The following is a 239996-nucleotide window of genomic DNA, read 5'->3' on the forward strand; positions in this document are numbered from 1 at the left end:
CTTTCCAAAGGTTATAATGAGATTTCTTAATGATATAATGATATTTCTTCACTTTAACAATAACTCAGGAACTCCACTTCCTGTAGACAGAATTTCAAAGTTCTTTTGGGTTATATTCTACCAACATTTCAATTGATCGGTATACAAAAACAAGAGCTATCACTTGATGAGGCAATGATAAAGTGGAGAGGACGACTCAGATTCAAAGCCTATAATCCAGGAAAACTTACAAAATGTGGTATTTTGGTCAGGATGATTAGCAAAAGTGAAACTGGATATATATGCAACCTTGAGATTTACATGGGTGAAGGAAAGAAACTGCAAGAAACAATTCTATCAGTCCTACCACCTTATCTTGGTTCATGGCACCATATTTACCAAGAAAATTATTACAACAGTGTGTCCACATCTGAAATATTGTTGAAAAATGAAACCAGAGTCTGTGGGACTATAAGAGAGAATCGTGGTCTACCAAACTAATTAAAGCAAAAATATAAAAATCTACAGATGGGAGAAATGACATTCTAACAGAAGGGAGAAGTGATTCTTCTTATATGGAAAGATAAGAAGCTAGTCCATATGGTGACAGCTATTCATGACACCCCCATAGCATCTACAGGAAAGGAAGACAGGAGGACTGGCCATCAGATAACTAAGCCCACTTGTATATCAGAGTATAATAAATATATGAAAGGAATTGATCGATCCAATCAATATCTAGCAAACTTCAATATCCTTCAGAAAACTCGAAAATGGTATAAGAAAGAGGGTTTCTATTTGAGCAATTGTGGTTTATTCAATGTGTTTAAAATATATTGTAGCCATAATGCACAGAATAAAATGACTTACAAGCAATTTTTGTTAGCAGTAGCTAGAGAGTGGGTAACTGACCATTCTGGTGAATGTAGTGGTAGTCCCACACCTGGTCCTACTTGTGGCATTTCTAAAAGAACCCCCTGCAAAGATCCACCTTGTTGACCATCAGGTAAAATAAAAGAACATATTCTAGAGGAAATAATACCCACAGGGCTAAACAAAAAATGCTGTTAGAAAGTGTAGTCTGCTCTTCCAGGGGAAAGAACAGTGAAACACAGTATAGATGTAATAGATTTTCTGTTCCCCTGCACAGAGGTGCCTGCTATACTGCCTATCACACTCTAACAAAATATTAAAACGCTTTAGTAATACATGTACAAAGTTTCAAATAAATACATTAAGTGAAAAAACGTTTTTTAATATTCTATCGTGGGTGTTTCAATATTCACTTACATAACAAATCGCCAACAACAGGTGTTAGTTTCTGCAAAAATCCCCTGGTCTATAATGTATTAATATGGGTTGCATTAAATCTGTAGATTTCTTTGGATAGCGTGGCCATTTTAACAATATTAACTCTTGCTATCCAAGAGCATGGGATATCTATCTATTTCTTTGAAACATCTTCAGTTTTCTTTAATATTTTATAGTTCTCAGCATATAAGTCTTTCACCTCCTTGGTCAGGTTTATTCCTAAGTATTTTATTTTTGGGGGTGTGATTTTAAAAATTTTTATTATTTTATTTTACATTCCCTTTCTGATATTTCATTGTTAATGTAAAGAAATGCAACCAATTTCTATATGTTAGTCTTGTGTCCTGCTATCTTGCTGAAATAGTTTTTCAGTTCTAGTAGTTTTTGTGTTGAACCTTAAGGGTTTTCTAAAAATAGTATCAAGTCTTCTGCATATAATTACAATTTTACCTCTTCCCTTCCAACTTGGATACCTTTATTTCTCTTTCTTGTCTGATTGCTGTGGCTATGACTTCCAACAAAAAGGTGAGAGTGGGCATCCTTGCTCCAGATTTTAGAGGTCAGGTTTTCAGCTTTTCACCATTGAGTATTATATTGGCTCTGGGTTTGTCATAAATAGCTTTTATTATGTTAAGATATGCTCCCTCTATACCCACTTTGGTAAGAGTTTTTTCATGAATAGATGTTGAATTTTGTCAGATGCTTTTTCTGCATCTATTGAGGTGATCACATGGTTTTTGTCTTTTCTTTGGTTAATGTGGTATATTGCAGTAATTGATTTGCGTATGTTGAATGAGACATGAACTTGGGATGTATCGTACTTGGTCATGGTGTATGATCTTTTTTATGTGTTGCTGAATTCAGTTTGATAATATTTTGTTGAGAAATTTTGCATCTATATTCATCAAAGATAGTGGCCTGTAATTTTCTTTTTTGCTACTGTCTTTGTCTGGTTTTGGTATCGGACTGATGGTGGTTTCATAGAATGTCTTTGGGAGTTTTCCCTTCTCTTCACTCTTTTAGAAGAGTTTGAGAAGTGTCAGTATAAGTTCTTCTTTGTATGATTAGTAGAATTCACCTGTGAAGCCATCTTGTCCTGGACTTCTGTTTGTAGGGAGTTTTTAAATTACAGATTCTAATTCATTTCTTGAATCAGTCTGTTCAAGTTATCTATTTCTTCTTGATTCAATTTTGTGGGCTGTGTGTTTCTATAAAGTTGTCCATTTCTTCTAGGTTGTTGAATTTGTTAGCATATAATTGTTCATAGTATTCCCTTATGTTTTTTTGTATTTTTGTGGTATTGGTTGTTATGTCTCCTTTTTTATATCTTATTTTGTTTATTTGGCTCCACTCCCTCTTTTTATTGGTGAGCCTGGCCAGAGTTTTGTCCATCTTGTTTACCCTTTCAAAGAACCAGCTCTTGGTTTTATTGATTTTTTTCTACTGTTTTTTTAATCTCTATTTTATTTGTTCCTCCCTGATCTTTATTATTTCCTTCCTTCTGCTGACTTTAGGTTTTGTTTGTTCTCCTTTTTCTAATTCTTTTAAGTGGTAAGTTAGGTTGTTTGACATTTTTCTTGTTTTTTGAAGAAGGCGTGTATCACTATGAACTTCCCTCAAAGAACTGCTTTTGCTGCATTCCACATACTTTGTATGGTTGTGTTTTCATTGTCTTTTGTCTCAAGGTATTTTTTAATTTCCTCTGACTTCATTGTTGATGCATTGGTTTTTTTAGTAGCATATTGTTTAGTCCCCATGTAATCATTTTTTTCTCATTTCTTTTTCTGTGGTTGATTTCTAGTCTCATGCCATTGTGGTCAGAAAAGATGCCTGAGATAATTTCTATACTCTTAAATTTGGGAGGCTTGTTTTGTGCCCTAGTATGTGGTCCATCCTAGAGAACATTCCATGTGCACTTGAAAAGAATGCGTATTCTGTTTGGATGTAATGTCCTGAAAATATCAATTAAGTCTAACTGTTTTATCATTTAGGATCTCTGTTGCCTTATTGATTTTCTGTCTCAAAGATCTGTCCATTGATGTGAGTGGGATGTTAAAGTCTCCTACTATTATTGTACTACTGTCAATTTCTCCCTTTATGTCTCTTAGTATTTATGTATTTGGGTGCTCCTATATTAGGTACATATATGTTGACTAGTGTAAAATACTCTTCTTGTGTTATCCTTTTATTATTATATAATGTCCTTCTTTGTCTTTCTTTATGGACTTTGTTTTAAAGTCTATTTTGTCTGAGTGAACGTGCTTTCTTGTCATTTCCATTTGCCTTAGATAATTTTTCCATGCCCTCACTTTCAATCAGTGTGTCCTTTGCCCTATTTTTTAAATCCAATCTACCACTCTGTGTCTTTTGATTGGAGCACTTAGTCTATTGACATTAAGGTAATTATTGGTTGATATGTATTTGTTGACATTTTATTTATTTATTTATTTATTTATTTTGGTACACGGGCCACTGTTGTGGCCTCTTCCATTGCGGAGCACAGGCTCCGGACACACAGGCTCAGCAGCCATGGCTCACGGGCCCAGGCACTCCGCGGCATGTGGGATCTTCCCGGACCAGGTTACGAACCCGCGTCCCCTGCATCAGCAGGCAGACTCTCAACCACTGTGCCACCAGGGAAGCCCTGTTGACATTTTAAACCTTGTGTTCTCATTGATTTTTACATTTTTCCTTTGTCCCATACTTTTTCTTTTTGGTTTTCCTTTTGTGGTTTGATGTTTTTCAGTTATACTTATGTTCTCTTCTTTTTGGTTTTTCTGAATCTACTGTATGTTTTTGATTTGTGGTTACCCTGTTTTTCAAATATGTTATTCCCTTCCTATACCTATTTCCCTTAGACTGGTAGTCATATAAGCTCAAACACATTCTAAGGAATGAAAATATCTACATTTTTTTACTCTCCTCACCCACATTTTCTGATTTTGATGTCCTCTTCTACATCTTCCTGTTCATCCTCTTGCTGTTCATTGTAGTTATCATCTGTTTCACAAAAATGTTTTGATTTTTTTAAGTCTGTGTACTGGTTTATTTAGGTGATTTGCTTTCCAGTTGTGATTTTCTCTTTCCTATAGATTCTTCTATTTAGAGAATACTTTTGAATATTTCTTTTAGGATAGGTTTAGTATTGTTGTATTCATTTAGTTTTTGCTTGTCTGAGAAATACTTTCTCTTTCCTTCTATTCTAAATGATGATCTTGCTGGGTAGAGTATCATAGGTTGCAGACTTTTCCCCTTCAGGACTTTGAATACATCTTGACACTGCCTCTGGCCTGCAACATTTCTGTAGAGAAATCAGCTGAGAGTCTTACGTCAGTTCCCTTGTAGTTAATGCTTTGTTTTTCTCTTGCTGCCTTTAGAATCATCTCATTAACTTTTGCCATTTTAATTATAATGTGTCTTGGTGTAGGTCTGTTTGGGTTTATCTTGTTTGGGACCCTCTGTACTTCATGTACCTGGATATCTTTTGGGGAAGTTTTCAGCCATAATTTCTTCATATACATTTTTGATCCCTTTTTCTCTTTCTTCCCCTTTTGGAATCCCTATTATGCAAAGATTGACATGCTTTACATTATCCCATAGGTATCTTATATTGCCTTTATTTTTATTTTTTTATTTGGCTTTCTGTATGCTATCCTGATTGGGTGATTTCCATTATTGTATCTTCCAGGTCACTTACTCGTTCTTCCACATTATTCATTCTGCCATTCATTGCCTTTAGCTTGGTTTTCATCTTGGCAAATGAGTTTTCTAATTTTTCTTGGTTCCTCTTTATAGTTTCTAGTTCCTTTTTATAGTACTCTGCATTTCTTTCAATCACCTTTCTTAATTCCTTCAGTATTTTCATTATCTCCTTTTTGAAATCGGTGTCTATAAGACTGAAGAGGTCTGTTTCATTGTTTATTCTTTCAGGGGAATTCTCTTGGTCTTTTAACTGGGAGTGGCTCCTCTGCTTCTTCACTGTACTTATATTTCTCTTTGTGAGTTTAGGAGAAAGAATTATCTACTGTGGTCTTTGAGGGTTATTTATATGTGGGAGCCTCCCTGTGTAGCTTGTGTGGGTTTAATATTTTTGGTGCAAGGGCTGTTTATAGTGTGGATGCCTATTGCCTATTTCCTCAGTGTGTGCTGGCTGTTATCCCCTTGATAGGGGGTGTGAAGATGGGGTGGCTGGTGCCCGGTCCTGGGGTTCTTGGTGGTGATGGCAGCTCACGTGTGCCCCCCCGCCTAGAGCATGTGATGGGAGTGGAGGTGCCTCATGACTGCTCCTGGATTTTGGGAGGGCCACAGCAGCAGCTTGCAACTGCTCCTGGAATCCACCAGGGTGGCTTGCAACCTCTCCCGGAGTCTGCAAGGGTGGCAGCAGCTCACGACTGCTCCCAGAATCCAGGAGGGTGGTGGTGGTGGTGGCTTGCATCCACTTCTGTAGCAGGTGCTGACAGCAGCAGTGGCGGTGGCTTGTGATTGCTCCTGGAGCTCGTGTAGTTGGTGTCCTGCCACTTGAGAGCTCACACAGGGAAAAAGACTGCAATGGCAGATCCTGCCCTCCTCCACATCCCCCAAAACAAATGGCACCTGGTTTCTAAGGCACCTGGGCTTCCTCCACATACACCCTCAGTTGCAGTCACACAAGATCCCAGCACATTCAGGCTGCTTTCATGCAGCCCACCCCAGTCCTCTCCCTGGATCTGATCTCCAAAGCCACAGCCTCAGAACCCAGCCACCCCCCCCCCACCCCCATACTGGTGGATGCACGTCTCCGGCTGGGGAATGCAAGGCAGTGGCACTGACCATCTGTGCAGGTCTCTCTCAGATCCAGCTGCTGCAAACTTGTTTGTGTATTCTTTTCTGAGGCTCTGAAGCTCCTCCTTTGTCCCAGCTGATCTCCTTGCTGGTGAGGGGACTTCCAGGGTGCAGGAAACTTTCCTCTTTCACAGCTCTCTCCCAGGGATGCAGGTCCATCCCAATTACTTTCTCACTTTTTTTTTTTTTTTTTTTTGTCCTACCTGGTTTCATGGGGATTTTCTTGCCCTTTCAGCTGTCTGAGGTTTTCTTCCCACATTCAGTAGGCATTCTGTGAGAATTGTTCCACATGTAGATGTATTTTTGAAGTACTTGTGGGAGAAGGTGAACTTCATGTACTACTACTCCACCATCTAGATACTCAATTCCTATCTTTTCTAATTAGTGTTTCCATTTCTTTGACATATACTGAGGAGTGGAATTTCTGGGTCATATGGTAGTTCTATTTTTTAGATTTTCTTTTTGTGGAAACTTTCATAATGTATTCTACAGTGGCTGCACCAATTTACATTCCCACCAATTTACATTCCCACCATCCCCACTAGAATTCCATTTTCTCATATCCTCACCAACAGGACCTTTTGCACAGCAAAGGTGTTCTTTTTGGTGTGAGATGGTATTTCATGGTTTTAATTTGTATTGCTCTGATGATTAACTATGTTGAGGATCTTTTCATGTGCCTGTTGGCAATCTGCATATCTTCTTTGGAAAAATATCTATTTATATTTTCTGCCCATTTTAAAATTAGTTTATGTAGGGGGTTTTTTGATGTTGAGTGTATGATCTGTTTATATATTTTGGATATTAATTCCTTACTAGTCATATCATTTGCAAATGTTTTCTCCTAATCAGTAGGTTTTCCTTTTGTTTTGTCAATGATTTCCTTTGCTGTGCAAAAGGTCCTGTTTGGGATTAACATATACACACTACTATATATGAAATATATAACAAACAAGGGCCTACTGTATAGCACAGGGTGCTATACTCAATATCTTGAAATAGCCTATAATGGAAAAATAATCTGAAAAAGAATAGTTGTATATATTTATTTATTTATTTATTTATCTACCTATCTATCTATCTATATATATATATATAATTTCTTTGCTGTACACCTGAAACTAACACAACATTGTAAATCAACTATACTTCAATTTTAAAAAGTTTAATTAGGTCCCATTTGTTTATTTTTGCTTTTATTTCCTTTGCTTTAGGAGACAGATCCAAAAAATTATTGCTATGATTTACGTCAAAGACTGTTCCACCTATGTTTTTCTCCAGAAGTTTTATGATGTCCTGTCTTATATTTAGGTTTTCTATATGATGTTAGAGAACATTCACATTTTATTCTTTTACATGTAGCTGTCCAGTATTCCCAGCACTAGTTATTGAAGAGACTGCCTTTTCTACATTTTATATTCTTGCTTCCTTTGTTGTAGATTAATTGACTGTAAATGTGTGGGTGTATTTCTGGGCTCTCTTTTCTGTTCCATTGACCTATGTGTTTGGTTTTGTGCCAGTACCATACAGTTTGATTATGCTAGCTTTGTGGTGTAGTCTGAAGTCAGGGAGCATGATTCCTCCAGTTCTGTTCTTATTTTTCAAGATCATTTTGGCTATTTGGGGTCTTCTGTGTTTCCATTCAAATTTTAAAATTATTTGTTGTAGTTCTGTGAAAAATGTAATTGGTATTTTGATAGGGATTACATTGAATCTGTAGATTGCCTTGGGTAGTATGGTCATTTTAAAAATGATAATTCTTCCAATCCATGAACGTAGTATATCTTTCCATCTGTTTCTGTTATATTCAATTTCTTTCATCAGTGTTATATAGATTTCTGACTACAGGTATTTTACCTCCTTTAGTAGTTATTCCTAGGTATTTTATTCTTTTTGATGCAATTGTAATTGGGATTGTTACCTTAATTTCTCTTTCTGATGGTTCATTGTTACTGTATAGAAATGCAACACATTTGTGTATTAATGTTCTATTCTGCAACTTTACCTAATTTATTGATTAGGTCTAGTGGTTTTTTGGTGGCATTCTTAGGATTTTCTATTTATAGTATAATGTCATCTGCAAATACTGTCAGTTTTATTCTTCCTTTCCAATTTGGATTCCTTTTATTTCTTTTTCTTGTCTGATTGCTGTCACTAGGATTTCTGATTCTATGTTGAATAATAGCGGCGTGAGTAGGCATCTTGTCTTTTTCCTAATCTTAGAAGAAATGCTTTCAGCTTTTCACCATTGAGTATAATGTTAGCTGTGGGCTTGTCATATGTGGCTTTTATTATGTTAAGGTATGTTTCTGCTGTGCCCACTCTCTGGAGAGTTTTTATCATAAAAGATTGTTGAATCTTGTCAAAAGCTTTTTCTGCATGTATTGAGATGATCACATGGTTTTAATACTTAATTTGTTAATGTGGTGTATCACACTGATTGATTTGTGGATATTGAAAAAGTCTTGCATCCCTATGATAAATTCCACTTGATCATGGTGTATGATCCTTTTGATGTATTACTGAATTCAGTTTGCTACTGTTTTCTTGAGGATTTCTACATCTGTATCCATCAGTGATTTTGGCCTATAATTTTTTTTCTGTAGTGTCTTTGTGTGGCCTGGGTATTAGGGTGATGCCGACCTCACAGAATGTGTTTGGAAGTGTTCTTTCCTCTGTAATATTTTTGGAACAGTTTGAGAAGAATAGTTGTTAACTCTTCTCTAATTATTTATTAGAATTCACCGGTGAAGCCATCTGATCCTGGACTTTTGTTTGTTGGGAGTTTTTTTGTTGTTGTTGTTATTAATTTATATATATTTTATTACTGTTTCATTTTCATTACTGGTAATTGGTCTTTGCATATTTTCTATTTCTTCCTCATTCAGTATTGGGAGATTGTACATGTCTAGGAATTTGTCCATTTCTTCTAGGTTGTCAATTTTATTGGTGTATAATTGCTCTTAGGAGATTTTTCTGATACTTTGTATTTCTGTGTTGGTTGTAACTTCTCCTTTTTCATTTCTGATTATATTGATTTGGGCCCTCTCTCTTTTTTCTTTCTTTTTTTTTTTAAAGTCTGGGTAAAGGTTTATCAATTTTGTTTATCTTTTCAAAGAACCAGCTCTTAATTTCATTGAGATTTTCTTTTTTTAATTTTCTGTTTTTCTTTTGTAAATTTCATTTAAGTTTGCTCTCATCTTTATGATTCCTTTCCTTCTTCTAACTTTGAGTTTTGTTTGTTCTTCTTTTTCTAGCTCCTTTAGGTATAAGTTTAGGGTGTTTATTTGAGATTTTTCTTGTTTCCTGAGGTAAGCTTGTATTGCTATAAACTTCCCTCTTAAAACTGCTTTTGCTGCATCCCTTATATTTTGGATCATTGTGTTTTCATTTTCATTTGTCTCCAGGTACGTTTTGATTTCCTTTTTGATTATATTCAGTGATCCATTGGTTGTTTAGTACCACATTGTTTAGCCTCCCTGTGTTTGTGTGTTTTGCAGTTTTTTTCTTGTAGTTGATTTCTGCTCTCACAGTGTTATGATTGAAAAAGATGCTTGATATTATTTCAGTCTTCTTAAATTTACTGAGACTTGTTTTGTGGCCTAGCATGTGATCTATCATGGAAATGTCCTATGTGCACTTGAAAAGATTGTGTATCTTTGCTGCTTTTGGATGGAATGTTCTGTGTGTGTTTGTGTGTGTGTGTGTTTGTGTGTGTGTATAAAATGCATCTTGTATAATGTGTCATATAAGGCCAGTGTTTCCTTATTGATTTTCTGTCTGGATGATCTGTCCATTGATGTAAGTGGGTGTTAAAGACCCCTAGTATTATTGTGTTACTGTTGATTTCTACCTTTATGTCTGTTAATATTTGCTTTATGTATTTATGTGCTCCATGTTGAGTGCATATATATTTACAATTGTTATATCTTCTTCTTGGATTGATCCTTTATCATTATGTAATGTCTTTCTTTGTCTCTTATAACAGTCTTTATTTTAAAGTCTAATATAAGTATTGCTACCCCAGCTTTCTTTTGATTTCCATATTCATGGAATAGCTTTTTCTATTCCCTCACTTTCAGTCTGTGTGTGTCTTTAGATCTGAAGGGAATTTCTTGTAGGCAGCATATATACATACAGGTCTCGGTTTTATCCATTCAGCCACTCTGTGTCTTTTGATTGGAGGTTTTAGTCCATTTACATCTAAAATAATTTAAAATACCTTTAAAATAATTATTGATATGTGTATTTTTATTGCCATTTTGTTAACTATTTTCAGGTTGTTTTTTTGTAGGTGCTTTTTGTTCCTTTCTTCTTCTTTTATTCTATTCTCTTGAGGTTTGATGACTATCTTTGGTGTTATGTTTGGATTTCTTTTTGTGTGTATCTATCATAGATTTTTGGTTTGTGGTTACCATGAGGTTTAGCAATCTATATATACATATGATTGTTTTAAGTTGCTGATCTCTTAATTTCAAATGCATTTTTAAAACCCTGCATTTGTACTCTCTTCCCTCATGATTACTCTTTTTGATATATTTTATGTCTGACTGTTTTGTGTATCCCTTATCTGCTTATTGTGGATATAAATGATTTTACTACTTTTGTCTTTTACCCTTCCTACTACCTTTGTGCATGGATGATTTTCTACCTTTACTATAAGTTTGCCTTTACTGATAAGCTTTTAGTTTTTGTGATTGTCGTGTTTCTTGTTGTGTCTTTTTCTGTTTTACTTAGTGAAGTTCCTTTAACGTTTCTTGTAAACCTTGTTTGGTGGTATTGAACTCTTGTAGCTTTTGCTTCTCTGTGAAGCTTTTGATCTCTCCATCAAATCTGAATAAGAGCCTTTCTGGGTGGAGTATTCTTGGTAGTAGGATTTTCCCTTTCTCACTTTGAATATATTGTGCCATTCCCTTCTGGCCTAACAGAGTTTCTGGTGAAAAGTCAGCTGATAGCCTTAAGGGAGTTACCTTGTACTTTATACGTTGCTTTTACCTTGCTGCTTTAAATATTCTGTCTTTATCCTTAATTTTTGCCATTTTAGTTACAATGTGTTTTGATCTGTCTTCTTTGGGTTAATTCTGTGTAAGACTCTCTGTGCCTCCTGAACTTGGGTGTCTGCTTCCTTTCCCAGGTTAGGGATGTTTTTAGCTATTCTATCTCTAATTATGTTCTTAGCCCCTTTATCTGTCTCTTCTCCTTCTGCGACCCCTATAATGAAAATATTAGTGGACCTGATATTTTCCCAGTGGTCTCCTACACAGTTTTCATTTCTTTTCATTCTTTTTTTCCATTTTTAGTTCAGCATCAGTGATTTCCATGACTCTGTCTTCCAGCTCGCTGATCCATTCCTCTTGATTACTTAGTCCATCATTGTTTCCTTCTAGTGTATTTTTCATTTTAGTTATTTTATTCTTGTTTGGTTATTCTTTATATTTTCTAACTCTGTTAAAAACTTCTAACTTCTTGCTCTGTGCATACGTTCTTCTCCGTTGTTCTTTTTTTTTTTTTAACATCTTTATTGGGGTATAATTGCTTTACAATGGTATGTCAGTTTCTGCTTTATAACAAAGTGAATCAGTTATACATATACATATGTTCCCATATCTCTTCTCTCTTGCGTCTCCCTCCCTCCCACCCTCCCTATCCCACCCCTCCAGGTGGTCACAAAGCACCGAGCCGATATCCCTGTGCCATGCAGCTGCTTCCCACTAGCTATCTACCTTACGTTTGTTAGTGTATATATGTCCATGACTCTCTCTCGCCCTGTCACAGCTCACCCTTCCCCCTCCCCATATCCTCAAGTCCATTCTCCAGTAGGTCTGTGTCTTTATTCCTGTCTTACCCTAGGATCTTCATGACATTTTTTTTCCTTAAATTCCATATATATGTGTTAGCATACGGTATTTGTCTTTCTCCTTCTGACTTACTTCACTCTGTATGACAGACTCTAGGTCTATCTACCTCATTACAAATAGCTCAGTTTCGTTTCCTTTTATGGCTGAGTAATATTCCATTGTATATATGTGCCACATCTTCTTTATCCATTAGTCCGATGATGGGCACTTAGGTTGTTTCCATCTCCGGGCTATTGTAAATACAGCTGCAATGAATATTTTGGTACATGACTCTTTTTGAATTTTGGTTTTCTCAGGGTATATGCCCAGTAGTGGGATTGCTGGGTCATATGGTAGTTCTATTTGTAGTTTTTTAAGGAACCTCCATACTGGCTGAACCAATTCACATTCCCACCAGCAGTGCAAGAGTGTTCCCTTTTCTTCACACCCTCTCCAGCATTTATTGTTTCTAGATATTTTGATGATGGCCATTCTGACTGGTGTGAGATGATATCTCATTGTAGTTTTGATTTGCATTTCTCTAATGATTAATGATATTGAGCATTCTTTCATGTGTTTGTTGGCAGTCTGTATATCTTCTTTGGAGAAATGGCTATTTAGGTCTTCTCCCCATTTTTGGATTGGGTTGTTTGGTTTTTTGTTATTGAGCTGCATGAGCTGGTTGTAAATTTTGGAGATTAACCCTTTGTCAGTTGCTTCATTTGCAAATATTTTCTCCCATTCTGAGCAAAAGCTTTGAAGTTTCCTTAGGTCCCATTTGTTTGTTTTTGTTTTTATTTCCATTTCTCTGGGAGGTGGGTCAAAAAGGATCCTGCTGTGATTTATGTCATAGACTGTTCTGCCTATGTTTTCCTCTAAGAGATTGATAGTTTCTGGCCTTACATTTAGGTCTTTAATCCATTTTGAGCTTATTTTTGTGTATGGTGTTAGGGAGTGATCTAATCTCATACTTTTACATGTATCTGTCCAGTTTTCCTAGCATCACTTATTGAAGAGGCTGTCATTTCTCCACTATACATTCCTGCCACCTTTATCAAAGATAAGGTGTCCATATGTGCATGGGTTTATCTCTGGGCTTTCTATCCTGTTCCTTTGATCTATCTTTCTGTTTTTGTGCCAGAACCATACTGTCTTGATTACTGTAACTTTGTAGTATAGTCTGAAGTCAGGGAGCCTGATTTCTCCAGCTCCGTTTTTCGTTCTCAAGATTGCTTTGGCTATTCGGGGTCTTCTGTGTTTCCATACAAATTGTGAAATTTTTTGTTCTAAGTCTGTGTAAAATGCCAGTGGTAGTTTGATAGGGATTGCATTGAATCTGTCAATAGCTTGGGGTAGTAGAGTCATTTTCACAATATTCATTCTTCCAATCCAAGAACATGGTATATCTCTCCATCTATTTGTATCATCTTTAATTGCTTTCATCAGTGTCTTATAATTTTCTGCATACAGGTCTTTTGTCTCCTTAGGTAGGTTTATTCCTAGATATTTTATTCTTTTTGTTGCAATGGTAAATGGGAGTGTTTTCTTGATTTCACTTTCAGATTTTTCATCATTAGGGTATAGGAATGCCAGAGATTTCTGTGCATTAATTTTGTATCCTGCTACTTTACCAAATTCATTGATTAGCTCTAGTAGTTTTCTGGTAGCATCTTTAGGATTCTCTATGTATAGTATCATGTCATCTGCAAACAGTGACAGCTTTACTTCTTCTTTTCCGATTTGGATTCCTTTTATTTCCTTTTCTTCTCTGATTGCTGTGGCTAAAACTTCCAAAACTATGTTGAATAAGAGTGTTGAGAGTGGGGAACCTTGTCTTGTTCCTGATCTTAGTGGAAATGCTTTCAGTTTTTCACCATTGAGGATGATGTTGGCTGTGGGCTTGTCATATATGGCCTTTATTATGTTGAGGAAAGTTCCCTCTATGCCTACTTTCTGCAGGGTTTTTATCATAAATGGGTGTTGAATTTTGTCAAAAGCTTTCTCTGCATCTATTGAGATGATCATATGGTTTTTCTCCTTCAATTTGTTAATATGGTTTATCACATTGATAGATTTGCATATATTGAAGAATCCTTGCATTCCTGGAATAAACCCCACTTGATCATGGTGTATGATCCTTTTAATGTGCTGTTGGATTCTGTTAGCTAGTATTTTGTTGAGGATTTTTACATCTCTGTTCATCAGTGATATTGACCTGTAGTTTTCTTTCTTTGTGACATCCTTGTCTGGTTTTGTATCAAGGTGATGGTGGCCTCGTAGAAGGAATTTGGGAGTGTCCCTCCCTCTGCTATATTTTGGAAGAGTTTGAGAAGGATAGGTGTTAGCTCTTCTGTAAGTGTTTGATAGAATTCGCCTGTGAAGCCATCTGGTCCTGGGCTTTAGTTTGTTGGGAGTTTTTAAATCACAGTTTCAATTTCAGTGCTTGTGATTGGTCTGTTCATATTTTCTATTTCTTCCTGATTCAGTCTTGGCAGGTTGTGCATTTCTAAGAATTTGTCCATTTCTTCCAGATTGTCCATATTATGGGCATAGAGTTGCTTGTAGTAGTCTCTCATGATCTTTTTTATTTCTGCAGTGTCAGTTGTTACTTCTTTTTCATTTCTAATTCTATTGATTTGAGTCTTCTCCCTGTTTTTTTGATGAGTCTGGCTAGTGGTTTATCTATTTTGTTTATCTTCTCAAAGAACCAGCTTTTAGTTTTATTGATCTTTGCTATTGTTTCCTTCATTTCTTTTTCATTTATTTCTGATCTGATTTTTATGATTTCTTTCCTTCTGCTAGCTTTGGGGTTTTTTTGTTCTTCTTTCTCTAATTGCTTGAGGTGCAAGGTTAGGTTGTTTATTCGAGATGTTTCCTGCTCCTTAAGGTGGGCTCGTATTGCTATAAACTTCCCCCTTAGAACTGCTTTTGCTGAATTCCATAGGTTTTGGGTCGTTGTGTCTCCATTGTCATTTGTTTCTAGGTATTTTTTAATTTCTTCTTTGATTTCTTCAGTGATCACTTCATTATTAAGTTGTGTATTGTTTAGCCTCCATGTGTTTGTATTTTTTACAGATCTTTTCCTGTAATTGATATCTAGTCTCATGGCGTTGTGGTCGGGAAAGATACTTGATACAATTTCGATTTTCTTAAATTTACCAAGGCTTGATTTGTGACCCAAGATATGATCTATCCTGTAGAATGTTCCATGAGCACTTGAGAAAAATGTGTATTCTGTTGTTTTTGGATGGAATGTCCTATAAATATCAATTAAGTCCATCTTGTTTAATGTACCATTTAAAGCTTGTGTTTCCTTATTTATTTTCATTTTGGATGATCTGTCCATGGGTGAAAGTGGGGTGTTAAAGTTCCCTACTATGAATGTGTTACTGTCGATTTCCCCTTTTATGGCTGTTAGTATTTGCCTTATGTATTGAGGTGCTCCTATGTTGGGTGAATAAATATTTACAATTGTTATATCTTCTTCTTGGATTGATCCCTTGATCATTATGTAGTGTCCTTCATTGTCTCTTCTAATAGACTGTATTTTAGAGTCTATTTTGTCTGATATGAGAATTGCTACTCCAGCTTTCTTTTGGTTTCCATTTGCATGGAATATCTTTTTCCATCCCCTTTCAGTCTGTATGTGTCTCTAGGTCTGAAGTGGGTCTCTTGTAGACAGCATATATAAGGGTCTTGTTTTTGTGTCCATTCAGCCAATCTGTGTCTTTTGGTGGGAGCATTTAGTCCATTTACATTTAAGGTAATTATCGATATGTATGTTCCTATTCCTATTTTCTTAATTGTTTTGGGTTTGTTATTGTAGGTCTTTTCCTTCTCTTGTGCTTCTTTCCTAAAGAAGTTCCTTTAGCATTTGTTGTAAAGCTGGTTTGGTGGTGCTGATCTTTCTCAGCTTTTGCTTGTCTGTAAAGATTTTAATTTCTCCATCAAATCTGAATGAGATCCTTGCTGGGTAGAGTAGTCTTGGCTGCAGGTTTTTCTCCTTCATCACTTTCAGTATGTCCTGCCACTCCCTTCTGGCTTGCAGGGTTTCTCCTGAGAGATCAGCTATTAACCTTATGGGGATTCCCTTGTGTGTTATTTGTTGTTTTTCCCTTGCTGCTTTTAATATGCTTTCTTTGTATTTAAATTTTGACAGTTTGATTAATATGTGTCTTGGCATATTTCTCCCTGGATTTATCCTGTATGGGACTCTCTGTGCTTCCTGGACTTGATTAACTATTTCCTATCCCATATTAGGGAAGTTTTCAACTATAGTCTCTTCAAATATCTTCTCAGTCCCTTTCTTTTTTGTCTTCTTCTTCTGGGACCCCTGTAATTCGAATGTTGGTGCCTTTAATGTTGTCCCAGAGGTCTCTGAGACTGTCCTCAGTTCTTTTCTTTCTTTTTTCTTTATTCTGCTCTGCAGTAGTTATTTCCACTATTTTATCTTCCAGGTCACTTATCCATTCTTTTGCCTCAGTTATTCTGCTATTGATCCCTTCTAGAGTACTTTTAATTTCATTTATTGTGTTGTTCATCATTGTTTCATCTTTATTTCTTCAGGTCCTTGTTAACTGTTTCTTGCATTTTGTCCATTCTATTTCCAAGATTTTGGATCATCCTTACTATCATTATTGTGAATTCTTTTTCAGGTAGACTGCCTATTTCCTCTTCATTTGTTAGGTCTGGTGGGTTTTTATCTTGCTCCTTCATCTGCTGTGTGTTTTTCTGTCTTCTCATTTTGCTTATCTTACTGTGTTTGGGGTCTCCTTTTTGCAGGCTGCAGGTTCGTAGTTGCTGCTGTTTTTGATGTCTGTCCCCAGTGGCTAAGGTTGGTCAGTGGGTTGTGTAGGCTTCCTGGTGGAGGGGACTAGTGCCTGTGTTCTGGTGGATGAGGCTGGATCTTGTCTTTCTGGTAGGCAGGTCCACGTCTGGTGGTGTGTTTTGGGGTGTCTGTGGACTTATTATGATTTTAGGCAGCCTCTCTGCTAATGGATGGGGTTGTGTTCCTGTTTTGCTAGTTGTTTGGCATAGGTTGTCCAGCACTGTAGCTTGCTGGTCATTGAGTGAAGCTGGGTGCTGGTGTTAAGATGGAGGTCTCTGGGAGATTTTCGCCGTTTGATATTATGTGGAGCTGGGAGGTCTCTTGTTGATCAGTGTTCTGAAGTTGGCTCTCCCACCTCAGAGGCAGAGCCCTGACTCCTGGCTGGAGCACCAAGAGCCTTTCATCCACATAGCTCAGAATAAAAGGGAGCAAAAGTAGAGAGAATTAATAGAAGTATGAAGAAAGAAAGGAGGGAAGGAAGGAAGGAAGGTAGGAAGGAAGAAAGAAAGAAGCAAAGAAGGAAAGAAGACAAGAAGGAAAGAAAGGAGGGAGGGAGGAAGGAAGGAAGGAGGGAAGGAATGAAAAAAGACAGAAAGAATGAAGATACAGTAAAATAAAGTATAATAAAGTTATTTAATTAAAAATTATTTACGAAAAAAAACAAGGGACGGATAGAATCTTAGGACAAATGTTGGAAGCAAAGCTATACAGACAAAATCTTACACAGAAGCATACACATACACCCTCACAAAAAGAGGTAAAGGGGAAAAAATCATAAATCTTGCTCTCAGAGACCAACTCCTCAATTTGGGATGATTCGTTGTCTAAAGGAGGGAAGGAAGGACGGAAAGAAAGAAAGGAAGAAAGAAAGAAAGAAAGAACAAAGGTAAAGTATAATAAAGTTATTAAAATTAATTATTAAGAAAAAAAATTAAAAAAAAAAACCATGGACGGATAGAACCCTAGGACAAATGGTGGAAGCAAAGCTATACACACAAGATCTCACACAGAAGCATACACATTCACAAAAAGAGGAAAAGGGGAAAAAATCATAAATCTTGCTCTCGAAGCCCACCTCCTCAATTTGGGATGATTCGTTGTCTATTCATGTATTCCACAGATGCAGGTACATCAAGTTGATTGTGGAGCTTTAATCCGCTGTTTCTGAGGCTGCTGGGAGAGATTTCCCTTTCTCTTCTTTGTTCTCACAGCTCACAGGGGCTCAGCTTTGGATTTGGCCCTGCCTCTGCGTGTAGGTCGCTGGAGGGCGTCTGTTCTTCGCTCAGACAGGACGGGGTTAAGGGAGCCGCTGATTCGGGGGCTCTGGCTCACTCAGGCCGGGGGTGGGGGTGGAGGGAGGGGCACTGCGTGTGGGGCGGGCCTGTGGCGGCAGAGGCCGGCGTGACGTTACACCAGCCTGAGGCCCGCCGTGCGTTCTCCCGGGGAAGTTGTCCCTGGATCCCGGGAACCTGGCGATCCAGGCTCCCCTGGCGATCCAGGCTCCCCGTGGCGGGCTGCACAGGCTTCCCAGAAGAGGGGTGTGGATAGTGACCTGTGCTCACACACAGGCCCCTTGGTGGCGGCAGCAGCAGCCTTAGTGTCTCCCGCCAGTCCCTGGGGTCCGTGCTTTTAGCCGCCGCTCGCGCCCATTTCTGGGGTCCGCGCTTTTAGCCGCGGCTCGCGCCCATCTCTGGGGTCCGCGTTTAGCCACGGCTCACGCCAGTCTCTGGAGTTCGCGCTTTTAGCCGCGGCTCGCGCCCGTCTCTGGAGTTCCTTTAAGCAGCGCTCTTAAACCCCTCTCCTCGTGCACCAGGAAACAAAGAGGGAAGAAAAAGTCTCTTGCCTCTTCAGCAGGTGCAGACTTGTCCCCGGACTCCCTCCCGGCTAGCCGTGGTGCACTAACCCCTTCAGGCTATGTTCAAGCCGCCAACCCCAGTCCTCTCCCTGCGCTCCGACCGAAACCCCAGCCTCAGCTCACAGCCCCTCCCGCCCCAGCGGGTGAGCAGACAAGCCTCTCGGGCTGGTGAGTGCCGGTCGGCACCGATACTCTGTGCAGGAATCTCTCCGCTTTGCCATCTGCACCCCTGTTGCTGTGCACTCCTCCGTGGCTTTGAAGCTCCCCCTCTGCCTCCCACAGTCTCTGCCCACGAAGGGGCTTCCTAGTGTGTGGAAACTTTTCCTCCTTCACAGCTCCCTCCCACTGGTGCAGGTGCCGTGCCTATTCTTTTGTTTCTGTTTTTCCTTTTTTCTTTTGCCCTACCCAGGTACGTGGGGAGTTTCTTGCCTTTTGGGAGGTCTGAGGTCTTCTGCCAGCGTTCAGTAGGTGTTCTGTAGGAGTTGTTCCACGTGTAGGTGTATTTCTAGTGTATCTGTGGGGAGGAAGGTGATCTCCGCGTCTTACTCTTCCGCCATCTTCAAGGTCCCCCTCCCTTGTTCTTTGATCATCTTTTCAATCACTACCCTGAACTCTTTCTCAGGTACATTGTCTATACCCACTTCACTTAGTTCTTCTGGAGTTTTATCTTGTTCCTTCCTTTGGAATATGTTCCTCTATCATTTCATTTTGCTTAACTTGGTTTTTATGTATCTGGTAGGTTATGTATCTGGTACGTTTCCTGACCTTGGAGAGTGACATTTTAAAGGAGAAGTCCTATGCATGCCAGCAGTGCAATTCTCTCTCTTTGCCAGAGCTATATGCTCTACGGTTCCACCCCATGAGGGCTGTATGGATCTTTGTATTGTGGCAGGCTGACTAGCCTAGAGCAGTTCCTGTCTCTTGTTGGGATCATTGTCCTTCAAGCTACTTTATTATACCATGACTTCATTTATTCAACATATCCTTCAGTAGTGACTATAGGCTATGTTATAGGCACTGTTCTATATACTGGGAATATAGTGGTGAACCTAAGATTCTGCACTGGCTGAGTTACATTCTGATGTAGCTAATTAGACCATTAACACATATACTAATAATATGTAAATTGTCAGGTGATAAGTCCTATGATGTAAACAAAAATAAGATAAAGGGGATAGAAGATGATGATGTCATTTTATATGAGATGTTCAGAGGAAGTCTGTCTGGTAAGGAAACATTTAATGATGCTTTAGATATGGTATATTTGAGATGACAGTTGGACACTCAAGTGGAGATGTAAATTACTCAGTCTTGAACCCAGTGAGTAGGTCCAGACTGTAGTTAAACAGATGGGATAGCTGGAAGATGTACTGTATTTAAAGCTATGAGATTGGATGAGTATCCAGTAGAGGATCAGAGAAGACTGACTAGTGAAGGAGGAAAACTACAAGATAATGGTGTCCTGGAGACCAATCCTAGAATGTATTGCACAAAGGAGGGGAGACAAACTGTGTAAAATTGCTACAGATAGTGATGGGTCAAGTATGATGATTGAAAACTGACCATTTAGATTGGCAATGAGGTTGTTCTGACTTTGAGAATAGTAGTTATGGTAGAATAATGGGAAACAAAATGTTGAATGAAGAGGGTTTAAAGAAAGAATGGGAGGGAAAAAGTAGAAGGCAGGAAGTGAGACAAATTTTACCAAGAGATTTGTTGCAAACAGAAGTCAAATGAAGCATTAGCTGGAGGGGAAGATGAGATTCCCTCCAATGAGATATGTCACTTTTTTCTGAGCAATATTAGTGATGATCTGATCTCAGGATCATGGTTTGGCTTATCTGGGTTGATTGAAATGACTTTTTGTCTCTCCCTAGTTTAGTGAATGCTCAGTTATTTAACTGAAGACCTCTCTGTGTTGTTCTTTGAAAGGATTAACAATATTTTCTATCAATCCAGTTTTGGGAACAATCAGCATCTTCACTTTTCTGGAATAGTGGTTCTTCATGTCATAGAACTTGGATCTTACAAGCAGCCCCAAACTGTAATTTTGCTGGGCAACAATTTTGAATCGTTTGTGCTGTATTATTTCAGTATTAAAGTTATTTAGCTAGCTGACTTCTAAGTAGTTACATCTCAAAATGCTCTCTTATCCTCCATTAATCATTATGATAGGTGTAACTCTGATGTAGTATTACAAAGTTATTCTGAGATGTGGGATAACAAGAGTGCAAGAACTAGTGCTTGAAAAAAACAGGGGGCATTCTGCTCATCTGATACCTATATTAACAGATTAATATAAAAGTGTACTAGGGCTACCATTAACAAAATTCCAGACTGGGTGGCAGAAATAATAGGAATTTAGGAATTTATTTTCTCTCAATTTGCTTTGGAGGCTAGAAGACTGAGATCAAGATGTTGGCAGGTTTGATTTCATCTGAGGCCTTTCTCCTTGGCTTGCAGATGGCCGCCTTCTTGCTGTGTGCTCACATGGTTTTGCCCCTGTGTGTTGTGTGTCCAAATTTCCTCTTCTTATAAGGACACCAGTCAGATTTATGAGAATCCACCCCAACAACCTCATTTTGACTTAATCACCTCTTTAAAGGCTCTATTTCCAAATACTTCAAATTTGGGGGTACTAGGGGTTAGGGCTTTAGCATATGGGTTTTGGGGAAACACAATTCATCCTACCACCTGTGGTAATCTGTTCTATTAGTGTATAACATATTTTTAAAGGGATGAGAAAAAAATAAGCAATTTGAAGAACAGTAGTAAGAAGTAGCAACTTAGACCAAATGAGAGCTAGAAAAACTAATAAATTAATAAATAACATTTACTACACCTCTACTATGGGTCAGGCATGTGATATACACACACATATAAAAATATGTATACAGTCATCTCTCAGTATCTGCAGGAGATTGGTTCCAGGACCTGCTACTGATACCAAAATCTGAGGATGCTCAAGTCCCATAGTCAGCTCTTCATACTCATGGGTTCATATCTACAGATTCAGCCAACCATGAATAGCACATTAAGTTTTCAGTCACAGTTGCCTGAATCTGTGAATGCAGAATGTGTGGATACTGAGGGCCAACTGAATACTTATTGAAAAAAATCCACAGATAAGTGGACCTGTGCAGTTCTTTCCCTTGAACAATCCGGGGGTTAAGGGCGCTGACCTCTGCCCAGTTGAAAATCCTTATGTAACTTAGAGTTGGTTCTCCCTATTTGTGGAATCAACCAACCATAGATTATGTAGTACTGTAGTATTTACTGTTGAAAAAAATCCGTGTATAAGTGAACTGGCACAGTTCAAACTTGTGTTGTTCAAGGACCAACTGTATATGAGTCATACAACAAGGTCAGTGTTATTCCCACTTCTTCGATGAGGACATTTAGATTCTGAACTTTAATAATTCACAAAAAGTCTTAAATCTGTACAGGTATCTCAATTTTTAAAAATGTTACATTCAACATATAGTAGCCATGGCAGAGAAGATAAGGATATACAAAATAATTTAAAACATTTAACAAAAAATAATAACTATAAAATGTAAAGCAGATAAATTTTAGCTATCTACAAGATTCATTTCTGTGATGTCTATTTCCAAATGATTAGAAATAAATGTGATGATTGTACACATAATAGGATATCCACATTGTTGATAATATTAAAGTCTTGGTGCAAATTTTGATGAGATAGTGAAAGTTTACATTTTCTTCTCCCCAGATTATCAAAAGTTTAAGAAAATGTGCAAATATCTGGATACTACCATCTGTCCAAATAAATTTGGTGCATTTTCAAAAATATTTCCTTTTACAATATAGTTTATTTTAGGATTAAAAATTATCAAATGTAAATGCAAATTAGCAGCTAATATAGTTATGTGCACATCATATTTTTGCTTCAATTACTTTTGCTTAGTTTTATTAACTTTAGTTAGGGCTCTAGAAATGAGAGTACCATCAATCTGTTTGTGTCATGTCTGCATATATTCATCATTTAAAAAAGAACAATATTCATACTGACATGTTTGAAAAAATGACAGCTAGTTTGAAGTGTATATTAAATTCAGATTTTTAAAAAAGCAAAAAGGAAAGGCAATCTATTTGATTTATTTCTCTATTTTGAAAAGTTGAAAGTGGTTATTTTGAAAACAGTCGCACTCAAGTGGACTTGTAAAACAATTTTAATTTTTACTCAAAATATATGAGAGGTCATCATTAGTCCTTATCTTACACTTGAAAAATGGAGACGATTGTACAGGAAGGGAAGGGAAACAAGTTATTCGATTTTAAGCTCAAGTTTCAAAAGTATTCAAATAAGGCAGGTAAAAAAAAAGATACTTTCCCATTGTTCAACATAATTTTCATGTCTCCTTATTTCATAAAACATAAATATCATTTACCAGAAATAATAGTTTATTTTAGATTTTTTCCTAAATACCATGATTTCTTGCTTTTTAAAGGAAGGCTCCCCAGCAGTGCCACCTATAAACTGACCAGCAGTTTCTCTCTTTAAAAAAATTCCAATCTATGTGGATTTAAAGAATAAATATCACACCCCCATGGTAAACTATTTTATCACCACCATATATAAATGATCAGTATTTTTCAATGAAGAAATTCATAGCATTAAACAGTGTTATACTGCACTATGATTGGACTGACTGAAGTATGGGCCTCTGTATACAAATTCTGATAAGACACCTGAAAAGCAGGGGGAAAAGGAAATGGAAACTTACACTACATTGAAGAGACTGTGTGCACAGGACCTCGCATGGATGCCACTTGCACTGAGTGCAAGTGGAATAAAGCTAGGAATGAAGCTTGGCTACCTAAAATAATTTTGATCAAAACTCACCAGACCTAATAAAATTCTAAAGAAACTGACAAAAAGTGCTACCCCTAATGTCACCTATAACTAGATAGTATTGTCTGTGAGGAAAATAACTCAGTAGGTGCTCTTTATGTGGAAACAAAAATAGAGGGCTTTGTCATTATTCATCAGGCACAGGGAGGAGACTGCTGCTTTATTAAAAACAAACAAACAAAAAAAGAAGACAAGGTTAAAAGTGAAGTGGTAGCCCCCAGAAGTATAGTATCAATTGTTAATCTAACTCCTACCTCCAGGTGGCCATATGTTGTACACTTCCAGTAAATTCTGACTCAGTCTTACCTAATAAGAAATGAACATACAAAGAAAAACAATAAACCAACAATAAAACCCTGTGATGATGAATGTTGCTCATTCCAAAATGATAGTAAGGAACTCTAAATAAAAAAAAAACGAAAATTGCTTGTATACAGCAACAGTGCAAGTGTCATCCATGCCAGGTCCTGTGCACACAATCTCTTCAATGCAGTATAAGTTTCCTCTCAGCAGCCACCTGCAAAGAACTGAAGTGTAGTGAATGGATTTGCACTGCAGCTGATTCACTGACACTGTAAGGAAGAGTGGCCAGTGCCATTATTCATGTTTAGTGGCTGAATACTAATCTTGGGAAATACTTAGTCACTAGACTTTTTTCTTAACAAGCAGTTTCTCATAACAAGGTCTGGTCAACAGTGAACTAGAATGAATCTCAACCTGACCTCCTTGACTTTTAGGACATTTTTAACTCTGCCTCTTTTGTTTTTAAATGTCGGTTCATTGGTTTATTATTTACTTTTGGCTGTGTTGGGTCTTCGTTTCTGTGCGAGGGCTTTCTCCAGTTGCGGCAAGCGGGAGCCACTCTTCATCGCAGTGTGCGGACCTCTCACTATTGTGGCCTCTCTTGTTGCGGAGCACAGGCTCCAGATGCACAGGCTCAGTAGTTGTGGCTCACAGGCCCAGTTGCTCTATGGCATGTGGGATTTTCACAGACCAGGGTTCAAACCCGTATCCCACGCATCGGTAGGCAGATTCTCAACCACTGCGCCACCAGGGAAGCCCCCTCTTTGCCTCTTTTAAAGTGTGGTTTGATAGGCAGCCACTAAAATAAATCCTCCCCCTTTTCAACTTACTTCCTTTTTTTCCCCTAAGGTTGGCCCTGTGTAAACCTAAAAACATATGGTAACTTTATATACAAGGTTTCTCAAAGTGCAAAATGTGTTACATATAATTTCATAGGCTTCATTTATACAGAGCATTCTATACAATACAGTACAGTTTGCGATTTCTGTTCATAAATTTACACCACTTAAACAACTACAGTTGACCCTTGAACAATGTGGGTTTGAACCGCCATGGGTCCACTTATACATGGACATCTTTTGATAGTGAATCCTACAGCACTACATGATCCACAATTAGTTCAGTCCACAAATGCAGAGGAATTTTGTATAGAGGGGAGGGGGCTAACTACAAATTATGCATGGATTAACACACCAACGCTTGTCCATGTTGTTCAAGGGTCAACTGTACCTCAAAAGGTTGGCCACTCAAAGTAACCCAGTGCCTTCCTACACAAGGTTAATATAGCTGAACTGTACAGGCTTTGTTCAGAACAAAACACAGTGAATTTACACTTATATATACATACATAGTTTAAAATGCTCTTTAAATGGTTAAGGATAGCTAGACAAATCTCACCAACCACGAAATATATTTTGGTTTCCGGTTTGCACACATACATTGTACACAATATTTAAAAAAATAATTTGCAAGACAAGTCATTTTATTTATTTTTACACCATCTACTCAGGCTGTGACTCTTTTGGAAGGGTTCTTGCCCGCTGTAGAACCACACTAAGCTCTTCGATGACCTTCGGTGGTAACTTATTATTAGAGTCCAAAGTAGCTTTGCCATTCCTGTCCTCAGTCTTCCTCAATGTCTTTAGGCCTTTCTGGCCTTTCTGTTGCCCTTGAAGGACCTCAGCCTCTGTGTCCTCCAGACAGTTGAAACTCCAATGTTTTCTGGTTCGATTTCGAAGTTTCTCATCCTTGTGCTCCAGGCACTGGGCCACGATGGAGGCTCTCTCCCTTAAGGTGCCATCCCCAGGCTCTTGGTCACGCTTTGCACTGAGCCGTAGCCTTTCGAGTTCTGCTTTTGCACTCTAAAAATAAAACAAAACATCTCACAGGGAAGCAAGATCTGGCACACTTTTTTTAAAGAATACTCTGCACATAAAAGTTGATGCTTCTTGTATTAGAATTTATTTCTATGATTTAGGTTCTAACATGACTTTGGTACAAGCAGCATGTCTGAATTTATAGACTGACCTTAGAGCTACAAAATCAACTGAAATGGAGATCATGGAAATTCATTTTAACAAGCATTTAACATACCACTTCAAAGATGTCTTTCAAGTTAGTTATTCAAATTGACTCTCATTTCAAACTTGCCTCTTCCAATTCAGGGCCACTTACATGTGTCACATATTCATGCATCTGTAATTCCTACAGTGTTATACCCAAAGGACAGAGGAAAAAGGGAGTCTCTGTGGCCATGAGTCCAGGAAATGCTCTGTACTACAGATCCCTCTTTGAGAGTCACAATACATATTAGCATATTAAAGAAGCTAAGAAATATTACAGCAGAAAAATCTGACTTCTTTTTCTATTTTCTCTTCCCCAAATATTTGACTAGTGAAATCTTTTGCCCACATAATGCCCTATTAGAATCCCACAGAAATATATACTTATGAAAATACTGAAAGGTATATATAGTTGTGTATTAAAACCCACTTTTGTATCAATGGATTAAAGTACACATTCATTCAGTGAACTTTAAGTGCCTACAGGTACCAGAAATCCATCGAGACACAACTTGCATTGGGACAGAGGTGCACTTTCCTAACTAGCGTCCAGGGTGTCTTGTGACTGGGCAAGTACTGGCATCCAGAACTCTCATGAGATTCTCAAAGGTGACTACAACCTCATCAAATGTAAGATAAAAGAATGAACAACAGAGAAGCAAGCATCTAGTGGATATGGAGCCACAGCAAAAGGCTACCCAAAAAACTGGGTCAGGGCAGGAAGGCATAGTCATTTTTCTTTTCACAAACAAGAATTGAAGGAATTTCTTCAATATTTCCCTAGTAAAAATTGAAAAGCACAGAAAGAAGAAATCCAAAGAAAATTTTTTTATTATATTACAAATGTTTGAGAGAGAGAAGATGAAATAAAAGGGGCAGTATATAATATTAAGAATGGGACTATTTTGCAGATGGCAGAGTAGTAGGACGTGAGCTCACCCCTTCATAGGAAAACACCAAAAATCACAACTAACTGTTGAACAACCATCAACCAAAAAAAAAAGCCAGAACCTACCAAAAAAGATACCCTACATCCAAAGATAAAGAAGCCACATGAGATGGCAGGAGGGGCACAATTGTGATAAAATCAAATCCTATATCTGCCAGGTGGGTGACCCACAAAACTGGAAAATAATTATACCACAGAAGTTATCCCATAGGAGTGGAAGTCCTGAGCCTCACATGAGGCTTCCCAGCCTGGGGGTCTGGCAACAGGAGGAGGAGCCCCCAGAGAATCTGGCTTTGAAGGACAGCAGAGTTTGATCACAGGAATTCCACAGGACTGGGGGAAAACAGAAACTCCACTCTTGGAGGGTACACACAGGGTCTCATGCACACCAGGACCCAGGGAAAAAAAAGGAATGAACTCATAAAAGACTGGGCCAGACCTACCTGCCAGTATTGGAGGGACTCCTGCAGAGGCAGGGGGGAGGCTGTGGCTCACTGTGGGGGACAAAGACACTGGCAGCAGTAGTTCTCAGGAGTACTCATTGGTGTGAGCTTTCCTGGAGGCTGCCATTTCCTCCCCAAGACCTAGCCCCACCCAACGGCCTATAGGCTCCAGTGGTGGGACGCCTCAGGCCAAACAACCAACACAGCACCATCCATCAGCAGACAGACTGCTTAAAGTCTTCCTGAGCATGGCCCTGCCCACCAGAAGGACAAGACTTAGCTTCACCCACCATTGGGCAGGAACCAGTCCCTCCCACCAGGAAGCCTGCACAAGTCCCTTAGCCTCATCTACCAGAGGGCAGACAGCAGAAGCAAGAACTACAATCCTGCAGCCTGTGGAAATGAGGTGGCAGAGGAGTATTTCCCAGATGAAGGAACAAGATGAAACCCCAGAAGAACAACTAAGTGAAGCAGAGATAGGCAATCTACCAGAAAAAGAATTCAGAGTAATGATACTGCAAGATGATCCAAGCTCTCAGGAAAAGAATGGAGGCACAGATTGAGAAGTTACAAGAAATGTTTAACAAAGACCTAGAAGAACTAAAGAACAAACAGAGATGAACAACACAATAACTGAAATGAAAAATACACTAGAAGGAATCAATAGCTGAATAGCTGAGGCAGAAAAACGGATAAGTGAGCTGCAAGACAGAATGGTGGAAATCAATGCTGCAAAACAGAATAAAGAAAAAGGAATGAAAAGAAGTGAAAACAGACTAAGAGACCTCTGGGACAACATTAAATGCCCCAACATTCACATTACAGGAGTCCTGGAAGGAGAAGAGAGAGACAAAGGATTTGAGAAAATAATTGAAGAGATAATAGCTGAAAACCTCCCTACCATGGGAAAGGAAACAGTCACCCAAGTCCAGGAAGTACAGAGAGTCCCAGGCAGGATAACCCCAAAAAGAAGATGCCGAGACACATAGTAATCAAATTGACAAAAATTAAAGACAAAGAAAGAACATTAAAAGCAACAAGGGAAAAGAGACAAACATACAAGGGAACTCCCCTAAGGTTAACAGCTGATTTCTCAGCAGAAACTTTACAAGCCAGAAGGGAGTGGCACAATATATTTAAAGTGATGAAAGGGAAGAACCTACAACCAAGATTACTCTATCCAGCAAGGTGCTCATTCACATTTGAGAGAGAAATCAAAAGCTTTACAGACAAGCAAAAGCTAAGAGAATTCAGCACCACCAGACCAGCTTTGCAACAAATGCTAACGGAACTTCTCAAAGTAGAAAAGAAAGGGCCACAACTAGAAACAAGAAAATTACAAATGGAAAAGCTTTCTGGCAAAGGCAAACATACAGTAAAGGTAGGAAATCATCTGCACACAGATATGATTACCAAAACCAGCAACTGTGAGATGAGGAGAGCACAAATGCAGGATATTGGAAATGCATTTGAAATGAAAAGACCAGCAACTTAAAACAATCTTGTTTGTATACAGACTGCTATATCAAAACCTCATGGTAACTGCAAACTGAAAATCTACAATAGATACACTCAAAGAAAAAGGAATCCAAACACAACACTAAAGTTAGTCATCAATTCACAAGAGAACAAAAGAGGAACGGAAGAAAAAAGAGCTGCAAAAACAAATCCAAAACAATTAACAAAGCAGCAATAAGAACATATATATGAATTACCTTAAATCTAAATGGAATGAATGCTCCCACCAAAAACAGACTGGCTGAATGGATACAAAAACAAAACCCCTAGGGCTTCCCTGGTGACACAGCAGTTGAAAGTCTGCTGGCCGATGCAGGGGACACGGGTTCGTGCCCCGGTCCGGGAGGGTCCCACATACCGCGGAGTGGCTGGGCCCGTGAACCATGGCCACTGAGCCTGCGTGTCCGGAGCCTGTGCTCCGCAACGGGAGAGGCCACAACAGTGAGAGGCCCGTGTGCCGCAAAAAAAAAAACCAAAAAACCCCTATATATATTCTGTCTACAAGAGATGCACTTCAGATTTAGGGACACATACAGACTGATGAGGAGATGCAAAAAGGCGTTCCATGCAAATGGAAATCAAAAGAAAGCTGGAGTAGCAATACTCATATCAGACAAATAGGCTTTAGAATAAAGACTGTTACAAGAGACAAAGAAGGACACCACATAATGATCAAGGGATCAATTCAAGAAGAAGATACAACAATTGTAAACATATAAGAACCCAATATAGGTGCCTCAATATATAGGGCAAATACTAACAGCCATATAAGGAGAAATCGACAGTAACCAATAATAGGGATTTTAACACCCCATTTTCATCAATGGACAGATCATCCAGACAAAAAATCAGTAAGGAAACACACTTTAAATGACACAATAGACCAGATGGACTTAATTGAGATTTATAGAGCATTCCATCCCAAAGCAGCAGAATACATATTCTGGTAATAGTTGCACAACCGTGTGAATGTAATTAAGGTACTATGCACTTAAAATGGTTAAAATGGAAAATTTTATGTGTATTTTATCACAGTACAAAAAAAATGAGAGATTAGTAAAAATTATGGCTATTTAGCATAGGAATGTGACTGGGAGTTTCTAAATATAAATCTTACTAAAAAGTTTCACATGACATCTATTACAGAAAATCAAGGATCAATATAGAGTGGTTTTATATATTATACAGTTCTCATTACTTTTCAGTTATCAGCAGAAAGACTTTGGGACGCTCTTAGATGCAGAATTTAGAGGCCAAATATTCATACATGTAATGCTGAAATTTCAAGTAAAACTATGATATTAGCCTAAATGACATAACCTTATACAAAGGTGGGGAGGCATGATGAAGTGAACTGGTAGAAATCAAGAGATGGTAGTGAGTGCTTTGCATGAACAATATGGTGTGTGGAGTGCCTTTGCATGTTGTGGGGAAAGAAAGCCAAGGCATCAGTACTGTGGAAAGAAGGGCATCATTTATGTGCTGCACTATCCTTAAGGTCTTAATAATTTAAAAAGAAATACTGATAAGGTATGAAATTAGGAGAGTAAAAGGTAGGCTGGTCCAGACGATGCCAGTTTGTGTCAGAGGGCATTTAGAGAAAACTGTTTGTTTAAATGGAAATGAGGATCTGAAATGGAGTGTGTCTCCCAGCAGAGAGAACACCCCCCCCCATGAAGTAAGGGCTTTTATTATCCCTAGGAGCTTACAGATAAAAGCTGAGCACAATGAACATGATGAAGTAGGTACCTAAGAGGAAGTAGGAGGGCCGTAGGTAGCATCTAGCTTGTACATTCTTATGCACTATTTGCCTCTTCATGTATGATTTCCTTTGTCAACAACTTACTTCCTCTGGCTTATTCACTAGCTCACTACTAATTTACTCAATAAATTTTGGAAGTCACTTCCTCCAGGAAGCCTTCCCTGCCTGGAGGAGGTATTCTCATACAAGTTTCTACTGAACCTCATGAAAGCAAGACAGCTCATGGAATGGGAAGTCACCAAATTCACCAATCTGTCAACAATTTGTTTGAAAAGCAACACTTCTTGAATATATCTGTTGATATGACTATATATATATATATATATATATATTTTTTTTTTTTTTTGTGGTACATGGGCCTCTCACTGTTGTGGCCTCTCCCATTGCGGAGCACAGGCTCCTGACACGCAGGCTCAGCGGCCATGGCTCACGGGGCCAGCCGCTCTGTGGCATGTGGGATCCTCCTGGACTGGGGCACAAACCCATGTCCCCTGAATTGGCAGGCGGACTCTCAACCACTGCGCCACCAGGGAAGCCCAATATTACTATATTTTTTTCTTATGAATCTACTCTTAGTAATACTTTGTCATTTTATTAATATATTTTCTTATGTATTTACATAAATCTAATTCAACAAATATTTTATTGGTTCATATGAAAACTTGCAATTCTAATTTTGTCTTCTTTTTAAGAATTAAATTTTAAAATTTGTTGAATTACCACATTTACTAAATTTACAAAAAAGCTTGGTTTAGTTTACTAACAAATTTTCTAGCAATTAATATTTCACAAAATTGCTTTTGAAGCCTTTAACGATTTTGTTACAGTTTTTGTACAGTTTTCTGGTCTCAAGTATGCTAAAAAATAATTGTCTCTGAAATTCTGAATTTGGGATTAAGTAAGAAATTATTATATATTTAATCATCACCTCAGTTCTGTACTGGATACTGGTTAATGTATTTTGATCCTAATAATTTATTTTTTGCTTTGCTCCGTAACCAATCCTGAGGCACTGTCAGGAGAAGCTGGAGTCACAGTAGGACATATCTACTCCCTATGTTTCTGTGTTCCCTAACCTGGGTTCTTGGGAAACATGACTCTTAAAATTTTAAGATTCCAGATTAGCTGAGGAATCCATAGTTCTGCAAAGCAGTTTATTAGGAAGAAAAACCTGTAAGCGCAGAATGGCAGGAGGGACAAGCTCCTGAGTTCTTACTGTCTTATTCCTCCTTTTGATCACAGCAGCGCATAAGGACTGAACAGGCAACAAAGGGAATAAACCATTATTTCAAAGCTTTTATCTTCTGGAGAAGAAGCATATTACAGTGAGATAAATGTTCAAGGAAAGACAGTCATGGAAAAACATTTAAAAAAAATCTGGTCACTAAATTAAAATGGCTTTTGTCTTTCAAAAATTATTCCTGTTACACCTGAAACTAACACAACGTTGTGAATCAACTATACTCCAGTAAAATTAAAAAAAAAAAAAAAGTTATTCCTGTTTGGAAAGCAAGGAACTCACACAGCTTAATGGCCAAACCTAGGCTCCAAGAAGAAATAACAGTATCTTTTACATGCTTTTCTTTTTGCTTTGAGGGACTCATTTAAGGCCTTGAAATGCACATTAGTTGCAAATTGTCTAATGAGTTTTGAGTGCAAACAGCCTATGTCTTTTTCCTGAATCAAGACTGATGCTACTTATGGTCACCCTGCCCTTCAAGGTGAGAAGGAAAGCACACCGTTTTCATGAAAGATGCCAAATCTTCTTTATTGATGCTCAGGGGTCATCTTGCAGTTCCTTATATTAACTGAGACACCCCATCGGTTCCCAGCCTCTGAAATTTGATTGTGTTACTGGAAAGTCTAATTACCATGGCTCCAGACATTCTGCCATGGGCTCATTCTAAGGAGGTTAGAAGTGAACTTGTAAGGCTAATTTGAGACTGTGATTTTTATCACCAGAACTTCTATATACATATTTAACATTCTTGGCCACTTTAGGAATAAAAACAAAAAGTGGTATTGTACATATTTAATTGAGTGGTCAATGACATTATTAAAATTGATCATTTAAGAGAAGTTAATAAAATATAAAACTTCAGAGAGTGGCATAGGGTTATTCGTAAAGTTTTCTTGATGGATGTTATTTTTACTGTGCTTTTCAAAGTGCTTATTACTGTGCTTTTGAAACCAATGAAGTAATTAATGCATTTAATCACATTAAGACATAAGAAAACAAATGCTATGATTAATATAAAAACAAATAAAATCCTAACCTTACCTCAATATCTCTCCAGGCTTGGGTTGCATTTTTCTCATGCTGGATGGGAATTAGAGGCAAACCTCCAATTTTGGGAGTTTTGGTTATAGAACGTTTTCGTTCCTTTCCAGCTGGTGGCCATATATCACTTTCATGCTGTGGAAACAAAATTTCTTGCTGTGGGTGTGTGATTTTATTATGTGGTTCACCAAATTATATAGTCACTTGGCTCCTTTCTCATATATCCAAGTCAGATGATCTGCTTTCCATGAGAAGCCTGTTTGTAATTATGATATTCACTCTGATGGTGGCACCACTTGAGGATGTAAAACTCTTAAGTGAACTGAGCTTTGAGGTCTCAGTTCAATTTTTAAACTTCAAATACATGCCTTCTGTACTACTTATCCAACCAAAAGGGGAAAAATATTTAAGGAAACCGGCAAATCTCTTTGTGGAAGAAAATTAATATACGTGTCTACATTTTTAGGCCCTGTAATCAAAGCAACTGTACATTCATTTTCCCTTACCACCAAAGATAACTTTAGTGTCAAAATAATTTGACATTATATATACCCCAAGTCAACCTAAGGCATGGCTATTGGAAAAATTATCTTTATTTTATGACCTTTTGAAAAATGTTATTTTCATCTAATTGAATTCCAAAGAAATGTTACCTTGTACACAGACATTTATACTGAAAATCATTGTACAACAGAGAGTGGCACACATTTGTTCTCAAACTATTGACTACATATTCTGGGCACTGAGCAATTATAGATATCACTGGAGAAAAGGTAATTTTGCAAAGGGGAGAAATATCCATAGGTTAAAAATATAAGCTCTTGGATGATAAATCCTTAAGATATGCATATAAAAGAAAAATCTTTAAAGAATTTTTCTATTCTTCAGGGTAGATTAACTTTTCAGAAGTTGGGAAAAACAAATTGATTTTCAGACAACAACCTGTGAAAGAAATACAGAATACCAACTACACACAATGAGACGTTTACAGATGTTATGATGAAATGAAAACCATTTGGTAAACTATATAGCTAAATGCCTACTCATTTTTTTCCTCTACTCTTAAGAATGAACAGATTCTTATTCTTATGTTGCAATTAGTAGTTTAACGTTGTGTTTTATAGCAAAGAACTAATTTCAACAAATGTTGACTATATACTCACTTTAGCAGCTAAGTTATACTGAGGGGCAGACTGCTTGACTTTGTGCTTATCAATATACAGATATTATCTCATTTAATCCTCAATGATCCTACAGTGCAGGTCCTATTATTACTAGATTAGTGCATAGGCATCAGATCTACCCTTGGATTTCAGTGAAGTGCTTACTTTGGTTCAGCAAATCTACAATGGTAAATTATACAATATTTCAATCAGAGAGAAAGTTACAAGCTTCATATTATTATTTTTATGTCATGGTCTTAAACTTGGTAAAAAAAACCTTTGATATTACATAATTGGGATGTTCCCAACATGTAAAGCTGGGAGAATACTAGCTGGGAAGGAATTAGGTAATACTATGAATTATGCCTACACTTTTACTCACTGATGTATAATATATGTGTTAAACGGTATTTTGAGGAATCTAAGAGCAAATGTAGTTTTCAAACACATTTTTTTTTTCTGACATGATATACAATGCTGTGAATACCAGCTAATTAGTTCTCACTGGATTGATCCAAGAGGTATTTTTCCCAATAACAGAAATCTTTAGATCTAAGTAATATGTTCTGACAACCTTTATAGTTATGTATAAGTGACTTCAAAAGTCATACTGCATGGAGCATATAGCTGAGGATCATACTCTCATTATTATAACCAGTGATCACATCCCCAAATCTTCATTTCTGCATCCCACTTTTTCACATTTTTTCCCCACAGCTTTACTGAGGTATAATTGACAAAACTGTGAGATATTTAAACTGTACAACGTGATGATTTAATACATGCATACATTGTGAAAGGATTCCCCCCAGCGAGTTAATCAGCATATCTATCATCTCACATATTTAACCTTTCTGGGTTTCTTTTGGTGAGAACATTTAAGTTCTACTCTCTTAGCAAATTTAAATTATATAATACAGTGTTATGAACTATAGTCACCATGTCATCTATTAGATCCTCAGACCTTATTCATCTTATATCTGAAAGTATGTACCCTTTTACCAACCTCTCACTATTTCCCCCACAGCCCCTGGCAACCAACTGTTCCATTCTGTTTCTATGAGTTTGATTTTTATATGGGATACCATGCAGTAATTGTCTTTGTCTGGCTTAGTTCACTTAGCAAAATGCCCTCCAGGTTCATCCATGTTGTCCCAAATGACAGATTTCCTTTTTTAGGGCTGAACAATATTCCATTGTATACATGTTTGTATATATGTATGTGTGTGTATATACACACACACTACACACATCTTCTTTATCCATTCATCCATCAGTAGACACTTAAGGTTGTTTCCATACCCTGCCTATGGTGAATAATCCTGCAGTAAACATGGTTCTGCCTCTCACTTTCTGACCTTGACATCTTTCCAGGTAACCTAGTTTAGTTTCATTAACCCTAAATATTCTTTAGACTCCTTGAGACCTTCAGTTCATTCTCCACCACCATTCTACTTTTCACATTTTTTCCCACTTCCTTCACAGTCTGGCTTAGATTTCATGGTCAATCAGTATACTCACCTCCTTATAAATAAGATCAAGTCCTGTGTTGCTTCTCCTTCGATCACACTTGCCTGGCAAAGCCCCAAGCCTAGTTAAACCCAATTATACTTACTCCATGGGTGCCTCCATATTCATGGAGGGGAAATAAAAAATAGAAAATCAATCTGGAGATGCATCTCACTTTAAATTTACCCTTAAATTTCAAGTGAGCACTTAGCCTTCCCTTCATATTCTAGTATAGTACAACTGGCTCCCTCACTCTCTGAAGGTATTATCTCATCTTTTATTCTGCCCCTACACTTCTAATATCCACCCCTGACTCACATGTGGTGACCTCACTGATTTAATTGAAAAATTATTAGTAATCATCCAATAATTTCATTTTCCCACCATGAAATGTACCAGTCTCTCTGCATCTATAGCCATATAAACAAGGCTCCCTTCTCTTCCAATAAGTATTTACTCTGATTATAAATAACTCTGCCCCAGTCATATCTATAATCACTCAGTGGGCCAGAATATATAGTCAATAATATGAGAACAAATGTGCCCCACACTCTGTTGTACAATGATTTTTTTTCACAATGCTGAACACATGCACTTGCTCACATTGCTTCCTGTTGGCTCAGGGCCTCTGCTGGCTTAATATTCTATCCTCTAATTCCTTGATAGAATTCTCTACATGTATCACCTGGTTTTCCTCCTTCCTCCAAGCTTCTTATTTCTTTTGCTCAATTTTTCGCTTCTGTTTGACCTTTAACGTTTGGAATGTCCTAGGGCTTATTTGTCTGTCTTCTCTTTCTCTTTCTTTCCCTATAGCCTCCCCTCTCCAATTTTGTGTTCTAATTCTCTCTCATTCATACAGTCTCTCTCTCATCTCACCCTATCCTCCAATGGCCTTTCAATACAATCCAAATGCTGACTTCCACAAAATTTACATTTCGGCCACAAACTTTTGCCTGAGTTTTTGATCTATACACCTAAACTGCTACTCATCATATCCCCTTGTATGTCTAACAGGCATCTCAAATCTCATGTGGCCAAAACAGAACTCTCAATTTTCTTCTGCATCTCTGATAATGTCACCTACATTCATCAGCTGCCCAAGGCCAAACAAACAACTCGGACTCTTCCTTGATTTCTACTCCTCAAACTGCTATAGCTGATCAATCTGTAAGCTTTACTGCCTCGACCTTCAAATACTCCTGGATCTGAATGTCTTACCAGACCCACTGTTACCACCCTAGTCTGAGCTGCCATCTTCTTCCACAGAGCTGTTATTCCTGCTTCCATCTTTGACCTTCTACAGTGCAGTTCAACAAAGGAACCAAAATTATTATTTTCCAGTAATATAAGCTGATTATATCTTTCCCTTGTTTCCCACTGAAACTCCTAAACTGGGACTACATCATCTGTCCCCTGCCTTCCTTATCTCTTACATCCTGTCTCAGATAGGCCTTCATGATAGTCATGGAATAAGTCAAGATTATAACATGTCAGGACCTTGCTGACCCCTAACCCTGCCCTGGAATGCTCTGCCTGTCCTGCATACCTGGCTCCCTCATTTCAGACAGGTCTTAGCACACCTTTCAGATACTCAGAAAGGTATTCCCTGAGAATCTTTCTCAATTAATGTCCTCCTTATATCAGTCACACTGGCTTTCCTTTCCCTAGCTTATTTTATTTATTGTTTTATCACACTAATATCTATTTGAAATTTTATCAGATTATCCTCTATACTATTTTAGAAATACTAATTGAGCATGTACTTTGTAAGATGTATTGGGTTCTGTGATGCAGATATATAATTAGTTCTAATAAGACTGACAAGGTCCTTCCTATCATGGAGTTTACATTTTAGTAGGAAAAACAGACATAAACCTAAAGACACAAATGCTTTTTAATTAGTATGACAGTGTTGAAGTAGTAAAGAAGGCTAAGGGCTCCTATAGCCTGAAGGTCTAATTGGTCTGAAGGTCAGGGAAGGTTTCTCTGAGAATGTGACATGTAAGCCGAAGACTTTTGAGGCAGGGGTAAGGATGGGGATAGATATTAGAAAAGTATTCAGGGCACCAGAAAGAATGCATTGTAAGGGGCACTCACTGTTGGATTGTGTGTGTGTGTGTGTGTGTGTGTGTGTGTGTGTATTAACGTATATATTAATGTTTGCTATTTTCCTGTCTCTTTCCCTATGGAGGTGAACCATTAAATCCTCAAATCCAAACGGACCTCAGTGTTTACCTTAATCCTAAGAAGTGGAATGAACTTAAGAAATGTAATTGGGCTGAGTCTCTGGGGCCAACACAATGAGGGACAGGTGAGTCAGGGAGAAATAACTTGGTGGTAAGAGCAACCTCTGCTTCCTGGCTATTTACACCTTGATTTTCAACTAGAGTCTACTGACTTCAGTTATAAAAATGAAAACAATTTAGTTGTGCCATAACGAGACACTGTAACAGTTTTAGACTCTATAGTTCCAATTTTACTAATACTTCAAGCCTACTCTTTTTACAGTAGGACTTGAATATCTGGATTTTTAAACAGTCACAAAAAAGAAGCAAAGTCTCTAAAATGTTAGCCACTGGTCCTTTTCTGAAAATGCATTCCCAGGTAGTAATAGTAGAATCGGGCTGAGAAAAGCAGTGTTTATTAACCACTGGGAAGGTTAATAAGTTATATGAACAGAGAAAATGGTTTTCAAAACAAATAAGGACAAGATTTGGGGGTGAATTAACTTCTCACTTGTAAAAGAAACAGGGAAGCACGTCCTCAGTAATAAAGAGTGGCAACTTAATTGTTACCAGTGAATTTCAATGCTCTTGTGGGGAAGCGTTGCTGGGAATTTGGCCAGACAAGGTTGGGGAAGAAACCAGTCCTATTAATGGGTCTATTTAACCCTTCACTGAAAGAGTGAGTCCTCCAATAGGGAGGAGACTAATTGGGGAATTGAGTATAGACGTTGGCCTCTGGTGCCTCTGTGTTAAACCACTAACTAAATGTATGGTCCTAAGCAAATCATGGAGCCTTTGGTAACCTTTGTTCCCTCATCTATAAGCAGTGCCATGCAATTTGTTGCAAGGAATACATGAGTTAACTCTTTTGAAGTATCTAGCACACAATATGTATTTAAAGAAATGTACGTTCCTGTCCTTGTTTCTGGAAAAAGCAGGAAGCTGTGGGGAGAACAAGAAGGAAAAGAGCACATTTTCTAAACAAAGATTAATGTGGGACTCTGGGAGGACCACAGCTTAGACAAGTCCATTTCTTACACCACTGTCTTGAAGCATCTCCCCAAGCTGAGGAGCTGCTGGGCTGGCAAAAAAAAAAAAAAGATGCAACAAAGAGTAGACTCTCTTTCAAAGAGTAATGGGTAAATCTGGGTTCTCATATATTTAAAAAAACATGAATGAGAAAATAAAAGTATACACATAAAACTCATTAAAAATTCTTTGAAAACTACTACCCTATTAACATTTGCTATAAACAGTTGTTATACTTTACTGGCTAGTTGAAACAGATACAATACCTGGGCGATAAAGACATTGGCCATCCACTCCATCTGAGTTTGTGAACTATCACAACACAGGTGCCTGCAAAACAAGGTTTATAAACTATAATATTGAAAAAGACAGTGGAATTCTCCAGTGTATTTATTTGGTGAGTAAGCGATCAGAAACCTCTTGGGGTTTCTCCTCTTAATGACATTAATGTAATCAAAATGGGAGTATTTCAAAACAAGTTGCTTCAGCCTTCTGTTAAGTGTACAGTATCAAAATAGTATAAATATGCTAGTTTAACCAAAATATAGCCAGAGGCTTTGGTAACTGCTGAAAAATGATCGGTGGTATTTTTGGAAAGGCAGAAAGGTCAATGTCATTTGCTTTCTTAGGTACGTGACTGTAAAACATCTTTTTCCCCAGAAACTCTGAGTCTAAGAAGAAAAAGTTTGTGCACATAAGAGCAGATTTTTGAAAAAGGCTTTATCAGCCACCTTCATTATGATTATAAACATTATACCCACAAGGCTCATGAAAAATGAACTAAATGAAAAACCACTGCATGTCCAATAACACTGATTCAGTAACCTTTTATTGAAAACCTACACAAAACAGAGATGTTGCCCTCTAGGTTCACATCATCTATTAGGGGAGCCAGGAATATAAACAAATAAATTATAAGACAGTGAGAAAAAGAGAAAGTAAAGTTGAACACAAACATAGAAAGAAAGGGAGCTTCAAGATGGCGGAAGAGTAAGACATGGAGACCACCTTCCTCCCCACAAATACATCAGAAATACATCTACATAAGGAACAACTCCTACAGAATACCTACTGAACTCTGGCAGAAGACCTCAGACGTCCTAAAAGGCAAACTCCCCACATACCTGGGTAGGGCAAAAGAAAAAACAGAGACAAAAGAATAGGGACAGAACCTGCACCAGTGGGAGGGAGCTGTGAAGGAGGAAAGATTTCCACACACTAGAAGCCCCTTCGCGGGCGGAGACTGCGGGTGGCGGAGCGGGGCAGCTTCGGAGCCACAGAAGAGAGCACAGTAACGGGTGCGGAGGGCAAAGTGGAGAGATTCCTGCATGGAGGATGGGTGCTGACCAGCACTCACCAGCCCAAGAGGCTTGTCTGCTCACCTGCCGGGACAGGTGGGGGCTGGGAGCTGAGGCTCAGGCTTCCATCGGATCCCAGGGAGAGGAATGGGGTTGGCTGCGTGAACACAGCCTGAAGGGGGCTAGTGTGCCACAGTTAGCTGGGAGCGAGTCTGGGAAAAAGTCTGGAACTGCCTAAGAGGCAAGAGACTTTTTCTTGCCTCTTTGTTTCCTGGTGCGCGAGGAGAGGGGATTAAGAGTGTGGCTTAAAGGAGCTCCAGAGATGGGCGCAAGCTGTGGATATCAGCGTGGACCCCAGAGATGAGCATGAGACACTAAGGATGCTGCTGAAGCCACCAAGGAGCCTGTGTGCAAGCACAGGTCACTATCCACACCTCCCTTCCGGAGAGCCTGTGCAGCCTGCCACTGCCAGGGTCCCGTGATCCAGGGACAACTTCCCCGGGAGAACACACAGTGCACCTCAGGCTGGTGCAACGTCACACCAGCCTCTGCCACTGCAGGCTTGCCCCGAAATCTGTACCCCTCACTCCCCAAGGCCTGAGTGAGCCAGAGCCCCCAAATAAGCTGCTCCTTTAATCCCGTCCTGTCTGAGCAAAGAACAGATGCCCTCAGTGACCTACATGCAGAGGCGAGGCCAAATCCAAAGTTGAACCCCAGGAGCTGTGCAAACAAAGAAGAGAAAGGGAAATCTCTCCCAGCAGCCTCAGGAGCAGAGGATTAAATCTCCACAGTCAACTTGATGTACCCTGCATCTGTGGAATACCTGAATAGACAAAGAATCATCCCAAACTGAGGATGTTGACTTCAGGAGCAACGATATATATATATTTTTCCCTGTTTCTCTTTTTGTGAGTGTGTATTTGTATACTTCTGTGTGTGATTTTGTCTCTATAGCTTTGCTTTTACCATTTGTCCTAGGGTGCTGTCTGTCCATTTTTTTGTTTTTTAGTTTTCAGCACTTGTTATCATTGGTAGATATCGTTTTTGGTTTGTTGCTCTCTTCTTTCCTTCTTTTTACTACTTAAAATTTTTTAAATAATTATTATTTATTTAATAACTTTATTTTATTTTATCTTCTTTGTTTCTTTTTTTTCTCCCTTTTATTCTGAGCCGTGCAGATGACAGGCTCTTGGTGCTCCAGCCAGACATAAGGGCTGTGCCTCTGAGGTGGGAGAGCCAAGTTCAGGACACTGGTCCACAAGAGACCTCCTAGTTCCACATAATATCAAAGGGCAAAAATCTCCCAGAGATCTCCTTCTCAACGCCAAGACCCAGCTCCACTCAACGACCAGCAAGTTACAGTGCTGGACAGCCTATGCCAAACGACTAGCAAGACAGGAACACAACCCCACCCATTAGCAGAGAGGATGCCTAAAATCATAATAAGGCCACAGAAAACCCAAAACACACCACCAGATGTGGACCTGCCTACCAGAAAGACAAGATCCAGCCTCATCCACCAGAACACAGGCACTAGTCCCCTCCACCTGGAAGTCTACACAACCCACTGAACCAACCTTAGCCACTGGGGACAGACACCAAAAACAACAGGAACTACGAACCTGCAGCCTGCGAAAAGGAGACCCCAAACACAGTAAGTTAAACAAAATGAGAAGACAGAAAAACACACAGCAGATGAAGGAGCAAGGTAAAAACACACCAGACCGAACAAATGAAGAGGAAATAGGCAGTCTACCTGAAAAAGAATTCAGGATAATGATAGTGAAGATGATCCAAAAATCTTGGAAATACAATGGAGAAAATACAAGAAATGTTTAACAAGGACCTAGAAGAATGAAAGAGCAAACAAACAGTGATGAAGAACACAATACATGAAATTAAAAATTCTCTAGAAGGAATCATTAGCAGAATAACTAAGGCAGAAAAACGGATAAGTGACCTGGAACATAAAATAGTGGAAATTACTACAGAGCAGAATAAAGAAAAAATAATGAAAAGGTTGAAGACAGTCTCAGAGACCTCTGGGACAATATTAAACACACCAACATTTGAATTATAGGGGTCCCAGAAGAAGAAGAGAAAAAGAAAGGGGCTGGGAAAATATTTGAAGAGGTTATAGTTGAAAACTTCCCTAATATGGGAAAGGAAATAGGTAATCAAGTCCAGGAAGCACAGAGAGACCCATATAGGATAAGTCCAAGGAGAAATATGCCAAGACACATATTAATCAAACTATCAAAAAATTAAATACAAAGAAAAAGTATTGAAGGCAGCAAGGGAATAACAACAAATAACACACAAGGGAATCCCCATAAGGTTAACAGCTGATCTTTCAGCAGAAACTCTGCAAGCCAGAGGGAGTAGAAGGACATATTTAAAGTGATGAAGGAGAAAAACCTACAACCAAGATTACTCTACCCAGCAAGGATCTCATTCAGATTTTGTTGTTGTTGTTGTGGTACACGGGCCTCTCACTGTTGTGGCCTCTCCTGTTGCAGAGCACAGGCTCCGGACATGCAGGCTCAGCGGCCATGGCTCATGGGCCCAGCCGCTCCGTGGCAATGTGGGATCTTCCCAGACCGGGGCATGAACCCGTGTCCCCTGCTTCGGCAGGCGGACTCCCAACCACTGTGCAACCAGGGAAGCCTTCATTCAGATTTGATGGAGAAATTAAAACCTTTACAGACAAGCAAAAGCTAAGAAAACTCAGGACCACCAAACCAGCTTTACAGCAAATGCTAAAGGAACTTCTCTAGGCAGGAGACAAAAGAGAAGGAAAAGACCTACAATAACAAACCCAAAACAATTAAGAAAATGGGAATAGGAACATACATATCGATAATTACCTTAATGTAGATGGATTAAATGCTCCAACCAAAAGACACAGACTGGCTGAATGGATACGAAAACAACACCCATATATACGCTGTCTACAAGAGACTCACTTCAGACTTAGGAACACATACATACTGAAAGTGAGGGGATGGAAAAAGATATTTCATGCAAATGTAAATCAGAAGAAAGTTGGAGTAGCAATTCTCATATCTACAAAATAGCCTTGAAAACAAAGAGTATTACAAGAGACAAAGAAGGACACTACATAATGATTAAGGGATAAATCCAAGAAGATATAACAATTGAAAATACTTATGAACCCAACATAGGAGCACCCCAATACATAAGGCCAATACTAACAGCCATAAAAGGGGAAATCAACGTTAACACAATCATAGTAGGGGACTTTAACACCCCACTTTTACCAATGGACAGATCATCCAAAATGAAAGTAAATAAGGGAACACAAGCTTTAAGTGATACATTAAACAAGATGGACTTAATTGATATTTATAGGACATTCCATCCAAAAACAACAGAATACATTCTTCTCAAGTGCTCATGGAACATTCTCCAGGATAGATCATATGTTGGGTCACAAATCAAGCCATGGTAAATTTAAGAATACTGAAATCATATCAAGTATCTTTTCCGACCACAACACTATGAGACTAGATATCAATTACAGGAAAAAAATCTGTAAAAAATACAAACACATAGAGGCTAAACAACACACTACTTAATAACCAAGAGATCACTGAAGAAATCAAAGGGGAAATAAAAAAATACCTAGAAACAAATGACAATGAAAACAGGTTGGCCCAAAAACTATGGGGTGCAGCAAAAGCTGTTCTAAGAGGGAAGTTTATAGCAATACAATCCTACCTTAAGGAACAAGAAACATCTCAGATTAACAACCTAACCTTCCACATAAAGCAATTAGAGAAAGAAGAACAAAAAAATGCCAACGTTAGCAGAAGGAAAGAAATAAAAAAGATCAGATCAGAAATAAATGAAAAAGAAATTATGAAAACGATAGCAAAGATCAATAAAACTAAAAGCTGGTTCTTTGAGACAATAAACAAAATTGATAAATCATTAGCCAGACTCATCAAGAAAAAAAGGGAGGGAGCCTGAACCAAGATGGTAGAGTAGAAGGAAGTCCTCTCACTCCTTCTTGTGAGAACACCAGAATCACAACTAGCTGCTGGACAATCATAGACAAGAAGACACTGGAACTCACCAAAAAAGATACCCCACATACAAAGACAAAGGAGAAGCCACAATGACATGGTATGAGGGGCGCAATCACTGCAAAATCAAATCCCATAACTGCTAGGTGGGTGACTCAGAGACTGGAGAACACTTATACCACAGAAGTCCACCCACTGGAGTTAAGGTTCTGAGCCCCACGTCAGCCTTCCTAACTTGGGGGTCTGGCAATGGGAGGAGGAATTCCTAGAGAATCAGACTTTGAAGGCTAGTGGGATTTGATTGCAGGAATTCGACAGGATTGGGGGAAACAGAGACTGCACTCTTGGAGGGCACACACAAAGCACTGTGTGCATTGGGACCCAGGGGAAGGAGCAGTAACCCCAGGGAAGACTGAACCAGACCTATCAGCTAGTGTTGGAGGGTCTCCTACAGAGGTGGGGGGTGGTTGTGGCTCACCGTGGGGACAAGGACACAGGCAGCAGAAGTTCTGGGAAGCAGTCCTTGGCATGAGCCCTCCCAGAGTCGGCCATTAGCCACACCATAGAGCCCAGGTAGGCTCCAGTGTTGCGTTGCCTCAGGCCAAACAACCAGTAGGGAGGGAACCCAGCCCCACCCACCAGCAGTCAAGTGGATTAAAGTTTTACTGAGCTCTGCCCACCAGAGCAACACCCAGCTCTACCCACCACGATTCCCTCCCATCAGGAAACCTGCACAAGCCTCTTAGATAGCCTCATCCACCAGAGGGCAGACAGCAGAAGCAAGAAGAACTACAATCCTGTAGCCTGTGGAACAAAAACCACATCCACAGAAAGACAGACAAGATGAAAAGGCAGAGGGCTATGTACCACATGAAGAAACAAGATAAAACCCCAGAAAAACGACTAAATGAAGTGGAGATAGGCAAGCTTCCAGAAAAAGAATTCAGAATAATGATAGAGAAGATGACCCAGGACCTCGGAAAAAAAATGGAGGCAAAGATTGAGAACATGCAAGTAATGTTTAACAAAGACGTAGAAGAATTAAAGAACAAATAGAGATGAACAATACAATAACTGAAATGAAAACTACACTAGAGGGACTCAATAGCAGAATAACTGAGGCAGAAGAATGGATAAGTGGCGTGGAAGACAGAATGGTGGAATTCACTGCTGTGGAACAGAGTAAAGACAAAAGAATGAAAAGAAATGAAGACAGCCTAAGAGACCTCTGGGACAACATTCGCATTATAGGGGTCCCAGAAGGAGAAGAGAGAGAGAAAGATCCCGAGAAAATATTTGAAGAGATTACAGTGAAAACCTTCCCTAACATGGGAAAGGGAATAGCCACCGAAGTCCAGGAAGCACAGCGAGTCCCATGCAGGATAAACCCAAGGAGAAACATGCTGAGACACATAGTAATCAAATTGGCAAAAATTAAAGACAAAGAAAAATTATTGAAAGCAGCAAGGGAAAAACGAAAAATACCATACAAGGGAACTCCCATAAGGTTAACAGCTGATTTCTCAGCAGAAACTCTACAAAGCCAGAAGGGAGTGGCATGATATACTTAAAGTGATGAAAGGGAAGAACCTACAACCAAGTTTACTCTACCTGGCAAGGATCTCACTCAGATTTGATGGAGAAACCAAAAGCTCTACAACAAATGGCACAGGAACTTCTCTAAGTGGGAACCATAAGAGAAGAAAAGGACCTATAAAAACACACCCTAAACAATTAAGAAAACGGTCATAGGAACATACATATCAATAATTACCTTAAACGTGAATGGATTAAATGCTCCCACTAAAAGACACAGGCTTGCTGAATGGATAAAAAAACAAGACCCATCTATATGCTGTCTACAAGAGTCCCACTTCAGACCTCGGGACACATACAGACTGAAAGTGAGGGGATGGAAAAAGATATTCCATGCAAATGGAAATCAAAAGAAAGCTAAAGTAGCAATACTCATATCAGATAAAATAGATATTAAAATAAAGAATGTTACAAATGACAAGCAAGGACAATACATAATGATCAAGGGATCAATCCAAGAAGAAGATATAACAATTATAAATATGTATGCACCCAACATAGGAGCACCTCAATACATAAGGCAACTGCTAACGGCTGTAAAAGAGGAAATCGACAGTAACAGAATAATTTTGGGGGACTTTAACACCTCACTTTACACCAATGGACAGACCATCCAAAATGAAAATAAATAAGGAAAGAGAAGCTTTAAATGACACAAGAGACCAGATAGCTTTAATTGATATTTATAGGACATTCCACCCAAAAGCAGCAGATTACACTTTCATCTCAAGTGCGCAGGGAACATTCTCCAGGATAGATCACATCTTGGGTCACAAATCAAGCCTCAGTAAATTTACGGAAATTGAAATCATATCAAGCATCTTTTCTGACCACAATGCTATGAGATTAGAAATGAATTACAGGGGAAAAAACATAAAAAACAGAAAAACATGGAGGCGAAACACTAGGTTACTAAATAACCAAGAGATCGCTGAAGAAATCAAAAAGGAAATCAAAAAATAGCTAGAGACAAATGAGAATGAAAACATGACAACCCAAAACATATGGGATGCAGTAAAAGCAGTTCTAAGAGGGAAGTTTATAGCTATACAAGCCTACCTCAAGAAACAAGAAAAATCTCAAATAAATAATCTAACTTTACACCTAAAGGAACTAGAGAAAGAAGAAGAAACAAAATCCACAGTTAATAGAAGGAAAGACATCATAAATATCAGAGCAGAAATAACTGAATTAGAAACAAAGAAAAGAATAGCAAGGATCAATACAATCAAAAGCCGGTTCTTTGAGAAGATAAACAAAATTGATAAGCCATTAGCCAGACTCATCAAGAAAAAGAGGGAGAGGACTCAAATCAATAAAATTAGAAATGAAAAAGGAGAAGTTACAACAGACACTGCAGAAATACAAAGCATCACAAGAGACTACTACAAGCAACTCTATGCCAATAAAATGGACAACCTGGAAGAAATGGACAAATTCTTAGAAAGGTATACGCTTCCAAGACTGAACCAGGAAGAAATAGAAAATATGAACTGACCAATCACAAGTAATGAAATTGAAACTGTGATTAAAAATCTTCCAATAAACAAAAGTCCAGAACCAGATGGCTTCACAGGTGAATTCTATCAAACATTTAGAGAAGAGCCAACACTCAAACTCTTCCAAAAAGTTGCAGAGGAAGGAACACTCCCAAACTCATTCTATGAGGCCACCATCACCCTGATACCAAAACCAGACAAAGATACTATGCAAAGAGAAAATTATAGGCCAATATCACTGATGAATATAGGTGCAAAAATCCTCAACAAAATACTAACAAACAGAATCCAACAACACATTAAAAGGATCATATACCATGATCAAGTAGGATTTCTCCCAGGGATGCAAGGATTCTTCAATATATGCAAATCAATCAACATGATACACCATATTAACAAACTGAAGAATAAAAACCATATGACCATCTCAATAGATGCAGAAAAAGCTTTGACAAAGTTCACCACCCATTTATGATAAAAACTCTCCAGAAAGGGGGCATAGAGGGAACCTACCTCAACATAATAAAGGCTATATACAACAAACCCACAGCAAACATCATTCTCAATGGTAAGAAAATGAAAGCATTTCCTCTAAGATCAGGAACAAGACAAGGATGTCCACTCTCACGGCTCTTATTCAAAATAGTTTTGGAAGTCCTATCCTCGGCACTCAGAGAAGAAAAAGAAATAAAAGGAATACAAATTGGAAAAGAAGAAGTAAAACTGTCATTGTTTGCAGATGACGTGATACTATACATAGAGAATCCTAAAGATGCCACCAGAAAACTACTAGAGCTAATCAATGAATTTGGTAAAGTAACAGGATACAAAATTAATGCAGAGAAATCTCTTGCATTTCTATACACTAATGATGAAAAATCTGAAAGAGAAATTAAGGAAACACTCCTATTTACCACTGCAGCAAAAAGAATAAAATACCTAGGAATAAACCTACCTAGAGAGACAAAAGACCTGTATACACAAAATTATAAGACACTGATGAAAGAATTAAAGATGATACCAACAGATGGAGAGATATACCATGTTCTTGTATCGGAAGAATGAATACTGTGAAAATGACTATACTACCCAACGCAATCTACAGATTCAATGCAATCCCTATCAAATTACCACTGGCATTTTTAACGGAATTAGAACAAAAAATCTTAAAATTTGTATGGAGACACAAAAGACCCAGAATAGTCAAAGCAGTCTTGAGGGAAAAAAGCGGAGCTGGAGGAATCAGACTCCGTGACTTCAGACAATACTACAAAGCTACAGTAATCAAGACAATATGGTACTGGCACAAAAACAGAAACATAGATCAAGACAGTCGCTTCATAAGTGGTGCTGGGAAAACTGGACAGCTACATGTAAAAGAATGAAATTAGAACACTCCCTAACACCATACACAAAAATAAACTCAAAATGGATTAGAGAAAAAAATACCTCTATGGAAAGAACAGGTTTAAAACTAAAAATTTTTTTTTTACTCTGAGTTTTGGTTACTTATTATCCTTTATTTAAAACTGAGTTTTGCCTGCTTATCCCATAAAACCAGAGATTCATTTACATAATGAGTAGGAAGAAATCATGTGTAGCTTCTCTTTAGAGGCAGTGGCAAATAGGATACGAGACTGAAATAGACCTAAACCCTGAAGCAAATCTACTTTCCTCTTCATAGGCTCAAAGTATTTAGAAAAGATTTTAACTTCACTTAGAAGAAACATTTCCTGTCTCTAGATCTATCTGCCAAATAATATCGTTATTCACTTACTCATCCTGTATCATCAATATATCAAATCCAAAACTTGCTGGCTGTTAACTTACCAGAGATGTTTTTCAGAATATGCCGTCAATCCCCAACTGCATCGCATGGGAAAAAAACACATGCATACATATTAAAAATGATTCATTTTATAAGATAATACACAGGATTAGATGTTAAGGAGGTAATATTTAATGGTGGGAATGCATAACAGAATTGATACCCACAAGTGATGATTCATTGGGTATGATTTATCTAGAGGTAAATGATAGATGTTGAGGTATTTGGCTACAAATTTAAATACACTGAAGGACACAGGGGGAAAGGGTCTCATGATGTTATGCGGCAGTGGGGGAAATCTCTCACAGGATATTCGGGGCTGAGTAAGGACAGATGTCTAGGAAAATGGCCAAAATAAGATAATATATATATATTTACTTATTGATACTGTGAGAAATTTTAAAGAATGTGCCAGTCACAACACAGATATATGTGCTGGGCTTAGAAATTAAGCACAGAGGCAAAAGTGAGGACATTTTCAGTGATAGAATCTGAATCATATGTAGTTCATTAAAATGGCATTTCATGATATTAAAAGTATTAGTGCAAACATTAATTAGCTAATCGAAGTAATCCGTGATGAGAAAGTGTGGTATAACTCGAATGTTGGGTTGATTCAAGTGCTAATGAGAAACATAATATTTAAGAAGGGTCCACTTCCTCTCAACCATCTGTGTGCTGTGGGTTTATTACCAAACTCAGCAAAACGAAGGGGGCAAATTATAGAGCCAAGACCAAGATGATGTAAAAGCCATGGAGGCTGGAGGGCAGCATTTGTCTTCCTTTGGGTAGACTTGTTTGGAACATTCCTTACATCGCTAGGCTGTGACTGAGCAAGGAATGGGATGTGGAGAAACCCATGTGCTTCCCAGTAGACAGGGCCTTCTGGGGATTTCTTGTTCTACACCGAGGAGATGCAATCACCCAGTAGCTTGACTTGAGCGGGAACATCATCATCCCTCCTTATCCACCCACACAGGTTCCCTTGATCTGCCATAGGTCTCCTGCCACATGTCTGTGGCAACTTAAGGAATCTTTCTAAAGCTTAACTTATAACAAGTTAGACTAATGCCACTGATCCCTAAGTCCTTGAACAGACATACTTTTCTGTAACTTTTTCAACAGCTCTTCCCTTCCAAGCTTTACCTTGTTGGAGGCTTCATCTTCTTTTTTACTCCAAGATAAAACTTCATTGAACTGAGAGAAAACATTTTGTCAGGTTTACTACTCTGTAAAGGAAAACAAGGTAAATTTGTAATTCAACAGATTTTATCAGTATCCTTCTATTTTCCTTAAGTATTAAGAATTGAGTTTAGAATGTTTAGTTTCTCCAATGTTTCATGAATGTAATACCAAATTTTTAGTAAATGAAGATTGTTTTGATTAAAATGTTATAAATTTAAATAAATCTGGATACATATATATGATTACATAGGTGTGTATATATACAAACACACATACAATAATTCCTTATTCAAAACACTTGGGACCAGATGTATATGAGAATTGATAATTTTTCAATTTTTCATACTTAAAAAATACATGTGCAATATACTTTGTAACTCCATGATACCACCAGTGTTGTCTGGGGCAGCACCCTATATTCAAATATATTCATATTTCTCTATAAAAATGCATGACATTTCATACAGTGTGAATAAGTAAAGGTCATAAATATTGTTATGGACTGAATGTTAGTCCACAGTATAGATGAGAATTTAAGTTGAAAAACTTTGGTTAACAATTATCCTAGTCCTTATTAAACAAATCTTTCTTTAGACATGCATTTATGATGGCATAATTATCAAAAATAAATTATGATAAACAGTTACATCTTTTACCTCACTTTATGTTACCAATGCTATCTCTGTTCATTTTTATGCCAGGATATTATCTAACCTATTTTAGTTTTACTGTATGAATAAATAGTTGGATGGGAAATACTTGACAATTATTTTACTTTTTATGTCCCCCCAAATGTTTGCAAATACTCTTCTCTGTTTACCCTTTGAGGTGAGTTATCAAATCATTTTTTCCAAGTTCTAAAAATAATTCCCTTTGCAATTTTGAAAAGAATTACATTAAACCTATAGATCAATATTAGTAGACTTTATGTTTTTTTGTGTTTTTATATATAAATTTATTTTTTGGCTGCTTTGGGTTTTTGTTGCTGGGCGTGGGCTTTCTCTAGTTGCGGTGAGCGGGGGCTACTCCTCGTTGCTGTGCACAGGCTTCTCACTGCCTTGGCTTCTCTTGTTGCAGAGCACAGGCTCTAGGCAGGCAGGCTTCAGTAGTTGTGGCATACTGGCTCAGTAGTTGTGGCTCGAGGGCTCTAGCGCACAGGCTCAGTAGTTGTGGGGCACAGGCTTAGTTGCTCTGCGGCATGTGGGATCTTCCCGGACCAGGGCTCGAACCCGTGTCCCCTACATTGGCAGGCGGATTCTTAACCACTGCACCACCAGGGAAGTCCATAGATCAATATTAGTAGACTTTACATTAATTTTCTTTCATTTCTATCAGTGCAGTTCTGTAGTTTTCTTCATGTAAGCCTCTTCTTCTTAAGGTCATTTTCTGGTTAGTTTATGTGTTTGGTTTGGGGGTATTGATTTTTTAGCTTGCTATTTTAATGAATGTTAAGGAATAACACTTGAAGTCTGATATGGAACAGTGAGGTAGCTTTGTAATGCAGTAAGTTTTCCATATAGGAAAGAGTCAAGGAGAGGAGCATGTAGGAGTGTATATAGTAGCACAGACTCCTGGACCCCTTTGTCAGAGGTTCAATCGGATTACATCTGTGGTTAATGTCCCTCCTCAAAGCTTAGACTGCTAGTCCCAATGGAGGCAGCAGCAGGGTCAGGTGAGAGGCTGCAGTTCCAGTAGTACAGGTAGAGGGGACCTGCACATTTAAGAATGAGAAGCACTGTGCCTGATCTAAGTAGTCTTATTTATACACGGCATTGATAAGCCCAGGACTGCCTATATTTTGAAATACTGTTGGCAATAGAGAGAGAGCCTGAAGTAATACAACTGATTCCCAAGCCACTCTGGACATGCCAGCTCATGACTTTGTATTTTATCCTGTCCAAAGAGAACACAGATGCCATAATTTAAGATGAGTTCAGCCAAGGTGGAAAGAAACCCTTTTCAGTTTCAATCTTTAAACTGAATAAGCGTAAATAGGAACTGTAAGGATCCTAATGCAAAGTTCTATTAAAAGAAATCTCTTTTGGCATTATAACTTTACTGTTGGTTTATTACAACACTTTAGGTATGTGTACTTTCTGGAGTATTTCTTCAAAAAGTTGAAGTATTATGAAGTGTATAGTATGTTGCTACAGGCAGTATATTTCAAAGTAAAATTTTTAACTGAGCCAATTAAATTAGTGTGCTTAAAAAAATTATTCTTGTTACTAAGAAGAGTTTGCTTATTAGTGCGGGCAACTTTTAACGACCACTCCCTCCCCATTTGCTTTTTTCACGCTTCCTTGTGGCAGGTTTTAAAATTTACATCAGCTTGGGGAAAAACATTATAAAAAACCTGAATTGTGTAAAGTGTCATATTTGAAAATATTTGGTACTATTAAAATGAAAAACACTTATCCTCTTTAAATAAAATTCCATCAGCAATAACACCAAGACAAAATAATACAAATTATTGTTTCTATAGTAAGAAACAATAAAGCCTCTGCATAAAGCCTTTGGAAACAGACATCTGGGAATGAATTCTGACTCTATCGCTTATAGGCTAAGTGATCTTGGGCAAGTTATGTAATATCTTGGTATACTACATTTCTTCATCTGTCAAGGGGGAATAACTATAGCACTAGTTTCATAGGATTATTGTAAAGATAAAGTGCGATAATCAAAGCGAAATATATAGAACTCTGCTTTTTATGGATTAATGGGTTGAATGTTAGTTGGGGCCATTATGACTGCACTTCTATTGCTACTAGTTGTTTCTAGCAACCTTCTGTTGCCACACAATGGAAGCGTAGGTTCCTTAATGGGACTAAAAAGTCCATGATGATTTTAAAATACCCTAAGCAGATATCCAACTACACAAGTGACAGTTAACCAACATGTAAATGGAAGGACAAGGATGAAGGAAATGAGTCTAATGAAGATCAAGGTGGGTGACGCATTGAAGAAAACCAAACAAAATTCAATCAGATTGAGTTCTAGATGGCTAGAATAAGCAGCTGTGAAGTTTAGCATTTCCTTTCATGAACATAAACCTACAGTTCATGAACCTTAAAATCTGATGTGTTTGGCTCACATAATCCCAAATTCTTAAATGCCTTATTTCTGCAAACTCCACTCTTCCTGCACTGAAAAAAGTGAAGAATGATACCAAATGATAATAAACGATAACAATCGTTTGATACCCACACAGATTCCCTGCTAGGTTTATCAGATGGAGTAACAAAGTGTGACTTCCAGTATATAATACAGCCCTCTGAAGAGAGGGATTAAGGGCTGCGGAATTCAGTGCTGTTTTGTTAGCTCCCTGCCTGGACATTCCACTGTTCTTGAAGAACATGAACATGAAATGGATACACTAAGTAGAATGCTACTAAAATTTATTTATGCCCACCTGGAGGCTTCCCTGCTGGAGGAACATACAGGACAGTGGTCAGTGTGTGGAGAGCTCAGTAGAAGCCACAACTAAATGGGGCTATAGAACTTTGGAAAGCTGTTTAATAATTCTTCCTTCATAACAATACAGTATTAAATAATAGATGTTACTAGTCTGGTCCTTCTTTATAGACCTCCAAAACACAACATAGTGAAGCGTCACACACTTGAAATATGCAAGCAATGCTTACTCAAGCGAATATTAGATTTCAATGGAAAAAAGTAGCTTTAGGTCCTGCTGTCATTCCACATTTAAAAGAATTGCTTGGATATTGCTTGAATCTCAAGGAAGTAGAAATGTTACTGTATATACCCATGTAACCACCACCCAATGCTGGATAGAGAACATTTATTTCTATTATCCTAGAAAGTACCCTACTGACCCTATGTCCTTGCTTCAGTAGCAAACCTTCTCCACACCACAGGCAAACACTTTCTGACTCCCATCACCATAAATGATTTTGCCTCTTCTTAGACCTTTTATAGACAGACTCATATGGTACTATTTTGGGTCAAACTTTTTTGCTCAGTGAGGATTTGAACATTCACCCATGTGGTTGCATTCATTCATTTTTATTGCTGAATATTATTCCATTGTCTGAATATATCATTCTCTTATTGATGGGCATTTAGAATGTTTACAGGTTTTAGCTTTTATAAATAAAGCTGCTTATGAATATTCTTGAACAAGTGCTTTAGTGGATATAATACCTGGGAATAGAGTTGCTGAATCATGGGGTAGATGTATGAATAACTTAATTTTAAAAACTGCCAAAAAAGTTCTAATAGTAATTGTGTGATTTTACCCTTCCACCAGTTATTGATGAGGGTTTTAGTTAATCAACGTCCTTGTCAACATTAGATGTTGTCACTCGTATGATTTTAGTTGTACTAATGGTATAGCTTGTGGTTTTAATTTGCATTTTCCCTGATAACTAATGATGCTGAGCACTTTTGGTTCAACCACTTATTGGCCATTCCTATGTCTTCCTTCCTGTAATGTCTGTCCAATACTTTGCCCCAATTTTTATTGGGTTGTCTTTTTATTATTGATTTGGAGGAGTTCTTTATATTGTGCAAATGAGTCCCTTTTCAGATATATGTACTATGAATAGATTTTTCTCAGGCTGGAACTTCCCTATTCATATTCTTAGTGGGCTGTTTTGATGAGCATGCTAGTATACATATATATATATATATATATATGTTTCACAGTTGGAAAGGAACTTTTATATATATTCTTATTTAAGCATTACAACAATCTGGCATGCAGGACTCATACTATCATCATCATATTACAGATCTAGAAATTGAGGATGACAGTTTAAGATTCTTATTCACACAACCAACTTGGCGGTTTTGAGGTTTTCTGATGCTAAGTTCAATATTCTTATACCTACTCCCTCTTTTTCATCTCTAAGTCCTCTCTCCGTTCCTCAATTCATTAATAAAAGCTGTTAGGAAATTCAAACATATTGGGATACATCAGTAAGATTCAATTAATAAATACAATATTACGAGTTAATTCATTCAAGAGTATAGGAAATATATTAATTAATCAGATTTAATTTTTAATCAGATTTAGCATTTGGGTTTTGCCTTTTTATTCTACATTTTATTAATTTCCATTTGCTAAACTCAAGCCACTTTTGCCTTAAGGCATGACACATTCTCTTAATTTTATTGACTGAGATGCTGATTTATATGCTAGTTTATGTAACACATATTAGACTTTTCTTTAGAACTTAAGTCAATCTCTGCCCTAAAAAATATGAGGTGCTCAGAAAGACCGTATAGGGAGTTCTTTACTGTGTTACTAGTTGCATTAATGTCATATCCCGGAGGCTGAAAGTAATCATCAGCTTACTGTACATTTTATTTACTAGAGGCCTTGACTTCCAAGAGAGAGGGCTGAGAGGCATGAAATAAGAATGTTAACACTCACACAAAAGTATATACATATTCAAATACTACATATATTAAATACCTTCATATCCTTGTAAAGAAAGAGATACCCATCTCGTAAAACAAAATACCGGTCTTGAAACTTATTTCCAGAGAGTATTTTAGATGGTTCTTCTTTGATTTTCAAGACTCCCTCTTTGATACTTTCCAGGGCCTTCCTCTCTGTAAAGTACAACATTTACTTTTGTAAGTTGGGTACATTTTCATTTATTTGTAATAGAATATAAAACATTTTTGTATTTTCAGTTTTGATGATATAAAGTAATAACGTGTTTCCTACCATTAAGAAGCCTCTAGTTAATTTCTGGTAACACCTTGTGTCAGGGGAGTATTGGATAAGTCATAGATCCAGTAACCAGATCTATTTATATCTATTTATAATACATAGGCCTGCCCATGCTGTCCAATTAGCTACTGGCTAATGAGCATCTGAAACATGGCTAGTCTCAACTGTGATGTGCTATGAGTATAAAATATATACCATATTTTGAAGATTAATACCAAAAAAATGTAAACATATCACAATTTTATAACACTGATTACATGTTGAAATAATAATATTTTGGATATGTGAGTTTAAATAGAAGATACAAGTAAAATTAATTTCACCTATTTCTTTATATATATGTTTATATATATATTTTAAAATGCGGCTATTAGGCAATTTAAAATTACATACTCAGCTTGCATTTTATTTCTCTGAATACCACTCATATAAATAATGCAAAATACACAGGTAAAAGAGAAATCTCTTCTGGAATCCTGTCTCAGGAATCCAGGAATTCTTGAGACATTAGAGAAATTCCTATTCCTATGAAACAGGTAAGGGTAAAGAAGGCAAAACTGCTAATAATGCTCGTGCAATACTGCCAGTGTCCCACACTTAGAAATCATTTCAACAGTTCTATTAAAAATCACATTTTTGGTAAAAAAAAAAATGTTGAAGTTGTGTAGATTTATCACGAATAAATTTATCACTGTATCTCTAGTCTACAGCTTTCTTCTTGAAATCCCAACAGTATTAAACTGCCTACTTGAGAACTGAGGAACAGTGGAAAGAAAAGAAACCTGAAGCCAAGTAGCCACGACATGGTCATTCTGGGGTCAACTCCTGCTTTTCCTATAAAACGGGAGTAATAACACTTATCCTGCAGATTGTTATCCTCATGTTAGATCATGTCCATAAAAGATGAAGCATGAGACATTATATCAGGATGAGGGTTTTTAGCAATTTCCTGGTATTAAGGTGACACAATTTTTAAATATTCATGCAGAGTTTCTAAAATTTACAAATAACTTGATTTTAGAAAGAAAAACTCAATCTAAAACCTAGCATCCCTTGGTTTGGGGAAAACCTTTACTTATACAGCAAATACTACACAGACATTCACAATTATAGTTAGTATAAGAAGACGAAAGTTAGAAAAAATTGAAATAGTGCCTTATAACTCAAATATGAGCATGGGATGACAACCTGGAAGCAAAAATCCCCATGATTAATCACATCACTGATCCTAACCGCAAACAAAAGTAACTGACAAGCCCCAATAGTTTTCATGATCTGCATACTGGTCACAGATGACATTCTTTTAATTGCGATGTTATACTAAAATAGGTTCTTTTTAGGTGGTCTGTGACCTTAAAATAATTTCTGAAAAATACACTGCTAACATTTGTCTTCTGGTATAATCTCTTAATATTTTATAGCTAAATAACTTCTATTTAAGTTAAAAATAACACTTATCCAATTAAAAGACTTGAAAGAAGATGTATTTTAATGCAATAGGAAGATCAAGGAAAAAATATAAAAGTAGTATTCAGCAAAATTCATATGACATCAATTCATTCTTCATGAAGTATTAAGAGTCCAGTAATACAGTAACCTCAAAAGAGATGATTTCTGGACTTGCAGTGCAGTGTAAGAGACAGAGTGAACATGGACTAACGAACAGTGCTTATATATCCTGATAGGAGAAATACAGTAAGCAATTTAGAAAACATTGGGTGGGCCTAGTGATTCAGTTGATTTAGAACAGAAAAGTGGAGAAAGGCATTTATAATACTATTGATTTAGAAATAGGTAAAGTATTTTAAGAGCATTAAATTATAATCAAGTTGTGAGATAAAGATATTATATATTGCTCAAGCCAAACCAATTCCATTCACACCTTCTGATTATACTTTAAGATTTTTGTTCAACTTAATAAAGCTTTCTAATTTTACCAATAAGAAATAATCGTATGTCCAGTGTTAAAGTAAACCACTCATAGGTCAAATAGAAAACAGGCTTAGGAAAAAAAAATATTGTTGACACCTTTGGTTGCTTTTTATTAAAATTTATTTTTAAAAATCATATGTAATTATCTTAGCTAACTCTTGTTGTACGCATTATTAAGGGACTCGGGAGGAGGCTTTGAGAGGAATATATGGTAAGGAGAAGGAAAGACCAAAAAGAACCTTGAAACACTAAGTTCCATGATAAATACTGAGAACTTAGAAGAATTTCTAAAAGCTCACACAATGTTAAAATAAGTAGAAAAAAACACCCATCGCTTAAGGGCCAAGATGAAGTTATGTACTTTGGGGACATTGTGCATGACTCAGTGTGTAACACAACGAAGGATATGAATTAAATGGCTTCCAATAATTCGCTTTTCCAAGCTTTTCCAGTACTGCCAGGTCCCTCAACTGTGGAGTACCTCACACTTATATTTTCACTTCCTCTACCTCATCCTGGGGAGAAAGTTTAAGATCTAGAGACACTGTTATCATTAGAGAATCATAAACCCCTTTCCCCCTCCAGGTGTTTGCTCAGACAAGGAAGGAAGGCTCAGTTGAGTTCAGTGAAGGTTCTTTAGAGGTAACACTGGGTAAGATAACAGATTGGTATTCTTAGTTATATTGTGCTGTAATTTTGTTATTAATTAGAAAAGCCCTTAAAAAGTACATGTATGAAACCACGCAGAATGGTCAATTTATTTATTTAAACAGAACAGACATCATATTACTGAGACTATGAAACTGATCTCCCCACCCAAAGAAAAAAAACAGTTTTCTAAATCATTTGAAAAACCTCAAGTTCTTAGACAAAAACAGTAATTCCTAACTAGTGGCCCCTAATCCCAGTAAAATAACTGATCTGTGGAGGAGCTTGGAGGGTCTTGGGAAGGAGAGACAGAGACAGACAGAGATAGGGAGAGACACAAAGAGAGAGAAGCGGGTGGGGGAACATAAACTAGGAATGGTATTTCTAGAATACATATTCCTCCTTTATCCTTCATGCCCAGTCATCTAGCAGTTCAGCCATTGTTCTCTCAAAGTTTCTCTCTGGGGTTCAATTCCACTTCTTTTCCAATATCATCTCCCTAACCCCTGCCTTTTCTACCTAATACCTAGATGCCAGGATTCTATAATTCCATGTCCTGCTTTTCTAATGGCTCCATATAATTCCAGATTTGTGCTATGCAAATACTGTTTTATCATGTTAATACCCTTTCCAAAACTCTATTTTTTTTTTTTTTACTATTTGAAGTCTTACTTATGTAACATGAAAAGCCTAAACTTCTTTCCCTGACTTTTCAAGGACTAAATAAATAAACTAGACTCCTCCTACTCATCTTCATAAGCTATTAAGTTAAAATATAATATTTATTTATAAGTCAGTTGATCATAATACACTGTTTGGAAAACCAATCTGTGTCTCTGTGGCATGACTGAAGTTGATCATCTGAGTGAACCTAAGGGAAATTCCATTCTCCTTGGTTCTATACAAATTCTACCCCCACTTCTGGACCCAACTCATCCTTGAAGATTTTTTCTAACTACTCCAGTCCATACTTGTTATTCATGTCTTTAAAAGTCTAAGATAAAAGTTAGGCATTGAATACATGAAAAGTCATGTTTGTCTCATAATTTTGCTCTTTAAAATAATAATTTCAGTCTATGGCCATACCACCCTGAATGCACCCAATCTCATCTGATCTTGAAAAAATAATAATTTCATGTTTGCTTTTTAAAAAATTGTGGGCTTTAAATTTTCCTCCCCAACCTATGTGAGAACTAACATAGCACAGTGACTACGAGTTTGCTCTGGAGCTAGACTACCTGGGCTTGGATGACAACCACATCCTCCACTGGATCCCAGGTAGTAACCTCTAAATCTCAGTTTCCTCACCTGCTAAATGGGGATTTATACAGTGATCACCCAGTAGATCTGGTATGTAAAGTATTCAGAAGAGTGCTTAGCACATAGCAAGCAGAATGTAATTGCTTATTTATCTAATGAAGGACAAACATCATTTTTTTCTGTACTGCAGAGTCTGTAGTAAACAGTATGGAAAAAATTACCCTTCCAAAGGCCTGGTGATTTATAGACTGAATTTACAAGAGTTTTAAAAACTAAAACCTGCTTCTCCACTTACCAGCAGGTCACCTTGAGGGAGTTATGTAACGTCTCCGTGTCCAAGTTTCTCCATTTATAAAAGGCTTAGAGAGTACTAGTAAAAAAAACCCCTTAAGACTGCTAGGAAGATTAAATGACATGGTGTATGCAAAGCCATCAGCTCAGCATCTGGTGCCCAGTAAATGCGTAGTAACTATGAACAATTTATCTCTTATATATGATCTGAGCAATGAAAAGGGAATATAAAACAAATGGTCTATTTTCCGTGGTCTCTATGTGTCTCCCTTCCTCTTTTGCTGGCAAAGACTATTTTCTCAGGCCTGTACATTATCTGAAAAACCAAGTTCCACCCCTGCGCATGTACTCTAAGTGCTGAAGGAGACAAGCAGTTTTCATGAGAGAATGTGCCACAACCAAGTGATATTTGGCAATATTTGCAGCCTGAAATCTAGAAATTTCTTCCAAATTAAATTAAATTCCAAATTAAAAATTATCCATATTTTCCTTTGTTTGATATTGATTATATAGAACACATATATTCTTTATAATTTGGAGGAAGCAGAATTTGATATAGTTCACTCACTGCATGACATTCGCTCAAAATGTATTTAATAAAATTTAGTTCTACGACTGAGTAGTATATTCTCCTTTGTTACTTGTATTGAAGAAGTAATGCTTAATAGAACTAGCAGCCTGATAACATCCTTTTGTAATTAGATTATCCTTAAGCAGTAAAATTGTAAATATACTTACTACTGGAGGATTGACTAGAAAAGTACCAGAGATTCCACGCCATTTTACTGACAATGCAGCAAATTGTAGAAAGTAGAACACTACTTTTCTATTCTATCATCAATTTCCAAGAAAATACTTCCACTTGAAGTGGACTGGATCTTACTTTCAACTTTTACACATCTTTGGATTTAAAAAGATATGACGGGAGTGGAATATAAATTATTTCAGCTAGACTATGATTTATGAACTCATACTATTTTTGCTGGAATTTTCCTTTATTTTCTTAAGTCAGTTGATAGGGGATGGCTCAGCTTTCCAGGTCTGAATTTGCTGGAAGCAGCTGCATTTTGAACTATTCTATTCTAATGTAAATTTAATTCCAAAGCATCTGTCATATGTGGCAATCTAAATTTAGAAACCCACACGCATTTTCATTTGAGTTACATCTTCTATCTTAAAAGTAGTTCTTCCCCATTGAGATCATTAAAACTTGATTCTGTTGTATCACATTCTATTGGGGTAATATTAAAGAACTTTAGTGCTTAAAATAAGACTTCTGCAACAAAAAATTATTTATTCTGGAACCTTATAGAAGCTATAAATTTATGGCTAACTTGTGATAGAGATGTTGAAACTTAATATGAGGTAATGATAATATAAGATGGTCTAATATGATTAGCTCTGACAAAGTCTAAATGGCAATTTAAATGAAGTTTCATTCTCCCTATCTCAATGTCTCAGCCATAATCCATGGGGTAGAAAAGAAATTCAGACTATTATTTTTCTTTTCAGGTTAGTTACCTCCTCATTACAATAAGGACAATAGCCCAAAATGCTTCTCAGAAATACAATGCTGCTTTTGCAAAACACAGAATTGATTTTTAAGTAGAGGCAACAGAAAATTCATTTACTCTTACATACTTGTATAAAAGTAAAGTATGCTTCCTCATTACCTTAAATGAATGAGCAGAAATTAAGTGTTGTTTGACTCTAAAGTCTGTTCCTTCTTGTGATATCTATATTTTAAACTATTGAGATAAAATGAACAAATTGAGAAAATTAAAACCCCTAAACAACCCCAAACCCCTAAACTTATTATTTGATAAAATTTTTCATTAAGCAAGAAGGTGGTATCAAACAAAAGTATATGCCTATAATTTGTTGCATAAAATCAGAAATACCATCATGCAATTAATGAAATGCAAGTCGTGTGTGTGTGTGTGTGTGTGTGTGTGTGTGTAGATAAAGGAGAGACAGGAAGAGATAGGGATAGGTAGACAGACACTAAGGTTTGTGGCAAAAGGTGTCAGGTATGATGAGACAGGTGTGACAGAGGTGTCGGTGCTACTTTATGTTTTAAGAAAATATTAACACAATAGCTATTCATTACTGAGAGAAAAGTATGGTTGTAACCAACCAGCCTTGTTTCAAACTGTGCTAATTTCCACTTGGCCCCCAGGTTAGAATAAGAAAATCTTAAGAAAGGAAAAGAAATCCTTAACATTGTTTCCTCTCTGCTGTGAAGAGCCATGTGTTTCTGAGGTGATTCCAGTTTTTCTGCTAACAAATTGACAGAGAAATCACATTTGATTTACTTTCACTATTTTCCTTTTAGATCCCAATTTTAAGTAGTAGTGCATGTAATGAATGGAGCAATAACTCTGGAGTAGGTGGTCACTGTGATTGATTTAGGAGACATTTGCCAAGACAAAGACAAAGTAGACTGAATACCTAACCAACCTAAAATCTATCACACAGGGTACCCCATAAGAAGTACTTAGAATCCCTAGGTTACTGTAAGACATGACTATAAGAAAAAATCATGACTTTAGAAGCTGATTTAAAAACAAACAATAGGCCAAACCTTCTTTAAAATGACAATCCTAAATGCACACAGATGCAGAACCAACCATAATGAAAAAGATTTTACTTTGACAATCTGAATATAAATCAAGCTCTAATTAAAAACATTTTATAAAAATGTTATTGGCTAGAAAACTAAAAAAGAAAGTTAAATATTTACTCCATAGGTACTCCTGTTTCTGACCAAAAGTACATAACTACTAATATGAAATGGTCTAATTAATGTATTTCCTGAGGGTTACTCTAAAACCTGACTTTTTTTTTTTCATTCAGAGGGACATAATTTCCTGGTAGAAAGAACTATTGATATCATAATAACAAGTTGCATATTGGCTTGGCCAGCTGAGGAGGGTAGAGTGCAGGGGCAGTGATAAGTTTCATAGCTCCCACCCTGTCAGAGGAATGCAGGAGATATGAGAGTAGCATAAGAGTTTACTGACATTTTACTCTAGAGAATATTTCATCCAAATCTCAAAAACTGTCATGTAAGCCTGCTTTCCACTGCTTGGGTTCCCCAGTATTTATGCAAGGTGCTTTGTCTAGACCTTACAGAAGCTTGATGCTTTCAAAACAGGACACACTCATAACCCCTAAAAGAGGACACGTATAATAGGTGAGGCATCATTTTAATGCCCAATTAAATGCCCAATCTTCCTACCTAGTTTGTGGGTAGAGCAATTTATAGTTTGTCACTCGACCATTTCTTGTTGCCCTTAAACAACAAAGATTTTACTCAGATGTGATTGCTCTAAACCCACTCAATCTAACATCGCTAATACAGCACTTAATGGTATCCTTGCTTTGGGTTATCCCTCAGGCCACCTGCACAAAACCTTCCTTTATATTATAGCCTTTTAAGATCTTATTCTTGTCTGGTTTTATTCACATAGACAGTCCACTAGCATTCAAACAAGAGCTAAGTTTTTGCAACATGGAGAATTAAGAGACATTTTTGAGGGATATTAGAAAAAGAAAAATTCTCACCAAAAATAAATTAAAATTTACCTGAAAAGATGACTTATTTTCTAAAAGAAAAGAAGCCATGAGAACCTATAATGTATTTCATAATGCAGGCAGGAGTTTGTTCATAAACTCAATACGTTTCCTTTATCTCAATGTTAAAATGAAAGAATAACAGAATTTAAGAGTTAGGCCAGATTTCAAAGGTTATCTAAATCAGAGATTCTCAACATGACACTATTGATATGTTGAGCCAGATTATGCTTTGTTGTAAAGAGCCTTCCTGTGTATTGTAGGATGTTTAGCAGCATCTCTGGTCTCTAACCACTAAATACCAGAAACACCACCCTACCCAGTGTGACCGTCAGAAATATCTCCAGACATTGCCAAATGCCCCCTGGGGGACAAAAATCTCCCCCACCTGACAATCACTGCTCTATGACAGGGATGTCTGTAGCAGTCATATGATGAGAGAGAATTTCTATTGCAATCGTTAAGCAGTATACAGAGGATGTGGCCAAAATCATATGTAGGAGTAAGAAAGAAGTTAAACAAGACAAAGTTGTCTAAAAGGCTAAATTTCTATAGCAAAAAGAACGCATGTTGTGTTTATTTAGATGCTAGTAAGACCAGAATGACATAGAAGCTGTTAAACTGCTTGCATTTTGTAAAAATACTTTTGTGTAATTGTAAGATATGAAGGGCAGAGTTATGGACTGAATGTTTATGTTTCCCCAATTCATATGTTGAAACCTACCTACATGGTATCAGGTTTTAGGAGGTGGGGCCTTTATGAGGTAATTAGGATTAGATGAGGTCATGAGGGTGGAATCCTCAGGAATGGGCTTAGTGCCCTTGTTAAGAGTCACGGAGAGTGCGCTTCCCCTCTCTGCTCTCCACCCTGGGAGGATACAAGAAGTCCCCAGTCTGCAACCTGGAAGAGGCCTCTCACCAGAACTTGGCCAGGCTGGCACCCTGATGTCAGACTTCTAGGTGCCACACTGTGAGAAATAAACTTCTGTTGTTTATGAGCCATCTAGTCCATTGTAGTCTGTTATAGTAGCCAGATTATCATGAAATCAGAAACATATCAGATTAGCCTGGTACAATTAAGAACTTGCTGACTTATGGCTACTAGCTAGAGAGTCTGCAATCATACCAAGTAGCTTTACCGCATTTAAGAACTGTACCCACTTCCCCATCTTTTTTCTTAATAATTAGAAGTAAAACCAATCTGTTCTCAAATCTAGTACTTAATAAATGTGTGATCTGGAGGCAAGTTACTTAATTTCTCTGAGCTTCCCTTTTCTCAATTGTAAAATTCAAATGATAATATAACTCCTGGAGAAATTTTTTAAAAAGTATAAATGAGTTTTGGTATGCAGAGAGCTCATTTTATAATACTTGATTAATAAATAGTAATGGTTATTATCAATATGAATTATAAAAGTTGTGGTAAATTTTATCTTATAAAACTTAAATCCTCTGCTTTCGGGGTTGGTTTATAGACAGTGTGGCAAGAAATCTTTTTCTGTCAGATGATGTCAACATAACAGAAGAATCTAAGTTTCAAAATGAAAGTTTTCTGATACCTCAAACAAGTTCAGAGACTGTCTTATATGGATCCCCCGTGCTAGCTAACTTCTTATTTAACCTTACATGTATACATGTCTTCTCCCAGTTGGATGGCAAATATCCTTATTGGAAGTATTTATTTTGTATTTGTTTTCCAATATTACTGCAAAATAGGTGAGAATTATAACAAGCACACAATCTCAGAGCTTGCGATTCTTGAATGCTCAGAGAACTTTCAAATGTAAATATAATTCAAGATGATTCACCATCTATCTAAAAATTAGGAAAACACTTAAGCATGGCAAATAAATAAAATAAACCCAAAACCTTAAAAAGATGAATCATTCCTGCTAAATCTTTAATTTGATATGGTCAAATTAACCAACTATTACCACAGTCTGACCCACCAGGAAAATATGACCCTGGCACTTGGTCTATATATTCTTCTTTCTAAGAATAATGGCAGTAGATTTTTCATTTAGCTACTCATTTTTACATTTTCAGAAAACACTTGTGCCATAATAATTATCCTTTAACCACTTGAATTTTCAATCATAGTTGCAATGCGAAATAACAGCACCTACCATTATAGTGTTTAACTGTGTCAATGGTTAAGAATCTCTTCACCACAAGATAAGCAGATCCAGGTTCAGCTAATGAACTCCACCGAAGCACCTGTTCCAACACATTTTCTGTGTAGTGAAGAGGGCGCTCTGCAAACAGAAACAAATCAAATTACAAACGAAATCTTAACTTTTTTTAATTATAAAATTTAAAACGTCCTTTTAGAAAGCTCTGTACAAGACAATAAGCATGACTGTATCTTATGGTACACAAGATAGTGCTAGGACTACATACAGGAAACCCTAAGACCTAGAATAGCATTAAGCACGTAATAAAATTTACTGTATAAATAAATCTTTGCAGGGACATTTGTTTGTTATGCAACAATTTAAAAGAAATTCAGAGGTACTACCCTTTAAATATAATTTCACAAATATAGCTACCTTTTTGTACAACAAATTAGTGAATTACTCTACTTTTTAATTTAAACAACATTCTGGTTTGCTTATGGAAAGCTGTGTACTTGAATATGCCAATAATAATTATAAAAGGACTAGTAAAATTAGTCTTGTCCAGTACTAAGTAATAACATAAATAAACCCTTTGTTTCTCCCAACAAGACTAGCATAATTTGCGATCAATATTAGTGAATAACTTATAGCTGATACAGTCAACTTACATGAAATTATAAAAAATAACTTCAACAGAGAATATAAGATAATCATTATCAAACAGTACTGAGTAATCTATGTTTAACTATTAGTGGAAATATCAATCAGAAACATTATGTAGCAATATTATACATTAACTGTTCATATAATAGGCCAACAAGCAAGAAGTTGATGACATCTTAAAGATTTCTCCTTGGTAGAAGGACGTGATCTCACTCCCTCTTGCGAGAACACCAGAATCACAACTAACTGCTGAATAGTCAATGACAGGAAGACACTGGAACTCACCAAAAAAGATACCCCGCATCCAAAGACAAAGGAAAAGCCACAATGAGACGGTAGAAGGAGCACAATCACAATAAAATCAAATCTCATAACCACTGGGTGGGTGACTCAGAGACTGGAGAACAATTATACCACAGAAGTCCACCCACTGGAATGAAGGTTCTGAGCCCCACGTCAGGCCTCCCAACCTGGGGGTCCGGCAGCGGGAGGAGGAATGCCTAGAGAATCAGACTTAAAGGCTAGTGGGATTTGATTACAGGAATTTGACAGGACTGGGGGAAACAGGGACTGCACTCTTGGAGAGCACACACAAGTGCGCACTGGGACCCAGGGGAAGGAGCAGTGACCCCAGGGGAGACTGAATCAGACCTACCAGCTAGTGTTGGAGGGTCTCCTGCAGAGGCAGGGGGTGGCTCTGTCTCACCATGAGGACAAGGACACAGGCAGTAGAAGTTCTGGAAAGTATTCATCAGTGTGAGCCCTCCCAGAGTCTGCCATTAGCTCCACCAAAGAGCCCAGGTAGGCTTCAATGTTGGGTCACCTCAGGCCAAACAATGAATAGGGAGGGGACTCAGCCCCACCCATCAGCAGGCAAGATGATTAAAGTTTTACTGAGCTCTGCCCACCAGAGCAACACCCAGCTCTACCCACCACCAGTCCCTCACATCAGGATACTTGCACAAGCCTCTTAGACAGCCTCATCCACCAGAGGGCAGACAGCAGAAGCCAGAAGAACTACAATCCTGCAGCCTGTGGAAAAAAACCACATTTACAGAAAGACAGACAAGATGAAAAGGCAGAAGGCTATGTACCAGGTGAAGGAATAAGATAAAACCCCAGAAAAACAGCTAAATGAAGTGGAGATAGGCAACTTTCCAGAAAAAGAATTCAGAATAATGATAGTGAAGATGATCCAGGACCTCGGAAAAAGAATGGAGGCAAAGATCGAGATGATGCAAGAAATGTTTAACAAACACCTAGAAGAATTAAAGAAGAAACAAACAGAGATGAACAATACAATAACTGAAATGAAAACTACACTAAAAGGATTCAATAGCAGAATAACTGAGGCAGAAGAACGGATAAGTGACATGGAAGACAGAATGGTGGAATTCACTGCTGCAGAACAGAATAAAGAAAAAAGAATGAAAAGAAATGAAGACAGCCTAAGAGACCTCTGGGATAATGTTAAACACAAAAACATTCGCATTATAGGGGTCCCAGAAAGAGAAGGGAGAGAGAAAGGACCTGAAAAATATTTGAAGAGATTATAGTCGAAAACTTCCCTAACATGGGAAAGGAAATAGCCACCGAAGTCCAGGAAGTGCTGAGAATCCAAGGCAGGAGAAACCCAAGGAGAAACACGCCAAGATACATAGTAAACAAATTGGCAAAAATTAAAGACAAAGAAAAATTATTGAAAGCAGCAAGGGAAAAAATGACAAATAATATACAAGGGAACTCCCATAAGGTTAACAGCTGATTTCTCAGCAGAAACTCTACAAGCCAGAAGGGAGTGGCATGATATACTTAAAGTGATGAAAGGGAAGAACCTACAACCAAGATTACTCTACCCAGCAAAGATCTCATTCATATTTGATGGAGAAATCAAAAGCTATACAGAGAAGCAAAAGCTAAGAGAATTCAGCACCACCAAACCAGCTCTACAACAAATGGTAAAGGAACTTCTCTAAGTGGGGAACACAAGAGAAGAAAAGGACCTACACAAAGAAACCCAAAACAATTAAGAAAATGGTAATAGGAACATACATATCGATAATTAACTTAAACGTGAATGGATTAAATGCTCCAAACAAAAGACACAGCCTTGCTGAATGGATACAAGAACAAGACCCATCTATATGCTGTCTACAAGAGACCCACTTCAGACCTAGGGACACATACAGACTGAAAGTAAGGGGATGGAAAAAGATATTCCATGCAAATGGAAATAAAAAGAAAGCTGGAGTAGCAATTCTCATATCAGACAAAATAGACTTTAAAATAAAGAATGTTAGTAGAGACAAGGAAGGACACTACATAATTATCATGGGATCAATCCAAGAAGAAGATATAACAATTATAAATATATATGCATCCAACATAGGAGCACCTCAATACATAAGGCAACTGCTAACAGCTGTAAAAGAGGAAATCAACAGTAACACAATAATAGTGGGAGACTTTAACACCTTACTTACACCAATAGACAGATCATCCACACAGAAAATTAATAAGGAAACACAAGCTTTAAGCGACACAACAGACTACGTAGATTTAATAGATATTTATAGGACATTCCAGGTAAAACAGCAGATCACACTTTCTTCTCAAGTGCACAGAGAACATTCTCCAGGATAGATCACATCTTGGGTCACAAATCAAGCCTCAGTAAATTTAGGAAAACTGAAATCATATCAAGCATCTTTTCTGGCCACAACACTATGAGATTAGAAATGAATTACAAGGAAAAAAACATAAAAAACACAAACACACGGAGGGTAAACAATACGTTACTAGATAACCAAGAGATCACTGAAGAAATCAAAGAGGAAATCAAAAAATAGCTAGAGACAAATGACAATGAAAACATAATGATCCAAAACATATGGGATGCAGCAAAAGCAGTACTAGAAGGGAAGTTTATAGCTGTACAAGCCTACCTCAAGAAACAAGAAAAATGTCAAATAAACAATCTAACCTTACACCTAAAGGAACTAGAGAAAGAAGAACAAACAAAACCCACAGTTAATAGAAGGAAAGAAATCCTAAAGATCAGAGCAGAAATAAATGAAAAAGAAACAAAGAAAAGAATAGCAAAGATCAATAAAACTAAAAGCTTGTTCTTTGAGAAGATAAACAAAATTGATAAACCATGAGCCACACTCATCAAGAAAAAGAGGGAGAGGACTCAATAAAATTAGAAATGAAAAAGGAGAAGTTACAACAGACACCGCAGAAATACAAATACTCCTAAGAGACTATTAAAAGCAACTCTATGGTAATAAAATGGACAACCTGGAAGAAATGGACAAATTCTTAGAAAGGTATAACCTTCCAAGACTGAACCAGGAAGAAATAGAAAATATGAACAGATCAATCACAAGTAATGAAATTTAAACTCTGATTAAAAATCTTCCAACAAACAAAAGTCCAGGACCCGATGGCTTCACAGGTGAATTCTATCAAACATTTAGAGAAGGGCTAATACCCATCCTTCTCAAACTCTTCCATAAAATTGCGGAGGAAGGAACACTCCCAAACTCATTCTATGAGGCCACCATCACCCTGACACCAAAACCACACAAAGATAGTACAAAAAAGAATATTACAGACCAATATCGCTGATGAATATCGATGAAAAAATCCTCAACAAAATACTAGCAAACAGAATCCAACAACACGTTAAAAGGGTCATACACCATGATCAAGTGGGATTTATCCCAGGGATGCAAGGATTCTTCAATATACACAAATCAATCAATGTGATACACCATATGAACAAATTGAAGAAGAAAAACCATATGATCATCTCAATAGATGCAGAAGAAGCTTTTGACAAAATTCAACATTGATTTATAATAAAAACTCTCCAGAAAGGGGGCATAGAGGGAACCTCCCTCAACATAATAAAGGCCATATATGACAAACCCACAGCAAACAACATTCTCAATGATGAAAAACTGAAAGTATTTCCTCTAAGATTAGGAACAAGACAAGGATGTCCACTCTCACCACTATTATTCAAAATAGTTTTGGAAGTCCTAGCCACAGCAATCAGAGAAGAAAAAGAAATAAAAGGAATACAAATTAGAAAAGAAGAAGTAAAACTGTCACTGTTTGCAGATGACATGATACTATACATAGAGAATCCTAAAGATGCTACCAGAAAACTACTAGAGCTAATCAATGAATTTGGTAAAGTAGCAGGATACAAAATTAATGCACAGAAATCTCTTGCATTCCTATACACTAATAATGAAAAATCTGAAAGAGAAATTAAGGAAACACTCCTATTTACCACTGCAGCAAAAAGAATAAAATACCTAGGAATAAACCTACCTAGGGAGACACAAGACCTGTGTGCAGAAAACTATAAGACACTGATGAAAGAAATTAAAGATGACACCAACAGATGGAGAGATATACCATGTTCTTGTATTGGAAGAATCAATATTGTGAAAATGACTATACTACCCAAAGCAAACTACAGATTCAATGCAATCCCTACCAAATTACCAGTGGCCTGCCTTTTTTACAGAACTAGAACAAAAAATCTTAACATTTGTATGGAGACACAAGAGACCCCAAATAGCCAAAGCAGTTTTGAGGTAAAAAAGCGGAGCTGGAAGAATCAGACTCCCTGAGTTCAGACTATACTACAAAGCTACAGTAATCAAGAAAGTATGGTACTGGCACAAAAACAGAAATATAGATCAATGGAACAGGATAGAAAGCCCAGAGATAAACCCATACACATATGGTCACCTTATCTTTGATAAAGGAGGCAAGAATATTCAGTGGAGAAAAGATACCTGTTCAATAAGTGGTGCTGGGAAAACTGGACAGCTACATGTAAAAGAATGAAACTAGAACACTCCCTAACACCATACACAAAAATAAAATCAAAATGGATTAGAGATCTAAATGTATGACTGGACACTATAAAACTCATAGAGGAAAACAGGAATAACACTCTTTGACATAAATCACAGCAAGATATTTTTTGATCCACCTCCTAGAGTAATGGAAATAAAACCAAAAATAAACAAATGGAACCTAATGAAACTTCAAAGCTTTTGCACAGCAAAGGAAACCATAAACAAGACGAAAAGACAACCCTCAGAATGGGAGAAAATATTTGCAAATGAATCAATGGACAAAGGATTAATCTCCAAAATATGTAAACAGCTCATGCAGCTCAATATTAAGAAAACAAACAATCCAATCCCAAAATGGGCAGAAGACCTAAATAGACATTTCTCCGAAGAAGACATACAGATGGCCAAGAAGCACATGAAAAGCTGCTCAACATCACTAATCATTAGAGAAATGCAAATCAAAACTACAATGAGGTATCACCTCACACTGGTCAGAATGGCCATCATCAGAAAATGTACAAACAACAAATGCTGGAGAGGGTGTGGAGTAAAGGGAACCCTCTTGCACTGTTGGTGGGAATGTACATTGATACAGCCACTATGGAGAACAGTATGGAGGTTCCTTAAAAAACTAAAAATAGAACTACCATATGATCCAGCAATCACACTACTCAGCATGTACACAGAGAAAACCATAATTCAAAAAGACACATGCACCCCAATGTTCACTGCAGCACTATTTACAATAGCCAGGTCATGGAAGCAACCTAAGTGCCCATTGACAGATGAATGGATAAAGAAGATATGGTACATATATACAATGGAATATTACTCAGCCATAAAAAAGAATGAAATTGGGTCATTTTTTGAGACATGGATGGATCTAGAGGCTATCATACAGAGTGAAGTAAGTCAGAAAGAGAAAAACAAATATCGTATATTAACGCATATATGTGGAACCTAGAAAAATGGTACAGATGAACTGATTTGCAGGGCAGAAATTCAGACACAGATGTAGAGAACAAATGTATGGACACCAAGGGGGGAAAGCAGTGGTGGGGTGACGATGGTGGTGTGATGCATTGGGAGATTGGGATTGGCATGTATACACTGATGTGTATAAAATGGAGGACTAATAAGAAGCTGCTGCATAAAATAATAAATAAAATAAAATTCAAAAATTCAGAAAAAAAGATTTCTCCTTGATAAATGCTCATTCATATACATCTGTTTTATGTAAGCATCTTTTAAAATACATCACAAGTTCTTAGCATAGAATTAACAAAAAAATCACAGGCTTTTAAAATTACAATCAAAGTTTCATAGGAAATTGTTTTGCTGATCAAAATATGCCAATCAGTTAATAAAATGTTATGACAGTAGCATATGCTGAGAAAAAAAGAAATTCAAGATTTTCACAGTATACTGAAAATAGCATAATTGAAATAGCAAGAACATAAGCTCTAACATGAAGATGTTGATGTAACTTTCCTCGTACCATAGCCTTTATAAGTGAGTTCAGCTCTTTCATACTCTCCTACATGTGAAACGAATAGTACTTGGCTTTTCGTTTTTGGTTAAAGTAGTAATTAATGCTAATGACAAACAACAAAGCGTATGTCAATAGCATCACACTTGTATATGACCCATGCTATTTTAATTTGTAATAAAATCACAAGTAAAAAAGACCAAATATATCACATTCTCCTTAATACTGGTCTCCCAGAGAAGTTCAACTACTTGCCTAAAGCCAAATAGCTGGTAAGGAACAAAGATTTGACTCTCAAATGTATCTGACTTTACAGCCCCAAATCATAACTACTACACTCGGTTTTATTTTGGACAAATATGTAAACCTCCCCATGATGATTTTCACACATGTAATTTTGGGGGAAAAGTATCAACTCACCAAGATATTTCTGAGGACTAAATAAGGTAATATAAGCAAAGTGAAAAACAATTCAGTTCACACTTTCTCCTTTGCTTTCCTATCCTTAGTGAGAAGATGGTAAGGAAATAAGATAGTTTCAACATCCTATATGTAAAGAAACTGATGATATTGCAGTTGGATTGGCAGTGGAAATGATACTCTTAACTGCAAAACTATCTGGATTGAAATAAAAGCGTACTCTCCTTTATTACAAGATTAAATTTGTAATGAGAATTCCAAATATCAGAACATTTATATTGAAGAGGGTCACCATTACAAGTAGATACAATAGTGATAGTTCTGAAGTGCTCTTAGTTATACTGAAATATATCACAGCAGACATAGAGATATAGATGTGCAAAAAATTAGCCAAGTATATTTTTCACATCAGTCTCATAGTATGAAATACTTCAGGAGAATGAAAATCCTGAAGATCCAAGTTCCTGCTTAAAAACAGAGCTGAGAGCTTCCCTCGTGGCGCAGTGGTTGAGAATCTGCCTGCCAATGCAGGGGACACGGGTTCGAGCCCTGGTTTGGGAAGATCCCACATGCCGCGGAGCAGCTGGGCCCGTGAGCCACAATTACTGAGCCTGCGCCACTGGAGCCTGTGCTCCGCAACAGGAGAGGCCGCGATAGTGAGAGGCCTGCACACCGTGATGAAGAGTGGCCCCCGCTTGCCACAACTAGAGAAAGCCTTCGCACAGTAACGAAGACCCAACACAGCCATAAATAAATAAATAATAATTTTTTTAAAAAGCTGTAAAAAACAGAGCTGAAAAATGGGTTGAAAAGATAAATATTTTAAATCGTTAGACTGTCAAATGATACAATTCTAAAAGAAAGAGGTAAGAGGCAGGAAAAATGGACTGAGTATCAAACGTTGTTGGAATATAAATTCCTACAAATAAACAAGTTTTTTATTCATAGTTACCATTTACAACCATCTGTCATGATAGATTTTAAGCCTATGTAAGTCAGCTGGCATATTAGAAATAACTAATCTGCACACTATCTATAGCATTAAAATTGCTGAAAATTTCAGCCTGTAGTTTATTTAACAACAGGTCTGGACGTGGTCTTTTGCTAGGTAAATCATGTTCTCTATAGTTTAAAATCTTGTCCACAGAATTAAACCTGGCCTACCTTGTTAGGTAGAGAACTATTCATTTCCACCTGAAATAACAGGTGTTGTCCTTAAACTTCTGGCAGTAATGACACAGGATTTCCAGAGACAATTATGACTTCCTTAATAATTATTTTTAGTGCCAAGCCTAGAGCCATGCAAGTCTTTCTCTGTCCTATCCACATACTCAGAGGGTGACAGCACTTGTGTCAATCAAGAGAAGAGCTAGAAAGACTCTGATTAAAACTGAACTGATCTTCCATTTCATAGTAGCTATGAAGAGAAGGAAGAAAACATTTTGTTATGATATTGCTGTGTAGAAAGTAACTGCTTCACAAACTTGAACCTCTCAGTGAGGAAGCCCACTTAAATGAGGCCCCGTGGGCAGTTAATTTTTTTCAGCATATGAAGAAACCTAAGGGGTATGGGACTACATTGGCAGGGTACAGGTTCATTTTTAAGGTGAAGCATTAAAATAACCGTGTACTTTATAAGTATGGTGAAAGAGATACCCTCTCCTAAGGTGGGTTTCAGCTTGTCCTGATGATTGCCTGACATCGTTCAAAGAGTGAAAACAGAGAAGACTTGTTTCTCCATCTAGTACAAAAAGTTTCAATGTCCCACAGGCAGTCATTTAAAGGAAACCTACTTATAAAACTAACAGCTTAGAATCTAACTCAGACTTACATATAAATTCTCAAAATATTTTATATGGTTTTAGTGTGGTATTTTTTCCCCCAATGAATGTAACTACTGTATGATGAGCAAAAAAAAAAAAAAGATTGTGCTTTGTCTGTCAGAACTTTTCTAAGAGTTGTTTACCATTTGCTGTGGTCTGGAATGTTTGCCCCCTCCCGAGTTCACATGTTGAAACTAATCCCCAATTGATGGTATTATGAGGTGGGCCCTTTGCGAGGTGATTGAATCATGAAGGCAGAGCCCTCCTGAATGGTTTTAGTGCTCTTATAAAGAGATCCCACGAGCTCCCTTCTATCATGTGAGGACTCAGATGAAAACATGGACATCTGTGATCCAGGAAGCAGGCCCTCACCAAACACCAGTCTGCTGGTTGCCTTGGATCTTGGACTTCCCAGCCTCCAGAACTGTGAGAAGTAAATTTCTGTTGTGGAGTTTCTGTTTAAAGCAGGCTGAACAGACTAAGATGCCATTTCACCAATGATGGCAATTCTGCTAATGATACATGAGTCACAAACTGACATCCTTGTATCAGTCTGCATTTGTAGCTGTCACATCCATGATAATTCCATTTATACATTTAAGAATATATTTTCATTATCTTCGACATATAGGAAATGTCCTGAGCATTTATGTATTGTACACATATATTTCTCATTTACTTATTTCTATAATTAGGTTATAACATTTTTTTAATGGGTATAATAGAGTATCTCAGGAGAGTAAAGGGACCAAACAAAATATCTATTATACAAAGGGGGCACTGGAAAAGACAGGGTAGAGGACTATTGCTTTAAAATTTACAGGTACCTAAAATAAAATCCAGCACTTCTGGTTCACTTACTTATTTATCCATTTATTTATTTATTAATCTATCTATTTATTTATTTTTGGTTGCTTCAGTTACTTGGAGGATTTATATTTACATTAGGAAAAAGCACCAATTCCCTGCTGACATTCTTCCTATCAACTACAATCTTGTGACTACCAATGCCTTCACTTTTATCTTCTTTTTACACTTCACTTTATCTTCCCTGCATGTTACTAGAATAAAGCTCTTAACATTTCAGAATTTCAGGTGGAGCACACAGGTCCCATCTGCTCCAGTAAGCCAACATAATCACAGGCCCCTTTGTTGCTTTCTTAGCTTTATTCCTCTAAAAGAAGTGAAAATAATCTTAGGTTTTCCCTTCTGGCAATTTCGACTTGAATGGTTGACCAGACATTAAAGCATGCCAAATTTGAATTCCTAACTCCATCAGATGTATTCTTTCTTGATGTACATGGAGTGTTCCTTTGATTACATATTTGGACATTCACAAGTCAAAACAGCTTGAAGTCTCCTAGTCTTTTTATATCTTCATCAAGATAACTTTTTTTTAATTACGCGAGAAGGAACCACCACCACCACCACCACCAACAACAACAAAAACCCGACTCCAATCTTACCATTTGTGATGTACTAACGGGCACATGCAAGCTGATAGTCATTTTCAGGGTACAGCCCTCCCTTCATTTTCCCAGGTGAAATTTAAAGAGACTGTTTCCAGAATATATTGACAATCTCTCTTCTAGCTCTACATAATTTCTTCCTATCCTCACCCATTCTGCTTACTCCTCTCAGTCCAAAAGACCAATGCCCAAAGGCACAGACCTCCAGAGCTGTGACACAGGGATATGCTTTGACTCAACCCCTGAGAGAACAAGGGTGGTAGCGAGAGGATGCTTACCCCTAAATCCATGATTCATTTTTTGCTGTGGCTCTCCTAAAACAAAACAAACAAAACAAAAACAAAAACAAGCAACAGAAGCATGCAGGAGACCATCAGCTGTCTAAGATCTCTCCAGGGCTTTGATATCTCCTAGTGGTTCCTGATCTATAAGCAGAAATCACTTTTTTTGTGCCTTCCATATTTGGATACATCTACTCCAAGCAGCAACAATCCCAAGTCACTCAGGTTCAGAATGCACACCCTATCCGTGTCCACCTAAGTTAACAAGATATTGAAAATATGTTCCACATCATACACTATGCTAGAGGTACCAAGAGATATAAAGATCTAAAATATATGGTAAATCCTAAAGAACATAAGGCAGAGCCAGCTTACTATTCTACAAGTCAGATTAGTATGCAGTAATTATAGATCTTTAAGCAAATAATCACAAAAGATCAGTGAGAACTATATCCATCTAATTACCATCTGGAGGAAGGGGCATTTGAGCTGGATCCTTGAAGGATGGATACATATGGATAATGAAGAAATAATGAAAGGGTATGTATTTTATATATTGAAGTATAGTTGATTTATAATATTATATTAGTTTCAGGTGTACAACACAGTGATTCAATATTTTTATAGGTTATACTCCATTTAAAGTTATTACAAAATAATGGCTACATTTCCTTGTACTGTATAATATATCCTTGTTGCTTATTTATTTTATACACAGTAGTTTGTATCTCTTAGTCCCCTACCCCTATCTTGCCTCTGCCACTTCCCTCTCCCTCCCTCTGGTAACCACTAATTTGTTCTCTATGCCTGCGAGTCTGTTTCTCTTTTGTTATATATATTCGTTTGCTTTACTTCTTAAATTCCACATATAAGTGACTATATGTGGATATAACAGAGTACTTGTATTTTTCTGACTTATTTCACGAGCATAACACTCGCTAGGTCCATCCCATTGCTGCAATTGGCAGAATTTCATTCTTTTTTATGGTTGACTAGTATTTCACTGTACATACACTGTATATACATATCACATCTTCTTTATCCATTCATCTGTTGATGGACACTATAGTGTTGCTTCCATATCTTGGCAATTGTAAGTTAATGCTGCTATGAACTTTGGGGTGCATGTATCTTTTCAAATTACAGTTTTCTCTTTTCTGGCTATATACCCAGGAGTGGAATTGCTGGATCATACAGTAGCTCTATTTTTAGTTTTGTGGAGGAACCTCCATACTAGTTTTCCATAGTGGCTGCACCAATTACATTCCCACCAACAGTGTACTAGGGTTCTCTTTTTTCCACATCCTTGGCAAACTATTTGTTATTTATAGACATTTTGATGATAGCCATTTTGAGAGGTGTGAGGTGATATCTCATTGTGGTTTTGATTGCATTTCCCTGACGATTAGTGATGTTGAGTATATTTTCATGTACCTGTGGCCACCTACATGTCTTCTTTGGAAAAAATGTCTATTCAGATCCTCTGCCCATTATTAATTGGGTCATTTGGGGGGTTTTTGCTAACTGACTCATATGGGCTCTTTATATATTTTGGATATTAACCTCTTAAACAGATATATTTGCAAATATTTTCTCATATTCTGTAGGTTGTCTTTTTGTTTTGTTGATGGTTTCCTTTGCTGTGCACAGCTTTTAAGTTTAATTAGATCCCATTTGTTTTATTTTTCTTTTGTTTCTTTTGCCTTGGGAGACGGATTCAAAAAATATTGCTACAATTTATATCAAAAGAGTCTTCTGTCTATGTTCTCTTCTAGGAGTTTTATGGATTCAGGTCTTATATTTAAGTCTTTAGTCCATTTTAAGTTTATTTTTGTATACGGCTCGTGAGAAAATGTTCTAATTTCATTCTTTCACATGTAGCTGTCCAGTTTTCCAGTACAACTTATTGATAAGACTGTCTTTTCTCCAGTAATGAAAGAGTTTTTTAAAATGGTTTTTTAAAACAATATGAGAGAGTGGCATGGACTAATATGTACTACCAAATATAAAATAGATAGCTAGTGGGAAGCAGCCGTGTAGCACAGGGAGATCAGCTCGGTGCTTTGTGACCACTAGAGGGGTGGGATAGGGAGGGTGGGAGGGAGGGAGACACAAGAGGGAGGAGATATGGGGATAATGTATAACGTATAGCTGATTCACTTTGTTGTAAAGCAGAACTAACACACCATTTATAAAGCAATTATACTCCAATAAAGATGTTTTAAAACAATAACAACAACAAAAATGATGAAAATTAAAAGAAAAAAAATAAAACAATATGATCCTATTTGTGATTTAGAAAAGATAGTTCTGGCAGTAATGCTGACAATTATCCTTTTACTCACAGGTATGATGAAAGCTGGTAACCTAGCCCCTCCCCTTAAAATTAACAAAAATCAAGACTTTACCACCATTGAACCATATAGTAATACAAAAGTGTGCTTCACTTATGCAAAAGATTTTCATTGTATGGCATGCTAGTACTAGGCACTGTGCCAGGGACAGAGACTGTACTAAAGATAGAAAAAAAGAGAGGCCCTCCTTCCTTCTAAAGAGTTCTCATCAAGAAAGACAAAATAAATCCACATGATAGGCATTATAAAAAAAGATAAAGACAAAGTGCAATGAACACTTAGTCTGGGTTTTAAAGGAGGTAAACAGGTGGGCCAGAGGGGGAAGTGTAAGGCACACTTGGGAAACACCTGCTTGCATGTTAGTCAAGCACAAAGGGTAGAAGTGACTGTCTATAAAGAAATGTAAAATGAGAAAAGATGGTAAAAGATCAGAGCAGCAGAAACCCACTGCTTAGGGAATAGACAGAGGAAGAAGAACTGTACAAATGAGATAAAACGATTTAAGCACCAGGAGAAGAATCCAGGCAGCGATGAAAATAGAGTGAACACTTTCCAAGAAAAAGGGAACGGTCATTAGCAATAAATGCCATGGTAAGGACAAGCAAAGTAAAGCCGGAAGCAAATCCACTGGACTTGGCAGTTAAGGGGTCACAGGAGTCGTTTGACAAAGCACCTTCTGTGAGTGGGGCAGACTGAGCCCAACTATGGGCTAGACAGTGTGAACTGACACCGAAGGGACCAGTGTCACTGAATCTTGGCAATGAATATTGGAAAGTAGTGTTTTAAATACAAATTATATTTTAAGAATTGTGCACAATAAAAAGAAAAAAAGGAATAAAAACATCAAGATGGAATAATGAAAGACAAAGTATTTGATAATCTCATTTCATTCTAACACTGATTACAAGACTCCTAATAATACATGATGAGGTATTTTAACATTCATTTTTAATTTTTGTCTTGAGCTTGTGGGTGGCAAGATTTTACTTTTGGCAGTTTGACATCTATACTTGAAAGGGTCCCAAGACCTTAGCAGGTATCAGCTAGACAGATGGTCAAGGTACAAAGACGTTCTGCATCTCAGTTTTTTTTCCTAGAGGTCTTTAAAACCAAATGGTGTCATTATAATGTTAGGCTTATTACTCTTGGGGCAGTCAAGGTGTTTTAAAAGCTCTCTTTATCCTTCTGCATCTGAGATAAAAGATGACAAAATACCTGATTCACTCCACTAAAGATGAAAAAGAAAAAATGAAAAATAAGCTTCTGCTAGGCTTAAAACAATATTATTTTTAAAAATAATAAATAACTTTTTAAATCAGTACTCTTGTTCTTGTTAAATAAGTAGCATACAGGAATAAGGTAGAATACGGTGGATAGCGGTGGTGACATTTAGAATATTGTTACACATCAAATTGCTTGTTCTTATAAATAAGGCCTTATTTCCTGAGGCAGCAACATACATGCCTAATGCTTTATACTATATGTTTATGGTCAATAAAATAATCTAATTACTTTGATGAGTAAAATCATAGGAGGGCAACCTCAAGTGGCACTAACATATATCAACACATGCACTGAGGTAGAAGGGAAGTCATAACGAGATGTTAAGCTTTAGAAAAACATAAAATGTTAGTAATGACTTGTCACAAAAATAGTATTTCTTCATACTTTAAGCAATTTAAGAATCCCTAGCATGAGAACCACTTACCAAGCTCTTCATTTTCTATGACTTCAAATGTGGCCCAGATATCATCTTTTGTAGGAATTATATTTTTTATTGCTAATATGTCATTAGTTAATTCTTCTGCTTCCATCACGGGAGATATCTAAAAGAGAAGCAAAATTTCTTCAGAATATATGTCAGACATAGAAGTGGCCTTTGCTAGGGCAGTAATACTCCCCCATCTACCACCTAATGATACTCCAAATTTCCTCTTAGTATGTTTACCTAGCTTCTCTAAGCACATGGGGAAAGCCTATTCAGATCTTCTCCATATAATGTAATACATTTTAATGCATGTGGTAAAAAAAAATCACCATATAGGCATAATCAGAGAGAATGTTTTTTTCTCACTTAGTGAACAATTACATCACTCAAAAAGGGAAGAATATACCTACTCATACTAAGACCTTCCACAGACATTGGATCCAATGGTCTTCTAGGGGTAAAACTTTTCACTCAGTTCTATAATTAGGAGTTCCAAGAGTTTTGTTTATTCAGCTTGGGCCCTAAATTATACACAGTTGACTGCTGTCTGCCATGCCAAAAAGCCCCCAGGGTTTTAGTGGTCTGTGGTGTGCCCCACCATGCCAAGTGACAGGATGGTGGGACACCGAAGTATGCTCGAGCCAGGCTTTCAGGGCACAGGGCAGAGTCTGCAGTGTCAGCCCTGGGGTCAGCTCTACAAGAGTCCCAACGCCTCAGGCCATTGCATAAGCACGCCACCTTCTTCAGGGACTTAGGGGATTTTTGATTTGTTTTCTTCCTGGTTTTGGTTTTGCCAGTCAGTCTTACAGGTATGTTGGCCAAAAGCAAGTTGGCTTTCTCCAATTAGAATTTAGTTATAACGTTAAACAAATAGAAAGATGATTTAAGCTTTAGAATATTGCAGCTGCAACTTAATTATACACGTTTTCAGTAAAACTATGTACATATTCAAAAATTTCTTAGAAAATGTGCTCACTTCCCTTTCTCCTGTCCATTACTAATCTTAAGCACACTGCACATATATAAATAACATAAAACATTTCTCTTACAGGTAATTCATATAGTCTATCTTTTGGAGTTCATGGAATTACTGCTTTCTTTGGATTATATTAATGATACAGTGAAGTCCACTATTTGCTATTTAGAAAAGCCTAATGTAATACAACCTTAAAAGAAAAAACACATTAGCATGGGAAAAGTAGAGGCACTTTAAGCAGCTGAAACATCAGTAGATGAGTCACTTCAGTGACACCATTCATCGGAATGGCTTCACACTTATTTAAGAAGTGTAGCCCTTTCTTAAAATAAATAATGAAACTGAGAAACCAAACTAGTGAAATAGTCAGCAGGGAGTTCCTCAGGTTGACTTAGGAATGTAAGACTGGGACTCATTTCCTTGTCCCAGGTGACACCCAAGGCCCCTCTTAAGAACGCCTAGAACTCCACGAAGCACATTTTGGAAATCATTACTCTAAGCAATATACACATCAGTATAATGATCATCAGGTTTGGAATATGATGATTAAGGTTTGCATCCAGGCCTGAATGCTATTATTTCCCAGTTTCTACTCATATAAATGTGAGCCATCACCTGCTTCAACTACCTCCTTGGGTTGAGGTAATGATCAGCTGAAATAAATGTAAGAGTTGTGCAAAGTTTTAAGCATTAAACGCATGTTAATGATTATTTTTGTATAGTTTTTGTTATGTTTTTCAAGAGAATTTAGAGTTGTTGTAGGTGAAACTGGACAGTCCTTTATGTGAATATACTCAAATAAGCACTTTGCTCAACTGTAATAACTTCTGTTATGGCTTTATTAGTCAGATAAGATTAAAACGAGCTACTAGAGAGTTTATGTGTAAGTGGAGTTAAGTCATGTGCTTTGACTACCTCTTCCAGCATTAGTGATGGACTTGGGCTGATTAATCTGTACTGTTTCCTCATGTCCCCTGTGATGAACATCACATGTTCAGCATAACAAATAGATGGGGACAAGGAGGGGCAAGGCAGCTCATAGTAGTTCAACTGCACAACTAGGCGAGTAATCAGTGCCAAAGAGTCATTATGTGTAATCATTAAAAAATATAAAATAATAATTACAATATCTTTGACCTAAGTGAAGTCCAGAAATATCTAATGTTAAGACCCTGTTTAATCTTGGACTTTTAAAGTGATAAAAAGCTAAGCTGAATTTCTATTGTTAGATGGCATCACGTCTATTCTGCCTACAGAGAAAGTAGTCTCGCTCTCACTAAGGCAGACTAAGTACAGAATATGGTAACACGAGAAGGATCTTTTTAATTCAGAACAAATGGCTAACTGATGGTCTCAAGGAAGAAGAGAGTTATTGAATATTCAAGTACATTGAAAGACTGGAAGCTAAGTCTAGGATACAAGGGTGGGGGATTAATAATAATAGTACTACTACTAGTAGTTATTTATTAAACACTTATGTACCAAGCAATTTGCTAAGTGTTTCATAGGCAGGATCTTATTGAGTCCTCATATCAGTGCTATGATGTAAATACTGTAATTTTCCCTCATTTTACAGATCAGAAGATTGAGACTCAGATGGAGTATATAAGTTGCCTAATGTTGACAAGGAAGAAAGGAGAGGAGCAGGTGATTGAGCTCAGGTAGTTTTACAGAACCTACAGTACGTCCTAACCATAACCTAAAGAACATAGGATGGTCTCTTTCCAAATCATTAAAACATGGAATTCCCAGAGGATATTGGCATGAAGGGTCAAACTTGTCAGGACTTGAATTGGACGTGTAAAATAAGACAGAAGAAACAATAGAAAATTCAAGATATGCAAACTAATGCTAACACTTATGACTTCCAACAGTACTCTACATCCATCTTTAGGGCTCACCCGAATTATAATACTGCAGTCAGGTTCCTTCCTTTCTACATATACCTCAATTAACAAATCTCCAGCCTGGGAAACCTAGAAAAGGGCAGATGTGAAGAGAGCAAATGTAAGTATCTTGCAAGAACACACACATGACACTTAAGATGTTTAGAAAACCCTAGTCATATTTCTAATGATTTTATAATAATGAAATGAGATCATTCCCCCTGTTAAGTTGCATAATGATACCCATTTTCTGGATGTGGTTGATTAAGGACAAGCAATCTACACAAATGACATAGTTAGCAAACACAATCGCAATGCAGTTTTTTCTCTCTTACTCAAAAGTTTAGTGACCTCACATACCCTTAACATTCTTATTGAGATAATGAATCTGGCTACAGTGGACATAAAGAGATGATAAGTCCAAAATTGAAATTTGAAGATAAATTAGGTCAGAGCTGTGTTAAAATTACAAATAGAAAAAGTATATTTAGCAAATAAATTAAAAGTGAAGTGATAGAATAAGGAGATAATAAAGTTTTTATTTTAATTACCTTTAGCCAAGCATCAAGTGCTAGGTTATTTGGGTCACTGTTATAACCAAGAAGACACACTAAGTGAAGAATACACAAGCCAGAAAATAAAAAGCATAAGATATCACTATGTAGACTGACAGCACATGTGGAGAAGATTAACAAAGAATGAAACGAATCTGTGAAAAATATTTTGAGTCGCTTTTTCAGAAATTCCCTTAAGTTATATAAACACTTGGAAATAATATCCATCACTCATTTTTAAAAAAAGGTCATAATGGAGGAATGATCTTTCCACAGTTAAATCTGCCTCAGAATCAACCTGATGAGTAAATTTAGTGGAAAAAACATTAAAAATGTACTTTGAAGAACTGCTCTTAGTTATTCTGACACTACAGGCTTAGAAAAGCTTATTTCCAATTTTTCTTCCTCACTTTTGGTGCTCCATAAAATTCTAGGGAAGAAAAGATACAGTTGACATTTTTACTTTTCCCTGTGTTTGCATAAACAACTCTCCAGGAAGGACACATTTTAAAAATTAAAAAACCAAATACAAAGAACTCATAGCATGCAGCCAAAAACAAGAATAGCTAAGAAATTCAAACAGGGATAAGACTTAGAGACTGTCAGGAAACTACTTCAGAGGAGTTTTGAATGGACTAGAGAAAAACTCCAGCAAAACAACAGATTTTTTTCCAAACTGTTCTACTTTTCTTTCCCAATTACTCTATTTTATAGACAATTCTTTTCTTGTTTTACTGACTTCTACTTAATCAGAAAGCATTCAAGGCTCATTCTTTATTTTAGTATAATATAAATGATACACTTGCAGAATGGTACTCATACTTTATTCCAATAACAATATAGATAGTGCTGCCAAAGATTATCCCATGGGCTCACACAATCCTTTATTTCATAACTGAAACTCTCCCCGAAAAGCAAGAATCCAAGAGAACTAACTGATAAGGAGCCACATTTTTTAGTGTTACTGCTAACTTGTTTGGAGGCTGCATTAATTACTTTGGGTCAAAATGGAGGACATACTGTCTTAGAGAATTAATGTTATAGTACTCGGGGAGCTAGGCACTAGGATGAAAGCCTTTCCTCACATCCCTCATATGGAATGATAACTCCGACAACTTCTCTAATTAGTTGTGTGTATTTCAGGAATGAGGTGAACTTAGGGTTTGACTAAGAAGGAAGCATTGGCCTCATCCTATGAGTGTATATCTATATGGAGAATTTATTGATATTTGACCCACTTCTATTATTTGCATTGGTACCCTGAATCCACTACGATTCCTAGTTATTAGAAGACCAACTTCAAGAAAGTCCAGTGAATATTCATCAAACAAGGAAAGGTACTCTGGAAAGTATAGTGCAACCTGAACACACAAATCTGGTATGATGCAACCAAGGAAAGCAAGAAAAGATCAAGAAAAGTCACTTAAGACATAAATAAACGTATGTTACAAAGAGCACAATAGAAACATTCCCACTAGTGCAATCATCCAAGAGCATGCAAAGCAAAGCATATAAGAAATAACTTATTTTCAAAGGATAATGGAAAGAATCATTAGGGAGTCTGAATTTTCAATTTGATTCTAGTATTTCTTTTGACTTTAAATGCTTCTTTTGAAATCCACTAATATTTTCAATAGTGATTTTATAAATGAAAACTGATTTTAAAAAGGACATTTTGATAAGATTAAAACTGATTTTTCCATCTATGTTTTAAAAAATTTATATTAGCATACTTTGGCATTTTGCATATATGCAATGCTACAGAATTTCACGACTATTTTATCTAGTTCTTTTTCCCCATTACTTTTACTTCACTTCAAATAGGATTTGAAAATAAACACAACAAATGTTTACTTACAATGAAAATTTTTTTGTTTTTTGTTGTCTAAAAAAATTTTTTTTTTTTATCAGAGATCTAACTATTACTACTCACTTGAGTGTCTTTCCACTTGGTAATAAAGCTATTTTCTATGTCCATTTGTTTGACTTGGTCTTCTTTAACCTGTTTAAAATATAATTTGGGACATTCTAATAAAATACAAGGAGTGATGGTACTTATCCTCACATAACTTTCTTCAGGAATTTAAAGAACAACACATTAAAAATAAATAAGAATGGCCATCTTTAGCAGTGTGGGCCCACAGAGCTAGGGCAGAAATAAAGCCAACTAGATACAGCCTCATAAAGTTCAGAACATCTTATGACGATATCATTTCAGGCTGCAGATTCCGTCAATGGAATCCCCTTTGCTGAGGCAATTTAATTAGCAAAGGGGCTGATGATGTGTTTGATAGAGTTTATGTAGGTTGACAGACAAGACTCATTTCTCAAACAGAAATGTTGATTAAGTGCTTATGAAATTTTCGCCATTTGGTTAAAGTTGGATTTACAAAACTATGTAAACATTTTTATTTAACAGTACAAAAATAGAAAATAAACAGAGCATGCAAAGCCACACATTTTTTTTTCTACGTCTTTCATTTCTCAGCATCAGAACTATTGCAAAGAAGTTGCTATTGATCAAAAATAGTAGACACGTATAGGAAGAAGTAAAAAGGAGATCAAAGAGCAAAGAGGATCCAACAATTCTGGTCCAGTCCTATAATAAATTAAGATACAAACTGTGTTATTTATTTTATTAAAATATAGTTTCTTTCCCTTTGCTAAGTAACCTTTTTATCAGTTATTGTAAGAATGTAAGAACTCTACAAAAGGTGACCTATTACATTAAGCTATTTGATTTCATCGGTATATACATAGCCCTGGAAAACAAGGGGTCTTGTACAAGACTGTTTAATAGAATGCCCCAAAAGGCTAAATGGCAACCCTGAGATGGCAGAAGCAGTTAAGCAATGGAGCTGGACCTTTGACCCAGATCCTTTATATTCCCCCCATATTCAAATTCTATGTTTATTTAGTCTATTTTTACTCCTTTGAATTAAGAAATCATCCCTATTCTAACAGTTTTCTGATAAAACATGAAAATCTGCACTTCATAATATAGCAAATTGAAAAGTCAAATAATTAGAACAGAGATGACTTAATAAAAACCACAAACTGTTAATTCAGAATCTTCTTTTTTTCCAGTTCACGCGCAATTAAAAGAAAACACTAAAATGCTTTCAACTGCAAAACTTATCAGCCTGATGTATATTACCGAATTTGTGAAATTCACAAATTTCATACCTCTAAGCAGACATACTTAATGCATACATATACTGAGGAAAAAAACCATAGAAACACTATAAATAGAAATATTCTGTCCAAGACACCAGATGGTAAAAAGCTTTAGAAGCAGCCAGATTTAAATGAAACGGCTACAGCTTAAAAAGCTAGTTATATCTAAAAAATTAAGGATCATATAACTATCCGTTATTTTCTTTAAATATTCATAAAGACCTGAACAAAAGCATCCCAAAATACACATTTTTGTTTGCAAACAGTAACATCAAAACTATTTTTACAATGGTAGGATATAAAATATTTACCTCAAATATTTCAACATAATTATTAATTAAGTCCTCAATTACATTCACTTCTTCACTAGTTTGTCCCTTAGTTTGAAACAAACAGGAGGAAAAAACCAAGGCCAAATTGTGGCGTTCATGTGATTGATTCTGAGCATTTCTGAACCCTGTGAGAGAAAAGCAGAGCTTATTACAATGTATTTCTATTTGAAAATTTCATAGAACTTATAAGTCTTCATACTCATTTATTTTTTTCTCTCTTTTTTTTAATACACATATATTGAAAGTCTCTGATGTAAAAGGTACAGTGGTGATTTAAAGAAAAATACACAGTTCTTTCTTCCAAGTAGCTCAGTGTAATTAAGAACATAAGAAAAGACTACTGTTATAGATATTACTACAAGTTACAAAGCAGTACTTGATCATTGCTTTAGAAGAGGGACTCCTCACCCACCATATCCAGACAATTCCACTAATGGGACAACCTGCAGTTAAGGCATAAAGGTGTGCTTGCAGAATGGTGTCAAATGACTTGTGGGGTAGGAGCATAATAAAAGAGGAGAAAGGGGCAGTAGGTAAGCAGGAAATAAGGCAAGAATGGCAAATCAGGAGGCATACAGGAGAGAGTTCCAAATTCAAGGTTTAGGGCTAGACTGACGTTCCCAGAAAGTACATATCGGGTGAGAAAATGCCTGGCAGCATGTGTTTGGATAGTTATTCAAAATAGGATATTTTCTCTCAAAAGCAATCACTTAATTAAAAAATACAATTACATTTTCTTGGATAGAACTAAGAATGGCTTTTTACAATGAACAGACATGAACAGAGGAGTCAATTATCCCAACCAGTAGGCTACAACACTTGAGTTTTACAAAGAGCATTTAAAGTACTCACGAATGTAAGTTCAAAGTGATTAAAACAAAATACAGCCATTACCCCAATAAAAGGAAATTTACACTGATAAAAATGCTCGAGAGCTCTAACTGATGCCCATGGAAGTATCTGTTAATGCTCTCTGTCACTGACTATAGACATAGCAGCTGCTCAGTTGCCTAATTACATTTGTAAATTTCTAAAGTACATACTAAAAAAGGGAGACCAAGTCTATCAAAGGAATAAGCAAGACTAAGGTAGGTACACCTGACTATGAAGAGCAAAGATTCTAGTAGTACAAGAAAAATAAGGAAACACGACAGGAATATATATGATAGTGTAAGAAACTCACAAGGACATGCCAAATTGCATAGCAGAGACAGAGCAAGCTTGATCATCATATATAATTTATAAGATGCAAAAGGCATTGCAAGTTAATAGAGGAAGATGTCATAATGTGGGCATCCTTCTCAAAACCACTTCCGTACTTTTTTTTGTTTTTTTATCACACTGGACTGTAAACATCTGGAAAATTTATCTGCATGTCTGCCTGTGCTACTAGAATCTAAGCATCTCACAGTCAGAGACTTTGTGTTAATCACACTGTAGTGCGTAATAAATACCTGGTCAATGGAATTAAGTCAAAGTTAGTCATGGAGGAAATGGTCTGTTATCTAGGGCGGGGATGGAAGTGAATGCTAAGTCAACCTGACCTTATTCAAACTGACCTCTCAAACTTTTGACAACACTATCAAACATTCCCATCTCTCCTGAGACCTCCTTCTGCAATAACCTTCTTCTCCTCCAGCACTTCTCACCTCTCCAGTTTCTATAGCTGCCTTAATTTCTGGCATAAAGCATGTACACTATGTATTTTCCTTTTCTTCTTTTATTTCACTGCTCCCACACTAGCATCCCCAAGTGTCCCATATTCAGCCAGCTCACTCTCTTCCCACTCAGCCTTCTCATCAGAAGCCCAAGGAAATGGTTTCTTAAATAGTTTCTCTGCCTCTACTCTAACTTCCCAATCAACCGCAGGACATGGGTTATTATCCTAAAACAGATTGGATCAGCCACTTCTTATCACTTAAAGGAATGAAATCCAAATGTTTCTGCATGACCAACAGTGTCTTTCGCAGCCTCCTGCCAGCTAGCTACAACCATCTCATCTCCTGATACACCTATTTCCTAGAAAATATCCTTCAATCATGTCTCATGCTTATTTTTCTTTCATGCCCAGTTCGTTTATCCATTTAAATCTAAAACATCACTTGGACCTCAACACACAATGAACCACTTAATCCCTCCTTTATAATTCCATGTCTTATGCTAAAATTCTTCATATTAAAATCTGTCCTGAGGGCGCTGTGTTTTCCTAAAAAATATAAAATGCCCTGCAGCATCCCTGTGAGTTCCCACTGTGATGTCCCAGGGCTCCTTGGTGCTATTTAGAAACTGCAGACTTAAGACTATTTTTGTCATTCATGTATTATTATCAACTATTTTTGTTACATGGAACCTTAATGGACATTGTACTATACATAGTAGGAGCTAAAATATATGTCAACTGAAGAAAAGGATTGGAAGGAACTCATCTGAAATTCAAGTATAAAGTTTAAGAATTATGTGTAACAATGTTTAAAATGTTAATATGATAACTGTAGCAGCCTGGTGACATATTATAACTTCTGAGAAAAAATTATCTGTCCAATGTCTCATAGGCATAGAGACAGGACTATAAATATATAGACTACATTTATATGATGCAATAAGAAAATCAGATTTACAGTAGGAATGGAGTTTACAAGTATCAGAAGTGGTGGCTGGGAAAGAAAGAGAAAGAGAAAAGACCAATTGTGGAGGATTTAGGAATCTAAACTCCAAATAAGGTACTTTTAGTAGAATTCAGGTTCATAGAAATTTATTCAAGGGAATATTGCATCCACGAAGGACGCTGCAAACAATATGTTCCTTAAGCAATATTTACACTGATTTAAGTTTTTGTAATGACAAAACTTGCTCATAGCAAAACAAACAAACCTTAAGTTTGTTGACTTAAAATGTTATTCCCAAACATTGTCATCCTTCAGATGTCATTTCTCAAGCCACCATTTTATTCCTCTTATCCTCCCAAATGCAGGGGACTACATGCCCCAACATAGAAAATGTTTTTTAAAATTTCCCTCATCTAATCAACTGTCTGACACCAAAATATTGGAGTCAAGTTAGACACAAACTCATAATAAAGAAATAAAGGTTTATTAGAGTCCACCACGAGAAAATACCGTACTCACAGATTCCTGCTATAGAATTCTGGTGCCTGTACTTCCTTCTCTGACATCCCTCTTAAATGTTTTAAAATTCTTGCTTATGTACTAGATGTATCTGATTTGCTGTGCATGATTATTTCTAATCCATTTAAGAAATTCTCCAGTGCTATTTATTTGAAACGTGTCTTAATTCCACTAAGAGACACTAAAGTGATAGTTCATGGGAATTCCATTTTGAAACTATTCTTAAGATATGGCGAAAGATTCATAGACACAAATAGAAGGTTAACCACAGTACTTTAAATTTAAGAAATAATGTCTTATTGAGTGCCACGTTTGAAATGTCTAGAAAAGTTCATGAATCCACCCACCTATAAAGGTGTTCAATTATAGCTGCCAATGTTGCTCTGTTGACCCCAGGAAGAGTACGTATAAATGCTCCATATTTTTTAATTCTTTCCTTGTCATCTTGGGTATCTAGAGGTTAAACACATACACGTAAAACTTGAGGCCTAACTAATCGTCTGTATTACCAATTTGCCTTTTATCAATATTTTAAAACAATATTCGCAATTGTTATTTCACTGACACAATCAAGTTTCAATAGGGAAACATTCAAACTTCTATAATTCTGGAAAAGTATTTACAAAAACATTCCAGGGCTATACGTCATAGTTCTTATACTTTGTAATTAAAAATGAAGCACTTTCAAAACCCAGGGTTGTATTTTATCTTCAACTTTACAAACTACTGAATGTCAACTAAGAGGAATCTTTTCAATTAACAACAAATTAGAATACAAATTGAAAAGATAAGCCAAAAGTATTTTAACTGTAGCTATGGAAAGATTTCACTATTTGTTATTTGAAAATGACACTTCTGACTTTTTTCCCTTGTGGAATCATAAAAATCTTCCCCAAACTATGAACCATCCCAGAACTATGAACTGTACCTTACCCCACAGATCCATGTAAGGGAGCTTTCACCAGCCCTGGAACCTTCAACTCTTTGGAGAAGGTAAGGGGACAGTGGAAGAAGTCATGTGTAGGCCCTGGAAACGATGATATAGACTGAGAGGAGGATGGACCCTCTGCCTTAGTCATGGAGAGAAGGATGAGAAGGAATTACTCTCCTCCACTCTCCTAACCCCAAGAAGTCAAATACTTAGAGCAACTACACAGGAACCTCCAAAGTTCTGGAGTCTAGAAGATGTGCAGTGGTGGTCTGGTCTAACCTACTCCCTCACAGGGGAAATAGGAGAACTCTCTTCAAATAAATAACTTGTGCTGACTCTGTAACTCAGGGGGATTGCACTTATATATCCCCTCTCAATTCCCAACTACCTTTGGAAACAAGACTTTTTCATTTTCTGCTTAGCCCTACACATTCTATTAACAGAAAGCCAGCAGCACTTTATGATTCTTTGAAAGTACACAGTCACTTGTAAAGGGCATTCCGATCCCTGGGGAGGTAAGAGACTCTGTGACACATTTCTGAAGTATGCTCCTATTCAAAACTGCAACTGATAGCTCTTTTGTACTGACTTTGCTTGCACATGAGATCTATAAAAGTAAACATGGTCATATTGACTTAACTGTGCTGGTAGATGACTCTCTAAAAGCAAGAGGGGATGACACCCAAATGACATTCAAAGATGATACTAGAAGTGAATTAAGAACTTTCTGTCACCCCTGGTATAATCCAAACATTTTCCCTTGTGTCATCCAGTTTCTAACTGTAGAGGTAATTGTATTTATTCAACAAAATGCAATTAATACTACTACGCTTATAACAAGTCATGCTATTACAGCATATTTCCACAAATCTTATAAGAATAAAATAGATGATATTTTCAAAATAAAGCTTAAGTAATTGGAAAGGAAAACTGAAGATAGATTTTAGGTCATATAGGAAACACAATGATCTATTCAACTAGCCACAGACTGCAAACAGTTTAATAGCGTTCTTAGAAGAAGAGGTCATATATCATATAAATAGGTGCTATGCCACTGTAGGGCATTCTTCGCCTTGGGCTCACAGGACCCAAGAGAGCTCTCCTGTGAGTTCACCCAGAGAGTTCTAGTTTATTCTTGTCATATCCAACAAAGGGCACTTTTCTGACAGGTCAGGGTGAGCTACATTGGATCTAAAAGCAAAGAACTTTTAACACTATTTGACCCAATAGTAGAAGCCTCCAAGTAAATGTTCAAGGATTCACATCCAAATGAAAGGTGAACACACTCCTCTCCGACACATGCTAATACTTCCCAACTACCTCCTGCTGGTAGATTGACAACAATGAAGACATCTCTATCATGAAATTTGACAACTTCAGCAAAAGCATATTTGTCACAGATTTTTGATAAATGATTTTATAATGAAGACAAATTGTAATTCTTTATAAAATGGAGATACTATAAATAACTTCATGGTTATAAATTACAATAAAATCTTAAAACAAAAAATGAGGATGGCAGGGTAATTGGGCTTAAAAGATATATCATCTAATTCCATATTTTATATTCCAGAAAATTATACAATCAACTTTTCTTGTGATTAGAGTTGAAACTATTGATTTTAGAAGTATCGGGAAGTAACTATAAGACTTCTGAGTTAGGCAGTTAAATTGTGAAAAGCTTTATTTTAATAGCAATACTACTCTCTTCTTGCTGACACAAATAAGGGACATTCTTGGAATAATTTTTCAAACTGTGGATGTTTTATGACATTTCAAAATTAATCCCTTCAAATGTCATAGTTATGTTTTAGATTAAACAAATGCTTTCAATGAAAAAAACTATTCTCAACAGAGGGACATCATATAGTTAAACTCAAAGGTCATTTTATAAAAAAATTTCTTGAAACAGATTAAATGTACAAGAGAGAAATATATTAGTAACTTATGGTATAATTCAATGATACATTTTAAAAACTGTGGAAAAAATGAAGATTCAAAATTGTCATTTTGAAAGCATTGTAGATATATGGAAAATATTTTTGGTTTATTAATAAAATAAAGATTATATGTAAATCATAGGCATGGGGACAAAGATTATAAAATAATGTGAAAAATGAAAATAGCTCTATTAGAAATCTGGGATTAAAGGCAATGTTTATATTTAAAAATATTTATCATAATCTTTCTATAAAAAGAGTTATTTTGAATTAATTGATTTTAATTAATATAATATAATTAAAATATATACTATATATATTTATTATATATATATTATAAAATATATAATTAGTATATATTAGTATATATATTAGTATAGTATAATATAATATAAAATATATAATACTAATATAATATAATTAGTAAAACCTATAAAAATATAGGTTTTACTAAAATCAATCTGACCCATTAACTTTTCTAGGGTCATTTCTTAAATAAGTTCTCTTACAGTGCAGCAAAGCTTTTTTGCTTCATTAGACAGAATCTAGAAAATTAAAGAGTAAAAAAAAAAAATTGTTATGTAACTCTAAAGAGGTAGAATAAATGAAAAAGGAAAGCCAAACAGCCATATGGCAAAACCGTGTAAAACAATCTTATATTAAACTTTCATTTTAATCTTAATGAGAAAATTAACAGCCTACATGGACTTGACAATAACACTTCCAAAATTAAGGCAAAGTAAGCACTAGGAAATCTACTGAAACTAAGTATTACCATAAAACACTGTTTAGCAATTATCACCATAAATTTCTTTTGAGGCAGATATAAACAACTATTGATTGCAAAATTTCTGTTCTGAACCATTATGTATATTGTTCCTTTCAATTAAATATTCAGATTTTCAAGGAGATTTAAAAAATCTATTATCAAATGAGAAGGCAAAGCCTTATTCTGTTCTATATTATATGTGTTACCTAAGGCAGAGATCCAATATGGATAGAGCTCCTTAGTAAGAAGTGCGTCGTCAATGTCAGAGAGAAAACTCTTCAATACGCCCGTCACATCTTCAAGCTGATGTTTTCCAGCTATCAATTTAAAGCTTCTTGCATCCTTTTTGAAACTCTCCAGGAGTTCACTTACATGTAAAGGATCACCATTCTTTTGATAGATATATTTGCACCCTAAACCTTTGTTAAAAAAAAAGAAAATGGTTATATGAAAGAAGTCTCAGGTCAAAATCCACTTTGATATCTTAAAAATAGAACAAATTTTTGTGTTGGAACGATGCACAAGACAAAATCATTATCCAAGAGCTGATATAAACATGCATGAGAAAAAAAGAGCCCCTCCCCCTGCAACTTTAATATTTAAAATGTAAACCTGATGAACAACTATTTCATCCTCAGCTTTTAGTAAGTCTCTGGCCAGACTTTCCCCTAGTCCTTCATAGCATCTTTTTCAGATGTTCTTTTACCACAAGTACCCTTCGCTTAGTCTCCCAGAATACAAATTTGCCTCCAGTTTCACTGACAAAAGTGAGGCTCTCTGGTATAAATTTCCTCAAGTCTCTGCACTCACATTTGTGTATTAATTCTGTCTGTTCCCACCTTCACCTTCTTCTACATGAAGAGTTGGGTCATGTCCTTTTCACAGTTACAGATTCATCAAGTTTCCCATATAAAATAAGAGGAGTAGCAGTGATTAACTGGAGGAAGAGGAGTGATGATGATATACAAACAAAAAAATTTTTTAAATCTTTTTTGCCCCTCCCCCCCCAGGTCTCTTGTCTCTCTTCCTTCCAAAACTAATCTGAGTTTCCTATATTTATTTTCTCTCATCCCACATCCCTGTTAATCCTTCAACCACATAATCTTGCTTCTGTGCCCAATTCCCACTGTATCAGGACCATCTTCATCAAGAATATCTATTTTCTAGATGCTTTTCAGTTTTTATGTGATAAGAATCCCTGCAGTGTCTGACAATCCAATGAATCCCTGTTAAAATTCTGTTAATCTCAAGGTTTTCATGATGTTATAATCTCATCTTTTTTGCCCCTTTCCTCTATGACTACTCTTCTAGTCTTCTATTTATTCTGCTATCTAGTATTTACTGATAATCCCAGCAATCCATCCTCAACTCTCTTCTCTGCTCCCCTACAAATTCTGTGGATGAACCCATCCATCTTCATCACTTCAACTACTACATGTACATTTCCACTCAGGTTTTTAATTCCTAAAATTTCAAATGCACATATGCACTTTAATATATATATACTATATAAATAATACATGCAACACACACTATACTTATACATATGAACAAATTAATTCTCCTGCCCCATTCACTACTTCACCTCCCAATCTCAGCATGTTCTTTATTTATCTTGTTCCTATACCTCAGAATTTGGCATTGCTTCCTCCCCAGTCCTTTACAAGTCAGAACTTTTCTTTCTCACTTACCACACCAAACAAAAATGTCACATATATTTTTCATCATGACTTCTCTCTCAAAAGTGTCCCCTTTTTCCATCCCTTGTGCTATTATTATTTTGTGCACCCAGTTCCTCACTATGTTATCACAACTCCCTGTCCTATTCCTGTGCAGCCCTCCAGTCAGTCTCGAAAATGACAACAGCATGGTCTGAGACACAGGTTGGCTAGTGTTACCAACATGCTTAAAAATATGGATACAGCCCTCCCACTGCTTTGAGGGCAAGTTTGAGGATTTTATTATGATACATAAGACCCTACATGAATTTTCCTAACTAACCCTCCTGCCTCTTGTATTTGTCCACTCTTCTCACACTGAGTTCTGGCCACACTTATCTACCCCCAAGTTCTCTGAACAGACAACCTCCTTCATGACTCTGCACCTAGGCATACACTGTTTCCTCTTCCGGGAATTCCTATTCCCTCTTTCTCTTAACTAGTTCCCATTTTCTCTTAAGACCTGTGGTAGGTTCCATGCCTCACCCATGAAGCCATCCATGACCACCTCTACACTTGCTGAAATTCACCCTTAAACCATTGACACCTGTACCAACCCTGAACCTCTCTGCCATAGAATTTTGTACACTTGATATGTAATTGCCCACTTGTTTGCCTTTGATCCACAATCTGTAAACTCCTAGAAGGCAAAGATCATGTCTTATTTTCTGTATACAGCAGCTACACAGTTCCTAGAAGAACTCAGTAGGTACTTAGTAAATGACCACAACAGAATAATAAGCAAATTCTACAAAAAAAAAAAAAAAAAAAAAAAAAGCCAAGTTTCTGAGAGATTATGTTGCTGGTTGAGTGAATCTCTAATAGCTGGTACACAAGGTAACTGAATGTGAATTTGAAGGTAATTTTGTTTACATAAATTAAATATATTCCCCCAAGAACGAACTACTGTAACTCATTAAAAAGATTAAAACTCTAAGAATTATTCTGTGAACTTGGTCAGATTCGGATCTTGACACCATGAGCACAAAAAATTGGCCTTAGATTTTAACCCAAAGATTAGGAAATTCAAAATAATTATGACCATAAAGGCTCTGAGCTAACCACTTGCATCCTATAATTATTGGGCATTTTCTAAGTTCATATCAAATCTTCCCTTGTATACATGCTGGTAATATTGGGTCTCCATGTTCTGCTCATTAAAAAAAAAAAAAGCTAAAAATACATGAAGACTTTTATTGGCTTTATTACTTTAATATGCAAGTTAATGTACCTTATGCTAGAGCTACAAAGTAGCTATAATGTATGAAATTTAGTTGAAAACAATCTAATGCTTAATGATTTTAAATTCAAATAAACACCACAAAGAAACTTCTGATTTCCCCAGAGAAACATTAAGTTGGATACGCTGAAGCTAGTCAAGTTATTTTAATCATTTGTCAGCTTATGAAGCACTTTATGCCATTATGAAATTAAGATGATTTGAAAATTCCCAATGAGGTTATGCTCTTGCTAAAACAGAATATGTGTGCAATTCATTTACACCTACAAAATGTTAATGCACTAATACTGAATTACTAATAAATGAAGATGATAACCTTCTTCTTCCCCCATTTTCAAATAAACAGATGATGACAGTTGATAAGAAAAATATAAACATACTATCAAGGGAAGGAACTTCATAGAGTAATCCCACATAATGTGATTACATACATATTTACAATAGATATATAATTAAAACACAATAAATCTGAATATTAATGATAATTGTACTTGGATTACATATGAAATAACTAAAATACTTAAAATGGCACTCTCCCTAGGAGAAAATATATTAATATACACATATTCTAAACTTAATTTCCTAAAATTATTTTCCTCGTAGCCTTTGTTATTTTTGACATTTTGTTTCACATCAGCTTATTTAGTTCTCAGACTGGAAGGCATGATTTATGGCTCTGTGTTTCACTCTTTACTCCCACTGTTCAACTTCCAGTCTCAAAGTCAGCAGCTAGCACACAACAGACACTTGATAAATAAGTAAAAAAAACCTCATAACACAATGTTTTACTACAGCTCTTTCAATGATAACATTTTCTTTTCAAATTAAAAACCCCAAAGATACTTTTAATATTAGGAGAACAATGAAAGGTTAATATATCAATAGCTTCCAAAATACCAGATAATCGTTTTACTCTTTTTTGCATGTACAATCTAAATCAATGGCACTTATCGACAGGTTAAAAGAAAAAACATATTTTTATATTAAAAATATAGTTAAGCAATTTATTTACTCTACCTTTTAGAGTATTAAGGAAATATGTAACAGAAGGAATTTTAAGAATGAACAATAATTTGAAAATAAACATGAATAATAAAGGCATACTTTAGTTAATTTTAGGCATAGCTAAAATACTACCATAGCATATTAAATTAAAATGAAGCTGCACATGTGGGTATAAATCAAGTTGGTTTTAACCTGCAAACTATTCATAAAAATATTTGTTACAATTAAGTCAAACTATCACAGTTAATGACCATGATTCTTAATATAAACATGTGACCAGTAGCACATTGAGTGGAATAAATACACATACACTTTGTATGCAGGCCAACAAAAAGTAAATTCTTTTACACACTGTCCCATAGTTTACCACTTCTAAAAACACACTAAGGGGCCTCTGCGTTCCCCTAGATTTACTGTAAAGTTATAACCTCTGAAAAGTACAATCTTAATCAATTTTTAATATACATTTTATAATATAGATTCTTCTACTATGTAATTTAAAATTTTTATGCATGTAAAGGAAGAAGGAAATGGTAAAGGCACATGATATAATTTAAATGAGCTTTATTGTGAGAAAGAATGGCATTTAGGCTGAAGAGTGATGACACTTTTCTTTTTCACTGATGTACGTAGAAAGGGCTCTAATTCAGTCCAATGGAGGTACCACTTAAAAACTGTAAATATGCTACTATGAGTTCTGTGGGTTGAATAAAAACTTTGTGACACTTACCATACTGTGTAACAAATGCTATACAGCTGTTCACGATAATGGGAACGTCATTTTTGCTGAGCTGCTGATCTTGTAATGCATTCCCATCTGTACCTGCTGCTTTTGCAATTGCAGTATGCCAGACTGTGAAATCCAACTTGGTATGCCCATGGATGTATAATGTTCTGTAAGGTTTCAAAAATATTTCAAATTATAATTTTGCCTTTTTAAAAATTCTTAACTTCTACACAGATTATCCTTAGATCCATATAAATGGGATCTTGTCTCATCCATCAGAAGAAAACCCCTCTGGGGACGTCCCTGGTGGTCCAGTGGTTAAAAATCCGTCTTGCAATGCGGGGGAAGCTGCTTTGATCCCTGATCAGGGAACTAGGACCCCACATGCCGCGGGGCAACTAAGCCTGTGCACCGCAACTAGTGAGCCCGCACACCACAACTAGAGAGCCCACGCGCCGCAATGAAAGATCCCACGTGCCACAACTAAGACCCAACACAGCCAAAGATAAATAAATAATAATAAATATATTTAAAAAAGAGGAAGAAAACCCCTCTACCACCAACTTCCACTCACTCAATCCCTCTTTGCATGTACAGTCACGTCTCTCTCTATATAGAGTCCAGGAAGTTCCCTGAACTTGTGGTCTTGCCTCCTTGCCTCCTTTCATTTCCCCTTTCATTCTGTTTCTGAATAACTGAACAGAAACCCTTGTAGCAAGCATCACCTGTGACTTCTCATGGATATTTGGGGCTATATTTTTCAAGATTTTAGAACTGTTTGATGATTTCATTCCTTTAAAAAAAAAAGAGAGGAAAAAAAATACCACCCAATTCGGCTTTTGTAGCACAATTCTTCCTGGCTTTTCCTTCTATCTTTCTGGTGCCTCAATTTCTTTCCCAAGCTCACCTCCTGTTTCTGAAAATGAAGTTGTAACCTCAGTGCACTCACATGAACTCCAAGGACTCTCCAGGGACATGTCATTCAGGCCAGTGGTTTCATCCCCCATATATAAGCTGGTAACTCCCAAATCCCTATCTCCAGGCGATAACTGTCTTACAAATCAGATCTCTATGTGATTGAAAAGCAAGAGCATAAAGCAGCTAAGAGAGTGGGAAATCCAATCAATTCCCAAACTCAGGTTTTAGCTCTGGCATTCTCTTTATGACTTTGGACAAGTTATCAATCTTCTTGGTTCTCAGTTTCATCACTGGCAAAATGAGAATAATAATAAATGTAATATTAGTAAATAATAAAACATAATACTAATTATTGTTGACTTTTGGACATCTTCACCTTAAGGTGCCACAAGCATCTCAAATCTTTATCCCTCCTCACACCAAACCAGTACTACTTTCTCCACTTATCCCACCAGAAATTTAGGATTCATTAACTGTATATTGGTCCACCCCCACTCCCACCCCATCACTGCCACATGAATTCAGTCACAAAATTCTGTTCATTCCAGTTCCCTGACATATATGCTCTGCCTCCTCTTTATTTGAACATCACTTTCTTTCAGGCCTTTGTACTGCTCCTTGAAATCACTAAAACCCCTCCAAACAAAATTCGTTTCCCAATTCTCCACCTCTCCAGTCCCTGCTCCCCAAGACTGCCAGAATGATCTTTCTAAAATATGAAGCTAATGACATCACTTCCTAATCACTGTCCTTCCACAGCAGCTCTGGAGTTTTCAAGATTAAAAGGCCCTCATGATCTGGCCCATATTTTCCCCTCCAATTTTGCCATTCCAGGAAGGAAGGAAGGAAGGAAGGAAGGAGGGAGAGAGGAAGGAAAGGAAGGGAAGAAAGGGAGGGAAGGGAGGGGAGGGAAGGAGGGAGGGAGGGAGGGAGGGAGGGAAGGGAGGGAGGGAGGGAGGAAGGAAGGAAGGAAGGAAGGAAAGAAGGAAGGAAGGAAGGAAGGAAGGAAGGAAGGAAGAAAGGAAGGAAGAATTAACATGTTCCTGTCTTCATAATAAATACTTCCGGCCCTTTGGCTGGTTACTCCAGCTCCTCCCCGATCGGTGTATTCCAGGTAACCCTCGCTGACACTCCATCCCCATCTCTCTCCATCCAATGCTTATTGTGTACCAGGCGTCCCTTCTTAATCCTGAACATCCACTCTACCCACCATCATATCGCCTGCTCTATCTGTGTGAATGTTTTAGCCGCTACACCCCAAACTTTGTACAAGCAAACAAAGAAAGCATTTCAGCATCAACAGCCTTTAGCATAGGACGAGGTATTTAGTGGGTAAATAAGTTTTAATGTTCTAACACTAGATATAAAATTTGACTTGAAACACAAAGTAATCGTTGATGTATTTAAGTAGAAAACTATTTAATTTTCATTTCAGACTATGAGACAGCTACTTTGGATTCAACCCAAAGAGAAAGGAATGAGCTGCTTGAACTCTGGATTGTTTTGGTTTCTTTCTTTTTTTGGGGGGGAGTGGGTAATGTTTCACATTCCTGATAATTCACTGGCCCTAATTTAAAAAGAAAACAAAAGTACTCCTTTCTGTCCTTTGGTTTCTTTTCTTGAAATGCTCCTCTAAGAAGCTAAAGCTACTGGCACCCCACTCCATTCACTTCTAACATCTTCTGAACTTGCTGTAACTTCTTCTTAAGTGACACTGGTGCCCATAATCTTCATCTCTTTTCTCCTGGCATCTCTATCTATTGTTTTTATTTTCCACACCACCACAACAGCCTTGACCTCCGGGTCTTATAATTTTCTTTTTGAAGAATTCTGATACTTGCTCTGATACTCCTGACATACCTTAGCCTTATATCATCTTTAGCTCAAAAACATTCTACTGCTGGGCATATTTGTCTAAATGAAACTACATAACCTGGGTAACTTCCTTGAGGAATATCAAGCCCCTACATTATGTAGACTTAATCAAAATTACCTCTGGCTAAATTAAGGAGTTTAGGTAAAGAGAAAATTTTAACTCTTTTTGAGTCTTGGTTTTTTTATCTGATAATTAAGCTCTGAATATGAGACAAAAATCTTTGAAAAGGTGTGCTTATAAACAAACGACAATGAGTATTTGAGCAAGCAGTAAAAGAAATCCAAAAGGCAATGGCCCTCCTATGATAGCAGTATAATTCTGCCGTTAACTGTAAATGTTTCCAACTTCAAATATTCTTTCTAACCTGAAGAAATCCTGTGATGACAAGTTTAGCTGTCTGCTTGTGAGCTAGTGAAGGGTAGAATGAATAATGCCAAGTTAACTCCTGAGTCCACTTGTCAAAGGCTGAATCCTAAAATACATCATCTTGTGCAGTAGATGTTTGACATTTAATAGCATCAGTTCAACAGCTCTCCTCTCTGATGTTATCTAAACTCTGTGCACATTGAATAAAGCATCAAAAGATATTTTCAACACAAATGCTGGCCAACTTTGTGATTTCAAGTGTTATCGAACAACAATTTTACATTTCTGGATAATGATTCCAAAGAAATAGGAACTTATATCTTGAAAATCTGGAAGTTCTTTTAAAGAACTCTAATTATAGAAAAATAAATTTTCCTGTCCATTCCCCAAGCCTAAATTTTAAATGGTACTTCAAAGCCAAATAAAAAAAAATCCCTATATCCAATAATGAGTTAAGACAGTTCAATAAGACCTAGAAACCAAGTCCCAAGACTAATAAAAACAACTTTCTCAAAACTGTAATATAATAACCACAAAGTAGAGACTATCATATTTGAGCTTGGTCTACTGACAAGAACCAGAACAAATGATAGGATCTATAAATATGGCTGTATGAAAAATAAATTCACCTTTATAAAGAACATTTTAAACACAACTAAAAAACAAAAACAACACATTCCAAAAACATGACTAAAGAAGATAATATCCTAGGCATTTATACAGAAATCAAAAACTGAGTCTTGTAGTATAAGTCAGCATGTTTGACCAAAAAATACTTATTTTGCTTTCATTTCTGGAAGATCTTTTTGCTGGATAGAGTATTTTAGGCTAATAGCTGCTGGTTTGGTTATTTTGTTTCCCCCCTGGCCCCAACACATTAAAGGATATCTTATACTATCTCCTGGCTTGCACTGCTTCTGACAAGACATTCTCATCTTTGTCCCCTATTTTTAATGTGTCTTTTTTCCTCTGGTACTTTTTCATTTTTTTTTGTCTTCACACTGGTTTTCAGGAAATTGATTATGATATGTTTTGATGTGGTTTGCCTTTATCATGCATGAGGTATGTTGATCTTAGTACATCTGTGGGTTTACAGTTTTTATCAAATTTGAAAAAAGTCTGGCCATATTTCTTCAAATATATACATATATATTTACTCCATCCTTCTCTTATTTTGGGATTCTAATTATACTTACATAAGAATGATATTGTCTCACAGGTCACTAAGGCTCTGCTAATTTTATTCAGTCTTCTCCCTCTGTGCTTAAGTTTTGATAATTTCTATTGTCATGCCTTCAAGTTCGAGTTTTTTTTTTTTAATGCAGAGTCTGTTCTTGCATTTAGCTGATCTAGTGAGATTTTCTTTTCAGATAGTGTATTCTTCAGCTTTACAAGTTCCATCTGGTTCCTTCTTTAGATCCATTTTTCTATGTTTATGTTTTCCTTTACATCTTTTTTTCTCTGTGTAAATAATTGTCTTTTAATTTATTTATTTATTACTGGAGTATAATTGCTTTACCATGTTGTGTTAGTTTCTGCAGTACAGTGAACTGAATCAGCTATAAGTATACACATATCCCCTCCCTCTTAGACCTCCCTCCCCCGCCAATCCCACCCATCTAGGTCTTCACAGAGCACTGAGCTGAGCTCCCTATGCTATACAGCAGGTTCCCACTAGCTATCTATTTTACACATGGTAGTGTATTTATGTCAAACCTAATCTCCCAATTCATCCCACCCTCCCTTTCCCCCACTGTGTCCACACGTCCGTTCTCTGTGTCTATTCCTGCCCTGCAAATAGGTTCATCTGTACCATTTTTCTAGATTCCACATATATGCGTTAATATACGATATTTGTTTTTCCCTTTCTGACTTACTTCACTCTGTATGACAGACTCTAGGTCCACCCACATCTCTACAAATGACTCAATTTCTTTTTACAGCTGACTAATATTCCATTGTATATATGTACCACATCTTCTTTATTCATTCATCCGTCGATGGACACTTAGGTTGTTTCCATGTCCTGATTATTGTAAATAGTGCTGCAATGAACATTGGGGTACATGTGTCTTTTTGAATTATGGTTTTCTTAGGGTACATGCCAAGTAATGGGATTGCTGGGTCATATGGTAGTTCTGTTTTTAGTTTTTTAAGGATCCTCCATACTGTTCTCCACAGTGGCTGTATCAATTTACATTCCCACCAACAGTGCAAGAGGTTTCCCTTTTCTCTGCACTCTCTCCAGCATTTATTGTTTGTATATTTTCTGATGATGGCCATTCTGACCACTGTGAGGTGATAACTCATTGTAGTTTTGATTTGCATTTCTCTAATAATTGGTGCTGTTGAGCATCTTTTCATGTGCCTCTTGGCCATCTGTATATCTTCTTTGCTGAAATGTCTAGTTAGGTCTTCCGCCCATTTTTTGATTGGGTTGTTTGTTTCTTTGATGTTGAGTTGCATGAGCTGTTTGTACATTTGGGAGATTAATCCTTTAAAGGTCCATTGGTTCGTTTGCAAATACTTTCTCCCATTCTGTGAGTTGTCTTTTTTATGGTTTCCTTTGTTATGCAAAAGATTTTAAGTTTAATTAGGTCCAACTTGCTCATTTTTGTTATTTTCATTACTGTAGGAGGTGGATCATAAAAGATCTTGCTGTGATTTATGTCAAAGGGTGTTATCTTTTACAATATTTATAATATTTTAAAATTACTGTCTATATTCTTTGCTACTTCCATTATCTTTCTCATTTCTGGGTCTGTTCTTATCAACTGATTTGCAGCTTTTTCACTTTGCTAGTAACTTTTACTGTATGCTAGACATCATTCAGTGCCAGGATTGTGTCTTCCTTTAAAGGGTGTTGATGTTTGTTTTGGGATCTTTTGCCTATTTGACCCCAGGTAACTAAATGACTTGTGAAGAGGTCTGTTTTTAAGCTTAGTAAGGTAAAAATGGAGCAGCCTTTACCTGAAGGCTGGTTTAGCCTTAATACTCTGGAATTAACGCTCTGGAGTCTTTACAAATGCTCTGTGTTAATGAAGTCTGTCTAACTTGGCTAGATAAAATTTGAACCCACTCCAGCAGTGTCTAAACTCTGGGAATTGTTCAACTCATAGCACACCCTGGGAGTATTTCTACCTGGAGTTTCGACCTTCAAATATGCAGGTTCGTATTGAGCTGAAGATGGAAGGGAACTCCTTTGAAGATTTCTGAAGCTCTTGCTCTGCACATCTCCCCCTCTGCTCTGTACTCTATCCTGCAATGTTTAGCTACCACAGATTCCCCTATCTCTACAGGGGAAGTCAACACAACAAAACCTCTTCAATATAGCAAAACCACCACCTTCTGCTTGGGTTCCCCCATTCCCTGTGCCAGGGACTGATAAGAAGCCAAGGTGATCTTAACCCTTATGTCACTTGTTTCCCTTCTCTCCATGATCACAATCCTGGGATACCTCTTGTCCTAAAGTCTGAAAATAGTTCATCTCATATGTTTTTGTCAAGTTTTCTAGTTGTTTAAAGTGAGAGGGCATGTTCCATACCAGTTATTTCTTCATGGACAGAGATGGGAGTCCAGAACATTTTATTCAGTCATTGCATCCATAAATCACCCTCATCTTAGTTTATAGAGAAACAGTATTTTTTTCCCCATACTTTCAGATAAGAAACTGCTGCACAGTGATGGCATTTTAGCCAGAAAGAGGCAAACAACTATTAAGAAAATCTGCAGATACAGAGACTGTATCACAAGAACAATGAAGAATGAGATATTAGCTTAACTAGCTTGTTTCCTCCGAAGCCAACAGTTTAGTAAAAAGTGTCAAGGCACACTATTCCCTGAGAAAGAAAAAGCCTCCAAGTCTTCAATTTCATCTCTATATAGTATTAGGCAATCACCTATAGGAATGTGAGAAACAGCCCTGTTTCAAGTCTGCTTTAAAAAAAAAAGCCGTCTTTACCCTTGTAAAGAGCCTGCAGTCCTTTCCAGAACAAGGCAAGTTATTAATTACATTTAATTGATAATACTAATATGGTATCGATCTATCTCTCCAGGCCCACTCTCTCATGCTTCCTCCTTAAGAATTGAAGGTTAAGGCTGAGCTGGACTGAAGTTGTACCCTAGCCCATCCTATTTCTCTGAAACTATCGTTTTCACCTCTTTGAAGATCTTAGTGTCTCAACTCCTCATTTTTTTCCTACTCTAATCCTACCTAGGATTCCAGAGCCACTTAAATATACTTTTTCTTAAAAAATAAAAACTGATTATCTTGATCCCATTTATCTAGAAGTGATCTTCTCATTCTTTTGTATTTTTTCACACCATATTGCATTTATTTGTTCATAAGCTTATATTCTAGTATATGGGAGGTGTCTTGAACTGAATGAAATACATTTTTGAAGAAAATAATATATACTTTAAAATCCACCTTTTATTAAATAGGCACACATTCCCTTTATCGTGATTCTCTTTAACAAACAAAAAAAATCACCTTATAATGTAAGTTTGAATAGTCCCTTTCTTTCTGCAAAACCTGCGGGGGTGGTGAGAGAAGAGTGGTTTGCTTTGGCAACATTCAGATTAAACCATCTCTGCAAATTAAATCATCAGAAAGTTACAAAAGCAGTCAAGCTGATATTGTGGGCAATCAGCTACTGTTTAATTTGCAATTAAATGCACAATTTAGAAACCACTTTAAGATAATTCACCCTGGAGGGTATTGCTAACATATCAGCTGCTATAAAACACAATTCAAGGAGGGAAAAAAAATCACATGCAATAAGTTGATATGAAATAAGAATCTTCAACTTAGGATATTAATCACCCAAATTGAGAAACGTAGTCTGTCCCATAATTGTGAAACATATCGATAAAATGTTTATTCCCCAGTGTCGACTTCTTTATGTCTGGAATTTGCAGTTAAAACTGGATGTCATCAGGCTTGGGAGCCATCAAGTGCTTCATGCTTTACTATAGGTCAACTAAACAATCTTTAAAAAATTAAAACAAGCAAACAACAACAAAAAGCTAGGCTGTTCTGTTTCTGATGAACACAGTTGAGTTATTCATACTGTGTTTATTACAACTAACAGCCTTTCTATAAAAGCTTAATAATAGGCGTCTTTGACAAACGAGCACGAAGCTACAGAATGTGAGATGGTGCACACAGTAACTTATTTATCAGAAAGAGATACACAGAGAATGTGGGCCAAGTGCAGAAATAGTTTTTAAATTTTATGAAAAGGATGCTGTAATCTACTGAATACTTCAGTCACAGTGGATATATAACCTACTGTCCAGAAAAGTGCCTTCTGACCTCAGCAGGGTCCAGGACATTCACTGACTAACAATGGGTATTCAAAAACATGATTTCTTTCTTTCTTTTTTTTTTTTTTCCTACACCAAGAAAAGCACAGACTCTAAGTCCCAATAACAGCATCAAATATCATGGCAGAAAGCCTTAAGTGTAATCAAGAAAGCTTTATTTTCCAAAATAATAATTTTTAAAGTATACAAAGAATACACATTAAAGCGACACCATCTGGAGCACCTTCTGCTTAGAGCTTTTCAGAGCAAAAATGCTCTGTGTGTGGAAAATATTATTGCAATATTTTTCTGTCTAAAGACACTCATGCTATGTATATAGAGAAAATTACCATGAAGATTAAAATATATATCTAGTGACTATATTCACTGGATGGTTATCAAGTTATGAACTAGTTCATGGGGTTCATTCTCTTGCCTTTAAGAAACATTAATATATTTTAACATTTTAATCAAGGGTAGACAAGGGCAGAGAAAATACGTGAAATTAATTCATTAAGTTTATTTATGATTTGCAGCTCTGGTTCAAGCTGTTACTAGCAAAAAAATAAAGGTTAAAACTTATAGCTAGTTGGTTTCTCTTTCTTTCAATTATTCTCACTATCTTTATATGCCACCAACGTGAATAATTAGAAGTTGTTTTATTTCTTAAAGCCACAATTTTGTCTGTCATTGACAAGTCTACCGCAGTCAACTGTACTTTACAGTCAGTATTTCCCAAGGGGCTAACAGATCAAAAGACAGATGAAAAATAGGGCAATGCAATGAAATTCTCTTATTTTTATATGATATTAAAACAGATCTTAAACCATTACATCTATAATTAACTGGCTTTGTTTGAGTACTGGGAGAGAAGTACAGTACATATTCCCTATTTTGGTAAGTGATAAAACCATTCATAAAGTCACCCAGGCCAAAAGCTCAGGAGTCATCCTTATTTCCTACCTCACAAAACAACTGAAAACCAGCAGACTGATTGAAAACCAACAGATTGGTCTCTCAACATCCCACCACCAAATCTAGAAAGCTACCAACAGCCAAAAACATCCATCAATTCCTCTTTTCTTCCTGTTAGAACTGAGGGACCTGTCCCGTTGTCCTCTCTCTAATACATTCACTCTTCTCCTGTTTTCTTTTTTTTAACCTCTGCTCCATCAAAATGTTTTAGATGGCACAAGTTCAAGCCATCTAAAACAAAATTGCACATACATTCCCTTCCTGGATCAAATCCCTTTTACTTCATTAATCCTATTAACCTCCAGACATCCTAGACCAACTGGTTATCTAATCTGATCCGGTTCCCAGCCTGACTCTAATCCAGTTTCTGTTTTATCACTTCTGTTCTCCACAGAGTCCCCAGATGGACTCCCCATCACTTACCAATGGAGTATCTGTCCTCGTCAGATAGCACCTGACACTTGTGACTATTCCTGCCTTCTTGAAGCACCCTCCTCCCGGGCTTGGTGCCACATTGTCTCTTGGTCTCCTGCTTCACTCTCTGGATGAACTAGCTTTACACCCCACGATAGCTATTCCTCTCTGACAACCATCCCCACCTCCAACTGACCTGTATTCACCAAGGCTCTCACACGTTACTTCTTCCCTTCTCGCTCTGTAGACTCTCCCTAGGTGATTTCACTTTCTTTCTTCTATATGCGAGTACTCCAAAATCTATATCCCCACCCCATTAACCACTCAGGACTGTCAGATCCATAAATATAACTCCCTCCGAGCAACTTCTCCTCAGCTATTTATAAGCATTTCACGTTCAACATGTCGAAAATCAAACTCATTATCTCCCCAGCTCGCTCCCAGACCTGCTCTTTTTCTATTCTTCCCTATCTCAAGTCCCTTTATTTACATATGTATATACATATCCACATATATGTACACACACGTGTGAATGTCTGTGTATAAATATATAGACATGGGTCCCTGTTCAGCACCACACAAGGTGCTCTGGACACCTGCAGGCTCTTTGTTACATCAAAGATTACAACCTAGTGCACTGACCATCCCAGGTTGATTCTTTATTCACACTTCTAACCTCTCTTCTTTCTGCTTCATCTTTAATTATGTAAGCATTGTATGGATACATTTTTCTAATAAAATAACTTTTTAAGTTTTCTAATAAAAATTTTATTTTCTAATAAGTTGTTGAAATTTTAATTTCTAGTGACTTATTTATCCAGGCTTCTAGTACATTTGATGACAGTTCTTGAGAGTGATCTACACAAAAGTATTGGTAAATTAATACTTAACACTTGTTTTAAAAAGAAGAAATATTTAGGTTGTTAAGTTAAAAAAATGACCTTACCTTGATGTCAAAATGGATTACTGTCCTCAATACCATATAGGCACTGGAAGGCTAAGTGCTTAAAATAGTGGCTAGTATATGGTAAGTTCTATACATTGGTGTCATTGTATTATTGTTATCTGAATATTATTGATTTGAAGAAAACAGGGAAAGCAAATGAAACCAAGATATAAGCATGTGATAAACATAGTTGTTTTCAAATGGTACCTTTGTATGGAAGCTATTCAAAGAGATCCAAGGAAAATACCTTAGTTTTATATTTGTCCCTGTATTTCTCCTACTCTCCTCCCGACACATTCTCTGTTCCTTTCATAAAAATGCTTTCAGCATAACTAGTTGATAACACATGTAGATTAAAAACTTTAAATTATTATCAGAAACAAAATTACACAGCTTTGACCATTATTTTGATATTCTATTAGTTTTTAACTATTCCATGAACTCAGAGTGTATCTGAATTCACCTCCTGATTCCCGTTGCCCAGGGGAAAGGTCAAGATGTCACAAAGTAACAAAACATTTAGTCTTCTGGCTTCCTTATCTAGCATTCATGAGGGAGTGCGCTGCATGCAGTAAGCACTAAAGAAAAATTAAAATTGAATATCACTAACCCACATTTGGTACATTTTAATTAAAATCTAGGTACAACTGGTCAAATCCTTTATGGACTAAAAATGATAGAAAAATACCTTGGCTATAGTAACCTGATTTATAAAAAATTATGTATACATATAATAAATACAATAAATTCCACTAGCAAGTTTCTGCTTGCTTATTTGTTTAAGAACATAAGCTCTGTGAACTCAGACATGCAATGTGTATTGCTGACCATTTTTTCCTGCCGTGTAGATAACAGGCAGCAGGCATTCCATAAACATTAATAGATGACTATAAAAAGTACATTTGTGCTAGTACTTTAATGCCATAATACTATCCACTGTCTCATTATCATTTCTGAACATGTACGTAACAGGATTCTGAGAGAACGGTATAACTATCATCTGGTACTGAAACTCAGCATCTAAAGAGCATCATTGACCATTGTAAGTCCAGAAATAAACAAGTAAAAACATAAAATCCTAATTATGTTTGTAAGTTAATAAACACACTCTGACATAAGTATCTAATCAGCAATATGTTTGCTGTCTAAAGCTATTGATATTCTCCTATGAAGTTCAAGAAAAGACAGGTTCAGATAACTACTCAAAGTCATTATCCTTGTCACCAGCATGGAAATTCACCAGAGGGAAGGCTGATTTAGCTATATTTTTATATTATCATTACATATATTTTTACAAATGATCCTGTACTCTTGTGGAACTAAACATTCTGAATTAATGTAATTAAGGGATTTGAAAGCAAATAATGAAACATCAAGAGAAAACAAATTGTTCTTCCTAATTGTTGTGATATGACTCTAGCTGCTCCTTCTCAGGCTCTTTTGCTAGATCATTCCTCCTCTACAATTGGAGGCCCTGGGGCTACATCCTTGTCTCTTTTCTATCTACAGTCCTTCTCTAGGTGAATCTGTCCAGTTCCTTGGCTAAATAAATAAGTCAAAATGCTGATGACTCAAATCTTGATCTCCAGCTGCAACCTCTCCACTTAATTCCAGGCTTGTATATCCAAATGCCCAGTCACCAGCTCCACTTTGCTTTCAAATAGACATCTCAAAATTATTATTTCCAAAACCAAATTCTTGATCTACTACCCTAAACTTGCTAGTGTCCTACCTCTACTCTCCATGTACTTTTTATCTCAAAAACACAGCACCATTCATCATTTATGTAAATGCTCAGGCCAAAAACTTTGGGATCATCCTTAACTCTCAGAGTCATTGAATCCATCAACAGACCTGCTCACCTCCACCCTCACAGTAGATCCTACACTCAACACTATGTCATTAGGAAGTCACGTTTTGCCTGGCCTCTGCAGCATCATCCTACCTGGATGCTCAGTTTCACTCCTGTCCTCCAAAAGCTATTCATCTGAATCACAGTAGTCATTTAAAAACATAAGTCATATGATTCCCTTCCTGGCTCTCAAATCAAGCAGCTTCCCGTCACGCTTAGAATAAAATTCAAATCATTTTTACATATCATGGCCTGTAAGGCCCTATATGTTCTGGCCCAGGGATATCTCCGCAATCATTTCTTCCCACTGTCACTCATTCAAATTTCCCCAGCCACAGCAGCTTCCTTGAAGACCCTGAACATTCCAAGTACAACACAGCCTTGGGGTCTTCAAAATACCCTTGACTTTGTGCCTGGTACATTCTACTCAGACCGCTGTATGGTTTGTTTCTTCACTTTATACAAACCTCTGATCAAAGATACCTTCTCTTACCACCCTATTGAGAACAGAATACTGCTCCATCAGGCACACTCTCTTCACCTTATTTTTGGTCTGCTTATATTGTGTTTCCCTCACTAGTGTAGATGCTTCATAAGGGCAGAGACCATATCTGTTTTACTCATCACTGTATCCCCAATACCTATAACAGTTCCTGATATACAGTAGAAGCTTAATATTTATTGAAAAACTGAATAAATTCGAGAAATCAGGTTTTAGCTATGCATGATTCAGGGTATTATTTATAGCCATCATATAACTACACTGAAAACATATTTACAACTGGCAAAGTGCTTCCAAATACTTATATGTGAATGTTGAAAAGGGATCAAGGTCTGTAGAAAACTCTAATAACTGATCACACTGAGTTTCTCCTAATTAATATAAAAATATGCAAGCTTCATTGGTGTACTCTTTCTACTAAAGAGAACATACACACACACACACACACACACACACACACACACACACACACACACACACGTACGATTCGGAAAATTCCCAACAGGCTACAAAATAATAGGTTCTCCTCCAAGAGGATAACCAGTATACTCAACTCCCTAGAGCTGTAGAGATAAAGAGTAAAAAGCAAAAATGCACTTACCTTCCTTTTTCTACCAAGAGCAAGACATCCAATTTTTCCCCATTTTGAAGTACTGTGCTAATTGCTGAAGGGAAAGAAGAAAAGCATGAACATATTTTTTAAAAAAAGAGATATGGGAACATATGTATATGTATAACTGATTCACTTTGTTATAAAGCAGAAACTAACACACCATTGTAAAGCAATTATACTCTAATAAAGATGTTAAAAAAAAACAAACATTACACAAAATACCCTTAAAGACTACTGAGTCAGTCATATGATGTTTGGGAGTGAGCCATCATAATTTTATGTGAAATCTACTACATCCATGTACAATAAAGAATTGTGTGCAGAATATAAAGTGAGAGAGAGAAAAAAAAAACACTTACTTAGTTCTTGCAGTCTTCTTAAATGCATTCTATCCTCCTGACCTTCTTGCATTTGAAGGCAAAAACGCAAACTAGATTTGTCCATAGCAAACCAGCCTTTTCTCCACTGATCCAGGGCATGGCAGTCTTTGTAGTAGAGTTGACCAATCAAATCATAGTCAGCTTCTGTTAAGTTTTCAGCAACAAAGGGAACAAAATGCTGTTAAAACAAATACAAAAAAGTAATAAAGACAGTGGAAATAGGAAATCCCTTACATAGCTACAGATACGAGGGAAAGTGGAAAATTTTGTTTTTCTATTTTTAAGATTTAGAAGGAGTCCAGATTGCAAAACAATTATTTAAACCTGCTATCAGTCTTAAAACTGAAGAGCTATAATGCAATTTCAAATGGCAGCATCTTAAGCCATTTTTCTTATATATAGATTTGAAATAGGAAGACATTCTCTTTGTTGATTTGTGGCATTTTTCAAAATGTCAACCATCAATGTTTGTCTTCATTTGTATCTTTTACTGAATCTGTTCTTTTCCCCTTTGTGTATACCATGAATAAGATATCTACCTATAAAAACACATACATAAAAATGACTTTACAACATTGAAAAGATCTCCATAATCAAAGCACAGCCTTAATTTGAAGAATGACTTGTCCAAGATCCTACATTAATTCTGTCTCTGCTTAAGGCTCTAGGAAGGTAGTTCTTAACCTCTTTTGACTACAATATATGAAAACGTAATGAAGTATGGACATTCTTCCCAGAATCCTGTATAAAATTTTCATGGACCTCTGAAGGTTAAGAATCTTCTCTGGATTTAGGTAATAAAACAATATTTAAATACCTTGGCTATTGCTTCTGTCCATTTTCTTTGAGCTTGAGATGTTTCAGCTCCAAATAAAAATGCACGTTCTGAGGGTAAATAGATCTCGAAGGTAAAGATGGGCCTACAGCACACAAGAATAAAAAGATAACACTGGTTATGTTTGGCTTTTATGAGAAAAATAACACAAAGGTCCAGTTTTTAATTAAATTCTTTTTGAAAATGGAATAATGGTGTGAAATCTATCTACCCCCTACCTACCATATTTTTCTGTTGATGGTTTATATTTTATTCAAATGAGTTAAATGGAACACACTGGATCAGACAAAAGGAATATTATTCTGACTAATCACTCTACAGCATGACTTTGTCGATGCCCTGATGTGACAAAGGCTGTCTTCTGTCTCCCCTTCCCTCTCAGACCACTCCTTCTTGATTTATTCTGACCCCCTATTCAACGCAAACGTTGTCCAAACAGTTCTCTAATTAGTTCTCTTCTTGTCTTACTTCACAAATTTTCCTTCCATCATCTTGTCTTATGCCAAAATTTCATCTCCTTACCATAGATAAAATTAGGGTAACATCCCAAGCCCTGAATTTTTCCTTCTGTTCCTCATCCACAGCTCCAAGTATTTCTTGGAACATGCTAAGTATATATTCTGCCATTACTCAAAATACCTTATACCAAACTCATCTTCCTTCTTCCTCTTTCTCACCCCCAACCTACTGTATCTCCTTCATATTCCAATTTACAGGCATCACCATCTACCTCAGCAACAAGATCAAAACTTTGGAGTCTAATTTATTCTTCCCCTTGACATCAGCTCTTCATCCATTCAGTCAGACATTTAATGTTATCAGTTCAATCTTAAGAGTCTCTCAACCCACTGTTTTCCTTTTTAATTATTTCTTCCTCTAGCTAAACTTTCAGTAATTACAGTCTCTCTCCCTCCAACCTCTTCTTTATCACTTCAGTCAGCTCTCTTCCTAAAATACAAATCTGTGTGATTTTTCAGTGGCTACATTACTGATTTAAAATTCTGTAATATGCTATTGAAGGCAATTAAGAATTATTTTTTAACCACATCTCATTATAGATGCTTTCTCCTGCATATCTACTTGTATCAGTAACATTCCATCAAGGATGTTTTATTTTTGAATATGATTATATGCTAATGTAAAATTATTTAGGCAACTTAATAAATAGGATGCACTTAATATTCCATGGTAAGCCATGTTAAACTGATCATTCATTTAGAGTAAAAGCACTATTAATATTAAAACAAAAAACCAATCAACTAATAACCAGTTTTGTTCACATAAAAGAATCAAATCAGATTTACTAGAAAACAACAGTCATTTCAACTAGTATATATTGGTCATTATGTGATAACAGTAATATGTTTCATGCAATTTTATATAAATAACATAGCTTTACAAATCTCTTCCTTTTCTCACATAAACTTTTTATTAAAATACTATGATCCTATAAAACTGTTTTTTGCAGATTTTAGTATTCATACTTTTTAATTAATTACATGACAAAATGTGATAAGAAACTTTCACACCAAAGACCTTTAGAGGGTCACTTTCCAAAAGTCCTCACAGAATCCTATTAAACTATTTTGCAAGTCAAACATATTAAATAAGAAATGCTTCCTCTTTGAATTAAAACTTTTTTGAGACCATAAAAATGCCAAAGTAGATCTTTAAGGAATTTAGTATTTCAATATGCTATTAAATATGCTTAATAGTTTATTTTATTATGAACAAACCACTGAATTTTTTGTCATCTCTTTTAACCATGATACATTTAATGAAAGCATAAATTTTGTCATTAGTCCACTATTTTAAATAATGAATAAGTCATAAAAATTATGGGACCACATGTTCAAGAATGGAATGACATAAACTTACTTAAAATTAGATACAAACACGTCAGCCTTTCATAATACCTAATATAATATTTAAATTTTTCCACTTTTTAGTGAATTCCCTAAGGAACTTTCAGAAGCTGAAAAATGAGTAGGCTTCAAGAAACCATTAAACTCTTCTAAAAGAAGCAACTGAAGTGAAATGATAATAAAATCCTTATTACCTGGCATGATACATACCAGAAAATACTTTCGACTCCTAACCATTTAATGATAGACCTACCCAGTATTTAAACAGAAGTCTTCTTTGTGTACAGCCAGGCAGATAACTTCATTGATATTAATGGTGCCATTAGGCGTGGTAGACTTATCATTTTCATAGTAACTCAAGAAGCCTCCTTCCAGAACACACCACTTTTTATTTGTCTCTAGGAATTGAAAGCAAAACACAAAATAAATTGAGCTATACCATAAATCAAATTTTAAAATATGTGGTTTTAAATAATATCTGGATTCAAATAAATAAATGTATTAATTTTCTATTTTGTGTAAAGAGCATGATATTGCTGCATGGGATAAAAAGTTGTCACACTCCCTGCTCTCAAAAAAATTTACAATCTAGTAGCCAGGGACATACAAGACAAAAACAACTATGACACTGATGACCAGAGAAACAAGCAGATCCATAAAGAGACCGCTGCAAAACAACTCTGAAATGGCAAAGACTAATGTCTGTACAGAGTATTAGGAGGGAAAAATGGAGGGTTAAAAAGTAAGACTGTGGATGATGTGAGGTAGGTGAGCAAAGAAAGAAGGGGTCAGACCCTACAATGCCCTTAATGCCCTGTTTAGAGGATTTGAGATTCATCTTGTTAAGAATTCAGCACACTATGGCCTGCAGGCAAAATCCAGATCAACACCTGTTTTTGTAAATAAAGTTTTATTGAAAAAGAGCCACACCTATTTATTTATGGATTTTCTGGGACTGCTTTCCTGCTACAAGGGCAGAGATGACTTGTGGCAGAGACCATCTGGCCTGCAAAGCTTGAAATATTTACTATCTGGCCCTTTTCAGAAAAGTTTGTTGAGCTTTGATTTTACAGTTGATGGTGAGCCACTGAAATGGTTTCAGCAGAAGAAAATCCCATATTTAAATTTTACACACTTCATTTCTGTGGAAAATGGATGTGAGAAGGTGAGGCTGGAGGCAGGAAACCAGTTAGGACACTGTCAAAAGAAGTCTAAGTGAAAGATGAAGATCATCCAAAGCAGGACAGTGGTACTAAGGATAATGGGTGGGGGAGGGGGGAGACAGAATGATGGGAAAGGATGGGGGACAATAGAGAGAGACAGGAGACAGAGGGAGGAAAGGGAGAGAGAAATGCATACATGCACCTTTGTGTTTTAAAGGGATACAACATGTATTGATGGGATGAAGGGAGTAAGGGAGAATTTATTAATGGTTGTATCATTTTTAGCTTTGATTACAAGGTGGGCAGAAATGTTTACTTTTTTCTACAAGAAAATAAAATAGAAACAGTTTTAGTGCATGTAACCTGAATTTCCTTTGATATATACTAAATGAGAGCTATCCCCTGGAAATCCAAGTAGCAACACCTATTAGGCAGATCACCCTATGAATTTGCATCTTCAGAGCAAGGAAAGGCCTCAATGACCAGAAAGTCTTTAGCATACAGCTAGTGGTTGAAAATACACAGTAACCAAGGATAAAATCTTAGGGAACTTAGGGAACAATGGATATAGAAGGGTCCATGAAAGCAATGAAGCAAATGAGAAGAGACGGTGTATAAAACAGGAAAGCGGTGAGCATTTATGAAAGGAATGATTACCAACATTAAATATAGAAAGAGATCCAGTAAAACAAGGGCAGAAAATAGCAGTTGGTCTTCAGAATAAGGAGGTAACTGCCTCTACTTTAGTGAGAGCTCTGTCTCTCTCATCATCATCCTGAAGTGGACCCTACAAAGGTTAGACCCATTCTTGGAGCGAAGCTACCCTCAAACTGGAGTGGTAAGAAAATAACTTCAAACAAAAATACAGCTTTTGAACTAGTCATTTATGACTGAAAAGGATGTTTCTAAAGCAGCAAAAACTGCTTTCTGAGCTACAATCATTCCATAATTCTGAGAAAGAACTGTGGGAGGAAAGTCATAGAAAGGGGAAACTGCCAAAAACCTACCTGGCCAAAGAAAGCGATTACACGTGAAGTTAGGACCTAGGAAACAAGACTGAAGGCTCATGGCAGAGGCCAGGCCCCAGGAGTCTTACAAGACAGGTGTTCAGGAGTTTGTACCTGTAGACAAGTGGGAGCCATTGGAAGGTCTTAAACAAAAAGTGCCAAATGCATGATGCATAAAATAAATGTAAATGCAGAATCTAATTATGTTAATTCTAGTGGGAAACAAATGACAGATCTCTTTTAAAAGGTGAGTACAGGCTCACTGTAAGTTAGAAATATGGGCTTGAGGAGATTTAATCCTGTAGCATCATCACCATAACCCTTGATGAGCTTCATTTTTATAAGTGAAAACAGGTCAGAGGTCAAACCAAGTGGGCACAGATATTACCTTTGAGGATTTATAATAACAAAGCTGTGATAGTAAATCCTGACATTTCTATTCATCTGGGAAGCAACCAAAAGCTTCAACAAAATTACGTTGGATGGCATTGGTCTGCTTGGGCTAATTCAGACAGGATACCCTCTCTGCTACAGAAGTCTTACTTTTTAATCAGTTACCAGAAGATGTCCACCAGATGGTGCACAGAACGGGCAACTCTGAGGACACAAGGTATTTACTAGACACAAGGTTGTGTGTATGGTGGTTGTACTGGCTGGAGGGGTTGTTCTCTGTTTCTATTCAACCTTGACGTTTAGATCAGGGAAGAAAAACACTACTGGAATTTACTCACACACAACTAAAGAACTCCAGAGGTGACCTACTGAAATACTCCTACGAAGTGATGTAGATACTATAACAGAGCTGGGCAGGTTGGTTGTCAGCTACCACCTGTAGGATATACCTACTGGAAACCAGAAGCAGCTGTGTACATGGATCGCCTCTCTGCTACTCTTCCTCCTCCCCTTATCGTTATATGCACGTGGCACGCACTGTTCTACACATCTTATGCACATTAACTCACTGAATCCTCAGAACAACCCAGTTAGGTCAGTTGTATTACTGCATATCCCTTTCCTTATACCCTGCCCACAGGCACAAGCTGGTTGATTGACCTTCCCAACATCACACAAGTACATCAGAGCTGGGGGTAACACCCAGGCAGTCAACTAGGGAAGCTACCCTTCTGTCTACTTCACAGACTGCCTCTCTGTGCCTGTTACATGCTTGAAGCATGTATGTCCATTTTTAAAATGCATCAGGGTACTGCAGAGGTCATACCTTCAAATAGATATGTGCACAATAAATGTATGATAGTTAAGACGAAACTATTATTTTTTGAAACCATGACGTTGTTTCCTGATGAAGAATTTCCTCAACTGATGGCATTCAGTGTTCACAGAAGACAGGAATACACACTAGGAATCCTTTTGATTTAAAATAAATGTATTACAGCCTTGGAGAAACATTTTTAAACTCTACGAGTTAGGTATTTATAGAACAAAAGACCTTCAAAATTCCTCAATGCTAATCTATAAAAGAAAATATAAACAGTTAATAGAGAATTTCTAGTAAACCGTATCAACCACTTTCTTTTTAAAAATCAAACGCTGTGTCAACAAATCAAGGTAAGATACCAAGGGAAAATAATACAGTTGAGGGGAGAAAACCGAAAACAAAACCAGGATGCTATTATTCAGCTCTACACTTCGGTTTAACAAGAGCTATCAATCTTTCCTTTCATGAACACTAAATTGGGAAGAAAAAGAAAAATACAGATCAGTCTTCATAACCAGAGGCTAGAAGAACTTCAAATCCTGAAAACCTGAACTGACAATTTGAAGCCTCTGTAACTCTCTGAAGGACTTGCATGCATTCTATTCCCCGACTTTTTTGTTTGTTTTTAATCAGTCTATTCTATGGCCATCCTGACAAGCCCTGATGGAAGTATGCAGTCCAGATGCTTTCAGAGGCAAAGGTGACAACCACACTTTAATCTCTAAATCTTTCCAAATAATTCAGTTTTCCCATAAAGCTGGTGCTCAACAGGAGTACCACCACTGCAGAATCTTGACAGAAAAGAAAAACAAAAAAACCCACCAGAACTCTACGTTTCTTGGTAGTTCGACTTTTTCTTCTTCATTTTTAAATAGGTTTTTTCTGAACAAAATGTGTTTTGTTCAGAATATTAACTAATAACTATAAATGGAATATAGCCTTTAAAACTTGTGAATCACTACATGGTACACCTGTAACTTATACAATGTTGTACAGAAACTATACTTCAATAAAAATTATATTAAGTCAGGTATGCTTTTACCCTGGTAGTAATGTGATTAGAGAAATGCCTATGTATTCAACACATATTTATCACATGACTACTATGTGTGGACACTGTTTTAGGCACCAGAGATTTGATAATCCTGAATAAGCCAGAAAATGCTGATGCCTCAATGAGCTTTCACTCCAGAGGGGGAGAGAAACAAATCAAAGAAGGAAGGATCATTTTCATGCGATGAGTGCTATGACAGAAATAAGCTGCACACTGTGAAAGAGAAGAGCTGACAGTGGGTGCACTCTTTAGTGGGCTGCCAAAGAGGTCTCTCCAACCAGGTAGCACTGAACTGATCCCCCGAGAGATGAGAAGCAGTCAGGCTGGGGGAAGTGCGCTCCTTGCAGAGGGAATGGCAATCACAAAGGTCCAGAGGAGGCAGAAAAGAACATGGCATGTTGCAGGAACAGACAGGAAACGAGTGTGGCCAGGCGTGCAGAATAGGAAGGAAGGATGTGAGATGAAAGGGGTAAGGCACGAGAAGGTCTTTAAGGTCTTAATAAGGAAGAGAGTTATACTCTGTCATGGGAAGCCATTAAATGTATTTGAATGATGGAAATACATGATCTGATTTACTTTTTCAACAGTCACTAAGACTGTTTTGGGGAATGGTTTGGAGGGAAGCTAGGGCAAATATCGGCAAGTAAGCGGGGTTGGGGCATGGGATGCGGGTGGGCGTATTACAGCCCAGGCAGGACAGGATGGTGGCTGGAGCTAGGACGATGTTAGTGAAGATGGAGGGTAGCCAACTGATTCATGGTCTATCCTGAGTCTTAAATGAGAGACACACTGGATGGAAGAAATGAAGACCATCAAAGAATACCCTGTCATTAGATTATTTTCCAATGAAATCATTTCTGCGTGCTGTATGGTCAAAATACAAAAGTTCAGTTTCCCATTACTTAAAACCGAATGCTCCAAAGTGAGAAAATATCCCCAATTAAATTACATATATGGAGAATGCACTGGTTTCTGTTTTTTGAAGTAAATTTTAACAACAAAAATCCATAGTTAACTTATAAAAGATAAAAAGGAAAGAATGATTTAGTTACAAGTTTAAAACATCAATTCAGTCCTCAAGTGATTAAGAAAAACAATCTATTTCAATGAAATATTAAAACAAACTGGTAAGTCTATAAATATTACAACCAGAATTGCCAAAAAACAAATAAAAGCTAATTTTTAGCCTGCAGAGTACTTATGATATATTGAGAAGCTTTAGGAAGCAAAGCTTATATTTCAAATTCCCTATTTCATCTTTGTATAAGTGGTTTGAAGGGTGGATCTAAGATATCCTACAATTTAGAAGAAACATTCTAGAAAGCTTGTACACTTATTAACAAGTACATTAATTGCCTTGTTATTCAATTATTTTAATAATGACTATCGCCAATTCACAGATTGTTCTGATACTTCTTCCCTCCTGATCACTCAACTTTCGACTACTTAAGGGTTAAATATAGACAAGGAGCAATGGAAGATGAGAAAATCTCTGTAAAATTCGTTATTTATTATTGGTTAGATTGAGTAAAGGAAGACAATAAAAACCACTTGCTGAAAGAACCAAAAAAACCCTAAGCTCAAAGAATAAAAATGCTCTGCCATCTAGTGTCACCCAGCCATCACACTCACCAAAGCCAAAGTTTTACAATAACAATTATAACACAAATCAGATGTAAAACTCAGCTTCATGTCAAGTTCCTCCACCGTTCATGTGAAATCAGCATAATATCAACTATCTTGCAGAGCTTTTATGAGGATTACAATGAACATAAAAAAGCGATGCCTTACACATAGTACATGCTCACTAAAGGAGAGGTACTGTTTACAGGAAAATCTAATAAAGTATAATTAATCTCAGTACAATTCTGCTTAGGGTTACAATTTTTTTTTGGAAATAAAGCCTTTAACTGAAATAATCACTTCAAGTGCATGAGGATCAAGATTAACATTCTAAAGTGAGTTTTTCATCCTGTTGTTCCTTTGATCGAGTAATATAGCTGGATTTTACCACCTAGGGAATTACTAACCAGGCTCCCAAGCCTCTGAATATCTATCATCAACTGGCCTGTACAGCTTAATCTCTCTTAAATTCTCTTTGCTCCAGTGAGACAGAGATCATTATATTTTCATGCCTACATTTCTAAAATTAGTTCAAATGTATATAGCAAGAGCATGAGGCCTCTGTCTTACTCATTTTCATATGCCGAATGCCCAGCACATGCCTGATTCAAGGAGTTGAAAGGATAGATGGATAAATGATGATTCTGCTAAGATTAACGCCACAAACCTAGAATAGGTTGTTAAATCAAATTAATTCACATCATTTTTTTGAAACCATGCTTAAGCTTTATTTTACTTACACAGACACACACACACACACTTATCATCGGAACAAACTGAACTACTGATAGAACATGCTGATAGAATACTGATAGAATATGTACTGAAAACTTGTCAGTTCTTCCTACATGTTGACATTTATCTATATTATCTCCCCAGTTAGGGTTTCTGTCCCGAATGGAAGGGGCTAAGTTTCACATTTCTTTGGAATAACCCTTAAATCCTGAAAACAGAATTGGTTGGCCCTGAGGTAGATGTCACTGAATTTTGCTGAGAATTCACTCAGCATTCCAAACCAGTGGTAAATCTTTGCTGCAGTGCATGAAATAATATCTGTGCCTGGAAGCATTTATAAAACCTAAAAAAAAATATTTCTCTACCGCAAGATCAAATCTAACATATTAAGAGGAAAAAAACAATCAAAATTTAAACCTAATTGTTTTGATAATGAAATAAAGTTTTACCAGATAACAAATCTAAAAGGAGCAAGAAAAGATACCTTCAAGGATTTTTTTTTCTGAAGAGAGTTTAGAAGCTGCAGCAGGAGCCTGATACAAAAAGTCACAGAGGAACGTCGACTGGGAGGACTCTTGACTTAATCCACCTTCAGCATGTATGTCATGTTGAGGGAAATCTAGAAAAGTTACAGAAATAACACATCTGAAATCTGAAATGTAAACAGTTCTCCCTTTGCTTATAAATATGTAGGTGAGTTTTGAGGTAGAAGAAAAACTACTTCAAATATACCGCAGAATAAATATACAGAGATATTTATTTTACTTTGCATAAAGTTTGCAAGTAAGCACTTCAGTTGTATTTATTATTCATGCATGAAAATCAGATTTAATTTTGGTGAAAATGATCATGTGGGATGAACTATTTTAATCTCCCATTTATAAAATTAAAGACACATAAAAGATTTATTTCCTAAACTTTCCCTTTAAATGAAATAAAACATGGGTCTTAATAAGCATCATCCATCTTTTTGGTAATTACATTTTCTTTTCATTCTGATGGTTTTTATGATTTGAGAAACAAACAGGTTCGTGCTTCAGTTCTGTTGGGGATATATAAGGAGAGATCAGGCTAGTGAAGGGATAGGGACTAACCTGAGAATTTGTTATGGTAGAGAAATTCCATTTGCAGACTCTGCCCCGCCTTCTTGGCCAGCAGATAAGGGGTGCTATGCTCAGGGTCACCTGTTGCACACATGACATCTGCTCCACTGAACAGCAAAGCCATTGTTTCCAGAACATCTGGTTTCACCACAGCAGCACACAGAGCCTGGTCAATAAAAGAAAATACAATTTTTAAGTGAAGAAAGTATGATTCTAGCTATTAAAATGTGTGAAAGTCTGCCAATTCATTTATGAGAGGAAGTCTGTATTCCTTTTTTTTTTTTTAATTTTTATTTATTTATTTATTTATTTATTTATTTTGGCTGCGTTGGGTCTTTGTTGTTGCACGCGAGCTTTCTTTAGTTGCGGCTTGCGGGGGCTACTCTTCATTGTGGTGCTCGGGCTTCTCAGTGCGGTGGCTTCTCTTGTTGCGGAACACGGCCTCTAGGCGCGTGGGCTTCATTAGTTGCGGCACGCGGGCTCAAGCTGCTCTGTGGCATGTGGGATCTTCCAGGTGCAGGGCTCGAACCCGTGTCCCCTGCACTGGCAGGTGGATTCTTAACCACTGCGCCACCAGGGAAGCCCCCTGTATTCCTTTTTAACAAATAAATCTAATAATCATTATGCCCTGAATTAACCAACAGACAAAAAAAGGCCTGCTCTACATGAATTTAAATTTCAACTGAAGATGTCCAAATCTCAATTCACGTTTTGTTCCTGTGATGTTCCAAATCTTCAAATCCGTCATATTTGCTGTGGAAGATATTTTGTATGTTTACATACTATGACAATGGCTGATGCTCAGAAAATTCAAAATACTTCAAACGTAGTAATGAAGCATCCACTAAATGTTTTGTTATGTCATATGAATGTTGTATGCATATATGTCTGTATGTCTGTATTTTCCAGAGCAATCGGGATGTGAGGAATCTTTAAATTACCGTTATGCTTTGGGAATTTGAAAGATGTGTACAAATTCAGGATCCTTCCTTTTGGAAGGGGGTATAGGTAGGGAGGAGGAACAGTAAGCAAGACACAATAAGACATGACTGACATGGTATACATCATCATTGTACAAACAGTAAAACTCCTGGAACATGATGTTTTTTCCTTTGAAATAATAAGCTGCCTTCACAACTTTTCCCATCCCCTCTTCTTGCTTCCACACTTTACTGGCTTTCCATTTGCTTCTGAACTCTGATTTGGCACCCTGATTCCGTCTGACTTCTTAGCCTTGGGTTCACCATATTCGTCCTTCCTGACACGGTGCACCTGGACAGATGACTGGTTAATTTGCTCTCTGTAATGCAACTTCAGGACAATCACTCGCTGATTATCCCAATGGGCAGCTCAGAGAAGAGCGTACAACCAAGAAGTCCCAGGACACATTTCACAGCTCCAGCCTAGAGGGTCTACTACTAAAAGAGTACTTATCTTTTCTACCATGGTCTAGCTAACCTCTACAATTTCCTTCACATCAAAATCAAGAAACCTAAATTCTTGTACCTGACTGTACTAATTTGCTAGGTGATTTTGGGCAATTCCTTCTCATCTCCAGGTCTTAGTTTTTCTGCACCTGCAAAATGAGGATACTGGAAAGTGAAACAGCTAACATCCCTCCACTGGGATATAGCCTCTGACTGCTCTCACAATCTAATCCCACGTATTTCCTCTCATTCTCTCTCTCATTACCCTATTCTTTTCCTTTACAGTGTGCTGCATTTGCTATGGTATATTTATTGGCATGCAGCTGTTTATGGTCAATCTCCCCTGCGTGCAGATCACTCTCATGAATAAAAGAATCACATCTACTGTTTACTACAACTGTACCCCTGGAACCTAAAATGAATTCAGCAATGAGTGAGTGTGCAATAAATATCTATTCACCACAAACACTCAATGGAGAAAGGATAGTCTCTTCAACAAATGATGCTGGGAAACTGAGTAACTACGTGCGAAAAAAAAAAAAAAATGAAATTGGACCCCTACCTTACACTGCTCACAAAAATTAATTTGAAATGTATTAAAGACTTAAACATAAGACCTGATACCATAAAACTTCTAGAAAAAACATAAGTGGTAAGCTCTTTGACATCAGTATTGGCAATGATTTTTTGGATATGACACCACAAGCAACAAACACAAAAATCAATAAAGGAGAGGCGGGCAGGATGCTTAACAAATTCTTTGCCAAAAGGGCAACATAAAATGGTCACAAGAAGACCTGGAATAACTCAACCAAAGGCAAACGACACTTCAAATCAATGGCACTAAACAAACTCCTGCTTTTAAAAATAAATTAATTGAGTAACTGAAGTTTATTTTGGTGATAGCAAGTCAACAATGTACTGGCTGAAGTTATGTTCAGTATCCTGTCCCTAAAATGGGGAAAATTGTCGAAGTTTTAAATGGTGTGTTTTAATGGCCTACGTCAGATAGAAACTACGTCAGATAGACGTAGATAGAAATGTTTTAATGGCCTACCTCAGATAGAAACTACGTCAGATAGAAACTTCAGTTAGGGACAGTTTATTCGCTATTGATAACGAATCCTCAAGTGAAATGAAGGAAAAAAACCAATGGCACAATCTCACAAGGAAATAAAATTAAACAATAATATTATGCAATAGCAAAAAAATTTTTAACTTTTTTCCAAAACCCTTGGCATATATTTAAAAAGACCTTAATATCTATGTTTTTTGTTACATTTCATTGGTTACCTTATTTAATTCTTCCTTGGTAAGAGATGCCCAAAGGGTTTTTCTGAATCTTCCTTCTTTGTATTTCCGAGTGATAAAGTTTTTCCTCTTTTCTACTGGAGAGTCCACGTGTAATTCTTCATCTTTTTGAAGACTACCAGCCCAAAAGTCATTAGCTCTTTTGTTTCCAATGACAATAAAAAGCTGAATTATCAAAAAAATATATAAAACATATCAATTCACAAAATGTATTTGAATCTGCAGAAAACTGACTCACATGACATTAAAGCATAGCTTGGTACAAAATATGCAAAATACAAGACCCGACTTTTTCCAGAAGATGGAGTGTGAAAGCAGATACTATTTCTATTTTAAATAGTCTAGCTGCTCGTAATAGTGGTAAAAGAATAGCTAGAAAAGAAACTGCAAGCAACACAAATTGCAGCAAAAGCATTATTACTTTTTTTTTAAACATCTTTATTGGAGTATAATTGCTTTTCAATGGTGTGTTAGTTTCTGCTGTATAACAAAGTGAATCAGCTATACATATACATATATCCCCATATCTCCTCCCTCTTGTGTCTCCCTCCCACCCTCCCTATCCCACCCTTCTAGGTGGTCACAAAGTACTGAGCTGATCTCCCTGTGCTATGCGGCTGCTTCCCACTAGCTATCTATTTTACGTTTGGTAGTATATATACTACTTTTTGAAGGTAGCTCACATTGAGACAGATTCATTTAAAATGGCTGAGTAGGTGGGCTAACGTGGTTGACAGTGAGTGGTACAGACACCTGAGCAGAGAATGGATACAGGAGACAGCAAGTTAGACATGATCTCAGTTACTGACAGAGCATGGCCAAGATAAAGAATAGTCGATTTTGCCAAATGTTTTCATTCACTTTTCTGATATTTTATCCATGCTGGGTTAAAAAGAAAGTCAATTCTGGCTTTAAAAAAAGCTGTCAAGCCTTTAAGAGTAGTTATTACTATTTTTTTTTTGCAGTACGTGGGCCTCTCACTTTTGTGGCCTCTCCCATTGCGGAGCACAGGCTCCGGACGCGCAGGCTCAGTGGCCATGGCTCACGGGCCCAGCCGCTCTGCGGCATGTGGGATCTTTCCGCACTGGGGCACGAACCTGTGTCCCTTGCATCGGCAGGCGGACTCTCAACCACTGCGCCACCAGGGAAGCCCCAAGTAGTTATTACTATTAAAGCTCCTTGTATTTTTTATTTTTAAAATAACTATCTCATTTAGGAAGCATTCGGAAAGTTAAAGTAGAAAGTTACTACTATCAAACAGGCTATAAGCCATTTTTATAATGTGGTGAGGAATTGATCAGAGAGCTCTTAAAGAAACCACACCACCCCACTGCACATCTCCTCCTGGACCTCTGCTGACCACCACCACAGTCAAGTCGGACTCACCTCAATGAGTTCATTGCTCCAAATGCTGGCATCCATTTTCAGACTTCTAACCTTGGAATCTTTTGGTCCTAAAGATCTATGTTGCCCTGAAGTCAAGAAACAATTGATTTCTATTTGAATTTGTATGTAAACGTATTTTACCTTTAAAAAGAAAAGTGTATATGTACGTGTATAGGTATGTGTGGATTAATATATCTTTTGAACTTAAAACAAACCAATACCTACTTTCCACCCTACAGTAGTGGTGGTAATCATACAGGAATCATAACCAACCAGACTGAAGATAACAGAAATCACCATCACCACCCTGTACTGGTATAAAATTACACTTTTAAAAAGTGTGTATACATGTACATGTGTGTATATGTGTGCGTGCATATGCATGTATGTGTGCATGTATGTATGTGTATATACGTATATATATATTTTTCATTGTTTGGTAATTAACTAGAAATTGTAGGTCACTGAAAACATTTTATAATGGGTCTGTGTAAATTATACCTATGTGAGTGAATACAGATATCATCCCTTTACTCTTAAAAAAAACTAGCTACAACTGTAATAAATGCCTACTTAAAAATCTAAAGTCGATTCTTTATTCTACTATTATGCCTGGAAGAGAATGCCCAGCATTCTATCATAATCAATTTAATTCTGCTGTATAAATCATCATTCAGCCATTACTGGGCATTCAGGCATATGTCAGACTCTTTCTAAGCTGAGACAGAAAAAAGGTATATAAGACATTATCCTTGATCTTAAGGACCTTTTGCCTAATGTACATGAGAAAGCTCATTCCTCTCATTCCTCTCTCTACATTACATTGGTTCCTTTCCTCCATTCTTTGAGAAGGAAACTACTCAGAGCACAAAGCCCTAGAATTACCATGGCAAGAATCTGCATAGGTTTGCACTTATGAAGACTACAGAAAGGCAATACCAAAAGGAGTCAAGCTCAAAAGCATGCAGGAAGAAGGGATGCTGGAGTAGCCTAGGAACGAATCTGACTTGAAGCAGCAGGAAAAGAAATAATGTGGAGAACAGATTTAGAGATATTCAGAAGATAAAATTGATGGGACCTGGTGGGCTTTAAGAAAAGAGGAAGGGTCAAGAGGGTCTCTAAAGGTTTAGGCTTCAGTGTAGGGTAGATAGTATTGCTTCTGACCAAGATTTGGAATATAGGAGAATATACAGTTTAATGTAATGAGCTGGGCAGCAATGAGAGCTCCATTTTATCATGTTAATTTTGAGGTATCTTGGGCAAATCCAAGTTGAGAATCTAGCAGGAGCTATAAGAGTAGAGTTTCCAACAGAGTGAGAATCCCCTGCTTAAAAATGAGAATTGAATTCAAATGACAACCTCACTCAGGAACATCAGAGCGAAAGAGAGCTTAGGATATAATCCAAGGGAACACACATATTTTAGGAGCAGGAAAAGGAAAAGTAACCTGGAAAAGGATGACCAGAGTAGTAAGAGCACACTAAGAGAAAATGGTGTGTCGGAAGTTGTGGGAGGATGGAAAGTCACTGAGCTACAGATTGGTCAAGACTGTCAAATACTGCAGAGAAGGCAGTGAAGATAGGACTGACCACACAGAAACTGAGAGGTAAAATACACTGGTAAATGTGGTGAAAATATTTTTACTGGAGGCGAGAGAAATGAAGACTGATTACAGGATCCTGATGATACACTAGGAAGTTAAAGAAATGAAGAAAACCTGTGCAGACCACTACACTTGAAAGTATCTTGTCTATGAAAGGAAAAAAGAACAGAGAATGATACGTAAGAGAATAGTAAGTTTTCAGAAAGCTGGTGTTAACAGAATTATGCAAGTTTATATGCTGAACCAAATAAACCATAGTTGAATACAGTTGTCCCTCGGTATCTCGGATTGGTACCAGGACTACCCACAGATACCAAAATCCGAGGATGCTCAAATCCCTTGTATAAAATGGCCATAATATCTGCATATAACCCACACACATCCTTGTATACTTTAATTCATGTCTAGTTTACTTTTTTTTTTTTTTTTTTTTTTGCTGTACACAGGCCTCTCACTGTTGTGGCCTCTCCCGTTGCGGAGCACAGGCTCCGGACGCGCAGGCTCAGCGGCCATGGCTCACGGGCCTAGCCGCTCCGCCGCAAGTGGGATATTCCCGGCCTGGGGCACGAACCCGTGTCCCCTGCATTGGCAGGTGGACTCTCAACCACTGCACCGCCAGGGAATCCCCTAGATTACTTTTAATACCTAATATAATAAAACGTTATGTAATAGTTGCTGGTACCTGCAAATTCAAATTTTGCTTTTTTGAACTTCCTGTAAATTTTTGTTTTTCAAATATTTTTGATACAGAGTTGTTCGATGTAGAACCGTGAATAAGGAGGACCAACTGTACTTACACAGAGAGTGAATAAGTGACAGCGTGAGGATCCTGAGAAGAGAGGAAAGGAAGGGAACATATGTAGACAGAGAAGCCTTAAACAACACAAACGCTATCTCTTCCAGTGAGACTGGAGAGGAGAAGAGGTTAGGAAAAAATACGAAGTCAAGGAGGATTAACTGATGCTTTTTACTGATGTAGGTGATCAGCTCATGAGGACATCTACATCAGTGTGATGAGAAATGTGGTAGCACAGAGCTCTAGAAAACTCTGAAGGGCTTGAAGCAGCTGTCCTGTCTTTGCTTTGAGGTGCTCTTCCTCTGCATTCTCTCAGTGAAACCTGTGCTCAACTCTATTCCTGCCCTTATCACATTCTATTGCAATTACTATTTATATATTTGTGCAGGAAATGTCATGTCTTGTCTTACAGAGCATTTTAATTCCCAGGAACAGCACAGTACCTGGTAGAGCTGAAAAGCTGAAGGAAAGTTTAGGTTGTAGCTAACTTTTTCCAAGACCTCCACGGTCGCATACCTAAGCTAGGGTCCATTCCCTCTACTCACTTGGACAGCTGTCTTACCTCCCAAATACAAGGAGCTGTCAAATAGTTTGTAAGGTATAAGATCACAAGAAGAAAATTAGTCACAGTACTGGTTACTTTCATAAACTTCAATACACCTGGAAAATGCTTCTATATAAAAATTCTCGTTATAAGAGATACCAGATCTGGTGAACCAAGATTAGAGTGCAGAGCAGGTTGATGTGAAAAATAGATCTTACAAATTATGACTGAGGAAAAAGGGACAAATCATACGAAGTGCAAGCGTGTTCAGGGTGCATTCTGAAACACATTCATCCAAAACCTAAAAATTTCAGCATCGTCTTTTTAAAATCCATACATGGGCCAGCAGGCACAAAAAAATGATTACATGCTTAAAAATCAATTTTTATATTTAAGTCATGCATAAGAGAAGTTTAGAATGATATTCCTAAATTTGATTTAAATGTAATAAATTTTCTCTGTTTTTATTTTTCATAGCCATTAGCTGGGACACAGTATATACGACACTAAAGAGCATTCAGTGCCAATCTGCCACCAAACAGTGATGAGCATAACTTATCACTAATTACCTGCACACTTCTTACAGATGACAACACAGAGATTGATGGATGCCCAGTCAGGATTTGGGGCTTTACAATCTGCACAGCTCCTGTTGGACTCATTGAACCAAATCTTCTCAGCTACTTCATAATCAGAGAGAGTTTCTGCTATCGATTGCTGCACAGCTTCAATCCACTCTTGTTTCTCTTTTTCAGACTCGGCTGTAAAGCTGAAACAATGAACATTTCTGCATTATCGATCTCCCTTGTAAAAGCCAATTAAGCAGTATGTTCAGTTTGCATATTCATTTCACTCATAAATTAAACAGCTGCTGAAAAATATGCCTTCCAGGCGGTTGGAGTCTTTTCTGTTAAAAATCATCTCATTGAGAAATCTATTTTTTTCCTTTAACTTTCCACATTGCTTATGACTTTGTTTACCTATCTTGAACCAAAATTAACATACACATTTTTCTGACCAGGATATAAAAATCACCTTGTTAGGTCAAAAGCTTAAAAGAGAAGTCATGCTTCCTAAGCAGTGGTTACATAATAATCAATAAGAGACTGGCAGAGTTTCAGGACTATTGGCTTATTTTGCCAAGAAAATATGCCATAGTCTGAAACTAAGTTATCAAAAACACCCACAAGAAATTTTGATTTTTTGTCTTAAAAATAGATGCTTGTTTTTAAAATAGAAGAATGTCCAGATGGCTTTAAGAAACTGAGAAATCAAAAGAGTTTTAAGTGATTACTATTCTAACAGCATTCTAACTCATTTTTAGCCATGTAATTCTTAGTGTTTATTGCGTGCCCGAGTGAAGGAATAAAACATTAAAACATCAGTTCACTCTTTCAAGAAATATTTACTGAGTACTTATAATGTGCCAGAAAATGTGCTACATACAGTGCTCCAAACTCAGTCAATGACCCACAAAATGATGCTTAATACTGAAACTTTCTGTTCTGAAGATGAAAATGCTCTGAGAGACAATGAAAACAACAGAGGATTAACATTTTCTACGTAATCTATAAAGAAATTGAGTGGCCTACACGGATTATATTTTTTGAATCACTTCATGGTTCCATCATCACTATAATATTGATAAATTCCTTAGTGGTTTCTGCTTCTCTATAGAGATTGGTCAGAGCCCATGTGGTACAATGGAAAATAGATACTTGGTCTTAGTCCCTGGTTCCTGGTATATAGTTCCCCAAACCCTTGGAATACCCTGAATGATAAAAGTCCTTTATACGCTAATGAGATAGCTTGTGGCTGAAGGCTAGACAGCTTCAGGATGGGAGCTGGTCAGCAGAAGACCAAGATGTGACTAGAGACTTGGAACTTTCAACCAGCCCTGCCCCGTGACCTCTGGGAAGGAGAGAGAGGCTGGTGGAGTTAATCACCAATGGCCCAGGATTTCATCAATCTTGCCTATGAAGTGAAACTTCCATAAAATCCCCCAAACAGCAGGGGTTCGAAGAGCTTTCAGGGTGATGAACACATTGAGGTGCTGGGAGAGTGGTGCACCCAGAGTCATTACAGATTATTAACACATATTAAGAACACACATTAAGTTTTCTGTTTCATTGTCATAATAAAGCAATTACCAGAGTGCCATAATACAAGACATGTATCAAAATGCTAAGGTATTTGATCATACGTGCTATGAGATCCATTAAATTCAGCAACATTTTGAGCTGAGGTTACTTTTAGGAAATCACGGAGCGGTTGTAATTAGGGATTGCTCTTAAAGGACAGACTGTATTTGGTTAGGCTAAAAGAGGGCAAAATAACAATACAGCTTAAAGACAATGTAATTATCTCTTTTTATTTTATATACCTTCAAAATAAAGTAATTTTTCACATATTTCTGGATCAAAAATCACCAAGCCTTCTAAGAAAAAGAAGTATTATGAAAAGAAACTACACAAATCTCATGAAATTAGTATCTTTCAGGTTGTATGATTATTCAAATCACTTTTTCAAGGTGTTATTATACACTGGATAATAAATTACACGATATGAAAAAGTAAAAACATAAACTTTTTCTTTGTTTCAGGTGTACAGCAGAGTGATTCAGTTTTATATATATACATATATTTTTTCATATTCTTTTCCATTATAAGTTATTACAAAATATTGAATATAGTTTCCTGTGCTATACAGTAGGTACTTGTTGTTTATCCATTCTATATATAGTAGTGTGTATATGTTAATCCCAAATTCCTAATTTACCTCCCCACCATCCCCTTTGGTAACCATAAGTCTGTTTTCTATGTCTGTGAGTCTGTTTCTGTTTTGTAAATAAGTTAATTTGTTTCATTTTTCTAAGATTCCACATATAAGCAATATCATATGATATTTGTCTTTGTCTGTCTTCACTTAGTATTATAATCTCTAGGTTCATCTGTGTTGCTGCAAATGGCAAGATTTCATTATTTTTATGGATGAGTAATATTCCATTGTATATATATACCACATCTTCTTTACCCATTCATCTGTCCATGGACATTTAGGTTGCTTCCATGTCTTGGCTATTGTAAACAGTGCTGCAGTGAACACTGGGGCGCATGTATCTTTTCAAATTAGAGTTTTCTCCAGATATATGCCCAGGAGTAAGATTGTAGGATCATGTGGTAACTCTACTTTTAGTTTTTTAAGGAACCTCCATGCTCTTTTCCATAGTGGCTGCACCAATTTACATTCCCACAACACTGCAGGAGGGTTCCCTTTTCTCCACACCCTCTCTAGCATTTATTATTTGTAGACTTTTTAATGACGACCATTCTGACTGGTGTGAGGTGATACCTCACTGTAGTTTTGATTTGTGTACCTCTAATAATCAGTGATATTGAGCATCTTTTCATGTGCCTATTGGCATATTTTTATATACTGGCTAATAAATTGTACAATATGAAAAAGAACATAATTTTATTAAGTGTCCTATAAGAAGTAAAATCACCACTGGCAATGTAAAAGGGGATCACTCAAGCTTTCCTGTAGTAGTACAAACAAAAAATGTTTAAATATAACTTACCTAAAACTCCTATAGGGAGTGATTATTTCAAAAGACTGTTTCACAGTTCGGTCCACTTGCTTTACATTTGCTACATTCATAGGAATTATGGTAATACCAAGTCCACTCTTAAAATCCTAGTTTGGAGAAAAACAACACATTATAAAGAAACAAAAATATGGATTTTGAAAGTACATTTATATTCTCTAAAATTTAATAAATCTCATCAAATTTTACTACAACATATAAAGATGGAATGATTTCATTAAAAATGGATCGAGAGTGGTTTTATTTTAGGTAGTCACTTTCAATACATGGTAACACGATAGCATTTGAAGCTTGACAGTCTATTAATAAAGCAAGGGTCTTTTCACATGAAACACAAGTTGACTAGGACATATCTCTTGAACTACATATGCCTTCCTGTTAACAGTTAGGCACTTTTTCACCTTTAGCCATTTAGTAAAGGGAACTAACAGTGAACTAACCCTTACCATATGCCCAGCTGTTTTCCAGTTGGGGGAGCCAGATGACACTGTGAGGTTGGTATAATTACTATTTAGATGAAAAGAAGGGAAAACCGAGGCTCAAAAAGGTAAATAAGTGAGGCGGAAAGTGCGGCTGGCTGTACATGGTAGAAAGGGACTGAAACCCAAGCTGTCTGACTGCTCACTCTTTGTTCTGCTGTATGTCGTTACCTCTGCTCTGTCACATTACTTTCCTCATTTGCTCTCAACCAACAGCATTACTTATATTACAATTTTATCTCATTTCCAATATTTCATTACTTTCTTCTTCCTTCAATTAGATTCTTTAAAAGCTCCTCTAATGCTATTTTCGTATGAAAACTGCCATTGGTTCAGCACCTACAGCCACTATATTCAGCTTGATCTACCAAAATTAGAAACTGTTCAAAAGGCTACAAAGTCTGCCTTCTAAAAGCATTAAAGTTTGCAATATATTATCTAGCCATAAGGGTTCTGGAATTTGATTTATCAAACCATCTCACACCTTAAAAATATAATTAATCTGTACCTCGAAAAATGAATTATCTATGTGAACAGGTTCAGGTTAAATGTGCTCTGAATTCCTAAATTAAATTATGACTAGGAAAAAGTAGCCATACTAAAGACGACTGCAAAAAATATTGGTCCACTTTCAGGAAGGACACTTCTAGCAGAGACCATGAAAGAAACAATTCACAGGTCTTCTCTTTGTCTCTCCTGTTGTACAAGCTAAAAGCAAAAGTACTATTTTCCAATCTCCCTTGCAGCTAGGAGTGAACATATGTCATACTTATGGTCAATAAAATATAAATAATTCCTGGTCTGGGGGGCAAGAGAAGGGGGGTGAAGAGACACATCTTCAAAGAAAAGACTTTCGTTCCTTGCCTTTCCATCTTCTCGGGAAACAACATCTAGAAGCACAAAGCCATTTTAAAATGTAATAAGCATCCTTGAGATAAAAAGCCTGAGGACAAATTCTTGTACTGTAAGGATGCCAGAGTGAGGAAAAAAAAAATAGGAAGAATCTTGTTCTTTGATGGCATTAGCAAGAGATTTGTTAAAACAAAACCCTGTCTATTTAAACTATCCTTCAGGTTTTTGTCATCTAATACATTCCTGGTTGATAAAATAAGTGGAATAAAAGAACATTATAACAAATTTCCCCCATTCGTAGAGGGTTTCCATTCACAAACTGCAGAAAAGTTTCACTTCATATTTTTAAAAATGTACAAGTTTTTAGTTAGAATGAAGAAATGACCCATTTGTAAACTGAGTATGATTTTTTCTGATGAAAGAACAATGGTTAATTTTGTTGGGAGAAACAAGCCAGAAATTGAGTCAGGAATATAAAAGATGCAGAGACATGCTAGGTGTTGTGAAATACTTAGAAGGTGATATACTTCCACTTTGTATCATAAGCCCACCTAACAAAAAACAGTACTATATGGAGGAGGGGAATCAAACTTTTCCAATCTGCCCCATTTTAATAAGTTTTAGCATATTGGTATAGAGTTAAACTTATAATTATCAAATTAAAGAAAACAGATTCTCAGTTATCTATACCAATGCTCCTGCTGGATAATGTAACTATTGGAGAAACTCCCAGGGCATGTGATTAGAAATTCAAACTCTCTTTTATAAATCAGAAAATAAAGTAGGGGTAACCAGGTAAGATATTTTAGAAACAGCTTTCTGATGGCTCAGCTTGATACGGGGGTATCTCTAGAATAAAACAGTCAGGCTGCATCTTCTTCAAACAATTCTCTGTGATGCAGCTTTTGACAAGACCTGGCTATCAGACTACTCCCGCTTATTATTCTCTGATGGGGGCCTGGCCTGCAGGTACTGCATGTTACTAAGGGCGGAGATACAGACTCAGACCATCAGACTAGCAGATGGTAAGACTGACAACCTTGGATGGAAACTGATGAGCCTTATCAAGGCTCCAGCCTGAAGAGATGGTACCTCATTTCAACAAGCAAGTCGTGAAGTATCTACATATAAAGCTGCAACTTCTGTTAAAAATAAAACAAGTGAGGGTTGGCTCAAGGCCCCAGATTTCTCCCAAGCAAGGCAAAGATGATTTTTTAGCCTGGAAAGAAACTGTAACCCATTTATCAGCTGCTTGCCATGGCCATATGGTTTTGAGTAATTAGAGTATCCCCTGAACTCACCAGCACAAATGGACTGTAAAATGTACAGCAGAGTAACAAAATAAATGTCAGTGCTCTTGAAAGCTATTAAATATGAAACAACTGCATTTCTTACTAAAAATATTTGTGGTGACATTAAGCTATCTTTTCACACAGTCTTTAGAACATGTTTAGAACATATCTCATTCCTGATGCTCATCAAAATTACCTGTGTTGATCTCTTCCTCCCACCCTGAGATTCTGATCCCATGAATCAGAGGGCTTGCCTAAGGATTTTCAGTTAAAAAAAAAGCAAAACAAAACTACCACCATATGATTCTCATACATAGCCAATACTGAGACACACTGAATTAGACAGCAGAACCAGTTGTAGAATCTAGACAGTATGAGTCTACAGCACTTAAATATCAGGATACAAACATTTCTCTCTGCCTTCTGCAGAGCAGAAAACAAGCATGCAGTCAGATTATACAAAAACCATTTGAAATTATTAAGACTAGTGGTTAAAAATAGGCTGGTCAGAACACAGTGACACATTGGATTGTCAAGAACCTATTTGTCCTCTATTCCAACCTTTCTGCTAATGTCCAAAGGCTTTAAAAGCATTGGTCTTCATTAAGCATATACACTCCATAACTGATTTAATACCTGTTAGTGTAGTGCTGTGAAGCTTACAAACAGCTATGAACTCTTATTTGATTTTCTTAACAATTCTGCGAAGAAGGCAGAGCAGATACATACTCCCAGTTAACTAATTGTTATTACTATTGTTATTTTATACCTCTTGAATTTGAAGGCAACCGAACATATTACCTATTAAAAAGTTAATTACAAGAAAATGCATGCTTAAAAATAACTAGCAGGCATATATAAATTTTGTAAAATGGGCCGGAATGTGAGTGTTAAACTTTCAAGAAATTTAAATTACCCATTAACTACAATCTGATTGTGAGTACTATTCTCATTTTGAAAAATAAGCACGAGTCGGGAACATGCCAAACTTCAACCTTTAAAACCCTATAAACTGCATTGAAAAAAAACAAGAGCGTAGAAATTCAATAGGTAGAAATATATTGTTACAGAAAGCGTAAAGCTAAAAACAGATTCTGGAGTAAACTATATTTTACAGTTAATTTGCTGTCATACAATGTAGGATCTCAAAGAGCATGAATGGCCACACTTGGCAGAGCAGGTCTGATGTTGCAAAGGCGATGATGATGATGTGGGCACCAAGAGTCGGAACTGGGGGAGAATCTTTGCTGATCCATTTACTGGCTGTATGACTACTGGCAAGGTCCTTAATTCATCTAGACCTCCATTTCCTCATTTATGGAAAGACAGTACTATCTACCTTATATAGCATTGCTATAAAAAGTGAATAAAGAAATACATGTTGGGGGTCTGATACATCCAGACAGTTCCCTGATTTGAGGGTTCTAAATACAGAATTTGTCTTCAATGAGAATATATCCATTTTATTTACAGTGATTGAAAGTATTCACACCAATGATTCCATATTCAACTTTCAGATTAGAATTAATGGCAAATATTTACCACGACACTGAAATGGGTTATTTGTACAAATGCGTAGCAACAGAACCTGGCTCAAACTACCTTTTAAAACTACAAAGTGACAGAGCAAAACAACTGTTTGATTCCTAAACAGCAAAATTAAAGAAGGGTTTGTTAACCCCAAATTTGCTGAAATTTCAAACCTATTTTTGGAAACACCAGATGCCAGATTTCCATGCCAGGAATTTAAGAACTCGGTGCTTAGACATTTGTGGAAAACAGATGTGGCATTGTATGACATTGGCACAAGATTTCCAGGGAAACACCAGATGCAGAGTTTGGCCAGATATAGAACCAGAGAAACAGCAGGCCACCACCTCCATCCTGCTGCTTCTTTCTGCACCACACAAGCCAGAGCCCTATGAGGTCTATTTAAATTCTGTTAGAGTTTCATTCCCATGCCAGACACGAGGGAACGTTATGTTGGGGGAATGAGTCTCTTGCTATACCCCGACTTGAGAATGTTTAATCAAGTGAATGTAGTTAAAACCTCAATGCCACAATTATCATTAAATGGATACACAAACCCACCAAGCAAGACATCTGGTTGTAATAAATTCCCTAATATTAACATGATATTCAAAAACTCATCAGGAAAAGATGGGAGACTGGCTTTCAGGACAACATAACAAATGGAAACCAAAGTCAGTTATGTTAAATTCACCTCATATCTATATTGAACAGCAGAAATTCCGTTCAAGTAGCAGTACCATATATATAACACTACATATATATACCTGAGTGTATGTTCATATTTCATTACCTATCTAAAATTTAAAAAATACTGGCTTATATACTACACCCACATCATTTCAAGATAAATAAATGTATAAAATAATTATTTTTCAGAATACAGAAAGTCTATTAGCTCTGAACTGGAAAAAAACACACAATTTATCTCTATAAACAAAATTTCTATGTAACAAAACTTAACTGAAAAGGCTTCCCTGGTGGTGCAGTGGTTAAGAATCTGCCTGCCAATGTAAGGGACACGGGTTCAAGCCCTGGCCTGGGAAGATCCCACATGCCGCGGAGCAAGCCCGTGCGCCACAACTACTGAGCCTGAGCTCTAGAGCCAGCAAGCCACAGCTACTGAGCCCACACGCCACAACTACTGAAGCCTGCGCACCTAGAACCCGTGCTCTGCAACAAGAGAAGCCACCGCAATGAGAAGCCCACACACAGGAACGAAGATCCAACACAGCCAAAAATAAATAAATAAAAATTAACTGAAAAGTGAAAAATAAGCAACAGCTTAGAAAAACAGTTGCAGAAAACATGACACGAAGATAAATATCTATATTATATGAAGAGCTTAAAGAAATTGTCAGGAGTGACAATATAATTCCAGTAAATAAATAGGAAAAAATGAAAAGAGAATTTATAAAGAAGAAAATAATATTAAAAGAAAAATTTTTTTCAAATATAAACTCTCTAATCATGAAGACAGCTGTAAATGACTATTAATTCAACCATTTCATTCTACAAATGTTTACTGAGTGTCAGCTACTTGCCTGGAACTCCTAAGGGCACAACAGTGAATAAAGTAAACTGTCACAGCCTTAATTTGGGAATATAAAAATAATAACACTTTTAAAGTTAAAATGAAACAGGTACCTATTCTCTGTTAGGTACCTATTCAGGTACCTAACAGCATTTTAAATATAAACAATTCTTTAGAAAAGGGTCATAGGAATTCTTGTCCAAAAAGCAAATCTAAAAGAAAGAAAAGGCTACCAACAGAAGGCTCTCAGAAATCTCATTTATTTATCACGATGTGTTACCCCCATCAGAAGGTAAGATCCTAAAGAGCAGGGACCTTGTGGGTTACCAGTGAGCCCCTAGTGCCTGAAGCAGCACCTAGGAATGAAGAGGTACCCAATAAACTTTTGTAAAACAGATGAATAAATAAACACAGTGAACTGTAATCAAACTCTATTACACAACTCATTTTATACAAAGTTGAAGTAACAATGTGGAAAAACTATCATAATTATAATATATTGCAGGCATATAAACATAAGCAGAAACAAGGAATAGAAGAAACGATGCAAAAATTAAACACATGGGGGGTGGGCTGAGAGACGGTGTAAGCATTTAAAGGGATAACATTTAATTTATATAATAGCACCACAGTGTTTTTCAACTGAGTAATTAGGTAAAGAATTTTCGTATCTATTTTTACTTTGCCATCTTCCTCTCTAACAAATGTTTCGACATATCTCTTCATAGTTCTTTTCTGCCTCTTATAGCCCATCTGGAAAAACAAAAAAACAAAAAACAAAAAACCCTAACATTACCTAAGGCATTTCTCCTACTCAGAAGCTACTTCAAGTTAGTTTCAACAATCTGCTAATAAATGAAAGGGAAACAAAGAGATTTAAAAAAAGTAAATCTTTGAACTGAGAAAGTGAAAAGTCCATGTTAATTGCATAGAGTTTAGACCTGGCAGTGTACTGTTGAGAACGTGCAGATTGGCATCTTCCTTTCTGTTATCATGCCACTTTTCTTAAAAAATAAAGCATTTCAAAAGTAAGACCATAATTATGATAGTCTATTCTAATAGCTATCTTAACTTAGAAAATATAAGTTCTTCATTCAGTAGAAGGGATAGATCCAGAAATAAATGAAAGAATTACTGCAAATATATCTGTACGGATGCTTGACATGGAATATTAAGGACACCTATTGGAAGTAAAGGAAAAGCACTAGAAAAGATAAACGATAATCCACAAAGTTAGAGTAAATTCCCAGACATACACACAGAGTTAAAGGAACTTATGGGAAATAACATTTTCAAATTGTTTTTCAAATACTTTCCTGTATGCTGATTTTGCAAATGGAGTTTTAATTTTTCCAATAGATCACACTCTGGTAACAAAAGTTTGTATGCAGAAAAAGGAATTAAGCAGTTATCATATAATTTATAAGCTGAAAAATTTTAATTTTATATAAAAATTGAGATTGTAGGAAAAAACCCCAAAACAGTAGCTTTAGTTTAGAACCATACACAAGTTATTAGTAGTAGTTCTTCAAAACTATTTAAAAACTTATTACCACTAAAAAATGATTTTCTTAAATTTCCACTTAAACATTTGCACATTTCAAAGTGTTTGATCAGAAAAAAGACACACTTCCAAGTGAAAGTTAACCTCCAAAAGAGGTATAGCAACCCCAAGATTAGGGATGATGAACTAAAAGCAGCACTCAGTGCTGTCACAGGAGATCTTTACACATTTTCCATCTCCAGAAATATCTCGTTTCTTTAGCTGGATGCTTATCATTTTTCAAGAAGAAAAACCCGTAAAGCAGTGATTTACTGTGTGTGGTTTTTGCATCAGCAGTCACTGAGTCAACTGGGATGCTTTATAGGAATACAGATTCAAACCCCTGTCCCCAGAAATAAGTCAATGGGTCTGGAATGAGCCCAGATATCTGGAATTTTAACATGCAACTTAAATAATGGCCTTAGAGATAGTAATCCAACTCTCTTCTTCACATGATGCCATTCAAACTGGAAGAGATTAGCTTAATTATCTGAGCCAATCAGTAGCAGAGCAAGAATGAAAACCCAGAACGGCTACAGCCCAGTCCAATCTTCTTTGCTCTAAATAAGCTTCCAATCTTCCATTTTAATAACTCTTCAACACATTCTGTAGCAGCTACCCTTCCACCTCTATCCACTGTTTGTTTACTTCCTCTGGAGAAAGTTCCAAAGTAAACTAGTAAAACTATGTATAAATAGAGGCAAGAAAAATGAAAATAGTTCATATGTGAGGGGGATGTAGGTCAGTTTTATTTTTTATTTTATTTATACTGTAAGTTATGGGGGTGATAAAAATCACTATTTTAATTTTTTTTAAACTAAACTAAACTAATTCTTTTTAAACTAAACTAAACTAAACTAATTTTTTTTAAACTAAACTTTGATTAGTTTTTTTTAAACTAAACTTTGATTCTTGGACTTAAATTAGATGTAATACAAATTAAGATACAGAGATTCAAATCTAACATCTCTTACATTTTTACGATTAGTTATTTTTTCTATCATTTAAAAAAAGCATAAGATTACTTCATGTGTTGTGTGTATAAAGCTTTTAGAAGGGACATCTAACTATTTTACTATCTTTTAGTGCTTTTCCTAAAACACTAGATTAAAGCCCTCTGCATTCAGAAGGACTCCTTATTTAGCCTGTCACCCAAGTTCTTTCCATAGTCTGCTCAACCACGTAAGAAAACCCACAAGCAACTTTCCTCTGGAGAGAAAGACATATACCAGGATGTAAAAATAGATGAAACTGGAATGGTATGTCAGGGCCTAAACATGAAGGGCCTTCCTTAATTTATCCATCTGGTCTTGAGCCAACTAATTAATTCTGTAAGACTTGACTCAAGACCAAGTGCCTTAAGACCTGGCTCTATATAATACGATGCAATTTTTTTTTAAGACCACATATACAAACAATGGTGTGCACTTTTTAAAGGCTCACATATGGGCATGTTAAAGCATTGAAAACAGACTTGAAATATACATTCATCAAAAATAGGTTTACTTCTCAAAAGATGAGGAGGGGTCCAGCATAAATGCTTTAATTTTTAAGGAGATAATATTGATTAGTTGTATATGGAAGTGTTTCTAATTCCCAGACTTCACTAGATGCCCTTTTTGCCCTTCTCTGTAACTTCTGCACAAGTCTAATAAAGTACTGAGCTCACCATCCACCATAAATGCTGATTTGTCTGACTTTTCCTCCTGGAAGGTAAGACTGTGTTCTCCTCAGTAAACACATCATTTTTAGAGTGTCTGACATGGTATACAATGTTTACTGAATGCACACTCTGAACCTCCTAGGCAACTAAGTTATTCAAGGAAAGAATTCTTAGTCTATTTCTAAAAGGTCACAAGCCAGAAATTTTCTTTTCAACATACACTTTAAAAAGACACTTTGATATAGTGGCTAAGAAGCTAGGCTTAGAGTTATAAAGTTCTTGTTTTAAATTAAACTCTGCATGATGAACTGTATTATCCTTAAACAAGTTACTTGTCATTCTCCTCATCTATAAAACATGGATAAGAATATCTTCCTCCTACATTTGTGGGGAAGATTAAAAGGGAATGTTTATAAATTAATTAGCACAGTACCTGGTATCCAACATATGGTGGTCATTATTATGCTCTTCAAGCTCAATTATTATTAAAGCAAGAATTTCTTATAATTTTTTGCTAACCAGAAAGTATTAATAAAACTTTAAAAACATATATTTTTAGAGGATAACATAAACCCAGACAATCTAGCTAATATAAATAATGAAACTAGTAATTGGAAGTCCACCAGGTCTGTGCAAGTAAAAAATAAATACCTCAATTAATTTGGCAGAGTAACTTCCATTCTGATACATGCAAATTTTGCATTTTTAACCTTATTCCAATTTTTTTTAAGTATTAAGCATCTTCACAGACTGAAAATGTTCAATTCATACACATTATTAAGCTGTACATCACCACCCTTCTTGAGGAATATGCTAACTCTCCACGTTATTAATATGCCAACAGTGCTCAATGATGCCTTCCACAGTTAATTGGCTAAGAAATCTTATCCTTAAAAATGTAATTAATAAATCCACACTGAAGTTCAGAGGATGCCTGGATAAAGATCTATAGTTAATGTTTTTGAAACTACTGTTTGTTTTGAGTTGCTATCTCTTATCTTCTGTTATGAAAAATGTCAGCATTTATATTTCACTTTATCATAACCCATGATAATTTATCACAAAATAAGTTCATGTTAGATTGGATATCCAAAACACACTGCTTAATTCCACAAATAATGACTAACTAATACATTCTAGGCTGAAAGATTAAAAATTCATTCCTAAAAAGGGGTAAGAAAATAATTTTCTTATACATATTAAAAACCAGGTATGTTAGAGAAAAAGAAGTCTACAGAATCAAATGAAATTAACAGAATTTGTTAAAACTAACATCAGTCTCCTCAAAACATTTAAATTCTCTACTGAGTCTTTTTGATGTTAACAAATTTAATATCCCAACAATCTATCTTATTTATATATGTGATATGTGTGTGTGTATGCATGTGTGTGAATGTGTGTATATCAATCACTTGTCTCTTGTCAATTATCTCCTCGGCAAGCAACGTATCTACTCCAAAAAAACCCCCAAATCCTGTAAACTGAAGAAAATATGTTACCTGTGCCTACTCTATAATTTTCTGTCACAAAACAAAAGAAATAACAACAGGTGCAGAACGAGGTCTATTCAACAATGGCTGTAATGGTTAATTGGTTCTTAATTATTCTCTCATGTAGTTTTGTAATGTTACTTCAGCTAAGAATACTTTTCAAAAATTAATTTTCATGATTCTATTTCCTCAGTTCCTTCAAAGGGTGATGTCCAGTCTCAAATTTGATGTAGACTACCTTCCTGATTCTGGTGGAACTGAGAAAATTCAACAGAGCAACTCTTTGTTATATTTAGTGGAGTACAGAAGGCAAAAGCAAAACTCTATCAGTAAAACATGAATAAGTCTAACAAACAAAGCACTGTTGTTAATGTAGCTTTGTCATGTTTGTAATGTAAGGAACCACAATTTGCAATCACTGTAACATAGCTCACCTGTTCATTTTTGCAAAGCCACACACTGTTTCCACTTAACACAGTAAAAATTTTAGCTTTATAGCCTCTCAGTTCAAGATATCCACATTTCTCAGGTGCAACAGCTCCTTGAGACTGCGAGGAAAGGGCCTGTAACTTCAGTGCATTTAACAGGATGCTGATCCAGTCATTTCTCTCCTCTGAAAATAGACAAGAGAAAATACATATGCTTAGTAAGTTATAAACACATACAAATGTGGAAAGAGATTGACTTTCTCTGGAACAGATCATTTACAGATTCTTTCCCAGAACCACAATCTAAATGCTACTGTCAGCAGGGCAAATGGCCCAATTTTGTCAGGGAAAAGAAATAACACTTATTAGTCATTCCTTGGTATCCACAGGAGATTGGTCCCAGGACCCACAGCGGGTACCAAACTCTGCAGATGCTGAAGTCCCTTACAGTCAGTCAGCCCTCTGCATTCTCAGGTTCATCAACTGAGGGTTCCACCAACCAGGGATCAAAAATATCCTCAGATGTAGAAATCAAGGATATGGAGGGCTGACTGTACTCAGATGTCCTGTAACCAATATCACTGGCTTCAACTGGCACCTAAATAGAAATGCAAGATCCTAGACCCCCCTCCAGACTTGATGAATCAGAATCTTCATTTTAAGAAGATCTCCAGATGATGTGTATCCATGTTAACGTCTAAGTAGCATTCTGTTAGATTATTCATGAGATTGGATTGTCTCTTTTAATATAAGAAAGTAATATGGCTACTGAACAGGTACCAGATTGTACCCAGCAATGCAGTTACTAAAATATCCAGAAAAGCTTACTTTCTAACAGGCACTTGGAATCTACTCAAGAGTGTGCTTGCCTTGATATTCACTCACCCATTCCATTCACTAACAATAGCATCTTCATCTGTTGAATTAAAACTTAGTTCTCTCACTCTTTCCACAAAGTGACCTTCAACTATGTACAACACATTGTGTTACAGGCATAGGAGTGCGATCCAGTCCCCAAAGAGCAATCAAAGCTATAAGTCAAGTGTGATATGAACACATAATGGAACACAGAATACTACAAATGTCATGCAAGAGGTATCAAATAATGTATGAGTCAATTCAATGGAGGTAAGTGACTTGCTGAAGGTCATATAGCACGTATTAAAATTAGGAGAATCAAATGTTTTAATTCTCAGACAATTGTCCTCGGCACTATGAGAAAAAAAAAAAAGGATATTTGTGCGAGCTTTTGAGGATGCGGAGCAATTTAAAAGACAAAACTGGAGTTTGGGAGGAGGATGAGCCAAACAGAATTCTAAGCAGAGGAAACACAAGACCAAAGGCAGAAACAACAAACATCTGCTCAGGGACTAATTTATGAATGAGCATATTTATAATTCTGAACTCACAAAGAAATAATAGGAAATAGGGCTGGAGATCCTACAGTGCCTAGGAGAGGAATTTGGTCTTTATTATGGAGGCAAAAGAAAACCATTTCAAAATTCTTGGCAAGAAAGGGACATGATTAAGATGACAGACCAAATTGGAAGCTTGGAGGTCAGGAATAAGGCAATAGAGACTTGAAGTATACAGTGAAAAGGGAAACATATGGAGAGTCAAGATATTAAGGAGAGTAAAAAATAGCTGTGGTTTTGAATATGTTTGACATGTGTTCACCAAAAAATGAATTAATTACTCAGAATAAAAGGTAGCTGGGTATCATGAGTCGACCAAAGAAGGTAAAAGGTTGTATTAACAGAACCACCTGAGGTTTTTAGCTCCCTGGCATGAGCGTCCAGGCAGACTGATAGCAATATGTGAATGAAGGTAATCTATACAAGGGAAGACTCATGACAGTGGATAAATGTCTAATGTAAAAGGAGAAGAAATGGTATACACCTGAGGTATAACTGATTCTAGGAGGCTAGAAAATGGGCCAGCAAAAAACAAATGGAAAAGTGATTATTAAGGTAAAAAGGAAAAAAACAAAACAGGCTAAATTCCAGGTAGGAAACTTTTTTGAGAAGGAAAGAGTAAGTAGGACCCAAGCTTGGGAAATTGCCTAGTATCTCAGATCCTTCTAAGACAGGTCTGGTTAGAGGTGATGTCATTGTGGATTGAAATAAGTCTCCATATTAGACTTGCTTACATTCCAGCATGGATCCAGAGTTATTTTACAATACAAGTCTTAATTTTTAAAGTATCTTCATTCTTTCTCACCTTCAAAACTACTAAAACCAGCTAGTTGTGTCTTTAATGACCAAGGCCAAAGTATTTATTAAAAACTCATTCAACAATATTTTACTGCAGGTATTACATAATCCTCAATAACAGTGTTTGTTCCTATATACCAGGATGAAATACTTCTCAAGTTTCCCCAGCATTATCATAAAGTAAAAGACATGAAAATATTCAGGTAACTAAGCCTATGTCAATACACAGTAGCTACTCTACATTTTACATCTACACAGACTACACTGCAATAATTTATTACATTTTCAGTAACAGCAAAAGACCTTCCACTCTACTTGGTGATTACTTGTGATCATTAAGTCCACACAAGATATTCCTGCCAAGTAAATGGTATATAGTGTTTTCTGTTTGTTTATGTTAATCCATATAAATCACTGACTTTGAAATGTAGGTCATAATTTAATGAACGGGGCCAAAGTGACTGTGGTTTCCAGACTACCATTAGCATATATCTCAGTTTGTCAGGAAATAATTTGAAACTGGCAACTCCATTAACTGTTGGACTTTAGTATATTATGGCTGTATCTAAACAAATGGTGCCCTTATAGCCTAGAAGAATTCTCTAGCTCCTGAAGGCCTCATTTACTAATAGGAAGTATACAGTCATGAAGAAGAACAGAATTGAATAGTAACATTCAGTTTATATTTAATTACCCATACCAATGGAGATAAACAGTGATACAGACAATTCAAACACAATGAAAGAGATTACAAGTGTCATTGGTATTTGGCTTTGCAAAGTGTGCATACTTGAACATGGGGAACATGCTCTGACAAGTCACAATATTCCAAAACAAATAATGATTTCCCCTTGGGCAAAGGCAAAGCTGGATACTAAGCTGGCTTTTGCCTGCTTTTCACACCAAAATACTTTTATTCTTTCCAATACCAAGTGTTTATTGAACATCTATTTTGATCTTAGCACTGTGCTAAGCACTATTCCCTCTGAGAATATACTCTGATGTTGATATATCTTTGCTCAGAGTAGAGCATTCCAGGTTGGAAAAAGAAAAAAAGGAGTTAGCAATCCCCTCAAACCTCAAATTATTTCTTGAGGTTTTCAGGAATGCCAACTCAGAGTGTACAAATCAAAAAAAAGAGATTAAAAAAAAATGAACAGGAGAGACTTAACATCCTCTGGACTACTGGATTTAGCACTAGGCATATTCATTAGTAAAAAAGGATTGATTATATGAGGGGTTACTACACAAGTGCCATGTAAAACATTAATAAAAGAATCTAACAAAGTTTGGATGTACTCTTAACTTTTGATATAATATAATCTAACTAAAGATTCCTCAGTGTAACCCATGATCAATATTAGAGAAGGAATTATTACACACCAGTGTTGTTCTTGAAATTGATAATGATTCATTCATACAAATGTCTACTGAGTGCCTACTATGTTCTAAGCCCTATTCTGAATACCAGGAATGAAGCAGTGAGCAAGACAGATCATGGCCTTACTCTCCAGAAACTTACACTCTTGTGAAAGGAGGAAGGCAATAAAATGTAGACATATATTACACGGCGACAAGTGCAATGGGATAAAATAAAGCACAGGTTGAGGGGCAAAGAAAGTGCTATTTTATATAGGGTAATAGAAAAAGGCTCAGAAAGAAGGTGGTGGTTAAGCAAAAGCCTAAAGGAAGTGGAAGTGATGGAGCAAGTTAGGAGGAGGACCGGAGGAAGAGCCTTCCAGGATACAGAAAGCAGAAAGTGCCAAGGCCAAGGCAACAGCAGATTTGGCATGCTCATGGGACAAGAGACCCCTATAGCTGCAATGCAGTGAATGAGGTAGAGCACAGAAGGAAACAAGGACAGAGAGACCAGGGTCAGATCATGCATGGACTCTGGGAATCACAGTACTTTACTCTCAGTGAGCTGGAAACATGACAGAGCATCTGAAATAAACTGACAGGACCTGACTTTCTTGTTGAAGGATCACTTTTGACAACCGTACTGAAAATATGCCTGCAGTCGATCAAGGGAGGTTGTGACAATCATCAAGATAGAAATGGTGGCTTGTAGGAGAGTGACGGCGGTGGAGGTGCTGACAATTGGTCAGAACCCCGACATATTTCCAAAATCAAACTGGTAAGATTTGCTGATGGCCTGGATGCGACCGAGGTAGGAAAAGATTCAATGATGACGCCAAAGTTTGTGGCCTATTAAATTATGATAGGCAATCAAAGTACACAACAGAGAACTTTCAACTCCCCTGGCTCTTCCTCCAGATAGCAAATGTTCCATGCCTTGCTCCTTTTTTTTAAATAAATTTATTTATTTTATTTATTTATCTTTGGCTGTGTTGGGTCTTCCTTGCTGTGCGCGGGCTTTCTCTAGTTGGGGCGAGCAAGAGCTACTCTTCTGTTTTGTAGATAGGTTCATTTGTGCAATACTTTAAATTCCACATATAAGTGATATATGGTACTTGTCTTTCTCTTTCTGACTTACTTCACTTAGTATGATAATCTCTAGTTGCATTCATGTTGCTGCAAATGGCATTATTTTGTTCTTTTTTATGGCTGAGTAGTATTCCATTGTATATTTGTACCACATCTTTTTATGCATTCACTAGTTGATAGACATTTAGGTTGTTTCCATGTTTGGGCCATTGTGAATAGTGCTGCTATGAACATTGGGGTGCATGTAACTTTTTGAGTTATAATTTTGTCCAGGTATATGCCCAGGAGTGGGATTGTTGGATCATACGGTAATTCTATTTTTACTTTCCTGAGGAACCTCCATACTGTTTTACATACTGTCTACACCAACTTACATTCCCACCAACAGTGTAGAAGGGTGCCCTTTTCTCCACACCCTCTCCAGCATTTGTTATCTATAGACTTTTTAATGATGGCCATTCTGACCAATGTGAGGTGTACCTCATTATAGTTTTGACTTGCATTTCTCTAATAATTAGTGACGTTGAACATCTTTTCATGTGCCTACTGGCCATCTGTATGTCTTCTTTGGAAAAATGTCTATTAAGCTCTTCTGCCCATTTTTTGAACGGGTTGTTTGTTTTTTGTTGTTGAGTTGTATCGGCTGTTTGTGTATTTTGGAGATTAAGCCTTTGTCGGTTGCATCATTTGCAAATATTTTCTCCCGTTCTGTAAGGTTTTTTTTTTGGTTTGGTTTGGTTTGGTTTGTTTCTTTGTTTGTTTTATGGTTTCCTTTGCCATGCCTGCAGGTTTGATTAGGTGCCATTTTTGTTTTTATTTCTATTGCCTTGGGAGACTGACCTAAGAAAACATTGGTACAATTTATGTCAGAGAATGTTTTGCTTATGTTCTCTTCTAGGAGTTTTATGGTGTCATGCCTTATGTTTAAGTCTTTAAGCCATTTTGAGTTTATTTTTGGACCACTCAGAATTCGTAAGCCTTCTAACTATGAGAACTGCCCACTGAAAATGTGATATCACCTGTTTTTTAAAGTAACACAACACCTGTGTGACTACAGGTGCCAAGGGCATACAGACTAACTGAAGGATCATTAGCTGTTACAACCCTCTGAGCAATTCCAGCAATTCTGCTTGAGGACAAAAGGAATCAGATTAAATTTTCTAGTTGAGGAAGAGAATTTTAAAGATGTTATTATTTCAATAAAATTAACTTTCAAGTAAGAAAATAACAATATTTTCACAAGGAAATCCAGGGGAATTGAAGCCTTAGAAAATTTGTGGGGAAAAGATGCCAAATTGTAATCTTCTCTTAGCAACACCAGTGGGCAATGCAGCATTTTTGAAATCTTGACACTGGTTTCAAGGGAGACAAAGGGAGCTGTGTATTTAGGTCACTCAGATACTTTTCACCAAAAATGAAGAATTCATCTCTGTTACGATGTCAAACTACTGCCCCCTTCTGCTCTAAACTTTGATTTTGCTTCTTGATTAGATTGAAGCAAAGTTTAATTAGGCTTAAAGTTCATTAAGTCAAGTTTTTCATAAGCCACTGTGGTTGATTTCTCAGTGTCCACCAAATAAAAAATAATCAACCATTTGTATACATAGAAGGAGGAATAAAAAAAAACTTAATAAAATACATATAGTATCTTGTTGAAGGTTCCATACCAAATATATAGACACACGTGCCATTTACATATATATACATATACACATACATACACACACACATACACCCTTATACACTTATCCTTAAAAATGTGAGCTGTTACTATGTAAAAATGACTTTCAATGAAAACAGCATATTCATTAATTCTATGTTGACAGTCTCAGTTTTCACTGAAGCAGTATTTTCATGGTTTCAAAAATTAAACACCTAATACTTATTTAACAAACAATAATTCATACTAAGGTTCATAAAGGGTTTTTTTTGTTTAATAGATCTTTATTGGAGTATAATTGCTTCACAATACTGTGTTAGTTTCTGTTGTATGCCAAAGTGAATCAGCCATATGCATACATATGTCCCCGTATCTCCTCCCACTTGAGCCTCCCTCTTATCCTCCCTATCCCACCCCTCTAGGTCACCGCAAAGCACTGACCCGACCTCCCTGTGCTATGCTTCTGCTTCCCACCAGCCAACTATTTTACATTCAGTAGTGTATATATGTTGATGCTACTCTCACTTCACCCCAGCTTCGCCCTCCCACCCCATGTCATCAAGTCCATTCTCTATGTCTACCTCTTTATTCCTTCCCTGCAACTAGGTTCATCAGTACCATTTTTTTTCATAGATTCCATATATATGTATTGGCATATGGTATTTGTTTTTCTCTTTCTGACTTACTTCACTCTGTAGGACAGTCTCTAGGTCCATCCACCTCACTACAAATAACTCAATTTCATTTCTTTTTATGGCTGAGTAATATTCCATTGTATATATGTGCCACATCTTCTTTATCCATTCATCTGTCAGTGGACATTTAGGTTGCTTCCGCATCCTGGCTATTGTAAATAGTGCTGCAATGAACACTGTGGTATGTGTCTCTTTTTGAATTATGGTTTTCTCAGGGCATATGCCTAGTAGTGGGATTACTGGGTCATATGGTAGTTCTATTTTTAAGGAAACTCCATACTGTTTTCCATGGTGGTTGCATCAATTTACATTTCCACCAACAGTGCAGGGGGGTTTCCTTTCCAACACATCCTTTCTAGTATTTATTGTTTCTAGATTTTCTGATGATGGCCATTCTCACCAGCATGAGGTGATACCTCATTGTAGTTGTGATTTGCATTTCTCTGATAATTAGTGATGTTGAGCATCTTTTCATGTGCCTCTTGGCCATCTGTATGTCTTCCTTGGTGAAATGTCTTTAGGTCTTCTGCCCATTTTTTAACTGGATTGTTTGTTCTTTTGCTATTGAGCTCCATGAGCTATCTGTATATTTTGGAGATTAATTCTTTGTCTGTTGATTCTTTTGCAAATAGTTTCTCGAATTCTGAGGGTTGTCTTTTTGTCTTGTTTATGGTTTCTTTGCTGTGCAAAAGCTTTTAAGTTTAATTAGGTCCCATTTGTTTATTTTTGTTTTTATTTCCATTTCTCTAGGAGGTGGGTAAAAAAAGATCTTGCTGTGGTTTATGTCAAAGAGTGTTTTTCCTATGTTTTCCTCTAAGACTTTTATAGTGTCTGGTCTTATATTTAGGTCTTTAATACACTTGGAGTTTATTTTTGTGTATGGTGTTAGGTAGTGTTCTAATTTCATTCTTTTACATGTAGCTGTCCAGTTTTCCCAGCACCACTTATTGAAGAGGCTGTCTTTTCTCCACTGTATGTTCTATCCTCCTTTGTTGTAAATTTGGTGACAATATGTGCGTGGGTTTATCTCTGGGCAGTCTATCCTGTACCATTGATCTATATTTCTGTTTTTGTGTCAATACCATACTGTCTGGATTACTGTAGCTTTGAGGTGCAGTTTGAAGTTGGGGAGCCTGATTCCTCCAACTCCATTTTTCTTTTTCAGGATTGCTTTGGTTATTCGGGGTCTTTTGTGTTTCCATACGAATTGCAAAATTTTTTGTTCTAATTCTGTGAAGAATGCCATTGGTAGTTTGACAGGGATTGTATTGAATCTGTAGATCGCTTTGGGTAGTATAGTCATTTTCACAATATTGATTCTTCCAATCCAAGAACATGGTATATTTCTTCATCTGTTTATGTCATCTTTGATTTCTTTCATCAGTATTTTATAATTTTCTGAGTACAAGACTTTTGTCTCCGTAGGGAGGTTTATTCCTAGGTATTTTTTTCTTTTTGTTGCAGTGGTAAACAGAAGTGTGTCCTTGATTTCTCTTTCTGATTTTTCATTGTTGGTGTAGAGGAATGACAGAGATTTCTGTGCATTAATTTTATATCCTGCAAACTTACCAAATTCATTGATTAGTTCGAGTAGTTTTCTGGTGGCATCTTTAGGATTTTCTATGTATAGTATCATGTCATCTGCAAACAGTGACAGTTTTCTTTTCCAATTTGTATTCCTTTTATTTCTTTTTCTTCTCTGATTGTCGTGGCTAGGACTTCCAAAACTATGTTGAATAAGAGTGGCAAGAGTGGACATCCTTGTCCTTTTCCTGACCTTAGTGGAAATGTTTTCAGTCTTTCACCACTGTGTACGTTGCTTGCTGTGGGTTTGTCATATATGGTCTTTATTATGTGGAGGTAGGTTCCCTCTATGCCCATTTTCTGGAGAGTTTTCATCCATCATAAATGGGTATTGAATTTTGTCAGAAGCTTTTTCTGCATCTATTGAGATGATCATATGGTATTTATTCCTTTTGTTAATGTGGTGTATCACAATGTTTGATTTGCGTATATTGAAGAATGCTTGCATCCCTGGGATAAATCCCACTTGATCATGGTGTATGATCCTTTTAATGTACTGTTGGATTCTGTTTGCTAGTATTTTGTTCAGGAGTTTTGCATCTATGTTCATCAGTGATATTAGTCTATAATTTTCTTTTTTTGTGAGACCTTTTTCTGGTTTTGTATCAGGGTGATGGTGGCTTTGTAGAATGAATTTGGGATTGTTTCTCCCTCTGCAATTTTTTGGAAGAGTTTGAGAAGGACTGGTGTTAGCTGTTCTCTAAATGTTTAATAGAATTCACCTGTGAAGCCATCTGGTCCTGGACTTTTGTTTGTTGGAAGATTTTTAATCACGGTTTCACTTTCATTGTGATAGGTCTGTTTATATTTTCTAATTCTTTCTGGTTCAGTCTTGGAAAATTGTACCTTTCTAAGAATTTGTCCGTTTCTTCACGGTTGTCCATTTTATTGGCATGTAGTTGTTTGCAGTATTCTCTTATAATCCTTTGTATTTCTGCGGGGTCAGTTGTGATTTCTTCTTTTTCATTTCTAATTTTATTGATTTGTGTCCTCTCCTATTTTTTTCTTGATGAGTCTGTGCAAGGGTTTATTAATTTTGTTTATCTTCTCAAAGAACCAGCTTTTAGTTTTATTGATCTTTGCTATTGTTTTCTTCGTTTCTATTTCATTTATTTCTGTTCTGATCTTCATGATTTCTTTCCTTCTACCGACTTTGGGTTTTCTTTGTTCTTTTTTCTCTAGCTGTTTTAAGGGTTAGATTGTTTATTTGAGATTTTTCTTCTTTCTTCAGGTGAGATTGAATTGCTATAAACTTCCCTCTTAGAACTGCTTTTGCTGCATACCATAGGTTTTGGGTTGTTGCATTTTCATTGTCATTTGTTCCTATGTTCTTTATTGTTTGTTTTTTGTTTTTTTTGCGGTACATGGGCCTCTCACTGTTGTGGCCTCTCCCGCTGCGGAGCACAGGCTCTGGATGCACAGGCTCAGCGGCCATGCCTCACGGGCCCAGCTGCTCCGCGGCATGTGGGATCTTCCCGGACTGGGGCACGAACCCATGTCCCCTGCATCGGCAGGCAGACTCTCAACCACTGTGCCACCAGGGAAGCCCCCTATGAATTTTTAACTTCTTCTTTGATTTCTTCAGTGATCTCTTCATTATTTAGTAGTGCACTGTTTAGCCTCCATGTATTTATGTTTTTTAGTTTTTTTCCTGTAATTGATCTCCAGTCTCATAGCGTGGTCAGAAAAGATGCTTGATACGATTTCAATTTTCTTAAATTTTCCAAGGCTTTGTGACACAAGATGTGATCTATCCTGGAGACTGTGCCATGTGCACTTGAGAAGCAAGTGTATTCTGCTGCTTTTAGGTGGAATGTTCTATAAATATCAATTAAATCTATGTGGTGTATTGTATAATTTAAAGCTTGTGTTTCCTTATTTATTTTCTGTTTGGATGATCTGTCCATTGGTATAAGTGGCGTGTTAAAGTCCCCTACTATGATTGTGTTACTGTCGATTTCTCCTTTCATGGTTGTTAGCATTTGCCTTATGTATTGAGGTGCTCCTATGTTGGGTGCACAAACATTTATAATTGTTATATCTTCTTCTTGGATTGATCCTTTGATCGTTATGTAGTGTCCTTCCTTATCCCTTGTAACAGTCTTTATTTTAAAGTCTATTTTATAGGACACATGTATTACTACTCCAGCTTTCTTTTGATTTCCATTTGCATGAAATATCTTTTCCCATCCCTTCACTTTTAGTCTGTATGTGTCCCTAGGTCTGAAGTGGGTCTTTCTGGGATCAAGTGGGCCAGGCTATCACCCTTGGCTCCTCTCTCGCTCCTCCCAGAGGGCCCCTCCTGCCTGCCTCTCCTGCTCTCCCCTGCCTCACGGGTGCCGATCCTGTCTGGCCTCCACTTCTCCTCCCCCCTCACTCACCCCACATCCTACCGGTTCACTTGGCGGTTCCTCCCATCTCCTTGGGCATCAGGGTCCCCCACCAGCGGCTGGCAGGCGCCCTAGTTGTGGGGCTATGCTAACTCCATGTCTTCCCACACCGCCATCTTGATTCCACCCCCTCCATATACTAAGTTTACATCATAAATATGAACTATATACTGGGGAGGGACTTACTGGTCCATTGTAAACATGTAACTTTTAAACATGTGTGGGTTGATACATTTTCTTTAAATAAAATGTGTCTGTTTAATTTGTAACCGCCACAAGTAAATATGGCTAAACAGATTTTCACACAAGTCGAAGCTTTATTATGTCTAGCCTAAAATGCAGACTCTGTGGCATATGTGAATTTCCCTATGAGAAGCCAACGGGAAGAGGATAAGCACCTCAAAGAAACAGGCAATCAGCTCGGGCAGTGGAGACCAGAGCATAAGGACTGACCATTCTGATAGCCAGTCGAGAGGAGCAATGCCATGTGTTTTAAGAAAATACAGAAAAAGAGAAACTGTGATTTCAAAAAAGAGTCTCATATCGAGTATCACAACTGTGGATAATTTTCTGAATTTCAGGCATTTGAGTCATAATACATATGTCAATATCAAATACTCTAGGACAGGGGCTGGCAAACTTTTCTGTAAAGGGTCAGAGAGTAAATATCCCAGGCTTTCCTGGCCATACAGTCTGCAGCAACTCCTCAGCACTGCAACTAAGGCACAGAAGCAGCCATAAGGCAACATAAATGAATGAGAGTGGCTGGGGTCTAATAAGATTGTACTTACGAAAACAAGCAGCGGGCCCGATTCAGGTTACAGGCCAGTTTACCAACCCCAGCTCTAGGCTACAGTTCTTGACATTTGTTTTTAAATAGCAAGTCAAGTGAGAAACACTTCTTACGTTACACCTGGGCAGTATATACATAGGTACGTTTCACACTATGAGACTTACACTTACTGTAGGCAGTGCACTTTGATATTCCTTATTCTGCTGTATTTTATATTTGTTTGGTTTTTGTTTTGTGGGACTTTGGGGGAACTATCAGAAACCACTACACTGATCTCACAAATTGACAGTGAGTGACTCACAGTTTGAAAAAATTTGCTGCAGTGTGAGCAGCAGTTGGGACTTATCCATTTACTGATTATCCCAAGTAATAATGGAAACTTCCCAGTGACATACAGTATTTATTGAGTGCTTTCCATGTGCCATGCATTGGCATATGTTCTAGGAATCCAGCAATTAAAAAAAAAATTGCCCCATAATTCCTAATATTGTTGTAGTCTATAAAAGGTAAATACTTACAAGAGTAAAATAGTGTAAAATATTTACAGTTATGTGTAAAATAACTGTATTACCTACAAACCTCATGAGACTATTGGGAAAATGAAGCATTTAGCAAATATCACATATTCAGTAATTTTTCCATACCACTATTATTCAAACAATTAAGTACCAAGAAGTACTTTTTAAAATCAAGTTATCATCTCTACTAAAATAAAAGATGTTTTAAGTTAAAATTCTAATTCTTTAGTTAATGAAGATGGCCTTATTTACATTCTTTAAAAGTAGTACTGATATACTGAGAGTCAATCAAAGTTACAACAGAGAATTTTAATTTGCCTGTCTCTCCCTTCCCCATCTCCCCCACCCCAGAAAAAAGAGTCAGAGAAGATTTAAAGGTTTAGACTCCATCCACAAACCATGTGCCATCTTTGTAGCAATTTTCACCATCAAGTGACCCACAGCAAATGATACAGGTGAAAAAAACTAAAGAAATATAAAAAATACTCCAAAATCTATCTTAAAATGATTACCATGCCTGCTTGATCGTAAAAATAGGCCATACATAAACTTCATAAAACCAATGTTTTAATTGCTAGAAAAATTATTTTTCCACATTGAATAACTATTTTGCATTATCAACAACTAAAAGTGAGTTCCATGAGCAGAGATTTTTGTCTACTTTTCTTCACTGCTATGTACCCCAAATTTAGAAGAGTCCTTGGCACTTAGTAGATTCACACTAAATATTTGTTGCATGAAAGAACAGTGAACAAACAACAATGACTTGTCAACTCGTCTATGTTTTAATATAATGGCATTCAAAAAATTAATATAAAATGTAAATCATTTAAAAGTAACATATTTAAAGATTGTCTGACATTTCTAGCTTAACTGGCTTATTAAATCTTACGATTGGTCAGAAATTAATGTCTCTCTTTTTATAGGGATAAAGAAAGAATCTTACCTTCTTTTTCTACTCTAAAAACAAAAGTTCTTTGTGTTGTAACAACTTCAAATTTGTTGTCTCCTTGAACTCGTACCGTAGATATAGCAGAAAGGGGAATTATTCCTTTTGAATACTTCTCCTGTATTGGTTAGAGAAAAAGATCCATAAAGAAGAAACATTAAAATAAAATTCCCTTTATCAAAAACAGAATGGCAAGATATTTACAAGTGCTTCTCTTTCATAATTTCAATCTAAAATTTTAAAATCACATATAAATAGCATATATCCTTATATACACTTAAGTCCCCAGAAAGGAAAATATTAAGTGCCCCTTCCAAGTGAGATGTCTTTTCACTTTTCTCTTCATCTGCAATTAAGAGACAATAACTCACATACAAACAACATAGCAGACCAGCAATACATAGTTACAAAAAACAGCGGTATGTTCTTTGAAACAATCTGGTCAAAATGATTTTATGGTGTTTGCAGGCATCTGCTGGCCATCACAGGTACTGTAACTACACCAATTCAAAACCACTGCTACATATTGTGAACAAGAATATTATCTAAGAAACCAGACTGTTGGATTGTATCAATTAACCCATATTACTCGAAGCTCTGATAATGAAGATCTTGATCTCCACTGCATCACTTTTTATTCTCCAGTGACTGAAGAGTGAAAAAACATGGATTCGGCTCTTTGCAATTGGCACAGACCTATTACAATTTTGCTCAAGAAAGTCATTCTTAAGACTCTTGATAATTTTCTCCGTCTGCATTTTCCTGGACCCTCCTAAAACAATTGGCATAATCATCGCCCCCATAATTTCAACTATTTACTAAGAGCGTAACATTTACTGGGCCCTGTATTGGAAAGAAAATTCCAACAGTATTTATATGTTCAAGTGGCCTCAAAATGAAAAACCAACTAACCGAATGAGAAAAAAGTTTAAAAAGAGTACAAGACATGGGAAGTAAGAGTACGAAGATGAGAATTCTCAATTCTGCTTCCAAGAGGTCAGAGGTATTTTCACAGAAATAGTGACATTTGAACCTGACTTTAAGAAACCTTAAGTTAACCAAATAGATAAGTGAGGGGGCAGGGGGTATCCTGGCCAGAAAGACTGAATAACAGAGGTGTAAAGTAGAGAAGTAAGAGGAGCTGCAGTTTCGAGTCAAAAGAGATGAGGCTGAAAACATAAATCAAGGCCACATCATGAAAGGTCTTAGTGTCAAAAGAGTTTAGACACAACTTTATGGGGTTTCTTCTACAATTCCTTTCCATCATCCATGGAACCATCACCTTTGACCCAGGTCCCAAGTATCTGAAACAACTGGTTAGGAGAAGAATGCACTAAACCATTCCATGCAGATCACAAGGGTCAAGTTCACATTCCTCCCAGCGGCAAACTCCAGCCATACAATAGCAGATGGGTAAAAGACAGTTACTGCGAGCAACATGGCAGTCTACTGGGAAGTTTCTCCTCTGCCAGTTGAAGAGATACACTGTACTCTCATGGTATTCCCTCTTAGTTATTTGACAGTTTCTTCTACTCTAACTCCCATTCCTGCCTTTATGTATCCATCAAAATCCTATCCATTCTTTAATGCCATCTTCAATAACAACACCATGAAGGCTTTCCTTTACCTCTCAAGCAGCCAAAATCAAGTAAGATACTTGAACTGTGACTTAGGAAGATGAGGGGGCAACTTCCTGGAAAAAGGGGAGGGAGGTCAAGGAATAAGTACTAACAAAATAACTTTTTCTCCTCCTTATTTTCCATGTTTTTGGTTTTATCTTCTGTCCCTAAGGAAAAAAAAAATCCCTTCTTACTATTTCAACTACCAAATTTATGTGGAGAATTCTAAAATCTGTCCCTTCCTTCCTTCCTTGTCCATTTCCGTCAACTCCATTCCGGTATTTTGAATCAATGGGACATATAACTGTCCCATAAGCATCTCAAACTTTTAAACTGAATTAGCTCCTGGAAACATACCCTTCCTCTATATCTGTCCATAAAAATATCATTCTTCTGGTCAGTCTTCAATAGAGTAGCCTTTGACTTGTGCTTCTCTTTTGTACCCACATAACCTGGGACTCTTCTGACATCTACATGGTCAACTTGCTCCCTACCAGTTCCTGATTCTTTCTAGTCACATTAGCTTTATTGAAGTTCCATGAATACATTGTGGTCCTGCTCAGTCCAGTGACTCTACATACTCTGTTCTGCAAGGAACCATTTTTCATACCCATTTTCACATACTTACTGCCTCTACATCTTTCCTATTTCAGCATGAATATATGCTCTGAAGAAAGCCCTCTGACCAGTCTCTTCTCTCAGGCCCCTCATCCTCACCGAGCCAGATAACCCTAATTTAACAGTAACCTGTACTTTCCTCTATAGCAATTACTAATTCTAATTTAAGTGATAATTCTTTATATTTACTGTGGGATCATCTGATCAGTACAGTCTTTCCAAACTGACTGTGCATCTTACATCTATTTTCTCCATTACCTTTCACATAATCAGTATTGCTTATTTTCTGAATGAATGAATCCTATGTCCAATCAATCACAATTATACAAACTCCAACAGCTCATTTTTAGTATTTTTCGAAATTCATTTTTTTAAACACCTCCACTGGCCTATATAGCCTACACCCTGATAAATTAATGCCTGATTTACTGCACACTCTCCTGAATTGCCTCCGTACTTTCAGCTTGTTTCCCCTCTCACCTTTCCTGCATATTATTGCTCAAATGTCATAGTTGGAGAGAATAAAGGAAACATTCATGGAGGAGGAGAACAGGATGGGTCTTAAAGTTTGCACAGGATTTTCATGGATGGTAATGGCTAATGAGAGTCAGAGGGAAGAGCAAAACCATGGAGGTGAAAATACAGGAAAAGACACACAAGTTCTCCACAGTTGTACCAAGACACTGTTGATAAAGGTCACTGCAAAGAAACATGTGACATGATTGGCTTAACAAAGAAAACCCAATAAATGCAAGTGGGTTATAATGGCAATATTAGACCAGGAAGTACTCTAGGAATTGACAGGAGGGAGAGAATGTCTCCCCATTGTCAGGCAACCTGAGAGATTCAAAGGGGCACAGCACCTTTGGGGACAGTGATACAGTCCCTCTGGCTGTAAGTTTGTAGTGGTTGAGTCCAGACGGTGAAAAATCCAGAATATCCAGAAACATTTATTTACACTTTATCCCCCAGGTGATCCACTGTCAAACTGTAGTTTGCCTAAGAATTAGAGGAGCTTACAAAAATACATCTCTAGTGAGATAATTAACTATATGTTGAATAAAACGTTACCATTAACCCATTTTTCAGTAGAGAAAAAAATGAAGCAGCATTGTAGAGAAAGACACAGGAATTTTAAAAAGGAGTTTTTCCTTCTTCTAGATCTCTTCAAAGAGATAAAAAAAAAAATTCCTTAAAAACATAACAACTCACCAACATGCCTACAATAATGATGTTGTTTAACGTTAGTACTTATGGAAGAGTAATAGAAAAATAAATTCCCCAGAAGTGGTAAAAATGTACTTAAGAAGCGAAATACTATGCTAACTTTAACCTCAGGAAGTTGTAGTTTCTCTAATGGCTCACCTATCAGCTTTTCTGAGATTCTACGATAAATCTCAAAATTTTTAACACTGTAGAGTTGATTTTACATTTCCATTCTAACACACAATAAAAAGAAAAAAAAAAACTAAACTAAATGACACTAGGCTCAAAATTACTGCATTTTTCAGCGTGCGAAATTTTCCTTAAGGAAAGCAATTCTAAAGCATCCCTTGAGCCTATAATAAACAGATATCTAGGTCAAGTTTGCCATTTATCTACCACTTTCAGGCAATGAAATGACCACAGGGCAATTCTGCCCCCAGCTGAGTGAGAACAGGGGTGAGTGAGATCTCTTGGCAGGTGACCAGATATCAAGGCTGTTGGGATGATGCCATTTTCAGTAATACAATGAAAAGGCCTTGCTGAGACATGATTGAGCAGCACTGAGGAAAACAGAAGAAAACTAGGGGAACAGGCAACTCTGCAAACTACCTCCTGAAAGCCCAACCACAGGCTTCTCAAGTGCACATTTAAACACTGGAAGACACAACTCCTTGGTGCACAGGACCACAAAAACTGTACACCCAGCTGAGATAGAAGCTATGGCCATACTTATGCTCTCTGTTCACTGGCCTTGAAATCCCCTCTTCCCAGTCCACCAATCCATCCCTTTTGCCAGAAGGGTCACAACAGAAACCACGTCTCATTTTAGGAAACACCCATCCTAGTGTTTTGGGGTTTTTTTGCCAACATGAAACCACTCATCTGAGTAGTAAAGGAACGAAATGCCATAGGAAACAACAATTTGAATATTTTTTTTAATTTTAATGTCAAGGTAAAGAATTTGTAATAATTCATCTTAACAAACTTTTTATCTCAATTTAAAACCAAGGCTGCACTGTTTTTATTGCATCAGGGTGGATAGGTGCTCAGCTCCTCACTACAGTTGAGATGAGCTTTTAAAGGACAAAGAGAGTGAGTCTGGTTGGACAGAGACACTAGAAATTCTCCTGAATGATAATGATATCAACAACAACAGAGCCTGATGGCACAGAATAGTTTTCTTCCTCATTTCAAGCAAACCAGAGAAGGGCACAGGTGCTAAAGAAAACCAGAGGTCAGATTGCATCAGATACAGAGACTATATTTTACCCACCCTTGGTTACAGAAATTGTCTCAAGATTCAAATGAACAAGCAAACTAAAAACAATAGCTAAGGCAGAAAACTAGCTTTTAAAAATGTTCATCCCATATCTTGCAAATGTCAAAGAGGTGTGTTTAAACCTATCTGATGCTTTAGCGGGATCACTGCAAAGAGAAACCAATGAATACTTCTCTAAACTTTCAATTATTCTTAGTGTTGTAGCATGCAGTGTGTATTACTTTCTGTCTAAAAGCATACGCTCTTCTTTCTTGTAGCACTGAACAATCAATACATGAAAGGGAATCTAAATCTCTATTTGAGCCACCAATAACACCAATATTAGGCAGTGAAAAATCACTAACTAATGAGAAGATAATATTAGATTATAAACTATAAATAAGAGGATGTGGTTAAGTGTTAAATCAATACATTAAAAGAATGTATATAGTTAAGATTGTAAAATTATATGATTTTAACTAACAAAAAATACGGTCTATTTATTAGTTGCAACTTTTTAATTAAGGAAATTTTCAAACACATAGAAGTTGAACGATCAGTACAAGGAACACTCATAACCTCAATTGGACAGTTGTTAACATGGCTATTTTTTGTTTTACCTAGCTATGCATGTGTGCATATATATATATATATACACATATATATATAAATATACATATAGAGAGGGTATATATAGATAGGTAACATTTGAAAGACATTTGCATATATAATGACACTTCACCCCTAAATATTTCAGCCTACATCTCCTAAGAATAAAGACATTCTCATCCCTAAGGAGAAGGACATGATCAAAATAGTATCATGTTGTTAAGACTCAACTGCCTAAAGAATATATTGTAACCACTTGCACATCAAGATATTCGGTGTGCTCTAACTCCAAACACAACCTTCTCAGCTTCATCTCCCACTAGTCTCCCGAACACACTCTATTTTCCAATCAGAGAATCTGGGCATCTCATTGTTCTCTCTGCTATCAAGTCCTGTTCTTTCTAGTTTCTCTACGTACAAACATTCTTCTTTCTTCAAAATTCATGGCCATTAGAAATTTCATGCAAGAAGCGTTCCTTGATTCTTCCACACCCCTTCCAGAGGACAAAATAACCTCTCCTTGCTTTGCCATTTTCTACTTGTGGTGTCATTTTGTGAACATTTTTGAGCACCCTCTAGGATAAAGGCAATTTCTTATGTATCTGCATATCACGTATAGCAAATCCCATAGTTCGCAGGAGATATTCCATAAATAATTGTTAGATACTTAAGTTTTAAAAAATCCCAATTTTATATGTCTGGGAAAAGTTAAACTATGGAAAGAGTTAAGTGTTTTATCCTATGCAAATTCTTTTCATGTTGATAATCCAACTCCTATTCTTAAAGACCAAATCATGTGCTTAGTTTATTGACGTACACTCAGCATGCATAGGACAATCTTTGCAAACTGTAAAACGTACTTACCTTATCGTTATTGTAATAAGAAATGCTAAGGCCATCAAATTTCACCCATCTCTTCTGAAACATGCGTTTTCTGTAAAACGTATGAAATCGTCATTTTACATTTAAGAACCATGCACTTGGATTTTAAAAACATTTGTAATATAGAACTGTGTTGAGTACATTCCAATTTGATAGTAAGCAGTGAAGAGAACAGTAGGCTATGACAATGTACAGTTTTGGCAATGGTACAAAGGAAAGGAAATATGTACAATGACACTTTCTAATCAATTGCCCTAGGTGCTTTTAAAAAAGGATACTGCTAACAGTGTCATCACTTTTTTTTTTTTTTTTTTGCGGTACGCAGGCCTCTCACTGCTGTGGCCTCTCCCGCTACAGAGCACAGGCTCCGGACGTGCAGGCCCAGCGGCCATGGCTCACGGGCCTAGCCACACCGCGGCATGTGGAATCCTCCCGGACCGGGGCACGAACCCGCGTCCTCTGCATCGGCAGGCGGACTCTCAACCACTGCGCCACCAGGGAAGCCCTATCATCATTTTTTAAAATGTAACTTGCAGTGTCATCATCCACGTCGGTAAGGTTGAGTAGAAAACAAAGTGTGGTCAGAAACACTATCATGGCACCCATATCCCTTAAAGGAGATAATTCCTCAATGAAGATAACATAAATTTTTATCCTTCATTAAGCTTATACCATTTTATCTTATTTTTTTAAATTTTTGCTTTGGGGCATGCATAATATTTTGCTAAAATAACAAAGCTTTGTCAATTGGATTTACATAGATATATTATTTAATTCTGATCAAATAAGCTGTAAAGGCCCTGACTAAATATGGAGAATCATTTGCAATCATCCAAAATTCATTGAAACATTAACATTTTGAGAAAAAGAATCATATGAAAGGCAAATGCAGTTTAAAATGGTTACTGACACGAGAAACAAAGCAAAATAATGTCATCATATGTTCCCTATTTAGGCATAAAGGAGACAAAGATTTTCTGACTATATAAGGGAAAAGTGAAGACCCATTTCCAGTTGGGCTTGTTTTTGTTTTTTGTTTCAGTTCCCTTCCCCGAAGTCAGACAATCCTAAAGGTTTTGAACGTCTTATTCTCTATGCGACTCTCAGTGTGAACTGATACAATCTAGATACTTTTAGCCTTTATCACAGATAATATATGAAAACTAACTTCCTGTTTAAAAAACGAGTCATCTCTAAACAAACAGGTAGATAACCACATCTACCTTTTCCTTTTGCAGTTCTCTAACATGTTTAAGATAAGGAAATGGTATAGCTCTCTATGGTTTTCAGAAGACTTTAATGGTAGAAAAAGCACCTCAGAAAGAGTGGAGAACTTGTGTTCTGGGCTCTTTCCTGGGCCACACACACCTATTACTCTAGTGAAATACAGCGAGCTGCCCACATTGATCATTAGCCAAATTATTCTGCTTAAGATAAAATTAGAGCAAATCTGATCAAACTGAGAAAAGCTTCAAAATTCATTGGTATGGACAACACTTTCACATATAAGCACTGAATTAATCATGAAGTAATAAGAACAAGAATGTAAGACCTTACAATTATATAACTACAGCTAACGACCCAGCCCTCTTTCCATCTTACTCCCTCTTCCTTCTGCTTTTTTTTGTTTTTTGGCTGTACGCGGGCCTCTCATTGTTGTGGCCCCTCCCGTTGCGGAGCACAGGCTCCGGACGCGCAGGCCCAGCGGCCATGGCTCACAGGCCCAGCCACTCCGCGGCATGTGGGATCTTCCCGGACCGGACCGGGGCACGAACCCGTGTCCCCTGCATCAGCAGACGGACTCTCAACCACTGCACCACCAGGGAAGCCCCATTCTGCTTCTTTTTAACTTCCCTTGGCCTGTCATGTGTTCTCTTAACCTTGCAACATCCAACAGTGTCGGTTTTCATTTCCTTCACTGACTCAAAGGTTCTTCAAGTTGCCAGCATTGAGTTACAAAGTAAAGAAATACTAAGCAAACACACAGTCATTATACACTGAATAAAATCACTTAGCACTCATTTCATACTGATCTCTGTCACACTTAAAGGCAGGTGAGCAGACATCTTCCCACACAATCTCAACAGTAATTCTATAAATCAAAATTTTGTTTTAGGCCCACCTTACATGGTGAATAGTAGTAAGCTAGAGCTCAGTAGTACATATAATCTTCCATTTTAGAATAAAAATAATCAACGTCTGTGGGAGATAACGGCCTTAGGACCTTCCATTAGCCCTCTAACTCCTTTGCTAACTACTCCTTACCTTTCAGAGTTCCACCTAAACCACCTATACAGACACTTCTTCCCTGATGAGCCAATCCAAAGCAAGCCACAAAGCTGTCCTCTCAAAGCACCCTCTCCTTTTCCTCATAGCACTTAACACAATCTCTAATTACATGTCATGTTTGTTTAGTTGCTTGATATCTCCCACACCAGGGATGTTTCACTCTCTACTCTATGATCAGCAACTAACACAGAGACACATATGGCACCAGAAAAGGATCTGTTCAATGAAAGAGTGACATGATTAAGCACATATCCCCTTAGCAAAAAACAGCCAGATGACAGACAGATAAAACCTCAAATGACCACCACTCAAATAACCAGCATATTTTAAAAGAAAGGCTGCCGGAAGGCGAGAAAACTTCCGAAACCTCAGAGTTAGATTAAAAGTTTCAAAATGTGCCAAAGCTGGAAGTGAAAAAAAGTTTAGAACCTACATTTTTTTTTTTTTTTTTTTTTTGGCTGTGTTTGGTCTTCATTGTGGGCTTTCTCTAGTTGTGGCGAGCGGGGGCTGCTCCTTGTTGTGGTACGCGGGCTTCTCATTGCAGTGGCTTCTCTTGTTGCAGAGCAAGGGCTCTAGGCGCGCGGGCTTCAGTAGTTGTGGCTCGCAGGCTCAGTAGTTGTGGCGCACGGGCTTAGTTGCTCCGCGGCATGCGGAATCTTCCCGGGCCAGGGCTGGGAACTCGTGTCCCCTGCATTGGCAGGCGGATTCTTACCACTGTGCCACCTGGGAAGTCCCTAGAACCTACTTTAACATGTCTTACTTAAGATGGTTTAGTTGCGGCCACTTGGACTCAAAGTTTTCTTAGAATTCCATCACCATCTGGATAGACAGTTTGAGGTCTGAGGCATCATCCAGGAACTTAACATTCATGTCCACAGGAAAATGAGAAGGAGAGCAGGGAGGGCAGAGAGCTCAGAGATCAGTCAGAGATGCTACCAGGTGACAAGCTACATTTCTCTTCTCAGGCACTGACTACAAACCACACACTGGATGCTTGGCTTTCTAAAGAAAGCCAACCAAAACGTCAGCCTCTGAGAGACTCAACACCTAAGATATTCCCCCAACTATTTTTTAATTTTCTCAGCTACCAGGTGACTATTAGATGTGTTCAGCCATTTTAACCGAATATGTTGAAAGGTTAAATCTGTTTAATAATCTATGGAAGGACAGGTAAATAAGACAAATCCCAGCCCACGTTGAAATGGAATGAGTGTGGCCGCTGAAAAATCAAATGTTCTGTAGTTGGAGAGAGCCACTTTGCTATCCTGCTGTTAAAACATTACTTCTGCTACCATTCATTCATCCAGTCAGCCATCAAATCTGTGGGTAACTATTCTGTGGACACTGTCCTCCAGCCATACTGCCTCTGTCTAGATGCTTTCTTGCCTCGTGGCCTTCCCATATGCCATTTTCTTCATTGGAATGCTCCCTGCCTGTTCCTGACCTGGCTTGGATCCTTGAGATCCTTGAGATCTCAGCTCAAAAGTCATTCCCCCAAGTGGCCACCATTGAGTAACACATAGATCCTTCAGATTCCTTTGGTCTCTTGCTCCATTTCTTTACTTAATGACACTTAGCAGAATTTGCAATTATATATTTGATTTGTGTCCTCCACCTCCCATACTAGATATTGAGATCCTTAAGTGCATAAACCATTTGTTTTTTTAATCAATGTAAAACCAGCAACTACCACAGTTTCTAGCATATAAAATATGCTGAATATCTAGTGAATAAACTAACAAATACGTAGATTTCTCATTGCAAGATGCTTCCTCAAATTTTCATGTTATGTATAGAGAAAACAAATACTACTAACAAAACCACTTCACCCTTAATTTCACTTTTTGCTTTTTTCAAGTACAAAGATCAGAATTTTTATATGACAAAAGCTTTGTAATTCATCATTAGTTTCCATGTAATTTTAAAATACATTTTATAGTTAAATATTTTTAAATGTATTCTTTAACATGTGTGCATTTTGTACCTTCCTATTTAAAAATTCTAATTAATAAATGTTTCTAAAACTAAATTTATATAAACATGTTTAATCTATTTTTCTCATTAAATATGTCAACATTCAATTATTTTCTGCATGTGAACTTCAATACTGAATTCTAATAACTGGCTAATTAAAGATAAGAACTTATACTTAGATCCTTTCTCACAATTCCTCTTTCTAGCAAATGGAAACTTGAATTTAAATTGTTAAACTCAATAAATTAATCAAAATTTCAACTATTGATACATAAAAGGGAAAGCTTAAGAAGCACTATTTTTAAATTTCAGTAAACTTTTGAATTAAAAAAATTGGTGAACAGTAAATTTTTAAGAATTATCTTTCCTTACCAGAGTTAAATATTTTTCTCATGTATTTATAAAAATCTACTTGATATCAGGCAACTAAATCCAGTGTAATTATGTAAAATTGATCTATTACACACAATTAGAGGTTTCTAAAGTACTTTAAACGCTTTCTCTGACATAAGTTATGTCTTTCCCTTAAATTTTGATTAACAATTTATTTAGTAAATGTTAAAAAAAAGACAAAGTATAAAATATAGTGTTACTCTAGTCTGTGTTCCTACTATCACATGACACAAATTAGAACTGACTAATGGATTATTATACAAAGAAGAGATTTTAAAGCCTGTCAATAAAGAATTTATTAATCTTGATAATAAAAATAACACTTATATAGTGCTTTGTTCTAGGCACTGTTGCAAGCCATATACAAACATTAATTCATTCAATCCTCCAAACAATCATATGAGGCAAGTAATATTATTATTCCCATTTTACAGATAAAGCCACAGAGGAGCTGGCAGGTTAAATAATTTGCCCAAGTCACACAACTGACAAAGATCATTTCTGTAAGTCAAATCCAGGCAGTCTGGTCCCAAAGTCTATGCTCTTAACAACTACACAAAACAGACTCTGGTACATTTTATGGCAAAGCACCCTCAATATCCCTTTAGGTAGCAATAACATTTGACCTCTACCCATTTAATATGTGAGTTCAATTCTGCAAAGTGCTTCAGAATTCCTTCGGGAAAAAAAAGTAAATTAGACGTGAAAAATATTAACCTAGGTTTTATCCTATTTTGTTTTTAGGGTTCTAAAGGAAAACATTTCTTTGAGAAGCCTTTTTAGAATAATTCATAAGGCATGTGTGGTGTTATTGAATGGATTTCTATAAGCACTTCCCTTGAGTTCTAGTAGGGCAGATTGTGTGAAGTTTCAACTGCTATCATAAATACAGCCTTGCCACCTGGTGTCAGTTTTTGTTGTCTCAAAAACTGTGTGCCTTAAAAATTCTTTTTTAACAACAGTGTATATACAAAAAATTACATCTCTATTTATGAAGTATATACATGAAGGCACTCCTGTTTAATTTCAATCCTAAGTGCCAGAAGGTTGTTTTTTTTTTTTAAAGATTACACCTTTTAGCTTTAAAAAAACTAAAAAATTGGATAAGCATGGTAACCAATGATATTAATGTAAACTGGCAGAGGCTACCAAACTGTCATCTTTAAATATCACATAACCGAAATGAACCTCAAAGTAACTAAGTCAAATTTATGGCTTTTATTAGTCATGGTATTTTAATCATCAAAAAATACTTCTCAATTATTCTAAACAATATCTAAGAAAAAAGATATCATAGACATGCTGTTCCAGATTCACCTGCCTTGTTTACATAATCCTGAAGAATTATATGCATATTTTATCTTATTTTCTACTCTAAGCCTAACTAGACTCAATATTTTTTAGAACTACTACAATTTCCAAAAGTATAGATTTTTGTTTATCTAATTACTCATTTTCTATGTAGTTATTTTATCTCATTACTCTTAAGTATGAGACTTTTAAATGCTGCAGTATTATATGACCCAGCAATCCCACTACTGGGCATACACCTACAGAAAACCATAATTCAAAAAGACACATGCCCCCCAATGTTCATTGCAACACTATTTACAATAGCCAGGACATGGAAGCAACCTAAATGTCCATCAACAGACAGATGGATAAAGAAGATGTGGTAAATATATACAATGGAGTATTACTCAGCCATAAAAAAGAACAAAATTGGGTCATTTGTAGAGACATGGATGGACCTAGAGACTGTCATACAGAGTGAAGTAAGTCAGAAAGAGAAAAACACATATTATATGTATATGTATGTTATATGTATAAAATAGATAAATAATAAGAACCTACTGTATAAAAAATAAATTAAATTAATTAAATTTAAAAAAATAGTAAATGCTGCAGTATTAGTTATGAAGTATTTTATAGACACACATCCAAGGAATTATAATATTTCTAGAAAATATCAGCCCTTTTTTCTAGACTGTATTTCCTTACTTTTAAGTAAAACAAAATGATTGTTTCCAAGATTATATGAATCAAAATGAGTTGGGGGGCTTCCCTGGTGGCACAGGGGTTGAGAGTCTGCCTGCCGATGCAGGGGACACGGGTTCGTGCCCCAGTCTGGGAAGATCCCACGTGCCGCGGAGCGGCTGGGCCCGTGAGCCATGGCTGCTGAGCCTGTGCTCCGCGACGGGAGAGGCCACAACAGTGAGAGGCCCATGTAACGCAAAAAAAAAAAAAAAAAAAATGAGTTGGGGCCAAAAAACAAAAACAAAACAAAAATTTTCTGAAATCCCAGTTTCCATTTCTGCTTTAAATGAGAAAAACCAAATTTTAAGATAAAATCTCAAGTGCTAAAAGGAGTTTTAGAAGCCAATGATAAAGCACAAATTTTAATGTGTGACTTCCAACTTTTACAATATTCACAAAGAGCTTTGTGCTTACATGACATGGTATATGAAAAACCACGTTAAAAGACTCAGACCTCTTTATTTTATGGAGTCATACTCTGTTAAAAAAGCAAAAAATCCAACATGAAACCAGCTTCTAGTTAAGACGACCAATGAAAAGTTTGCATTTATCTCTACTCCTCCTAAAACCTCAAAGGATTAAAAAACAAATAAAAATAAATAAATAGCTACAAGCCAACACTGACCAGAAAAGTAAATGATAGCATCAGTATCAAGAAATCAGGAAAGCCTAAGAAGGGATAGGAACTAACTCAGGAGGTTTCAGAGAACTGATTGCTAAGCCTGCAAGAGATCAAACTGAGAGGAAAACCAATTTACTCACAAAATTTCAGAAGGTCTCAGGAGATACAGGCACAAGTAACTCTGGAAGTGACTATGAAGGAGAGGGGGTGCTGAGAATAGAAGAGTTGTTGAAAGGCAATTAAAGAGATAAACTTGCACCCCTCACCACTCCATCCCAGAATCCCTCCCTTACTTCTCAGCTGGGAAACTGCCCCTCCTCTTCCTCAACAGGATAATAGGGTTTTATTCACTGGAGAAGATCAAACAGGGGTCTCTGGACTGGGAGACAAGGCTAAAGGTAGGGGACAGCATTAAAAACAGTAGAATCACGTCTATATCATAAATATTTATCCTAAACGTCCACATTCCCCTACTGAGCTCCCAAAAAGCTGTTAACCACTCTTACCACCCTCAATAAGGAGATTCATTTAAAAGATACTGGCATGAGGAGTCTCCAAGGAAACACATTAGGAGAGTTTAGCAAGATCACCTTACAAGAAATAGAAAGACCCATCAGGGCCTGACCCAATCAGCTTTGTAGGATCTCATTTTAAATGAACAGCCCAAACAGAGAATCATTCATGAAAGGAAGAGGCAATAGATACGGCAAACTTCACTGTTGTCTTATTCTAAGAAACAGCCACAACAGCCCCAGCATTCAGCAACTACCACCCTGATCAGCAAGGAGCCATCAACACTGAGGCAAGACTCTCCACTAGCAAAAAGGTTATGACTTGCCGAAGGCTCAGATGATGGTTAGCATTTTTTGGCAATAATTTTTTTTTAATTAAAAAAATTAAAAGCCCAAGATTAACAAAACATTTGAGGAAAACATCTCTAAGGTAAAAGATGGGGAAGAAACCCTCCTCCAAAATATTGAAAGAAACAGACACTACAGGAAAAGAAAGCTTCAAAACACTTATTAATATCCATAGAAAGATAAGAGAATATATTAAGTTCATGGAACAATAACAGTACATTATAAGATGAACAGTCAAAAGAAAAAGTGTTTTCTACATTAAATATAGGACAACAAAAAACAAAAGTGGGTTAGAAAATACAAGCTAAATAAGCTTTCTTAGGGGGCTGTAAGATGGTGAAATTGATATGTGTATGTATTTTGATTACTTCACAAATTCATAGTCCTGAGGAAGAATTTGTGGAGAAATGAATTTTAAGTACATAAAAAACTAAGTAAACCAAAAAGAATCAATAATTATTAACTCCAAGGAAAACTAAAGGTTGCAAATGAAAGAAAAATTAATCATATGTTGCAAAGCTCAAATATGAGTAGCATTTACATAGATATTAAGAGTATAAAACTAAATACAGATATAACGTAGACATTTTATATGGCTACTTTAAAAGAATGATTAGATGGGAACTGTGTCTATGCAGGGGGGACAGTGGGTGAAAATGAATAAATATTATATTCCATGGTAGTGCCTCAACAGCTAATTACTAACACTGAAGAGTCAGAAAGAAACAGTATGAAAAAATTATTAAGATAAACAAAGTAACTCACAGAATGGGAGAAAATATTTGCAAATGAAACAACAAACAAAGGATTACTCTCCAAAACATACAAACAGCTCATGGAACTCAATATCAAAAAAACAACCCAATTAAAAAATGGGCAGAAGTCCTAAATAGACATTTTACCAAGGAAGACATACAAATGGCCAAGAGGCACATGAAAAGATGCTCAACATCACTAATTATTGGAGAAATGCAAATCAAAACTACAATGAGGTATCACCTCACACCAGTCAGAATGGCCATTATCAAAAAATCTAGAAACAATAAATGCTGGAAAGGGTGTGGTGAAAAGCAAACCCTCCTGCACTGTTGGTGGGAATGTAAATTGATACAACCGCTATGGAGGACAGTATGGAGGTTCCTTAAAAAACTAAAAATAGAATTACCATACAACCCAGCAATCCCACTACTGGGCATATACCCTGAGAAAACCATAATTCAAAAAGAGTCATGTACCACAATGTTCACTGCAGCACTATTTACAATAGCCAGGACGTGGAAGCAACCTAAATGCCCATCGACAGATGAATGGATAAAGAAGATGTGGCACATATATACAATGAAATATTACTCAGCCATAAAAAGAAACAAAATTGAGTTATTTGTAGTGAGGTGGATGAACCTAGAGCCTGTCACACAGAGTGAAGTAAGTCAGAAAGAGAAAAACAAATACCGTATGCTAACGCATATATATGGAATCTAAAAAAAAAAAAAAAAAGGTACTGATGAACCTAGTGGCTGGGCAGGAATAAAGATGTAGACATAGAGAATGGATTTGAGAACACAGGTGGGAGGGGGAAGCTGGGGCAAAGTGAAAGTAGCATCAACATATATACACTACCAAATGTAAAATAGTTGGCTGGTGGGAAGGAGCAGCACAGGACAGGGAGATCAGCTTGGTGCTTTGTGATGACCTAGAGGGGTGGGATAGAGAGGGTGGGAAGGAGGCTCAAGAGGGAGGGGATATGGGGACATGTGTATGCATATGGCTGATTCACTTTGGTGTACAACAGAAACTAACACAGCATTGTGAAGCCATTATACTCCAATAAAGATGTATTACAAAAAAAAAAGATAAACAAAGTAAGTACCAAAAGAAACTACTAAAGAAAGTAGAAAGTGGCTGCCTCTTGTGATAAAGTGGGAGAAGAGGAAAACTGCTTTTTTCCTCCAGTTTTATTGAGATATAATTGACATACCACACCATATAAGTTTAAGGTGCACAGCATAATGATCTGACACATACATCATGAAATGATTATCACAGTAAGTTTAGTGAACATCCATCATCTCATACAAATGCAACATTAAATATTAAAAAAAATCTCCTTGCGATGGGAACTCTTAGGTTTTACTCTTTCATATAGAACATGCAGCAGTGTTCATTATATCTATCATGTTATATATTACAAGTACTTATTTATCTTATAAACTGGAAGTTTGGACCTTTTGACTGTCTTTATCCAACTTCCCCTCTCCCCAGCTATTTTTTCTAAATAAGCCATACAGAACTTTCAGACGCTTTAAACCATGTGCTTTTATAACCACTAAAAAACTTAATTTTGAAGGTTTAATGTGAACATATGATTTCTTTACCTTATAGTTACCAAGGTAAGAACTGACTAGAACTTACTTTTGGTAACATTATCAAAGGTCACCTGAAATGAAATGATGCTCTTCTGAAAAGAAAGCAAGCTGAGGTTTACTGAGCCCTGCTTAAGGGGCTCTGTAGTCAGACCCAATGTTAACCTACTTTTCCAACTGATCCCACAGAGGAAGCCTTGACCTTACACTTTTATGTGTGGGAAACAGCAGTTCTGAGACATTGAGTCACACGGCAAATGAGCGATAGCTTGACAATTCTAATTTCTGCCTGATTCCAACACCCTCATTCACTTCTCTGCAGCTAGACTGACTGAAATTAGCCATGTTATTTTAATAAACACTAAAAGTAAGAATTTTCTCCTCAAATTACAAATAAAATATGGAAGCCTTTTATTTGCTTGGCATGGTCTTCACAAGTTATGTGTGATTTTAGAGAAAAGGCCAACTAGTTCACCAGTATAAAAAGATACTTTTTATCAGAGATTTAAGATTCAACTTTAAGTTCAACACACTGATTGATATAGAAAACCCTGGTCAGATAGAGAGACTTGTCAACTTTCCACTACAACTGCTTTTCACTGAAAGGCTGGCTGCAGGACAGCACTCCCAGGAGGCTTGAGGCCCTCACACACTTATGGAGCAGGTGGAAAACTGCTCCACTAAAGCAGCCTTGGAGATTCTGGGCACAGGCTGGAAAGTCAGCCACTGACAAAGGAACCGACAGTATAAGTTCTGATCTCCCTCCAAGTCATGGGTGGCTTCTAAGTGATCTCTCAATCACTGTTTGGAATTCGACCCCTGTTTTGGTATTTGATCACTGGCTTTTTCATTTTCCCTAGTTCTGTGTTCAACCTGGACATGTAATTCTCTGGCAGTTTCTCCCTCCTGGTCCTAGAGCCTAACTTGTGTCTTCCATAAAATAACCTCAGCTAACCCCTCTATTTATCTCATAGACCTCAGGCCATCCAGATATCACTGACATCAGTGCCTTTTCACTCCCTCTAGCCTGCAAAGTATTTCATCTAAAAACGCCAGTTGAAACGGTATCCACTTTCCGAAGGTCAGTCGAGCTGCTATTTCTCCTCCTTAGAAGATCTCTGAGGAAATGTTTTCTCAACCCCTCTGTAACCTCATGATTCTGTATTTTGTGGACCTTTCTGTACCAATTATTATACGTTATCTTTCAAATTTATTTTTATTTGTATTTTTTTCTGCCCAAAGTGGAAGATACAAAAAAGGCCAGGAACACATCCTGCTTATCCTTGTATTCGTCCAGAAATTCTTGAGCATATTATATACGCAAATTTCTGAGTTAACCTTGCAATGTTCAGCTCCTGCTGTCCCGGACTGACATTACCACACAATGCTTCTCTATGGTTAAAAACATTAATTTTTTAAAAGAGGAATTTAGCTGAGTAAGAAAAAATGTTCTAAAACATCTTGTCAAGTAAAAATATGAATTCTTCAAGATATATTGCGGTTTTTATAACTATGCTCAGTGCGTGATACCAAACCCACAAACATCTTTAGAAAACAGCAGGTTAAAAAGTCAAAAGCGTTTCCTAGTTGCAGATATTCTTGGATATTTCAATACCTGGTTCTCCTAGAAGGGGTGTGGCACATTCAACCATATTCTCTTTGATTTACAGAAACTCACAGGATTCTTCCTCTGAGTTGCACATTCAGGAAATTCTGGAATAAATTCTATCCAGTCTTCCATATTTGCATCTACTCAGACTTGCTGAAAAGCTTGAGCGTATTAGTTGCAGATAGGAAAGGGGAAGGAAAGAGACTTGTTTTTTTATCTTCAAAACCCAGTGAGGTTTTTTTAACGCAAGACCATTTATGAAGTTTCTCATCTGCCTCACCTGTTTGAAACACTAACAACAAACCCAAGTTCAACATTTTATCAAGTTTTTTCCATACAATTTTTTAAACCAACAGTGTAAGGCTATATTATAATTAGATCATTCGAATAGTTAAATAAATGTTCATACTTTAAGCTCAGCTGGAAATGTTTCCATATTTCTCTAGTTGCATGGTGTTATACAATTATTTTCTTACTAAATATTGGGCAGTTTTCACATACTGTGCATGGATTCAGAACTGGCATTTCCATTTCAAAGCAAACAGACACTCAGTAATATGAAATAAATCCAGATTATGAATTTTATTACTTTGTTTAATGTCACTCATGACTGAGGACAGTTTCCAACACTATTTGGAGAAGGATAACCAAGTATGGCTTTTTTTTTTTTTTTTTTTTTTGTGGCGTATCTTGTGGGATCTTAGTTCCCTGACCAGGGATTGAACCCGAGCCCACAGCAGTGAGAGCACAGAGTCCTAAATACTGGACAGAGCAGGGAATTCCCACTATTTGTTCTTAAACTGTGTTTTGACAACACATGTCCTCACATACAGAAAACAGCAGGTTAAAAAGTCAAAAGGGTTTCCTATATGTCTATAGGGGGAAATAGAATTTAAATAAATGCACTGAGAGTTCACTGCTCTGTTAATGTACACCAGCACTATCAACGGCACCAGCAGATTTCCAACCAATACAGTGTTTGGAGTTTAGTTTTTACTACAAGATCCCTATAAATTAAAAAATAGCTGTTTTAGAAAGATTGAAAGAAAAAACGATGTCTAATACTAGTTTGTTTTTACTAATTCATTCAACAACAAACACTAAGAATATCTACCACTTGCTAGGCAATCTTCTAGTTGCTGAGGATACCACAGTAAACAAAAACCAATATAGATGACTGTCCCCATGGAGCATATATGCAACAAATAAATCATCAAGTGTATAAGCTATGAGAAAAATAATTAAGGGAGTGATGGGGTGGTGAGGGAGGGGCAGTGATAATATTAACTTTGGTGTTCAGGGATTCGTGCAAAGGAGACTTTAGAGCAAGAACTTGAGGGAAGTAAGGTACAAGTCATGCTGCTCTCTGGGTACGAGCATTCAGGGCAGAAAGAAGAACAAGTTCAAAGGTACTCGAAGAGAGATCCTGCTTCTTATTATGTCTAGATTTGATAGAATAATAAAGTAGTTTCCTTGTTCCGTAATCTATCAGGTTATAATTTTCGATGTGGGGCCCAAAGGAGACGGAGGAAGCTGGTATAAGATTTCAGCTAACCCTCAAATCTGTTTTATGCTACTATGGCCCACAAGCCAAACCTGGGCCATTAAATGTGTTTCTAAATAAAGTTTTATGGAAACACAGCCTCATTCATCAGTTTACACATTCTCTGTGGCTGCTTTCATGCTACAACTGCAGAGTTGCTGAGCGCCCACAGACACCATATGGCTGTAAAGATTAAAGTATTTATTATCGGACCCTTTACAGAAAAAGTGTACTAATACTTTCTCTGTGGAATTCAGAATGCCATCAAAATCAGTGCTACCTGCACCAAAGAGACATGCGACCATGAGTTAAACAAAGCTCAGTAACCTCTGCATAAGGAATGGGTAGGCATTATTTTGTCTAATTAATGAGCATCTTAAACACCCTCACCATAGCCTACAGAGTCTAACTAGAAAAAGGAAAAATGGAGATTCCACTTGTGGTCTAATAAATACATGCTTCTTGGCCAGTTACACATATTTCTTTTAAGTCATAGCAATATAATCATGGAGAAGAGCTTTTTAATTTCTTGGTGATATAACAAGCTCCTTTGTTTACTTTCCTAGCTGCATCCTGGTAACCTGGAAAAAGACTCTGAAGTCAGAAAACTCAATTATTTTCTCTAAAATGGAAAAATAAAAATCTCAAAAAATTACAGCCTCTAACCTTAGGCAGGTTCAGAATAGAAAGGATGGAAAGTCAGAGTTCTGATAAAAAGAGAGAGAAAATGTTCTAACTATCCCAGAGGTGGCCAGTAATGGTGAAGCTTTCTCAGTGTGCCTGCAACATAAACATACTAACCTAACTCCATCAAGATCGAGGTACCACCCACCAGAGATCATTCAAGAAACCACAGCTGCTAGGGGCTCGGTATGCAGAATCTGCTAAATCTTCCAGTGATACTTTGAGAGAGCACTGGGATCTCCCTAATCATTTAAATTCTACAGAAATGAAAGACCTGAGCCTATTCCCGCTCAATGTTTCATTCCACCAGTGTGTATATTTGAGTAATGACTCATACCGGTGCAATTTGACTATGCATTTACCAATAATACCGATGACTGATGAAAAGCAGACACAGTTAACTACTTTGTCATCCTAATGGAACCAGAAAGGAGTGAGACAAAATATGTGATGCTAAGAAGTTCTCTGCTTCAGTTTAGTCAACACCTAATTTGCTAAAGGGATGCAATCCTATAAAGTATTAATCATGTAATTACTAACCACAAAAGGGTTCAGCTTTTTTTTTTCGATTTCTTAAGAAATATCATTCCTTCTCCCACTAGTCAACTGATGCTTCTTCTAGCAATTTTTTTGCTAATAAAATTTATTTTAGGAGAAAACAAGGCTTTCTAGAAATGATACACCTTTTCAGGGGAAGAGTAGAGAAAACCAGCACAACATAGGGACTCACCACAACAACTACTTAAACAGAAGAGATTTAATCCCTAAATAATTTAATAATTCATGAGGAACATTTCCAGTAAATATTTCAAAAGGACATTCAAAATTCAGGATGTCAGAAAATAATTCTAATTAAACATAATCCCTCCCCAAAGACTTCTCAGTACTGCAAAATGCTTAAGGACAGAAGTTTCTTTGTCAACAACTGAAATGATAAATCTGCTTTTAAAGTATAATATTCAAGGGACTCTGACCTTTTGTGCAACATTCACAACTCAAAACAATATATCAATAGCAGTGAAGCCTAAAATGTAACAGTGACATACTTTCCCCTAACTACAATAAGCCTTGTATTCCCAAACAGAACGCTGTTATAATGGGAGCGAAGAGCGAAGGCCAAACAGTGTGGGCTGAGCAATACAAACTCAATCGCTGTTGTTTTTCTTTGCTACAAATTGAGATACAGGATAGTGCATTTTGGTGCAAAGTTAGAAACTAACATTAAGGATCTAGATGTGAAATCAAACTTCCAGTTTTAATTTGCTATGCAGAACCTTAACCCAGAATTCCATACAGCACATGGCCCATGCCCCACATTATATCTAAAGAACAGCATTTGCAAAAGTGTATTGAAAGTCCCTACAAACTGTCTCTGTATGCGTGGGGGGTGGGGAGGAGCAACAGCAACCTAGCAGGTTTAGAAATGGATACGCTTGAATTTTTAAAAATATGCCACTTAGGAAAAAAAAAAACAAAAAAGAATAAATACATACCCTTGGGGACAGAGTTTGTCAAGCCATCCTGATTTAACCTTTCTTGCAGATGATCCATAAAAACAGGCATAGGGAGATATTACATTTGAGGAAATGATTGATGAATCAGCCTTTCCACTTGTTGAGCTTAGTGGATAACTGTGCCTATTAACAGGGACCAAATTCGCTGCTTTTTGAGTCCTAGATTTATATGGCTTTGAATGTTTTCTTCTTAAACTGTGAAAGCATTCTTCTACTGTTGAATATTCTGATTCCGAAGCAGAGTCTATAGGAAGATTGTTTTTGTCCTCTCGAGGTATCCAAATATCTTCTACTTTGTCTTCACTTACGTTCTGCATCCTGTTATCATATATGCTAAATGAAAAAACAATGGTTTTAATATTTCCCACAGCTCTATGTGACTTAAGCCATTGGTTACTTTTCCTATTTATAAACAACCAATCACAGAAATTTAAGGCCAGGAAAAATGGTGGAGTTCAATTAACACATCTGATAATTTTTAAAACTTCCTGAAAAATAGAAATCTCTCATTATACTAACACATATTTGAATACTACTAGAAGTAGTGTATTTTTTCTTATGTATCATTTAATCTGACCTGTTTATTTTGGGGGTTGGGTGTGAGTGGTGAGGATGGAGACTGCCATATTCTCTGCATCACAATTTAAACGTCTTCACCAGCACCAGTAAGTGGCCAGCCACTTAATGGGCCAGATCATGAACCACTGCCTCGTGGAGAGAGGTACTAGAGATCTTATTTCCACATGTTGCCCCTTCTCTGACTCTCCACTAATTGACTTCAAGGACCCTATGTTCCATCATAATGTCATAAAACAAAGAGTACGTCTGACTGGTGAGAACTTTAGGATTATTTTGCATCACTAATGAGAAAAAAACTGCACCACACTGCTAACTAGAAAACAAGAAAGGGCCAGGGTACATTCAGAAGGTAAAAGCTGTATAACATATAATATTTACTGGAACACATAGTTACTAAGTATATTCCTATAGATTTAAGGAATGACAAAACAGATTGGCTCAGCCATTTATGCATAATAAAACTCATTACAAAGAAGTTTTTGCTAATCAATGAAACAGATATGCCTAGGAGTCAAATTACATCTTTCTGGACGTGGTATTCTAAAAATCATTGCCACCTTAAAGGACTTAACTTGGCCCCTTCCACATTCTGCACTGTAGTAAGTTCATATCAAATGCCTACTGAAGATTCTCAATGATTTAGTCTCATCTTAAGGAAACCCTCAACAGTGTTAGCCTTGGAGAATAAAGGTTAAAATAGACAAATGTTAGGTAATGATGCACTACATCAAGTGCTAATAAAGCTGAGAGAAAAATAAAATTTAAGTTGGTACCTTACAAACTCTATTCAATCTCATGTGTGATCCAAATAACTGGATAATTTTCAAGCTGCTTGTCAATTCTGAACTTCTAATAAAAGGATACATTACATTTGTAAAAATTATGCACCTCACATAGTGACATTTTTGGCACTGTCCCTTTCTTCTTCATAGTAAGGTAACTTTCTATCTTTAAAGTGCAAACATGGTCACCACATATTTGCCACTTTGGGAAAGGGAGAATGGTTTCAATTAGGAAAAGACAAAAATAACGTGCTACAGACTATAGAATCGATTTACAGGCTCTAAATTCAATTACTGAAATGAGTGCTGTTGTCAAAAGAAAGGATTTGAACTTAAACTATTTTCTTAGAAATATAATATGAGCAAGAATTCAACACTGTATATTATATAACATTTTATTCAAAAGAATTAATCATCATCAATCATGTCCTCATACCTTGATTTGACAAAAAATGAGTTTCTTTCAGTTTCCCCTTTGAGTGTTTCTTCCTGGGTCCAAAATTCATTCTTTATGGATCTCTTCTATAAAAAAAAAATACACATTTTTCAGGGGAGCAATATTCTACAAAGATTCACAGTATCCGGGTTTAGTTTTATTAAACAAACGTCAATTGTTTAGATCAATTTTCAATAAAAACAATTTAATTAGGGTGACTATATTAAACAGTAGCCTTTTGATCCCTTTTTCAATATTTTATTTAAATCATTAATAACTCATCATTTCAACTAAGAAAAACAGAAGATGTTAAGAATAAAATTTATTTACTTTTACTTTCCCACTTACTTTTTGTCTTCCAACTTCTCTTTCATCATGACCAAGAAATAAAATAACAAAAGAGCACAAGTAGTGGAGAGGAAAGACTAAGTGATAAACTGAATAATTAAGATTTGTAAATAGTTAGAAGTCTGTCTATATTTGGGTATAAGGCAAAGTAAAATCTAGTAGCTTTTGTCAGTTTGCCTTTCCTTTTTACAGGGGTTTGTCTTATTCTTTTTTTTTAAAGTAACTTGTGGTAAATTTTGAAAACCCACTGATCTGTATTCCTAAAATCAAATTGAAATGTATTTCTGTGATATATTTTTAAAGATATAAATCTGCCATGATTTTACTAAGCAGGATTTCGCTGAATGGAAATTTCTTTTTCAATATAACACATTCTTCAAACAGCTTAAAGGAAAATGAAGAGGCATATATAGGCAGAAAAGCAAAGAATTGAATATGGAAAAAAATTAAAATGTACGGGACTAACCTTGGAATTTTCTAGTCTCTGGAAGAGAAAGGTCTCTCCATAAGGGAAAATGGAAGATGAATTCTCCTCATTCGTATCTTTTGGGGGAATTATAGGATGAGAATAGAAAGATGTGAATAATGTGAAATATTGTTTTAAAAAAGCATGTGTTTAATTATTTTATAGCAATATCACAACTTAAGCTTTATTCTCTGAGAGTCCAAAATTCTGCTCATAATTCTTACCCTCAAATCAACTCTAAGCATGATTTTCTCAATGTATACACCCCTCACTTCACAACCAAAACACATCACTGTTTCTCAAAGTGTGATGTGTCACATTTGTCCTTGCTAACCTATAGGATCCACGTTAATATAAGTAAGCACATTTCCCCATACAATGGAAATTGTCATGGTGTGTTTATAATGTTAATTCCTAAATAAGAGATTAGTTTTAATGGCAGAAAATTAATCTTAATTCTATTATAATTTTAAACAAATGATCATTAAAAGTTCACTAACATAACAGCTAGATGTTATAGCATTCAAAATGTCAGAATCCACTTAATATAATCCCTCTAATACCATAACTACTAATGCACCTGTAAGTAAATTCTTTCAAGAGAATTTCCACAATCCCTGAATTACATCGATCCACAAGAAAGAATTCTCAACACTTGCGTTTTCTGCTGTGGCAAATTTTTTTAAAGGTTCAGTAGTCAAGTGTTTGCTAACAGCATTGAGAAGAATGTTCCTGAACTTGTACACGCAGAATTTTCAAAAAGAAAGAAAAGCCTCTCTCAATGAGCAGCTGACCAGAGCAATGTCAGCCCTTTCCTGTTACCATGGCAAAATTACTTTCCATAAATCTACGCCCTGTAGTTCAGACTGTCAGAAACCACATAATTTGGTTAAATGCTTTCGACTGTGATTAATGATAAATGAAGCCTGGGTAAAAAAATCTTTTTACATTAGCATGTGCAAATTTCCAGGAGTCTGCTTATATATTACTGTCTTTCATTCACTCACCTTTAAAAGTGTCTGGAGTACTATGAACCCTGGCAGACAGTTATTCCCACTATTCCCTATTCCACAGGTGGGCTGCCTTCTTGATCATGATTTTAACACTTGTAAGAGTATCAAATGAGTACTAACTAATTTACAGACTTTAAAAGCTGAGACTCACTTTGTTGTGTCATAGATTTTCCAGTTGAGGTGGGAACATTTCTTCTCTCACGGAAATAGCTTAAGGCAAAGGGAAAAATAGATAAAATACGTAAAAATAGATGTTACCATCTTGAGTAAAGGAATAATTGTAGGCACATATATTCTTTTTGTTAGAAAAACCAATATTCAAAAATAAGTTTGATTTTAATGAACAAATACAATGGCCAAATTCCATAAATGTGTTTTTTTAAATAGCCTTAAAGGAAGAGATTTTATTGGATTTTACAAGTGTTTGCTTCTTATATTTATAATTCACAAAAGTAAAATGAACATATTTGCCCAAGTATTTATGATTTCTTTTGTCTTTAGCTTTACAATATTGAATAAAAAATCTGTCTGTCTCTAAGAGCATAATTTGAAAATACGTAAGACCTCTTCTCAAAGATCTCACAGCCTTGAGAGAGAAATACTACAGGTAGTTAATTAGAATACAACATAACAGCAATGCCAGAGGAAAACACTGTGGAAACAGAAGATAATGAATACCTACTACCATATGAAAGAGTTCTATTTTTCCATTTAAATATAAGAATCAGGACAGTGTCCTTAACTTCTCTTAAATATAAATATGCCCAAGTAACTATAGGAAAGACTATATATATGTGGTTGTAGTTATCTATTTATTGATATCTATATAAAAGAACAGAAACCAATGAAATAGAATATAAACAAAATTTAAAAATAATGGTAACCAAAAGCTGGTTCTTTGAAAAGATCAATAAAATTTATAACCCTCAGGGAAGGAAAATAAGAATGAGAGACAGAAGAGACAAATTACCAGTATCGGGAATGAAAGAGAGGACATCACTACAAATCCTACAAACATTAAAGGGATAATTACAGACTATTAAGAAAAACTTTATGCCAATAAATTCAACAATTTACATGAAATGGAAAAATTCCTTGAGATACAAATGATCAAATAGGACACAAGAATAGAAAATCTTAATATCCCTGTATCTATTAGAAAAATTGAATTCAGTAATTAATCACCTACCCACAAAAAGCTCCAGGCCCAAATACTGCAATGGTGAGCTCCACCAAACATTTAAGGAAGGAACAATACCAATTCTATGTAAACCTTTTCAGAAAATAGGGAAGGAAGGACTACTTCCTAGTTCATTCAGTAAGGCCAGTATTACTAATACACAACCAGTCAAAAACAAAACAACAGATAAATATTAGACAAATATTCCTTATAAATTTAACATGCAAAAATCGTTAACAAAATATTAGCAAATCAAATCCAACAATACATAAAAAGGATAATATATTATGACCAGGTGAGATTTACCAGAAGAAAGCAAAGTTGGTTTAACATGGAAAAATTAATATAATTCACCAAATTAAGAAAATAAAGGAGAAAAATCACATTCTCACAGCAATAGATTCAGAAAAACCAATTGACAAAATTCAAAATCCATTCATGACAAAAACTCTCAGCAAACTAGGAATAGAAAAAAACTTCCTCAACCTAATAAAGGGCATTTATGAAAAACCAACATCATAATCAAAGATTAAAGACTGAATCATTTTCCCTAAGACTGGAAATAAGGCAAGAAGGTGGGCGCTCACTAGTTATATACACATTAGTAGTCAGTGCAACAAACGAAAGAAATAAAAAAAATTCAGATTGGAAAGGAAGGCCTCTTATAAGCAGAAGTCTGTATCTAATCAACAGGAAATCCTTAAAAATCTACCTAAAAGCTTCTCAAACTGCTAAGTCAGTCAGTCTAGCAAGGTACCAGGATAGGGGGAAACATTTTTAAAAATCAATAGTATTTCTAAATACTAGCAATGAACAATTGGAAAAATTGTTTGAAAATATAACTTTTACAATAGCATAAAGAAACATGAAATACTAAGGGGTAAATTTATCAAAATATGGGCAGGATCTGCACACTGAAAATTCTAAAACATTGCTGAGAAAAATTAAAGAAGACCTAAATAAGTAGATATATTATGTTCATGGATTGGAAGACTCAATATCATTAAGATGTGAATTCTCCACATATTGATATACAGCATCAACATAATCCCAAACAAAATTCCAGTGATCTTTTTTATAGAAATTAACAAGGTGATGCTAAAATTTACATGCAAATAAGAACAATTTAGAATGGTCAGAACATTTAAAAGAAAGACAAAATTGGAAGATTTATAGTATATGATTTCAATATTTAGTCTAAAACTACAGCAATCAAATTTGTGTGGTATTGGTGAAAGGGCAGACATATAAATCAATGGAATTAAACAGAAGTCCACATATACTCCCACACATCTATGGTCCAGTGATTTTTGAAAAAATATGTCATGGCAATTCAATGGGGAAAGGATAGTCTTTTCAACAAGTGTTGCTGGAATAACTGGATAGCTCAATTTTAAAAAAGAAATGAATATCAACCATTACTTCATACCATACACAAAAATTAACTTGAAATGCAGTTTAGGCCTAAATGTTACTACTAAAACTCTAAACCTTCTGGAAACCAACAGAAGAAAAATTTTGCAACCTTTAAGTATGCAAAGATTTCTTAAATAAGATACAACACCCCCCAAAAAAAAGTTGGACCTTTATGCTGTCACATATTTCTGATAAATGACTTGTTTCTAAAATATAAAAAGAATACTTACAATCTATTAATAGGAATGATTCAATTTAAAAATAGACAAAAATTTAAATAGACACTTTATAAGAGGATACACAAATGTGATAATAAATACGGACTCATTAGAATGGATAAACTTAAGGCTGTAAATACCAAGTGTTAGACAGTATGTTGAATAAATAAAAGGTTTAAATACTGCCAGCAGGAACGCAAAAGGGTACATCCATTTTGGAACACTGCTTGACATTTTCTGATAAAGTTAATTTAAGCTCCCAGCTATTCAATCCTAGAAACTCAAAAGAATTGAAAACATATTTCCAGGGAAATAAAGTTTTCTGGTCTTTCTTCATAGCAGTTTTACCCTCAATAATCAACAACTTAAAACAAACTAAATGTACATCAACAGGTGAATGATAAACAAATAGTGGTATAAGGACCTAAGGGATTACTACCAAGCTTGGGGGTGGGAACTAATAAAAGGATACAAATTAATACTAAACATAATAATATGCATAACTCTCAAAATCATCATGCTCAGCGAAAGAAGCCTGGCACAAAGACGTATATCCTATATGATTCTATAAGGGAGCGTGGAAGACGGATGGACTGTAGAAGGACACTAAGAAATGCTTAGGGTTGATGGAACTGCCACTTCTTAATTGTGGTGATAATTTAATAGGTTTACACATCTTTCAAAACTCATCAAATTATAAGCTTTGAATTGGTACAGTTTATTATGCAAATATTATACCTCAAAGAGTTAAAAATGAATTTAGCAAAACTACTCTTCATAGGGTTGATACATAAAATATAAACTATATTGCCAAATATCAGCGAACAAAATGAAATATTAAAAGTGATACCATATGCAAAAGTATCAGAAAAATATAAAAACCCAGGATTAAATCTAACAAAAGATTTGTAAGAACTCACTCCTGAGAAACCATTCCTGAGGAAATTAAAGAAAATCTAATTAAATGGAGGAATATATGGAAGACTGAATACTGCAAAGATGTTAACACTGCCTATGTTTATTTGTAGAATCAATGTAATCCCAATCAAAAGAGTTACAGGGGTGGGTACCTAGGTGGAATTTAACAAGTTGATCTTTAAATTTATAAGAAAAAGCAAAAGACCAAGAATAACTAAGACACCTGAAGAAGAAAGTGAGAAGACTTGCTCTGCTAGGTATCAGGATTTATTTTTAAAGCTATGGTAATGAAGACACTACATTACTGATAGAAGGACAGATATATAGATTAGTGAAGTAGAATGGGCATAAAGGCACCCAATATTCATTTAAGTTAAAACAAAGATGTCAATCTTGAGCAATGAGCAAAGCATGTCTTTAATAAGAAGATGACTTGGATATCCACTTGGTATTAAAAAAAAAAAGTACTCCTACCTCAAACTATACCTAGAAATCAATTAAAGGTGGATTATAGGGGCTTCCCTGGTGGCGCAATGGTTGAGAGTCCGCCTGCCGATGCAGGGGACACGGGTTCGTGCCCCGGTCCGGGAAGATCCCACGTGCTGCAGAGCGGCTAGGCCCGTGAGCCATGGCTGCTGAGCCTGTGCATCCGGAGCCTGTGCTCTGCAACCGGAGAGGCCACAACAGTGAGAGGCCGGTGTACCGCAAAAAAAAAAAAAAAAAAAAAAAGGTGGATTATAAATCCCAACATGATAGGCCAAACAATAAAGCTAGAAGAATATAAAACAGAATATCTTCTGTGTCTTAAGATATGAAAAATTCTAACTCTAAAGGAAAGTAATGGTAAATCTGACTAAATTAAAGAACTTTCATTCATTAAAAGTCACCATCAAAGAATAAAAAAGCAGTATGTAGAAGAGGAAAATATATATTCGACAAAGGGCTCATACTCATGGTGCATCAATAACTCTTAAAAATCATTACAAAACACAGAAAATGCAATTCAAAACAACAACGCCCCTCCCTCAAAATGGGTAAATGACTCCAAAAGGTACCACATAAAAGAAGATAGAAACATGGTCAATGACCCATAAATGCGTTAAAAGGTGCTCGATTTCATTAGTCATCAGAAAATACAAATTAAAATCATAATGAAATATAACTACCCGCCCACCTGTATGGTTAAATTTTTTTAAATAACGAAATTCTGTTGAGGCTATGAGACAAAAGAAATGCACTAGTTAACACTGCTAGTGTTAACATAAGTGAGCATAACCACTCAATGAAGAGAACCACTTTGCATTACCTACCAAAGTGCAAGATAAGCATATACTATGACAGCAACGCTACTCCTAAGTATATATTCAACAGACATACATGTAGATGAAAAGAAAAACCACCCAAATGTATGTCAACATAAAAAAGTTAAAGAAGCTGTGGGAGAATCACACAAAAGAATAACATTCAACAGACAAAACAACAAACTGACATGCAGCCACATGGATGCATCTCATAAACATCAGGTTGAATAAAAGATATCGGACACAAAACGTTACTTGCTGTATGATTCCATTTATATGAAATTCTAGAATAGGCAAAAGTAAGTCAGTGAGATCAGTGGTTCCCCAATGCAGGTGATAGGATAATTTACTGCCAATGTGCAAAGGCGATTTTTGAGGGATGATAGAAATGTTCTATATCTTGATTGTGGTCACATGGGTGTATATATTTGTCAAAACTCATCAACCTGTCTATTTAATATCAGTCTTTTTTCTTACATGTAAGTTAGATATAAATAAAGCTGGTTTACACAGGTGTGTACACATATATCATTTACATGTAAAATACTAGATGATGTGGAGAATGTGAACTATAACAGTAGAATGGATATCATGATATATCCATATGGGGAAATATTATACAGCAGTGAAAATGAACAGTCTACAAACATAGGTACCAACATAGATTAAGTTCAAAGTTAAGCAAAATGAAGTTAACTAAAAGATTTACTATATGGCTGCATTTTTAAAACCATAAGACAGTCAAAACTACAGTATAGAGAAGGGATTCAAGATGGCGGAAGAGTAAGACGTGGAGATCACCTTCCTCCCCACAGATACATCAGAAATACATCTACACGTGGAACAACCCCTACAGAGCATCCCCTGAACGCCAGCAGAAGACCTAAGACCTCCCAAAAGGCAAGAAACTCCCCACGTACCTGGGTAGGGCAAAAGAAAAAAGAAAAAACAGAGACAAAAGAATAGGGATGGCACCTGCACCAGTGGGAGGGAGCTGTGAAGGAGGAAAAGTTTCCACACACTAGGAAGCCCCTTCGCGGGCAGAGACTGCGAGTGGTGGAGGGGGGAGCTTCAGAGACATGGAGAAGAGCGCAGCAACAGGGGTGTAGAGGGCAAAGCGGGGAGATTCCCGCACAGAGGATCGGCGCTGACCAGCACTCACCAGCACGAGAGGCTTCTCTGCTCACCCCCCGGGACGGGCGGGAGTGGGGAGCTGAGGCTTGGGCTTCGGTTGGATGAGGACTGGGGTTGGCTGCATGAACAGAGCCTAAAGAGGGCTAGTGTGCAACAGCTAGCCGGGAGGGAGTCCAGGAAAAGGTCTGAAGCTGCCGAAGAGGCAAGACACTTTTTCTTGCCACTTTGTTTAGGGGTGCGCAAGGAGAGGGGATTAAGAGTGCTGCTTAAAGGAGCTCCAGAGATGGGCGCGAGCCGTGGCTATCAGCGCGGACCCCAGAGACGGGCATGAGACGCTAAGGCTGCTGTTGCAGCCACCAAAAAGCCTGTGTGCAAGCACAGGTCACTCTCCACATCTCCCTTCCTGGGAGCCTGTGCAGCCCGCCACTGCCAGGGTCCCGTGATCCAGGGACAACTTCCCCGGGAGAACACACGGTGTGCCTCAGGCTGCTGCAACGTCACGCAGGCCTCTGCCGCCACAGGCTTGCCCAGCATTCTGTACCCCTGCCTCCCCCTGGCCTGAGTGAGCCAGAGCCCCCGAATAGCTGCTCCTTTAACTCGGTCCTGTCTGAGTGAAGAACAGATGCCCTCAGGTGACCTACATGCAGAGGCGGGGCCAAATCCAAAGCTGAACCCCAGGAGCTGTGAGAACAAAGAAGGGAAAGGGAAATCTCTCCCAGCAGCCTCAGAAGCAGCGGAGTAAATCTCCACAATCAACTTGATGTACCCTGCATCTGTGGAATACCTAGATAGACAAGCAATCATCCCAAATCAAGGAGGTGGAACTTTGGGAGCAACAATATATATATATATATTTTTTTTTTCCCTTTTTATCTTTTTCTGAGTGTGTAGGTGTATGTTTCTGTATGTGATTTTGTCTGTATAGCTTTGCTTTTATTAGTTGTCCAAGGGTTCTTTCTGTCCGTTTTTTCTTTTTTTTAGTATAGATTTTAGTGCTTCTTATCATTGGTGGATTTGTTTTTAGGTTTGGTTGCTCTATTCTTTCCTTCTTTCTTTCTTTATTACTTTAAAATTTTTTTAATAATTATTTTTTATTTTAATACCATTATTTTATTTCATTAAATTTCATTTCATTTTATCTTTTTCTTTCTTTCTCTCTTTTTTCCCCCCTATTGTGCTGAGCCGTGTGGATAACAGGCTGTTGGTGCTTCAGCCAGGCATCAGGGCTATGCCTCTGAGGTGGGAGAGCCAATTTCAGGACATTGGTCCACCAGAGACCTCCCAGCTCCATGTAATATCAAATGGCAAAAATCTCCCAGAGAACTCCATCTCAACGCCACGACCCAGCTCCACTCAATGACCAGCAAGGTACAGTGCTGGACACCCTATGCCAAACAACTAGCAAGACAGGAACACAACCCCACCCATTAGCAGAGAGGCTGCGGAAAATCATAATAAGGTCACAGACACCCCAAAACACACTACCAGATGTGGACCTACCCAACAGAAAGAAAAGATCCAGCATCATCCACCAGAACACAGGCACTAGTCCCCTCCAGCAGGAAGCCTACACAAACCACTGAACCAGCCTTAGCCACTTGGGGCAGACACCAAAAGCAATGGGAACTATGAACCAGCAGCCTGCGTAAAGGAGACCTCAAATACAGTAAGTTAAGCACAATGAGAAGACACAGAAACACACAGCACATGAAGAAGCAAGGTAAAAACCCACCAGACCTAACAAATGAAGAGGGAATAGGCAGTCTATCTGAAAAAGAATTCGGAATAATGGTAGAAAAGATGATCTACAATCTTGGAAATAGAATGGAGAAAATACAAGAAATGTTTAACATCAACCTAGAAGAACTAAAGAGCAAACAAACAATGATGAACGACACAATAAGTGAAATTAAAAATTCTCTACAAAGGATCAGTAGCAGATTAACTGAGGCAGAAGAACGGATAAGTGACCTGGAAAATAAAATAGTGGAAATAAGTACTGTAGAGCAGAAAGAAAATATAATGAAAAGAATTGAGGACAGTCTCAGAGACTTCTGGGACAACATTAAATGCACCAACATTCGAAATATAGAGGTCCCAGAAGAAGAGAAAAAGAAAGGGACTGAGAAAATATTTGAAGAGATTATAGTTGAAAACTTCCCTAATATGGGAAAGGAAATAGTCAAGTCCAGGAAGCACAGAGAGTCCCATACAGGATAAATTCAATGAGAAATACACCAAGACACATATTGATCAAACTATCAAAAATTAAATACAAAGAAAAAATATTAAAAGCAGCAAGGGAAAACCAACAAATAACACATAAGGGAATCCCCATAAGGTTAACAGCTGATCTTTCAGCAAAAACTCTGCAAGACAGAAGGGAGTGGCAGGATATATTTAACGTGATGAAAGGGAAAAATCTACAACCAAGATTACTCTACCCAGCAAGGATCTCATTCAGATTTGTCGGAGAAATTAAAACCTTTACAGACAGGCAAAGCTAAGACAATTCAACACCACCAACTAGCTTTACAACAAATGCTAAAGGAACTTCTCTAGGGAGGAAACACAAGAGAAGGAAAAGAACTAAAATAACAAACCCAAAACAATTACGGAAATGGTAATAGGAACATACATATCGATAATTACCTTAAATGTAAATGGATTAAATGCTCCAACCAAAAGACATAGACTGGTTGAATGGAGACAAAAACAAGACCCATATATATGCTGTCAACAAGAAACCCACTTCAGACCCAGGGACACATACAGACCGAAAGTGAGGGTATGGAAAAAGATATTCCATGAAAATGGAAACAAACTGGAGTAGCACTTCTCACATCAGACAAAACAGACTATGAAACAAAGACTTTTACAAGAGACAAAGAAGGACACTATAATGATCAAGGGATCAATCCAAGAAGAAGATATAAGAATTGTAAATGTTTATGCACCTAACATAGGAGCACCTCAATACATAAGGCATATACTAACAGCGTTAAAAGGGGAAATCGACAGTAACACAATCATAGTAGGGGACTTTAACACCCCACTTTCACCAATGGACAGATCATCCAAAATGAAAATAAAAAAGGAAACACAAGCTTTAAATGATACATTAAACAAGATGGACTTAATTGCTATTTACAAGACATTCCATCCAAACACAACAGAATACATATTCTTCTCAAATGCTCATGAAACATTCTCCAGGATAGATCATATGTTAGGTCACAAATCAAGCCTTGGTAAATTTAAGAAAACTGAAATTGTTTCAAGTATCTTTTCCAACCACAACGTTATGAGACTAGATATCAATTAAAGGAAAAAATCTGTATAAAATACAAACACATGGAGGCTAAACAATACACTACTTAATAACCAAGAGATCACTGAAGAAATCAAAGAGAAAATCAAAAAATACCTAGAAACAAATGACAATGAAAACACGACGACCCAAAACATAAGGGATGCAGCAAAAGCAGTTCTAAGAGGGAAGTTTATAGCAATACCATCCTACCTTAAGAAACAAGAAACATCTCAAATAAACAGCCCAAACTTACAACAAATACAATTAGAGAAAGAAGAACAAAAAAACCCCAAAGTTAGCAGAAGGAAAGTAATCATAAAGATCAGATCAGAAATAAAAGGAAAAGAAATGAAGGAAACAATAGCAAAGATCAATAAAACTAAAAGATGGTTCTTTGAGAAGATAAATAAAACTGATAAACCATTAGTCAGACGCATCAAGAAAAAAAGGAAGACTCCAATCAACAGAATTAGAAATGAAAAAGGAGAAGCAACAACTGATACTGCAGAAATACAAAGGATCATGAGAGATTACTACAAGCAACTATATGCCAATAAAGTGGACAAATTTAAAGAAATGGACAAATTCTTAGAAACGCAAAACCTTCTGAGACTGAACCAGGAAGAAATAGAAAATATGAACAGACCAATCACAAGCACTGAAATTGAAACTGAGATTAAAAATCTTCCAATAGGGCTTCCCTGGTGGCGCAGTGGTTGAGAGTCCGCCTGCCGATACAGGGGACACGGGTTCGTGACCTGGTCTGGGAGGATCCCACATGCCGCGGAGCGGCTGGGCCTGTGAGCCATGGCCACTGAACCTGCACATCCGGAGCCTGTGCTCTGCAATGGGAGAGGCCACAACAGTGAGAGGCCCACGTACTCCAAAAAAAAAAAAAAAAAAAAAAAAAAAAAATCTTCCAATAAACAAAAGCCCAAGACCAGATGGCTTCAGAGGTGAATTCTATCAAACATTTAGAGAAGAGTTAACACCTATCCTTCACAAATTCTTCCAAAAGATAGCAGAGGGAAGAACACTCCCAAACTCATTCTACAAGGCCACCATCACCCTAATACCAAAACCAGACAAGGATGTCACAAAGAAAGAAAACTACAGGCCAGTATCACTGATGAACATAGATGCAAAAATCCTGAACAAAATACTAACAAACAGAATCCAACAGCACATTAAAAGGATCAGACACCATGATCAACTGGCATTTATCCCAGGAATGCAAGGATTCTTCAATATACTCAAATCAATGTGATACACCATATTAACAAATTGAAGGAGAAAACCCACATGATCATTTCAATCGTTGCAGAGAAAGCTTTCGACAAATTCAACACCCATCTATGATAAAAACCCTCCAGAAAGTAGGCATAGAGGGAACTTACCTCAACATAATAAAGGCCATATATGACAAACGCAGAGCCAACATCGTCCTCAATGGTGAAAAACTGAAACCAATTCCACTAAGATCAGGAAAAAGACAAGGTTGCCCATTCTCACCACTATTATTCAACACAGTTTTGGAAGTTTTAGCTGCAGCAATCAGAGAAGAAAAAGAAATAAAAGGAATCCAAATTGGCAAAGAAGAAGTAAAGCTGTCTCTGTTTGCAGATGACATGATACTATACACAGAGAATTCTAAAGATGCTACCAAAAAACTACTAGAGCTAATCAATGAATTTGGTAAAGCAGCAGGATACAAAATTAAGCACAGAAATCTCTTGCATTCCTATAAACTAATGATGAAAAATCTGAAAGTGAAATTAAGAAAACAATCCCATTTGCCATTGCAACAAAAAGAATAAAATATCTAGGAATGAACCTACCTAAGGAGACAAAAGACCTGTATGCAGAAAATTATAAGACACTGATGAAAGTAATTAAAAATGATACAAATAGATGGAGAGATAGACCATGTTCTTAGATTGGAAGAATCAACATTTTGAAAATGACTCTACTACCCAAAGCAATCTACATATTCAATGCAATCCCTATCAAACTACTACTGGCATTTTTCACAGAACTAGAACAAAAAAATTCACAGTTTGTATGGAAACACAAAAGACCCCGAACAGTCAAAGCAGTCTTGAGAAAGAGAAACGGAGCTGGAGGAATCAAGCTACCTGACTTCAGACTATACTACAGAACTACAGTAATCAAGACACTATGGTACCGGCACAAAAACAGAAATATAGATCAATGGAACAGGATAGAAAGCCCAGAGAGAAACCCAAGCAAATATGGTCACCTTATCTTTGATAATGGAGGCAAGAATATACAATGGAGAAAAGACAGCCTCTTCAATAAGTGGTGCTGGGAAAACTGGACAGTTACATGTAAAAGAATGAAATTAGAACACTTCCTAACACCATACACAAAAATAAACTCAAAATGGATTAAAGACCTAAATGTAAGGCCAGACACTATCAAACTCTTAGAGGAAAACATAGGCAGAACACCCTATGACATAAATCACAGCAAGATCCTTTTTGACCCACCTCCTAGAGAAATGGAAATAAAAATAAAAATAAACAAATGGGACCTTATGAAACTGAAAAGCTTTTGCACAGCCAAGGAAACCATAAACAAGACCAAAAGACAACCCTCAGAATGGGAGAAAATATTTGCAAATGAAGCAAATGACAAAGGATTAATCTCCAGAATTTACAAGCAGCTCATGCAGCTCAATAACAAAAAAACAAACAACCCAATCCAAAAATAGGCAGAAGACCTAAATAGACATTTCTCCAAAGAAGATATACAGATTGCCAAGAAACACATGAAAGCATGCTCAACATCATTAATCATTAGAGAAATGCAAATCAAAACTACAATGAGATATCATCTCACATCGGTCAGAATGGCCATCATCAAAAAATCTACAAACAATAAATGCTGAAGAGGGTGTGGAGAAAAGGGAAACCTCTTGCACTGTCGGTGGGAATGTAAATTGATACGGCCAATGTGGAGAACAGTATGGAGGTTCCTTAAAAAACTAAAAATAGAACTGCCATATGACCCAGCAATCCCACTACTGGGCATATACCCTGAGAAAACCATAATTTAAAAGAGTCATGTACCACAATCTTCATTGCAGCTCTATTTACAATAGCCAAGACATGGAAGCAACCTAAGTGTCCATCGACAGATGAATGGATAAAGAAGATGTGGCACATATATACAATGGAATATTACTCAGCCATAAAAAGAAACGAAATTGAGTTATTTGTAGTGAGGTGGATGGATCTAGAGTCTGTCATACAGAGTGAGGTAAGTCAGAAGGAGAAAAACAAATACCGAGATCAGCTTGGTGCTTTGCGAGCACCTAGAGGGGTGTGATAGGGAGGGTGGGAGGGAAGGAGATGCAAGAGATATGGGAACATATGTATATGTATAGTTGATTCACTTTGTTATAAAGCAGAAATTAACTCACCATTGTAAAGCAATTATACTCCAATAAAGATGCTAAAAAAAATAATGACAGTATATTGTTTGGGACATACTTAAGATGTAAAACTTTTTTAAAATGAGAGTAATCATCATTATTTAAAGTCAGGATAGAAGTTGTCTTTGGCTGGGGAGGGCACACAAGTTTACCAAAGGGTTGCAAAATAAGTCACCCTTTATTTGTGCATTATCTCCAGATTCTTGACACTGTCATATGGCTATAATCGTTTCCTCAAATTTGTATGTCACTGACACAAATACATATTAATAATCTGAACCGCTGAGTAGAGCAGCACTCAAATTTTCTACATCTTTGGTAACTTGTGCTAATAATATATATTGCTAATTCTTATTAAGCATTTACTATATGTCAGACACAGGTCTCAAAATTTTATAAATACACACACACTCATAATGTGTGTGTGTGTGTAGTCACAAACACCTGAAGAAGTAAGAACTGTCATTTATCTGCATTTTTTAAGAAGATTGTCACACAAAGCAGTTAACTTACTTTTCCACAGTCGTAAATAACTAACCTGGGAATCAAACTCAGGCAGTCTAGCTCCATAAGCCCTTTTCTAAGTCACCATGCTTAATAAAAAACTCAACATTAACTTACTAAAAAAAAAAAAGTAAATTAAAAAAGATTTTTGAATTATTTTAAGTACATCCATTAGTGGTATTTTTAAAGCATATTCTGTTGGTTTTACTTTTAGTCTGATAAATGTAAAGAAAAAAGTTTGCGATGATTTTTATTGATAGCTCTATTCAATATCCACCTGCAAGCAATTACCAAATCTATCAACCAAGCTCATTTGATCTACTGTAGATGAAAAGTAGGTCAATACAGGAAATAAGCTGTTTTGAAAACTGGTGATTAGCAATTTATATTCTCATTTATCTATGAATAAATTATCACAAGCTATTTTATATTCTAATATTTATTATGCCCAAAGCATTTTGTTAGGGGTTTATATATCTACATCTCATATTTCATCCTCCTAATAGCCCACTGAGGTAGGACCTAGTGTCCTAATCCTACCAATAAGGAAAGGACATTCTCCCAGCCCAAGGCGCACAGCTAATAGGAGACCAAACCAACATTCGAGGTCAATTCCGTCTTGAGTGCAAAGCCCACGTTCTTTCCTTTCTCCCTCTTTCTGCCCTATTATTTCCCCATCAGTTATCCTAAAAACTGCGATTGCTTTTAAATTTGAAATATAAAGCATGGTTGATTAGCAAAAATTTAAAACCCATTTAGAAAAGCAGTAGCTATTATCATTTTTTGTTATTATGCTTTGGTGATCTTGGTCAAGTTACCCAACAGCCCTGAGCCTATTTTTCCTCATTTATTGAAGGGGAATGAAAAAAGGGTCTGCTGCCTATGAATATTATGAGGATTAATGAGATGATGTTTTTAAAGAGCGTAAGGTGTGTGCCCTACACAATGTAAACACTCAGGTAGAATGAGCCAACTGTTATATTTTTTATTAGTGAAAAGAACGTTTGGTCTTCCTGGTACACTGAATATGCACAAATGTTTCTTAAAGTCCTTAAAAGTATGAGAACTCTTCATTTGTAACAGTGAAAAAAAATAGTCAATGACCTAGTAGGGGAATAAATTGTGTTTTCCATCATTTAATAAAATACTATACAGCAATTATTGCTAAACTACGTGCATGGATGTGAACAAATCTCAAAAATAATATTAAAGGAAACACCAAGTTGCAAAAAATTAACTGATTATCAAAGTGAATCTTCAACATGCCTACAGATGTTATGTGTTCACATATTTTTTAATCATTAAAATTGCCAAGAAAAGCAGAGGCATAAAGTTTAATTAACGTTAAAGATCTCTCTTTATGATCTACACTTACCTATTACTTAAGCAATGCATTTAAAAAAATGCAATTCTTACAATTCATAACAGACAAACTACAGGTCATTGTAGGATTGAATTCAAAAGAAAAACACCACAATCATTAGGCGGCAGTTGAAACTGCCTTGAGGTTACATAATGTCTAACTAAAACACACAAATCTGAATTCGGAAAACACAAGAGTGCCTTAATTACAGCACAGACTACGAATATGAAATGTATAATGCACAGATAATTAAGTCTCAATCTACAAAGTTACAAAAAATGTCCTTAGGATAAGAATAAATAATTACAGAAGGATTACAGCACAAAAGTCTACATCATTATTGTGAAACTTTTTTCATCACCTAGCAGAAGCTTCAGTTCAAACTATATTTTTTCAAACAAAGAAGGGCTTTTCAAATTATGAATAAAGGGTACAAATGTTAATGTCTTTTCACTTGTAGAAAGGATCACACAGATACCTTTATCCTCTAACAATAAATCAAACGGTTAACTATTAATTTTGATTCATTATTTAGATATTCAAGTCAAAAGTTGCAAATATTGAAATAATCAGCCCATTTTATAAAAAGTCATTTTAAAGGAAAAAGTCTGAATTTTAGAATGCTAAGCATTTTTCTGCTATAACATGAAATGTAAAGTTTTCCTTGAACATGGAAAGGATAGGATGAGTTTCTGTATTTTTCTAATTCAATGTAGCAAACAACTGCTTACCATTTTTCTGTATGTTTTTGGTTCATATGTATTTCAACATTAAAGTCTAAAATAGTTGCATCCATTTTTATTATCTATGTATTAATACATCTAGAGAAAAATATCTAAGATTTTTACTTTTAATAAAAAGTTCACAGGAGGCTGGAGACTTCAGGTTTAGAATTCAAATTTTTGAAAAGCCCTCAAACAGTCACTATAGCACCTCAGTCTTATAACAAGTTATAACAGATACTCCAGTCACAGTGCAGCCTTGCATACCACACTCCTCCCCTTTACCGCTGTTTCCTTATTTTTCCTTCCCCCCAAACATTCAAAGGCATGACACCTAAAAGACAGGGCTTTGACTGTGCCAAGGATAAAACAGTTACATGAAAGATGGATGAAAATCATTAAACTGGGAAGGAAGATAAGACAGGTATCTCTTCAGTTGCTAAAGATACTTGTTCCTTCCTGCTTTGAGCACTAAGGAGGATCCTCCTGGAAGGATCACAAGACACATCTATGACTCCCAGGGAAGGGCAGCTGGTGAGACTTGCTTTCTGCTTGGAGACCTCTGTGGGAGACTTCCAGATGAGCTGATAAGGAAGAAGCTGGCTTTTCAAGCCTAGATCTGACCTGGCCCTCAAAAGATAGGACTTAAAAAAAGAGATCCTGAGGTCCAGTGTCCAGCATAGCCCCACCCAGCCCAGCCTTCCCAAAAGGAGCAGACAGGAGTTCAGGGAAGAAGCCCAAGGCAAGGACAAACATAACCCATTTGACTGGCAAGTTAATTGCATCAGATAAATTGGCAGGGGGTGGTGGGGTGAGGGTACATGTCCAGGGAGATAGAAACAAAGCACCTCACACATCAGGAATACACATCCAGCATCATGTTCCTGTCAACACTTATATGAAATCTTTAAGGAGTAAAGAAATTATGTCCAAATCACTGACCACAAAGAAATATATTTATATGGTACAGCAAGAAATGTACTAAATATCATTTAGATGTTATTTGATTAGAGAGGATCTCAGATTATATAAGCCACGGTTTCATTTTATAAAAGTCATAACACTGTAATTAGTTTGCAATTACTGTTTGCAGTTCAGGCAAGGACCACAAAGAAAAACAGACAGTGAAGTCTGAAAATAATTTAATTTACTTTCTCATTTTATAATTTGATCACCAGAAATACCTAGTTACCATTTACTGCCATAATCAAAGAAGAAAAGAGAGGTGACAATGGGTTCTCGGGCAGTGCTATGATGAGGCTCCCGCTAAGCTCTTTACTACTAATTTCAACATTATTTTAATTCTCATTTTCAAAGACTCAGTCACAATGTGAATAACAAGTCTTTCACATGGCGCAAAGCTTACACTTAGAAGTAAATGAACATCAAAAGATTCTCAAAAATTTATGAAAAATAGCACAACTTATTTAAAACTTGAGCCAAATGTTTCTTATCTGAAGTTATTCTTATGGCTCGCAAAAGGATTCTGTTCCTGCAAAGACATAGCAGACCCTTCTCATTTACTTTCTTTTAATTGTTTAAAATTAGCAAAATACGCTAAAGCTATGGTGTCATACAAAAATTGGTGATCTTCTACTTTCCTAAGAAATACTCCATTTCTTATATATGCAATCAACACTTTTAAGAATATTTACTAAATGAGTGGTTAAGAAAGTGTGTTATAGAGTGAGATGTACTGGAATGAAATCCCAGTTCACTACCCATGTGATCCTAGAAAAATTAACCTAAGGCTCAGTTACCTCATAAGAAAATGGAGGAATAATACCTATTTCAGAGGGCCAATGTGAGAATTAGATAACGCATAGAAAATTATAAGCCAAACCAGCTTCTAGGTGTTTAATAAATGATACTGCCAATTGATTTCCCAGTAAATACTCAATATTGCCATTGGCACCAGGGATGCCATGATAAAGACAAATTAATTAGGGCCTCTGCCCTCAAGGAGTTTACACTCTAATGGGAGGTACTTAACATGGTCTTGTAAGTTGCCATGTTTTCTCTTGCATGTACTAAATTTCCATATTTTTCTCTTGTAAATACAACCAAGATCCAGTACCAGGGACAGAGTGGATACACAGGGAGACAAAGGGGGAATGAGAATCTTGCAGAAATGCCAGCCTAGAGCCTGTTTACAGGAATCTGTAATTGCATTTAGTGCCACAGCGGTAAGGATTGAACTTAAACAACCTCATGACTCCCAACAGAGACAAGTGTTAGCTTTTAGTGAATTAAAAAAAAAAAAAAAAAAAAAAAAAAATCCCACCACAACCCTGAAGAAAACCACATCTTAGGTGTAACTCTGAGAAATGGTTGAAAGCTCTCCCTGCTATAAGTCAGCTCCTCTTAGACTCCATAGTTACCTCAGGGAAAGCTGTATGTTGGAAGAGTCAGCTTATCATCTGATTTAAAAGACTGGCTATTTTCCACACTAACTTCATTTTGATCAAGACTTTTTGTAACAGGCTATTTTCCACACTAACTTCATTTTGATCAAGACTTTTTGTAACAGTCTCCAACTGCGTTGGGCTGGGTGTCTGAACACTGCTCACAACAGGCCGGTAGGCCCCCTCTTTAGTGTTCTTGGTCTCCAGCTGAAGTGGTCTCATATTGTACTGCTACTACTTTTTACATGTCTTCTACACTACACTCAAGCCCCTTTTTTTCTCTCTACCTCCTCCGCATCTAGTGCCGTGACCAGTACCAAGCAAGTGCTCGCTAGATGCGTGGTGAATGATTAATACATGCCAATCGTGTCAGGTAGTAGAGATACAGTCATTAGGAACATGGCCCCTGCCAAAAAACACATAACCTAGTGGGGAGATAGAGTCAGCAATTCAAATATAAAGTGCACTCATGGACGAATATAATACCAGGCATGGAGGAAGGTACAGGAAAGAATGTCCAGGCAGAATTAGGGGAAATGAAGTCCCCCAATTAAGTAGTAGAAAGCTGAAGAGTCCCAGGAAGTTATAAGTTGGAAACCGACTCTGGGCAGTGGTGTACAAGAGAGATGGTATGACAAAAAATTTCAGAAGAAAGAAAAGGTTGGTTGAGTGGGTCAAATTTAGAAATGAACACTGAAAATAAAATTGTTAAAAAAAACCTAAATTCCCCCAAATTGAATACACACAACTTATCATAAAAATTCCTACCTCCCTGAAATTCCTTTTGCTGACCCTGGAATCTCTGGTACAGGCCGATGTCTTAGCAGAAAAGATCGAGATGGTCTTGAAACCAACTTGCTACGACTTCTCGTAGGTGTTAGGACTGGCGATGACGGAACATACAAATCATTTACAACCATTTCTCCTTGAAATTGAAAGAATGGGGATGGTGGTGAGCTTTCTAATAAACCATTAGTTCCATTTCCAGAATTTGCTTCTGATACTGAACAGTCGGGTGAAGAAAGGAATTCAGGGTCTGCACTAGGAAGCTTGCTCACATTTTCTGAGATCAAATCAACTTTTTTTGTTTGTTCCTCTTCGGTTGTACAGTCGATAGTCTTTTGTGCAGTCAAAGATTCTACGTCAGTAATTTCACTACCCAATAAGGAATCTTGAAAAGAATCTGAATTCAGGTGTGGTTCTTCTTCCGGAATGGGAAAGTTGTATGTTGGAAGAGTCAGCTTATCATCTGATTTAAAAGACTGGCTATTTTCCACACTAACTTCATTTTGATCAAGACTTTCTGTAACAATCTCCAACTGCATTGGGCTGGGTGTCTGAACACTGTGTGAATCTGAAAGTTCTAAGCAGGTATTCTGAGCAGAAGATGGAGCGTGGTGATCCTCTGAAGTCTCATGATTCTTCTTTGTTTTATGAACATTTGCATATATTGAGGTATCTTGCATTTTTGACAGGATTATCTGTAACTGTTTAAGTATCCTTCTCCGGTGTCCTGTAGGTGATATTCCAACTTTGAGGAGCACGCTGTCATTTATTTCTGCACAGTCCCTTACATTATTAAAACCAAATTCGCGGAAGCGTAAGAGGTACTGCTCCAAATTAATGCTCATTAGGAAATCTTTGATATCAACATTCACTTCACTGACTGAGGACATAATGGTGGCTTCATTACTAGGCAATATGATAGAAGCAGTACAATGCAATACACACAAAAGAGGGTGCACTTCTGTATTGGATTTTCCTCTATCACTTATCTCAAAATGTTATTTTCTGCACAGTGAATGCTTTATGTACTTAAGCCTAGAAAAAAAGAAAAGCAATATATTAGGGCATTTTGGGTATTAAAACTAGTTTCACATTATAAACGTTCTCTGAAGAAAAACAATAGAAATGAGGATCATTACTTGTGATCACTGAGAGTTTGGAATCTTTGTGCATTACTTTGTATGCCCTAGAAAGTCAATTCCTAGGTAGAGTGTGAAGGGACAGGACAGAAATGCTGTGGTAGTATCAAATGACAATTTTCAAAAAGGTAAAAAAAAAATGATTCTCAAATATAAAATGAACATGTATCCAAAAAAATTCATTCATTAATTAATGAGGGAACCAGTAAGGTGGTAGGGCTAGTTCCAAGAGCATTTGTGGAACAGATTTACACAGTCCATCAGAAAAGGCTTTTTTTTTTTTTTTTTTCCCTCAGTGCTAGAATAAAATGGGTAGGTTAGATAAAAAACTGGTTAGTGCCCTACAGGACAATAAAACCATAACCTTTGGAGATATCTTTCTACTAGACAAAAATCTATAAGCTACCAGGTAACTTCTCAGTCCAGAGCTCTAAACAAATAGTAAATGGAAAGTGGAGCACAAGAATTAGAATTAAATATCCCTGAGGTGAGCCTGTTAAACAATACCCCCAACAAGGCATTGAAGGAACATGCTGTACATTCTTTTGATTTCCAAATTTTAGTTAATTTTTCTTAATAGTACCTAACTAGATATGAACAACTCCCCCTTTAGTACACCTTCTTCAAAGACTCTCTCCAAAAGCACAGTTAGAACATACTTCTCAGGTTAATAATTTTCACTTCAAAATTGCAGCAGCATTGTATGTAAATATTGTTATATAGGATAAGACTAGCTGAGCAACTGTACAGTAGATAACAGGAAGTTAGTATGAAAGTAAAAGGAAAAAGTTTGAAGGTCACATTTTCCTTTATATACAGCATATACACATAGGTTCATTTTTCTCATAAACAACATTAATTTTTTAAAAAGTTGATTTATCAGGTGCTGTTTACATGGCTGCATTCAGTTTGTAAAAATGTATGGTATGCAAAAATTTCTGTATATTATGCATCAGGAAAAAGAAAAAAATACAGAATATGCATAACAACCATACACTGAAGTAATAAAATGAGACACAGCCAAACAAGGTATATTTATCTGAGCAAGCACGGATGCAATATTTCTGGAAATCACATCTCAAAGTAGCTCTTCAGAAGACATAACTCAGAGCCTCTATGTGTTACATGCCCATAAGCTCTTGCTTTAACTGTTCAAAAACATCAGCCAACATTGACAAGTAAGTATATGAAAAAAGGGAAAACACATATCTTTTTCAGGCAGCACTGCAGAAAGAGAGAAATAAAAATACAAACAAGAGATGAAAGGCAGGAAATGCCTTTGTCAAACAGGTATCCCTCTGTCACACTCAAAATGACAAAATGTCAGGAAAAAAGTAGAAAGTTAAACCTCAACACCACGTACGAGCCTAATTCTCAGATATATTATTCTTTTTCACAAAATTATTTTGTTTAAAAAAAACGCATTAGCTAATTTTGTTTGCCCATCACAAAATGGAAATAGTTATAGCCAAATCGGCTGAAACTTTGATCTCGGACTCCCCAGCCTCCAGAACTGTGAAAAAAAAAAAACGTGAACTGATACATTCCTCCAACCCTCCTCAACACAGTTCAGACCCTCATTACATCTCCTGCCTGAATCACTGCAACCATCCCAACAAACCCCTCAGCCCGGTCTCCACATACCACTGAACTACTGAAAATCCACATTTGGCCTGTCACTCCACATCTGAACAAGACGGTCTAAGCTCCTTGGGGTGCCATATGACAGTCTGGTCTCAGTCTAACAATAAAAACAGCAGCAGCTACTACTGATGTAAACGGCAATGATGCTCCAGATACCGTACCTCATATACATTTCCTGCAAGGTGGGTGTTCCCATGTACTAACTTCAGGCTCAAGTTTAACCTGTGCCACATCACTGACTTTAGCACATTATTGTTAATTATCATTTACCCCAGGCAGCAGACTGTTAGATGGCCCCATACCTTTTGCGTATGCTGCAACGGCTTGCAAATCTACACATTTTGCAAAATCCTCGGCACTATTTAAAATTCTGAGTAGGCAGGTATTACTTCCTCTCTGAAGGCTTCCTATCAACCCCTTGAGATAGAATGAATCACTCCCTTCTCCATATACATCTCTAACTAGGTTTCTAGAAATTTGCAAAGTGCTCGGGACATGTTTAAGAGATGGGAGACTAGCCGGGAAGGATGGTAGCAGTGGTTCGGAAGCCCATTTTGTGAATTTTTTGGGGTGTGTGTGCACATGTGGGGAGCCTTCGTGTTTTCATACACAAGTCCTTTTTGTCTCTTACACATAAACTTCCTGAGTGGCTGACTCAGGGATGGATATACCAAATGTTCTAAGCAAAACCACCTCTCTCTGCTATCAGTGGACATGCTGAATAGGGCTAATGAACCGGATTCCTTTTCGTGACCCAGAGAAGCTCCCTGCCACAGGCCTTAAAATCCTCTCTGCACTTTTGTGTCGGCTGCATCCTCCAGTCATCTGACTCTTTAACAGTCTGACCACCCAAGGGTGTTCACAGATCCACTTCAGAGGCTTCAAACCCCCAGGCACTTCACCAGATGCAAATAGATGGGCACGCCTAACCATAAAAGTCTACCAGGTGCAAACTCCTTAACATGAAATCAAAGCCCTCCACGTTTTGACCTCCACTTGGGCACCGGGCACACATGCCATGCTCTTAAGTTTGTGGCTCTCCAGGTACCGGCCAGTGGATCTGCTGTACAGCAACAACTGATGATAACATGCCCAAGAATCTATATTTATAACACATTCCAAAGATGACTGGGATGCACAACAAAAATTTGGTTCGGTTTTCAATTCCTCATACCTGAGCCTAAGCCCATCACTCTCCCACCTTAGGATGGATGCCCTTCCAAACAGTCCAGGAGTCTGAGTCATACTCAATTCCCACCCTCCTCCACTTTCATAGGCACGTGTGTATGTGTCTGTTTCCTTACCCATAAAATGGAAATGCTCAAAGGTACCTCAGTGCTGGTGAAGATTAAATGAGATAATCCACCTTAAGTGTTAAAACTGTGCTTAGTCCCCGGTGAGTGTTTTGTACATATTCACTTCCCTCATTATAATTATTTTCATCACTAAGCCATTATCTTCCCACAGTTGAAACCTTTCCCATTCTTTGAAGCCTAACTCAAATGCTATTTCCTTCACAAGGTCTCTAGTGAACAAGAAATACTCTCTTCTCTGTGTTCCTACCACATTTACTTCTTAGCATTTAATCACATTCTATTCATTCCATAGTAACCTATAGAAGTGGGGTAGTGCAGTGCAAAAGCCAGGATTTGGGAGCTGGACAATCTTGGTCAAATCCCAGTATTTAACCTCTCTGTGCCTCAGTTTCCTCATCAGGAAAGTAGGAGTGATAATAGTTCCTATTTCATAAAGCTTTTGTAAAGCATCAAGAACACCAATGGCACACAACAAATGTTAAACAAGCATTTGTCATTACAATTATTTTTATTATCCCATAATAAACTAATAAATCTGCCAAGATGATGACCAGCCCATATAGGCTGCCCAATAAATTCCAGTCAAATTATTTGTTTATACATAGTAATATGATGTATATGCTGTACATGTTTAGAGAACATACAGTTAGCAATGCAGATGTGAATGTACATTTGCCTTGCTATCCTGACCCATTTCCAAGAGAAAGTATAAGTAAAAGGGAAGTAACGTTTAGGAGCACCTGCTATATGCCTGGCTTTCAGTATCACTTAATAACCATAATTTTATTATCTTCTTGAGCTCTACCTTAAAGGTACAACTGCTTCTCACCACCTCTCCTACTCACATCCTAGCCCAAGCCACTATCCTGCCTATCTTAGACCACTGCAACAGCCTCCTGACTGATATCCCAGATTCTGTCCTGGCCCCCTGCCCCCACAAGCAGCATGTTCTCAGTACAGCAGCCAGAATGATTCACTTTATAACGAAAGTCACTCTCTGCAACTTCCCAACTTCATCTTCCCTGGCTTCCCCTGACTGCCCCCTGACCCCCATCACTCAATCACCACTAAGCTGGGTTCAGTCCTATTCCCACCTCATGACCCTACCTCTCACCCTTCCATCTCTTTCAAATCTACTTTCCCAACATATACCCATGGTTCATGGCTCACTCCATCACTTGAGTAGGTCTCTGCTGAAATGTGTCCTCTTCAGAGAGGCCCTCCCTAATGCCCCTATGCATACAAGCATGCCTTGTGCCTCAGTATTCCTTACCCTTGCTTTCTCTGTCTTCATGGCATTTGTCACTACCTGACATCTGTGGTCTTTTACAAGAGGGTAGGGATTTGTCTACTGTTCACTGCTCTAGGCCTTAAGTTTGAACACTGTCAGGCACATAAAAGGTACTCAATAAATGTTTTCTGAATGACCCTTTCCCACCTTTGAGATGATTTAAGATAACAAGTGGAAAGTACACAAAGTTTTAAAGTTTTGTCTATTTAGGTCACCAGGCTTCTAAGGAGCAGAAACAGGACTCAAATACAGATTTCTCCAATCCATCTAACCACTATAAGAGATCTTCAAATCAAAAATTGGGGAGAGGAGAAGGTTGGCAGTAGGACAACTGGAAGCATTCCAAACCACCTATGGGACTTTTAAAAATTCATCAAAAATACCTAAGAATAAACTTAACCAAGAAGGTGAAAGACCTATACTCTGAGAACTATAAAACATTGATGCAGGAAAACGAAGATGATATCAAAAAATCCTGTGCACATGGATTGGAAGAATTAATATTGTTAAAGTGGCCATACTACCCAAAGCAATATACAGATTTAATGCAACCCCTATCAAAATACCCATGTCATCTTTCACAGGACTAGAACAAATAATCCTAAAGTTCACATGGAACCACAAAAGCAAACTCAAATTCCCAAAGCAATCTTCAGAAAAATGAACAAAGCTGGAGGTATCACACTTTTTGACTTCAGACTATACTACAAAGTTACAGTAACCAAAACAGCATGAGACTGACACAAAAATGGACACAGGCCAATGGAATAGAATAGAGAGCCCAGAAATAAACCAACACACTTATGGCCAATTAATCTATGACAAAGGAGGCAAAAATTTACAATGGAGGAAAGACAGTCTCTTCTTCAATAAGTGGTGCCGGGAAAACTGGACAGTCTCATGTAAATCAATGAAATTACAACATTTTTTCACACCATATACAAAAATAAACTCAAAATAGATTAAAGAACTAAATGTAAGACCAGAAACCATGTAACTCTTGAAAAGAACACAGGCAGAATACTCTTTGACATAAATCGTAGCAATATTTTTTTTGGATCTGTTTCAAGGCAAATGAAGCAAAAGCAAAAACAAACAAAAGGGACTACATCCAACTAAAGCTTTTGCACATCAAAGGAAACCATCCACAAAACAAAAACACAACCTACTGAATGGGAGAAAATATTTGCAAATGATATGACCAATAAGGTCACAGCTCACATATTCAGTATCAAACAATATTAAAAAAACAAACAACTCAGTTTAAAAGTGGGAAGAAGACCTGAATAGACATTTTACCAAAGAAGACATGCAGATGGCCAACAGGAACATGAAAAGATGCTCAACATTGCTAATCATCAGAGAAATGAAAATCAAAACCACAATGAGATATCACTTCGCACCTATCAGAATGACTATCATCAAAAAGAACCCAAAGGGCTTCCCTGGTGGCGCAGTGGTTGGGAGTCCGCCTGCCGATGCAGGGGACACGGGTTCGTGCCCCGGCCCGGGAGGATCCCACGTGCCGCGGAGCGGCTGGGCCTGTGAGCCATGGCCGCTGGGCCTGCGCGTCCGGAGCCTGTGCTCCGCAACAGGAGGGGCCACAACAGTGAGAGGCCTGCATACCACAAAAAAAAAAAAAAAAAAAAAAAAAGAACCCAAATAATAAATGTTGGCAAGGATGTGGAGAAAAGGGAACTCTCATACACTTTTGGTGGGAATGTAAATTGGTGCAGTCACTGTGGAAAATAGAATGGAGGTTTCTCAAAAAACTAAAACTAGAACTAGCATATGATCCAGCAATTCCACTCCTGGGTATATATCAGAAAAAAACTAAAACACTAATTTGAAAAGATACATGCACCCCAATGTTCACAGCAGGATTATTTATAATAGCCAAGATAAGGAAGCAACCTAAGTGTCCATCAACAGATGATGAACAAAGAAGATGTGATACATATACACACAGAATACAACGGAATGTTGTTTGACCATAAAAAAGAATGAAATTCTGTTATTTGCCACAATGTGGATGGACCTAGAGATATTATGCTTAGTGAAATAAGACAGAGAAAGACAAATACTCTGTTATCACTTATATTTGGAATCTAAAAAATGAATGTAACAAAACAGAAACAGATTCACAGATACAGAGAACAAACTAGAGGTGAGGAGAGAGAAGTGAGGAGGGGCAAGATAGGGGTTAGAGATTAAGAAATACAAACAAATATATATGTATAAAATAAGCAACAAGGATATATTGAACAGCATAGCCAGTAGATTGTAATAACTTTAAATGGAGTATAAAATATTGAATCACTATATTGTACAGCTGAAACTAATATTGTAAATCCATTATACTTCAATAAAAAACAAATTTATGGGTTGGGATAGCCCTCCCCCTCCAAATGCCTCAAGTATGAAAAACCACCACAGTAAACCACTCCCTACCACCCATCCCCCCACCCATTACCAGTATAACTTTGTCATATTCCCTAGTTGAACTAGGAAAGAAAATAACTGAAAACCTTGGGTCACTCCAGTAAACCATAAAGTCATTAAGTATTCAGTGCTGAAGACTTTTGGAATCACCTTTGCCTAATTTTAATATCTTATGGGAGGTAAAAAGTAGCATAGTACAACTGAATTCACTCATAAGTTTAATCCATTTTTTTAAATGGCACACCATTTTAAAATCATAAACATAACCTTACAGTATTTAGAAGCCTGCAAATATGTCAAAATAATGGCTTAACAATCATAGAATCCCAGGACTGAAAGGAACCTTAGAAGATGTGTACCAAATAAAAGAAATTAGGCTGCCACATGAGTAGCAAAACTTTTCAGTGTCATCAATACAAGTCTTACACATTCTAAAAACAAGGGAAGTTTATTGTATTACAGAACGGTGATCCCCAATTGAGTGGAACTATCTCCTAGGGAGAAATCAAGAAATGTGTAAGAAATTTCTTTTGCTGGTCATAATGACTGAGTGGCACCAGTAGATAAGAAAGATGACTTAGGACATCCTACAATGATACCCAAGGTAGAAACCTCAGGTACAATTTTTACTTGTCCAAATCTTTACAGCTAATCAGCTATCCCTAAAGGATACCTAACACTAGAGATGGTTAAAAGAAGTGTCCCTGACTTCAAGTTACTAACGTGGAGAAATAGCTAATCTCTTAAAAACTTAGGGCGCTGCATATAAATAATACACTGAACTAGTTAGTTCTGGCTACAGGTCTTACAGAATTCCACCCTTGTTTCTGTACAGAATATAGTCAGGAGAAATAGGGATTGCTGTATTTGCATATCAAGCAAACTCACTGTTTAACACCAAGATGTTAACTCCACATATGCATAAAGACAAATCGTTCCACCTTGCTCCCTACAACCATGCAGAAGAGGAAGTGGTTTTGAGAAAGCAGGCTTGTTGTTGTATTACTCCATCCTACAGTACAGAGCAGATTACAAAAGGTCAGAGGTCAAGAATCCTATTGTTCTAGTCTGAGTACTTTCACCTCAGAAGCTGTAAACTTGGTCATTTAGTATGCCTCTCCCCTACCATCAGTCACCTACCTTAGCCTGTGGCAACACTACCCCCATTTAACCCCTTACAGGAAACCCAGTTCCCTCAACCTGGCCTTCTCTCTGAACTGTGGTCACCCACAGGCTCTGACCTTCACTGCCCCATGTTCTCTACCTTAAGCATTCTCTTTCCCATTCATCAAAACACATCCATCGCTTTCATTCTCCCTCAGACTTACATTGTTAATAGTAATAGCCAGTATCTGTGGAGTGTTTACAAACCATCTGTATAGGATCTCATTCAATCCTCACAGCTGCCTTGAAAGACCCATGCCCAAAGCCACACAGAAGATAAACAGCAGACAGATTCCAGAATTCTAAGAGTCGGACTCCACAATCTGTGCTGTTAACAGTGATGCCTCCTAAAAGCTATGCAATTGATTTAACAGTAGAGGGGTATCAAGGAGGTCATATTTTCCCTCTCATTGGACTGTCTAGTTATGCACAAGGACTTAGAGTCACTAGGGAAATGCTGCTGAAATATACCATGCCTTGCAAACTCAAGTTGTATATACCTTTGCAGCTGTGAGTATATGTGTCCATGTAAGTGGGTAAATATGGAAGCCTACAAGTCACTTACAGTTAATTCTTTGCAATATTCAGGCCATAGTACACAAAGCACAAAGAGTGAGAGTCAGGCTGCCTGCAATTCCAACCCTGTCTTTCCCAGTTGTTTACTGTGTCCCTGGAGTTATTTAACTTCCCTGAAGCTCAGTTTCCTTGTCTGTAAAATGAAGACGACAGGTCTGATAGGATTTCTCTTAAAGTAAAATGTATAACGTATATAGAACAGTAGCTGACATGAATTGTAAGTGTGCAAAAAATGTTGGCTGATTATTAATTCATCCGCTGTATACAATATTGCACTTGGTCATACATGGTGTGACTGGCATTCTTCTGCCAGCCTAATAAAACTGCATTCCTTTCAATTAGCACTGTAAATTATTCTCCTAATAAACCTACAAAGCACTTCACACAGAAGTAAGCATAGTTTTATTAATTTAGTAAAATATAGATGTGGTTATAGTAGCGAGAATGATGATTTTACCTGAAGACTTTTGACTTGGGACAAGCACAGTGATGACCAGTGATCCCAGCTCTGCCATGTGACGCCTGCATAAACTTCGGAAAGTTCCTTTATTTTTAGTGTCGCACTGTTGTCACTGCTGTCATCTGGAAGCAGTGATCTGTAAGCAATAATGCCTACCCCACAGGACTGTTTTGAGGATGAAATGAGTAAATATGCATAAAGGTCTTAGTGCCTGGCAAGCAATAAGCATGTAATTATTGGCTGCTAGATGAAGAATAACTGAGGTTTGAGCTGAAAATAGCTAGGCTCCAGGCAGAAGCATTCTGCAGTTTGGATCAGGGAAAAAAGACTAAGTCACTTTCAGATTACTTTTTTCTGGGCAATCTGAAAGACAACTCTTTCAAAATCTAGAACTTAATATCCATTTCCACATCCAGTGAAGGCCAGTAGTGATCATTCCTTTCCTTATTCTGAGAAGTTATTACTAGCATAAAGTAGTACCTGGGTTTAGGTGTTCTCAGTAACATCCTACTAGTTACGTGGCTTGAAAATCTTCTCAGCTTCAGTAAGTCTTTTCTCTTTCAAACTGTCCTTCCAGATTTTAATTGCCTAATGCTTGAGACTTACTTTCAATTCTAATTCAGAGACCTTTAATGTGGGCCCATTAATTCTTGGTCAAGAATCTTCCTGAGTTCCTACAAGAGCAGGAGTGGGGATAATGAAAAGTCATAATAAGCCAAAACCGGCACCACTGTAGAGGACTCCTACCTGAGTGCCCCTAAAACCTGGGCAGCTGCCTCTGCCTGGTGCCAGCCCCCTCCTACACCCTCTACAGTTTAGCCACATCTGTTTCCTGACAGCTGAAAGGAAAATCTGACCCTTTAGAATTCTTGATATGAGCACGGTACATACATATTCTTCAGGATTCTGTTCTATTTCATGCTACACTGAGCACAGCTTTAACATTTAATTGGCTGAGATAAAAGCTAGCATATTATACTTCAATAAAAAGATTATAAAACGTATACTTATGATATATGCACTTTTATATATATCAGTTTTATAATTTTAGTACAAATGTACACTCCACTATTTCTCTGAATTTGAGTCACATTTTTTTGACTAACAACCAGATGTTTCAAAATAGCCTACTGTGCATGGTTTCCTCTCTTAGCATTTATAAATAGTACCCTGACCTCTTTTCCAACTAAATTTGAGGGCTTATTCCTATTGGTTCTGTAATTATCAAAGTCTCTTTTTCTTAGGTAGAGGGTATCTCAGCAAATGCCTCTCACCTTATTGACTCATTTATTTACATTTATTCATTCAATAAATATTTAAGGAATGCTAACTACTCTCTCAAAGATAACAGGGGGAAATATTTGCAGTTCAAGATAATACCTATTATCTCATTTAAGAACAGTGCTAAGTCCTATAAAGAAAGTGAAAATGCAATGTATTCTCTCCAAGAGTTTAAAATCTAAAGGGATAGATTAGACATGGCTGTAAGCAAGGGAAAATGGCATGCATATGATCAGTTCTTTACTAGTCAGTAAGTGCCAGTAAAGGAGGAACACCAAAATTGAAAGACTCGAATGTACTGAATAAAAGCACTTAAAGAATAATGATGAGCAAACTCAAGTTTTGTGACCTTGACTTACACATGGTTTATATTTTAAGTATTGTTTTATGTTTAATTACATACAGAAGTAGCACCACCATCTTTCAAGAATGCCAAGGAACTCCAAAAATCTCAAATCAACTCATGAATATAAGTGAAATATGCAGCAATTCAGAACTCTGAGGATGGAGTGATCAGTGAAGGAGCTATGGAGGGGAATTTCAAGATGTATGGGAAGAAATGTAGCAGGTGAAGACAGCAGTATCTCAAGTAGAAGGAATGACACAAAGGGGGCTGTGAGGGAGCTGTCTTCAGGCAATCAAGGAGACGAGAATAGCTGGGAAGGACCTAGGGTTCAACAGGTAATGAAAGGTGATGACAGAAAAGGAAGCTGGAAGTGGCCATGAATGGGCTTAAATATTGTGAACTTCATCAAGATACTGTGCAAGTGTCTTGGCCACTACTTTCACCACGACCACCCCCAGGAGCCCATCACCTGATAATCAGCATGGAGACCACACTTCTCTTCTACCTTTCCCTGATCATCTTTCCAATTCCAAACTGATTAAACCATTCTCTCCTCTTCCTAAAGCTATGTAATGTAACCAAAAGTCCTTTTTTCTGCACCCTACTTTTTTCGCATCCTACTTTTATCTTCTTTGTTCCTTCCTGAGTATTCCTTCACCTACTCATCCACCAGGTACACAAACAGTATAACACAGAAAAATAATTCTCCCCACCTCTTCACTAGTAGTTTTTACCCCTGAAGCTGCTCAAAATGATTACTCCAATCCATGTCCGAACTCCTTTGTTCCCTCTATAACATGGATAAGGAAGTAAGTTTGTTCTGAGTCAAAACTGTAAAAATTTCACAGGTCACATTTCTAATTAGAAAGGATCATGCAAAGAGAATACCATTGACCACTATTTCAATTAAGGAAATAGTGAGCAAAAGGTTTAGCTATAATATGTATTTAATCTGGCCAATACTTTAAAAAACCTAAAATGATAAACTACAGTGGTCCAGGACTTCACAGAAAAGATTGAAAAGACATCTCATAGCCTCTAGTCTCTCATCAATCACATTTGGTCAAAGATAAGAACTATTTCCAACATTAATAAGATGTTCTTTACCTAACTAATATTTTACAGAAAATTCCCAAAATCCCTCAGTTTAGAAAGTCCAAAAATTGGGTTCAATGAATGAGTCAACAAACAAGGGGAAAAAAACCAAAACACTTGTTAAAAGAAAACATTAAAAGAACCACTTGTTAAAAGCAATGGTTGTCATTTATAAGTAGCATTTTTATGGCATCTTTCACCAAACTTTCTCAAAGTTGCAAGGAGGTGGGATAGAAAGAAACAAAGCAAAAAGAAATAACTTCTCAAATATCATGACATTTACAACCCAGAGTCCTAAGCGAGTTTTTAAAACTTCATAGTCTTATGGTGCTAATGTAAAAGTTTCCAAGAAAACTGCAATTCATTATAATCTTACTCCTATACTTGATCACAGTAAGTAGTTGAATTGAAAAGTACTCACTGAATATCTATGAGCCAAACACTGCTAGAAAGTTGTAGTGATGCTAGATGATTAAGAATTTGTTTTTAGAAGCAGATTCACAGATAATATAGAGAACAAACTAGTGGTTACCAGTGGGGAGAGGAACAGGGGAAGGGGTAATACAGGAGTAGGTGGGGGAAAAAAAGGGCTGTTATGGGATTATATGAAATCATGTGTGCGAATCTTGTGAAAACTGTGAAGCACTATAGAATTCAAAGAATCTTTCATTCAAAAAAAATTTAATACACAAGAGACATAGGAAAAATTCATATATATGTGTGTGTGTGTGTGTGTGTGTGTGTGTGTGTGTGTGTGTGTGTTTAAATGTACCATCCGTTTCTCCTTTCAGGGACAATCCATATAAAATCTGACAGGCTTACAGAGGAAGGAAAAACTACAAACACACACATGACCAGATAAATAAGTTTTAACAAGTCATTTGACTTCCCCTCTAGGTACATTTTAATTTAAATAAATCTTTTAGTACTGACAAATCAAGTCTATATAAAACACTCTTGGTGTTAAGACTCACCTTAAGTGCGTATGTGTTAAATATCTGAAAAGGAATCAGGGAGATATTTCCACTTTAGGCTCTAGCCTAGTTCCATGACCCATTTTACTTTTTTTTTTCTTTTTTAAACATAGTTGAACAGTGGAATGTCATTAGGATTTTCCCCTCAATATTTCTCTTGTATGGGCATAAAAGTCACAACTAAGAGTTCAAAAATATTTTTCTTTTTTTTTCCCCCCTTAAAAAAGTTAGCTTCCTTTTTAAAACAGCCATAACTTCATCTTCCAATTATTTATGGGCAATGTTCCATAAACTCATCTGGGTGTAGCGTGCTTAAGTGCGGGGGGAAATCAATACTGAGCTTATAAGTACAATATTGTTATTGGTAATCACAGTGACATCCGATTAAATGTACTTTTAAAAATAGCTTACTTTTCAGTACGCTTTTTTTTTTTTAACCAAAAGGGTATATTCCACTGAGCAGCCTACTTCAAGGACAAGCTTGCAAAAAAAAGAAAAAAAAGTTGCTGTCACCATACAAACTTGCGACAGCCTAAAATGTCACTATTCCACACAAACTAGCTTCTAACTTGCCTGTAATTATCAAAGATTATAGTTCACAATATAATTTCACGAAGCATTCCCCCAAATCAAAATTGCTCCAGATCGCCGCAAGGAGGTGAGGGAAACGTTTAAGAAAACAAGCGAGCATGAATTTACTTTACTTAATGAGATGGGCAACCATTCTCCCAGGAGACTCTGTCTCCAAAAGTAAACGAGATCAATCTGGTAAACTCACTGTCTACAGCTCTCGAGTATAAGGTTGAGTTCAGGCAAGTGGAGGACAAATTATTGTAATTAAAGTTAATTAACAGGCCTGCCGTCTCAAAATGTAGAACAAGCAGGGTGCGGGGGAGCACGGAGATCCGAGCAAACTCATTATCTCTACCGAGAAAATAACCTGGTACCTGAAACTCAAGAAAGGGCAGCTCCTTTTCGAGGAAGGGGTCTAGTTGTCTAACCGGATTGTCACCCTCCCGAGTCAACTCCCATTAGTAAGCGGAGTTTTTGTGTCACTTACCCACTTCTGGTTTCCTTTTAGACGCCCACATGCGGGAGCGAAATCCAAGGGGCAGAAACCGGAGCCGAACACTTGGCGCTCTGGAAATTTACCCGGAAAGGTGCCGGAAAGCCCCGGCTCAGCCTGAGACGGTCCTCCCGCGCCGGTCGCGGCCCCGCCGACCAGCTCACTGCGGCCCTCGGGACTCGCCCTGCGAGCGGGCAGCGGACCTGGGAGGCGCGACGAAGCGCCGGCGTCTCTCCCGGCCGGTTCGATAGGTCCTCACCCGTCTGCCCCAAGCGCGGGGCCTCCTCCTTCCCTGTCCCCGCCAGCTGCCCGCACGCCGTCTGCTTCCAGGAGGCGGCCGCGCGGGCGGCGCTGTCACTCCGGCCGGCACGCCGCGGCCGCCGCACCTGGAGGCGGGGAGCGCGGACCTGCGCGCAGCTCCGGAAGCGCCGCGCCCGCCGCCCGCGCCCTGCCCAGGTGCTTCGGCGCCGCGCCTCGGCCGCTTCCTCCCGGCCAGCGGGGGCGGGGAGAGGCGCCTGGCGTGGGGGCAGCAGGGCTCAGCGATCCGGGCAGCCGAGCCGGCCTCCCGGGTTCCACAGCATAGTTGGGTGGCTGACTCAGTCCGCCGCGACTTGGCCGCGCCTGGCACCCTCGCCACCTGACGCACCTCGGCCCCGAGGCTCCCGGCGGGGTTGGACAAGCTGCGAGGTCGCGTCCTGAAGCCCAAAGCGGCGAGGTCATGACCCTCCTGGGACGGAGATGCCCGTGACCCTACCCTGGCTCCGGCCAGCCGGCCAGTTGGTTGGTCGGTACGCACTGATGGGTGGGTTGTCAAGTGGGCGGAACCTCACCACCACTGGTTATTCGTATTACCCTACTAAGTACTTTCCAGGTTGCCTCAGCGTTTCACAAATTTAAGACTCATCTAGGGCGCTAATTTTCCCAGGCTGCTTCTGCGTAAAGTTACATTCGATGGGCCTGGGAATCTATTTACCAAGGCCCGTACTGATTAGGCTGAATGCATTATATCTGATCCTCCTTCACGTCTCTGTGAGGAGGGCATTAATATTCCCATTTTCTAATTGAGGAGTCTGTGGGGCAGAACAACTTGCCCAAGCAGACACAGCTTTAAGCGGTGGAGGTGATTTTCCATTTAGATCTGAACTAACACAGCCTCCTCATTGATTTTTTAAATTCCCCTTTCTTGTCTCCACGCTCCCCCCCCCGCCCCCACTCCGAGGGAAGGGATAACCCTGCCCTAGTCCTTCTGGCACCTGAGATTGTTAGATCCGGGAAAGACATTTCCCCTTGGACTTGGACCTTGACACTCTGCCCTTGGAAGTAAAAATAAGACAGCAAGAAAATACAGGAATCCAAAAAGAAAAACCCTTGTGCGCCCCAGAATACCTAAGTGTCCATAAAATCCACTTGTCTGCTGGTGAGTTCAAGGGCCAGCTCCTTATTTTTTAGTTAACATCTTTTTACAGGCTGTGCCTGAAATTGTCTCCCTTAAAAGACGAAATGTCCTTATCTTTCCCCTAGACCTGTTGATGGAAGTAAAGCAATTAGGGAAAGCGCTGAGCTTATTATAAAAATGAAATAACTGGTGAAGTCTGAAGTGTGGGAGGCTTCCCAGGAGCCCAGGCCCTAGGGAGGCCTCATCTTCACCAAAACACCTGCCCATCAAAAAGCACCCTCCTGCCCCTGGGGAGACTCTGAGACAGCTGTGGCAAGCATGCTCCAGAGGCACCAAATCTCCAGTTTCTTTTAAACTAAATACTTTATAGCAAGCCCTAGTTCCACTGGGAAAATTTTCTTGACATTTTCCAGACCTTGAGAATTGTCTTTTTTTTTAATTCCTGTAGAATTTTATTTTTGTGGCTCTTTCTTGACTTTATGTTAAGTCCATACTCGTTGTGGTTTTTTAATTTTTTTCCTCTCCCTCAGAGTTCTCACATACTTGTCATTTATTTTTATCTTTGTAAGCCATCTTAAATCCTTTTCGTTATAAATAAACGAAAATTCTTACATCAGTTATGGTATGTCTCAGAACGTCAAGCATCGTTACTTGAACACTGAGTCCTCAAGTTACTTCTCTTGGTAGATTTTATAAAATAACTGAGAATTTGTGCCTCTTTGCAGCAATATCTTAGTTCCTTGATTATTATTCTGTCATTTATTGTTTGAAAATTCTATTGAACATTTACTTTTTAATAGTTTGAAAATACAGTGGTTAGCAAAAACAATACAACCCCTAGATTTACAGTCTTCTCTGAGGGGAAATAAAGTTAAGCACTGTAAGGCACACCAATGATTTAATAATAGCTCTGGGAAGTGAAAGAAAAACAATGCTCCCTCATTGAAAGTATACATTGGTTATAAGAAGTATGCTGATCTTAAGAACCTTAATATATGAAGGAAAATAAAAGACGTCTGAGGCACTAATCATACCAGGTTCTAGCCAAACACCTAAGATATACGTTGTATATGTTGTACAACAACTCCATGAGTTGGAATTCTTTTTCCAGTTTTATAAACATAGGCTTAATTGAGACTTAAAGAGATTAAGTAGTAAATAGTGGATAAATTGAACACATCTAGGCTGTATTCATAGGCTATACATTATTTATTTAGCAGCCCTCAGAGTGAGGCATTCAGGGAGAAAAGGAGGCAGGAAAAATATCTTTATAAGAATTGATGTGTGGAAATCTGTTTACTGCCAAGGCCACTGGAGTATATAGTCCCAGTTAATTTCTACCTATTTATTTATTCCAAATATGTATTTGGAACATATATTTTTATTTCTGGATTTATTCCAAAATGACCCACTCCAACACTTATTTCCTCCATTTTTAGTGAGAGAGCATGGATACCTCTGTCCTTGTCAAATTATGTCTTTGCTCTGCCCATCTCTCCTACTTAGAATGCACTCTGCTTCTGAAAGAGGCAATTTGAGAGAGTGAAAACCATCCTCCTCTCTCCCCTTCTCCGTCCTTCTTCTCCTTCCCTTTCTCCTTACATCATCAAGGTGAACACCCATAGAGCATTTATGTGCCAGTTGCTATTCCCAGCAATTTACTTGTAAAAGCTCATTTAATAATCTCAGCAGCTCCTTGAAAAGATAGTTATTATCCCCACCAGGAGAAACTTAGGAAAAAGATGTTGCATGATTTACACCAAATATTCCATAAAACAGAGAGAATTCCAACCCAGTCTTCTCCAGGAACCATCCTCTGCACTGGATTGCCTATTAGGGAAAGCACACAGTGCTGGAATTGCAAAGGTCTGTGCTCAAAACGAAGCCTGATCAGTAGGTTGTGACATTTTGAGCAAATTCAACTTATCTGAGCCTCAAGTTCCCCATCTGTAAACTGGGAATAATAATACCTGTGAGAATTTAATGTGATTACATATCTAAGGCACCTAGAAAATAGTAGTCTCTCAATACATCTAATTCTATTCTCTTTTGTCCAATTATTCTTCAAAACTAGGTTCAAATCCCACCTCCCTCTCAAGCCTTTCCAAATCTCTGACACCCAGAATTATTACAGAACAGAATTTAAAGTAATCCCTCTATTTTTCTATAAAGGAAAATACAATATTACTTTTGCCAAACATAAAATTTTAGGAATGTAGATAAAATAGGCATATGTCTACTTATAATATTTAATTCATCATTTTAGATAAACTATTCATAAAAGTAAAATTATATATCAATGTGTAAATACTGCTTTTTCCATGCATATTTTATAAAATAATTTTATTCAAATTTTAACTTGCCACTTTGACATCAATGACTTCATCATTGGAGCCTCACTTTGAATCACAGGTGTTTTGTTTTCAGAGTATATTATTTTCACTTGTCTAAATTTTTGAAGGTACCTAATTTGCTGAAAGCTTTTATGATTCTGTCATTGGGAATTTTATTACAAACCACAAGTTCCTGCTTGCTTTATATTAAGAAGTTGTTTTTTTCTCATTCATCCCAAATATGTACACTAATGATTCACCCATTTTTTTACTGGTTTTTAAAAGGATGCTTGCAGTAACATGGTACACTTAAAATTGTGAGGTCATACCCCATAAATAATTGCTTAATCAGTTTTAAATATTTTCACCTCCTTTTAACCAATTTCATCAGATGGCTTCTGTATGTATCCTAAACTAGGATTGATTGAGGATGTTTTAGGCTACACTCCCCACTCCCACAGTTCTGTAGTTTGCAGTTCAGATTGATGTACAATAATTACAGGCAGGTAGAGATCCTATGATACACAGGTTCTATGTTCCGGGCATTGTTACACTTTATGAACTCAATTCTCTCAACAGGGCTGACAGGTAGATACTACCATTATCTCTTTTTTTAGCCAGTGAGGAAACCAAGACACAGAAAGATTATTCCATCTAAGAACTCACAAGTAGTAAATAAGGAAGAAAGGATTTGAACTCAGCTAATGTAGATTCAAAGCCTATGCCTTAAGCATTCTGCTACGTTGCCTCAGAGAAGACTTTTAAAGTTTTGACCATAAGGACCTTTTTTCTGATGCCTAATTTTGGGGGGAAAACGATGTACAGTATATTCAGGCACATACAACACTCTCTCTTGGATTTTCCCATTACCCTTTCTTTTTACTGCTATTGGAGCACTTTGTCAGTGGGCTTTGCATTATGGATATTGAGACATTTTTCTTATTACTAAATATTTGTATAACTGAAGTACTATTACCTCTAATATAGTATTCTTGTCAGTTTGCCTTGCATTATGGATACCTGGAATCTTATATTTGAATTCTCTGAAGTACTTACCATAAGGCCTTAGATAAATGTTTGCTTTATTAAACTGAAATGCTATATATTCATTAGGTTGACTCTTTCCAGTACTTTGTTACAAGTTTTAAGAGTTGCTTTGAAAGTTTTTTCTTAACTCTTTCTCACCACAAGGGAATAGCTTATTGTAAGGTAGACAAAAGAGCAGTGTAAAATAATCAATTCAATTATTGACTAAAAGTTGATGGTATTGTGGAAATAATTTATTTTAAAATATAAGTTTTTCAGAAACCACTAATAATATCAAGAAAAAAGTGAACACAAATTTTCCTATGAAACTAATATTTCAGGAACTCATTTAGGCTCTAGGGATTAGAGTATTTCATTGATACAGATACACATATTTTAACACTTTACTACTTCTGAAATGGAAATTCATCTTAAAATGAATTGCTGTTGACCAGGCAGCAGTCATAGCATAGTTGTCATTGCCTACGTGTTCATGAACTTGATCATAGATGTTTATGTTGTCGACACTTCATTGAAGTTACTCGCACTGACAGTGCTACACATGTTGAGTCTGTCATTTGAAATGTCTTCAAGAAGATTATACTAGATTTCTTTGCAGAAAGGCAAAGAAACAGGGCTGTGTAAGATTTGATAAAAATCTATGTCTAGGGCTTCCCTGGTGGCGCTGTGGTTGAGAGTCCGCCTGCCGATGCAGGGGACACAGGTTCGTGCCCCAGTCTGGGAGGATCCCACGTGCCGTGGAGCGGCTGGGCCCGTGAGCCATGGCCGCTGGGCCTGCGTGTCCGGAGCCAGTGCTCCGCAACGGGAGAGGCCACAACTGTGAGAGGCCCGCATACCGCAAAAAAAAAAAAAAAAAATCTATGTCTAAATAATTCTCAAAGAGCATTTTCATATGTATACATAATAAAAATTCTAAACGAATAGTGTTATATCATAGTTTAATAGTGAATTTTTTTCTCATAGTGTAGAAAATAATCATGTATCCAAAAGTAGATTGCATTTCAGAGTTGTGAACACCCAGTAGTTTCTACCTCTGCTAACATAAAAATCTAATTTTATTTTTATACGGAAAAAAGTTTCTTAAGGAAAAATCAGCGTTAAGAGAAGTTCAGGGCTTCCCTGGTGGCGCGGTGGTTGAGAGTCAGCCTGCCGATGCAGGGGACACGGGTTCGTGCCCCGGTCCGGGAAGATCCCACATGCCGCGGAGTGGCTGGGCCCGTGAGCCATGGTCACTGAGCCTGCGTGTCCGGAGCCTGTGCTCTGCAACGGGAGAGGCCGCAACAGTGAGAGGCCCGCGTACTGCAAAAAAAAAAAAAAAAAAAAAAAAGATGTCCAGAAATCCTAACTATCACGCAGTGGATTTGCACATGAAATACATCAGCTGAGTGTAACATCATTGCTTTCACTTTGTTGTGTCAATCTTTCTCAAGTATTTCTAAAATTGAGTTACTAAATACATCACAAAATTCCATTTCTTTCTGCTATAGCTTGAAAATACTATATCGTTTCATTTTTTTCCTTTGGCTAAAAATGCTGCCCTTAAAATAAATAAATAATATAAATAAGATAATAAACCTTGAGAGTTCTTCTGACATCAAGGAAAAAAGAAGTGGGGAGGGATTCAGAGAAGCAAAGTAGAGAGGTAGAAGTACACAAGCAACAGCTAGAAATAGATCCCTTATAAAATAATGAAATTAAACTGTTACAAGACCAATTTGAAAAGCACGGACTAATATTCATGTAAAAGGTAAATGAAAAACAAGAAAAGGATTGATAAAACCTCACCACAAGGACAACTACCATAAAAGCAGTGGTCACAAACTAGCTGCCCACGGGCAGCATGAAGTCTGAGTATCTTTCTGACTACATAGAGTTTAGCAATTTTTAATTAGTTTCTCAAATTTAGAAGATTTTACATTAAAATATGGATTTTCAGCTTCTTTTGAAAAATCAGAATGTCTGATAACACTGAATTCACATTCCCACAAAGCAAGTGTGAACAGATTGGAAAACTGACTGCCGTTTTTGGACAGGAATACACTCTCTAATTTATTATAGTCTCTCCTCACCCTAGTTCTGCTTGCTTAGAACTTAGGCGCTGTAGAAGATGCGACTATGGGATATTGCCTGAAATCCTGACCAGTGAAAGACCAGCTGTATGAGCGACCCTCGGAGGCAAACTTATGGATCTCTGAAGTAGAAGTCTTAGAAATACAGAGCCCAGATCAAAAGTCAATAACCCACACATCAATAATGTTTTATCAGCAAAAGCAGTAACCGGTGTGATCATCAGAATAGCTAGCATCTACTGAGTTCTTAAAATAAGTCAAATAACATGTTAAACACTTTGCAACTATTATTCATTCAACAAATTTTTGTATTTATTATAAGATGTGATGAGTCACAGAGATGCAGAGATAAAGTAGACCTACTTCACTATCTTTTTGGAGGTTACAGTATGATAACAGAGGCAGATATTACCCAAAGATCATACAAATATATATAGTATAATGTATATATACATATATATAACTTATAGTACAGTACACTACATGTGTAGTATACATATACATAGGTATATATATTACATATCTTACTAGTATATCTATGAATTTATATACTGTATTTATATATTTACATGTGTATACAATCTATACGTGTATGATTTTCTTTAAACCATATGAATTTGCTGATATTTGTCTGTATTTAACTTCAGAAATGGTCATTGCCTATGGTTCAAATTAATACATTTTAACTGAGAAGGCAGGCACTGCTTTTCCCCTATTCCCAGGCTTTCCTTCTTGTGTAGTGAGTTTCTAACCCTCTTAGCTCCCTACCTCCACCCACATACACACCCTGCCCTGTGATCGTGTAGTGACTTACTTATTTGGTGTTTTTAGAAGGGGGAAATGGCCACATGAGCCCTGCTCTTTCATTCCCTCTTTCTCACAGGGAGCCAGAATTCTGTGTTGCTCTTCCAAGCTGTAAAACCTGTGGGAGGTTTGAATGTATCCATAGTTTCCAGAGCCTGGCATGTTGTCAAAAGCTAAGAAGAGTAATGTTTGATTCCTTCTCTACCTGATTTCTGTCTATCTTTCCATTCATTTCAAACAAAGTACCCCAACATTTGTTGTTTCAGGAACGAATGAGATTCTATGCAAGAGAATAATAAGGGGAACGAATGGTTTTGTATGGTAAATCAGAAGATTCTTCTTTACAAGTGATGCTTAAACTGAGAAGTACAGGCTGAGTGGGAGTGAGCTTGTGTGCTGCGCGTGTGAGTGGGAGGACAGAGGTGTGTTCTAGGCAAAGAAGAACATTTGTAAAACCTCACAGTTAGCAAATATCAGGAATTTTTGAGGAACTGAAAGAGGGTCTTTCAACTAGACAGTGAAGAAAGGACAAGATGAAGTTGAAGGAACAGGCAGGTACATTATGTACAACTGTATAGGCCACGTCTAGATTTGGGGATTTTATCAGAAGGTTGATTGGAAGTCATCAAAGGGATTGAAGCAGGAGAGAATGTAATCATTTCCTTATCTTATGTAATCTTCAAAATAACCCCTTGATGGAATGTATTATTATTATGCTCTTACGTCAGCTGTATAAACTGAGATGCAGAGAGCTTAAGTTGCAAATGTATTATATGATAGCTAGCACATTTGCATGATTCCAGGGACCATGCTTTTTTTTTTTTTTTTTTCCTAATGCAGCCTCCCCATGTTTAGAGAACTGCCTTGTTCAGAACCATGGTAGAGGGATGACGTGAAGAGCCAAGTCTCCTGAAGAGGTGAAAACGATGCTTCGTAAGAAAAGCCAAAGTGAAAAAAGAGTCTTTGCAGTAAAACAGACTTCTAACAGGGACCATCCTTTTAATCACTCTTCTATTCCACCTATCCAAAAGAAGTACACAGTCTAATCTGTAGATATTTCAAGGGTATATGTCTATTTGTAGACTGCAACTTACAAATAATAGATATGACTGAGTCACAGCTTTCTGAGGGATTTACAAAAATTATTTGATACTTGTTATTTGATATCTCTGTGTTTAGGGACAATAAAATGGACAATCAAGTCGATTCATCCTTCTTGTTTCTACAGTAGAATCCCAATGTTAGGGAAAAATTAAGTTTTTAACTGTGAGGTGCCTCTTTTGTGTTATATAAACAAATTTAATAATTTTCCCCAAACCAGGTAATTAAAAATAGATTGGCTGAAGGGGAACAGAGGTTAAAAATGTCCCAGCCCTTCATAAGAAAGTGTTGGTAGATTTGAGAATGAAGCTGCTAACCACTTTACTCTCTCTGTCTCTAACAGTGCCAGACATGGACTCATGAGTTAAAAGTTCTTTCACCATTTGACCTCATGTGCAGTTTGTACACTGCTTACTAAAACTTCCGTGCCATCCACGTCTGTTGTTCTTACTTTAGAAAACAAAGATCCATATATCCTGTTTATCTGTCTGAAAAGGTAGTGTTCTCAGTTTCTTTATAACACATTTTTAGAAAAGATATCTATCTGCCATTTGATCATTTTCTATGTGTGAAATATGACATACCATCTCACTTATGCTCCACAGCAGGTGCACAGACCTTCAAAGACACAACTCTCAAGTTTGCATTTCCTTCACTCCACATGGTTTCTGTAGCATCCTGTGAAATGGTTTTATATTTTTTCCTGTGGAAACACTCATACACACACTCCTGCAACTTCAGCCTGGTTTAGCAATCAGAATACATTGTGTCTACCCAGTACATTTTGCAAGCATATAAAGGAGACTGTGGCAGTCATGCTTGAATAAACTTTGCTTTCTTTCACTTGTAAAGGAACTACTGCTCATGCATTCATTCAGCCATGAATGCTTGGCTTTTTCATTACAGTTACTAGGACACTATAAAAGGAAGGTTTCTTGGTTTTTTATTCATCTTCAGAAAAACAAGAAAATAAAACAGCACTGGATGCAGTCACTTGCCTTGGGTAGGGACAATTTTTTGCCCTGGGTAGGGCCAATTTTTTACTAAAGTAATATAAAAAAAAAGACACCAAGTTAATTCATTAGATTAGCTTCATAAGTGCAGAGTGCACTTTTAAATAAAAAAAACAAAACATTTATACAATCCTCAGATAGGTAAATATTTTATCGAACCAGCTGAACTCAACAGGGAACACTAAATACAAAGAACTTTAGTCTTTCTTCCATTGTCCCTTTCAAACTGTGCTTTTGGACTTACTCTTCTACTGCCCCTGAATGAAATATGAAAATCCTTAGATTTTATTAACTGTGTCTATGACAAGTCTAGTTTATGTAATAAAAAAAAGTCCAGTCTCATCTAACATAACAGACTAATTCCAGGATTATTCATTCAATATAAAACGTACTGTCGGGCTTCCCTGGTGGCACAGTGGTTGAGAGTCCGCCTGCCGATGTAGGGGACACGGGTTCGTGTCCCGGTCCGGGAAAATCCCACGTGCCGCGGAGCGGCTGGGCCCGTGAGCCATGGCCGCTGAGCCTGCGCGTCCGGAGCCTGTGCTCCGCAACGGGAGAGGCCACAACAGTGAGAGGCCCGCGTACTGCAGAAAAAAAAAAAAAAAAAAAAAAAAGTACTGTCCTCGGTCAACACTCCCTTTCTCACAAGTTTGCTTCAGGTTTGGAAGCCTTGCTTGGGGTGGTGGATAGGATCGGAAGGGTAGACTTTTTTCCCTTACTTCACTAGCTGCTGCATCAGACCCCTCAAGGTTCACATCAATGGGAAAAGGAGATGGAGAGGAAAGGTTATCTCTTAAATGATAGGTGCAGCTGAAATTTTCTGGCTCGCTCTCTCTCCTAGCTCTTGCCAACTCTGTCCCCACTTCACTCCTTGCCCATCAATCACTGCTGGAGTCTGGAGTCCGCCTACTGCTCCTGAGATGTTGGAAATTCTTCCTCTCAGCCAGCGGCTTTTGACACCCTCTCCTCAGTCCCTTTTGGGTAATTAAATTTCTCTTTCAAAAGACTGAGTATCCACCTCAAACTTCTCTCAGACACTCCACAGCCTTCAGCAAGGTTCATAGATAGCTGACATTTACTGCAGATGTGTGGACTGTTGTTCTACCTTCTTCAAAGCTGACACTCAAACTACATTATGTACTACAATTAACATGACGAGAATAGTGGATAAGAGCCTATGGCCAATTATATCATTGGGTAGAACAATGACAAAAGGAACATGCTACTACATCAACAAGGCTGGGGTCTTGCATTTTTGCAGGAGTGCATGCATGTGAGCATGTGTGGGTGGTCATATTTATTAAATATTACCTATATGTATTAATATTGGGGTCACATTTATCAACCCACAGGCAAGCTCAGTATAAAAACCCTCTCAATCCTCACACCAACTCTATGAATCAGATTCCACTATTAGCCTCATTTTATAGATGAGGTACTTAGGGGTTTAAGAGTTTAAGTAACTTACTCAAAGTCACACACTTTGAAAAAGTGTACAGCTGAAGTGCAAGCTTAGTATCACTGTCAGATGTATAGGCCTAGCTCACTGTAATTACTACATCGGGCCACCTCCCCTTGGGCCTAGATTATTATTAAGTAGTGACTGGAACTAGACTATTAAAATGGATTCATGCATCTTTAGTCAAAGGTTTGCCCAGATAACAGACTTTAACAGCAGCTTTCATCTCTTTGTTATTGATGGAAATCTTTCACTGAGCGAGGTGTGTCTTGGGTACAGGCCTGTACAAGACTGTAATCATCCCATGAAACAATACAAAACAATAACAACCCAAGTCTTCAAAGTAGTCCACCCACTCCCTCACACATCTTCTTGCATATTGTATCAATAATGCAGCCATCAATGTCCTGATTCAAATTTCTTCTGTTAATGAAATTTGTAGTTTATTTAGTTATAATATCTAGGATGCACGCATTTCAAATCCTAGTTTTCAGGTTCCTTGTGGCAACTTTGAACATTGAAGAGAATCTGAATACTCATGATAACTTGTGAGGAAAAAAATGGGTTCAGTCAATAAAATTACCAGGCAGGTCATCCACAAGCCACATTAGTAACATCATGAATTCAGAGCAAGTGGATAAGCCCTGAAAAAAAATTAAGGTTCTTGGCTATTAGGCCTAGAGGGACCTCAGTGGCAAGATTCAGCAGAGAAAGAGAAAGCTTAAGTCGGGCCTGAGGACAGGCCCTAGAAATAGTCATTATTTTAATGCATAGTGTCTAAAGCGGTTAAAGGAGGAAGGTATAGGGGCAAGAAAGCATTTGACTAATAATTTAATCTGATGGGATGGTTATGCCAACAGAGAACCCATTCAGCTCTCCAAGGCCCTGCTTAAGTCAATCACAGAATTAACATTTCCAGACTAGGGTTTCATACAAGGTCTATATAATGCTTTATGAAAACAAGAGCTACTTTACCAAGTAAGTTTGGAAAATGCTTCAATCAATGCTCTCTTCTAGAGACTTATGACACACGTTATCATATTAAAGTCTTCACGGGACTCCTGCAGAAAAGAAACCTGCTTAACCGTGTTTAACTTAGCATTTCCTAAATTTATTTGATCAGGAAAACATCCTTTCGTGTAACACCTTTAGTTTTTGGACCCACTTTCAGAACTTTTAGAAAAGCTAATCCAGTGTAATTAGGGAACACCGAGAGCCCTGTATCTGATAGGTATGCTCAAAGATTACTGACTATTACTTCTTGTAGCAAAACTATTGAGAATTTTTTGGTGGGCATGGTTTAAAGAAATAATCTTTAAAATGTCACTAGCATGCATACATTCTAGACATCTGTTCCTGGTCCATAGAATTCAAGCTGGAAAGAGGGTTGACAAACTTGAATGAAAATTATAGAGCCTCCAGGACACAGGCTTCAATATAAGGTCTACCTACCTTTTAATGGAAATGAAATAAGATGTCCCTATGGATAAAGTTAGGGTTTTTACTTAAAAATCAATTCTAGAATCCCATCCGAACTGACAACCAAAAAGTAATAAAGATCACTAAGTACTATACCATAGAAAAATTTAACCTAGGAGACTTGTGGATGGTAACAAATACCCATATGAGCTTCGAAAGATCTCACTGACGTGCCCTCATGACATATAACTAATTTAGTTTAACTAGTGATGTAACTTCCAAAGAAACTCTTGAAATAGTTATTTGCCAAAAATACATATATATAACTTAATGGGTTGACGTACTGCTCTAATATACTAGCTAATATTTTTGAAGGCTTACATGGATTAACTATATTAATCCTCATAGCAACCTACATTTTATAGAAGTGAAGGGAACCTGAGGATAAGAGACTTTCAGTCATTTGCTCAAATTCATATTGGTAATAGGTAGTTGAGCTAGAATTAGACACTCTATTCAATAGCCTAGTATAAGATTTTTATGTACTTGGGGTTTTGTGAGTTAGGATACTTGTTTGAATATGGTAACAAAGGCCAAAATAACAGTTACCTAAATGAGATTGAAGCTTATTCCTCTCTTAGTTCACATAAAAGTAGTGCAGAACTGGATAAAGCACTTTCCATCTTTATTAACATGTGGCATATATCTCATGGCTGAACATGGCTGCTCTAGCACTCACCGTCAGATCCACATCCCAGCTAGTGGGAAGGGAAGAAGAAGAAAATGTACAATGTACTGTTTTATAGGCCAGACCTAGAAGTTGCCCATTACTTTACTCATATCCTCTGGACTAGAGCTTAATTAAATATTTATACTTAGCTCCAAGGGAGGATGAGAAATGAAATCTTTATTCTGGGCATCCATGTGATCACCTAAAATTCCAGTTGCTATTATTAAAAGAATAGGGGAGAATGCCTATTTTGGGGAAAACTAGCACTTTTTGCCACAGAGTCATTAGCTACAGCTGGTTAATTAGAGATCCTTCAAAAATTTTGTTTTGGCTTTAGGATAGTTAATATTAGGCAGTCTTTTCTGCTAGAAATTGAATAACAGGGCCAGTTGACTGGAATGGTGTGGAGTCTGAGTCAAATAAAACTTCTTTGTTCACAAGGATGGGAGAGAGTTGATCTTTCTGTTATCATGATGGAAGATATGTCCAACTTCTTCAAAAGTATTATAAAGTCATTGAAAATTATTGTCCTATCAATCAAGAGATCAAAAATACTCACCATGTCTCTATGGTGCTGTTAAGATATAGATTGTGATAAAGCATAAAGGGTCAACATTGAACTCATGCAGAAAATCCCCAAATAATACATGTCTTTCTACAAGGGTCAAGGAATAGTCACTAAGGCTAATAATAGTCTCATTTATTCCTACTGGATTAAATGGATCATAAATAAGAAAACTAAATATGAGTATGAGTAAAGTGTTATTTACCAGTTAAAAGTCACATCATAAGAAATAAAGAATAGTTAGCCTAACTGAATATATATGTGAAAACCATCAAGCTACCTTTGAGATTAACTTGGACACCATGTGAGAGAAAAATCTACATTACAGAAATCCATTCCAAACTACATCAGGATACAACACATCCAAAAATTCTACAGAAATGCTTATTAAGAACCATTTTCCTTTGGAAAAAAATCTGAGAAATCTACGGAACCACAGAGAAATTACTGCAACTATCGCAAGTAAATGGCTCAGCTTTTAAAGACTAATATTTTCCCACATTTTGCTTGTTTTAACTAATAAACACTAGCATATAGTGAATTTATCACTTTGACAGAAATAAACCAGTCTTAAAAAATCCTCTTTTCATATGGCTTCCTCCTATATAGAGTTCTGATTTCTTTTAAATTTTGTATTTTCATTAACCTTTCTTTTGTTTTTTACCTTTTCAAATATTTTCCCAGGTATTCACTTTTATTGAGAAGAGCATTGCAAATATCTACACCTTACTTTTGTTAGTACTTTTTAACTTTCAAATCCCTTTCATATGCAATTTTCATTTACTCCTTGGAACTAATGCATATTAATGCAAAGTATAATGTTTTCTTAGAAATCTCTGAAGCTCAACACATTTCTTAATTTTCTCTTGTTTAGTGAAATCCAGGGGTTCTGATTTATGATCTTTTTCATTGATGGAAGTTCTTGTACTTAGTGCCTACAAAGCAGTAAGTGTAACTACTACAGTTTTTCTAGTAAGTTCTTTGCATCCACGAATACAATTTCAAGGAATGTAGGCCTTGAGTTTTCTTGAAGATCATGTACACACAGCAATATTTTTCAACAAATAAGGGAAAAATTCATTCTTTTTAAATGTTCTAAAATTTGGGAGACATTTTTATGTTGAATCCTAAGAATCACAGGCTACGCAAATATTTTTTACATTTGTAGCAGTGGTCCTAGATTAAAACTTAGGTATTTTCACCATTGGATTTAGGTAAGTCTGGACATACCAGGAGGTTCTATGCTAGCAGTTTTGAAAAGTTTTTTGTAGCAGAAGACTCCTTTGTACAAATGAAATCTTCAGAGGAAAGGAAAATAAAACAGATAAAACAGATGATACTCTGATTGAAGTTGGGCAGGCATGGGGGTGGAGCCTCTTTGCCTCTGTGGGGATGTGGGTAATTCTAAGCAATTCCCTCTATCAGTGACACAGATTACCTTGCAGCTCAGCCCCATGAAATGGACTGTAAAAGTGGAAGCTATTCCCTAAATGTCTAAAAGATACTGAGAGCCCAAAACAAAAGTAACTTGTAATGTACATCAAAGAAAGCAGCCCTAGAGAGTGGAGGTTATATTATGATGGATATTTTTGGAGCAAGGGGTGGGCACAGTAGATTGAGGGGCAGGATGAGTAGAATGGCTTGCCATATTTGGATCTGCAGGGAGAACCTCACCTTCAATGCCTATCAGCAGGACCTAAGTTTCATAGCTTTCAAGTCCTTAGCAGTAGACATCATATGGAACTGGGAAGAAGAAAAACACTGCAGATGCCCCAGAGTGGCTGATAGGATGTTTCTTGAGGACATTTACGACATACTTTAGAAACACTCATAAATACTTGAGGGGAAGAAAAAGGCAAGGAAGAAAATATAAGCCCCCCTTTACTTGCTAGAAGTCATGTAATAGTGATGGTAACAGAGTCCAATGAGTAAAACAGAATTCACATCAAGAGTTTCAACAAGGAAGATTTAATGCAGGGAATGATGACGTAGGCTTTGGGGGCCTTCAGAGGAAAGAGGGAACACTGGGGTGAACCTAGAGTTAATAAGGATAAGCAACTACTACCCCAAGGGCTCTGGGAACAGAAGGGAAGAGATAGAAGTTACCAGAGTAGCAGTTTAGAGGTGGGGCCTCACAGAGTGGAGGCTCAGACCTCTGATCGGGAGTCCCCCTTGTCTGGTGCTGGTTTCTCTAAGGCATGTGATGAAACTTATTTTGGAAGTGCCAAAAGGAGTGGGAATAAAGAGTCACTTTGTGGGTAGATTACTGCGGACAGACAGTGCTGAGAGAAAAAGCAAGAAAGAGGAGGGAGGTCCTCTCTGCTCTTCCTGCCCCATCCCTCCATCCCCTGAACCAAATAGAACATCAGCTGGCACAACTACCATACAGAAGCATATGGAATGATACATTTGTGGCAAAACCAAAATGGACAAACAGAGCAAGCACAGAAAAGAACTGTGTACAACTATAATTATGGACCTATATTTTTTTCCCCAAGTTGGTGTGACAGCACCATTGGTGACATATTTTTTCCATATTTGATTCTCTGTTGTTCAAAATTAAAGCTGAAAAGCATAAAAGAGATAAAGTATCTCATAAAATTACTCTCAGAAAAAAGTTAATTATGACAAAGCCATAAGTTTTGGAAGACATTTTTCAACATTCAATTTTATATATTGAGAGAGTAATATTAAATTAGCACCATTCAGTATCTTGAAGATGTATTTTGCAGAGAATTTTAGACACATTAGAAATTATTTAATATTAGGGGCTTAACTGGTAGATAATGCCTGCTCTTAAATTTTCTTGACTAAAGTGTTATCCTCTGCTTTTTAGGACACAAAAATCTGCGATCCCAACGAGGTACATATGTAGGTGTCCATTTAATTTTTTGGACAAAATTTTTGCCCCACATATCACACACTGTATTTAATTTTTTGGACAAAATTTTTGCCCCACATATCACACACTGTAGGATGTTTATCTACTTAAAATATAATAATAATAATAACTTTTTGAATATTCACCATGTGGCAGGTACTGTTAAAACACTTGGAAAACTATAAGTGAGTTACTTTAATCTCAATAACTTCTGGTCAAATTTTCTTCTTGCATATTTGAAACAGATGGAGCATGCTTGCTTTAATCCAAAACACAGGACATTGGACTCTGAAGGCTGTCTGTGTAGACCTCAATCCCTAGGCTAGGCCTAACTTGCCCATTCTTTCAATAGATGTTTATTGCACCGTTACTCTATCAGTCATTGTTTAGGCAGGGGAGGAGAGTCGCTATGTGTTCTGGGAAAAGGAATTTATTATGAGAAATAGACTTTACAATTGTGGGAGGGGCTGGGGAAGTAAAAGTCTGGAAGGGAGAGTTTAGAAGATCAGAGGAGTTAGCAAGCAGTCAGTCTGAGAAGCCAAGTACATCCCATTCCTAAATTAGAACCATAAAAAGGGATTCCATGGGGAGCTTTATGGAGAGTTGTTCTTTCTGTGGAGGACAACCAACTCTGTGGGTCCACAGCCAAGTGTTTTGGGGTATACATAAGGTCACTGTCGATCTTCAGGGCCAGTAAGCTGCAAGGAGAACAGCTGGCAGAGCAGAGAACTAAGACACGTTGGAACCCACTGATCACAGCTTCATCTGTCCATCATCTCATCTGGCTGCAGAATAAATTTCAAAGTAATGTCTGCAGCATCACTTCCAAGTTTCAAACCTCTTGCAGGTTATTCTTTTGGCTAACTCTATAGGTAGGGGGATCAGATAGGTGAGGGGATTCTGGGAAACATCGTTCTCAGTTTAATGAAGATGATGTAATAATCCATCACAGCCGGTCCATGCAAGAAACTCATTAGGCAATCTTTTGTAAAATGGGAATAATAACAGGGTGTTTGTGACGGTGAAATAACATAATGCATGTAAAGATTCTAATAGTATCTGCCACATGATGAACATTCAAAAAGTGACTGTTATTATTATATATTAAATAGATAAACAAATATAGAAAGTAGGATGATTAACTCTGCTCAAGGTAAATTAAGGCCATTATATGTACATCGTTTTGGTGGCCATGAGATCTCCAAAGTCCCTTGGATCTCTGACTACTTAGAGTATAACTAACTAATGGACCCAGCTGCTAAGCTTTGCTGAATTCTCTTAGGGCTATGCCTTCCCACTGGCCTCTAGCCAGTGACTGGGTGTGGCAGCAATACTAAGGCAGGTCTGCTCCTGGGAGACCAGAAATTCCTCTCGCAGTAGAGACTTTGGCTCAAGACCTACCAGATGACGATGATGAACTTTCTTTAGAACTGCAAGGCCCATCTAGAATCAATACTCCTCTCTTCTCTCCCTCCCTCCCTTGCTCCCATCCTTCCTTCCTTTCTTCTTCACCCAAGGTCAGACCAAGCCTCTCCCAGCTCCCTCCCCTTTTGTCTCATTGGAAGTTCCCCTGAATACATTTCTAGCATGTTTAATCTGGTACTGGTATTTGCTTCTTGGAGGACATGGAGTAACATGAGTGCAAAAGAAAAAGGTCAGTACCCTAAGAAAATAAGATCTAGCACCAAAAAGTGAAAAAAAGGAAAAATTAATAAACAGATGATTAATTTAGAAAAGCTGACCTTCATAATTTTATTACACCACCAAAAAAAAAAAGCTGCCTGTGTATTAATTCTAGACTTCCTTGTTTACAGAGTTTCAAGATAAAAGTTGTTTTGTTTTTTTTTTACACAGAGTTTATGTAGTTCATATACCATGCCCTTCCTCACAGAAACCAGGCTGTGATGGGGAGTCCTCTAATTAGAAGGGGGAAATTCTCTTTTCCTGAGACCACACTGATGAAGACCCAGAGAAGGCACTCCCACTTCATATCTCCCTACCTTCTTGTTCACATTCACTGGGCTTTTGGCTGGAATGAAGCTATCGCTTGGAGAGTATCCTGTGAAGGGTATCAGCCTTTCCCAGGTCCCAGGAATCCAAGTAGGTAGTAAGACATTTGCTCCTGCTGTTTACAATGTAGCGTTGAATGGACAGCATCTATTCTAGTCCAAAGCACAGCTGATATAATATTTGAATAAAACTGTAGGGGATGTTAAAAGATAAACTGAGGCATATTAAAAATTTTAAGAGTTTATGTGGGCAAAAGTTGACTCAAGTCAGGGGGTGTCAAATCACAAGTGGTTAGGAGCACTGCATAAACAAGAGCCAGGGAAAGACGTATGTAAAGAAAGTGCAGAAGCAAAGAAAGGAAATTATTCGATTGGCTGTAGTTTAAAACTTAGTTGGCTATTTGTGATTGGTTGTCCCTAGATTTTTGATTTCATAAACTTGACGCATTTACAGGCTTAGATTTGGGTTGGCTTATGTAGCCGCCATGGCATTAGAGCTCCCTCAATCTATTGGCCTCCTTCTTTAATTTAACAGAGATAAGCTAATCCTCATTTCTTCAACTGCTTTAACCTGTATTCCTGCTTCAACAGAGGTTATCAGTAATATGCATATCTAAGTAAGTACTTAATTGTCCTAAAGTCAATTCTTTTCCCATAATATAATGTTCCAATACTTCCACTAAATTTGATACAAGAACCATGAAGAAATTTTGATACTTTTTCGAAGCCTCTTTTGGAGAACTTGTTCATTATTTTATTCCTCTTTACATAAATATCTATATGCTAAAATCATCTAGGATTCAGTATTAGAAGTGTTTTTTACCTTCTTTCATCTAAAAATGAGAACAGTAGACTTCATCCTGCCATGGCCTTGGTGGCCAGGAAACTCAATGTTAAGTTCAATGTTTAGGAATGATCTTATCTCTTTGATAGTAATTTATTTTCTTTTTTTCCTTGAATGATTTCTAATTTTTCTGGTTTTATTTGTAATGATCATATATTCATGAGTTTATTTTAAGTACCCTAAAATATTTGGATTTTGGTGGGGAGGGAAATACATAGGCTATAAAATCTTAAATACCGTATATATTCCATATGTGCATCTATTTACAAAAACACGCTCAGGAAATGGACCCTAGTCAAGCATTTTCTCTCAAATTAGATTTGAATGTTATATATCACAAAATGAGCCTTTTAAAGTTTCCAGAACTCAAAATTCTATCCTGTGGTCTGACATCATGAGAATGAATCCTTCACCAGTCAAAAAGAGCTAATTCATTATGGGAAAAAAAAGTGATGCTAAAAAGACCTACAAATGTCTTAGTCATTATAGTAGTTTTGTGAAACTATAACCAGTTTAAAAAATACTTTTTAAATACATTATATAAAACAGATACTATCAACAATGGAGAATACTCTTAGTTATTATTTGGAACTAGAGGACTCTGTTTTGTTTCAAGCATAACTGTTAGCAATTATTTTATTCTAGCAGTCAAGATAAACAAAGCTATCAGATCTGAAAGAATTTGGTGTTAACTTTATTGTGAAATATCAGATAGTCTTTACATGCTGCAACAGGTGGGGAACTGGTCTTTTACCTGTAGCATGAAGATAAACTCCAAACAAAAATACATTAATAAAGGCAGATTATATAGTATTAGAAATTATTTATTTAAGTTTATCTTAAAAAGTTTGCCAGCTAGCCTCTCCTAGTAATCTAAGCTACATGAACAGGATACAAGTCACACACTTTAACATCAGCTACATGAGGGATGGGACTTGTGTCTCCCAGTGCCTAAAAAGAAGACCCGACACACAATAGATGCTTAGTAAACATTTGTTAAATGAATGAATATGTTTGTAAGTTATCTTGCTCAATTTAAGGTTTAGAATTGAAGTAATTAGCACTCACAAAAATGGATGGATTTTACTTATCCACAATGCATGGAACACATTTTAGAACGTGTGTGTTATTATATATGTATATTTAGATGTCAGTGCTATTTCCGGTCTAGTACACAGTCAGGGTGGTTGCTGTTGTTTTCTTCTAAAATACTAAAAATGAACTCTCAGAAATCCCTTGGGTGTGAGCTTACAAAGTGCTATAAGCTCTACTTAATCTTGATATTGAGGCTCTCCAAAGAACATACCTCTCAAAACCTCAAAAGGAAACAATATTTTACATAGCAGACACAATCAGTCACAGCACAAAAGCAGCGTTTCTCTGAAGATTTATGAGAGCTCCAAAGGCTTTGCATCTGAAAATTCAGCTGAAAGGGGCTAGAAGTAATTACCTGATATTGTATACCATTTTTGTGTCCAAGAAAATCATTTGAGAGTAAACAGGGGAAAACTGTCATGTTGGCCATTAACATAGAGTGGTAGAAATCCCAGGATCCCTAAGAGAAGAAGCCCGTGTGAGAAAAACTATTTCTTTCAGTGCCTTGCATGTTGTAGGTCAGAATGCTTAAGTTTTCATTCAAACTCACATCCACAAAGTTTTCTCTGGGCCAACCAAATTCAATTATCCACCAGCCTAAAAGTTTCAAGAATTGAGCAGAAAAACGTCATTGCTAAAAATAAGTTGATATATAACCTAGAGGATTTTTTTTTTTTAAGTTCAAGACAGCTGCTTCACATTTCTTATCCCCACGGAAACAGGATGTGCTTGGTCTCACTAGATGGTGAGTGAAACAACGACCTCCCTGTTGCTGCAGCTGCATCCCTGGGGATGGTTTCACCAGGAAGTTCTCCTGACTTCTGCACTCTTGGTTCACCTGTGGTTCCACTGTTCTTTCTACAAGTTGGGGACTTTTGCAACAGTTTTGACGTTGCATCTGAGGATGTCTCAAGTTATTTATATTTAACATCCACCATTCCACTTGCCTGCCTGTGCTATTTGCTGTGTCTTCCCTTTGCTTTCCTTGTCTAATCCATAGCACACACTCTTTTAAAATCCTGTTTAATACATGGCTAGTTTGCTCTTTAAATTTGTGGTTTCCTTTGATCCTTATCAAATGCAATGTTTAGTCACTCCTACTAGATTTTTAAGATCCACAGGAGCAAGAGCTGTCTTTTAAGCCACCCAGAGGATTAGGACAATGCTTAGCATATCATAAACCCATAATATTAATTGATGGGTGGGCAAATGTCTCACATCAGTGTTCCTTTCTCTGTAATATGTAGATGTACAGGTCAATTTTCCTTATATTTATTCAACAGATATTTGGTCATAAATACCTGGTTTCTATCCAGTAGATTATCACTG

At 37.0% G+C, this 239996-nt stretch overlaps 1 protein-coding gene across 1 annotated transcript; it reads right to left on the minus strand.

Moving 5' to 3' along the window:
* Positions 1–24452: 24452 nt before the first annotated feature.
* Positions 24453–213217, minus strand: ARAP2 (ArfGAP with RhoGAP domain, ankyrin repeat and PH domain 2). The gene is given in 34 exon segments (XM_032633599.1): positions 24453–25672; positions 32827–32961; positions 39019–39082; positions 49025–49060; positions 50169–50251; positions 55645–55784; positions 65742–65870; positions 80823–80940; positions 83700–83774; positions 86172–86240; positions 87727–87853; positions 87855–87872; positions 91220–91325; positions 94719–94931; positions 99206–99369; positions 112960–113023; positions 113331–113529; positions 114169–114271; positions 116305–116449; positions 123334–123468; positions 123944–124118; positions 126673–126855; positions 128077–128162; positions 131589–131788; positions 134600–134715; positions 145444–145622; positions 158685–158805; positions 164862–164931; positions 180747–181100; positions 182565–182650; positions 183379–183455; positions 184543–184601; positions 203091–204143; positions 213138–213217. Coding segments are annotated over 33 exon segments (5097 nt in total). The 5' UTR covers positions 203999–204143; positions 213138–213217; the 3' UTR covers positions 24453–25312.
* Between the last annotated feature and the right edge of the window lie 26779 nt (positions 213218–239996).

The sequence above is a fragment of the Phocoena sinus genome, chromosome 5 (genome assembly GCF_008692025.1).
Source record: "Phocoena sinus isolate mPhoSin1 chromosome 5, mPhoSin1.pri, whole genome shotgun sequence".
Classification (NCBI taxonomy): Eukaryota; Metazoa; Chordata; class Mammalia; order Artiodactyla; family Phocoenidae; genus Phocoena; species Phocoena sinus.